This window comes from Mirounga leonina, unplaced genomic scaffold (assembly GCF_011800145.1).
Source record: "Mirounga leonina isolate KUSES-001 unplaced genomic scaffold, KU_Mleo_1.0 Mir_82, whole genome shotgun sequence".
Taxonomy (NCBI): Eukaryota; Metazoa; Chordata; class Mammalia; order Carnivora; family Phocidae; genus Mirounga; species Mirounga leonina.
In genome coordinates, this window is record NW_023270825.1 from 4,493,785 (window position 1) to 4,752,243 (window position 258,459).

General features: G+C 52.4%; 6 protein-coding genes across 13 annotated transcripts; 3 read left to right on the forward strand and 3 right to left on the reverse strand.

Moving 5' to 3' along the window:
* The first annotated feature begins 10,358 nt into the window (after positions 1-10,358).
* Positions 10,359-39,045, forward strand: BEGAIN (brain enriched guanylate kinase associated). Of its 4 annotated transcripts, none has more exons than XM_034992417.1 (8): positions 10,359-10,439; positions 11,700-11,728; positions 27,141-27,230; positions 31,336-31,497; positions 32,833-32,899; positions 33,510-33,617; positions 35,898-35,981; positions 36,934-39,045. In XM_034992417.1, the coding sequence occupies exons 2-8, from the start codon at positions 11,715-11,717 to the stop codon at positions 38,281-38,283; spliced, it is 1,875 nt and encodes a 624-aa protein (XP_034848308.1). In that variant the 5' UTR covers positions 10,359-10,439; positions 11,700-11,714; the 3' UTR covers positions 38,284-39,045. The 4 variants fall into 4 exon arrangements, with proteins under 4 accessions (XP_034848308.1, XP_034848310.1, XP_034848307.1 ...); XM_034992416.1 differs by lacking the exon at positions 10,359-10,439 and adding an exon at positions 10,616-10,687; XM_034992419.1 differs by lacking the exon at positions 27,141-27,230.
* Positions 39,046-45,991: 6,946 nt separating this feature from the next.
* On the reverse strand, positions 45,992-186,141 carry WDR25 (WD repeat domain 25). Of its 4 annotated transcripts, none has more exons than XM_034992507.1 (8): positions 185,835-186,141; positions 185,166-185,245; positions 182,022-182,866; positions 100,762-100,909; positions 87,793-87,923; positions 49,619-49,789; positions 47,110-47,250; positions 46,060-46,473 (listed from the first exon to the last, which is right to left on the reverse strand). In XM_034992507.1, exons 3-8 carry the CDS (start codon positions 182,826-182,828, stop codon positions 46,252-46,254), a joined length of 1,620 nt encoding a protein of 539 aa, XP_034848398.1. In that variant the 5' UTR covers positions 182,829-182,866; positions 185,166-185,245; positions 185,835-186,141; the 3' UTR covers positions 46,060-46,251. The 4 variants fall into 4 exon arrangements, with proteins under 4 accessions (XP_034848401.1, XP_034848398.1, XP_034848400.1 ...); XM_034992509.1 differs by having other exon boundaries at positions 185,839-185,984; XM_034992506.1 differs by having other exon boundaries at positions 182,022-182,862; positions 185,166-186,141.
* Positions 186,142-186,324: 183 nt separating this feature from the next.
* WARS1 (tryptophanyl-tRNA synthetase 1) lies at positions 186,325-217,873 on the forward strand. Of its 2 annotated transcripts, none has more exons than XM_034992512.1 (11): positions 186,325-186,410; positions 192,257-192,434; positions 197,821-198,034; positions 199,240-199,348; positions 204,520-204,639; positions 205,076-205,258; positions 209,365-209,465; positions 211,131-211,243; positions 211,447-211,620; positions 215,721-215,861; positions 216,656-217,873. In XM_034992512.1, exons 2-11 carry the CDS (start codon positions 192,321-192,323, stop codon positions 216,815-216,817), a joined length of 1,431 nt encoding a protein of 476 aa, XP_034848403.1. In that variant the 5' UTR covers positions 186,325-186,410; positions 192,257-192,320; the 3' UTR covers positions 216,818-217,873. The 2 variants fall into 2 exon arrangements, with proteins under 2 accessions (XP_034848403.1, XP_034848402.1); XM_034992511.1 differs by lacking the exon at positions 186,325-186,410 and adding an exon at positions 187,166-187,398.
* Positions 217,874-221,167: 3,294 nt separating this feature from the next.
* On the reverse strand, positions 221,168-221,490 carry SLC25A47 (solute carrier family 25 member 47; the record flags this gene model as incomplete). The annotated part of the gene is made up of 1 exon (XM_034992980.1): positions 221,168-221,490. A coding segment is annotated over one exon (285 nt), but the record flags the coding sequence as incomplete, so codon positions are not given.
* On the reverse strand, positions 221,485-224,299 carry LOC118002199 (solute carrier family 25 member 47-like). The gene is made up of 4 exons (XM_034992513.1): positions 223,778-224,299; positions 223,386-223,457; positions 222,716-222,898; positions 221,485-222,066 (listed from the first exon to the last, which is right to left on the reverse strand). The coding sequence occupies exons 1-4, from the start codon at positions 223,940-223,942 to the stop codon at positions 221,512-221,514; spliced, it is 975 nt and encodes a 324-aa protein (XP_034848404.1). The 5' UTR covers positions 223,943-224,299; the 3' UTR covers positions 221,485-221,511.
* A 13,483-nt stretch (positions 224,300-237,782) lies between these two features.
* On the forward strand, positions 237,783-251,275 carry SLC25A29 (solute carrier family 25 member 29). Its single transcript, XM_034992474.1, has 4 exons — positions 237,783-237,966; positions 243,574-243,617; positions 249,001-249,084; positions 249,414-251,275. Exons 1-4 carry the CDS (start codon positions 237,933-237,935, stop codon positions 250,161-250,163), a joined length of 912 nt encoding a protein of 303 aa, XP_034848365.1. The 5' UTR covers positions 237,783-237,932; the 3' UTR covers positions 250,164-251,275.
* Positions 251,276-258,459: the final 7,184 nt, after the last annotated feature.

Consider the following 258,459-nt stretch of genomic DNA (forward strand, 5'->3'; position numbering starts at 1 on the left):
GAGATGGGATGGTGATGGCAATGGAGTTGGTGATGGTGATGGAGATGGTGATGGAGATGGAGATGGTGATGGTCATGGAGATGGTCACAGAGATGGTCATGGGGCAGGGGCTGGACAGCTGCTGCCAAGGGGGCTATCCAGGTATCAAGGAGTGGCTATCAGGGGACTGCAAGGCTGGAAGGATGCTTGGCTTTCTAAGAGCCTGAGATCCCTGCTCCCCCCTGTTCTCCTCCCCTGTTCTCAGCCCAGAAAGGGTCCACTCCAGAACTACTTATTGAGCACTTACTATGTGCCTAGGCCTGTGTAGAGAGTGAGGACAGAGAAAAGCTTGCATTCCTGGGGACACAGAGAATAAACAAATGATTGCACATGTACCCTTTGCAGTTGGGGGCTGTGCTATGAGAAGAGCAGGGTTGACAAGAGGCTGTTGCAAGGGGACTTGATCTGATCTGGGGGCTGCAAGGGACAGGCTGTTGACTCGGGCCCTGAAGTTAAATGGGAGTTAGGTGAGGAGACAGAGGGAAAGAGAGAGGGAAGGAGAGTGATTCTGGCGGGGAGAACAGCACATGCAAAGGCCCTGAGACTAGATAGAGCTTAGCATTGTCAGGAACTTGATGGAGGTTCCAGGGGGCCCTTCAGGGTAGAGAAGACACCTCGGTATCTCTAGAGAAGACACTGGGCTGGCAGGGCCTTGCAGGGCATATGATCATGTGACATTGTCTGGTTATCTGGTCTGTTAATTTTAAAGTTCATACTGGTATGTTTGTGGGAAGGACCAAGCTGGACCAGCATAGGGTCAGGGGCCCCAGGGAAGGGTAATTGCAGGTGTACAGGTGAGACATGGTGGCACCTGGGACCAGCAAGGTGATGTTGGGGATAGAGGGATGTCATGAGGTCTGAGAGAAGCTGAATTGCCAGGGCCTGCTGGTTGGTGGGGGAGGGAGAGGAGAGGAAGAAGGAGGGGTCCAGGCAGCTCCTGTGGAGCTGAGCTCATGGATTTGTTCAGACATTCAGTCACAGATGCTGTGGGGGCAATCAGAGAGGTGTCTAATTGAGTCCAGAAAAGAAGGAGTCCCTAGCACTTGATATGAGACATCTAGGCACCACCAAGTGGGCAGGGGCCCCAGGTTCACACCCATGAGTTGGGACTGCCAAGGAGAGTCAAGGCCATGCTCTGAGCAGCACCAGAAGCCCAGGTGGTGGTAGTGGCCAGGCGTTGGCCAGCCAAGGGCCTGGGGCGGCCAGCCAAGGGCCTGGGGCTGCCACCCCCCAGTGAGACTTCCTTTGACTCATGCAGGTGCATCCCAGGAAGGAGTCCTGCCTCCTCTCTTCCTGAGATGCCGGAGGCAGGCGCATCTCCCTCCACACAAAGGAGAAAGTGCCTAGGCCTGGCTCTGGCCTTTCCTCTGGGTTAATCTCCTCCATTCTACTCCCCATTTAATTACACCCTGGGGCCCCATGAGCCAAAGGCTCTTCCCTCATTACATTATCAACCACTATTCCTTGCCTTATCCCCTGTGTATTGTTGAGGAATTGCACACAGCTGCTAGTGACAGAAACTGGAAGTAACTACAGCTCACATAGACAGGGGGTTATTTCTCTCAAGTTAAAGCACCAAAGGCAGGTGATCCAGAGCTGATGTGATGACTCAGTAACCATCAGGAACTCAGGTTCCTTTTGTCTTTCTGCTCTTCCGTCCTTTATATATGGGTTCTGCCACAAGTTTGCCTCATGGTGCAATGTAGCTGCAATAGCTCCAACCATCACTTCCATGTCACAGTTAAGAAGCAGGAGGGTGGGGTGTGGGAGCAAAAGAAGCACATGCAAGCTGTCTGATCCCTTTTAAGGAGCTCTGCCTGCAGTCACACCCAATAACTTCTGTTTATAACTCCTTGACTACTCTTGGCTGCAAAGGAGCCTGAGAAATGCAGGCTTTTAGCTGAGTATCTTGCTTCCGGAATAAAATGAGTTCTTTACTAAGGATGAATAAGAGAACAGTAGGCAACCAGCAGTCTCCACCATTCCCTCACATTTGGCCAGATCAATGATGTTCTGATTTCCCCTTCTTCAGGCCCTGTGCTCACCCTGTCGTGGCAGTTGTCACAGCTGTCTCTGTGCTGCCTGTCTCTCCATCTCCATGCACCCAACACCACACGGGCCAGAGGAGATGAAGAGACATGAGTGGTGTGCTTGAGGCCCCGCCCCACCCCGTACACAGCAGGTGCTCATTCAGTGCAGGCTTCCTCCCCAGACAGACACAGAGCTCAGGACATGACCTTCTCTGTAGCACTTTCTAAGCCCTGAAGCCCAGCTCCCACTTAGTGAGAATCAATTTAGGGGGTGGGACCCCCCCTGCCACGTGCCCTCCGGATCGATGGGCAGGCAGGCATTCAGCTGATCACTCTGGCCAATGAGGGACGGATGGCCCTGAACGCCCCCCAAGAGGGTGTGGGGATCCCAGTCCCATGGGAGGAGAGAAGTGGGGGTCCACGAGGTACTTGGAGAGGCTTGACCTTGGACTGACTAAGCAGGATGTTCTCGGGGGCCGACTCCCAGGCATGGGGCCCGGACCCTGGCAGCCCCGGGCAAGATGGCCACAGCTCCTTCTTAGAGCCCCAGGCCGAAGTCCCTAGGAAGGAAGCATGCAGAGAGGACCTTCAAAGCCGCAAACCAAGTCCCACTCTGGGCCGGAGCCCCGAGGGCCAGACATGCTGCCCCAGCTGGGCGGCACGGCCGGGCCAGGAAGAAACACAGGCATCAGCCGGCCTGCAGTCCACCCCAGAGCCCCTGGCGGCCAGAGGCCCCCTTGCCCGGCTGGGCCGCCGACGGGAGGCCAGGCTGCCCTTCTCCAGGTTCCTGGATGAAGTCACTGTGCGAGTGCTCGACCCCGGGACCCTGGAGGCCTTCCGGGGGCCCAGAGGCCGCAGCCCGGAGCCCTCCCCGGGGGAGCAAGGCCCAGGCCCTGCCCAGGAGCCCCTCACAGGGGCTGCAGCCCCAGAGAAGACCCTGGCCTTGAACCCTCCGCTGTCCTCAGCTGAGGCTGCCGGCAGAGCGGGTTCAGGCCAGGCCGTGGAGACTAGTGGTTCTCGAATAGGCAGCGGCAAGCATGGAGACCAAGCTGCCTCCCCCCGGAAGCCTCCAAGCCGGGTGAGTCTCAGCCTCAGCCCATCCTCCAGCCGGCAGCTAGGCAGAGGTCTGCTGTGGTCCCCTCCCTCCTTCTTCCATGCGTCCTTTCTCCGTGAGTCCTTGCTGACCCCCTCCGAGTTCCCTCCTCACACCCCTTTGAGCATATCTGTAATAGGCAAGACCTTAAGAACCAAAAGAATGAATCTCTAAGGTGAAATTTCTGGCTTGGGGCAGGCAGAATAGCTCTGACCCGAGTGCGCATGAGTTTTTGCCTCCATGTTTTACCACAGGATTTCATATGATTATCCCTTTGAATGTTTGAACCTCAGACCCCTCCATGTGAGGTAGTATGTCACTGTCCTATTGGGCAGACAGATGGATCTGTGTCCTTCACTAATTCCCCCATTTTACAGAATTGGAAACTGAGGCTCTGAGGGGATGCCCCTTGCCCCAGGTCACATGGGGGGAGGAGTCTGGGCTAGGACCGAGGTCTTCAAATCTCAGAGCAGGTGTCTTTCTCAGCATCTCTGCACCCACGCCCCTGGGCACACAGACACCTTGGCCTCACCGATGGGCAGCAAGACCCAGGGACCTGGGTGTGCAGAGCCGCACCCCCACCTTGGTGCTGACCTCTGTCTCCCAAACCATCTGTGTCCCCTGGGGCCAGGATGGGGCTTTATGGGCTCTTGAGGACATAGCCCCATCAGGACTTCTCCAGGCACAGGACCGAGGTGGGGGCCGCAGGGCCAGGTTGGCAGAGCTCGTGACCAGGACCCTCCCAGGATGGCTTCCCTACAGGGAGAGGTTGTTTTAAAGACAAAATTCTGGGTGTTGTTCTAACTCGTGATCCCAAGCACCCCTGGGAGGTTGGTGCTGCTCCCAATGTCCAGAGGAGGAAACTGAGTCTCGGGTCATGGCAGAGGAGCCAGGGTTGGACCCAGGCAGTCGTAACCTCTCCCTCTGCCCCCCTGCTCCTCGCTCTTACCCCCCCCCCCCCCCGGGACCTGCCTCATTCTCCAGGGCGAGCCGGGAGCAGTATGGCCAGTTAGGCAGCCTTCCCCTGCAGCTCAGCCCCGGAGTCCTCAGCTTCGGGTAGACTCGGTGCAAGGATCCTCTGCGGGTGATCTGGACAGGTCACCCACCCCCTCTGGGCTTCGGTTTTCCTGGTCATGAAGAAAAGGCAGGAATGATCATGATCCTTCTTTTGCCTTGTCACAGGGAACGCACCCAACAGGTGCCCTCCTCCACAAGGGCCTGGCCCTGTGGGACCCCCACCTGTATGCCACTCAGTCCTGCACATGGCGCAGCCCTCACTCTGGGGACACTGGGCCCTGGGGGAGCCCCATGACACCCAGGCCTCTGGAGGATTCCGCGTCTCAAGGCTCCTTGCACGTGCCTCCCAGGACCGCCAGGCAGCACAGGGCTGCAGGGACCTGACGGGGCCCAGCAGTGGGTGCCTGGGGGCAGGGCTCCGTCCTGAGGCCTGGGGAGTGTCCTTTCCCAGGGAGGGGGCGGGGGGCATCAGCCCTACACACTCTGCACCCCCAGGGCCAATAAGGCATGATGAGCATCTGCTCCGGGTCCCCTCTGCTCCAGCCTCACATCAAATACTCAAAATAGGTGGGTCCGAGAGACACCGGGATCAGGCCTGTTTCACAGACCAGGAGCAGACTCAGAGAACAGCGGAGGCCTCCATGTCCGTACCGGTGTGTGGTGGCAGGAGAGTTAGAGGTCATGGGTAAAGATGCCTGGCACACAGTAGAGGTTCAGTCCCTGGCATGATGATAGGGATGAAGGTCATGATGGTGGTCCTTCGGCTGTGTGTCTCTGCCCTCCCAGCATGGACAGGCCTGTGTCCCCAGAACTCCCCCCAGGCTGGGGGTGGAGCTTTAGGGTCGCAGGGCAGACCCCTGGCCTCCAGTCCTTAACCTGAAAGCCCTTTTTTGAAGATAATGCCTGGAGTTTCACCATTAACACCTTGGGGGGGGGGGGGCAGCTACAAACCAGGGGAGGGACCTAGATTTTAGTCCAGGCTTTGTCCCATCTGGCTGAGTGGCCATGGGTGACCCTGGTCCTCCCCTTCATTGTCTAGTGAACATGAAGCCACAAAAAAGGCAGGCCTCTGAGACCTCCAGCTCTCACTGCCCACAGGCCTGAATGACAGTATGAATGACATGAGCCAGCCAATTCCTGAGGTCAGAAGAAGGGAGCGGGAGGGCCAGGGCCAGGGTCATGGAAGGAGAAGCAGGCTGGGGGCTCTGAGGTTGCCCAGGTGGGGTTGTGACAAGACTCCTGATGCCAGGCCTGGGGGTCCCCAGATCCTGTCCCAGGGGCTTTCCCACTGAGTGACCCCGACAGTCACTCCACCTTCCAGGCCTCAGTCTCCCCAAGTCTAGCTAAGCTGTCAGGTGAGTTAGGTGTGGACAATGCCTCTCCCCAGTGGGGGCCCCCCGAGGTGCCTCTGAGGGGGGGCAGCTGCTTCCCAGCTCCCCAACTGTTGCCACGTGGGAATGTGGGCCGGAGTTGCCAGATCTTGCAAATTTTCAGTAGAAGCCAAAAATATGGAATTTAAAATGTAAACTCTCCCAATTTTTAAATGTTGGCTCAAATGTTTTTAAAAAAATTTTTAAAACCTCTTGCAGGCCAAATACAACATGCTGGCAAGCCAGATTTAGCTCTGGAGGCCAGCTTGCAGTCGCACTCAGCTGGGAACCCGAGGCCCTGCCTGAGGCTACTCATGGAGCCCGGATAGGGGCGGGCAGGGTGGGGAGTGAGACGCGGCCAGGCCTCTGGAATCCCGGGGAGAAGGACACTCCTGGCCCCATCCGGGGACCGCAGTGCCAAGCCAGGGCCTGTGTTCAGCTCCCCAACTTGCTGGAGGGACCTTGGGCAAGCGCTCACCCTCTCGCCTCCATCGAGTAGGGACGGGAGAGCACACAGCTCCCCTTGGTCCTGCAGCGAAGGTATGGGCAGGAGACCTGCTGTGTGCCCAGCACAGGCCAGCCCCGTGAGGGATGCTGAGGGACGCGAAGCCAGCTTCTTACCCAGGGCACAGTCTGTGAGTGCTGGTCTCCCCCCTGCTCCTGGAAAATCCCGTTCTCGTCCTACCTCCCTTCACTCCCTTTTCAGTGTCCTTGGAGGGCTCCGTCCCTCCCAGCACCCTGAAGTAGCACCTCTGCGCCCCACACTCACTCCCTTGTTGCTCCTCCAGTCCTGTGACTTTTAGTGCTGCGTCTACACGGGCCGATCCCAGATTCACATCTCCTGGACCTGTGCACCCGCCCCCTTGGCCGTGTCCCTACTGGGACGTCTGTCACCTCTGGACCTGAGCCCCGATCTTCTCCCCACCGCCTTCCAGCGGCGAGCACCTCTCCCACCTGCACCCTGGCCCCACAGGCCTGGATTGGGGCTGGCGCCCCCGGCTGGACACCGGGGGCCCTGCACTCACCCTTCAGCGTGTCCCCCGCGCTGCGGTGCCAGGGACAGTCCTCTGTTTGGCCCTGCGGGGCTCCCGCCCCACTCAGGACAGAAGCCCAAGTCCTTACCGTGGCCCGTGACACACATCCCTGCTCCCCACGGGTGACCAGATGCTCCCAGACCCACCAGGCCCCCCACGCCCAGAGCCTGCTGCTCCCACCAACTCGCCGTCGTTGCTCGCCCTTCATCTTGACCTCCCTGTGGCCAGTTCCAGCCCCAGCCTTCCCTCCCTCACATCAGACACGGGGGCAGCGGGGGCAATGTGCTGACATCCCGTCTAATCGGAGGTATCTGCACCATCAGGGCGCAAAGCTCCTCAGGCTCCTTCCCTGCTGAGTCCCCTAGAACAGGGCACACAGTCCATGTTTGTTGAATGAAGGCAAGAAGACATCCTCGAAGGCTGTCCACCCCAGATGATTAAATTTAAAAGGCCGGCTCTCCAGAGGAGCTCTAGCCCCAAGACAGTCCCTTACACATGGCTACCTTGTCAGTCGCAATGTCCTTTAAAACTTTTCCATGCTCCCTAGATGAGGGATTGAGCTCAGAGAGGTTGAGAGACTTGCCAGAGGTCACACAGCTGTGTAGGAGGCCTGAGTCTTCATCAGCAGGAGGTGGGTGACCCCCGTGGTAGCCACACCTGGGATTCGAGCCCCCCGTGTCCCCTCCACATTGTTCAGCTTGTTTCCTCTCCTGGAGATGGAAGTCGGGGAGCAAGATAAGGGGGAAACTGAGGAAGTCAGAGCCCCGAGTGGATTTACGGAGACCCCAGGAGTGGAGCACTAGGGTCGGGGTCTGAGAGGTCAGTCCCCGGCCCCAAGGGAGGGCAGGGACTGGCCCAGGGTCACATGGTGAGGCAGAGCTGGGACCAGAAGCCAGTCTTCCTGTGTCCCAGACCTGGCTCTCAGCACCAAGCAGGCCCGTTCCCAGACAGGGGCTCTCATTCCTTCTCTCTGTAGTTGGGAAACAGAAGGACTTGGAGTGGAATGGGCAGCAGTGCAACCCGGCCAGATGGTCCAGCGGAGGAGTCACTGGCTGGCGGGGGGGAGGGGGGCGGATGGAGCGGGAGGACCCACAGCCTCAGAGGAGCTCCCTGAGCAGGACTCTGCATATGTGCCGTTGGGCTCAGGGGCCACTCAGCTGGGGGAGGGGCATGGGGAGGTGAGTGAGTGATAGGAGCCAGGAGGGCAGGAAGGTGCTCAGGGTGGAGAGCAGGTGCCTCTGGCTGGGGAGAAGGCCAACTGCAATGGTTCTGGTGTCACCACTTGCCATTGAAGGCCCTCTGTGCCAGGCCCTGGGGATAGAGACACAGTGGCAGAAACTGAGGGCCCTGCAGTCGGGGTGTCGTTTATAGGGCAGGGGCAGGGCGGGAGGCAAATGACCAAGGAGGCGTCCAAAGAGACTGGCGAGATGAGAAGTCTTTTGGTGGGCAAGGAGCTACTTCAGATGGGTCGTCAGAGAAGGAAGGCACTGGCCACACGAGATCTGGGGCAGAGCGTTCCAGGTGCAGGGAAGAAGTGCAAAGGCCCTGAGGCAGGAGCCAGCTGGGTGAGCTTGGGACCAGCAAGGAGGCCAGTGTGGCCGCTGTGTGCCAAGTGAGGGGCAGGTTGGAGGTGAGGCTGGAGGGTTAGGCAGACTTGCCTCCCTCCATCGCCTCTTGGGAGTGTTTCCTGTGTGCCAGTCTCCAGGTGCCACTAGGAGGATGGCATTCAGGGACAAAGACAGAGAGCAGGTGGGCTGAGGCAAGGGGCCAACAAGCAAGGCTCACGGGATGTTTTAGGGAAATAAAGGTGGCTGATGGGCTGGACCACCAGGAGCGGACAAGGTCACAGTGTGTTGCAGGAAGAGGCGTGGGGCCATGAGTATGGGAGTCCCCAGAGAAGAGCGCTGGGATCCCACTTGCCTGCAGGTCCCCGGAGGGGCCAGAGGGGCCCTGAGGGTATTTCCTGCCCCATCATTTCACGCTGAGGACTCTGGACGTCCCACAGGCCCCTCATATTCATGGTCCCCAACCATCCCTGCCCTCCTCCTATAATGGAGGCACCACCTCCGGCCCGAGACCCGGGCAGTGCCCCCTTTCTCCTCTATCCAGCCCACCAGGCAGGCCCTGGCTTACTTTAGTTGACTTTGAATAAGCCCATTTCAGGCTCTGGTCTTGTTTTTCTTGTCCGTAAAAGGGGCATCTCAGGAATATTCCCAAATCTTGTGCTTATTAGCAGTGTCAACACGTGAACCTGGGGCTCTGGCCCTAACACCAAGACCATTGCCAAAAGCATAGCACCTCCTCACAGGGCTAGCCTCACTGCTCACCCTGCTCCCCAGCCACATACAGCTGTGAATGCTCATCACATGTGCATCCAGAGCTGTGTCCAGGCTCCCGAACCCTGGGTGAGGTGCTAGGCTAGCCCTGGGACATGGCAGGGAAAGGCCCTGCCCCAGGGATTATGCATTTGGTATGGAGACCTAAACCAAACAACTCCACTGGGTCTCCATGGAGGGCTGCCTGGAGGAGGCGACCTTTAAGGATGAGGGCACAGGCAGTGGGTCTGGGGAGAATTTGAGACATCGTGGAAAGGTCAGAGCCAGGCTTCGGGGTCTGGAGTAGCGGAGTGAAGGAAGGGGGTCCAAGGTGCCAGGGCTAGAGCCCCTCTCCTTCCCCTCAGCCTGCCTGCCCTGCCCGCCCCCACCCCCACCACCAGGGCAACTCAGTGGCCTCCCCTGACATTCCTTCTTGGGGGCGAAATTCCCAGACAGATTTTTTAGAAGAGCTGAAACACTCAATATACATAATTAATGCTCAATTTTTAAAATTAAATTTTAATACATTCTTATTAATTTTAGACAAACTTCCTGGCAGGTCATTCACTGTGAGTGATTGAGACAACTGGAGACATATGAGGGGTGTCCTTAGCCTTTTGGGGGGAAAAGGCCTCTCTCTGAGGGCTGGGTTCCAGGCCCTGCTGGGCTCAGCTCTGGCCTTTGCTTTCCTTGTCTGTAAATTGGGGGTGACTGCTTCCCTGCTGAGCTGTCCCGGAGGAGCCATGGAGCCTCGAACGTGTAAGGCTAAGGCATGGGGACGGTGTATGTTGGGGGGGGGGGGTACTGCCAGTATTTATCCTTGCCATTCTGCTGAGGGGGGCTCCCAGGAAAGAGCAGGGGTGTCCTTTCTCAACCATTAGCCCCCAGAGGGCAGGGCTCACCTCATTGGCTTCCCCCTCCCACCGCAAGAACTTATCCCAGAGCTAAGGAATGTGTGAGAAAGCGTTGGTGGACGGAGGAACACTTGGACTTTTGGGGTTGGGTATGAACCTGGTTGGAGCTGACCCTGAGAAAGCACGGCTCCTCCCACCCTGCGCGGGGCCCTGTGGAGGCCAGGCCTGCCGGGTGCTGGGGGTGCCCTGGTGAAGGGACAGGGCTCCCGCCTGGAACTCACAGCCAGAGAAGAGGCAGGAAAAGACAAGCCACAGTGGTGTAGGATCTAGGCATGCACTGTCCGTATTTATTGAGCGCCTGCTGTATTCTGGGATTAGTGTGCGGAGCTCGGTGATGGGGACCTGGGAAAGGTGGGCCTGGGGTGGATATAGGGGGTTTTCGGGGGAGGCACTGGCCTGGCGGCCAATTCTTTGTCTTTAGGGGAGGAGGGTATTTAGAGGGGGTCTGGGCTCGTGGTCTCCCAACAACTTTTAGAGTGAGTGTTGCGTCTGGCGGCCAATCCGGGCCCCCGGTGGATCCTTCCTTCTCAAATTCCTTCCCGCACCCAGCCCCTCCGCAGCCCGCGGGTGCTGAAGGGCAGCAGAGCGCTTCGTCCGCCTCCCCCTGCCCCCAACCCCCGCTCGCAGGTGAGGAAACGGGCCCGCGGAGTCCCGGGAGGGCCTGCCCCAGCACCCGGGGAGTTGGCGGCCGAGCCTGGCCGAGGCCCCCGGGCCGGGCCTCCTAGCTCGGCGCTGTTGGCCGGGCTGCGCCCTCGCCCGGCGGGGCGGTGGGGGAGGCGGCGTGGGGCCCGGACCGGAGCGGAGCGCGCTCCCGGCGGACGCGGCGGCGGCGCCCGGAGCGAGGGGCCGGGATGGGCAGTCATCAGTCTTCCCAGGTGTGTCGCGTGGTCCCTGGGCTCAGGCCCCCGTCCCCCTTTAGTGCCAGTCGTGGCACGGAAAGACGGGGGGAAAGCCCCCGGGAGCGGCCTCTCCCGGGCGATGGAGAGCCCGCCCCGCGCCCCCCGCTCCGCGCAGGAAGTGCGATCCCGCCCGGGCCGCTCGCGGTCCCCACGGTTCGCCGGCGCCCGCAGGGTTAACGGCAGCGGGTGGGTCTCCCCGCCCGGCGCGCGGAGGGGCTGCCCGGCTGTGCGGGGCTGGGCAGGGAGGGTCTCCTAGCCGCGCGCGGGCGGGTCTGCGCAAGCCCGGCAGGGAGCCCCGCCGGCGAGCCGGGCGCGCAAGGGTTAATCCCTCGGGCCCGGGAGGGGCGAGCCAGGCCCGGAACCCCAGAATCTGAGGGCAGCGGGGTCTCTGATTGAGGAGTCTGAGGTCCCAAATGCCATCACCCTCGGATCGTGTGAGTGTCGTGTTCTGCAATCCCGTATGGCTCCCAATTCCCGGATTCGAACATTCTCCGACTAGGAGATTCTGCGATTCCGGGCTCGGCTTCCTCCGGGAGGGAGCGCGGAGCTGGAAGGGTTAACGGGCGGGGCGGGGGGGGGGGGGGGGGGGGGCGGCGGGGGCCGCGGCCGCGGGAGAGTTAACGGGGCCCGGCCGGGTCCCCCTTCTTCGGGCGAGACCGGGATCGCCCCGGGCCGTGCCATCCCGAGTCCCCGGGCCGATCCCCGCTTCTCCCCTCCCCCCGGGGGGGGCGTAACTCGGTGCTGGGGAGCGCGGCGGCCCGGGCGGGCTCACCTGTTACTCGGCCGCGGCCCGGCGCACCCCCCGGAGTCTGGGGGACCGCGGCCGGGGGCAGGGGCTGGGGGCGCGCGGGCCGGGCTTGCCGCCGACAGAGCCGCGCGGGGCGCCCCGCCGCCGCGCCCGCCCGTGCCCGCTGTGCCCGGCTCCGCCCGGCGCGGCCGCGGAGCGCACGCCTCCTGCCTGCTGACCCTCTCGTTTGGTTTCTCGCAGGCCTCTGCCGCAGACATGGAGAAACTCAGGTGAGTGCAGCGGCTCGCGGGGCCGGCTCGGGGAGGGGGCGCTCGGGAGGGCGGCGGGGAGGGCTCCGCCCGGGCGCAGCCACGGGGCCCGGGCCGCCTCGGCGGGGCTGGCGCGGGCCGGGGTGCCGCCGCGGGGTGCGTGTGTGCGCGCCGCGAGACAATGGGGAGCCCCGCGCGCGGGGGCTCCTCGGCCCGGGCCGGGGCGGCCGGGGCGGGGGGCGGGGGGAGGGGGTGCGCCGCGAGGGCCTGCGCCGGCCCCCCCACTCCCCAGTGCACCGCCCCGGACTCTCGACTGCCCCCCCCCCACCGGGACCCTCCGGGCTTCCGCGCCCGCTGCGCGCTGGGTCCCCGCGCCGGCTTGGCCCCCCCCCCGCCCCCCCCGCCCCCAGCTGACAGTTGCCTGGTTCTGAGCTTTTAAGTTTCCGCCTCGTGGGGGCGGGGGTGGGGGATGGAGTCCTCGCGGCTGGCCAGCGAGGCGGGCGCGTCTTGTAGCCATTTTGGGGGAATCCCGCGAGTCTGGGGAGCGTCCCCTGCGGCCTCCGTCCGGGTGCTAAACTTTGAGCCATCGTGGACTGGACCGGGCTCCCTTCGGGGCAGGCCGGGGATCAGCTGATGTGAATATTCACGACTTCCTCCTCGACTTCCCTTGGCCACCCTGACCCCCACTTTGGGAACACCCCTCCCGTGTTTTCCTTCCGGAGTCTGAGCTGAGGCGTTGTGTGGGCAGCAGGCCCAGCTCTGACTGCTGGGTTTCAGCACCATCCCCAAGGTCCAGAGGGTCTCTTGACCTCCCCCCTCTGGCTGCCCCTCCTCCCAAGGCCAGAATCAGCATCCATGGGGAACGTGCTAGGTAGCCAGGACGCACATTCCCTGAGAGTCTGGGACCTCGCAGAGCCCAGGCTTGTTCCAGAACATGCCCCAGGGTCTAGGGGGAAGAGACCCAGCTGGCCCTTAGTGCTGTGGGTGAGTTGGGAATGCCCAGGGGGCAGCCTGAGACAGGTGGGCTCACACAGAGGCCCCAGACTGGCTGTTCAGAGCAGGGCCATCTCCTGGCCACTGAGCTGGAGTGCAGCCCTCACTTGTGGGTCCCACAGGGCATGGACACAGTTGTCCCCGGCTGGGAGGAGGGGTCCAGTGTCTTAGGTCATAGGAGCCCAGACTCCAAATCTGATGTTCAGTCAGATCCACCTTGTCAGGGTCAAGGTCCAGGTGGGGCCAGTGAGGCCCAAGGAGGAGCAGCCCTGGCTCTGGCCACACAGATGAGCTTAGGCCTCTGACCTCAGGACAGGGCCCTCCCCCGTACCCTTGCCCCCCCCCTTGGCTGTCATCTCACCTGTCTCCCCACCTGGGATGGGTCCCTAGGAAGAAGGGGACACTACTTAACTCAGCTGGGACTTGAAAGCAAGGTGGCATTCGTGGGGCACCCCAAGACCAGCTTGGGGAACGGGGGTGGTTCTCTTTCTCTTTCTCTCGCTCTCCATGCCCAGCCAAGGCCTTGAGCACCCACCCCTGTGTGCTGGGCAGTGGGGACAGAGAGGACACAGGTGGGCCGGTGAGCCAGGTGAGCCACCTGGGCAGATCCACGGCCTGAGACGCTAAGGGCATCAGGCATGGCTTTGCCAAATGGGCTGAGGGCTTCCCTGGGCCGAGTCCCAAAGGCCAGTGGCAGTAGCCAGGGCCTGGGCTTCTGGGCTGCTCTGGGCCCCTTGGGCTTTCAGCCGAGGCAGGATTTTGGAGCTGGTGGGAATGGGGATCCCATGGGGCCAGGACGCACGCAGCATAGCATCCCACAACTGGGGAGGGTCCTGCCCTCCTCTTCTTCTCCCCCCATTAGTGTTCTCAGAGCTACCTCAAGGGCCTTTCCAGACCCGTCCTTCCCAGCTGATACAGGGGCTGCCCCTGTAGGGTTCCGTCCTGCATTTAGTGCTGGGGGTCCAGGACCAAGAGGTCCCGAGGGATGTAGGGGAAGTTGGTCAACAGGGGTAGGTCATGGGGCTTGGGGTCCCACAGATCCAGTGTCTGGCCTCGGTTTTCTCATCTGTGAAGTGGATATCCTAATCACCCCCCCGCCCCACCCCCCGCCCTGGCAGGACTGTTGGGAGAATGATGTGCCTCACCTGAGACCTGGCCCATAGCAGGGGCCCGGATGGAGGTTCACTATGGGGCATCTGAACCACACTATGGTGGGATCCCCAGGCAGGAGCAGAGGCATTTGTGGTCCAACTGAAGGGGTCTTGGGGTGTCCAGAGAACGACCCTGTGCCTGGGCCCCGCCTCCTGCCCCTAGAGTGCATTTCTGCTCATTGCAAGCTGGGCCTGGGGGTCTGAACTGAGCTCCTGGAGGGCAGGTCCTTTGCCCCATCCCGTACTCGACATCCCATCCTCACTGTGGGGTCTGGAACCAAGCCTGGCTTGTGGGAGGGTCCAGGAAATATGTGATGAGTGAACAAAAGGACCCTCTCACTTTGCCCCTCAATGGCTCCCTTTGTGGGTTCCCCTTGCCCCAGCCCCTCTACCGACTCCCTCTGCTCACCACCCACCCCATACTGAAGTCCCCCTTCCCAGTCCCAAATAAGCTGCCAGGCCTTTCTGCCTTGGCCTGTGCTGTTCTCCTGCCTAGAATGCCCTTCCACCTGCCTTCTTGTCCACATGACAAACTCTTTGTTCTCCCTGTCACCTTTTCTCTGTGGCTTTTGTGCCTCTCTTGCCCCTCACTCTCCCACCCCCTGAGTGGATTCGTTCCCTGTCTGTGTACCGAGTCCTGCACTGGGCGCTGAGACTGAGTAAGACCCAGGCCAACCCTCCAGGGCAGGCGGGGGACACAGGCCCATCAACAGATCTTCCCAGGGATCCCAGGCCAGGGACACTGGCTTGGAATATCAGGGAGGGCTTCCTGGAAGCGGGGATACTTGAGCCAAGGCTTGAAGAATGAATATAGTTTGCAAGGAAGATAGACTGGACAGACCTCCCAAGAGGCCCAAAGGCCATGGGAGGCCCGAGGAAGCAGGGATGCGTTTTGGGAAACAGGTGAGGGGGTGGGGAGCGCAGGTCGATGGAGTGCCCTCCAGCGTGCCCCGGAGGGGAGCCCCTTCTAGCAGAGCCTGGGTCTGCCCCCTCGATTTTTCCAGCCCCAGCGCTGTGCAGGGGCTGGTCCACGGTCATGCTCCCCCAGGTCAGGCCACCTCTGACCTGGGGGCCCCGCAGGGGCCGGCCCATGGTCGTGCTCCCCCAGGTCCGGCCACCTCTGACCTGGCGTCCTGGGTCCCCCTGCCCTCGCTCCCTCAGCCCTCCTGCCGCTGACAGCTTGCCCAAGTCTTCCTGTGACACGCCAGGATTTGTGGCTATTAGCGAGTCCCGGCTGGCTGTCTGCACGCGGGGCGCCGCAGCTAATCCCCAAATTAATCCACTCCTCTGCCTTCCTCTGCACAGGGTCCCCTCTGCCTTCGCTCCTGCCGTGGCCACTTTGTCTGCCGCAGGCCTTTGGGCAAGCCCCGTCCCCTCTGTGATGTGGGAAAGTGGGTCAGCTGCTGCAGGCACGGAGCAGGTGCCCCGGAAAGCAGAGCTCTTCCCGCTGTGCGTCCACCCCGCTCGCTCCCCCAACTAGCATTTTTCAAAGTTGTGAACTGTGACCAGCATGCAGAAAAGGGAATAAATATCTGTGCAGTTTAGAGATTAAGTTTAGAACAGCCAGCACCCAGGTCAAGAAGATGACTGCTGCCGGCCCTCCAGGGACGCCCCAAGACCCCTCCCCAGTCACGGCTCCCTCTGGCTCCCGGGAGGCCTCGAGGGCCCTGGCGTATGTGACAAGCAGTTCTTTGTTTTCTGCATCATTTGGCCACCTGAGAGCATCCCTAACTGACAGAGGTCGTTTTTTGCCTGGTCTAGAACCTCACATCCACGGAGTCTTCCAGCTTGTACTTCAAAGGCTGGTCTTTTTTCACTAAAACGTCGTGTTGGCATGCTGGGGGGGGGGGGATGGCCCACAGCTGGCTGTCTTGGGGCAGCACGTGTGAGTGACGTGACTGCCGTCCCTCTCTTCGCTGCTGGAGGAGTGGGGGCGGCTTCCGGCCTGGGCCACTGTGGACGGAGCTGCTGGACCTTCCGTCCAGGTGCTCTGGGGGCCACGTGCTGCATGGCTGGGGGTACGCCCTGGAGCAGAGCTGCATGGTCAGGAAGAAGCAGGGGGCCACACTCGGCAGGGTGCTTCTTCTAGTCCAGCCCAGGGTCCTTGGGGGGCCCTGGGTCTCCACGGCCGCCCGGCACTTGGCATCTTGGCATCATCGTCGGGGAGGGGGGGCATGGTGCTGTTTCTTGGGGTGGCGCTAACTGCACTCCCCTGGATTGCTGCTCATCGGGGGTTCCTCTTCTGTAAGTTCTGTGTGTGTTTTCCCATCAGGCTGTCCGACCGGCTTGTGGGTGTTCTTCGGCCTGGTCCTGGTTGCTCGCACATGTGCGAATCCCGCCCCCCCAGTGGCCACTTGCCCTTGAAATGGTCCTCTGATGAGCACAAGTTCTTACTTTTAATTCTGTTGAATGTTTACGGCTTTTCCTTTCGGATTAAAGCTTTTTGCACAGGGACACCCCAATATTCGGGCCGACGCTCTTTGATGCACTCAGATGACTGATGTTTGTTGTGGTTCTGCCCCTGTCAGTGGCCACCCTCCAGGCTGGAGACGCTGTGGGGAAACACCAGCCTGACATACTGGAGATAGAGACGGACATCGGGTTGTGGCAGAAATGTCAAATCCCACTGACCTCCTCTCCCATGACTCTCCCCTCTAGTCACCTGGCCTCCTTGCCTTTCCTCAAACACATTGGACAGGCTCCTGCCCCAGGGCCTTTGCACAGGCTGTTCCTTTTGATCTGGAATGTTCTTCCCCAGATAGCCACATGACTCCTGCCTTCCCTCCTTTCACATCTTTTTCAGATGTCAGGGGGACGGGGGGTTTCCTGACCACTCATTCCATTTATAATATCAACCCCCCACCCTGCCTCCCTCTGCCTTGATTTTCCTGGCCACCCCGATCTCCAGCTGTCTAATGATTTACTTTATTTCTTTATCTTGTTTATTATCTGTCTCCGCCCCCCACCCCTGTCCAGAACAGCAGTCCACTGCTGATCCCCAGTGCTTAGAACTGGCATGTAGTAGGTGCTCAGTAAATGCTTTTGGATGAGACCGCACTGTGGCAAACAGTGGCCGTCCCGCTCCTCACAGTGCTCGAGAGGGGGCCTCTCCCTCACTTGTGCCCCCCACCCTACCCCCTCGGCCCTCAGGGACTAGTGTTTTTTTATTATTATTTTTTTAAATCATCCCCTGAAGGGTATTTGGTTGGCCCAGCGGTTAGAGAACATGAATCACCCCCTGGGAGGCCCTTAGAGCTGCGAGAGCCTCTGGTGGAGGGATTTGGCCTCAACAGGAGATGGGGGGCCCTACTGAGATGAGGAGGAGCAGGGATGGGGGGCTTCTGGCTGGGGGACCATTAGGGGCAAGAGCCTGGGGGCAGGTGGGAGAGGGGCACGTGGAGGCAGGGCCTGAAGGTGGGGCACTCTTCCTCACGGGGTGGCTGAGCTCTGACCTTCCCGGTATTCTCCGCCTCCTGCCCTCCCAGCAGTGAAGGATCACAGAGCTACGTCCCCAAGCATTAGGACGGTGCCCAGCTGGAAGAGTCCTGTCTGTGTTTGACCAAATGGTGCAGCCCACTCACCTGTGGATGCCCATGACACCTGTCCCATCAGACAAGCAGGCTTCCCATCCCCCCCTTCCAGTAGCCCCTGCTTCCGGGCCACACCAGCACCCTTCCTGAAGCCCAGAGCCGAGGGCACACCTCTGACAGCGCCAGATCCCCGCTGGCCCCCCAGAAGACCCAAACTCCTGTGTGGCACCCAGGCCACCTTTAGCCCCGTGCATGGCTGCTCCCCGGGCTGGTCACTCAGAGGTGGCCTGTCGTGCCTCCCTCCAGACTCCCCTCAGGGACCCCTTCTCCCACCCAGCAGGCTCCACTGCCTTGGCCCTCTGGGTTGTCACTGTCGATTTAATTTGCTCATCGATTGCATGCTTGACAAATATTTATTGAGCACCCACTCTTGGCTCAAGGCTGTCATAGGCACTGAGGATACAGCAGGGACCAAAAACTTCCTCTAGTTAGGGGAGACAGAAAACTTTTAAAAATAAGCATCACAGTGATCAGTGCTATGGAGACCAAAAATGCCCCCAAACAGAAGGGCAGTGAGTGGGTTGGGTTGGGGCAGCACAGCCTGGGAAGCCCCCCACCCCGGGGAGGTGATACCTGGGTGCAGGCCTGAGCACGTGAAGGGTCACCAGGCCTGTGAGTGGGGGAAAGAGCTCCAGGCCGAGGGAACGGCAGGTGCAAGGTGCAGAGGAAGGTGCTGACCTATGAGAAATGGGGACAGGCCAGAGTAGCTGAGCAGAGTGATGAGGAGGCCGGGGAGGTGAAGGGGACAGATGGAGGCTGGGGGTGAGTGGGGCCTGCTGAGCGCTTGTGAGCAGAGCCACGGTGTGGCCGTGTCTGTGTGGAGCGAGGGGGCAGAGCTGGGAGTTCAGGACGGAAGGCAGGGCAGGGACCAGGAGAGTCGTGGTGGCAGCTCTGACCGCCCAGGCAGTGGCGGTGGAGGTGGGCAGAGGGTTCTGGTGTATTTGGGAGGAGAGTGGACAGGGTCTCCTGACGGGCTGGGTGTGGGGTGTGAGGGAAGGGGAGGCAGCATCCAGAACAACTGCTGGGTGTTGGGCCTGAGCAAAGGATAGAGATGGGGACATCTGACAACATCCGTTGTCACCTGAGATGGGGACAGCTGCAGGGGGAGAGCAGGTTTGGGGACGCATAGGCTGCCATCTTACCCACAGGCCTGGGGTACCCCTGCTGCACAGCTGCTCTGGGCAGACCCCCTGCCCTGGAGGGCAGCCCCATTCTCTGGGGCGTTCATTGAGGGTTGAAGGACTGGCTGGCATCGTGGTCTCAAACCTGCCAACTCAAGGAGAGGTTTCCCGGGGACTGGCCACCTGCTGAGACCCATCTGAGGCCTCCAGGATTGTCATTGGGTTTTCTTGTCCCTTTCCCCCAGACTGCCTACTCTCCACCTCTTGTCTCCTCCACCCCACCTGGCAGGCCCAGTCCCTCCCTAAGTGGGGTCCCCCAAGGCTCTCTGCCCTACTTCTAAACCTGACCCTAATGGAGGAAGTCTTAAGTGCTACTTCTTACTAGGGTGTGAATGACTACCTCACTTTGATTTCTCCCTTTGGGTTTCAAGGCACTACAAAGAGACCCTCCACATAGACTATTCTTTCTTCTGTCCTTCCCTTCAGAGTTTCCTACCCTCACAGTACATATGAGTCCCTACTCCCCTGGAAAGCCTCCCCGATGAAGTATGTGATAAAGAAGGTAGACTCACCTGGGTTTGAATCCCAGCTCTGTCACTTCCTGGCTGTGTGGCTTGGACAAGTTTCTGAACCTCTCTGATTCTCAGTTTCTGCATCCGTAGAGTGGGCATAATAATAATAGCACCTACATTAGAAGGTTGTTTCCAGGATTACATTTTTACCATGAATCTTGGCACGTGGTTAATACTCTGGCTGTTAACTGCCTGGCCCTCTGAGAGTTGCTCCTTTTCCATCCCTCTGCAGGCCCCTGAGGTGCTGGGGCTAGTGGGCCGGTCAGGGGGCCCGCATCGGGGCAACAGTGAGACGTCCGTCTTGCTGGAGTCACCACTCCCTGAGATGGGGAAGCCAAGACGGTTGTCAGGTGAAGGCAGCAGGACGTGGGGCCAGGTCTCCTGGGGTCCTCAGCTCCTCTTCCCACGTCCCTCATGGCCAACAGCATGGGGGTGCTCTGCCGGGGCAGGTGCTGTGCCTCTGTGTTCAGTGTCCTGGCAGGAGGGGTGGCGGCCAGGGCTGGGGGACCCACGGTGACGTTTGGAGGGGCCGCCCTGGAGAAGGGAGGCCATCCTGGGAGAGGTGCTTACTAGGAGCTGGTACTAGCTGGTGCCCTTTGAAGAGGCCCTTGCCCTTGGCCATGACTCCTTTGTCTGCCGATGGGCGGCACCCCCACCCAGGGAGGTGAGGATTCAGTGAGGACACCCCAGTGGCGCATAGTAGGTCTCAGTGGGTGACTGACTGACTGAATGGGATCATCTCAGGGAGCCATTTCCCGGAGGAGGTCACGGTGGTCACAAGTGCCCCTTTGGGCTTTGAACCTGAAGCCCAGAGAGGCGGGCTCCTTCCGGCCCACCATCATAGCTCCCCTTTTCTTCCAGATGGGGTTAGCCCTCCTGGAGACCATCTCCTGCGGGGCCTGGAGAGGTGCAGGGGCGGGGGTAGACAGGGAGGGGAGGGGAGGGCGGGACCAGCCAAGGGCCCAGAGTGGCGGGGCTTGGAGGGAGCGCAGGGTTGGGGCAGGCTGGCCATGCCCCACAGTGTAGGGGTCCCCGATAAGCCTCCCACAGCTCTGATTACTTTCATGATCCCCAGAATTCCAGAAAACAGGCTCTCCCACTGATCCAATTAATGTGTGCCCATGTCTGCTTGCCGTGGCGAGCCGGCCGGTGGGGTGGTCAAATTAGGAAGTCAGCGTGGGTCCCAAAGGTGGTCATGAACCCCATCATCGAAGTATTGAATGGTGGTGCCTTCTCACTGGGGCTCCAGGGTGGGATGGCAGGTGCTGGGAGGTTAATTTGGGAGCCCCTCGTCGCCTATGGGGCCAACTCCATGGTCATTCCATCCATCCATTTCCCCGTGGGTGCCCCCGCTGAACACTGACTCTGGGTGGAGGGCAGGTATGGCCTCAGGGCAGGGGAGGGGTCTGGGGCTAAATGTTCATGGTCCCGCCTTCCAGGCCCCCCAGTCTAGAGTAGGAGACCAGTGAAAGGGCAGATGACCCACGGTGCCCAGCTGGGTGTTATGAAAGAGGGGGTCGGGCAGGAGTGCCCAAGGAGCCCTCACAGAGCCAGGGGTTCTGGGGACTTCCTGGGGCCCCTGTGGCTTGCCCCACCCCACCTGAGGCAGCCACCAGAGGGACAGCCCCAAGCCCAAGCCTGGTGCCCTGAGGGAAAGGACCAGACGCTTGACCTGCACTCGGTGCCTTCTGCCCACATCTCCCTGGCCAGCCCCTAGTCAGCCCTTCCCCCTCCGGCCTGGGCTCTGGGATGCACCCCGGCCGCCGCCAGGATGTTCTCGCCTCCAGACCTTCGAGAAGGAGGAGGAGGTGCTTGTGGGCCAGGGAGGGCTCAGCCATGCCCTTGGCTTCGTGGGTCCTGACAAGCTGGGAGTGAGGACGGACAGCATTCCCATGGAGCAGGGAGGGAATGGGGCAGTACCTGGAGGGTCAAGGGAAGGTTGTTCTCAATGTGGGAGACGTAACTCTCTCGTATGCCAGAGAGAATGCTCTGGAAGAGAGGGAGGGGCTGGTGCTTGGGGAGCAAGGGGAGAGTCGCTGAGCTGCGCCGGGAGTGGGAGGGGGGCCGCCTGGCGGGCGGTCTGTAGTAACAGCGGGCGGTGCCGGGTGTCGGGCAGATGCGGGTAGGTGGCTACACCTGGCAGGGACATCTGTGCGAGCTCCCTCGGGCGGCTTCGTTTCCTCAGCGGAGAGGGAAGCGAGGTGATCGGCTGGGAAGAGTGGGGCGGGCGCTGAGCAGGGAGCAGAAGGTGTGAAGTCGTTTTCCAGGCGGTGGGAAGGGGGTGGACAGGGGACGGACAGGGAATGTGAGAACATTCCAGATCATTGTGTCGGATGAGCAGACAGTGGAGCCCGTCACGCAGCTCCGTGATTTCCTGCCGTCCGTGGAGAGGCGGCCTTCACCAGGCTGGGGTTTGGCCCCGATGAAGGGAAGGCCGGGGAGGGCATGTGGAGAGTGGCGCCCGGCGCCCAGGCCCGCGGGTGGGTGGTGGAGGGACGGGCATCCCCGTGGTGAGCTGGGAAGAGAGCAGGGTGTCGGAAGTGGGATCACCGAAGGGAGGCGGCATTGGGGAAGGCCAGCGGGGCGTCCCCGTGGGCGTGGGAGCTGGTCCGGGCGCTCCCTCCCTGCCCCTGGAGCGCAAGCCCCCCACCACGTGCCCCCTACCCCCGGTCATCATTGCAGTTGTGCATTTCCACGTGCCAGCCACGTGCTGGGGACCCGCGTTCTCTGCCACTGACAGCCTCCTCTCCCAGCTGGCCTCCAGAGGCTGACACACCATCTGTCCACAGGCCTTTGTCGCTGGAGGGGGTCAACAGGGCCCCGAGCTGGGCGTCGGGAGGCCTGGGTTTGGCCTGACTCACATGTGACATTTCAGGTCATGTGGCCACTCAGGGCCAGGTCTTTGTCTATAATGCAGACGTGATGAGGACCCGTGTGGACAGCAGTGACCCACAAAGAGGGGGCCAGCTCTGCCCCCACCAGCCCTCCGCAGGCCCCCAGAGCCCGGCTGCTTACCTCTGTTCCTCTTTGGGGGCCAGAGTCCTCAGGCCGCCTCCTATGGGCCTTTCCTGAAAAGGCTGCTGGGAGCTCAGCGGAAACCAGGGCTGCCCAGAGGCCGTGGGCGCCTCCAGCACCTGGCCACCAGGCTCTGCCATGTACCTGGCCCTGCACCAGGCTCTGGGACCCTGAGGAGGGGGTGCAGACACAGCCCCTGCACCCGGACAGCACCCCCTGCTTTGTAAGACTGGGCCCAGGATAGCAAAGAGGGCTTCTGATCCAGCAGGAGGTCTGGGAGGGCTTCCTGGAGGAGGTGAACCAAAGAACCAACGAGCCGGGAAGGGATGTGCTGAGCAGGAGGGGCAGCGTGTGCAAAGGCCCGGGGGTGACTTGCAGCGGCTCTGTCCACTTGCCCAGGTCACCTGCCGTGTCCCAGCCCTGAGCACCCCTGGGTCTGCCCAGCCGCCGAGGGCTCACTAGGCCGCAGGGTTGCCAGCCACAGGCAGCACTCACAGGCCCTCACGGCAGGGGGGGGGGGGGGGGAGCGCCCCCTCGTGAGCACGCTGCAGGGGAGGTGGTTCCCAGAAAACTACAGAGCACTGCAGTTGGCATTAGAATCTGTCATCCCAACGTCAGGGGAAGAGCAGCTGGCCAGGCACTGAACCCGTGTGACCTCAGAGGCACCCCACTCCTTGATTGCCATGCATCTCAGTTTCCCCAGCTGTAAAATGGGGGTGGTACACACCTCCCCCCTGGGTAGTCTGAGACTAGACGAGCGGGTTTATGCACGCGCCTGGGGCAGGTGGGCCCTCGGAAGGCTCTGGAGGTGCTGGTTGACCCTTCATGCCCACCCGCCCCTCGGGGGAGATCCAGCCAGGGTGGGCTCCCTAGAGGAACAGAGAAAGGCTCTTCTGGGACCGGCAGGAAAGTGGGGACCACTGAACACAGGCACAGGCTGGGGCACAAGAGGGGCTTGAGGCAGGGGAGACGACACCGAGGTCCTGAAGGGACTGTCTCTGGCTCCTCCTGGGGAAGGCACGGGGCACCAGGCCTTCTGCGGGGACCCGCTCCCGGGTCCGGCGGGACATCCTGCGGGCTTCACACAGCGGTCCCAACGAGCCCCCGGAGGCCTAGCTGGGAGGGGCTGGGCTGGGCGCTAAGGATGGCAGGTGAACGAGGAGGGCGAGTCCCACGGAATAGCAGGCAAGGAAGCAGGGTGCTGCCCCCTCAGGAGCGAGATGGAGCGGGGACGGCAGGCTGTGCCAGGGGCCGGGGCCTGAGAGAGGAGGGGCGGCCCGGAAAGAGTTGGGAGAGCATGTCCCTGGCCGAGGGAGCAGCAAGGACCAAGGCCCTGAGGTGGGAAGGAAGGGGCTCAGGGTGATGGAGGGGACCAGCACGGGGAAGGGCAGAGCAGTGGTGAGTCCCGGGGGACAGGGACTTGGGATGGACACACGTGGGGGAATTTTGACCAGAGGTGGCACATGGTGTGACCGGGTTTCCTGGCGTGCCATCTGGCTGCTGGGGGGAGACCGGAATGCTGGGGGAACGGGGCGTGGGGGGTGCGGGAGCCCCAGGCACCGCTGCTCAGTGACACCCAGGAGCCGACTCAACCCCTGTAGTGCGCTGCGCACCTGCGAGCAGCGACTGATCCCTGCCCCGGGGACCGCCTGGGCTGGGGCAGCAGGGGGGCCGGGGGGGCCCCCTGACACCAGGCCCTGGATGTGGAGGAGTTAACCCGGAGCAGGAGGGAGTGCGTGCGATCCGGGCAGAGGGGACACGGGGACAAAGTCACCAGGATGAGAAGCTGCCTGCAGCATGTGAGCAATGACAAGCAGTTTGGGGTTGCTGGAGTATGACTGCTGGGTGGGGCCCGGGCGCCACGGCCTGAGAAGACAGGCTGTCCTGTGGGGGCGCGCCGCGGGGACACCGGGGCCCAGAGACCCGCGGCGTCTGGGAGCTGGCAGGCCGCAGCTCCTTCAGCCAGCACGCCCTCCGGCGGCCTCCCGCCCGCCCCGCCTCATCCCCACAAAGACTTCAGCCCCCCACGACGGGCGCCGCCGCCGGCCCACCAGGTGCACCCGACCCAGTAACCTTGTCAACACCTTGGAGCGGGGCAGGATTTCCTCCCGGCGCCCCAGGGCTCCCGGAGCTCACAGGCCCTTCCTCCCCCTGCCCAGCGTGGCACCCAGTGCCACAGACATCAAGGGGAACAGAGAGGGCAAACGGCCCAAGCCCAGGCCCCAGGAGGTCCTGAGGGATGGAGGAAGGGCATCAGGAGGCAGTCCTCAGTCCCCTGGGGACAGAGGAGGAAAGAGAGGGAACCTTTAGTGAGCAGGAAACAAGGAAGGCTTCCCAGAAGAGGTGGCATTTGAACAGAGCCTCGCAAGAAAAAAGAGGCTCTGGGGACTGAGAGAAGGGAAGCTAGGACATTCCAGAAGAGGGAACAGCATGGGCAACTGCCTGGATGGTAGGTGTGAGTGTGGCCGCATTTGGGGGATCAGACAGGAATGGAGAGGGCTGTGGTCCTTTCCCCGCAGGGAGAGGAGGAAGGGGGCCTGGTGTGCGGCGGGGAGGGGGGCCTCAGGTGTGGCTGTAAGCCCCTTCCTCCCCTCCCTCCCCTGGGCCAGTCAGAGGCAGCCACAGGTGGCCACAGCCATCTCCACCTGGATGATGGGGGGATGATGAGGTGAGATGGGAGAAGTGCCCGGCGCTCCCTGTGTCCCCTTCTCCACCTCCATCCCCTCGGTCCCTCAGCCCCTCAGAGCTGGCCAGGCTGGTCTCCCCACCAGCTCCCTGAGCACGCAGACATCCTGCCCCTCCCAGCTGCCTGCCCCCCAGGGTCCAAGGTGCCTCCCAGGCCCATCTCACAGGGTCAGGTGGCAATTGTGCCCCCCCTGAGGACACCCCCTGTCCACGAGGGGAGCCGGGATCACCAAGGCCCCGGGGCTCAGGGCAGGTCGGCTTCGGCAGCCTGGGCAAAGCCTCTGTCCATCTGTCTGCCCAGCAGTCACCAGGCCCTTCAGCCAGCAAGGGTGGGAAAGTGGCTTTGCAGGCCCAGCGAGGGGTGACACTGTGACAGGGGCCGTGGCTCTGCCATGCCAGACCCCACTGGGGCAGTCACTGGCCCTGATGGCAGCCGGCAGCCGGCCAGGAGAGCCCACTGGGAGGCAGGTAATTCCCTCCTCCGCTGTCTCTCCGCTTAAACACTTGGGCATGCCTGTTGGGGGGGTGGGTGGCCCTCCCTCCCCGCTGCCGTCCTGTCCTTCGGCACAGATGCCCCGGGAGGGGGTGGCAGCCCCAGGAGAGGCCAGCAGATCTGGGTCTCCTCTCCTCCTCACCCCAGGCTTGCTGTGTGATCTTGGGAGAGTTGCTTAGCCTCTCTGGGCTCCCGTTTTCTCATCTCCAGGATGGGGCACTCCCCAGCCTCAGGCTGGGAATGAGCCTTTGTGTCAGAACAAGAGTGTATTGTCAGCAAAAAAATGCCCTGTGTGTGACCAGAAGCAGTGTCTGGGTCAAGCCACAGCCATGCCCCCTGCTCGCTGGGCCTCCAGGCAAGCCCTGCCCCTTCCCTGGGCCTCAGTTTCCCCCCAGGCCTCAGCCTCCTGCTACTCTTCTGACAACTCACCCACCAGGAGTCCCCCCTGCGGAGGGGCCCTGTGGAGTGAGGACTGGCTGCGGGCCAGGAGGGGGACTCCCACAGGATGGGCTGTGGTCCAGGCACCCAGGGCAGACAGGCGGTTTCTGGATGCTCCCAAGGGCACCGGCCCGTCCCGCCCCTGCTCTGTTCACTTGGCGGCATTGGGGTCATCGGCCAAGGGTGGACACTGGGGCTGGAATTTCAAAGTCCCATCCACCCAGAGACCCAGCCAGTGCCCTGCCCACCACCCGTCCTCCACAGCGTGCTGGGGCCCCAGCTCAGGAGACCAGGGTCAAGGGCAGCCCATCTTACAGATGGGGACACAGGGGCTCCCGGAAGTGGAGACCAGTGTGCGGGGCACAGCCCAGGCCTGAGAGCTTCCCCGCTTCCCCCTCGACTTGTCAAGTCTTTTTTTGGGGGGGGGTGCAAAATTTGATCCTTAGTAAATTTTTTTTCTGATTTCTCATCACTATAGGAAATATGACAAATCTTGGAAAGTATAGAAGAAAATTTTCAAATTACCCAGAGCCCCACCACCCACCCATGACAACACTAACCCTTCTTTCCCTACCTTACTCTTTGTGGCTGTCGATATACAGATCTTTTTAAATGGGATTATACTGCTCTCTCAATACCCGTGTCTCTAAGCGGTTTTTGGAAGCCCAATTTCCTGGGCTGCATCCTCTCATCAGATCTCCACTCTGGCTCTGGGGCCGGCGAGGCCACCAGAGCGTCCCTGGAGAGACTGCGGGGGACAGTGGGGGAGAGCGCTCCCAAGCGGACTTGGCTGGGGCGCTGATGAATGTCCTGGTGGCCCCGAAGAAGGGCAGGGCAGACCGGGGTCCCCTCCCACATCCATCCAGCCGATCCCGCTCCCCATTCCCCCAATCCCGCTCTCCGCCCCCCTGCCCTGGACCCCTAACTTCTGCTAGGTCCCTCCGCCCCCAGGACACCCCTCCCCTGTCTAGACGTGTGAGCCCATCACAGCCGCCCAGCACAGGTGGGGCCTGGCGTCAACTGTCCCTCCACGCTCCTTGCCTCCTGGGATCTCCAGCCAATGGGTCCTGCCGGATGGGAGCCCAGAGCTGTGGGGACCCTGCCCCCATGACTCTTCTCTGAGGCTGAGACCTCGAGGCAGGCCTGCCGGTGGTGGGACACAGTACCACCGCGGGGCTCAGGCACCCAGAGCCGGCAGGTGCGCCGGCTTGCCCCGCCCCCGGTTCCCACACCCGCACCCTGACACCTTGCTGACCAGAAGTTCTGCTGCCCGGTGGGGGCGGGTTCCACACCCCCCTCTCTCGGTCTGTGCCCATGGCGGCCCCGCCCCCGCCCCCAGCCCCACGCTGAGCAGCTCTGTCCTCTTCACCCACAGGCTGCGCAGTCCCTGGGTGCCCTCGTGCCTCGGGCAGCCCCGCATCCTGCAGGGCCGGCTGGCCAGGTCCTCGCCCTCGCTCTGGGACAGGTAACACACCTGTTGTCTCCCCGGTTCCTTGGTGTCTCTGCGTCTGTCCCCAGACATCCCTCCCTTGTCTGCGTCACCTCGCCCGAGACCGATGGGGAAGGGCCCCCAGCACGGCCTCACCACACCGTCCTGCACCATCCTTCTCAGAGCCAAGGCCCTCGACGCCCCACCGCCCGCACCCCCTGGCCCTAGCTGAGGGCTCTGTCCTGGGGCTCAAGCCTCCCCTGAGTGTCCAGGGAGGGCTCCTGGTAGAAGGCGGGGGTGGGGCGGGGGGTCTGCCCTGGGACGAGGCCTGCACTCCTAAGCTCATCGTTCTTCTCTGGGAGGCGGGAACACGCGTCCAGGGGCTTCCCATGGGCCAGGAAGGAACTGGAAAACACCTCCTCACCCCCACACACCCTGTCAGGTTAGGTGCACGTCCTGATTCGATTCACCAAGACCCAGGGCAAAGCAAGGTGACTTCACCAGGCTACAGTCTGAGTAGGGTTTCCTGAGCGCCCGGCCTGGGAGCGTGGCCCTTACCGAGGGCCTGGCACTGGCTGGTCTGGTCACAAAGGACTCCCACACCCTCCCTGTGCTTCTGTTGAGGGGCTGTTTCCAGACGCCAGAGCCTCCTAAGTCGACTCCTTGCCCAGGGGGAAGCAGAGGCCCCTGGCCCCGGGCAATCTCCCCAGATTCCCACGTCCACGCGGCCCTGGCCTCTAGCATCATCTCCTGGTGCTTCTGATGAGCAAGGGCAGGACACGGACCACACGACGGCCCTAGCGCCCCGTGTGTGGGTGCCCACACCCCAGCTTTACAGACATGGAGACCAAGGCAGAGGTCAGGCAGGGCTCAGGTTGATGCCCGGGGAGGGGGCAGCCGTGGCAGCGATGGGGGCACCCCCAGGTGACCGCAGACCCCCGGACGCCCAGCCCGGGACCTTCCTGGACCAGGCCGAGGAGGGGACATGTCCAAAGCTTCTGAGTAGCTGATCACCAGGACTCAGTGACCGCCTGTGAGGGGCAAGGGGCAAGGAGGGGTCACCACGGCCACTCGGAGTCTAATTGGGGACTGAGGGTAGCTGTGCCCTTCTCGGGGTGGGGACCGCAGAGGGCAGGGATGGGACAGCATTGAATGCACGGAGTGTCAGGTGCCCGTGGGCCGTGGATGGCTGGACGTGGGGGAGTGGGCCAGAGAGAGGCCGGGGCTGGAGATGGAAGCATGTGGGGCCAGGGAGGTGCTCCGTGTGTGGCCGGGCGGGGAGGAGATTCAGCCTGAGATGTGCAGCGAGGGGCTGGGGGCAAACAGGGCCCTGACGATCAGCCTGGGCAAAGCCGAGGGCTCTGCAGACTGGACAGAGCCCGAGTGGCAGAGATGGGGAGAGACGGGGTGGACTCCAGCCGTGGGCCTGGGCCTCTGCTGAGATTGAGGGGTCAGAGGTGTGTCCGGGGCTCAGGAGGGGCGGGAGTCCGGGGCTGGGGGTGCTGTGGTCCCAGGCCTGGCCGGGGCAGGGCTCGGGGGCGGGTGGGAGTAGTGTCTGAGGGTCGGTGGGATAGATCCGCCCCGTTACGTCTGGAAGGCCGCTGGGTGCCACGAGGCTCGGACAGGCCAGCCCAGCAAAGGGGTCGCCTGGTGAGGGGGAGGCCTTGACCAGGTGCCCACCTCACGGCCCTGTTGTACGCTTGTCTCACCGCGGAACCTGTTCCGTCCAGATGGTAGGCTCCTCCGGGTGGGGGCCGCGCTGGCCCTGCCCCCTGCTGCAAGGGGCCAGGAACGGGGTGCGGCGGGGCCGGAGAGGAAGGGAGGACGGTCTGGTATGGGTTGGACGTGTGGCTGGGTCACATCAGGACGGGGCGGTCTGCATGATGGCAGGGTCCGTGCTGTGGCTGCAGGTGGGTGGCCATGGTTGGGAGGGAAGGTCACTGGCTCTGGGTGGCAGGGGGTGGCCACTCAAGTGGTCACACAGGTAGATGGACGATGCTCTCATCTTTTCCCGAGGGTGCAGACCCCACCTGTACCTTGTGACAGAGGGCTGTGGGTGGACCTGCAGCCCCCACGGGACAATTGACTTCAGGGGCTGCTGCCCCACCCCCTCCCCCGACACTGTGCCTGCAGGGGGAGCCCTGGCTGACATGGGAGAGTCCCTAAGAAGCTAAGAAGCTCCTCACCACACTGGGGAGAGGGCTGGGGCGGAGGACCATCTGGGATCTGTAGCTGCAGGGTGGGACAGTCCGGCATGCTGCCTGGAGGAGGCAGCCAGACCTGCGTGGGCAGCGGTGGACACTGCTGCAGGGCTCTCCTGGATTAAGGCTCTGCTTCCTCCTCGGAGTCTGACCCCCGTGGGGACCTGCCCCACCCTTCTCTGAGGTTCTCGAAACGTAGGCAACTTTTTATTTTTATTTCTTAAAAAATGATGTAGACGTGGGCAGGAATCCAGGAATATTTAATGGAGATCTGTTGGGTGTGCGCCCATGGTAACATGAGCGGCTTACACGCTGGGCCGGAGACGGAAGGAGACTGCCTGCTCCCTAGATCACTGACTCCGGTTTGGGTCTCGGAGGTCCTGAGAACACGGGCTCTTGCTCGAGGTCCCACAACATCTCTGGGCAGAGTCAGGGTTCCCGAGCCCTGCCTCCCGCGGTTTTCAGCCGGACACCTGGGGACTCCCCTCCCACTCCCCTGCAACAGTCTCCAGTGGGTGCTGTCTCTAGTCCTCTTCCCCGGGCCCCCAGCAAACGCACCAGAAATGACCATTCAAAGGGGTGTTGGCTCCAGATTGTCCCCTGGGGCTGTGCACTTGTTCCAGCAAACAGGGGGCCCGCTTGCCCCCCCGCCCCCCACCTCGGACCCGGGGAACCTCTCTGGGCAGAAGTTTTCCCAGAACCTGGGCTTTGTGTCCCCAGGGCAAGATGAGGGCGGTCCAGTCTTTCCAGGGGGAAGCTGAGGCCTGAGAGTGGGCAGCCTGGGGCCCGTGGCGGCAGGGACCGGCAGCGAGTCTGTGAGAGCAGCGGCCCTGGCCACCCGGTGATGCCAGGCTGGACTTCCCCTGTGGGCGGCACCACCCCGCGTGGGCTTCCTGGTTACGGAGCCCAGGGGCGTCCTGAACAGAGCTGGAATCCTAGCTCTGCTCCTGCCTGACACCCAGCAGGCGCACCTGGTGCCCCGCACCCGCCGGGCAGCCCCGGGCCTGCAGGAAGTCGGCGCTCTTGGCCCCACTCTTAGGGATGAGGCCCTTCGAGCTCAGCCCGTAAAGGGGGCCGTGCATAGGTCAGTGCGTGTTTGGGAGTAGGGGTGGCTGTCCACAGGAGGGTGTGGCCCTTGCCCGGGTGGAGTTCAGGGTCACCATACTGGGCGCAGCCACCATACTTGCCCCTCCTGCCTTTGGCCTGACTGTAGAAACGAGGGCATGCGGACAGTGGCCCATGATCGGGTGTCTCTGTTTCCTGGGGCTGGGGGCTCAGCGTCCTGGCGTGCTAGAGGAGCCCACGGTCTGTGGGGAAAATGGAGCCTCAAGAGCTGGGGCTGGGGCTCTGGAAGGCTTCCTGGAGGAAGCGGGGCGCGAGCAGGCCAGGGCTTTGCAGAGTTTCCGAAGCTGTGCGCAGCTCGCTGGCCACTGTGGCGGAGGCGGCCTGGGCATGGGGCGCACAGCCCGGCCTCTCCCCGGCCCGGAGGCCACCCAGCCAATCCGGGGACGAGAGGGCTGCCGGGCGCCACGCAGGAGCCCAAGCGGGGGCCCCTGCAAGCTGTGCCATCCGGGGGGCGGCCCCGAGTCGGAGCGCCGGGGGCTGACGAGCGCTCCTCAAACCAGGGTCCTTTAAGCCGCCCCGAACACTCGCCAGTTTCGGGGGCGGCGTCCCTCCCCCGGGGCGACGGCGCAGGGAGTGCCTGAGGGCGGGGCGGCGCTGGAGGCTGAAGGACCGACCCTCTGACCTCCCGCCCCGCCCCCGCCCAGGGGCTGGGAGCCGCCGGGGAGGGTGTTCGGTGCGCGCGCGCGTGCGCCCTCGCGTGTGGCCGTGCGGCCGGGCGCACACGCTGCGCACCCGCGGCGCGGCGGCTGGCCCGCTCGGGCTCCGTTTCCCGCGCTCAGCGCCGCGGCCCGGCCCGCCGCCGCGTGTCGTTGCAGCGCGCTGCAGGAGCAGAAGGGCGAGCTGCGCAAGCGGCTGTCCTACACCACGCACAAGCTCGAGAAGCTCGAGACCGAGTTCGACTCCACGCGCCACTACCTGGAGATCGAGCTGCGGCGCGCGCAGGAGGAGCTCGAGAAGGTCACGGAGAAGCTGCGCAGGTACGGGGGGCGGGGCCCGGGGCGGCCGCCGGGGAAACCCTGCCTGCCCCCCCTTCCCCGGGGGCTGTGGACCCCGTTCACCGACGCCAAGTCCAGGGTCAGGGAGGGCAAGCTCCGTGTGCTAAGAGCGGCTGGGTGGGGATTGGGCTCTGGCTCTAGGTCCTGCCAGGACAGGCTCTTCCAGGCACCTCTCCATCCTCTGTTCGTTCCTCCCATATATTCTAGCCGGGACGGCAGCATGACCCACGGGCAGCCGTCTCCAGACCCCTCCTGGCCCGCCGGGGCCCCCGCCCCCGTCCCCTGGGTCCCGGATAGGAAAAGCGATGTCTAGCCCCGGAGACGAAGCGGTGTTCAGGGACCGTCCCCTTGAGCAGCGTGGCAGCAAGCGAAGTGTGGGGCAAGGCGTGCTGGGCCCTGAGTGGTTACTCCCTTAAAAGCCGAACTTTTCTAAAAACTTGGTTCTGCATATTGAAGATATTTTCCTACATCTTGCACACTTTCCAGCCTTTAGGAAGATACAGAGAGAACACACAGTCTGCCCTTGGTTTGGTTTGTTTTAACCAACTGAGCCACCCAGGCGCCCCGGCTTGGTTTGTTTTAAACACTGATGGCGCGTAGGCTCCTGCTGTCCCTGCCGGGATCTGCCAGGAGGGCCGTTTGTCCCCCCCCCCCCCCCCCCCCCCGGGCCCCCCCCCCCCCCCCCATCTAGTTGCGTGGGAACCAAGCTCAGGCCTCGCAGTCAGACCTCGGTTCAGGTCTCGCCTCTGCCGCTTACTGCTTGAAGTACCTCCACCTCAGTTCCCCACTGGTAAGGCTGGGCGGGGGCGCACAGTGACACGGCACCCAGGTTGTCGAGAGGACGCGCGCGGTCCCAAATCCTCTTCCACCAGCACGCCACGTGTAGTGGGAACCCGGCTCCTGATTCCCACCCAACACCTGCTCCCGCCTTCCCCCTTCTTCCCCGGGGAGCCCGGTTTCAGCCAGCATGTGTCCCCAGCACTCAGTCTGGGGCTGCCCGAGCGGCCAGTCCTAAGTCTCTGCCCTGCTAACCTCGAGACCGAGTGAGTAAATGTGAGTGAAACACTCTGAGCAAGGACCGGACAGAGTCGCTTGGGAGTAGAGGCCTTCCCTTTTCATCTCCAGGGGGTCCTCGACCCTGGCCCAGGAAAGGCCTCTCCACATTCGCTCTTTGCTGTGTGCGGAGGAGCAGGTAGACCAGGGTGGGACCCATGGGCAGGCTCAGGAGGCCTGTGTTCAGCCCTGCCCTGCCCGCCGGGTGGCTGTAGGGGTCCTGGGAGGGTCGGGCCGGGCACCGCAGCCACCCCATTGTTCCAGGATTCAGAGCAACTACATGGCGCTGCAGAGGATCAACCAGGAGCTGGAGGACAAGCTGTACCGCATGGTGAGGGCCACCACCCCGCTGCCGCCTGGGGGACGGTGCTGGAGGCCTCCTGGTCCTGTATGGCTGGTGTGTCAGGGCGGGGCCGGGCGGGATCTGGCACCTTCCCTCTCCTTCTAGTAGGTTCCGGGCTTGTTTTGTTTCTGAAAATCACAAATGGGCCTTCAACACCTGCTGTCTTAGAGTCTGTCGGAGCAGAGACAGCGCGGCTTGGGACCCCGGACAAGGGCCCTTGCCTTTCTGAGCTCAGGTGGAGGCTGAAAGAGGACAGGCTCAAGGCAGGAGGGGGTGGGGTGCAGGGAGAGGGGCCAGGCTTTGTGCTGAGTGCAGACTCAGGAGGTAGGCATTACTGTCCCCATGGTGTGGATGAGCAAGAGGCTCAGGGAGCCAGTGACTTGCCCAGGGCGGTCTGGCTCGTCCGTGCTGGAACACAGGTGGATTTGAACCTGGTGGTCTGTGCTCCTAACCCCACCTTCCTTGGCCTTGCAAACACCTCATCGTTATCGACTGCAAGAGGGCACCCGGGAGGCCTATGGAGCAACTGGACTTGAGGCCCAGGCCTTGGCTGACCCCTGACCGGCTCCTTCCCATACCCCCCCACCCCTCGCCCCAGGGCCAGCACTATGAGGAAGAGAAGCGAGCGCTGAGCCATGAGATTGTTGCCCTCAACAGCCACCTGCTAGAGGCCAAGGTGACCATCGACAAGCTGTCGGAGGACAATGTGAGTGTTGGACCACCGTGACCCTGGGGGCCCAAGCCCAGGCCCCGTGGCCTCCAGGCTTCAGGGGCTGGTAAGGCAAGGTGGAAGGACAGGGCTCCCTCACCAGACATACACTGCCAAGGGTATTCAGGAAGACCCTCTGCTGGAAGGAAATAGGGCTTGAGGTAGCTGCCCCTGGGCCATATTATCCCATTCAAGGCGGTGCTTCCTGACCCCAGGTTTGGGGCATGCTCGCTCCTGCCCCAGCCAGCCCCCGTGGGCATCAGAGCCCATGTGGATGCTCTGATTTCACGGGCCCCGTGAGATGGGCCCAGCCCCACTCGAGGACCCCTGACAGCTGACCACACATTCACTAAGGAATGTCTGCTTCTTGCCAGGCCTGCTGAGGCTGTGAGATCATGGTGTGAACGACGCAGGCAAAACCCCTCCCTGCCCACGTGGAGTTTACACCTGAGCAGGGAAGACGGCAAGCAAGATAGATACGCAAACCGCGTAGCGTGTTAGAAGTGCTGAATGCCACAGGGAAAAACAACACAGCAAACGGTGCTAGGGAGTCATTTGGGTGCTTCTGGAAGAGGCTGCTAGATCAAGACCTGAAAGTGGCCAGAGAGGGGGCCACGGGCACCGGGGGAAGAGCCTTCCTTCCGGTGGAAAGAACCGGAGTGGCAGAGGAGGGCCTGCAAGAACAGCAGAGGGGCCTCCTGGCGGCGGAGGGGGGGCAGGGCAAGGTCTGAGGTCAGAAATAGAACCAGAGGCCACACGGTGCAGGCTCCTCTAGGAATCTGGGTTTTATTCTGGATGAAGTAGGGAGCTACGGAAGGTTCTTGAAGAGAGGAGTAACATGACTGGACCTACGCTTTTCTGGGCTCACCGAGAACAGACGGTGGGGACAGGGGCTCAGCTTCTGGTTCAAAGATGGAACCCACAGCATTAATGGGGATTTTGGACATGGGGTGTGGGGGAAGAGAAGGGTCCAGCCCAACAGCAGGGTTCAGAGCCCGAAGGAAAGAAGCGACCTGCTGTCTCGGGGTGGGTGTGTGCCTGGGGAGGAGCAGGAGTGGGGCTGGAACGGGCACCGGACAGCTGCAGGGCATGCCCGGACGGCAGGGTCTGGAGTTGAGGGCGGAGATCAGCGTGCAGGTGCGGTGAGGAGGGAGAGGAGTGCAGGCAGAGGAGGGGGAGGCCCCGCACAAGGCCCGGGGCCACGCTGGGGGCTGCGAGGGATGCGGTGGCGGCTCTGAGCTGGCCAGCCAGTGCTCACGGCCCCTTGAGGCCAGAGGCAGCGAGTCTGAGGCCTCACGGGGGATCCATTCTCAGCTTTTGGCCGACTGTGCCCTTCCCAGGGGACTCAAGGAGACATTGCGGAGGCTGGGGACCCAGTGTCTCTCCACTTGGCAGGCCAAGCTGGGGGCATGAGGCTCAGCGCAGATGGTGGAGGTGGGGGAGCCTCCAGAAACGGGGGGGCAGGGGGCAGTGGTGCCCGTGCCTTCCATAGCCCATCTCCGCTGCAGAACACCTGGTCCTGGTTGAGCTGAGACCGGGGGGAGCAGGAGGGTCTCGGGGCCCGTTGGTGGACCCCAGATTCCTCGCTGTCAGAGCCCTCACAGCGGAGGACCCCCGGCTGGGGGGCAGGAGGGAAAGGCCCAACCACAGGCACATGCAACAGAGATTTTCCAAAGATGGAAGCAAATCCTCTCAAGTCCTACTGTTTGCATCTGTTTTCAGCTCAGGAGGCTGAGTCCGTCCCTGCCCGGACCTTGGGTCACACAGGCCCTCTGCCCCTCTCCGCCCTGCCCCTCACCCAGCCCTGCAGCCACCCCCATAAGCAGGCCACACTTTAGGAAGGGGGGTGTGCGGAGCAAGTCTGAGACGCGGGGAGGCAGGGGCCGCGGGCACGTTCCTTACCACTGGCTGGTGCCGGCACGGTCCGCTTTGGGAGGGGGGGACAGGAAGACCAGGCATGCTCTCCATGCCTGGGGCCTCCGGGAGCTCAGGGGCCACTGGAGGCCCTTCTTCCACCACCGCCCCCACCTTGTGGGAGGTTCCCGTCTGGGGCGGCAGCAGAAGTGCCTGGCAGGGCCCTCTCTGCCCCAGCGGCTCCAGGTCAGAACCGAGGCCCCGGAGTGCAGGCGAGCGCCTGAGGCCCAGACAGGGTCCTGCCCGGCCTGCTGCCCAGCCGGCTCCCCCCACACCTGGTCTCCGCGTTGGCCCCTGGGCGCCGGGCAGCAGGGACCTTGGCGCGGGGCGAGCCTGCACCAAACGCCTTCTCTTGTCTTGTAGGAGCTCTATAGGAAGGACTGCAATCTAGCGGCCCAGCTGCTGCAGTGCAGCCAGACCTACGGCAGGGTCCGTAAGGTGTCCGAGGTAACGTCAGCCCCGCCCCAGGGAGGCCAGCCCTCGCCCCAGGACTACTCGGGGCTCCTTTTCTGCAGGTCCCACCCCAAGGCCACTTCTCCCCTTTGAGGGGAAGGCGCTGGGTGAGCCTGGAGCCCCCATCCCTCCTCACTCCTGCAAGTATCCTGGCTTTTCTGAACATGGTGGAGGGCCACCCCCCCACACACCTCCTCATCCATCTGGGACAGCCTGCCCATTCCCTTTGGTTTCCTCTGGGGGCTGCTTCTTGTCCCTGCTCCAAGGCCTCAGTCCACTGTGCACTGATGGGGCAGAGTGATCCCGACACGGGGGTGACTCAGCCAAGGCCCCAGGGCCCCCCACCCCTGCCAGGCTGCCCCAGCTCCACGCACTGCCCTCACCCAGACCTTGGTCCTCCGTGTCCCCTCTCGTCTGGGCCTGGGCCACACCTAAGACACTCACAAAATAGATCAAACAGTAGTGGGACGGCCCCATGAGGCACCAGGGGCTGGTGCAGAAGCCGCTGGTCGCCTGGCCCTGAGTCTGTGTTGCATCTGAGTCTGTCTTGTTCAGGAGCACCCAGGCCTCATGACCCAGCAGGGGTGCCCCCGACAGACCTCGGGGCTGGGAGAGCAAGTAATCCTCTTGGTGGGAGGAAATGAGGGGGGCTGCAGCCCCGAGAAGGGCCCAGGTCAGACCCTGGTTCCACCCTCTGGGCTCTTCAGGCCCAGTTGTTGTGGGCTGGGGAGACAGAGGTGACCGGGGGTCCTCGGGCGAGTCTCAGGAGCTTGTGACATACAGAGTCCTGGGTGCTGGCTTTAGCCGGTGCAGTTTGAGAAGCCCTGGGCAGGTCCCTCTTCTTCCGTGTGTGCATCTGTTGGTCACGGTCAGGGCTGCAGGTGCCAGGCTGACTGCTACCCCTGTCCCTGCCCTCCTACCACCCCCTCCCCTCCACCCCGACCAGCTGCCCTCCGACTTCCAGGAGCGTGTGAGCCTGCACATGGAGAAGCACGGCTGCAGCCTGCCTTCCCCGCTCTGCCGTCCGGCCTATGCCGACAGCGTCCCCACCTGCGTCATTGCCAAGGTGCTGGAGAAGCCTGACCCCAACAGCCTGTCCTCCCGCCTGTCTGATGCCTCAGCCCGCGACCTGGCCTTCCGGGATGGGATGGAGAAGCAGGGCCCACGGCCCCCCTACAAGGGGGACATCTACTGCAGCGACACAGCCCTCTACTGCCCCGAGGAGCGGCGGCGCACCCGGCGGCCCAGCGTGGACGCGCCCGTGACCGACGTGGGCTTCCTGCGGGCTCACAACTCCACCGACAGCGCGGCCGAGGAGGAGGAGGAGGCCGAGGCGGCCGCCTTCCCCGCAGGCTTCCGGCATGAGGCCTTCCCAGCCTATGCGGGCTCGCTGCCCACGTCCAGCTCTTACTCCAGCTTCAGCGCCACGTCGGAGGAGAAGGAGCACGCCCAGGCCAGCACGCTCACTGCCTCGCAGCAGGCCATCTACCTGAACAGCCGTGACGAGCTCTTCGACCGCAAGCCACCTGCCGCTGCCTACGAGGGCAGCCCGCGCTTTGCCAAGGCCACGGCCAGCGTGGCAGCGCCGCTCGAGGCCGAGGTGGCCCCGGGGTTTGCGCGGACCATGTCTCCGTACCCCGCCGAGCCCTTCCGCTTCCCGGCTTCCCCGGGCCCCCAGCAGGCCCTGATGCCCCCAAACCTGTGGAGCTTGCGGGCCAAGCCGGGGACGGCCCGGCTCCCTGGGGAGGACGTGCGGGGCCAGTGGCGGCCCCTGAGCGTGGAGGACATTGGCGCCTACTCCTACCCGGCCACCACCGCCGGCCGCGCCTCACCCTGCAGCTTCTCGGAACGCTACTACGGCAGCGGGGGCAGCCCGGGCAAGAAGGCCGAGGGCCGCGCCAGCCCCCTCTATGCCACCTACAAGGCCGACAGCTTCTCGGAGGGTGACGACCTCTCCCAGGGCCACCTGGCAGAGCCCCACTTCCTCCGGGCCAGCGGCGACCTGAGTCTGAGCCCCAGCCGCACGGCCGACCCACTGCCCGGCTACGCGCCCAGCCAGGGGGACGCGGAGAGGCTTGGGGTGCAGCTGTGCGGGGCAGGCGGCAGCCCTGAGCCGGAGCATAGCCCCCACAGTTCCAGGGACTCCCTGGAGCCCAGCTCCATGGAGGCCTCCCCGGAGATGCACCCCACTGCCCGCCTCAGCCCCCAGCCAGCCTTCCCGCGGACTGGTGGCTCGGGGCTCAGCCGCAAGGACAGCCTCACGAAAGCCCAGCTCTACGGAACCTTGCTCAACTGAGCGCCTGCCTGCAGGCCGCGGCCACCCACCACCTGGGCCCCGAGGGCACAGCGCGCCTCTCCCCGAGACACTCGTCCTCCCCAGCGCCCCCCCACCAACCAGGACCCTCTCTGCCACCCAACCCAGTCGAGCCTGAGAGGAGGTCCCCTCCCTCCCCACAGCATCTTGTCCATCCCAGCCCCACCACGGTGGAACGTTTTTCACATCCCAACATCCTTCCCCACCTGAGATGAGCATTTCCCCCCTTTTATAAAGTGAAACTATTTTTATAGAGAAAAAGGGTCTTTCTTAACGCACTTGGCCTCCAGCTCCCTGGATGGCAGCCTTGGCGTTTTCAAAACAAAGCTCCTTTATTTTTCAGGGGAGGACAAGTGGGGCCTGCCCCTGGGAGGGGAAGGACACTGTCTATGGAGACACCCCCAGTGGGCCGGCGACCAGGGAACCCGAAACTCTGTCCACGAAGAGGGGAACTGGAATGGGTGGAGGGATGTGAAATGTTTTTAAACTGTTTTCGCCGTGTGACCGATACACCACCCCAGCTCTCCTGTGGTCCACTGTCCCGAGTGGGGCCGGTGCTCGTCCCCCAGTGTCCCGCTCCCCGGCACCACCTCGCTCTACCTCAGACATATTGAGGCCCTCCAACTCCTGGTTTCTGTGGCTTGCTCTCCTGTTGTCTGCGATGCATGCCCTGTCTCAGTTAGTACTGTACTTCTGTTCATTAATAAAAGACATCGGTGGAAAGAACTTGGCTCCGGGTTGTTTCTTCTCCCCACTGCCTTTTGACCACGAGGATGTGTGGCCCTGGCTGCCGCCCCCCGTCCCCCCCCACCCCAGCATCTTGTGCAGCATCCAAGCACTTCCACTGTTTCAACCCGCTAGGCATTCTTGCCCTTTCTAGGATGTGCCTTCTGCTCCCCTTCCTGTTTCTGCCCCCCGCCCTTTCTCGGCTCTCAGACTTGGCTTCTGCCTGGAGATTCCTGAGGCTTTCCTTCAGAGCAGCTCTCATTTCTCTGAAACGTCTTTGGCCCCATTGTGAAGGGTGTTCTCACTGGGGAGGGAGGTAGTGGGGGGGAGCCCCCCAACACACACACACACAGAGATGCTGTTGGCACTGTCCCTGGCCACCTGTTGGTGTGGGGATGCCCGTCCGTCCATCCGTCCGTCTGTGGGGAGCTGTTCCTCCTATGGTAATCTGCTCTTCTGCTCTCTGGCCCCTTCAGATCGTCCCTCTGGTTGTCTGCAGTTTCCCTGAGGTGTGTCTGGTTGTGCATTTATCCTTCCTGGGAATTCAAAAGGGAGTCTTGTATCTGTGGATTGGTGTATTTCATCAGTTCTGGAAAATTCTCAACTTTCTTTTTTTAGTTTTCTGTTTCTTCTCTTCCTGGGACTGCCTTAGACCCCTGGCAGCCCCTCTCACTGCACCCTCTGGGCCTGCTGCCCTCCCTCCTGCATGTCCTGAGCTCAGCCCATGTGATTTGCCTTCCATTTCATGAGTTCTCGCTGCTTTGTCCACGTGGCCACCAAACACAGCCACTGGGTTTGTAGTTTTCCATTAATTTGTCCATTCCTGGATGTTCTGTTTGGTTGTCTCGCAAACCTACGCTGCCACTTCAACAGTGTCCTGTTCCCTGGAGATCTTTTCTAGCTTGCCTTTTATTTCCCTGAACACATGGGCACAGCCGGTTCAGATAGGGTCTGGCATTCCTTCATGTGTTTCTCTCGTTTCCTGCTCTTGCTGCCTCCTTTCTTCAGGAGCCGGGTTATCTCAGACACACGCACATCAGTGTCCTTGAAAATCTACTTGTGGGGCTCTGCAAGGCCTAGGGTGGAGGCCACTCCTCACGGGGCTTTATGTCTGCTCCCTCCAAGGGCCTGGGCCCTTCCTGCTGGAGACTAGCCGGGTCTGGGCGCAGGCCTTCAAGTGGCCTGGCTCACCCGGCTCCCTGTAGACCCCGGGTGGGTCTGCCTCTTGCCAGGGGACCCCAAGGAGGTTGGGCATCAGCAGGGGCTCCCAGCATCCCTGCACTTGATCTGCCTCTGCAAGAGAGCCCAGCGCCGGCCCAACCCCCCTCCCCAGGAGATGTGCCCCAGGAAGCAGTCTCCTCAAGGAGAGGGAACTGAGAGAGGCTTGGGAGTCAGCTCCCCTCTGGGGGCCCAGTGTCCTCGCGGGCCAGACAGGAAGCGATCCTGGATGAGCTGGGAAGCAACTGGCAGGGCACAGGGGGAAACACGTGGCCCCTGGCACCCAGCAGACACTGAGGTGTTCCCAGAGGGGAACCCGAACCTTGTCAGCCCCACACATCAGCTGTGTGAATGGGGGGGGGGGTGCCTCTTCCTGGCCTTGGCTTTCCCTCCTCTAAGTGATCAAAGTCCTGCCTGGCTCTAGCGCCTCAGGGTCGATGGAATCAGAAGGGCCGGGCCCTGGGTAGCAGGGTTGGGGATCCTGAGGGCCCTCTCAGATTCAGGACTTTAGCCCCCACATCATCACCTCAGAGCCTGCGGCCCCCCTAGGACAGCCTCCAGACCTCACAGAGCTGCCCTGCCATGGCCTCCAAAACCAGCCACAGTTAGGGCTCCGAGGGGGTCTTTTTCCCAGAGGGCCCTGCTCAGACTTCTTTGGCTACAGAGCCAGGCAGCCTACAAAGATGGGCTGGCCTGGCCACACAGAGTTGGGGGGGTGGGTGTCTAGAGTTCCATCACATAACTTTTGAATAGCAGGGTCAGGCTGACACCACCTTGAGTGGGGGCTGGCATGGGATGCTATGTAAAGCAGTCCCAAACCACTTCTTGTAGGGCTGAGCTGGAAAAACTTGGTTTTCTCCCAAATTCCCCTGGCTCAAAACCAGCTCCACAAGACCCTGGAACTCATGAGTGCAGGTGGCTCTGGTCAGTGACTCTCTCAGAAACCCCTGGGTGGGGAGTTGGTGCTTCCCTCCTCTTCCTGATAATGGGGCCGGCTGGCACCAGCCCCGTGCTGGCCATGGAATCCTTACTCTGCCCACAACAAATTCAGAGGCTGGGGGGAGGCAGATGGTGTGACTTTAGGCTCAAGGCTTCAAGAGCACAGGGCCATCCACAGAGGCAAAGGTCCCTACTGCTCCAGGGGAAAGAAAGCAAGCCTCCAGGAGGAGGCTCATGCTGGGTGTTGAAGGATGAATAAGAGTCCATTGGGCATTTCAGGCAAAGGGAATAGCCTGTGGAAAGGCACAGATGTGATAGCTGGGGAGTTCCAGAATGGCTCTATGCTTCCATGTGCCTGCCTAAGGGTTCAGCCTGGGGGCCCGCAGATTCCCTCTGGATCTGTGCTGGATGTTCTGCTAGATGGGAATTTCCGGGCTATGGTGAGGCCTTGCCCTCTACTTTCTTAGCCCCATCTACCCAGGCAGCCCGCCAGGCCGCAGTGTGGGCTTCCCTCCTCCAGCCCCTGCCCCACCCCCATCTGTGCATCCACCACCCTCCTACCAACCCATGCACACTTCTCCACCCCCACTGGCTCTGCCACTCCCTGGCCATGTGACCTTGGGCCAGTTTCCCCTTCTGCAGCCTAGGGACATTGATGAGATTCCCAGGGGTCCCCATGACAGTTGGCTGTCCCGGTGCACGGGGAGCCACAGGTGAGGCTGGAGGAAGCTTCCGAGAGGGGAAGAGCACACTTCAGAGTCAGACGGTCTTCCAAGCAGCAGTCTCCTCAACTGGACAGCAGGGTGGGGCCACCTAGCGGGGGGCTTCGAGCATCAGTTCCGCCTGGCAGCACACACAGCCACACCCTGGCACCCCGACCTGAAACCGCTCTTCTCCCATGAAGGCCTCAGATCTGTCTCCCGGAGTCACAGGTGAGGGTAAAGGTAAGCACTCAGCCCCGGGAAGGTGGGTGGAAGGCACAGCCCACAATTCTTTTCATTCCAGCTCCACACTTTCTAAATTTAGCTCCCTTATTTTAAGATTGCAAATGATGAACTCCCCAACACCTTGCAGAAGATCAGAGTGAGCCTTTAAGAAGTCTCTTTGGAAGATAGCATTAGGGAAAAGAGAGCAATAAAGGCACAGAGTATGCCTGCAATTCTTCCCAATAAAAGAACCTACAAAAGGGGGGGGTGCTGGCACCTGCGGGGCCCGGAGTTGAGGAATCAAGTCCACAGAGGACAGCACCAAGAAGCAGCCAGAGGGGGGATCCCTGGATGTGCCCCTGCCCCGGGAGGATCAGAGCTTTGGTTGGCTCAAGGTGACCTGCGTGGAAAAGAAACAGACTTTGGACAGAGACTTGGATGGTGTTTGCCCCGAGTGGAGCTGAGAAGGTAGCAATCCGCAAGCATTTTCCTCTGCATCTTCTCCCCTGCTTGTTCCCACAGGCCCACTCTATATAGATGAGGAAGCAGGCTCAGAGAAGCGAAGCACCTGCCAACATCCCAACCAAGTGAGTGATGGGCTTGGGGCCTGAGCCGGCCTCCCAGCTCCAAACCCCACAGGGTTGCAGGCAGCCGGGGTGTGTGCTCAGCAGAGCAGAGGGGGTGGGCGGCTGCTGGACAGGGAGGTCATCCTCTGGCCACACCCAGCACTCACAGCAAAGCCTGACTGAATATAGTCTGTCAACAGTGCTCATATTAAAAAAGTGGTAATAGGGGCACCTGGGGGGCACAGTCAGTTAAGTGTCCGACTCTTGGTTTCAGCTCAGGTCGGGATCTCAGGGTCGTGGGATCGAGCCCCGCATCAGGCTCCATGCTCACCACAGAGTCTGCTTCAGATTCTCTCCCTCTCCCTCTGCCCCTCCCGCTTGTGCTCTCTCTCTAATAAATAAATCTTAAAAAAAAAAAAAAAGTGGTAATAATAACAGCTCACAGTGGGGAAAGCAATCAGAAAACCATGTGCTGAAATTCTCACTCAGAAGATACTCCACACAAGAAAGGCAGAAAGCCACCCAGTTCAGGCTGCGCTAGACAGCAGGACATCGGGACTCTAGGATCTGGGGCTGGACGGTGGAAAGTGGGGATGGGACAGGCAGATGAGAGGTGCCCTGGGAAAGCCAGGACCCCTGCACCGCAAGCAAGGGCAGCCCTTCCTCCTGGCCTGTGTCCGGATTCATTCACACATCACTACTCATTCATCCGACAAGTGTGTGCCGAGGGCCTGTTCAGGCTGGATCTAGGGAGACACACCCTTATGAAAACACTTGTAATGGGTCCCACCACTCTCCCCTCCAGCTATGTAGTGAGAGCTATGCCTGGCCAAGGACTCCTGGTCCGGAGTGGGAGTGCACCAGAAGCTAGTCGATCAGAGTCCTTCCCCGAGACTTGTCAACCCTTGGAACAGAGGAAGGAGGCAGCCCCTCTCTGGGGGCTTCTGCCATGAGAGTGAACCAGGCTCAGGCCGAGGCCCAAAAGACGAGAGAGGGTCTCATCCATCCTTGGCCTGCCATGATGAGGCCTGAGAATGGGGCCAAAATGCACTGTCTGGTCTAAACTGGCTCAGCTCCTGCGTCAACTGGTGGTGGGAATATTACTAATACTCCCAGCTGCTGTTTCCTGAGTGCCTACTGTATACAGGTCCTGCCAAGAGCTGTACAGACCCAACCTCATTAATCCTCACAAGCTGGGTATTACCAATTCTTATTTCATAGAAGGGGAAACCGAGGCACTGGGTGGCTCAGCACTTGTCACACAATGAAAGGTGACGGCAGGGTTTAAGTTTGTCTATCTGACCCCAGAGCCTGTGTCCTGCCGATGGACCACACATGCAGTTATTCATCAACCGCCTACTGTGGGCCAGGGGCCAGGCATACAGCAGGGAACAGACACCTGGAATCCTGGGAAGCTCACACTCCATGCAAACACCTGTGGCAGAGCTCAGCATTTTAGGCAGAGCTCAGCATTTTAGGTAAAAAGACCGAGAATGACAGGAGCGTGTTAGGCACAGAGATCAGGGGAGGCTCCCTGAAGGTCTATCTGCACATCCCATGAGACAGGCAGGGAGCCAGGGGGCACTGGGGGAAATCACGACCCAGTGCAGGGGACGGCAGGAGCAAAGGCCCTGAGGCACCATGCCATGGGAGCAAGGTGGGAGGTGAGGAAGGGGGGGGAGCCATTAGCCTATCAGGGATACGGGTGATATGGGAAGGCTCCATTTCACAGAGAAAGTGACCTGAGAGCAGGCTCCTAAGATCACTGAGCTTCCCACACAGAGCAGGGGAACTCATTTAGAGGGTGGGGGGTGAGAAAGAGTGTGGGCAAGAGGCTCAGCAGGGCAGCCCCGTGAGGGGTGAGGGAGGAGTGCCCATCACCTGCACCACGTTCCGAATCTGCTCCTTGGCCGCTCTGCTGGGGGCAGTGCCTCATGGGGGTCTCCACCTCCACAGGGGACCAGGCCCTCGGAGCATGGGATGTGATTCTCTTTCTTTTCACCAAATCTGCCATTCTTGAGACTAAAAAGAGAAAGTGCTCCCAACCTGAGCTCCGCCAACACCCAGCCTGGCAGCAGACAGAGTCACTGGGACCCTATGTCCTGCATGAGCCTGGGGGTTCACATCTCTCACCAGCCTGAAGAGCACGTGCTCCCCCACCCCACCCACGTGCTCAGCTCCAGTCTCCCCACCCCAGTTCAGGCACAGCAGGGGCTGTATCCACTCAACACCCACTGCCTGCCAGGCTCCGCACTGATGGTGGGGCGGGGTGTGGGGGCAGGGATGAAGGCTAGAAAAGGAGTAGGCCCTTAGGATAAGCCCCACCTCAGGGCCTTTGCACTGCCCTTCCCTCTGCCCGGAACGCCTGACCCATGAATCCCTGAGTAAGTCAGACATACTGAAATAAATGCATTTACGCACCAACCCTCTGCAAGCTCCAGATGCCCTTCCCAGGAATGGAACCCCTGGCGTGCCGACACCTCCCACAGACTCAACCTCCTTGGAGGCACACAGCAAGCCCGCAGGCTGAGGGTCCTGACACCGCCTCACAAATGGGGAGACTGAGGCTCAGAGGAGAGATGACTCATGAGGTCTCAGCTGTGCTGACCGCAGAGCTGGCCTAAAACCCAGGTTCTGGAGAGGCAAAGCTGGGCACCCCGTGGCTCCCATTCCCATGGCTCCCCTGCCCATAGGCCTCCTCCTTGGGTCCTCTGCGCTTCCTCACTGACTCCCTTGCTGGGGATGCCCTCCTCACCAACTCACGGTCTGCCTCCACCAGGAAGCCTTCCAAGGCTACACGGACACCCCTGCCCTGAGCCGTGGTACCTGCAGTTCCTCACCTAAGTGGATCCTTGGGCTCTTGGGGTGGCCCCTCAATTATGGTCCTGGTGAGACTTAGTGCTAGAGCTCACCTACCTGCCCAGACCCCGGGGGTGCTGGGTCTTCCTGCCAGTCTAACCCCTCAGGGCTCCTCAGGAGCCTTCTGCACATCGCTTCTTCACTGGGACAGTGTGCATACCCTACAGGCAGTGGGACTCCCTGGGCCATTCTTGGTGGGGAAAGGGAGGCAGCCTGGGCCCTACGACACTGGTGGGGGCTGCCATGCTCCCACATGGAGTTCCTGAGGGCAGCTCTCAGACCCAGAGCCCCCACAGGCCCCTCATGGCCCCGGGAGTCAGGTCCATCAGCAGGATCAGCAGAGGGGGACTGCCCCATCTCAAGCTCCCACTGGTCTGTCTCGGAGCCCCGGAAGGCCTGGGAGGGGGCAGGTGCAAGGAAGCTGCCAACACATATGTGTCGCTAAAATAACCTAAGAAATAGCAAAACACTCATGTTTATTGAGCACCACCAACAACCTGCCAGGCACTTCCGCTAATGCGGTCCTCACAACCCTGAGGCAAACAGATCTCTGTCCCCATTTTAGAGATGTGGAAACTGAGGCTCAGAGTGTGGTGGAGGTAGCCTCCACCCAGCTTTGATCAGAGGCAACCTCAGTGCTTCCTCACACCCACCCACCCCAAGGAGGAATGGGAGCCCAGGGCCGGCCGGCATCCGGAGGCTCTGAACGAGGAGGCTCAGTGCCAGATCTTAATGTCACCCTCCCAGGAGCAGGTGGCGAGGACAGAGGGCAGCACAGGGTGGAAGGTGGTGCCCACGCAAGCCTGGGCATGCCCTTGCAGCGTGCGCGCCCGGCTGGCAGTGCGGAAGCTGTACAGCAGGACCCGGCCGTCGGCACTGCCCGTCACCAGCAGGTCACCGTCTGGGGAGCACTCGCAGCCCACCGAGTAGCCTTCTACCTGCAGAGGGCAACACAGAGGGTGAGCAGGCCACACAACAGCAGCTCCTCCAGGCAGCCCGTGAGGGGGGCTATTACACCCATCCTACAGAGGAGCAGCCTGAGGCTCAGGGCTAGCCACCCAGCATCCCCAAAGCCAAGGCCCAAGCTCCCCCCATAAGCCTGGGGTCCCAGCATGGATCCTGTTTCACGAAGCCAGTTTAGTGGAATGCAGCTGGAACAGCTTTTGCATAGCTGACTGTGTCTGGCCTCACCAACAGCCACTGAGTCCCTGGCCCCTTCTGCCCCAGTGAGGCAGGCCTCAGTGGGGAAAGGGGACAGATGCAGAAATGGCCCCCACCCCTGTTCTGTCCTGTCTTCCCTCCGCCACCCCCATGGCCTGTCCATGTGAGCCATTAAGTCAGGGAAAACCTTTCCTGCCCAGCACCTGAGGCCTGGAGATAGAACCAGATGTGGCCAAGGGCCGTCAGTGAACACCAGGCCACATGGTATGTGGTCACCTGGGAAACAGAAAACGGAATCTACCCAGAAAGAGGGTCTGTGCACTCTGGGGCCCCAAGTCCACTGCTGATGTTGTCTGGCAGGCGGCTCTGGGGCCAGGGTTCCACTCTTGACCTGGGGGACAGGAACACAGTACCTTGTGCCCTTCGTAGCGCCGCCTCCTGCTCATCCGGTAGGGCCACACAGCGGAAAAGAGAGCCAGGTAGTTGCCATTGGTCTGCGCCAGGAACACAGGCTCCCGGGGGTGCAAGGTGAGACTGGGGCAGGTGTATCTCTCCTGAGAAACAGTGAGGCCACAGAGAGGGTGGAAAAAGCTCCCAACTGGGCCTCTGCCTCCAATAAACATGCCACCCAGCACTCTACTCCTGGATCCTTGTGTCCAACCCCCAAACCTGGGCTTAGGGGTCTGTTTCCCAGGCCTGCTATAACAAAATGCCACAGACTTCATGGCTTAAAACTACAAACATTTACTCTTTTAGAGTCCTGGAGGTCAGAAGTCTGACACGGGTCTCACTGGGCTAAAATCAAAAGTGTCAGCAGAGCCGTGTTCCTTCTGGAGGTTCTGAGGGTAATCTGTTTTCTTGCCCTTCCTAATATCCCTTGGTTCATGGCCCTAGTGGTGGACTGAAAAATGATCCCCCAAACTACATCTATGTCCTAATTCCTGGGACCTGTCAATGTCACCTTATATGGCAAAAATGTGGAGGGGGTGTCTTTGCAGATGTAATTAAGTTAAGCTTCTTGAGGTGGGGATATTATCCCCTATTACTGCCCTAAATGCAATCATATGTGTCCTTATAAAAGGAAGGCAGGAGATCAGACACACAGAGAAGGAGACATGGAGACAGAGCAGAGGGTCTGAAGAAGCAGGGGCAGACTCTCCCCCAGAGCCTCCAGAAGGAATGGGCCCTGACAAAACCTTGATTTCAACCCAGTGAGACCTATCAGGCATCTGGCCTCCAGAACGGAGAGTGAATTTGTTAGTTTAAGCCACCAACTTTGCAGTGCTTTGCTACAGAGTGACAGGAAACAAGTCTACACACCCGCCTCCCGCCTCCACAGTGAGTCCTCAGGGTAGCCCCAGCCCAGCCCAGGCTCCCCGCGGCCCACACACACAGTAACTGAGGAGGTGAACGGCCAGGCAAGAAGAAAAAGGCATGAACAAAGTGTTCAAAGCACAAGGCAAGGAACTGTCACTGTTTGACAGGCTGGGTCACATGGAAACACCCCTACAAACTCCCTTCTCAACTACACCTGTCCTTCCTTTATTCTAAGTGTCATCCTGAAGCCACACTGTCTAAAAGAGCCCAAACTCAGAGAGCAAAGTGGGGAGCAGGTAGAAGACAGCTGCAGACTACCATGTCCGTCGGAGGCGCCAGGGCCATGGTGACCTGACAAGCTCCCAAGCGTGCTGCTCGCCTGCTCACCCGCACAGAAGCGGAGGAGGTGTGATTTTTAAGAGGGCATTCAGCATTTTCATCTACCTCACCCACTTGCCCTGGTTTCTGCACAGGCTGTTGGAGGCAGGCCCATTCAGCCCCCTCCCAGAGCCTGTCCTTCCCAGCGGGCTCACTAGCTCCCTGCAGTAAAGGTCTAGAGACTGGTTTGCTCAGGGTCACGTAGAACCCTCTGAGAAAAGAAAAGGCAGGGAAGGGGAGAAGGTATATATGTACACCTAATATATATTTTTAAATTCGGCAGGGGGAGTACCAAAGAGATTAGCCATGGCTTAACTGAAAGCTTATAAAATGATGATGAAGATGGTGGTGATGATGATGGTGGTGGTGGTGGTGGTGGTGATGGTGACGATGGTGGCGGTGATGGTGGTGGTGACGGTGGTGATGGCGGTGGTGATGATGGTGGTGGTGATGGTGGTGATGGTGGTGGCAGTGATGGTGACAATGATGGTGATGGTGGTGATGGTGATGGTGGTGATGGTGGTGATATGAAGGGGATGGTGATAGTGGTGAAGATGTTGGATTTGATGGTGGTGATGGTGATGATAGATAATGCATTTATGGAGCACCCCCCGTGCCTGGCATTGTGCTAGATCCTTTATAAGCATTATCCCCTTCAATTCTCAGAACGACTCTATGAGGTAAATAATATTCTCATCCTCAATTTCTTAAGAGGAAAATGAGAATCAAAGAGGCTACATAATGGGCTTGTAAGTGGTGAATCCAGGACTTTAACAGAGGTGATCTAACCTTGGGTCCCTGCTTGAACTTCCAAGTCACAGCTCCTGCCAAACTCACTGAGCAAGGGTGGGACAGAAACCCAGGGGCTGGCTGGGGTGGCAGAGGGAAGGTAGAAGTGTCCTGGGTTGTGTGGCAATCTTCTACTGATCTGGATGGATGGCCCCTCCACACCCTTCCCCTACAGAGTGGCCATGCCAGGCAGAGGATGAGTAGGACAGTCATGGAGGTGCTGTGATCTGGAACCTCTGGAAGGCTTTCCAGGCAGGCCTGGACCTGAGCTTGTCTACCCGATCCAAGAGATTTCAGGCACCTGAATGGTCTCTAAAGATCCTGCCTGCTGAGCCACCCCCACCAGGAAGTGACCTAGGATCTCAGCAGCTTAGGGCTACATGGCTACATCCTGCAGCTGAAACAAACTGAAAAGCAATGCCAAATAGGGTTTCTCACGTGGAAAATCTGGTTGGAGATTTTGGCAGAGCTCCGGAAATCCCAGGCAATAATGGTGCGGTCAGCAGAGTCCCGGCTCGAAGCATCTGTGCTGCTCAGAAACTCAGAGCCTTCCTGGAGGAAGAGGATGTCCAAGGTCTGCTGGATGGTCGCCTTGTAGCTTCTCACCACCTGCAAGAGTGGGCACCTATCATGCTTCAGGAGTACAGGGCAGGCACCCACAGGGAGGGCCAAGAGCCCAGCCAGCAGGTGGATCCAGTGAGAACAGTGCTGGGCTGCTAGGAGATACAGCCTTGCCTGATGGCCCCTCCCCACAGACAGTCCTCCCTGTCGCGTGCCCACCCCACGTCTACAGACACATGACCACCATCCATTAGCCACCCAGGGAGGCGTGATGATCTCTCCAATCACACCAGTCCTCTAGACAGCAGCTGGTGCCTGATAAAAGCGAGCTTTGGGAAGGGCCCATTGCCCAAGGGCACCAAAAGGGCATCAATGATGCCCACTGATACCAGGCCATATATTGTGAGAGGCTCTTGCTTCTAAAGACGTCACATAATTCACAGCTCACAAAACCCCAGCCTATTCTCTCTGGAATAGTAACTGTACTGCAGAAAACCAGAGTCCTTGGAGACCATAAAGGCAGAACCACAATACACAGATTAGCTTTAAAGACACTTTTACTTATTAGCATCATGGCCAATATTTCATAGCTGCCTGTCTTGTAAACCAATGTGATTAACTATCAAGCAGTTCTTTTTTCTCCAGAGGATTTTATCACATTCACCTTCCATTCTAAAGCAACTGGTTTAGGTTGGGGGAGGGTCCCAGTATCGGGACTAACAAGTATCTCCACTTAACAAACTCACTGACAGCATGCTTTAGACTGCAATATTCAACAAGAGGCCAATACAAGGCGGCCTCAGGCCTTCCGGCTGGTCCTGGCTGGCCTGTTTACCAGCTCCCAGGGCGCCACCATGTGGCCACAGCATAAACACAGTTCTCTGGTCCCTCAGCTGCTGACTGGGGAAAAAGAAGTCTTGACAAATTTTTTTTAAAAAACTGGAGTTCACAACCTCTAAAATTTTGCAGATATATTTTCTATCATCCTCTTTCAAATGTATATAAGTCAAATTCACATTACACGCAGCACTCTATAAAGTCAATTTAGGCTGTTTTGAGACCCATTCTCCAGATGAGGAACACTGAGGCTCAGAGATGTAGGCATTTACCCAAAGTCCCACCACCAGGGTGGTGGCCTTCTCCCCATCTCTGCTGCTTCCCTGGGGCCCACAACCCAGTCTCCTACTGGCCACTCCCTACCTCCATAAATATGGAGACAATTTCCTGGGGGAGGATAGAGGCAAATGACTGCTCTTCTCTGAGCCTCTTCAGAAGCAGCCCCTAGCCAAGTTGATTTCAGGGTGAGCCCCCTGAAGCCTGAAGAGTGGTCCAGAGGCAGAAAAGAGAGGGCAGCCCTGCAGGCCTCTGAATACAGGGCAGAAAGCCAGCCTGTGGCTGCTCCCCAGCCCTGAGCCTCACAGAGTGTGGACAGGGGAGGACGTCTCTCCGTGCCCCCAGCCAGAGGGGCCCAGTGGGGGTGCTGGTGGCCAAATGCTCCACCTGCCCAGTCTGAGGCTGGGGCCTGGGGCGGTGGGGGGTGGGGGGGCATGGCGCGGCGCTGCATGCCTTCACAGTCTCCAATATGAGCTCCCTTGAGTTTGCACAACAGTCCAGCTCACAACAGTGCCACCCCAAGGCTGTGTTTGGAATCCACCTTGGTGGGGAGGGGAGGGGCGGGAGCAATGCCCATAATCATGGCTCTGGAGCAGTCTCTCTGCCGGCTCCTCCCATCCCAGCGCCATTCCAGTCACCCCTCACTTCAGCCACCCCAGGCTTCCATTGGCCCAGGCCACACTGGGCCTCGACGCCTTTCTTCCCCTTTTCCCAAAGCCCTCTCCGTCACCACCGTTCAGGTGAGGGACAGGAAACCCAGAGATGGCCAGGGTAGCAACTACCAAGAGAAGAGATGTCTGGCCCGACTCACGCCCCTGGCTGCGGCTGATGCACTGAGCAGCTTGCCCTCCCTGGTGGAGGGGGGGAGGCACGGGGTAGCCCCCAGAGCAACAGGAGCTCACACAGAATGGCCACTGGTGGGCTCACACACGCGCCGGGCACTTCCCGGCTCCCTGGCAGCGAGGACCGGGAGCTTTTGGGCACAGGTTCCGGCCTACATGCCACAGACCCCTCTCCAGTCACAGCACCTTGATCCCCACAGGGGCTTGGGAAATGCACTGACCCAGGAAAGGAGACAGGAAGAAGAGGGCCCCCCTTGCTGCTTCTGAGTGCCAGGTAAATGGCAGCCACTGGGCAGGGGTTCCACATAAATGGTCTCATGGGGACAGCCCAGAGGTAGCTTTTCCCAGAGGGTGCGTGAAGGCCCAGAGAGGAGCACGGTGCCAGGGGCCCTCGGCCTGTCCGTGACAGAACTACCCACGAGCCCGACACACCTGCCTCCCAAGGCAAACTTTCCAGGAGAATGAAAACCGTTGTTCTGTACGTTCCTGAGAACGGATGGAAACGGCCCAATTCATTAGGGCGCCATAAAATTGAATGGCCGGGAGACAAGCTGTGTTATGGGCGATCCCTGCCAATGACATGCTGTAAGTGGAAAGCTGACCTTTGAAGTGATCGCCGCCAAACGTGATTTACTCGCCTTCACAACTGCTCCTGCCCTGGGAAAGAGCAGAGGTGCCATTTGTGTGTCTAGCTGGTGGGTTTTATGGCAACCTTAATTACAACGACAGCTGGTGTGTCCCATCCCAGGGGCATGGGATGGTGCTGCGCGGGCCTAACTAGCTGGATCCAGAAGGGAGCCCTCCTCAGACTCTTCTGGCAGGAAGCAGATACTTGGCTGAAGGCTCTGGCTTTGGGGAAAGTGGGAGACGTAATCCACACCACGACATACTCAGGTATGAAAATCACTCAACATCCCTGAAATCTGACAACTGCTCGGCCCTCCGGACAAACGTGGGAAACTCTGGGCTGACTCTGATTCATCCTTCCTTGCATCCCTGCCACTTCCAAAGGGCGCGGGGTTGGGGCGCAGGCTGGGCTCCGTTCCTGGCCCAGCTGCTGACATACTGTGTGCCTGGGGGAGTCCCTTCCTTCTCCAGGCCTGGCCTTTTGGTCATCACCACAAAGGGCTTGGACTGACAACAAGCAAACCTCTGCCTCTGGGCGCTGCTGGACCCCAGACAGGAGGACTAGGGTGCCCTAGCCCCCTGACCCCACCCCACCACTCCTCTGCACCCAAGCCTGAGGAAAGGCAAGGGGAGACACTGCTCTGGGTCCCATGGGACCCCATGCTCCCTCAGTCACCTGCCTACCCCACAGGACCGTGAGTTCCTGGGGACTGGCATCTGTCACATCTCCAGGTCGCCCTTGGGCAGCACTGAGTCTGCACAGTGCAGGCATTACTAAGGTGTGTTGAACCGATGGCTGGATAAGTGAATGAGTGGATACACAAATGGATCAGTGAACAAAAGGACAGCTTGAAAAGCAGGGACTTTGAGGTCTCTAGCTCCCAGCAACATCCTGGCACTTGGGGCTAAGCCAGCACTTGGGGAGCCATCATCCCTGCCCTGTTAGACACCCTGGGGGATGACACTCAGTCACAGGGTCCTCCTGTGGTCCTGGACATGGAGACAAAGGAAACCTGACTCTCAAGGAACTCTGAGGCCACGGTGGGGGTGGGAGGCAGAAGCAGAGCGCCTCATTCAATGTCACATCATCGCTGGCCCTGGGGAGGCTGGTGGAGGCCTCCCTCCCCCGTGGGAGGGCCCAAGCTCTCAGGCAGACACCCTGGGGGCCTGTTGCTAAACTTCTGGGTCCCGGGCAAACCACACCTCTCTGCTTCAGCCTCCACACCTGTAAGGTGGGGAGAGAAATGGGGCCTACAGCTTGGGAGCAAACAAAGGCAATGTGCCTGGCTAAGTGGCTGACATGAGGCAGATGCTCAGAAACCTTCTCTTCTGGGGCCAGCCAGAGCCAAAGTCCCCAGCTCAGAGCTGTGGGTCCTTGGACAAGTTCCTTCTCCCCAGAGTTCAATTCTTTCTCCCTGTAAATAAACATTGGGGTCTCTTCAAATGCTAAGATATCAGGAATCTATGCATAAAAGCAAGCTGGAGAAGGGAGCAAAGGGCCTGTTTCTATAGTTTAAATTCCCACAAGTAGCCAATCACAGAACACACCAAAAGTGCTCTGTCAATAAATTCAAAATGGGTCAGAAACTTATGTTAAAAAAAAAAAAAATAGAAAAGAGGACCTGATTGAGTTTTTCTACAACCTGGAGCTGGGGGAACCTTTCCTAGCCATGGCTCTGAGGCCAGAAGCAATGAGAAGAAAAATGGGTTAACCTCGCTACATGAAAATACTAATAATTTTAAAAACCATTGCACAGCACCCAAAAAAAGTAAGTAAAAATGACAAATGGGAGAAATATTTGCAACTTACATTAGAGGCAAAGGTTACTATCCTTAATACATAGTTTCTCAAAACAGGTGAGAAAGACCCAGCACCTGTACAAAAAAATGCTAGAAAAGTGAACAGAGAGTTCACATAAAAGGAAATGTAACTGGTCCTTTCATTTGCTCATAACAAGAGAAATGCAAATTTAAATTACACAGAGGTACCATTTCTTACCTATCAAATTAGCAAAATCCCAGTCTGACAACACACTCCATTAGGTGGCTGTGGGGCTTTAGCTACCTGTACACACTGCTGACAGAAACACAAAACCATACAATCCCTGTGGAGAGAACTGGGGCAACATCGAGCAAACTAACACATGCCTTGTTTCTCAGCAATCTGCACGACCCCGCAAAGCACCCTGTAGGAGCGATCCCAAAGGCACACTGGCAAAACCCCAGAAAGATGTAAGTACAACACCACTGAAAGCAGCAATGCTTGTAAAAATAAAAAACTGGAAATAACCCAAATGTACATCCAGAAAGGACCATTGAATAAACCTTAGTACATCCACATTCCAGAAGATGATGCAGCTGCGAAGAGTGGGGCCTGCCCTCCCGCCCTGCTACAGGGCGGCCTCCAAGACATACTGTCCAGTGAGAAAAGCCCCAGGTGGCAGAGAAACAGTGTACAAGGTGAGTGGAAGAGGGGACAGGAATACATGTGTGTGGCTTGCGTCCATTAAAAACAACAGAAAGATAAACCAGAAACTAAAGAAGTAAATAAAGAGAATGGAGGAGACAGGATGAGACAGGATTAGAGATAGTACTTAGAAGATGTCTGTAAGGGGCCAGACAGTAAACAGTTTAGGGTTTGGGGGACACATACAGTTACTGCTGTGTACTCTCCTGTGTGCATGTACATGTGTGAAGGCATGTGCACAGATGTGTATGTTACAACCATTTGAGAATGTAGAAACCATTCTTTTTTTTTTTTAAAGGTTTTTTTATTTATTCATTCGAGACACAGAGAGAGAGAGAGAGAGAACATGAGCAGGGGGAGAAGCAGAGGGAGGGGGGAGAAGCAGGCCCCCCGCTGAGCAGGAAGCCCGATGCGGGGCTCGATCCCAGGACCCTGGGATCATGACCTGAGCCGAAGGCAGAGGCTCAACCAACTGAGCCACCCAGCGCCCCAGAAACCATTCTTTTCTTAAGATTTTATTTATTTTAGAGAGAGAGAGAGAGAGAGAGAGCACGTGCAAGCGCAAGTGGGGGGAGGGGCAGAGGAGAGAGAGAATCTCAAGCAGATGCCACGCTGAGTACGGAGCCCGACAGCGGGGCTCGATCTCAAAACCCTGAGATCGTGACCTGAGCGGAAATCAAGGGTAGGGACACTTAACCGACTGTGCCACCAGGCACCCCTAGAAACCATTCTTAGCTCAAGGATCGTACCAAGCCGGTGGCAAGCCAGATTGGGCCTATGAGCTATAGTTTTCCAATTCCTTCTCTAGAGTCATGTATATATTTTATAAAATGATGCAACCAAATTAACATAAAACAGGCTCTAAGATGTGAAAGCAAAATTAAGCAAATAAAACTAACCATGTGTTGAGCTGGTGGCTTAGCCACACAAATGGGATTTATTTTGAGAGGCACTAAAGGACACTAATATAATGGCACATCCTTAGTTGAATATACATTCTGAACAGAAAATCAGTAATTTGGGCTCCTGGGTGGCTCAGATGGTTAAGCGTCTGCCTTCGGCTCAGGTCATGATCCCAGCGTCCTGGGATCGAGTCCCGCATCGGGCTCCCTGCTCCTTGGGAGCCTGCTTCTCCCTCTGCCTCTCTCTCTGTCTCTCATGAATAAATAAATAAAATCTTTAAAAAAAAAAAAAGAAAATCAGTAATTTGATGGTAGATCCTAACTGGACATACTCTGGGGACCAAAAGAACCACAAGAAATCTTAAACTGTCTTCAGTCATCACATAGCTAGTGTTGATATATATACCCCAAAAATTGTGTGAAGGCAGATAGAAATAAAAATTTCCAGTATAAAAAAGAGAAAATATATAAAACCAAAGAAGTTAAAGAAAAATTCTATAATCCTAAATTTGAATTGGGGGGAAAAAATCAGTATTTTTTCTTTTTAAAGATTTTATTTTTAAGTAATCTCCACACCCTACAAGGGGCTCAAACTTACAATCCTGAGATCAAGAGTCACACGCTCCATCGACTGAGCCAGCCAGGAGTCCCCGATGTATTTCTTTTCTTAACAACAAAAATATTTCCTAGCTCTGTCCACAGAAGGGGCCTAGAAACAAGGAGCAACCACATCACTCAGATTACGGTCTCTAAACCCAGCTAAACCCAGAAGTGATAGATGACAGACCTCGGCACCACAACAGTGATTGTAACTGTCTAGCATACATTTAAGAAGGTAAAAGAAGGGCGCCTGGGTGGCTCAGTCGGTTAAGCAACTGCCTTCGGCTCAGGTCATGATCCTGGAGTCCTGGGATCGAGTCCCGCATCGGGCTCCCTGCTCGGCGGGGAGTCTGCTTCTCCCTCTGACCCTCCCCCCTCTCGTGCTCTCTGTCTCTCATTCTCTCTCGCAAATAAATAAATAAAATCTTTAAAAAAAAAAAAAAAAAGAAGGTAAAAGAAAGCGGGGCGCCTGGGTGGCTCAATCACTTAAGCGTCCCACTCTTGATTTCTGCTCAGGTCATGATCTCAGAGTTGTGAGATCGAGCCCTGCAAAGTTCTCTCCCTCTGCCCTTCCCCACCCCAACGTGCACTCTCTCTCCCTCTTAAAAAAAAAGGGGGGGGTAGAGGCAAAAGTGACCATGGTAGATAGAGACGTGGAGGATGTAGGAGTCCCCCAGTGAACTTCTAGGGATGAAATACACAATGTTTGAGATGAAAAATACATTCGATGGGATTAACAGCAGATGAGCTGCTGCAGCAAAAAAAATAATAATAATAATGAACTAGAAGACACAGCAACTGAAATTATTCAAAACATACTGAAGAGAAGAAAAAGACTGGATTCAAAGATGAAATCTAGTTTTATTTAACCCAAAATGGAATAAGCCTGCTATGGCCTCTTATTCTCTCCTACCAATTACAACTAAAAGCTCTGGACAAAATCCACAAAGCAACTACCTAAAGGCTTTAAAGAGTAAATAACAGCAAGTGGGTTGGGGAGGGAAATAAAAATTTGCAAGGTAAGGGCCTAGATTTGTGGGGTTTGGGGGAGGGGGTTGCTTGTTTGTTGTCTTTTAACTCCTGTCTTTGACAAATGGACTTACTGAATTAAGGAACTACACAGTGAGCATGGACAGCAAAAATTCTGAAATGAATCTGTCATTCTGGTCAAAGGAACAAGAAAATGGGCCCCTGTAAGCCGGAGAGCATGGGGGAAATTTAAAAATATATCCTCTTGCTCTCCTGCCATGACCCAATGCCAGCCCAACCACAGGACCGCAGTGCTCTGTGTGTGCAGCACAAGTACATAAAACCGGGAAGGAAAACAACTGAATAGAAGAGCTGAGGGAAAGGACCTTTATTATAACAATGGTAAGGGGAAAAGCCACATTATTTTCTTCCTCTATTTTCTCTGGCTACTTCGCCTTGAAAGGGATCCCAGTTACAGATATTGTGACGAGGCAGAAGGCTAAGAGTCTGAGACAATGCCATCTCTCTGGGCAGAAGAACCAGGAAAGGAGGCCCTGGGGGGCCAGGCGGTGTGGGAGAAGTCCCAAGGAGGACAGAGCTGAGAATCCTCTAGTTCTATGTGTGAACTGACAGGCACCCCAGAACAATTCCTAAGCAATACAGTCATGGAACACACTCTCAGAAGCACAGCCAAAACTAGGAGAAGCAGAATACCATATAACCACTGCCCAAGTCTGAAACTAACCCCTTCGTGGCCCAGCATCACAAACGGTTTGAACACTGCAATGAAAATGGAACCACTGCCCAAAGAAAGAGAGAAAGAATTTGGAATCTGAATCTAACATGGCCACTTGCTTGTTAAGACAAACCAATCACTATTCTCCATAGAACTTTAATAGGACCCAGGATTTTACAATATTCAAAATGTGCAGGATATATTCTGAAGTTACTTGACATATAAAGAATCAGGAAAATGTAAATAGTAACCACCACAAAAGAGAAATGATAGATGTCAGCCCTGAAGTGACCCAGATGATGGAATTATCAGACACATTTAAATAGCGATTATAATAATCCTCAATGACATAAAGATAAACACTCTTTTTTAAAAATATATATTATTTATTTATCTGACAGAGAGAGTGTGTGTGTGCATGCGCAGGGGGAGCAGGAGAGGGAGAAGCAGGCTCCCCACTGAGCAGATAACCCAATGCAGGCCTCGATCCCAGGACCCTGGGATCATGACCCGAGCCAAAGGCAGACACTTAACAACTGAGCCACCCAGGCGCCCCAAATAAAATCTTTTTTAAAAAGATTGAAAAGCAATGGAAATACCAAATATGCAGGGAAATAGAACATACTTTTCTATTATTAAAATATTTTTAAAATAATTTGCCGTTTCCAGCAAAAATAACAATGTATTGTGGGGACTGTAATATATGTAGAAATAAAATGTATGCCAACAACAACACAAAGACTATTAAGGGGAAAACTGAAGATCTGTACATTGTAAGATGCTCACACAAAACATACAGATCTAATAGGATCTGAGGGTGGGCTGATAAGATAGACATATACTATGAACTCTAAAGCAACCACTAAAAGTAAAAAACAGCACAAATCCACAGATTAAAAAAGCAACAAAACAGATAAGATGAAATCATAGAAATACTAGTTCATCCAAGAGAAAAGGGGAACAAAACACAAAAACAAAGGAGACAAGAGAACAGGTGCAACAAATGAAAACAAGATGGTGAGTTGAAACCCAAACATGCCAATGATTGCATTAAATGAAAACAGGATGAATACACCAGCTCAAAGGAAAAGACTGGTACACAGAACTAAACTAAAGATCAAGATCCAACTAAGTGCTGCCTACAAGAAACACATTTTACTTATTTTTTTAAAGTTTGTTTGTCATCTGCGGGTCAGGTCATGATCCCGGGGTCCTGGAATCAAGCCCCTCATCAGGCTCCCTGCTCAGCGGGGAGTCTCCTTTTACCTCTCCCTGCTCATGACTGCTCTCTCACATGCGCTCTCTCTCTCAAATAAATAAATAAAATCTTAAAAAATAATAAAATAAATAAGTTTATTATTTTTAAAGATTTTTACATTTAATTTAATTTTTTAAAGATTTTTATTTATTTGACAGAGAGAGAGAGACAGCAAGAGAGGGAACACAAACAGAGGGAGTGGGAGAGGGAGAAGCAGGCTTCCCGCTGAGCAGGAAACCTGATGTGGGGCTCAATCCCAGGACCCTGGGATCATGACCTGAGCCGAAGGCAGATGTTTAACTGACTGAGCCACTCAGGCGCCCCAGATTTCTTTTATTTTAGAGAGAGCAAGAGGTGGGGAGGGCAGAGAGAGAGGGAAAGAGAATCCACAAGCAGACTCCCCACTGAGCGCAGAGCCCCATTCAGGGCTCAATCTCACAACCCTGAGATCATGACCTGAGCCGAAATCAAGAGTCAGGTGCTTAACCGACTGAGCCACCCAGGCCCCCCATTTATTTATTTTTAAGTAATCTCTACACCCAACGTGGGGCTTGAACTCAAAACCCTGAGATCAAGAGTTGCATGCTCTTCCAACTGAGCCAGCCAGGTGTCCTGAAACACATTTTAAATATAAAGACAGAAACAGGTTAAAAGTAAACACATGGCAAAAGATGTATCATGCTGACAGTTATCAAAGTAAACCAGGAACGCCGAGGTTAATGACAGAGGAGATTTCAGAATAAAGAATATTATCAGGGATAAACAAAGTCTTTTCTTTTCTTTTTTTTTTTTTTAAAGATTTTATTTATTTATTTGAGAGAGAGAATGAGAGACAGAGAGCACGAGAGGGAAGAGGGTCAGAGGGAGAAGCAGACCCCCAGCTGAGCAGGGAGCCCGATGTGGGACTCGATCCCGGGACTCCAGGATCATGACCTGAGCCGAAGGCAGTCGCTTAACCAACTGAGCCACCCAGGCGCCCCAAACAAAGTCTTTTCATAATGATTAAAGAGTCAATTCATCAGGGAAACAACAATCTTCAATGGTTATGTACCTAATAACAGAGCCTCAAAATAAACGAAGGAAAACTAATAGAACTTAAAAAGGAAATAAGACAAATTCACTCTTCTAGTCACAAATTTCAACCAGCTGCTCTTAACTAAGAGAACAAATGGACAGAAATATTAGAAAGGATACAGAAGACTTGAATAACACAATTTGCTAACTCAAACTAATTGAGACATATACATCATTACTCTCAACAACAGAATAAACATTATTTTCAATTACACACAGAACATTTACTAAGGTAGACCAGATTCTAGAACGTCAAACAAGTCTCAATAAACTTAAAAGGATTTAAACACACAATGTATGCTCTGTGCCACAACGGAATTAAAAATCAATAAAAGATATCTGGAAAATTCCCAAGTATTTGGAATCTAAATAGCACACTCCTGCAATAATCCATGGACCAAGAAGAAATAAAAAAGGTATTAGAAAGTATTTTTTTCATGAATAAAAATGAAAGCACAATATATCAACAGTTGTGTTAATGTAGCTGCAACACCCAGAGGGAAATTAACACCTTTAAAATTAAAACCTTTCCCACAGTTTTGCTTTCCAGAGTTTCAGTCACCGAGGTCAACTGTGGTCTGGATGCAGATGATCCTCCTTCTGACATACTGTCAGAAGGTCAGTGGTAGCCTAACGCTACGTCACAGTGCCCATGTCACTTACTTCACCTCATCACACAGGCATTTTATCATCTCCTATCATCACAAGAAAAGGAAGGGTAAGTACAGTTTAGTAAGATCTTTTGAGAAAGAGACCACATTCACATAACTCATATTATATTGTTATAACTAAGTTGTTATAATTGTTCTATTTTATTGGGTATTGTTGCTAATCTATTACTGTACCTAATTTATAAAGTAAACTTTATCATAAGCATGTATTTATAGGAAAAACCATAGTAGATAGTATGTATATACAGGGTTCAGTCCCATCCCTGGTTTCAGGCAGCCACTGGGGGTCTTGGAACATATCCCTCATGGATAAGGGGAAGCTCCTGTGGTACTGATCTAGGTTAGAAAAGAACAGAAGTCTCAACTTCTACTTTAAGAAACTAGAAAAAGAATATAAAGTTAAAGCCAAGGTTTAAGCAGAAGGAAATAGTTAAGAAATCATTAAATTTTTAAAAGGAAAAGAAATAAAGAAAATCAATGAAACAAAAATCTGGTACTTTGAAAAGATCAACAAAATTAACAAGCCTCTAGACAATTTATGCCAAAAAAATTAGATAATTTTGATGAAAGAAAAAAGCTTCTCGAAGGACACAAACTACCAAAGGTCACTCAAAGAGAAAGAGAACACTGGAATAACCCTATATTTATTAAATAAATTTTATCTGAGATTTCAAATCTTCCCCAAAAGAAAATTTCAGGCTAAGATGACTTCACTAGTCAATTCCAGCAAATGTTACAGAAGAAATAATAGCAACTCTAAACAAACTCTTCCAGCACACTGGGGAGAAAGGAACAATCCCAAAGTCATTCTATGAGGCCAGCATTGCCCTGATATCAAAAGGAGACAAAGATATTACCAGAGAAGTACAGATCAATATGCCTTTGAACACAGATGTGAAAATTCTTAACACATTTTAGCCAACAGAATCCCAAATTATATAAAGGGGATAATAAATCATGATCAAGTGGAGTTTATCCCAAGAATGCAAGGTTGTTTTAATAACTAAAAAATCTACTGACAAAATCTACCATATTAACTGAGTAAATAGGAAAAACATTATCCCTCAAAAGATGTCAGAAAAGCAACTGACAAAATCCAGCAGTAATTCACGATAACAATACTCAACAAACTAGGAATAAAAGGGAATGTCCTCAAATTCATAGGGGCATCTACAAAAACACATAGCTAACATATGTAACTGTGAAAAAAAATGAATACTTCCCCTATAATACTGGGAACAAGGCAAGGATGTCCACCCTCGCCACTTCATTTCAACATGGGTCTAGAGGCTTAAGCCAATGCAATAAGTTGGAAGGAAGGGATAGAATGCAGCATGGGAGGGAGGAAGAAATGGCACCCAGATTGGAAAAAAAGAATTAAAGCTCCCTTTATTCACAGATGAAATGGTCATCTTTGCAGAAAATACAACAGTATCTACAAAAAAGCAACTAGAACTAATAAATGACAGAGTTATGGAATTCAAGGTGAATACACAAAAATCAGTGTATTTCTATATACCAACAATATATAATCAGAAATTGAAATTTTATAATACTACTTACAATAGTGTAAAAATATAAATACTTAGGGATAAACCTAACAACAATGTGAAAGAGTTATACAGTAAAAACTACAATAAGACACTGGTGAAAGAAATTAAACTAGATTTTTTTTTAAAAGATTTATTCATTTGAGAGAGAGAGAGAGCATGCACACGTGAGGAGGGTGGCTAGGGGCAGAGAGAGGTAGAGAAGCAGACTCCTCGCTGAGCACAGAGCCCTATGCAGGGCTCAATCCCAGGACCCTGAGATCATGGCCCGAGCAAAAATCAAGTCAGACAATTAATCGACGGAGCCACACAGGCGCCCCAAACTAGATTTAAATAAATGGAAAAGTATACTATGTTTATGGATTGGAAGACTCAAAATTGTTAAGAATTCAATTCTCCTCCAAAATTGATTGGTACATTACATACAATATCATTCAAAATTCAAGCAGGGCTTTTTTTGGTAGAAAATTGACAAAGTGATTATAAAATTGAAATATAAGTGCAAAGAACCTAGAATAGGCAAAATAATTTTGAAAAAAAAAAACCTGGAAGACTTATACTACCTGATTTCAAGACTCATTAGATGAAAATAATGAGAAAGATAACAAGAAAACAATGGGGTATTGGTGTAAAGACAAAGAAAGCAATGGGAGAGACAAGATTACAAAAATAGACCTACACATATTCAGTCAACTAATTTTCCATTGCAAAGGTGTGGGTATTGTTTTCAACAAATGTTGCAGGAATACTGAATATCCACATGCAAAACCAGGAATTTCCATCCATTACCTTGCACCATGTGCAAAAATTAATATGAGATGGACCACAGACTAATATAAAACCCAAAACTATACAACCTCTGAAAATAAACACAGAAGCAAATCTTCATGGCCTTAGGTTAGGCAAAGTTTGCTTAGACGCAACACTAACAGCATGATCAGAAAAGAAAAACATTGGGAAATTAAACTTCATCAAAAATTTTAAATTCTGCTCTTCCAAAAATATAAGAATGAAAATACAACCCACGCACTGGAAGGAAGTATTTGCAAATCATACATGTAATAAACATGTATGTAAAGAACTCTCAAAACTCAGTAACACAGAAACAGTCTGATTTTTTTTTAATGGACAAGAAACTTAAACAGACATTAAAAAATATACATACAGATGGCAAAGAAGCTCATGAAAAGATGCACAACATCAGTAGTCATTTGAGAAATGCAAATTAAAACCACAGTGAGATGCCACTACACTCATTTCAGAATGGCTAAAATTTAAAAGGCCTATCATAGCAAGTGTTGGCTATGATGCAGAGCAATCACATTGTGTGCAGACCCTCACACAATGTTTGTGGGACTGTAAAATAGTGCAACCATTTAGAAAACTGGAAGTTTCTTCAAATTTAAACATATACCAGCATATGACCTAGACATTCTAATCCTAGGTATTTACCCAATATCTTAAGTCTGCTCAGGCTGCCATAAAAAGGTACCACAGTTTGGGGCTTAAACAACAGACATTTATTATCTCACAATCCTGGAGGCGGGGAGTCTAAGATCAAGGTGCCCGCAGGGCTGGTTTCTGCTGAGGCCTCTCTCCTTGGCTTGAAGACTCCGACTTCTTGCCGTGTCCCCATGAGGCCTTTTCTCTGTAGCACAGAGAAAGCTCTGTTGTCACTTCCTCTTCTTTTAAAGACACCGGTCCTACTGGATTAGGGCCTCACCTTTACAACCACATTTAACCTGAATTATCTCTTTAAAGGCCCTATACAGTCACACTAGGGGGTAGGGCTTCAACATATAAATGGGAGAGGGGCACAATGTAGTCTGTAACACCCAAAGAAATGAAAACATGTACTCACTAAAAGGCTTGCACATGAATGTTCATAGTAACTTTATTTGTAATAACCAAAAGCTGGAAACAACTCAATGCCCATCAATAGTAAATAGATAAACTATGGCATATCCTACTATGGTGGAATCCTACTTATCAATATGATGGGATAAAATATTATTTGTACACACAATAACATGGATCAATCTCAAATAATTATGCTGAATGGGGGAAAAAGCCACATTAAAAAAGAGTACATACCCTATGACTATATTTACACAAAAAATTCTGGAAAATGGAAACTAATTTATAATGACAAAACAGATCAGTGGGTGCCTGAAGACAAGTGTAAGGCATGGAGGGGCAGGAGAAGAAATTACAAAGGAGCACAAAAACGTTTGAAGATGATGGGTATATCACTTAATTTGACTGTGGTGATGGTTCCATGGATGTATACGTATGTCAAAATTTATTAAGCTGTATACTTCAAATATGCAGTTTAATGTAGGTCAATTATACTTCCATAAAGGTATTTTCATAAAGGGCTGACATGGAAAAAACAAAGGCAAAATAAAGATGTTTTTATAAACAAAAACTGAGATAATTCACCACCAGGAAGTCTGTATTACAAGAAATGTTAAAATAAGTTCTTCAGACTGGGGGAATGACACCAGATTGGTACTGAGATCAACAGGAAGGAAAAATAATGAAAAATAATAAATAATTAATAAATAAATAGTAACAACAAATGAAATATAATGAATGAATGAAAGTAATAATAAGGGGCGCCTGGGTGGCTCAGTTGGTTAAGCAACTGCCTTCGGCTCAGGTCATGATCCTGGAGTCCCTGGATCGAGTCCCGCGTTGGGCTCCCTGCTCGGCGGGGAGCCTGCTTCTCCCTCTGACCCTCCCCCCTCTCATGTGCTCTCTCTCTCTCATTCTCTCTGTCTCAAATAAATAAATAAAATCTTTAAAAAAAAAAAAAAGAAAGAAAGTAATAGTAAAAAGTAATGAAACAAAGGCACCTGGGTGGCTCAGTTGGTTAAGAGTCTGCCTTCGGCTAAGGTCGTGATCCCAGGGGTCCTGGGATGGAGCCTTGTATCTTTCACTTGCTCTTGCTTACACCTGCTCTCTCTCTCAAGTAAATAAATAAAATCTTTTATTTTTAAAGATTACTTTTATTCTTTAAAGATTGTATTTATTTATTTGAGAGAGAGAGAGCCTGAGAGAGAGAGCAGAGGGAGAGGGAGAAGCAGGCTCCCCACTGAGCAGGGAGCCTAATGTGAGGCTTGACTCCAGGACCCCAGCTGGGATCATGACCCAAGCTGAAGGCAGACGTTTAACCACCTGAGCCACCCAGATGCCCCAAATAAATAAAATCTTTAAAAAAAAAAAAAAGTAATGAAATAATGTTAAGATCAATTTGAGGCCAACACATTTGACAACTTAGATGAAATGGACAAATTTCTTAAAAGAAAAAAGTTACAAAAGTGACTGAAGAAGAAACAGAACACCTGAATAGCCCCATATATACCTTTAAAATATTTTTGTAATACAAAAATCTTCCAACAAAGAAAACCTTGGGTCCAGATGTCTTCACTGGTGAATTCTGTCAAACATTAAGGAGGAAATAACACCGCTCCTACACAAACATTCAGGAAGTACATGATGAGAGATTTCTCCACTCATTTTTTTGAGGCCAATATTAATCTTACATCAAAACAAGACTAAGACAACACAAGAAAAAAAGTATAAGCCAAACAGAAATCTAAAATCCTTAACAAATTATTAGCAAATAGAATTAACCATATATAAAAAAATAATACATCATGACCAAGTAAGGTTTATTCCAGAAATGCATGGTTCATGTAACATTTCTTTTAAAAATCAATGTAATTCACCATATTAACTGAATATAGGAAAAAATACAGGTGTGGTAAAATCATTTGACAAAGTTTAACACCAATATATGATAAAAACCTTCAGAAAACTAAGAATAGAAGGTAACTCCCTTAAACTGATTTAGGATATTTTCTCAAAACCCATATCTAACAACATTCTTAATGGTGAAAGGCTGAATGCTTTCCCCATAAAGTCAGGAAAAAGACAAGGATTTCATTCTCACCGCTTTTATTCAACATTGTACTGGAGATGCTAGTGATTGCAATACAGCAAGAAAAAGAAATAGATGCATACACACTGGAAAGGAAGCTAAAACTGTATTATTCACAGACAATGTGATTGTGTGTGTGAAAATTCCTAAGTAATCTAGGAAAAGCTATTAGGACTAAGACATAAATTTAGTAATGTCACAGGACACAAGGTTAAGAAAGTTAATAGTATTTCTACATATTAGCAATAAACACTGGAAAATAAAATTTAAAATAAAATTCCACTCACAATAGTATCCCAAACCATGAAATACTGAGAAATAAATTTAATACAATATGTCCAACATCCAAACATTAGAAACTACAAAACACTGCTCAGGGAAAGAAACTAAAGAAGACCTAAATAAACACAGAGAGATGGTACGCTCATGGATCAGAGGACTCAATACTGTTAAGATGTCAATTCTCCCAAAACTGGTCCGTAAATTGGACACAATCCTAATCAAAATACCAGCAGGCTTTTTTTTTTTTTTTTTGTAGCAATTGACAAGGTGATTGCAAAATTGATATGGGAATATAAAGAACCTAGAATAGCAAGAACAATTTTGAAAAAGAAAAAGTTGGAGGACTTGCACTACCAAAATTCACACACTGCTACAAAGCCATGGTAACCAAGAGAATGTGGTCAAGCAATCAATGGAACAGAACTGAGTATCCAGAAAGACACCCATGCTGACATGGCCAGCTGATTATCAACCAAAGGTCCAAAAACAATCTAATTGGAAAGGAATGTCTTTTCAGAAAATGGTGCTAAAACAACAGAGTATTCCACACAACAAAAATACAGGAAGAAACCTTACTGATACCGTACACAACAATTAACTCAAAAGGGATCACAGACCTAAAAGTATAAGCCAAAGTGTGGAAAATTTTATTTCTTTATTTTTTAAGTAATCTCTACACCTAACATGGGGCTCGAACTCATGACCCTGAGATCAAGAGTCACAGGCTCCCCTGACTGAGCCGGCCAGGTGCCCTGACAGTATGAAACTTTTAGACGAAAACATAAGGGAAAATTTTTGCAACCTTAGAGTAGGCAAGAATCTCTTAGATAGAACACAGGAAATCATGGAAGGGGAGAAAACAATCGAAGAATATACAAAGAACTCCTAGAACTACTACTACTTCTGCTGCTTCTCCTTTTCCTTCATCATCATCATCATCATCATCATCATCTTAAGTGGGTCAGAGATTTGAACAGACCCTTCATAGAAGATACTCAATATTCAAACCCATGAATCAGGAATGTAAAATTAAAACCACAACCAGACACCACTGCACACCCACTACAGTGGCTACAATGGAAAAGAAAAGACTGACAAGGCCAGGGGCTAATGAGAGTGTGGTGGGAGTGAAACTCTCCCACACTGCTAATAAGAAATAGTTTGCCAATTTATCATAATTTACACATACATATAGCATACCACTTAGTAATTACACTCTCAGTATTTTCCAAGAGAAATGAACATATATATCCACACAAAGACTTGCTCATGGATATTCACAGCAGCTTCATTTATGATAACTAAAAACTGGAAACAACCCAAATTGTCCTTGAACAGTTAATGCATAAACAAACTGATATATCCATCCACGGGAACACTACTTGGCTATCAAAAGGAATCCTGATACATACAAAACGGACGGACACCAAACACACGTGAACTGAGAAAAGCCAGATATAAAAGAGTACCTACTGTAGGATTCCATTTACATAAAAGTCTAGAAAAATGCAAACTGCTCTGTAGTGACAGAAAGTGGATCAGTGGTTGCCTTGGAGATGAAGTACAGGGAGGGATTTATTGCCAAAGGGCAGGAGAAAACTTTTGGGTGACAGAAATATTCTGTATCTTGACTGTGGTGGTGGCTCCATGGATGTATCCATCTGTCAAAACTAACTGAATTGTGCACTCTAATGCATGACAGTTAACTGTACATAAGTGATACTTCAGTAAAGTTGATTAAAAAAAAAAAAAAGACACAAGACCCAGGGGGCAAGGGTGGAGGAAAAATTAAAAACAAACAAACACGGGGCGCCTGGGTGGTTCAGTTGGTTAAGCGACTGCCTTCAGCTCAGGTCATGATCCTGGAGTCCCTGGATCGAGTCCCGCATCGAGCTCCCTGCTCAGCGGGGAGTCTGCTTCTCCCTCTGAACCTCTTCCCTCTCATGCCCTCTCTCATTCTCTCTCTCAAATAAATAAAATCTTTTTAAAAAAATAAATAAATAAATAAAAATAAAAACAAACAAACAAAAAAAGACACAGAAGCCTACTTTAAAGAGGTTCACTCACCAAATACAGGGCAATCTGAGTATTGGAATAATAGCCACAACTGATTGAAACATATCAAATATGTTATAAATCCATGAGTTCATAACGATACTTAAAAAAAAAGCAAAACAGTGGTGCCGTTTAAACGGCCAACTCTTGATTTCGGCTCAGATCATGATCTCAGGGCCTCGGATCTAGCCCCAAGTCAGGCAGCGGGGAGTCGCCTTGAGGATTCTTTCTCTCCTTCCCTCTCCCTCTGCCCCTCCCCCTGCTAACGTGTGTGTGCGTGCTCTCTCTCAAATAAATAGGTAAATCTAAAAAACAAGAAAAGAAAAGAAGTGTATCTTCTCTGGCCCTACTCCAGACCCCCTGAGTCAGAATTAGAAGCAGAGCAGCAAGCACCCTGGGTGATCTGCGTGCACACCACAGCGTAGGAAGCACTGCTGCAGCTGTAACCACCAGTTTATAAGACATACAGGGAACAGAGGAATGTGATAAATGACACCACAGGGGATGCAATAAGGAAAAGGAACATCCAATCAACATATTCCCCAATGAATAAGTTACAAGGTAAAAAGAAAAGGAACATATTAAACAAGACTTGAGAGATTTATCAACCCAATGTTTGGATTCTGATTTAAACAAAGCAACTGCTTGAAAATGTTTAAAATTATGAGGTAATCAGGGAAATCTGAATATGAATTGGATATCTGACTGTATTAAGGAATTACTGCTAAACTGTTGAGGTGACAATGCTATAATAATACTTTTTTTAAGTCCTTACCTCTTAAAGAAACAAAAGTACGTACAAATGAAATAATAGCAAGTTTCTGGGATATGCTTCAAAATAATCCAACAGTGGGGGCTGGAGGGAGGAGATTGCCGGGAAAATGGGTATGATTATAGAGAAAAGCTTGGCTGTAAATTTATAATTGCTGAGACAGCATGCTGGTTGCATGGAGATTCATCAAGAGTCTCTCCACTTTGATATATATTTAAATTTTTCAGTAATACAAGGTCCCTTTACAGTGCTCTGTGGGGAGCAGTAAGCTCTGCTAACACTAGCTTTTCTTAGTGTCAGCAAGGTCTGAAGTAAGCAGAGTGGGGACTTGCTAAAATCAAGCAGTAAGTATGGAACAGACACAATTAAAGTAGAATTACAGCAACAGCAATACATATGTGTCCTGTTTTGTCCAGAACCCTGTCCCACCCTGCCAACAGGACCCCAGTGGTCTTCAGAGGCTGGGGCTGAGTCACCCAGGCTGGAGGCAACATGTTGTGTAATGAGACTCTGGAGCTTGGCAAATCTCCTACCTAGGTGCCAGTGGTTTCTATGGAAACCACCAGAGAATGATATTTCAGAGAGCACAAAGCATCTCTACTGGCCTCCACCGGCTTTGTTCACACTTACCCATCAGCATCTGAGATCCAGCCTATCAAAGCAGGCCTCATGGCTCACTTTTAAAATAGGTACAGCTCATTATAAAGCACCTGCTCTCAAATGTTTCCAAGGAAACAGAGGCCCCAAGATGCCCCTCTCTAAATTCATTAGCATTTAACACGCCTTAATGAGGCTTAAAGATGGCGTGCTTTAATAACCATACGCTGAGGGAGGACACCTTTCCCTTTTACATTTAGGTATAACTGATGAGCTGGCTCAAGCTCCCAGAGGACCAGCCTAGGCTCCAAGCCTTCCTTAAAGGGAGTGTTGGGAGCACTATGTGTCTACACAGCTGGGAAGGGCTCCCTGTCTCTAAAGCCTCCCTTGGGGTGTTCAGGTCTGGGCCACAATTTAAAAATGGCCAGGATGAAGGCCCTGCATTGATAGGCTAACCTTATTTCCTAACCCCCTTCTAAACACACACACACACACACACACATACCCCTATGTGCACTCCAACCACACAGACTCCTTACCATTCCCTCACCTGTCAAGCCCATATTTTATGCCTCTTTACCTTCATGCCTTTGTGTATTCTTTATGTCTAAAATACCCTACACTGACTCTGCTGTCTAGAAAACTCCTATGCATCCTTTAAAACCCTCTGCCCACCAAGCCTCCCAAAAGTGCCAAGCAGACTCATCAGCTCCTTCGGTTGGCCTTTCATTACCCCTCCAGGGCAGCTCTCATCACTCTACATCCTAACTGCCCAATAGTATCTGTCCCCTCCCCTCCACTGTGACCTCAGGGTTTGGGGCAGGGGTGAGCCTCATTCTCCTCCATCCCATGGCCACTTGCCACCCAGCAGGTATTCAGTAAGTGTTGGAAAGATTCCCTGATAAATCAATCTAAACCAAGCAGCTCGAGGACATTGGTGGGAGTGAGCGGGTGAGGAAAAGTGAGTTATGTTGGGGCCTCTAGCCCCCCTGACCCTGGGAGAGGGAGCAGACACTCACCGCATGAGGCCTCAGCTGAGCCATTCCCAGCTAAACCCTAGCGCTGAGGGGGGGGCTGCTCCATACAGACCACATCACAAAGTTCAGCCCCTTCCAGACAGATGGGAAAACTGAGGCCCAAATGTGGGGGACTCACAAGGGCCACTTGGGCCTTCTCCCCTTAAAGGGATGGGGTGGAGGGAAGGTCTGTGAAGCTGCTCCGCAGACAACTGAGAGAGGAAGATGGCACCATCTGTCCAGAGCTGCATGGGAGGGCGAGGATGAGGTCCAGGAGAGCAAGGGGTAGACCTCTCCCTGAAATTCCTGGAATTGTCTGGGGGTCCTGCCTGGGGCACCTTCTCTGGGTCCAAGCAGAAGCAGAACACATACCCAAGGGCAGCCTTCCTAGGTGTGACCCCTCAATGCAGCCTGAATTGCTGACCAGGTTGCAGGGAGGCAGGCCATGGGCTTCAGGCCTGGGGAGAGGGGGACATGAAGAGGATCCCTGGAGAGAAGCAGCCATCTGTGTCTCACTCTCCAGGAGCCCCACCGACCACCCCTGGACAAGTCCTGAGCTGCCACCTTCTGTTGTCTCTGGGGGTATCTACTGGCCAGGTTCCTGGGCATCACAGACACGGACAGCTGCTGGGGTCCCTGGGGCCAGGGTTCCCACTGCAGCATCTCCGAAGGTCCTACTTTCAGTTCTTCCCCCACATTCTGAGCATCCGTACTTCCTAGGCAATAATTAATTCATCTCTCTTTTAAAAATTAATCAAAGACATGGGGGGAGTGTATATGGGAGTCTCTGATCAGCCTGGAGGACCTATGTTCTCACACTGGGCGAGAACATCCTCAGCCAAAAGTGCAGACACTTGACACTGCGGTCAGGCACACTGCCCGGCTAGGCCAAAGGCACAATCCCCACTCAGCTTTCAGCAACACTGAAGACAGCTCATGAATGCCGATTTCCAGATCTCGTGGGGGGCACACCCTGTGGCAATCATCATCTGAGAACACCAGGATGGCAGATGGCACTAAGTGAACACCTACTGTGTGCCATGCACGTTACTAAGTGCTTTACATTAACTTCACTTAATCCTCAGAACCAGGGATTTGGGATTACTGGCCCCACTGTGCTGCCGAGGATGCCCAGATTCAGAGAAATAAAGTGGCCTGCCCAGGATCACACAGCTGGGTGGAGGCAGGGCCAGCAGGACACCAATCTGTGGCCCACACTGGAGCCTGGCTCCTCCCTACTGCACATCACAGGCTGCCCAGCCAGAGGCACAGAGTAGCTGCTCAATTAGTGCCTGCTGAATCTGAAACGAATCTGAACATACCCACCAGAGAAGCCGTCACGTCAGAGACTGTGAAATTTTAAATTACGGATACAGAACACTAGGGAAAGGAAGAAAAGCAGAAAGAGACAATTACATATGTATCCACGTTGCAGATCCTCTCAAGTGAAAAACTGATTTTCCTCACTTTACAACGGAGCCACGAATTAAACTGGGTTCTAACAATATAGCCACCCCCCAAGGGCAGCCCAGCCCTGCAGAGTCTGGGCCCCTGTGCTATGCATGGCCTATGAGCACCTCTTCCCGGCATCCCCAACACTTAAGAAGCAAGGAGGGGCAGTGAACAAAGGCTTAGGCCTACTCTGGACAAGAGGTGGAGGCTGTGGAGATCCCCTGTCTAGCCCCAAACACCAGGTCCTACCCAGTCCTGACGACTTCAACCAGGACACTGGGGGGGGGGGGGGGGGGGGGATCTATCTCTCTGATAAGTCACAGGAACCAACAAAGGCCACTGAGCAGTGCACTGGCCTTGGGCTGGGCTATAGAGAATGCCCCATGCCCAGCACACCTCCTTCTGACCATCACCCCTGTCCCTACTTCTCACTGTCCAAAGCCAGAGTGGATCTCACACCACCAGGCCACTGGAAGAAGGAGCAGAAGAGATGAGCTGGCCTATCTCCCAGGCAGCCAGTCCCTGGGCAGAAGAGGACGAGGAAGAGGGGAAGGGCAGGACCTCTTCCTGGGTGCAAGCAGGCCCAGAAGCACACAGAACCACAGTAACGTGCAGAAGAGAGTGAGTGAGCGCCCCCCTCTCCCAGGGCACCTCCTGTGTCCCCACACCAATGAGCACACTGGAGACCAGCAGGAGCTGACCCATCTGATCAGGATCCTCAGTGAACACAGAAGAGGTGAGGGGGAAGCACGAGGCTATGGCATCCTCCCAGAGGATAGCAGTGGGATCCTAGGGATCCCCTGGGTGGGGCCAGGGCCTGGGCAGCATCAGGGGGAGGGTGAGAGCACTGGGCCCAGAGCCAGGGGAACGCTGGGCAGGCCACTCCTTGTCCGTGGCTCTCATCGAGGGACAAGCATCCTGCTGCCTGTGTCGTTAACAGGGCTCCACACACTGCTTCACTACTATTGTTCAAAGTCCCCATGGCCCACAGACCAAATGGCTGCACTTAGGGATGGTGCATGAGAGAGTCCTATACTGACAGCTATCTGAGACTTGGGGCCCAGCAATCTCTCCCTGTAAGGAAAGACACCTTCTCTAAGAAGTCCCTCCTGGTCTGCCCTCAGAACCACTCACGTACCCCCCAATGGGGGCCCCATTTCCCAGTGCGGGTAGTCCATGAGAGCTTAGGCCCCTCCCCTGGCATCTTGAGGACACCTCTGCTGATTTCCAATCTTTCTATCCCACCTAACTCCAAATCCTGAATTCTACACTCATCAGGCTGCAATCCCTGCTGGCCGCCCGTCTGAGGTCTGAGGCTGGGGTGACTGGCTGATGTCCAGAGCTGAGGAAGATGAACCAGAGCACAATGGACTTTGAACCCTGGGACCAGGTCCGCGACCAAGACAGGGGCCCCAGAAAGAAGCAGGCCTCACTGCGCTGGTCCTCAGCCCCACTTCCTTCTGCCTCATGTAGGTGGCAGTCCCTCCTCTAGCACCCCCTGCTCCCTCAGCCACTCCACCTTCTCCCACCCCAGCCCATCCATCCTGCTGCACCGGCTCTGCCTCAGGATGGAGGTGAGCATGCATAAGCTGCACCCATGCTAAAAACAAACAAACTAACACCCCAACCCCACCCTTCAGGGTGAACAGGTAATCCCTCCTGGAAGGGAGTGGGCAGTGGTACCAAGGACCTAAAACCACGCATACCTCTTAATCCATTCTGCATCTAGGGATTTACACACAGAGATGTTTGCCTTAGTGCTGTAATAAAGGAAACACTGGTATGATAAATAAATGAAGGACTGGTTAAATACATTATAGTATATTGAGTAATTATTAAAAATTTTATCATCCAAAAACTTTTTAACAACATCGGAAACACTAATGCTATCATATTAAGTTGGGAGAAAATTACATAAAAATGTAAATATGAACATAAAACCCCGGAAGGAGGGAGACCAGCTGTCAGCGGTGGTTGCGGCTGGGTTGGGAGTGAGTGAGTGATTCTCCCCATCACAGTTTTCCATCTCCCAAGGAGCCGACAAAGAACATGTCGCTTTTGCAGTCAGAAAGAGTGTGTGGAGAACGAGCCCCCTTCCGCTCTCAAGGCATGGGCGCACATGTGTCTCCAGGTCACATGGACCCTCCCCCAGCTGAGACGGCCCTTCCCCCTTCCTTGCAGTCCAGGATCCAGCTCTCGGCCCGAGATCTCAGGCTGCTCCTTCATCAATTCCTCTCCTCCAGCTTCTTTGGAAAATAATTTACCTACTCTTTTTATCAAGAGTGAGACCAGCTCCTAGCAAACAAGTCATACCAGTCCGGGAAGGTGTGAAGTCCTTTTCCGCCACCGCCATGCCCAGGCCAGTGCTGTGAGCTGACAGCTGCAGGGAGGGCGTGGGGCAGGCCCTGTGCTGGGACCCAGGCTGAGGGAGACAGGCTGGGCGATGCAGAGCCACCCGCACCTGCACAGGAGGCTTGGACCTGCCCCAGTGGGCACTGCAAGGTCAGGAGGAGCTCCAAGTAAAAGGGGAATGCATTCCGATTTGCGTTGCCAGAAGATGACACTTGCTGCAGGGTGGAAGACAGAAAAGGGTGGGCAGTGAGTGGCACTGATGGCCCCAGGAGAGAGTGAGGAGCAGTCCTGGGGTGAGGCTGTGGGGACGGAGAGGGAGTGGATTTCATCGGGATGGGCAGCAGACGGAGGGGAAAGGACAGGGCCACCCCTGGCCCATGTGGCACCCTGGTGCATATCAGAAAAAGAAACCCCATTAGGTGGAGACCACCCCACACCCAGGGCATGGCTTGGCCAGCAGAGCATGGGCTGGATTCCAGCCCAAGCCACTCCTCAGCCAGGAGTCTGCGTGCAGTGAACAACCTGCACAACCTCACATGTTGGCCCCAGAAGAGGAAAGCACAGGGGTCAAGGTGGTGGGAGGAGGGCAATCCTAAAGCTGCCACCGAGGTTTCTGGCTTGGTCTAGCAACTAGGTGGATTGAGGTGCCAACAGCTGGGCGTGAGGTGTATCCTGTAGCTTCTCTGAATCCTGTAAATTAAGAAGATGTCCTACACATGGCAGGTGCTCAGCAAATGTTCAATGAATAAATGAATGAGGCGAGACAGATAATCAGACCTTTTTATAGAAAACATTTAAGTCAAAGACTATAATTAAAAACTGAGAAATTTGCTTGATGTAGAAAGGGCACACAGAAGGTGAGAAAGGGCGTCCGCCCTGCCTTTCCTCTCTGAACACAACATAATGAGTGGACCACTCGGCACAGCCTAATCCCAGGATGCACAGCGGCCTCCTCTCAGCACATCTTACCTCCTTTCTCAGCCTTCACGCCAGACCTGCTAACAAGTACCAGGCAGTCTTCCTTCAGGGCAGTTTGGCAAGGCTGTGGCTGCCAGGACAGTCTGTCCACTGATGGGGCACAAAGAAGATCCAGTGCTTATTAAAACTGCACGGCCATCACCACCACCCCATACCTGAGGATCTATTTGCTGGGGCATGGATTGGGGTTACACGAACCTTTCTAAAGTCATAAAATCTTAGTGGAGTTAAGTGGCAGATTCACAGTAATTTGCTCAAGAAATACTGCCTGAACCACTGACCCTGTGCCAACGCACAGGCGTTCTGGGGCTGCCAAGCTGGACAAGCCCATCGTGTCCCCCAGCCCTCACGTGGCTCACAGCCCAGTCGGGGAATGACACTGACAGGCAACTGGAACCCAGACTGAGGGAGGGAGGGAGGCGGCCAGACCAGTGGGGTTCGGGATCAGCTCCTGGAGAAGAGATGTGGTGGAGACTGCAGGACAGGTGGCATCTAGTCAATAAAAGAGGGGAAATTCAAGGCCAAGAGAGAAATAGGCTCAAAATCCATGTGGGGTCAAGGTGGAGAGTAAGCCCACTGCAGCCTGTCTCCCCACTGATCACAACTGAAACCCTGGGCAAAATACAGAAAGCAACTCCCTGAAGATTCTCACAGAGACGAGAAGAGAGGTAAGGACGTGAAGTGGCCGGCTCAGACGTAAGCTGCTATTTTCCGTCTCTTTCCCTTATTTTCTGTAACAGCTTTGGCCTGAGATCAGGCCCCCGGTGGCAGCTTCAAAATACAAAAAGCAGAAAAGCAAAAAAAGAGATAGAACCGAAAAGAGAAATTCACAAACCCACGATACTGGCGGGGAGCAGCCCGAGATCTCGGGCCGATCTCCGTAACTGAAACAACAGAGACAAAAAGTCAGCAAGGACAGAAGAACTAACTGAACAACACCATCAACTAACGTGAACACGCTGTCATTTACAGAACTCTCCACCTAGGAACAGCAAAATACACATTCTTCCCCCGAGCACATGGAACACAACAAAACAGACCATATCCTGGGTCATAAATGAACCTTAACAAATGTCAAAGGACCGAATTCATGCCAGTTATGTTCTCTGATCATAACACAGTTATTCTAGAAATTAATACCAGAAAGATATCTGGAAAGTCTTACACATTTGGAAACTAAACAATATACTTCTAAATACCCCACAGGTCAAAGAGAAGTAAAAATAAACTTAGAAAATATTTGAATCAAACAGAAATTAAATACAGTGTATTGAGATTTGTGGGATGCGTGCTTAGAGGGAAACGGGGAGCATTAAAATGCTTATTATATTAAAAAAAACTTCGTATCAGTCATCTAATTTGCCACCTTAAGAAATCAGGGAGAGAGAATATTAAACCCAAAGCAAGGAGAAGAAAATAAAAATAAGAGCAGAAATTAATGAAGTTGAAGGCGCCTGGGTGGCTCAGTTGGTTGAGCGACTGCCTTCGGCTCAGGTCATGATCCTGGAGTCCCGGGATCGAGTCCCGCATCGGGCTCCCTGCTCGGCAGGGAGTCTGCTTCTCCCTCTGACCACCCCCCCCATTGTGCTCTCTCTCATTCTCTCTCACACAAATAAATAAAATCTTTAAAAAAAAAAAAAAGAATTGCTTTTAAGAAATTAATGAAGTTGAAAGTAGAAAAATAGCACAGAAAATCACTGTTTCATTGAAATGATCAATAAATCTCTAGTTACACTGATTAAGAAAAAAGGAAAAAGAAGAAAACACAAATGCCAATATGAGGAATGAAAGAAAAGACAGAATCTAATAATAAAAGACAGAATCTGAAGGATAATAAAGGTGTAACTACTTTGGAAACAGTCTGGCAGATTCTCGGAAAGTCACCAGCAGAGCTACGCCACGACCCAGAGATCTCAGTCCTCAGTCAGACACGAGAGAAACAAAAACATATGTCCACACACAAAAACTTGTAAATGAATGTCCATAACAATACTCGTAACAGCCCAAACATGCAACACCACAAATGTCCACCATCTTGGGAATGGGTGAACACAATGTGGGGATGCATACGATGGAATAATACTCAGCTATGAAAAAGGAAGGGAATTCTGGCTTCTGTGACAACATGGATGACCCCTGAAGACATGATGCTAAACAAAAGAAGCTGGTCACAAAAGACCACCACATTTTCGGATTCTGTTTATACAAAATGTCCAGAGCGGGCAAATGCACAGAGACCCTAAGAGCAGTGGTTGCGCAGGGCGGGGGGTGCAGGAGAGGGAGGGGTCACGGGGTGAGAGATGACCTCTAAAGGGCACAGGGTTTCTTTCTGAGGTGATGAAAGCATTCTAAATTGACTGTGGGTGATGGCTATAGAACTCCAATGAATATACTAAAAACTAATGAATTGTACACTTTAAATGAGTGGGTTGTATGGTATGTGAACTACATCGCAAGGAAGCTGTTACCAAAAAACATAATAAGTACTTAAAGCATAGTAAGATAAAAATAGCCAGGGCATCAAACCCATGATTTCTTTGGTGCCATTAGTTACAGCAAACTAAAAAATGGTTTCAAGTAAAACAAATTATGAGTCAATTTCAATAAAAATATGAAGATCTCAAAAATCTCAAGAACAGGTGCTCAGTGTAACACAGATTATTTTAGTGACAAAATGCATTATAAAGGACTCATAGGTTAGAATTATATAAATATTATATTTACATAGTCATTACAGGTCCAGAATCAATGCTTTTTATTTTCTGAAATACCTTATTGCATTTTTAAGGGCAGAAGTCATCAAAGGGGTGTTAAAAGTCTCAGGCCATCCCTCCTGAGTCCCATGGGTCTCCCGTTGCCACCCACCGAGCTCCAGTCACATGTCGGACTGGCAGCCCCAAGAAAGGGCAACAGAGTGGAACTGAAGAGAGAGGGCAGACTGGGCGGCAGGTCTCTGAGGTTCTGGTTTCTGGGAACCATTCCCCCAGCTCTACCCAAAACTTTGGAGGACCCAGGAGACACACAGGGACCCCCTAGCTGCCTGTGAAGGCAGCCAGTGAGGCAGATAGATCCATCACACATCAAAGAAACGTACATCCTCAGTGGGGGTTTCCACAGTGCCTTCTTCTAGACTGGTTCCTCCTAGAGGGCAAGGACTAAATGGATTTTGTCACACCACAAGCCTGGTGTCTGCTGGGGGCTCATAGCATTTTTATGACATCAATAAATGAAATGTGCAATTAGGGGGAGGGAAAATTTAGAATAAGCCCTGGGTTCAGATCCACGCCCCACACGGCTGCCAGCCCCTGTGCCGACAGCTACCCCCTTCAGAACAGCGTCCTCGCCTACACCTTGGGGGCAGAAAGGCTGCAACTCACAGACCTGCTGGGACTATGTTTTCAGGCCTGAGGCCCACCAGAGCCCTGACACCAGGCACAGAGCTGCATGTGGCCAGGCTGAGTGAACATCTGAACAAAGCACACAGCACTCACTGACAAAGTGCTTTTCTTACACACAAGACTCAAGTTTCATTCATGCTGTGAACAGGAAGCCCTGCAAGGGTGTGGGAGTCAAGCCACCTGGTTCAAGGTCTTACCCCACTATCAGCGGGCCACACATGCTAGCTGAATGCTGAACTGAACCCTCCCGGACCTGGATGCCCTGCCAGTGGAATGGGGAAACAGCTGCCCCAGACTGCTGTGCACTGGCTGAGCTGTCACACAGAGAGTGCTCAGTATAGGGGCCGGCAGGTGGCAGGGATCAGTACCAACTGCTGACAGTGGCCAGAGAGCACCCCAGCCCCACTCCTGCTCAACAGATGGGGCACCAGTAGTTCAGAAAGGACGGGAATCAGCCAAAGTCACAAGGAGTACAGTGGCCACACTCCTCTCTGCACCAGGCTCTCCAGGCCCTTCCCCATCTCTTCGTCTCTGTTAGCCTCCTATTCTCATATGCACACAAAGTTTGGTTTGAGGCAAAACTTAGAACCGCAGAAAATACAAGGAGTCCAAATAAAAAGTCTTTTTAATATAAAGCTGATGAAAGAGACAAATGGAAAGTAATCAAAACCTCATTAGGGCAAATAAGCAACCTGCCTGCAACACACGAGAACTAATGGCACGGAGTCTCTCAGGCAGCTGCCATCACGGGAGTGCACATTCCAGGGCAGAAACCCTACAAAATGCCACTCGGGATGCTCACCCAAGCCCCCAGACCGTGGCCCCCAGGGCTGTGGTTCACAGCTCTGCCTCAACATTAGAATCACCAGGAGAGTTTCCGAACCTCATGCCCTGGCTGCCTCTGCACAGGGTGGGGGCTGGGCCAACCATGTTCGCTGACGCTCTCAAGGTGCTTCTGGCCACTGCATCAGGCCAGGTCAGCAGCCCCTGGCTGCTTAGGTGGCTCAAAGCATTCCCACTCAAGGGAAGGATGCCCACGGCAGAAGCGACAAATGAGCAAATTAATGAATGGTGGCTCAGCTTCTGCTTCCTGGATGGGCTCACTAGATGGGATTTTTAAAACTTGGTCTTGATCAGGGCTGTTAGTCATTCATGCACTAGTACCCCCCACCTTCCCACCCAGGGCCTACTATCAGGTCAACACTTTGCTAGGTGCTAGGAATAGAGCAGCAAATGAAGCTAAATCGCCGTCCTCGGGGAGTTTCCGTTCTGCTGGGAAACTACACACACGAGGGAGAGGCTGTGATAAGAGGCCAAGGTAAGGGTCCAAGCAGTCGGAAGGGAGAGCCAGCAGCCTCCCCCACTGACACCTGCATGTCAGGACACACACTGGCAGAGGGGCTGGGACAAAGCTCCAAAAGGAGGTCAAGAAACTAACACAAAATCTGGAAGTCAAGACAGCCCTTTACAAGCTTTATAAAAAGAGAAAGAAAAAGATGTAGAACAGGCATGAAATATTGATGATTCATGTCAAACCAATACTAGAGCAAAAGTGAGGTGACCTGTCAGAGCCACGTTATAATGAGAATTTAGCCTAGAACCGGTGGGGGCCAGTGTTCTGGAGGCCCAAACAGGGGTCTGAATGCAACTCTCTTGGGAGCCAAGCAGAGCCCCAGCTCTGCCCACAGAAGGGAAGAGGAACCAGGGCAGAAGCCAAGATCCCAGGTCAGGAGCCACATGTCCTAGATTTGCCAGGGCTTTTCTAATTTCCAATGCTCAATCCTGCTCAACTGAGAGGTAATTTGCTGAGGTTGGGGTTCCATAATTTAACCTTACAAAAAGGGTGATTCACTAATTGTGCATTATGATTTGATTCATGATACAAGGGTGAATTTAAAACCTATGTTAACTTGGCTCAAACTACATAGTCATCTTAAAGTGAACTTTAAAGTAACTGCAAAGTAACTACCCTGAGCACTCCCCACAGTGCTGGCAGGCCCTGGAGAGCTGGGACCCTCTTATATCTCTGTGGCTCTACAACCCCCAGTCCCTGCTGCGCTCAGAGCCAGGGACATATGAGGCTGGAGATAAATGAGGCCAGTTACTGTCATTTACCAAACACCAGGGAGCATGAGAGCTCAGAGCTGGCCAACCACCACACTGTCAGGACCATAACAACACACCTCATCTGATGCAGGATCACCCAAGTCCTCTGCCTCTGTCCTCACTTCCCGAGTGACCAGTTGCAGCTGAACTGCAGCTAGCCTTTATATCCCACTTGTTGGAGGGCCACTCCGTCTGTACAGATCCCAGAGTAGCCGCTGCCCCCAAGCTGGGGGGTGGGGGGGATGGGTGCTGCTTCAGAGCTCCATCATGATCAGAGGGATAGCAGACCCAGGTTACTCCATGAGCACCTGTCTGGTTCAGGCCCTGTGAGAGATGCTGGGGCACAGGCATGACTCAACTCAGCCCCCCACGGGCAGCCATAAATACCTGTCAGCTGAAGGAACTCACAGTCAAGTAAGAAGGCAAGGAGCTATCACTGAAATAGGCCACAGACAGTGCAGACCAATCAAGGATGAAAGCCAAGGGAGCTTACATGACAGAAGCAAGTAACCTCTATGTTCAGAGGCCCTCTGGGCCCCAGCTTCTCAAAGTGTGGTCCATGGACCATTTGCCTCTGCATCTCCTGGGAGCTTGTTAAAAATGCAAGACCTCATCTGCAATGGACTGGATGTGTCCCTCCAAATCTATATGTTGAAGCCCTAATCCTCAATGTGATGGTATCGGGAGGAGAGGCCTTTGGAAGATGATAAGGTTTAGATGAGGTCATGAGGGTGTGGCCCCCATGATGGGACTGGTGTCCTTCTAAGGGAATGAAAAGATTGGAGCTCTCTCCCTCCATTATGTGAGGACACAGCAAGCAAGGAGCCCTCTGCAAGCCAGGAGGAGAGTCCTCACCAGAACCCAACCAGGCTGGCACCCTGATCTCGGGCTCCCAGCCTCCAGAACTTTGCAAAATAAATGTCTGCTGTTTAAGCCCCTATGGTACTTTGTTCTAGCAGCCCCAACAGACTAAGACGTCATCCTCACCGCAGACGGCTGACACAGAATCTGCATCCTAACAAGAGCCCCAGGCGCTCGCCAGCACACGGGTAATGTGCAAAGCCATGCTTTATGGATGGCCTTCTCCTGCCCCCTGGCCATACCCACGGAGAAACCACGGCTGAGAGAGACTGCAGTCTGAGGGGTTTGCCTACAATCACCCAGCTGCATGCGTGCTACGAGGAGGCTGTGAGCCCAGGTCTCCTGTAGCTCAGGCAGCAGCACTGGAAGCTGGGAGGGGCTTCTGGAGAGAGGGACCCCACAGTGACATGAAGAGCAGCCCACAGGTCCCCTGGACTCCAGGCCACACCCATGTTCAAGCACACTGCTGGGAGGAAGAAGTCAGAGATCCCACTGGTGTTACACCAGCTCGAGCCTGCGTGCTCAGCCGACTCACACAGAACACATACTGCTGACCTGCTGGGAAGGAAATCAAGGCACTTTGTAGTGACGAGAGATGTGCTTCGATATTCAAACCTGAGGCAGAGAGAGACTGGCCAAGAAAAGAAGAGAGGGAAGCCAAACAGCCCACTTGCTCTAATGAACTGGGCTGGCCTCGGAAAATCCAGAGTCCCAACATTCATCATTTGGCTCAGCTTAAGGGTCATAAAATCATATGACTGGAAAGTAGCTTAAAAGTTATCTGTTCCAACTACTCTTCAGACTCCATTCTCTCAGAAGGCAGTGAGAGGTTGTCTGGCCCTGCAGTTGAGCTCCGGTGATGGGTTGTATCCCAGAACAGCATGCCTCAGCTCTGTCCTTGGAAACCTACCCCTTGCCTTCAAAATGCTGTTCACAGTGACCCAGTGATTTGAGTTCTGGGACCCAAGATTAAGGAAGTAAACCAAATATGGAGAGCACTAGATGCACAGATGTGTGTCTTACAGAACTGGGTAGTCTGTTTGGAGATTATAACGACAGAGAGAAACTTGACTGAAGAACACAGTTCTCTGGAAAAGACATTCTCTGAGCACAAGTTCTCTGTAAGGAGGCCTCTAATACAGTGAGCACAAGGGCACCCACCTTGTCAGCCAGATTGGAAGGCTGAGTCTCCATAGTCAATAGAATGACAGATGTCACAGCCAGACCTAGCCACAGCAGGGCCCAGCCAGGTTCGGCAGCCCATGTGGTCTCTGTCATAACTACTCAGCACTGCCATTGTGGTGTGAAAGCAGCTCCAGATGATACACGAATGAGTGCATGTGGCTGTCTTCCAATAAAACTTTACAAAAGCAAACAGAAGCCAGATTTAGCCCTGGGCTGTAGTTTGCTGACCCTGATCTCCACCTTCACATCTATTTAAGTGGCAAAAAGAAAAAAAAAATAAAGAAAAAAGGAACTATCTTCAATGTCCAACCTAGGGAAATGGTTTAATAAGTTAAACTGTTGGAAAACGACTCATTCGATCCGTATTTATCAAGTGCTGGTTTATGTCAGATTCTGCTCTGAGCACCAGGGATAAGGCAAGAAGCAAGTCAGCTAAGCACTCTGCATCAAAGGGATGGATTGAAAATTCTTCAAGAGTTTGTGATAACAAGGAAAACCCTTACATTACAGTGCTATGTGAAAAGCAAAATATAAAATTATGTATAAAAATAAGACCAGGGCGCCTGGGTGGCTCAGATGGTTAAGCGTCTGCCTTCGGCTCAGGTCATGATCCCAGAGTCCTGGGATCAAGTCCCACATTGGGCTCCCTGCTCCTTGGGAGCCTGCTTCTCCCTCTGCCTCTCTCTCTGTGTCTCTCATGAATAAATAAGTAAAATCTTTAAAAAAAAAAATAAAAATAAAAATAAGACCAAACAATGTTTTTAAAAAGACACACACATTTAAAACACACACACACACACACAGGGAAAAAGAACAAAGAAAGAAAAATACTACAATGTTACGAATGTCTACCTTTGGCTGGCTCCACTACCCCTTCTCTTTACTTCCCCTCTATCTTTCAATTTTTCATGTGATCACATACTACTTTTACAATAAAACAGTCCCTCCTGTCGTATTTAAAAGGGGAAGCTGGTTTTGATTTTAATCTAAAGTCTGTGTCCCTCCTGCCTCCACCTGCAGTTTTCACCACTGTCTCTGAGGGCAGTCCAAAAAAGCCAAGCTGCTGGGCCCCAGATGTTCAACCACAGAGGAGAGAGCTGGAGAGTTCAGCACCTGGGACAGCGCCATGCACCCTGGCAGCCCACCAGGCTCAAAAGTGAGCCACCCCAGGTGGGAGCCAGAAGATCAGGGAGCCTGTGCCTTTCCTCTCTGGTCCTCTGGCTGCGCCCACTTGAGACACTCAGGCAACACCTGTCAGAGGAAACATAACTGAAGCAGGAGAGAGAGGCTCTCTCTGAGCCTGCTGATACAAAATGGACCTAGCCCTGTGACCCAGACGGGGAGGAGAGGCTGTTGGATTGCTGGTAAAAAGGAAGTAAAAACAAACATTGCACAGATCCCTTTACCCACATTATTAGCTTGGGAGAGACTCGCAAACATGCCAATGCCAGTCACAGCAACATCTGCTTCTAATTGCTTCTCCCCAGCATTTTCAGAGCTTGTCAGATGGTGTCAGCCCTAGGAGAAAATCCAATATTTTTTTTTTAAGATTTTATTTATTTATTTGAGAGAGAGAGAATGAGAGAGAGTGAGTACATGAGAGGGGGGAGGGTCAGAGGGAGAAGCAGACTCCCTGCCGAGCAGGGAGCCTGATGCGGGACTCGATCCCGGGACTCCAGGATCATGACCTGAGCCGAAGGCAGTCGCTTAACCAACTGAGCCACCCAGGTGCCCTCCAATATTTTTAACAAACTCTTAAATCAGATGGCGTCCTTGGTGAGTAATCTCTTACGTGTTTGGTCTTTGAGGCTAAAAACAGTAAGTACACCTTTAAGGGACATGGCCGTCAGCAGGGGCTGGGTAATCAAAGGTCCCTCTTCAAACAGCATGACTAAGAGTTTCCAACACATGCAGCCCAAATATAAGTGTTCCAGTGTTGTTGTTGTTGTTGTTTTAATTCCACTGTATCCACTTCTTTACGGGTAACTTTTCTCTCTTTTCCAAATATTTTTGTAAAAAGAAGTTTATGAAAGAAAAATATGAGATTTTTTAAAGAGTACATCTCTCTGTGCTTTAATTTTCCCACAAGATACCTACAGACAAAACTTTACATTTTCTTTTAAAGACACTGTTTCTGTTCTTAGGTTCTCAAAACACCAGCAGCCCCTTCCAACAGCCTGTTGGGAAAGCTCCTTCCTGCAGTGGCTAACTGAACCTTCAAATCTGGGAAGTCCAAGGTGGGGCAGGAGGCAGACCTGGAGAGGAAGCCTTCAAGGAAGAACCTTTTGGTCCTGCAGCAGGCTGGAGCCCTTCAGGGTGGGACCTCAGAATATCCTGAATCCCAAATGCAGGAGGATACTCTGACAGTCTGTACCTTCTTCTTTCAAAGTTAAGCTTAACATGGGCTTTATTATAAACTACCCTGGCCGGGTGCCTCCTTTAGATCAGGGCAGTGCTTCTCAGATCTTGAAAATTAAATCATCCTAAAGTCATGGAGCACCCCTAGAGGCAGCCTGGCCTTGGCTCTTCCTCATTACTCCTCCATGAACCCATCGTCCTCAAGCCCTGGCTTCTCACTGCTCACCCAAACCAAGACTCACATGACTGAGCGCCTCTCTGCCCAGGGCCAGTCTCCTTGCCTGGAGCCCACGCCCTGCCAGGTCAAGTCGGTCACTGGTCCCCATACACATTTCATACTCCTACCTTCTCTACATACACATTCTGCATGGCTGCCTTCCTCCTTTATTCCCTCACTCAGTCAACCAAGGCTTGCTGAGTACCTACTCTTTTCCAGGCATGATTCTAGGAGCTAGAAGTCAACAGCAAACAAAACAGACAAAAATCCCTCCTCTGGCAGAGCTTATGTTCAAGTGAAGGCAGACAAACAAATAAATAAACATAAAATCCACATACACCAGGTGATGATAAATGATAGGGAGAACAGTGAGGTAGCAAAGGGGACTAATGAATGCCAGGGGGTGAGCATCAAGGTGGTCAGAGAAGTCAGAGAATGCCTTATTGGAGAGGTGGCATTTGAACAGAACCCTGTAGGAGAGAGGGAGGGAGCCTCTACAGAGAAAATGGGAAAAGAGCATTCCAGGTGGTAGGTGCAGCAGGTGCAAAGGCCCTGAGGCAGGAATGTGCTGATGTGTTTTAGGAAAGGCAAGGATGCTGGCGGTGAGAAGGCAATGAGGGAAGATCATGTAGGCCTTGTAGGCCACTGTGGGGACACTGGCCTTTACTGGGAGCGAAATCAGAGCCTGGAGGTTCTGACCAGGGGAGAGGTACATCTGACTTGCACTGTGACAGATCACTCTGGCTGCTGTGTTGAGAACAAACTGTAAGGAGCAGGGAAAGAGAGATACCACACTGGAAACTATTGCAATTATTCCAGCGAGAGTCAATGGCAGCTTCAACCAGAGTTACCACAGGATTTGCTCATGGTCTGGATATGGGGGTGAGAGGAAGAGCAGAGACAGGGATGATTCTGATGGTTCTGGCCTGAACACCTAGACGGGTGGAGCTGCCATTTATTACATGGGTGAAGGTAACAAGAGCAGCGCCTTGGCGAAGGGGGACGGGGTGTTGGCTGGGGTGGAAACCACTTCTCTGTGGGACTGATCATGACCAGCCTCTTAGCTCCAGAAGGAACGTGGTCTCTAAGAAGCCTTCCTCACATCAAGCTGAAAGTGCTCACCCCCTGAATGCTGGTCGCCTTTCCCTCACTCCCCCACAAATCTCTCTTTCTCCCTCACACACATGCACGCATACACACATGCGTGCACATGAACGCACACACATGAATGCATGCATGCACACATACATGCACACACACAGGAACGCACACATGTGAATGCACACACACGTACACGCACGCACGCACACACACATACACATACAGTGCCTCTCCACACCAGTTATCTGCATCCACACATTATTCCCTTGAGTAACCCAAAAGCCAATTCATTCTATACCATCTGGAAACATTTGCATACAGTAGATGCTCAGTAAATGCGTTCAGTAACAGGCTACATAGAATCACACCTCTGATGTTTCAATATTCTAACAACTCAAGAATGTTCTTTAAAAACAACTGCACATTACACTGACCACGGATGAAACATGAATGGTAATTACCCCATCTCCAGGGTCCTGCACCTAGATGCTGGCCCACCCCCAAGCATTCACACCGCCGCGGCAAGCTCCCCTGTGGAGAGGCCGCAGGAGGAAGATGGGCATCACCTTGCCGGTCCTTATATCCCAAGCTTTGACTTCAGGGTGGAAGCCTCCACACACAAAAAGGCTGTGGTCTTTTGGATGAAATTTCAAGGTAGTGATCCTGAAGTCACTCTGACCACTGAAGAGCTGGGTTCCTGCAACACCAAACAGAGAAGAATGAGTTAAAAAATACTCAGATCACAAAATATATACCTTAAAACTCAGATGCCATCTAGTGCAGAGCTATAGGCAGACGCAGCCCATCTGGGCCCGAGGGGGCCACGAGACTTCCTGGAAGCACAACAGGGGCAGCAGCACCTTCTGCCTCACGAGCTAGCCAGCCCCCGCCACCCTTGATTAGCTGAACTCCCCTAGAGCTAAGCTAATGGCCGGACCCATGAACACCGCCACCTTTCTTGTGTTCTATAAATACTGCAATTCAACTCATCTAAACCACACAATGCCCTACACCTGCTCCACAACTGGAAAAAGCCAAGGCTTGGGGAGATTAAGTAACATTACCAAAGCTGCACGATTAGTACGGAGATTATTTACCTAGGAGTCTAAAAACAAAAACGCAGGATGCTCCAAACTGGTCTTTTTAGGATCAGCCATCTTACAATCATGACCGTACAACAACCCATGAATGGCTTGCTACAGGGTATGGCAGGTAGGGGTGACATGATACTCTGGGCAACAAATGAGAACATGACACCACGGGGGCCTGAGTGCCAGCATGGACAGATGGTGTGGCCAACTGGGGGTCTCAGGATTCAAGACAGTCCTCGTCCTTTACCTATCTGTCATGAAACTGCGGTCAGGCGCTCGTGCACCTGCAAATGTGTGTGTACATGTACACATACAGTGTGGAAAATGTCTGTTTTGCCACTGGGATCTTTTAGAGGTAAGCTATATAAATAGGTTGAACTCAGGGAATGTGGGGAACAGATCTCTGACCCTGAGCTCAGGTCTGTGGGGTTACAAAGCCCGTCCTCCCTTCCTGTATGTGGTGCCACCTTATATCCCAGAGCACTGGCTATAGTTCTCATGTGTTCAATTCAACACCACTGAAAATGCATCCAAAAACCAGACTGGCCTTGGAAGCCATTCTCACCACCAGCAGTCTCAGTGCTGCCTCTGAACATACCCCCAGGGGCCAGGCCATTCCACACATCCCAGGCATGGTACCTGCTTTGCACCACACCCACCAGGAACTTGAAGGTGGCATCCCTCAGAGATGTCAGCAAGGGCTCCCACAGCCCAAGAGGGACCACCCTGACTGCGCTTGGCTCACAGAAACTCCTCCGCTGGAGAGGCAGTGGGCAGTTAGGGACACAAGAAGCCGGTGCCCAAGAAGGAGACCAATGTGACACCAAGATCTCAAGCACCGCTTCCTCTTCTAGGAACCCAGAAACCGTGTTTGCTCATTCATTTCAGAAAGCACTCCCAGCTGCCCTGCTTTGTGTTCAGGACCCCCACACAGTGCTCTACCAGCTCACCAGGTAAGGAAATGAAAGTCATCGACTAGTACTCTCAAGTTACAGCAGGAGCCTTTATAAATCCAATTTGCCTAGATCCGTGGTCTCCGCACTCTTCTGACAGCATGCCCCATCAAGGAAAAGCCCTTAAGCACGTATCTCCGAGATGTGTGTTTGTAAGTACACAGTGTGCTACCATGCCAATAAATTATGAGCATTAAAACACCAAAAATAAACCATTCTAAAGGATGAGACAAGGACAAAATAACCAGTATTTTCAAGTATATTTTAACATGCCATTTACTAAATGCATCAACAAAGCCCTTTGAAATCATTAAACCAAATGAGTTAACAACATTTTTAGTGAGAGCTACCGAACTGGCTCCACTTCCGCTTTTTTTCCAAATGTAGGGAACTTTCTGTGACTCAGTGATTTGAAAGTAGCCCAGTTACAGCTTCTGTTTACCCATCGAAGCCTGTCAGAGCTAGCAAAGACTTCTCCCAGAGATGCACAGACCTGGACAGAAGACATTCACCGCCGGGATCAAGGGAGATGCTGTCTACTCCCATCTGCCACTGATCCAAAGGAATGTGTGAACATTTTACTAGGAAAGCTCCGTTTCCCCTCAGGTCAAAGAATGGTTCCTGCGACTAATCAGAGGGTATTACTGCATTCTCACATTTTTAACAACCAAATTCAAAACCCACCAAAATTTTCATTTAAAGGATTTTAGAGCAGACGAGAAAAACTGCTCCCAAGTTAAGAGTGCAGATATTAGCGTTTTTAATAGGTGACACATTCACGTACTTTTTGGCAACAAAACCTACAGAATGATGGAAACAAAAACATCTATTTTCAAAACGTTCTTCCCATAGTACAAACTTCTTGGAGAGCAGTTACTCTCTCGTCTTTATTAAAGTGTCACCTTTCCCATGATGGATGATTGTGATTTTTTTTCTAACATCTTCCAAGGTCCCACAATTTGCAGTTACTTATCATCAGAGAAAATTTGGGGAACACTTGCGGTTTTGTAAATGAAGATTCTACACTTCTTTAAGCTCAACAAGCCCCTGTTGTTGAAATACGCAGTGCACAAAGATTTTCATGGTCATCCTATGTCACTGCAATGGTGTCAAGAGCTGGCCACCTCGGGTCCTATCACCCGTGATGGTGAAGGGACTATAAACAACACTCTCCAACCCAAGGAGGGCAGTTAAGGCAAATATGGGTGTCTGCCTGGTGGAATGTTGAAAAGCTGTTTAAAACTGGAATCACAGACAGTGCTCTTTGGCAAGACGGACAGTACCTGATGCCTATTCTTGAATTATAGAAGAATTAAGTAGGGATTGGTATGGATAGAGACTGGGAAAAAATTCACCAACGTGAAGTGAATTGTTCTACGGGTAGTGAGATAACTTCTTAAATTATACTAATATTGTTGTCATAGTGCTTTTTTTTAATAGATAAAGAATTCTTCCGAAAAGGCATCGGAAAAATGAACAGACTTAGTCTGGGGCCTATGTGTCTCTCTCATTAGGTCAATAGACAAGCAACTCTCTAACAAACAAAAACTCCCCTCCTTAGGAATTAACTTAACTGGAAACCTGGTATTACTTGAGCTTCCTCTTCTATCCTGAAACTTGTTCAGGCTACAGTTGGTGGTCAGAAACCACCCATGATGTGCCCAGTTAACAGATGCCCCCTCCTAGGGAGGATGGGGCAGAGGGATGCCCACCGCGGTCTCCACACATCCGGGCCAGGACACGGAGCAGCACTTGTGGGGACCTCAGGATGGGCATCAGACTCCAGCTCAGGCCCAGGACGCCTGCTCCAGCCAAGCAGCTAGGGGATCCATCCATGGGATGAGGGAAGGCACGACCATTATGTCCCCCAGATGGAAAAGGGGCACATAGATGCCACTGTGGCCCCCACACCACCGAGAAGGCCCCAGCAGGCCCGAAATCTGTCCTCCTGACAGAGGCAACTGTGCCCACTGCTGACCTCTTGCTCATTCAGATTCACTGCCAGTCCTTAAGCCCAAAAGGAAGAACAAATGATCTGCCTAGAGAAAAATGTTCCTTGTTTCTTGGACCATGGCATATAACCATATGCTTATTTCAGAAATGGCAATGAATTAGCCATATTTTTTCAAAAAGTGCAGTGATACAGTCTTGCCAACAATGGGGAAAAGATGGGAGGAAAGCGAAAGATGAGTTGCTAAAAGATGAGGACTGAGCTTTTTCTGCTAAAAAAAAACCCATGTATTTCTGCGTGTTATTCTTCAACCTCCTAAAGAGATTGAGAAGAGAATCTATGTCTCTTAAGTACTAAAATGTTCTTCTTAGAAGACAAGCTTTATGTCTTTCCTCCTAGTTTTGTTTATAAGAACTAGGTCTTTGCTGTATTTGTTTGTTAAAAGGGTCCGAAACTAAAAGATTTTAAAATTTCTAATAAGCTTCCAGATACATAATGGGAAACACGAAGGGAAGGAGGTCGAGCACAATACTGTGGCTCAGAAATCAGGACCCCAGCCACCACTGTCCAGCACTGTGCTTGGAACAGGAGGTGGCGCAGTCTCAGAGGGGCTGAAAGCCACAGACCCAGGTGCCATCCCAGCCCCGTCACTTCCAGAGGAGGGACCCTGGAAAGGTCCCTTGGGCAGGTCCCTCACTGTGGTGTGTCCAGGGCCCCACAAGGCTGTCCGGAGGGTGACACACAACATACATACTACATATAACATAAAGTGTTCTGGAGGACATGGCAAAGAGCAAACAACAAAAGGGAGCCTTTGACTATTTGAAAAAAATTAAACCCCAAATTACTGAATTCATCCTTGCTTAAATTAAAAGCTAAAACCAGGGGGCTCCTGGGTGGCTCAGATGGTTAAGCATCTGCCTTCGGCTCAGGTCATGATCTCAAGTCCTGGGATCGAGCCCCACATCCGGCTCCCAGCTCAGCGGGGAGCCTGCTTCTCCCTCTCCCTCTGCCTCTCCCTCTGTTTGTGCTCTCTCTCTCTCTCAAATGAATAAATAAAATTTAAAAAAAAGAAAGAAAGAAAAGAAAAAAGCTAAAACCAAAGGCTGTAAGTTTTTAACAGCAGGAACCTTGAGAGAGGAATGATCTGGAGTTTCTATCTTGAGGCTATGAGAACACAATGCCCTGGGCTAGCCTTTCATTTTGTTGAAGAGACATGGACAAAGGCTGGAGATATTTATCGGAGACTATCTCCAACGTGAACACTAGCCACGCTGAAGGTGAAGGTCCTTTCTCGTCAGATTTGTTCCCACTCTACCTTCTCATACATCAAGTACCTTGTTTATCACGTCCTCTGGCGATGCTACTTTAAGCACAATGGCTAGTTGCTACGTAACCTTTAACCCTGAGACTATCTTTGCTTGTTTACAGGTTTGTTATAGAAAGTTCTATTTATTCACTGTATGCTGCTTATAGGAAACTGAGTTTTTAAATATTTAATCCACTAACACTGGCTTTATTGATCTGGTTATAATGAACTCAACCAGTACAAGAACTGTTCAGATCCTCTTGGAGTTAGGAAAAATCACTTCTTTTCCTCCTTGAATCAATAATGATACAAATAAACTATAAATCGTCATTAGAGCAAAAATATGTTTAAAACAGATTGCAGAAACTTAATTTGTTCTCTTGACACTATTAAAACTACCCATGCTTCCATCACCAATGATGCTAAGATAAGGCAGCTGGTAACACTAGCCAGGAAATTCCTCAGAGTTGCCCCCTTCATTTCTCAGCTGGAGACCCAGGTGACCACCCACGTGGCTGGGGCAACACTGCCTGTCCACCCTAACGCCTACCTTGGGGAACTCTTTTCGTATGCAAGGCTCTGGGTCCCCAAAGGGTCCTCCTCTTCCACTCAGCATGTCTGGCCCCCAGCCTAGTTCCTTGCACACAACAGACATTTGATCCAGGTCAGATGAAAGCCAAGTATGGGTCCCCAAGAAAGAGAGGGGAAGTTCATGCCCTCCTCTGCAGGGAGATGGCACCTGTTACCTCCAGGCTTGTGTGCGGCTTGCACGTGTCATGCCACAACCCTCTGTGGTAGGTGTAATTAGCCCATTTTACAGCAGGAGAAATGAAAGCTCAGGGAGAAAAAAAAAAAAGCAAGCAAGCAAGCAAGCTCAGGGAGGTGAGGCCTCGTCCAGGGCCACACAAGTCAGCCATGCTGGGAGAGAGGCAAGACCTGTCTAACCCCAGAGTCCTGCTCTCTGCACCCTTCCTCGCCTGCCTGCGAGCTATCCGTGACCTTTCCTTCTCCTTAGCTCTTTGTTCACATCCACAGACGAACATGTAGGGGAGACGTTGACAAAGGAAAGCTGATGCTGTCGGCTCGTGGTGATTGAGCTTGTGTTCCCAGGCAGGCGACATATGACTCATTTCGCTAAAATCAATATCGTTACACTCATCCTCTGGGAAGTACTTGGCCAGCTGTAAATCTAACCATCCTGACTCAAAGTTAACAAGAAAAGGAGCTTACTAACTTTCAAATCAAACTCTATGAATCAGAAACAAGGGTCGTCTCGGCATGCCTGGCGGAGTCCTGGGAAGGGTCCGGGTGAGAGGCAGACGGGCCTGTGTCTGCAGGTCCCCCGTGGACGAGTGGGGGTCTCCAGGTCAGCCCAGCGGGCCTCTCCAATCCGCAAACCAGCAGAATGAAGTGTAGCTGAAGAAGCTGTCCTGAATCAGAAAGAGGCCCGGCAGCCGCAGGCCCCAGACCGATGACAGGCCTGCAGACGGCGGCTGCCCGGCGGCAGCAGCAAAGAAACAGCAGCCGTGGCAGTGAGCTCTCTTTTACGTCAAGTCCGCCCACTGCTCTCAATTATCTGGACAAGACTGAATTTTCTAAAAATTAAAAAAAAAAAAAAAGAGTTCTCAACTTGCAAACAAGGTGTGTCCAAAAGTTTTGCCTCAAGTTGGCTTTCTGGGGCCCCGCAGGCTCCTGTGTTCAGGCTCCGGTTGGGCTCCGGTCAGTCCCCAGGGGCTGCCTGACCCGCAGGGACAGCCACACGGCCGCACAGCTGCCACTGAGCATGCGCAGAGCCGACATGCTGCCCGGGCCGTGATGGTAGCCAGGGAACTAGCACCATCGAGGAAAACCCGCCTTTTATCCACCCAGAGGGTGACGGCACGGGTGTGTACGGACACGCGGCAGGACCTGCAGGCACCTCCCAAAGTGTGAGACACGGGCTGGCGGGGTGTTTCACTGACGTTGAATAACAGGGGATTTAATATCCGTAACTAGGGCCGGCTTCTCACCCCAAAGCTATGGAAAGAGGGGAGGAAACAAGGCTGAGACTGGAGAGAAAAACTCTTCAGAGTGAAAGGAAAGGGTGTGCATGGGAATGGGGCGGGGTGCCCAGGGCTGAAGAGGGCACAGCCCTGAGAACAAGCTCGTTTAAAAGTGGGCCAGGAACGGGGCATCAGTGAAGGAATGAGCTTAGAAGAAAGAGGGGTGGTTGAGGACAAGGGAAAAGCAGAGGAGTCAGCGAGGGTTGGTGGGGGGGCGCCTGCATCAGCGGGAGGGAGTGTGGGCAGCTGCTCTGGACAAGAAGGCCCTGGAAGGGCAGCACCAGGACCAATGTCAGCTCAGACCTCACTGGGCTCCGGAGCCCCTCAGAGACTCCGTATCTAGGTCCAGTGGCAAAACCCCTGAGCCCAAAGGACTGACAACACAAAACGTGCCAGTACCACCAGGAGCTGCACGTGTGCCCGCTGGCTGGGGGCTCATGATGTAGCTGGGTGTCTGCCCTCCTGCCTCCACAGGCACCTGAAGGATGCCTAACTGAGTCCCCCTGAGCTGTACTGGGGGGACACTCAGTCATGGTGCTCAAAGCCGAAGAACGGAGACGCCCAGGCCTCTCTGCAGGCACCTCCTCCAAGACCTGGTGGGTGGCACCACTTAGCCCAAAAGGAGCCCCATCTGCAGCCTCTTCTCTAAAGCCATGAGCTCCTGGTCCTCTTCAGCAGAGTTTGAATTTGGATGCTTCTCACCCTTCCTATGCCAAGGGTACTCAAATTTTCAGGGCTAACATTTCTCCCACTGCAGCGGTGGCTGTCAACAGCCAGAGAAGCCTCCTTCAGAAGGCCCAGTCAAGATCCATCTCTGTCGCCTTCCTCCTGGAGACCCTAAGTTATCCTCCATAGGTGGCGAGCCAGCTACCCAGGGGAGAGCCAAGCAGGCTCCCTTAAGCAAACAGTTCGTCCATGGCAAGGAAACAGACGTGGCACCCTCTGCCAGTCACACAGGCCAGAGGTGGATCCCAGCTCTGTTACTGCTGGCTGTGAGGCCTCAAGCAAGTCCCTGAATGTTCCCGGCCTCAGTGTCTAGGTCAATGAAATGGGGATAAAAACACTGTCTTCACAGGTTAGAGTAAGGACTAAATACATAATAAGCAAGGGGACTAACATCTCTTTATTCATCGCAGCTTGATACAGGCCAAGCAGAGTGCTAGGAACCGGGGCTACATCACCCAGGGCCTGGCCCACGGTGCACACTCAGCCAATGGGATATTCCCCTTTCCTAGAGTGCTTCTGTGATGGGGGCCCCAATCACGATGACCAGAACACACTTCTTGGAAAACAAGAGAAAGGGTCATGTATGGGTCCAGTCCCAGCTGGCTGCTCATTTTCATGCCCCATAACCCACCCCTGAAAGACACAGGGACCCCCAGAGCAGGAGGAGATAACCAGGGGCTGGGGATGGCAAGGCTGCGGGCAGTGGGTATCTGAGTAAAGAAGGCCATGGACCTTCTCCAGCACTGGGTGCCTGGAGCTCTGTAGAGAGGGTCAGGCTGGGCTGTGGGAGGTCTGCATGCCCACCCAAAATAAAGGGCAGCTGCCATCCCATCACCAGGAGGAAGCGGCTAGCCTACCACCAGTACTATTTTGTCATGGAGAAGCAAAACATGGAGGAGAAGCTGGGAGAACCCAGGAAGGCCTGTTTTCTTCCCAGCCTGCCCCCCAGACCAACACAGTGGACCAAGGGCCGGCTGGGGGATCATCAGACTGGGGCTTTTGAAGCCGAGCCACCAAAGCCACTCTATATGAGGAAATGGCCCAGCAACTGGGGTTCTCTGGACACTCAGCAGGAACAAGGTCATTCTTTCCCACCATCTGAAGGGTCTCATGGGGCAGTGATGGAGGAAGGGAAGGGACATCTTTTGCTGAGTGCCTACCTTGGGCCAGGCATTCTGTAAAGCACCCACAAACATTATCTCAGCTATTCCCCTCAACCACCCCACCACCAGACAGGTCCTGTTACCCCCTTCCACAGATGCGGAAACGGAGGTGAAAGAACTTTCCCCGGGGATACCCAGCTCAGGTAAGTGGAAGAACACACCTGCACCCCATCCGTGCTCCTTCTATCCCACTGCGCTGCCTCCGGCATCAGGTACCTGGGACCAGGTGCACAGATGTCTGGATGCACATCAAGAGAGCTGACCAGGCCAAAGGAAGGAGGGCAGGGTGCCCTCTCCAGCCAGGGCCCTTGGGCTCCAGGGAGAGGAAAATCTCCTTTGCAGTCAACAAATGCAAAGTACGAGGCCCTGCATACCCCTGAGGCCTTAACAGCCAGGCTGGGGGCAACTGCCTGAGGGGCTGGAAGCTGCAAGAGACCAGTGCCAGCAGAACTGAACTGAACGAGGTCTTCGAGGTCTTCGGGGGGATGCTGAGGAGACTGGCCGATTTGGCGTGCAGGACAGCTGACTCATAAGCCAGGTGACACTCGGGCCCTGGTGGAGTCGGCCAGGGTTCCCTGAGGCCACCTCAGCCTTATGCACTAAAGACGTTTTGTTAGGAAGATTACAGACTGAAGCGGGAGCACCAAAAATAATGAATCTGTGAGTGGATTTTATTTAGGTGTTGATTCATGGTTGTCTTATAAGCCAACAGCCCGTCAGAACTATAAATTAACGAGATAAAATGTTGCTGGCCCTCCATATTTCAGGCCGGGTATTGACATTTTAGAATCCACAGATTTTTAACTGTATTGATTGAAGACACCAGGATAAATGGCCTTGGCGCCAAATTCCCATTAACGACAATGGGCACCGAGTGACTAATTCCCAAAGCACTGCGGTGAGAACGCCCTGCATTGCCTTCTCCTGGCAGGGAGTTCTAATTAGATTGAAATGAAAAAGCCAAATCGCCAAGGGCGGAAAGAGGCAGATCAAGTAAAAAGGAAAATCAGACTCAGTGATGAGAAAGGATGAGATAAGTCAAACCAGGCCAAGAGCCATAGGGGCTGCCCAAGCCCACCAACCTCTGCTAAAGAAAGCACCTAGTACAACCTGGGGTGGGGATGCAGAGCTGAGGTGGGAGACCTGGGGAGAGCCTACTAGCCTACCCTGGCAGCCACTGATGGGTTTCACTGCCCAGCAAGGGCCAGCCTCCACTCACACACTGAGCAGCTGCTCCGAGCCAGCCCTGGCCAGATGATGGAGACACCAAAACTCCCAGGACAGGTCCCATTCTCAAGGAGTGCCCACACTAGTCAGGGAGACAGACACAGAAACCAGCAACCCACTTGGCAAGAGAGGTCCCATCTAGGGGCTGGGGGGCTTCCCCAAGGGTAAGGTCCAAACCCTGAGAGCCTTGTCCCCAAAGGACAAAGAATATCCAATAAGCTCGCCAACAAGCTCACCCCACCAGATCTTGTACATAGTAGGTACTCAGTAAGTACCTACTGAATGACTGGAACTGAGCTCTCAACAGATGAACCAGGTGAGGAGTGCTATTCCCGGGAGGTGGGTGGACTGGAAAAGTTGTCCATCTCAAGCAAAGCCCTGAGGACGGGGCTGCGCCTTCCCTATACCACCCAACACACCACAGCTGGAGGAGCGCGCTGGGCCTGGGGCCAGACAAGCTTCTCTCCCTTAAGTTCTGCCACCAACTGGGCAAGGCATGCCTTCTCCCCTCCTCCTGCTCTCCACCCTGCCTCAGGTCATTCCCAACCAGCTGCAGACACTAGGGAGAACTGCCCAGAGTACAAATCAAGCCGTGATTCTCTCCTGCTCCAAACTCAACAATGGCCTCCTACCGCCATCTGCTGTGGCAGTCCCTAACTTGTCAGGCAGGAAGACTCAACATCTAAAAATTTCAGAACCACCCCCCCAACACACACACACTCACACACACCCACACACACAATGGCACTGTCTCTTTAACATCTGTTGATTGAGAAGATCCATTAGGACAAAGGGCCACTAGGAATCCATTAATGTTATCAAATGAACTTGTACTTAATTAATCCAACATCCCCCCCGCCCCCCAGTATGCATTACTCCTTCGCTCTGTGGGTGGGCAGTGCAGGTACCCAGGGGTGCTCAGTGACTCTGGAATGGGGAAGAGTGCCTGGAGAATGCATACCTCATGGGCCAGGAACTGCATGAAGCTCAAGCTCCTGTTCCTGCACCTCCAGACTCGCTGCCCCAGATCCCTGCACCCCACATTTCCACACACACCACGCAGTTCATGTTCTTGTACCAACTCTGTCCTCACGGTCCTGTCTACTGAGAACCCATTTCTCTCCCCCTCAACCGTGCCCCCTTCACCTGGATCCTCTGTCCCCCTCGTTCCTGCCTCAGGGTAGGTTCCGCTTTCTCCCAGAAGTCTTTTTTGATCTTCTAGGCTAGACGTTCTTGCACTTCCTGTATCTCACTCCCTCACTGTAATCTGGGATTCTCTCTGCACTTCTGTCTCCCCCAGCAAACAAGAGCTTCTGGGGTGGATTTTGGGTCTTGTTCACCTCTGTGTCTCCAATGCTGAGCATGGCTTACTGGGCACACAGAAACACAGTGAACCGAGCAGACCTGTGCGTGAAAAGAGGAGTCTGGTGGTGCCGGCCCTGAAGGGTGAGTGGGGCCTAAATGAGACCCCGTTTGTAAGGCTGTAGGAGAACATTACCTGCTGCAGTCATCACCAACTAAGTGGCACCAAACCCCTGAGCCATGGCCCCCTCATCGGCCCTGCAGGGCTCACGGTAAGATCACAAATGGTTGGGGAAACACTTTGTTGAGAAGAAAAATACCATACAGATGTAGAAAGAGCACAGGAGGGGCGCCTGGGTGGCTCAGTCGGTTAAGCGGCTGCCTTCGGCTCAGGTCATGATCCCAGGGTCCTGGGATCGAGCCCCACGTCAGGCTCCCTGCTCCGTGGAGAGCCTGCTTCTTCCTCTCCCTCTCCCTGCTGTTCTGCCTACTTGTGCTCTCTCTCTCTCTGTCAAAGAAATAAAATCCTTAAAAAAGAAAGAGCACAGGATTTGCACTCGCAGGCATGGCTCTAAATCCCCACTTGCCACGCGCCACTGGGAGGCTCTGAGCAAGCTACTCGCTGCAGTGAGCCTCAGGCTTCTCACCTATAAAACAGGGGAAAGAAGCAGGGCAGCAGGCTGTGGTGAGGACTGCATGTTATTTTTAAAGCCTGCGGCACAGTACTGGCCACTGACACAGCCATCGGTCTTTTCATCGTCCCCACTGAGGGCGCATGGGGCTCAGTCAGAGGAGCTGCAGGACCACCCCTCAGCAGGCCAGAGGAGATGAGGGTGCTCGGGTCGGGAAATGACCCCCAGAGTTACCCCAATCCATCCACTGTGCTCCTTCCCTGCACCCCCTCCACTCTGGAGAATGCATACCTGCGGGGGAGGAGCTGTGTGGTTGGGCCCAGAACTGTCACCTCCTGCTTGCCAGGCCCTGGGAGACTGCTGAGCGGGAGAGGCCTCTCTGAAGACTGAAGGGGACACCCCAGGGAAGGGTGGGCACTCTGTCCAGCAGAAAAGTGACCAGAAGAAGCCCAGGGAGGCAAAGGCAACATGGGTGCTGAGACCAGCCAGCCTGAGTCAGGGGCAGAGGTTTCAAGCCAGCTCTGGCCTCACCTGAGGAGCACAGACAGGACCCCACTCAGGGGGCTGTGGCTGGATTAGGGGCTGAGAGTGCCTGTTGCACAGGAGCCCCCGGAAGTCTTCCGCTGCCTTATCTCTCCTTCTCGCCCTGCTTGTCAAGAGCCCCCTTAGGATTTACCCAGCACAAATCCATCTTACCCAGATGCCTTTTCAGTGTAGGCACTAAAGCAGAACTCGTTTGCAGACTTTCCTTATGAGCTGGAATCATTCCTTACAGCCTTTCAACGATAATGAATTGACAGGAATTCTAAACTGATTTCAACCAAAGGACACCGTGATAAAGCTAAATCTATTTTGGTACAAATTACATGTCAGAAGTTGATTAAAAAGCCACCTCTTTATCCAGCCCCACAGCTTGGGGCTGAGACAACCTTGCGGCTCTGTCCTCTGTCTCTCAAACCCCCTGTGGAGAGTCCTGGTTCCAGGCAAACACCCTGGAAACCTGCTCACCAAGTGTGAGCCTCTCCCGCGGGCTCTCTCCTACTGCCCTGAAACCGTGTGCAGCTTGTGGCTGCTGACTGTCCAGAGAAGCTTCCGGGTGAGGAAGGGGTGCCTCGGGGTAACAATGCCGTGAAACACACCTGTTTCAAGGTCTGTTAGGTGTAGGGCGAAGTCGAAGCCACCGCTGAGGATGCGCTGGCCACAGGGAGACCAGCGGGCAGCCCGCACCGCCTCACTGTGCAGGGAGTAGGTCTGCAAGCAGCGGCCCGAGTCCACGGCGTTCCACACCTACAAGGCAAACACAGTGCCAGATGTCAAACATGGGGGCCTGACCTCCGGGGCTCAGCCTGGCCCCTCTACAGGAGGAGAGGGTCTCATAGTGGAACTAGATGCCTGTTATTTTACCAACCAAACAATACTGTTAGACTTTTCCTTGTTGAAGTGTAAAGGCTTGGGGCTGGCGAGGTGAGGGGGAGTTTTTCCCAAAACCTTTCCTGGGGTTAAGGGAACCCCCAAGAAAACAGCATGCCCAAGTTCTGCCACTCAGCCACCCAGCCCTTCCCATCCACTTTGCAGCTGCTCACCACCAAACATCCTACTCTGTTCACTGTCTTGTAGCCCAGTCTTGCCTGCATCTCTGACATCTGTCCTCTGAGACGGGGCTTTGTGAGCCCTGGAGTGGACACTGCACCAGGTCAGGCTATCTTCAGGGTCCCGCTTTAAGAGTAAGATCCAAAACAGCCTTGCCACACCTGTGCTTACAGTGGGGTAAAAAGCCAGTATCTGCCCAAAGGGCCAGCTGTTCTTTTTCCTAGGGAGAAGGTATGGTCCCTCATTCCCACCCTGGCTTTCCATGGTGATGAGGCCCGTGGCAGAAAGCCCCATGTACATTCAATGACTTCTGAAATACGTTCTTAAACCCTCAAGTATAAACTGCACATTCTAAGAGCCAGGGCCACTCCACACATGAGAGAGCCCTTCACCAGCTCTCCCAGGAACCCCAGGGAAAGGCTGGTTAGCATGAAGCCTGACAGGGCTGGCTCTGGGCCTGGCACACACACACACTTAGCAGGGCTAGGCTCCTACCTTCATTGTCACTACAGGAAGCAGGGGATGCTACCACCCACCATTTGAGGTGGCTTAGAGGATCGAACATGAGAAGCAGGGAGAGCACCGGCAGCCAGAACATGGGCATCGGAGCCAAGTGCCTCCCATGTGACGCTTCTGCTTGCAGGTCATGTGACTTGGCCAAGCAGCTTGGCCTCGCTGGGCCTCAGTCTCCTCCTCCATGAAGTGGGGATAAGAAGAGCCCCATCCCAAGGACTGTGGTGAGGAATGAGTGGGGCTGGTGGGCGTGCTCCTTGGGGCTTGCCACACACGCAGCTCTTACCAGCAGTGCTCTCTGGCCCTCTCTCAGTTACATCAGAGAACCCAAGCTTCATGTTCTTCATTTCCCTAATAACCCAAAGTGTACCCACACATCCACAGACCTGATCCAGAGACAGACTTCCCTTTCAAGATGGGAAAATTCATCCTGCTGCATCCAGAAGTTCCTCAAAATGCAAAGGATCAGAGTTCTGAAAGTATGTTTCCTGGGCATATGTAAATGTCTGAGCTTAAGAAAACAAGAGGTCAATAGCAGCCATCAAAGAATGCTAATAGAGCTCAGATCCTTTTTTCCTTCTTAGGGGTTAATAGCTGGGGTCTTGAACTGAAAAATCAAGAAAGAGCAGCATTTACATTTGAAATATGGACAGAGGTGTGCCTGGCTAGCTCAGTTGATACAGCACGCAACTGTTCTTTTATTTATTTTTTATTTTTTAATTTTATTATGTTATGTTAGTCACCATACAATACATTATTGGTTTTTGATGCGGTGATCCATGATCCATTGTTTTCATGTAACACCCAGTGCTCCATGCAGTACGTGCCCAGGCTAACCAATCCCCCCTCCCCCCTCCCCCCTCCCCTCTAAAGCCCTGTTTGTTTCTCAGAGTCCATAGTCTCTCATGGTTCATCTCTCCCTCCAACTCCCCCCCCATTTTCCCCTTCCTTCTCCTAATGTCCTCCATGTTATTCCTTATGTTCCACAAATAAGTGCGCAACTCTTATCTCAGCATGAGTTCCAGCCCCACATTGGGCATGGAACCTACTTAAAAAAAAAAAAAAGTTAGAAATATGGACAGAAATAATGGAAGAAACAGCCAGAAGCCTTCAAAGTGGAGTGGGAGTTTGTGGTAGAACAGAGTGCAGTTTTTTCAAAACTATGTACAAGTATGACTCTTTAATAGAAAAAATAAAGTAAAATTAATGAATTACACCTATAGGGTTGACATGGCTGAGCAATAAAAAACATAATATTGATTACATAAGACAAGCTGCATATATGCAGCAAGATACCATGTAAGTTATAAAAACAGGAAACATTGCTTCTATCAAAAAAAAAAAAAAGAAGAAGAAGAAGAAAGGAAAGAACAAGTGTTGGGGAGAATGTGGAGAAACTAGAAGCTCCGTGCACTGTTGGGGGGAATGTGAAAAGGTGTAGCCTGTGTGGACACAGTACAACAGTTTCTTTAAAAAGTATGCAAAGAGGCGCCAGGGTGGCTCAGTCAGTTAAGCATCTGCCTTCGGCTCAGGTCATGATCCCAAGTTCCTGGAATCAAGTCCCACGTCATCCTCAGGCTCCCTGCTCATCGGAGAGTCTGCTTCTCCCTCCCCCCTCTGCCCCTCCCCCCTGCTCATGCTCTCTCTCGCACTCTCTCTCAAATAAATAAAATCTTTTTAAAAAACTATGCATAGAGTCACCACAGGATCCAGCAATTCCACTTGTGTGTATATACCCAAAAAACTGAAAGCAGGGTCTCAAAGAGATACCTGCACACCAAAGTTCAGAGCAGCATTATTCACAGGAGTCAAAAGGCGAAAACAACCCTAGTGTCCATCAACAGATGAATTGATCAACAACACGTGGTCCATCCATGTACTATTCAGCCTTGAAAAGGAAGGAGATTCTGACACCTGCCCCAACATGGATGGGCCCTGAAGACACTGTGCTGAGTGTCTTCTGACATAAGCCAGACACAGAAGGGCAAATACTGTATCATTCCACTTACACGAGGTTCCTAGAATAGTCAAAACCATAGCTATAGAAAGGAGAATGGGGGGGTAGGGGCTGGGGGAGGGGAGAGTGGGAAGTCAGTGTTTAATGGGGATAGAGTGTTAGTTTTGTGAGACAAAAAGAGTTCTAGAGATGGATGGTGATGATGGTTGCACAGCAATGTGAATGTGCTCAATGCCACTGAACTGTGTACTTGAAAATGATTAAAACAGTAAATCCTGTGCTGTATGCATTTTATACAATCTTAAAAACACACATGATCAGGGGGCGCCTGGGTGGCTCAGTCGTTAGGCGTCTGCCTTCGGCTCAGGTCATGATCCCAGGGTCCTGGGATCGAGTCCCACATCAGGCTCCCTGCTCAGCAGGAAGCCTGCCTCTCCCTCTCCCACTCCCCCTGCTTGTGTTCCCTCTCTCGTGCTGTCTCTCTCTGTCAAATAAATAAATAAAATCTTAAAAAAGAAAAAAAAAAACACATGATGCAAAATTCTATCATGTTTATTTGTGCATTTGCAGTAAGATTGTAACAATATGTATGAAGATGAGGGTCACTCCAGGGAGTGGCGGGGGAGGGTGGGGCTGACAGAAGGGTACTGTGAACACTATGCTGTATTTCTGAGAGAGAAGGAGAGAGAGAGAGAGAGAGACTGACTATGCTCTGAAGCAAATATTCCAAAATGTTTCCATCTATTAAACTATTCATTTTTGGGACCCCTGGGCGGCTCAGTCAGTTAAGCGTCCGAGTCTTGATTTCGGCTCAGGTCATGATCTCAGGGTTGTGAGATCAAGCTCCTCACTGGGCTCCGTGTTGAGCATTGAGCCTACTTAAGATTCTCTCTCTCCCTCTGCCCCTCCCCAACTCTAAAAAAATAAATAAAAATTTTTTAAAAACTCATTTTTTCATTCATTCAACAAACATTTCGTGAGTACCTGCATTAGCCAGGCATTGTTCAGCAGTAAACAACTAAGACAAAAACCTCTGCCTTCAATGAGACAGACACTAAACAAGATAAACAAGCAGAATCTATGTAGCATACAAGGTAGTGGTAAAGACCGAGGGCATAAGTGAGCAGGAAAGGAGCTCTAAGGTCAGGAGAAGGAGTTGAAATGGTGGCCAGGAAGAGCCTCTCAAAGAAGGTGGCTTTGAAGCAAGACCTGAAGGGGTGAGGAAAGGAGCTGTACAGAAATTGGGGAAGAATCCTGCAGGCAGAAACAGGACCCCTCTGGCTGCTGTGCCAGGAGGAGCATGCGGGGCAAGGGAGACATGGGAAGACAGTGTGGAGCTTCTGCAAGAATCCAGGGGAGAGAGCAGCACGGTTGGAACCAGTTGGAGGCCGTGGAAAAGTGGCCTTGCTTGGAAGGTAGAACCAACAAAATAAGGAGGAGGAGAAAGTTAAGAAAGGAGGAAGAGGAGGAGCAGGGGAAGAAAAGAGAAGAGGAGGAGAAAACACCAAGGCCCAAAGCAGCAAACTGGTGAGTCTGAATTCGTGGCCAGGGGGCCTTCTGAATCAGCCATGGAGACATGTTTAAGGAAATCCATCAATCTGTAAATTGTCCGATAACTCTCCTCTGAAGTGAAAAATGCATACTTGGCTCTCCTGGTTGATATATACACAAGCATAGTGTCAGAATCAATGCAGACCAGTCAGCCACTTCTCAAAGCTACCCAGGGTGAAGGAAAGAAGAATCTCTGCTAATCGCTCTCCCTAATTGAATTTAATGTTCACTGTCAGGTTTTAAAGATTAATTCCCAAACACTGTGGCAGGCTGAAGTGTGTACCTTTTTTCAATTAAGTAATTAGAGATCCCAATCTGCCTCTATGGAATTAAGGAGTTAAGTCTTCTGTCAAATGTTCTAAGATGACTTGATGCATTAACTAGAGAGAGACATTCTATGTGTCCAACAGAAGTCAGATTCAGAAAGAACACGACAAGTAAAATGTACATTTGCTTGGCTGTCCCATATTTACTGTGGTTTCCATGTCCTGGTTACTGATACATGGGCCCACCAGGAGTTCCTCACAGTCTCTTAAGACCTACTGCTTTAGCAATGTTCTTCCTGCCTACCTGTCCACCTTGTTTTTGATTACCAAACAAATACCATCTCCTTGTAAAATATTCAAATTATATAGGTATGCAAAAAAACAATATCCCATAGGAATCAACTACAAGACTGTGGTTTCTCTGGTTATATTAGAAGTCTGCTCAGGCAGGGGTGGGGGGGGATGGGGGACAGAGAAACACAAAGAAGAAAATAAGAATCATCCATAATTCTACCACTTGGACATATTGGCTGTCAAACTTCTGGGTGAACCTTGCCTCCCATTTGGCCCCTCCCTGAGAGCTCCTACCTTGCAGACCTTTCTAGTTCAGCTGCACCTCCCGGCTTCTTCTCCACCCCTTGACAGCCCCTGCTGCCCCAGGATATCATTCTAGAGACCACTGTCAGACTCACTAGCTCAGCAAGCCTGTGCAACCGGGGCCCAAACCTTCACCAAGCCACCTGCCTACAAAAGCTTTGGGATTCCTTTACAGTGTGTGTGCCAAGGGCTAGAATTGCACTGAATCTACAGACCAATCTGGGGGGATGTCTTAACAACACTGAGTCTTCCAATGCATGAATAGGATATGTCTCTCCTTTTATTTAGGTCTTCCTTAATTTTTCTAAGCAATGGTTTGTAGTTTTTTAATGAAAAAATCTGCACATCTTTTGTAAAACTTATCCCTAATTAGTTCATGTTTTGATATTATAAATGGTATTTTTGATTTTTAATTTCTGGTTCTTCATTTCCAATACATAGAAATACGATTACTTTTTGCATATTGACCTTGAATTCTGCAATTGCTAAACCAACTTTTCAATTCTAGAAGTTTTTTTTGTAGATTCAGTAGAATTTTCTACATAGACAATTGGGTTCTCGGCAAATAAAAGACAGTTTTACTTTCTCCTTTCCAATATGGATATCTTTTGTTTCTTTTTCTTGCCTTATTGCACTGGCTAGAATCTCCAGTACAATGCTGAATAGACATGGTGAGAGTGGGCACCCTTGCTTTGTTCCTGATCTGATGGGGAAAGCAGTTTTTTACACAGTTAAGTATAATGTGAAAGCTAATGTTTTCATAAATGCCCCTTATCAGTTTGAGAAAATTCTCTTCTATTTCTAGTTTGCAAAAGTTTTTATCAGACATGAATACTATATATTGTCAAATGGTCCTTCTGTATCTCTTCACATGATCATTCAGTTCTTCTTTTATAGTTAATATGCTGAAATGCACTGATTGATTTCCAAATATTAAGTGAACCTTGCATTCCTGAGACAGGTTTTACTTGGTCATGATATTATAAACACACAGAAATAAGTATGTATGTATACACACATACACACATACATACACACACACACACACACACATAGGTGGATTAATCTGCTAAAATTTTGTTTAAAAATTTTGTACCTATGTTGATGAAAGATACTGATCTATCACTTTCTTCTCTTACAATGTCTTTTTCTTGTTGGGTATAAGGTAATGATGGTCTCACAGAATGAGTTGAAAAAAAGTTTCCTTCTCTATGATTTTCTAGAAGAGTTTGAATAGAATTGTGTAGTAGCTTCCTAGGGCTGCCATAACAAAGTACCATAAACTGAGTGGCTTAAACAACAGAATTGTATTATATCTCATGATTAAGGAAACTAAAAGTCAGAAATCAAGTCTTAGCAGGGTTGGCCCTTTCTGAGGGCCGTGAGGGAAGGACCTGTTCCAGACCTTTCCTTTTCACTTATATATAGCTGTCTTCACATTCACATGGTGTTCTCTCTGTGTGCTTGTCTGTCTCCAAATCTCCCCTTTTCATTAGGACACCAATTATACTGGATTAGGGCCCATCCTAATGACCTCATTTTAACTTGATTCATCTCTGTAAAGACCCTATCTCCAAATAAGGACACATTCTGAGGCACTGGGGATTAGGACTTCAAAATATAAATTTTAAGAGAGACACAAAACTGGTATTATTTCTCTTAAATATGTGGTTAAGATTCACTAGTGAAGTCATTTGGGCCTGGAGTTTCCTTTGTGGGAAGGTTTTTAACTATGAATTCAAGTTCTTTAATAGATATGGGGCTTTGGGAGTTATCAATTTCTTCAGGGGTGAGTTTTTCCTGTTTGGGTCTTTCAAGGGATTTATCCATGTCATCTAAGTTGCAGAATTCACTGGCATAAAGTTGATCATAACATTACCTTAGTAGCCTTTTAATATCCTTAGAATTTGTATTAAGTCACTTCTCACATTATGTTAGTAATTTGTGTCTTTTCTATTTTATTCCTGATGTGTGGCTGCAGGTTTATCAGTTTCAAGGATCTCAAAGAACCAGCTTTTGGTTTTACTGATTTTTCTCTACTATTTATCTGTTTTCTATTTCAATTATGTCTGCTCTTATCTTAATCTCCTTTCTTTTGCTTACATTGGGTTGAATTTGCTCTTTTTTTGCCTCATGTCTTAAAGTGGAAGCTGAGATCATGGATTTGATTTTTTTTTCTTTTATTAATATAAGCATCTAGTGCTCTAAATTACCAGCTGAGAACTGCTCTAACTACATTCCACAAATTTTCATATGTTGTGCTGTCATTTGCATTCAGTTCAAAATATTTTCTAATTTCCCTAACAGTTTCTTCCTTGACCTAGGGATTATTTAGAAGTGTGTTTTTAGTTTCCAAATATTTGGAAATTTTCCAGATACCTGTTATTGATTTTTTATTTAATCCCATGACCATTAGAGAAAATACTTTGAATGATTTCAATCCTTTTAAATTTACTGAGACTTGTTTTATGGCCTAGAATTTGGTCTACCCTGGTAAACATTCTATGTACACTTCAAAACAATGTACATTCTGCTGTTGTTACATAGAGTGTTTTATAAATGTCAATTAGGCCAAATTGCATGACAGTCTTATTCAAATATTCTATATCTTTACTGATTTTGTCTACTTGATCTATTGATTATTGAGAAAAGGGTGTTGAAACCTGCAACTATAATTGTGGATTTGATTATTTCTTCATTCAGTTCTACAAGTTTTGCTTCATGTATTTTAAAGCTCTTATTAAGTATATAAATATTTATGCACCTAATGGTATGTCTTTTGATGAACTGACTGCTTCATCATTATAAGATAACTCTATTTCTGCTAATATTCTTTGCTCTGAAATCTATTGTCTGATATTAATATGGCCACTCTAACTTTTTTAAATTAGTATTCGTATGGTATATCTTATCCTATCCTTTCACATTTAACTCCTTGCACCTTAATATTTAAAGTCAGTTTCTTGTAGGCATTGTATAGTTGACATTTTATCCAATCTAAGAATCTTTGTCTTTTTAAATGGGTATTTAGGGGCACCTGGTTGGCTCAGTCATTAAGCGTTTGCCTTCAGCTCAGGTCATGATCCCAGGGTCCTGGGTTCGAACCCTGCATCGGGCTCCCTGCTCTACAGGAAGCCTACTGCTCCCTCTCCCACTCCCCCTGCTTGTGTTCCCTCTCTCACTGTGTCTCTCTCTGTCAGATAAATAAATAAAATCAAATAAATAAATAAATGGGTATTTAGACTGGGGTGCTTGGGTGGCTCAGTCAGTTAAGTGTCCAACTCTTGATTTTGGCTCAGGTCATGATCTCAGGGTCGTTGAGACCAGGCCCCAAGTCGGGCTCCATGCTGGGTGTGGAGCCTGCTTGGGATTCTCTCTCTCCCTCTGCCCCTCCCCCTGCCCCCACTTGTGCATACTTTCTACATACATACATACGTACGTATATACATAGATAGGTATTTAGACCATTTCATCTATTATTGATACAGTTTGGGTTTAAATTTGCTATTTATTTTCTTGTGGTTTTTTTAAGGATGCTATTAATTTCTTTATTTGAGAGACAGAGAGAGAGAAAGAGTGGGAGCCAGGGAGGAGCAAACTCCTCGCTGAGCACAGAGCCTTACTCAGGGCTGATCCCACGAACCTGAGATCATGACCTGAGCCAAAAGCAAAAGTGGGGTACTTAACCAACTGAGTCACCCAGGCACCCCATGCTATTTATTTTCCATTCATCTCATCTATCCTTTGTTCCCTCTATCCCTTTTTTGCCTTCTTTTGAATTGAATATTTTTTGTTTCATTTTATCTCCCATTGTTAATTACTAACCATAAATCTTTGTTTTGTTTTATTACTAGTTATCTTAAGGTTTATAGCATTCATCTGTAACTTACCAGTCTACCTTCAAGTAATATTAGTGCTTGTTTTATAAGAACCATAATAATAATACATACCATTTCCCCATCTCAGCTTATATGCATTATCATACATTTTATACAAACCCCATAAAAAAATGGTTATTGTTTTTATTTTAAACAATCATCATTTAAAGTTATTTTTAAATAAGAACAAAAATTATTTACATTTATCCACATATTTACCATTTCTGGTGCTCAGCATTCCCCTGTGTAAATGTAGATTTCTATCTGGCATCATTTTCCTTCTGCTTTGAGAAATTTATTTAACATTTCCCATAATGAAAGTCTGCTGGTGATGAATTACTTCAGCTTATAAATGTCTAAAAGAGCATTTTGCCTTTGTTTTAAACACATATTTTGCTGGGTATTAAATTTTAGACTGACAATGGTTTGGTTTGTTCTTTTTTCTTTCAGTACTTTACGTTGTTCCACTGGCTTCTGGCATTATTTCCAATAAGAAGTCTGCTGTCATCCTTATCTTCATACCTCAGTATGTAACTTGCCTTTTTCTCCCCATCTGGCTGTTCACAAAATGTTTTTCTTTATCATTGGTTATACGAAATTCCATTAAGACGTACCTTGGTGGACTTTTTTCTTCATGTTTCTTGTGCTTAGGGTTCACTGCGGTTCTTGGTTCTATTCTTGTTTCTAATTTTCATCAAATGTGGAAAACTTTCAGCTGTTATTTCTTTAAATATTTTCTTCTGCTCTTCCTTTGAGGACTTCAATTTCATGTATATCAGGTGAGCTTGAAATTGTCCCACAGCTCAGTGATACTCTATTCATTTTTTCCCCAAGCTTTTTACTCTCTGTATTACATTCTAAAATGTATCTATGACTATGTCTTCAAATTTGCTAATGTTTTATTGTTTCTGATTTGCTGTTAATCCTACCTAGTGCATTTTTCATCTGAGATTTTTTTTTCAGTTCTAGAGTTCAATTTTGATCTTTGTTCTATCTTCCCTGTCCCTCCTTAACATGCTCATGCTTTTCTCTGCCTTTTTTGCATATATCGAGCATATTTATAATAGCTGGCTTAATATTCCTATTGACTAATTGCACCATCTGTGCCATTTCTGGGTCTGCTTCTATTGATCGACTTTTCTTCTAATCATAGGTTGGTTTTTTCTACTTCTTTGTCTTCCTTGTAATCCCTGTTTGGATGCCAGACACAGTGAATTTTACTTTAGTGGATGTTTTATATTTATGTATTCCTGAGGTTTGTTCTGGGACATAAATAACTTGGAAACCATTCACTCCTTGCCAGGATAGTTTCAAAGCTCTGACAGAAGGGACCAGAGCACCATTTAGTCTAGGGCTATTTTACCCTGCTACCAAGAGAACACTCTAATGAATTATGAGGACTTCCCACTCTGGTTTGTGGCACTATGAACTCTTCTTGGCCTTGTGAGCTCTGGGGATTATTCATCCTATTCTTTTTGAGTGGTTCTTTTCCCACTTCAAGGAACTTCCTCACACACATGCTGATCAAGTACTCCACTGAAGACTCTGAAGGAGCCTCCTACAGATCTCTGGAGCTTTCTCTTGGTGCATCTCTCTGATCTCTGCTTCTCTGTCCTAAGAACTCTAGTAGCCATGATTTCCTGGACTCCCAGCTTTGTCTCCTCGGGTCAGAATGACCACTGGGACCCTTCTGGGTTTCTCCTCCCTGTGCTGCAGTCTGGAAACTCTCACCAGGCAGTCAGCTGGAGCACTCACAGGGCCCATTTCATTTTGCTTCCCCCTCTCTCAGGCATCACTGTCTACACTGCCTAGTGTTCAATGTCTGAAAAACCACTGCTTCTTATATTTTGTCTGATTTTTTAAATCATTTAAGACTGGAGCATAAATCTGGTCCCTATTACTCCAGCTTAGCTGAAAGTGTAAGTCCCCATAAGTTATTTAGAAGTGTGTGGCTTAACTGCAAATGTTTATAGTTTTTCGTATTGTTCAGTATCTCATTATTTATTACTAATTTAATTCCACTGTAAACAGACACTAGGCTCCCTGTTGTTTCAGTCTTTTTAAATGACCTTCAATCCTTTGTTTATGACCTATCTTAGTAAAGTATTATTTGAATTTGAAAAGCAAATGTATCCTGCACCTGTTAAGTATAGCGTTCTATAAATGTCAATTAAGTGAAGGTAGTTGATTTTCCATCTTTATTGATCTGTCTAGTTGTTCAACCAATTACTTAGAGCGGAGTGTTAAAATCTCCATGTATAAGTATGAATCTTTTTATTCTCCCTTAATTCTATGAAAAAATTTTCATGTATTTTGAAGCTCTGTTATTCAGTGCATACATGATTGTTATGTCTTCCTGATAAGTTCTTGATTCTTGAATCACTATGAAATGTATTATTTCTTATCTCTGGTAATGTCCTTTGTCTTGAAGTCTATTTTATTGGTTAATATTAACAATACTTCCAATTTTCTTTTATGCCTACTATTTGGATGGTATCTCTTTATTCCAGCTACTTACTTTTAGCCTATTTCTTTCTTTTTTTACTTAAAGTACACCTCTTTTTGAGAGCATATAATTTAGTCTTACTTTTGTATCCATTCTGACAATCTCTTTCAACTGCAGTGTTTAATCCATTTACATTTAATGTGATTGTTGATATGATCAGATTTACATCTATCATTTTGCTATTTTCTGTTTTTACCTGTTTTATTTCTCTCTTCTTCCTTTACTGTCTTCTTTTGAAATGATTATTTTTACAATTCCATTTTACTTATTGGCTTGTTAGCCATTCCTCAATGTTATTTTTTTAGTGGTTGCTCTGGGGCTTATAGTATGCATTCTTAATATTTCAAAGTCTTTTTACAGTTAATATTGTACCAGTTTACAGAAAATATAAGAAGCTTGAAACCATGTCTTTTATCCAAGCCCATTCTTTACTCTATAGTTGTTGCATGTATCACATCCACATGTTATAAACCCCACAAGTAATATGATCATTTTTGCTTTAAATAGTCATATGTATTTTTTTTTAAGATTTTATTTATTTATTTGAGACAGAGAATGAGAGAGACAGAGAGCACATGAGAGGGGGGAGGGTCAGAGGGAGAAGCAGACTCCCTGCCGAGCAGGGAGCCCGATGCGGGACTCGATCCAGGGACTCCAGGATCATGACCTGAGCCAAAGGCAGTCGCTTAACCAACTGAGCCACCCAGGCGCCCATATTTTTTTTTTTATTTAAGAGGAAAAAATGATCTTCTATATTTTCCCACATATCTACCATTTCCAGGCTCTTCACTCCTTCCTGAAGATCTGAGTTCCTATCTGGTATCATATTCCTTTATCCTAAAGAACTTCCTTTAACATTTCTGTAGTGCCTGTCTGCTGTCAATGAATTCTCACTTAGTTGTCATTTATCTGAAAATGTCTTTAATTCACCTGCATTCTTAGAGGATACAGAATCATGAGTTGACATGTTTTTATGTTTTTTTTATCAGCACTTTAAAGATGCCATTCCACTGCTTCCAAACTCCACAGATTCTGATGAAAAGTCAGTGATTTTCATATCATTATTCTCCTCCATGTGGTATTCATTTTTCTCTGGCTACTTTAAAATTTTTTTCTTTGGGGCACCTGGGTGGCTCAGTCGTTAAGCGTCTGCCTTTGGCTAAGGTCATGGTCCCAGGGTCCTGGGATCGAGCCCCACATCAGGCTCCCTGCTCCGCAGGAAGCCTGCTTCTCCCTCTCCCACTCGCCTGCTTGTGTTCCCTCTTTTGCTATGTCTCTGTCAAATAAATAAATGAAATCTTTAAAAAAAAAATTTCTTTACCTTTGGTTTCCACATTTGACTATGATATGCCATGGTGTGATTCTCTTTGTATTTGTCCTGCTTGGAGTTTGCAAAGTTTTTTTTTTCCTTTGAATCTGTAAATATACATATCTCATCAAAAAAAAATTGGGGGAGTTTTCTGGCATTAGTTATTCAAATAGTTTTTTCTTCCTCATTCTCTCTCATCTCCTTCTGCAACTCAATTATACATACAGTATTACAATATATATTACACAAATATCTTTGGATATTGTCCAGAGGTCCCTGAGTATCTGTTCTTTTTTCCCCATATTCTTTTTCTGTTTTCAGGTTGAATAATATCTATTTGTTTTATCTCCAAGTTCACTGGCTCTTTCTTCTGATATCTCCATTCTGCAATGGAGTCCAAATGATTGATTCTTTATTTCAGATACCATATTTTCCAGTTCTAGGATTTCCATTTGTTTTTCTTTATAGATGCTATTTCTCTACAGAGATTTCCTATCTTTTTTATTCATTGTGAATATATTTTCCTTTGTGTCCTTCAGCATTTTATAATAACTGTGTTAAAATACTTTGCTAATTTCAACATCTGGATATCTTGCAGACAAGCTTCACTGATTGCCTTTCTCTTGACTATGGGTCCCCTCTTCCTATTTCTTCCTATAGTGAGTAATTTGGGGTAGAATACTAGATATACCAAATTTATGTTGTATAAACTCTGGATTGTTAAGTTTCTCTGAAGAACAATTTTTTTAAAAAAACAGTCAGCTTACTTGGCTCTACTCACATTTTAAACTGTCTCCTCTGTTGTATGCAGCAGCAGAAATTTCTATTCAGTTCTCCTAGTCTTAGCTGAGCTGCTTGGGACATCTCTGCTCCATGCATGGGTTCAGAAGTTATCCAGAGATCTGGGTAGAGCCTATACACAGAATTTATGGCTCCTCTTCTCTGACTCTTTCCTTTCTAAGATTTCCCTCCTTACTTTCCAGCTGCTGTGGTTGCCCCAAAGTCTGTCCTCTGCTTCTTCAAGTCAGTAACACTGCAGGTTTTCTATCCAACTTTTAGCTGCTCTGCTTGGCACGGACTGGAGCCCACCCTCAGGCAGGAAAACATAAAAGCAGGAGACTCACCCAGTGCCATTTCCTTGTTCTAAGAGCTCCCTTCCAGTATCTGCCTGCTTTTTGTTGCTCTCCAATACCTTCAGGTAGCTTGTTGTTGTTGTTGTTGTTATTGTTCAGAGTTTATGGTTGTCAGCTGTACAGTTATTCTGATAGGAACTGCTCCTTCATTACTGGAAGCCACATCTAATACCCAGTTTTAAGCATCTGTTTTGTAGTACTGGAGAGTAACACATCACCCCACCTCCCCACTTCCACCCCCATGCCTGCCATACACACACAACCCTTTAACCCAGTACTTCAGTAACAATCTCCCTGCACCCTGCCTTCTGGTAGGAATATTTAGAAGAGTGAGGAGATTGGAGTATTTGTTGTGTGTGTGCGCTGCTGTGTCACAGAGGTGACAAGAAGGCCAGAAGTGATCTATAAACTGCAGGCAGGAATGAGAAGCCAGGAATGATCTGAGGAGATGATCCCACCACACTACTCCCCCAGCCCTGTCAGCTTCAGGAAAGCTTGTACAGAGCCTGGGAAACCTGCAGGGTTCCTACGATCCATGGCATAGAAGTTTGAACCAGTTTCACTTGATTCCCTAAGGGCAGGGTACCTCAGCTGATAGATGTGTTACAAGGGGCACACATTTGCAGAAACAGTGAGAACCAAAGAATCTTTTCATTTTACACCATCTTCCTAAGTGCTTCCTAAAATGTTTTCTATACCAAATGATGCAAGATCCCTTAAAGGAAAGAATGAGGAGAAACTCAATCAGAATCTGTAAGTACATGAGCATTCATTATACAGAGAATTCCAAGAAATTATTCTCTCTATTCAATAAGGTCAGTACAAAGGGAAGGAGTTTTAAATGTCAGCAGAAGCTGCAAAAGGGCAAAGAAGAGTTTTCTTAGCGTAGAAAGGATTAAGAGCAAGACACATCACAGAGGTTGCTAAAGAACGCATGAGGAGCTGGAGGTCATCAAGTCCACCCTCCTTGTAGAGTGGGGTGACCCCTCAGCAGCCTGCAGGGTCCCCAGCAGGTGGTGCAGCATGTCCAGCAGCGATGAGTACAGGACTCCAAGAGGAGTCAGAGCCCCTTCTGAAAGCATCACAATCCTGGACATTATTCTGAGACAAAATACCACCTCACCTCCCACCTCCAGGTAACAGTCATCAAGAATTCAGCAGTTAATACACATCAGGCATGCTTTTGCACTTTGCAAGAATTAACCCAAACCTTACCACAATCGATGAGGTAGATATTATTATAAATGCTATCTGACAGATGAAGGAACTGAAGCACAGAGAGGTCATCTCCCCCAGGGTCACACTGTGAGAGGTAGAGCAGAGAATCGGGACCAGGCAGTCTGGCTCAAGAGCCTGCTGGCTTAACACCAACACTCTTCCACCTGCAACATACCCCATGGTCGGCCAACTGCTCCTAACCCTGCTCTGTGGAGAACACAGCACCAAGCCAGACTGACCCCTCTGCCCACTGACAGCCCCTTAGCTGTTTCACGTTAACTCCCCCACTGAATCACTGCCTCCTAATGTGGCACTCCAAAGTACTATAGACCTCCTCAGGTGCTTTCCCACTCACCTGTCAGCTCCATCGTCCAAATATACCCCAAATGTATCCACTTCTCATCAGCTCTGCTGCTACCACCCTCATCTGAGACACCAACAACTCTCCCCTGCACCCCCACAAGAGCCTCAAAACTGGGGTCTCAGCCACCACTCAGCCCCACAATCTGCTGCCACACAGCAGCCCAAGTGGCCCTCTGAGTCAGAAGTCAGGTCCCACCTCTCCCCCGCTGGACAACCCCCCCAGCCCCGTGGTTCCCCATCTCCACTCAAGCCACAGTAGCCACCTGGCTGCTCCTTGCACACATCAGACCCTCTGCCGCAGGGCCTGCACACCTCCTTTCCCTGTACCTAGAATGCTCTCTCCAGACAGGCACAGGGCTCACTCAAGTCTCTACTCAGACACAGTCCCTAAACCACCTGATTTAAACACTGCTCCCCTCACTCTCCTTCATCTTAGCTGGCTCTACTCTACTTCAAAGCAACATATTTATTTCATTTGTTTGTTTGGTTTTTGTTTGCTTCTCCCACTAAAATGTAAGTTTTGTGAGAGTAAGGATGCTACTAATTCTCTATCTTGTTCACTTCTATATTCCCAGGGTGTTGAACAGGGTCTGGCTCAATATTTGTTGGATAAATGAAGGGATAGATGGAATGGATGAATGACAGATGGATGGAGAGACATACAGATAGATACAAGGATGACTATCTTAGCTACAGTCATCTCCAGCTTGGAAGAGCAGATCTCCCCTCCATAACACCAATTTGTTTATTATTAAGTTGTGGAATCAAAGAATGCTAAGTATAATGCCCTTCGGCCACGAGAGACCTTCCCTACTCTGAGCATTAATCATGAATTCTTTCAGTTGGGTGCTATTTTTCAACAAGCCATGATTATTCACCTGGTAAACACCTCTCTCTCTATGTTCACAAGAATAGCCTGGACTCTGGCACCACGGGGACTTTGGGCTGGTTCCTGCTCCTCTATAAAAGAAGGATGAGATGAAATCTCTAAGGTTCTAAAGGCCTGGGTTCTTTAAGAGTCACATGCCTTTCCAAATCAAGACTGACTTGGTCTCCAGCCTCAATACACACAGATCCTATGAGCCTAAGAACTCACAGAAGGATGAATGATTTTGGTGAATGAATGCTGGTTCTTGGCAAGCACATCTTCCTTTAATCCTGCAATGCCCTGGATCCTACTGCCAGCCCAATGTCCATTTGCCCTTTTTCTGGTATGAGCATCCCACCCTTCCATGGAGAACCATTCAAACCCCACTCAGTCACTGGGGTACATGAGGCACTGACTCTAACTTCTACAAAGGACATGTAACCCAGGCCTGGCCAGCTGGAGGCAATGAGGTACAAGCCCAGGCCTTCCATGGGCAGTAAAAGGGAAGAGGCATTTCCTTTCCACTGGGGTAGCAAAGGAGTCGCCCTGAAGCCAAAAGGGGGCCACCAGAGGCATGACATGTCCCTGGGACCGGGGCATGCCAGAGACGGAGAAGATGAGACCAAGACACAAGGACACCTGGGCCCCCGAGGGCAGCCATGCCTGAAGCTGCACAATCCTTGACCTTGTCACCTCTGAGCCAGCAGACTCACTTTTTTGCTTCAGCTACTAGGAACTGGGTGTTCTGTTGCTTGCAACCCAAAGTTTTCACACAAATCCTTCTAATCCTTCTAGAATTTTGCCATGAGTCAACACTAGTGTTACTGACGGCTTCTTACACAATCTTTCTTCTCTCTCAGAAGACAGGCTGCAGTCTTGCGTCCTCCAGTCTTCCCAGCTCTGCCATTCCCCATCAGCTCTCAGCATGACCACAGCTGGAAGCCCTGCGGGGCCTCACTCAGCAGTGCCAGATGCTCCTGCACACCAGCCTCGCCTGCTGGGAGCTGGGAAAAGCACGAGGGGAACTTTCCAGGCTGCCTGTCACATCATCCTTCAGCCACACCTCTCTCCCATCCTGAACTAAGAAATAACTCCCTGCTCTCTACTCTTTTATGCTAAGAAGTACTCTCTCCTTCAAAAACTGGAGGGGAAAAGAGCGCCCGACCTGGTTAGAAGCAGTAATGATATCATACTTTAATTTTTGTGCACCACATCCCCCAGCACTTTCCAAATGACATGGACTCGCAAGTCAGCAGGGAAGTTACCTCCATTTTACAGGTGGGTAAATCCTGTAAGGGAGACTTAGAAAGGGTGGACCAGGAGCACCAGGTGGCTCAGTCCATTGAGCATCTGACTCTTGGTTTCAGCTCCAGTCATGATCTCAGGGTCATGAGATGGAGCCCTGCCTCAGGCTCTGTGCTCAGTGGGGAGTCTGTTTAAGATTCTCCCTCCCCCTCCCTCTGTCCCTCCCCCCCAAATAAATAAATAAATCTTAAGAAAGAAAAGAAAGGGTGGACCGCTCTCATTCATTCACTGGTTTTATTCAACAAAGAATTATTCAGGGCCCAGTATGTGCCAGGCACGTTGCTCACTGCAAGAACCCCAGGGGGACAGAGCCGCTCACGAGAGCCTAGTGAAAAAGACAGACATTGAGCAAATGCATAAACAGATACCCCTGGAGAGAAATGCCATGGAAGGAAAGAACAGGGCTCTGGGAGGTAGTAACAGCAGGTAAAATGTAACTTCAGCTGGGGAGGTGGGCAGGCTTCTGAGGAAGGAATGAGGCCAGTGGGAGGAAGCCTCCAGGGAGGGGAGGGGGCAGGCCTATCTCCCTCTGTGTACAATAGCAGCTGAAGGGTTCAACGAACCAGAGCAAAGCAATAATCAGATTTTCCTTTTTAGAAAACTCATGCTGCTACATAAGAGGCCAGAATAATATGGGGAGACCAGTGAAGAGGGTGTCCAGAGGGACAGGCCGGGTCCCAGGGGACAATGGGCAAGCCAAAGAACAGAGGACACACTGGACATTCATTCTGGAGAAGGGTCACCAGGACTTGGGAGTGGATCAGAGTGGGTAATGAAGTGGAAGGAGAGGAGCTGAGAGGTGGGGTGCTGGGGCTGTGGGGACACCGTGTGGAAGCACATGCTCCCGATCACACTGTGATTGCGGCAGGGAGAACAGAACCTGGGACTTCTCATCACAGTGCCACCTTTACAAGTGACGACAGTAGCAGGGAGTGGGGATACACCCCCACCTGAGCCAGGACAAGGAGCTGGCTCAAAGTCACTGTGTCTGCTTCTTCCACATGTAGAGACAGGGGCTCCTCTTGGCAGTTACTTAGTGAGGGCTCCTTAGAGCACGGTCTTATTTAGTCCTAATGGCCTCCAACCTAATTCCTTCCACAGGCCCAGTCAGGAGGTAGGAGGTGGGGTGGCTGGGGGGGAACCTGGTGTCCTGGCTGTCATACACAGCCTTGTCCCAGGGGGTGGCCTCCTGAAAGCTCTTCCAGAGACCCAGCTGAGACAGTCTCTCCCACCTGCACCCAAAAGCCAGCCGGGGCAGGGCCCTATAACAGAGGTGACCACTCTCAGAAAGTGAGGTCACTCAGGTCCTGGTGCCATGGCAACCGCCACAGGACAGCGCCAGGCTGTCTCCACTCAGCGCCAGACTGAGCTCTGACAGGCCCACACTGCTGGCCGAAGCCATGTTGTCACCAGCTCTCCATGATGGGGTTGGGATAGGGGTGGTCGTTTTCATCAAGACTCCTCAGTATGCATAAAAACAAATGCCAACCCCACTCCCAAAACTCTATCCAGAAACCCAATAAGGAGTTACTCTAGGAGTTTTCTGGTCGTAGGGACTTATCTGGCTACAGGCTTCTGCTGGGCACACCCAGGGGCTCAGAGCGGGGTTGTAAATGAGACCAGCCTAACAGGAAAGCCTTAGCTGATGCGGGAGGCCCCACTCCCCTGTCCAGCCCCACCTCTCACCTCTTCCTCCTTCACACGTCACCTTCCAGCCACGTTTCCCAAATGTGCCCTACTCTTGGCAACCTCTGTTTTTACACATGCCCCTCCCTCTACTTGAAGCAGTTTCTTTCCTCCCCACCAGGCTGGCCCCTACTCTTCCCTCCAGTCTCAGTTAAGATGTTCCTTCTTCCAGGAAGCCCTCCTGATCCCCCAGGCTGAGGTAAGGTCCCAGCGGATGTTCTCACAGTGCTCCATGCTTTCCCTCTGGCAGGGCTGGATGCACCATGTGGTAAGGGTCTGGTTGCCATCTGACCTCCTCTGTCCTGAAAACAACTCAAGAGTGATCATGGTGGCTGGGAAAGGGTGGTTGGGGGGTCGTGCAGCTGGCAGGACTGCTTGATTTTTCCATTTTTAGTCATTACTCCTTTTCCCCATTATCTTATTTATACTGTCCTTCTGATTTTGAAAGGAATCTATGCATTTTTTTTTTAAAGATTTTATTTATTCATTCATGAGAGACAGAGAGAGAGAGAGGCAGAGGGAGAAGCAGGCTCCCTGTGGAGCAGGGAGCCCGATGTGGGACTCGATCCCAGGACCCTGGGGTCATGACCTGAGCCGAAGGCAGACGCTTAACCATCTGAACCCCCCAGGCGCCCAAATCTATGCATTTTTATAATATTTTCATAACCCCCATCAGCACCACAAGAGCTATCATTTCTTTAGACCCCCACGTGCCCCACACTGCCAGCTGCTTCATTACCAACAGGTGAGGAAATGGTCACACCCCTTTCTGGTGGGTGTACCCAGGCCATTTTACAGAGGAGGAGCCCGAGGCTCCAGGTACAAAGGAAGCCACCCAAAGTTACACAATGAGCCAGTCACAGGCCCAGGACTCCTGGCCAGAGTCCATGTGCTTCTCCCTGTGCCAGGGTCACCACCCTGGGCCAAGGGCAGTGAGCAAGGCACCAAAAGGAACAGAGGGTGACACTGAGTCTAATCCTTGTGCTCAAAGGCACCACTGTGAACCCGCTGCCAGTGTCTTTGCAGTATTTTTCTACGCACACTTTGTTTTTCCTGAGATCCTACCGAATATACAAATCTGGCATCCTGCTTTCTTCACTTAACATTTTCCAATGTTCTTAAAAACTTCATTTTCAGAAATACAGTTACTCATCAATTCCAGAAAAGCCGAGCACAGATACAGCAGGGGCCTTGAACTTGACCATTTTCCCCTGGTGCCAACAGCTACATGCACACAGCAAGAGGATTTAACAGCCTGATTCAGCACGGTGGGAAGGAGCAAATTGCTTGAATCTGGGAAATACATTACCTCAATCTCACAAATGGTTTTCAAAAATCATTAGGCCACAGAAATGTCATTCTGCAGGCCTGGCTTCTGCTGCCTCCCCACCTGCCTAATAGCACCCCCTGTCACCGCATCAGGCATCAACAAACTCAGAGCACTCAAGTCTGGGTGGGAGCAGGCTGAGCCCCTGAGCCCAGAGGACCCCAAACCCCTCCTGAAAGACAAGCACAGTGTTCTCTCGGCCCACCTGATCTGCTCAATTCAGCAACAGTAAGGTGGGGGGGGGGGGGGGGCTAAAACTTGACAAAGAACAACTCCTGTCTCCACCTAGAGGTTCGCATACCCACGCCTCAGCAGTTGCTGCGTGCGGCCCAGCACCACTGTTAACTCCCCAGAAATTATCTTTGTGATCTCCAGGTTGGTGTCCAAAAATAAAATCATAGTAGATTTACGGGTCTCAAGTCCAATGCTCAGAAATAATCCTCAAATCTAATTACTTCTAAAAGGGGCCAGCTAAGAACTAACTAACCAGTTCACTCAAAATTCCTCAGTACCCAAGCTCAGGCCAGGCCTGGGGTTCTTTGGGGTTGAGTATTTATCACTCCCTAACAAACCATACCTTGAATGCATTAAGTGGTATTATAAATGCAGCCCCCAAAATTTCTAATAGTCTTGAATTAGTCTGACATTACTTCAATGAGCACGAAATTATTTTACCTATAAAAGTTTAACAAGTGATTCTAAAGGATTAAAAAGAGTTACATAATGGGATAACAGTAATAAGTCTGTAGCACTTAAGTCAACGACTTTTGTGGTCACAAAGCCTGTAATTTACAGAAGCTGCCTGGCTGTGAGCATGGCAGTCAGAAATCCCTTTATCTGTGGCTGTGCTGACAGCAACAAGAACCTCTATGTCAGGGAACAGCAGCTCCTCCAAGAGCGAGGTGCGGTCAGCAACATCGGTACTGACTACGGAAAGCCCAGTCGTCTATTAGGTAATCCGTCTCCCCTGCACTCCTGTTCACTAGCTTTTGGACATGACACGGCTTCCATTTTTTTTTTTTTTTTAACAGAAAAACAGCACAACTGCTGCTTAACTTCTAAGCTGTTGTTTTTAAATTAGTTATTATCAGTACTGTGCTATGTGCCCCATGTTGCAATTTACACATTTTTACTGATGCTGATCACCAGCAATGTACCAGTTGTGGCTCTGTGTCATTTGTGAACACCCCTCAGGCCCCCAGGAGCAGGTGTGTACAAAGCCAGGCCCGCTTCTCCTCTGGACCTCACGGCCACTTCTTCCCACCTCCCAGGAAGAGGATGGGCCACAGGGCTGAAATAGATGGGCATGGGGGGGGATGCAGCACAGGGGGTCCCAATGGCAGCAGGGGCCAAACTTAACAGGCCGAAGGCTTGGAATCATTACAGATTGAGCCTTCTTTTCCTTTACCAGGACTGCTAACCTAAAGTCCTTCCCCTTAAGGTCAGTATCACCTGGCAGGCAGTGCTGAGTCCAAGTGCAGGGTACTAAACCCCACAGCAGTGGAAACAGGCTCCTGGGGGGCTGCCTACACTTGACACTTGACACTCAAGATTAGGATGGAGCTGTCTTTCTCTCTCAGCCCTTCTTCCTACAGGGAAGTCAGAAGCTCAGTGGAGCAACCAAGGGGCTTCAAAACAAAGGTGTGTGGATCCTGTTAATCCATAAATGATAAGCCTGTGACCCAGCAGGTCTCCCTTTTGGCTCTGGCAACTAGGCGGCCTCTGGCTGACTTCCTAGGCCCTAGGTCCAATGGCTGGGCTCATCTCTCCTCCACCACTCCCAACCCCTGTGCTCTATGGTTTCTAAGCTTTCTCATCTTTACAAAAGTAAGCTTTAAAATCCTCTTGCTGTGTATAACTTTTTATGATAAACTAGCTGAAAATCTCTTTTGGAAGTTGTCATTGGCATAAATTATAAATAAAGACCAACAAAGCAAAGGCTCTGAGGCAAAAATCTTATTACCACCTTGAAGGAGTTCAGTGTCATTTTTCTTCCAGTAAACATGTAAATCCGATGTCCAAAACAATACAAGCTGCTTTATTCCATGGCTTATTTGCATGATTTTTAATGGCAAACAATAATAAAGTGTAACTGAACCCTCTAATCCTAAATTCATCTAGACTTTGCTGCAGAGAAATGCATTAATAATAAATTCCAGAGTTCATGTGACAACTCATAGTGTAGGACTCTGAGACTCCAGGGCACAGGAACACTGAGGAAGCAGGGGGGTCAGGGGGGAGGAGGACAACACACAAAGGGTGACAACAACAAGGACATCGGGGCCTGGGTTCCACAGGGCACATCAGACACCCCAAATCCTAACCCCACTGTGCCCCTTCCGAGCAATATGGCCTGAGCAGAGGACCATGTCTCTGAGCTGCCATTTACACAGCTAGAAAATGAGGCCAACACGACCACTTCCCAGAGTCGTGGGGAAGTTGCACAAAGTAGAAAGCACAACTGAAGTCACCATGAACCATTTGTTCTCTTTCTTATCCTTCACCACCTGCCACCAAAATGACCCAGCAATGGTGCACACGGGGCTCAAGACCCTAAAAAGTAAGACTGAAGAGGAGCTGTTTGGGCACCTTCCTTTAGGACCCTGGCCAACCAGATGAGTCAGGAGCATGTGTGAATGTATCAACTGTCCACCCTCAGTCCAGTCCCAAAGCCCCAGCCTGGTGCAGACCTGAGGGGGACATCTGAGGCCAGTGCAGAAGAAGGTATGATGGGCCCTGCAGCCAGTGTGAGGAGGAGAACGCCTGGGCCACGGGCATCGGAATGACAACTGTCCTGACAACTGCTGTCTTGGCCTTCAGGATCTGCCCTGGCCTTGGCCTCAGCGAACAATGAGACCCGTCCTAAGCCAGAATAGAGCTGGCCCAGGCCTTGGACGGAGTGAAGCCCGGGAGCCCAGAAGACCATGCCTGAAGGGGTCCCCCTTATACCGCGGGCTTTAGAGAGACGTCAGCCCTGCGGTTCACGGTGGCAGCTTTCCTGACCCACATCTAAAGGGAAGAGGATGTGCTTGAGAGCACGCCTCTGTGTGTTTCCACATCTCTCAGAAGGATAAACCACTTCTCTCAAAGTAGAAAAATGACCCCTGGCTCCAGTGAAGCCCGAGCCCCTCCTGCGTGGCTTCCAGCTTCAGCTCCCAGCCAGGCATGACTGCATGCTTCTCAGGCACATCCCTGCCATCCTATCTATCACCCCTGGGCAGCCACTTGCGGGACTGAGGGCACCGTTGGTGGTCTGAGGACCCAGTGGGGCCTGGGGGCCAGACACTTGGTGTTGGGGCCTGGCTCCGTCCCCTCTCTGAGCTTCAAGACCCTAATCTGTAGGACCAAAAAGGTAATATCCCCCCAGCCAAGGCTGCCGGGAGGCTGAGAATATGCACAGCGCCAGGCACTAACAACAGCAATTATTCTTACTCATGCTCCAATCACTCAACAAATATTCTTCATGCTTTCCAAATGCACTCATTTCACATCAGCCCCAAGCGCTCCCAATTAATGAAAGAACAAATTAAACTGTCATTACTTTGCTTTAATTCTGTAATTAAAGAACTTCAAGAGGCGACAGGCTCTAAATAATGCATGCTTTTGTCAAAGAAATGTTGAGTTCTGGGCAGAGAGAAAAAAGTAAGGGGGGAAAAGCTTCGGGGAAAAGGGACGAGAAGAAGATACGAGGCAGGAGCCATGATATTTATCTCCAAAGATCCGAGGGAACAATCAAGTGACAGCTGAAGGACTTAATTTGGTTTTGAATTAAGGCTTCAGCTATCACAGAAAACAGGAAAATATATGGCCCCCAACCCGCACTCCCGCTCCGCATCTGCCAGAAACAGAAACGGTGTCGGGAGTAATTCAATCGGTGGCTTTTCCAGTTGATGAGGCAAAGCACGGCAGTCATTTTGACATCTGCTTGTGTGTGACTCTCCTTTTTATGTCAGTTCAGGGGAAAGAGAAATAAAGGAAAAGCATGTGGCACGTAAATTTTTTTAAATGCGTGTCTCTTACCCAGCAGATCATGCAGCTGCCACACGTTACAAACCTAACAAGGTTGTCCTGTGCAGGGGTGGAGAGAGACAGGCTTGGGGTTGGACGAATGGGATTCAAACCCAGCTTCGCGGTGCCCTGACCCCCCACCCCCACCCCCAGCAAATCCAGGCCCCCACCTCTGGGCGAAACAGGGGCAGTGAGTGAGCGTCTGGTGAATCAGCGCCTGGGGGCTGATGAGCAGAACACGAGGTCTGAATTAGGAGCCAGCAACCAGGCCTGCAACTTCAAATTAAATAACTTACTGAGATGTTTTGTTCTCGTTAGGCATTAATGTTTTCATAAATCCCATACACACTGTAATTGCTGCGTCCTGATTCTCTGAATCACAGAAAGAAATGGCTTTCAGACATGGCTTCCATTTATGCTTCTATTAGCTGCAGAACCCAAAGGATGAAATGTTATTAAATATAACTTTTTTTTTCCTGCAATATCGCCAAGTTCCAAGAACAGCTTGGAGGTTTCCCTGAAAAGGTTGGCAAATGTGCTTAGTACACAAAATAGCAGCTGCTTTACAAACTGCATACTTTTATTAAATTACTGCCCCTGCAACATCCTGCCAGCCACAGGATTAAAAGGGAGAAGAAATTAAACTGATGGGAAAGGCTTCCATGCAACAGGTCCAAGTCACAAGTGATGAATCTCCTTCTAAGTCTGTAACATGTGGGGAAATGGAGGGGGGTTTAGTTGGGGTTTTGGGGGGGTTCTAATATAAAATTTTAATTAATACGTACCACTATATCAACATTGAAATGTCACTTACTTATCCACACTGCTAGACACGTGATATTTTTTTTTCTTTCCTTCTTTCCCCTCTGGGTACCCACCAGGGTACGCAGGGTCTGGCCGCATGCCTGGCCTGCCGTGGGCACTTACTAAATACTGGCTTAGTGACCAAGTAAGTGTGTGTACCCCCAGCAGAGCGCTGGCCACAAAACAGGTAGTCAGGAAAGGTCAAACTCCTCGCTCCATTCGGGGGCAGGCCACATCTAAACCCACTCTGCTACACACACCTACTTCCCTTACAGGAGCCCCCCATACCCCGAGTCCTGCACTGCCTACACAGCTGTCTCTCTTCCGCAAGGAAGCACTCAAGGGCAAGCAGCGGCCCTGTATCAGAGCCTCTCTCCAGCCCTGTGGGACCCTGGGCAGCTGCTCAACTCTTAAGAAGAGGTCTCTCAGCTATAAAATGAGAATCAAAAATACCTAACGGAGCCCAGCACACACATGCAGTAAGTGCTCAATACATGATCACCGCTGCAGCAACTGTATATCTTCATAAAGATCCCTCCTCCTCCTCCAACAGCATCCCTGCAGGACTGCATTGACCAGGCTCCCCTGCCAAGCACAGGCTGGTCCAGAGCTTTACTCCCACTGTCATTTCATCCTAAAAGGACCTGACAGATGTGAGGGCATGACTGCCCCCATTTCACAGATGGGGAAACTTAGCACAGAGAACTTCAGTAACTTCGGAGGCAGGCTAGGAAGCAGCAAAACTGTTCTCAGGAAGATGTGGTCCATATATACAATGGAACATTACTCAGCCATCAGGATGAATACCCAACTTTTACATCAACATGGATGGGACTGGAGGAGACTATGCTAAGTGAAATAAGTCAAGCAGAGAAAGTCAATTATCATATGGTTTCACTTATTAGTGGAACTTAAGGAATAGCATGGAGGACATTAGGAGAAGGAAGGGAAAAATGAAGGGGGCGGAAATCGTAGGGGGAGATAAACCATGAGAAACTATGGACTCCAAGAAACAAACTGAGGGTTGGGGACGGGGGGATGGGTTAGCCCGGTGACGGGTATTAAGGAGGGCACGTACTGCATGGAGCACTGGGTGTTATAGAAAACAATGAATCATGGAATACTACATCAAAAACTAATGATGTAATGTATGGTGACTAACATAACATAATAAAATTAAATTAAATTAAAAAAAAAAAAAACATTCTCCAATAAGCCCCCAGCCTATCCGCAGGGCCAAGTTGAGCTCCACAGGACACTCTAGCCAGTGGCCCTATATGCCCTTCACCCTGCCACCCCCACGCCCCTCCGTGCCAGCACTCCAGCCTCTGCCTGGAAAACCCCTGAGGTGGGAGAGGTTCCCCCCGAGACCCAAATCACCTCCCCGCAGCAGTGCAGACAGCCTTAGTCCTGCCGCCAAAGATTCAGGTCACACAGTTATTCCCATGGACATCTATCCATCCCCCACTCTGCAGTGATGGCTCCCTTGAGGAGAGGACCCTCAATCCACACCCCTGCACATCAGGGCCCAGCACTTAGTAGCAGCTCAGCTAATGCTTGATGCCTAAGTGGGTAAATGAACAGAGTGTCTCCTAAGTGTCCACCATGATGCTGGTACCAGAATGTTCTGAAAACTTCAACCAGGAAGTGGAGCCTTGGCTCCCTGGCCTGGTTTCAAGACCAAATCAGGCAGGGCTGTGTGTGCCTTGTTTGATTAAAGTGATTAGCAGGAAGTAAACACAAGGCTGTTTATTGGCTCCACACAGAACCCTCGCTCAAAATGCCAGGGACCCAGCACTTTGACACAAATTCAGGAAAGGCATCTTTAATCATTTCGGGGTTAATAAAAAATGTCAATTACATTTGTCATCATGGCTATCCTGGGGGAACAATCCCAGCACAGACAATCTCTGGCCAAATGACAGCCTGGTCTGTTTGTCACACATCCCTCCAGCTGCCTCGCTGACAAATTAATCGAGTTGGTTACCTCCCCCTGGCCTGTCCCTTCGTAAATAATCAGAAGTAATATGGATCTCCCAAATAATCTGACCTAAGAATTGCTGCTCTCACTCTCCCTAAATAAGAAAAGAGAACAAAGCAAGGAATGAGACTGTAAATATCCTGAGGGTGCAGACTGCCTGGGGGTGGGTGTGGCGGAGCCCAGGGGGGCCTGTCTTTCCACCCCAAGGTGCCTCAGTGCCAAGCACACCCCCACGGAGCCAACAGTCTGCATCACACTGGCCAGGCCCCCACCCCTGTAACCCTATGAGGGGTCCCATTCTACCCCCATTCTAGAAGCCAGCAAACAGCAGCTGAGAACAGACTAAGTAGATGCCACAACGGGGACTCAAACCCAGGTGTCTGGCGCCACCCTGCTGCCCGCAGCCGAGGGGATCCTGAGTGTGGCTGCCTGTCTACATTTTGAGAGTAGCTATTTTGCAATCAAGGAATTCCTGTACATTCAAATTGCCGGGTGCAAACGCATCCAAGAGGAAAATGCTCCCCTGTGTAACTGACACTTAACACATAAAGATAGGAGTGGAGTCAGGTTGAAATTGGAAAACGGAAACACTGCTTTCCACCCCAGGACCACTTCAAATGCTCTGAAATCGTTAAATTTGCCTAAATTAAGCATTCTATCTTTATCGGAGAATGACATGAAAATGACTATCCAAGGGCTCTCCAGTGACAGTTTCCCACATTTGTTTTTAAACAATGAATCTTTTCCTTGATATGTAGATTTGGCCATGGACCAAAAGTCAGGGTCCCTGCCTTCCCCAGCTCTAAGTGGCAGACATCTCAGCCGCCCCCATAGCACATGCAAATGGGGCACACTGGTGCTGCTCCGTCTACCACAACATGCTTTACAAATGGGAGGAGTTTTTGTTACATGAACCTCAAATATTCAAAATCACTTTTATTTTCAGAGAAAACACAGTATGAAGAATATACAAGTATTTCCCGGATTTGTTTTAAAGCTTTTGCAGTTTGAAGGGTTAAGCTGAGCACAAGTCCTCTGAGACCACTGTTAATTTCTGCAACTCACTGTCATATAAAAAGCCTCCGCCCCCACACAGCAATCAGGGGCTGCCCGACTGCCCTTCCAGAGAGTTCTGTCTCCAGTGAGAAATCCAGATGACACTTTTTCGACAGCCTAACAGTCATTAGGTTTGCAAGTTAACTTTCACGAGACAGGCAAAGGCTCTTATTTTGATGGCTTCCCTCCATTTTGGCAATTTTATCACCTTCATAAACACTAATAGCTCTTGAATACCTGCTGTGGGTGTGGCGTGCTGTGCCAGGCTGAACCGCACAATGCCACACAAAATGCCATCAAATAGTCACCAGTCTCCACTGGCAATCAGCTCTATGATGCCCAGGAGTCCGGGGGCTGAAGCCACGGCAGCTTCCTGGCCAAGACTGGTGCTGGCAACAGGCAACGACTCTAGAGGGCAGGGCTCCTTGCTGCAGGACCCACCAGGTGCCAGACACGACCCAGTATGACAACATGACACCCTTTCATGCACCAGTGCAGAAAGAGAGGGTCAGAGGGGAGAGAGGCCCCTTACCAGGGGCCCTGGAGTTAGATAGTGCCCAGGAAACTGAAGCCCCATGCCGTCTCCACACCACCCCTTGCCTCTACTTACAGGAGGGTGCTCCCGCCACCAGAGCCAAGCCATGTTCACAGGCAGGTGGTCAGTCATGTGCTGGAGGACATGCAGAACCCCAGAGGGTTTCCAGAAGGAACTCTGGCTTTGGAGCCAGAGGGTTCTGTGTTCAAATCCCAGTTCTGTCTCCTACCAGCTGTGTGACCCTTGGCACATCACTGCACCATTCTGAACCTTAGTTTCCTTAGATGTAAAATAGGGAAAATGCATTGAACTTGAACTTCACAGAGGAACGAGGGTTTGAGAAGATTAAATAAGATTCAATGAGATGAAATATACAAAGTCACCCAACCTGTCTCATCTCCCTAAACAGCCCTGCATGTAATCAGCTGGGGATGAAAGTGCATAAGAATCAGACCTCACATCAAATCCCACCTCCCATATTTGCCAGCTGGATGACCATGGACATGGGGTATAACCTGGCTGGGGCTCCTCTGCCCCTCCCCCCGCCCCGAGCCACCATCCAGGCGGTGCAAGGGTTAAGGAGACTATGTCTGGCAGGGAGTGGGCGCTCAATAAAAGCTCATTCAATTCAATTTGACTTAATTAAAAAACCTTACTCATAGCCTCGAGAATGGCAGGAGCACAGAGGGCTAAAACTACAAACCCAAATCCATTTGAAGCCTATAAATTTTGTATCCTGCCGATGAATGCATTTTCTTATTAAGCGACAATATCATAAACCTCTTCTGAATTCCTGGCAATGTAAGAGTCATATCTTCATTGGGCTGAAAGCTGTTGTCATATCACAAAGAACTTGAAGGGTTCTAAAAGAACTGATGAAAAGGAATAACTGAAACCAAGTTTACTGAACAAATCAAATTATTTCACTGCTGCACCTGTCTTTGCAAAGCTTCTCCAAATTACACTTCATTATGAGACTAGGAAATTAGACACCAGTAACAAAATGAGAAAACCAGAACATATAAATATTTACATAATCGTCAGAATAATATTCTTCTGTGCAAATCCACCTACTACTTTGTTTATTCTTATTAACTCAAGTTTAGAAATGGGACATTCGTGTGAAACGGGGCCCTGGGGATTTCTCTCCCTGATTCAAACCATTTCTTTTTCTCATTTTTATCTTTTTTTTTTTTTATTCTTAAGCAAACAGTGGTGCTCCAGGAGAGAAGAGGATGAGAGAGCAAGGGGGAAGGGAGGGCAGCTTCGATCCTCAGTTGTGAGCTCAGGCCTCTGAGCAGCGTGGCCGGCTGGCCGTGCTCCTCTCCCCTCTCCAAAGGACACGCTAACACCCTAGGGCTGTGGATGAGCACAGGAATGGCGAGTGCTAGCGAGGGACAGTGTGGGTGGAACAGTAATAGCAATGACAATGACTATAGCAACCCATGTCCCCGTGTCTGGGCGCTGGGCAGTACCCAAGTTATCCCAAATTCCCACAAACACCCTCTGCTCACTGAGAAGTAGGATCCCCATCTACAGATAAGGGAACCAAGGCTGCTGGAAGTTGAGTAACCACCTTGTCCAAGGCCACAAAACTAGTGAGCAAGAGCCAGGGTAAGAGCCCAGCTTTGGGTGGTTTTTTCCAGCAAACCAGCACCATGTACCGGGTACTAAAACCACAACTACAGTGAGGCTCGGCCCTGACAGGTACTGGCTGGTGCCTCGATGTTGGTCTTGCTACAGCCAAGCTGTGGGGTCTCTAAAGGGGAGGGCGGGGCCAAGGCCGGATGGTGGCAGCGATGGTAGGGGCCAGCTCTCTGTGGCTAGATGCTTTCCCAAGAGCAAGGCTAATAAGCGGGCTAGTCCTAAACAGAAGTCCCTGGGATCCGGTTTCACCTCCCCCTTTCTCACCATCACCTTCGGCCCTTAGTCATAACAATCATGCATTCACTCATTTATTTAACAACCAAGCATTGAGTCCCTACTCCAGCTCCAGCCCCGTGCCAAGCACTGGAGAGACCCAAATGGCTAAGAAGCAGCCCCAGCCCTAAAAGGGCCTTCTGTGCTCCACCAGGCAAGACTCTAACTGTTGTGCCACGTTTTCCAAAACAAAAAGGCAGAACAGATGGTTCAGCATATGGCATGGCACAGGGACAACAACTGAAAGCAGGGCACCCTAGCAAACTGAGGCCCTCTGGAACCAGCATTCTAGCTTCCGGGGTGTGTGCCTGCCCGCCACATCTCAAGCGGCTTGAAGGCAGACACTCAGACTTTCTCTTCCACAGAGATGATTCCTGGTCAGATGTCACTAGGTAGGAAACAACCTCAGGGACAACCCAATGACCTGGCGAAGTGAAGCCAAGCTACACAGAGACTGACTTTCTCTTCTCCTCTCCCCAGTGCATGGAGGCCCTCTCACCCCAAGAGACAGTGAACACCTGACTCGGAAGCTCCTCGACCAGCCTGTAAGGGCAGCTCAGGCCACAGTTCATGGCCATGCTACCACGCAGTGCCATTACACGGGAAGTTAGGATGACAAAAGTATCTGACTGCATATCCATGGAGACATCATTAAGATGCCATTAAAACACCATTAAAACATGTGAGCTCAATGTAAAACTATTACATTGCAAATTATACTGCTGTAAAATAAACAAAGGAAATGGATTCCAAAAAGCATTAAAGTAACATAAAGCAAACTGAACCCCTTTTTCAAGTACAAGAGAATTCTAAGTAAGAAAAGCATGCAGTCCATGGTGAAAAGGCAAGCCCAGACGCAGCAGTCAGCCCTGCATTCCCACCTTGCCACAGTCTCCAACTAGCTGTATGACCCTCCACAAGCATTTAATCTCTCAGAGCCTCAAGGTCCTGTATGAGAAATATTGCACTGATTAACTGATGGGAGGATTAAATGAAATGAGATGAGAGAGAGAAAGGCACATGGCAAGGCTCAGACCCACGTCCCAAGAGCCAAGGAATGCAATGTCTGAGTCTGGGCCCCAAACCTCTCCACTAATCTGAGAAGACTCGAAGGGCCCACCCTAGTGGCTACTGCTGTGCTGGTTCCCCACAAAGAATGAGATTAATGACTGTGCCCAGTCAGCAGTCACGGCTCTCCCCTCCTCCAGGCCCCAGAGGACCAGCCAGCCCTTCTTCATCTGAAGACACTCATCTACTCTTAGGGCAGTCATGTCACGTGGGCGGCTCTCCCAGGAGATCCACACACGGAGTTCTTCCCAACTGCCCTTCAAGTCCTGGGAGTCCCCATCTGGAATGGAATCTGCTCCCTGAGGTCCGGGCAACACCCTCCCACTCACCACATTAACCTCACTGCCCAGGGCCGAACGAAGTGAATGAATCAATGAATATGTGACTCCTGCCAACCCTGCCCCCCACCTCTGGACCTGAGGCCCAGACATGCTCTTTCCACTCCAAGACAGCTAGGAGAGCAATTCATTAAGTGGCCCCCAAATTTTTTTTAATCACATTATCACTATTATTTTAAAGATTTTTTTGAGCATACAACATTAAGTACATAAATTCTATGCCACTGATATATTACATACATTATAAGACATGTACACACACAACAGAAATTTTAGAAAGATGATACGAAAACATCTAAGTGAAATGTCCAGTGCTGTCTCCTGGATCTGTTTACACAGCACCAGGGATGTGAGCCCTGCTTTTAGGAGCATCCTCTGGATGATCCTCGTCTTCTGACCAAGGATAGGCATCTAGAGACATGTGAAATCCTCAGCTCCAGCACCTCAAAAACTGACCTCAAACCCCAGGACCCAGCTCTCACGTGCATAACATGTGGTCACGCCTCAGTTTCCTCCTCCAAGCACACTGCCACTCTTCTAACGTGACGTGGAAACGAGATGACGTCCAGGAAGGTGGATACTATCAGCAGCACCTAGATACACAGAGTACAGTTCGTTGTCATGCACCCAAATAACAGCCACAGAGAAGGGAAATACAATGGAATACTCTGCAGCTATGACGAAGCACCAGGGGAGCTCTATGGACTGGTGTGGCCTGACGGAACACGTGGGTAAGTGGGGGGAAAAAAGCAAAATGCAAAAGAGGATCTAGAATATGCTACTTCTTATGAAGAAGAAGAGCAAATAAGAAATAACTCATTTGATGGGGCGCCTGGGTGGCTCAGTAGTTAAGCGTCTGCCTTCGGCTCAGGTCATGATCCCGGGTCCTGGGATCGAGCCCCACATCGGGCTCCCTGCTCCGTGGGAAGCCTGCTTCTCCCTCTCCCTCTCCCCCTGCTTGTGTTCTCTTTCTCACTGTGTCTCTCTCTGTCAAATAAATAAATAAAACCTTTAAAAAAAAAAAAGAAAGAAAGAAAGAACTCATTTGAGCAAAAAGAAACATGGGAGGAAAACCTAAAGACTAATCAGACTGGCTACCTAAAGGGCAGGGCTGAGAACTGGGCGGATGGGATAAAGGAAATGGGGTGGGAGTGGAGGGGATACCTCTCTAAATAGAACTTTCTGTATAGACTTGACTTTTGGAAATATGTTAGTGGTTTGCATGGATGGAAGGAAGCGGGGGAGGAGGTGGAGAGTAGGGAAAGGGGAAAGGGAGGAAGTCTACAAGAATTCAAAGAAAAACAAATGAACCAAACTATATTTCAAACAAATAATAAAAACCACTCTGAAGGAGGAAAGAGAAAAAACCCAGGCCAAGGAACATCTGAACACATTTGGACTATATGCTCTCAAGCTAAAGGCAAAAGAATTCTAAGAATGAATTCAAATTAGTAAGCTTTTTTGCAGAGGTTAGCAATCCTGAAACAACTTTTTGACATCCTGGGATTGAGCAAGGATGTAAATATGTTGTAAAAATGGGAGCCAAGTTTCACACTACTGGAGAAGGGAGTTACAAATGTGAAAATGGAAAAAGGCAGAATGAACCGCCACAGCACTGGCTAGAAAGATGAAAAATCCATGTAAACTCGCAGGTTTAATAGAAGGAAGCGGACAGAGGTGTGTACGGGTGTGTGTGCGCACACATCTCCTGCCCAGATCTGTCTTCTGAGAAGTACTGACATCCCAGTAGCAGCGAGCACACCTAACACCCAAATCTTGGTTTCTAAACGCCTTTCTCCACTAAAAGGAACCAGAGCTCCTTGGAGCTCTTTATAGAGATGCAGCAGAAACAGAACAAGATAAAACTGGGACACCTTGCTGTGTAAAAAGTAAGAACGTGTTCAAAGAATGATGGAGACATCTCAAATGGAGTCAGGAGCCAGCCTGAAGGAGCTTCTATTGGTCAAATTATAAAATCAGATTAGAATTTATTAAAGTAAGAGTCCATGAATCCACAACAAAATAAATAAACAGACTGATTGAGGGGGTAGGGGGATGACTCCTCTTTATAACAGGAAGAAATTATAGAATTAAAAATCACCATTTGTCCACCATCATCATAGGAACTGATACAGGTAGGACTCATCAAAGAAAGCTAAATTACTGGATAAAAGTCTGAGGAAAAGCAGGTTATCTAGGTAGTGTCAAAGTGTCTCCCCACATGATACTTAATTACAAAAAGTAAAATAGTAACTATACTGGAGAAACCTGGCAGATGTCATCCTAACCAAATGATCAAAATTAACATCTCCAGCAATCGGATCAATTGACAGCATGTGCCTCCTGATATGATGCACCAAGAAGACACAGCATCACCCCCGGGACATTCCTGCCAGGAAGTCCATAATCTGAATCTAATCATGAGGAAGCACCAGACAAACCCAAAATGAAAGACGGTTTACAAAATTACTGGCTTGCACTCTTCAAATATATGAATGTCATATTTAACTGTTCTAAACTAAAGAAGACAGGACAATAATGGTAACGCATGATCTTGAATTTTCTTTTGTTATAAAGGCCATTATTATGACACTGTTGAAAAAAATCTCAGTAAGGTACATACAGTAGATTAGACAATAATGTTGTTTCAGTGTTATTTTCCTGATTTTGATCACTACACCGTGGTTATGTCAGACAACTCCTTGTTTTTAGAAAAAACACACTGTAGTATTTAGGGTAAAGGGCCATCAGTCTGCAACTTACTCTTAATGGTTCAGGAAAAAAAAAATGTACGTGTGTATGTGAATGTGTATATAGCTATATACCTACACATCCATACCTCTATACATCTTTATATACGGAGAGAAAAGACAAAATAATATTAACATTTGGGGAATCTGGGTAAAGGTTTTCTGGGAATTCTTTCTACTATTCTCACAACTCTTCTGTATGTCTGAGATTATGTCAAAAAAAATTTTTTTAACAATTTTATGTTTTATTTTTTTATTTTTTTAAAGATTTTATTTATTTATTTGAGAGAGAGAGAGAGTGAGAGAGAGCACGAGAGCAGGGTGAGGGGCAGAGGGAGAAGCAGACTCCCCACTGAGCAGGGAGTCTGATGCGGGGCTCAATTCCGGGACTCTGGGATCATGACCTGAGCTGAAGGCAGACGCTTAACCGACTGAGCCACCTAGGTGCCCCAAATTTTTTTAAAAGAGACAAGTTTTCTTTTTTGGGTGAGTTTTTTGTGAGGTTTCTGTTTTTGCTTTTGTTTTTGTGTAGGCTGGTAAATTTGATGCAATTATTTGTAAAGTCCATTATGGCAGGCTACAATCTTGGGAGAGTTTTGGCATTGTGACAGTAAGCTTTCCAAAAAATAACTAGTAACTGAGAGGAATTGAGTCTTACAAGTGGGCTAACAACCACTGACTTACTACATTTTCTTTACAGTTAGTGTTTCTACAAAATAGTTTCCTTTTCTTTTCAATTCTTTCTTTATTTTCAAACTGCTATCTTTGACAGACTTCTTAGCTCCTAACCTAAGCGAGATGAGAATAAACCAATGAATTCTCCCTGGCTCTCTGCTTTCAACCACTGTCCTAATTCACCACTGGCTGCTGCTGAATTGAGATGCGCAAGAGTAACATGTCTACTGCACAGAAGTCACGCACACAAGAATAGCACTCATCCTTGAGGGAGAGTCACAGCGGAAGTTCTGAACAGAAATGCACGCCTGTTTCTCCAGGTCAAATAGCTCTCTGTTAGATTCTCTGCACACCGCCCTCAGAATTAATTCAGCACTTATGGATTTTTTTCCCAATATATAAAGAGGGAGACTTTAATAAATAATCCTTTAACTCCTTTTATCAAATGTATATTACTTTTAATTTGTATTAAGCAAAACCAAATGAAAAACCAATTTCTTTCAGTTAACTAGGGAATTGAAGTAGCTTGCCAGGCAGTTATGCAATTCTAGAAAAATCCTTTAGAAAATATAATTAAGTCTAAATGTTCTTAAACCACTAGTCTCAAAAGTTGTTTTATTAACTGAAGCTCCAAGGATACAGATAACCAAATCAATTCATGTCGATATTTTAATGTCATGCATTAATTAGCCACACTAATAAAATAAGAATGCACCTGAGAATGAATGTCAGGGGCCAGAGAGAGTGACAGGTTAACTAGCTGAGCCAAAATAGCATTGATTTAAACCTGTAAGTGTGGTTAATGTCTCCTTCTATTGACTCACTCACTTAGGAAAACCTTGCTACCTGGAGACCCTAGACAAGCCAGAAAGAAGGCCTTCCCCAGCAGTTTGTCCAAGCAGGCTGAGACTAGGGGGGCGCCTCTGGAGTGGGCACCTCCAGGGCCCCTCCCCACTGGCCAGAAAGACACAGGCGCCAGGTGCGGGGAACGAGGAGTAAGCCCCATCCATAAGGTCCACCCAGCCTGGTCCTCCCAAAGCTCACCCTACTCCCTCCCTGAGCCCAGCAGGGCACAAGCCCCCTCACTGGTCACCCGGAACAAGCCACAAGTCCCCTCTGTGCCTCAGTGTCCTCGAATGCCAATGGCAAAAGCAGACCTGCCTGTCTTAAACTGCAAGGTTGCCAGTGCAGGAAGTCATTTTGCCCACCACTGGGACCCTCCGTTCTTTTAATTAAGTCAACACACATTTAGAAAACACCTACTTAGTGCCATGCTGGTGATAAAACAGTCAAATTCCCTGCTTTCCTGGAGCCAATTGCTCAAAAATCAAGTATTATTATTAATAGGTTAAGAACCCGGGCTCCACAGTATATGACTCCATTAGTACCTTCACCTCACCTTAACCAAACGTTACAATTCTTCCGTTTCCCCCGAGAGGGTCGGGACGTCAGAGATCAGGGGTTCTGGAGATGGAGGGGCTCACATTGGAAGGGCAAAGGTGGACCTCATTTCCAGCCTGCCACCCGCCACTGGCCAGAGCCAGCAGGCTGACCTCAGGACTTGCCTTCCTGAGAACAGACACCACTCCCTGGGGACTCCTGGTCTTTAGGATCTGGCCAGAACCTTTAGGGCCAATTCCATTTTCTCTTCCTGGACCCTAAAATCTTTCAGATTCAAATGCAATGAACATTCACTGAGCAGAACCCACCATGTGTCAGGCGATGTACTACATGTGTTATAGACTGAACTGTATCCCCCCCAAATTCACATACTGAAAGCTTAACCCACAGTATGGCTGTATTCAGAAGGGACCTCTAAGAAAGTCATTAAAGTTACATGACGTCATAAGGATGGGGCCCTGATCTGATATTACTGTTCTCAGTAAGAGACACCAGAGAGCTTGCTCACTCCCTCGCTCCACACGGGAGAAAAGCCCATGTGAAAATACAATGGGAAGGGAGACATCTGCTCCCTAAGGGGAAAGACCTCACCAGGCTCCTGCCACCTGCTAGCACCTGGATCTTGGACTTCCAGTCTCCAGAACAGCGAGAAAATAAATTTCTGTTATGTAAACCACACAGTCTGTGGTGTTTTGTTATGGCAGCCCAGGCAGACTGAGACATGGCATTTCATATATATTATTGGACTGAATCCTTGATTTTCTGAGGCTCTCAAAGGCTGTATGTGTAGGATGGCGTAGGCCTCCCCCAAGCCACTGGGATCTTGTTTATAACAGGCATCTTGACAGATAAACAGTGAATTCTCCTGTAAGAGGGAGAGACATATATCCTGAACCATTTGAGCCCCTGGGACTGGAAGGGATGGCTCCTTCTCTTTCCCTCCACTCCAGGTCCCACTCAGCTGCTGCAAGGTAAGTCTCTTGTCAACCCCAAGTGGGGAGCGCATGAAGTGCCCCCCTCCTCACGGCAAGCTGGCCCCTGCTGTGCTGTCTTGCCCCAAGAGCTCCCCCTGTCCCCATGGAGAAAAGCTGCTAGTGACAAGCTGAGGGTCAGAGTTCTAGAAGGGGGTGGACCTCCTTTGATAGAGCAGACAGCTAAGGGCAAAGGGTGGGGACAGGTCCTGTTCTGCAGCCACAGATCAAAGCCAGGGGAAGAAAACACAAATGGAAAAACAAAATGTTCCAAAGTTTTACAAATGAACACCCGCACTAGGTACAAAGTCTCCAGTGGCCGCACCACACACTGACTCAGGAAGCACGGGTCTGAAATGACTGAGACGGAAGTGAAGCTGACAGGCTCTGGGAAACTACATTAGATGACTCACAGTGCCCGGGGGACCACAATGACTCCAGTGCCAGAGCCGCCAGAGAAAGCTCAGTAATATTGCTTCGTGAAAGGTAAGAAGAAAAACAAACCAATATCATGAAATTAATACATATGAGATTTTAAAAATGAATGTGCAACTAAATTAAAGTTACATTCAAGGTAGAATAAAAATTAAGTAAGGTACTGTCCTTTTGAAAGAGGTATCAGATAAAAAAAAAAAAAAAAGAATGATCTACATATCCTTTTGATTAGAGAAGTGAGATGGCTCCTCACAGGGGCAGCTCCAGGTAGGGCACCTCCAAGGGAAAAGCAAGAGGAAGGGTCTGCTTGCCTAGTGAGGCTTAACAGACCAGACCCGCAGTCAGTGGCCTGAGTGACCAGCTCAGGGCTAAGCACTCAACGCTCAGGAACTACCCTGTCCATAGATAGAGGAACTGAGGCCCAGAAAGGCTGAGACGGTGGCCCATACACATGGCTAGTGAGTGGCAAAGGCAGGCCCAGCGCCCAGGCCACCTGACCCTGGACACCATGCTGACCCACCTTGCCACACACACACACACACACACACGGAGCGGTGGGGAAGGCGCCCGAGCTCAGGTCCTCCTGCCCCTCCAGGGCCCCCCACCTCCCAGGCCACCCTTGCTGTCTGGAGGCATAGGGCACCTGCACCTAGCCCATGTCGGGGGACCCAAGACGGTCACCTCCCAGCCGTAAGTCTCACCGCGGGCACTGCACACACACAGAGTTCTGGACGCCACGCTCTCATGCACCAGTGGCTATGCCTTGGTCAGAGCACACCACAGATGTTCCCTTGGAAAGGAACAGTGGCCTCGGTGAGCACTCCCCAGGGACCCAGGCTTCCCTGAGAACGGAAAGGATGCAGTCTCCAGCTCCAGGTGAAGGAGCACCAGAGTGAGGAACGGCCAAGTTACAAGAGCCAGCTGGCCGTCCTGCAAGGTAACCCACCCCAGTCCCCACGCCTCTCCCCTGCTTGGCCCTCCCTCTCCCCGCCCAGAACACTAGCAGGGATGACGAAGGAGCCAAGACTAGAGGTCAGGTGGCCAGCACTGCAGCCCCTCCCCTCCTCTCCAGCCTCGGGGTCCCTGTCCCTACAACGGGGTGTGTGTGGGCAGTGAAAGAAGCCCCTCAGTGAGGGCCTACGGCCAGCCCCACCTGGCCCAGTGCTCTGGCCAGAAGTCATTTTTCTCACAGGCAGCGGCAGCCCAGACACCCCTGAACTTGTACATTGAAACCGGCTATTTTTCCCTCAGTGGTGAAGGATGTCAAGTGACAGGACCAGTTTAATAAAGAAAGTGATGACTGGGGCCCCCGCGCACATCCCTCACCACATGCCACTTCCAGCCCGTGCCTTGGCAACCTCCATTAACACGCTGACAGCTGCCAAGGCCGTCACCTGCACCGCAGGGGAGGCCGGCCCCACAGAGACAGCTCCTTCCTCCGGGGCACTGTGTGTCACTCCACAAATGTTTACAAAGCGCCTACTGCGTGTCGCTCACTGTGATCATGCTGGGGATACAACAGTAAGCAAAGCCATGCATCCCTGTGCCGTGGTTTACAAATGGGACGCAGTCTGCGAGGTGACAGATAAGCGCTGTGAGGGAGATTAGGGGCCAGTGGGAGGGGGCACCTGACCCAGCCTGGGGGGTTGGGGCGGGGGCTTCCTGGGAAAAGGAGGGGGAGGAAGTACTCAGATGAAGCACGAGAGGTGAAGAGGAGGGCCCCAGAAGGCCTCAGAGGCACACTGAGGGATCCGGGCTCTATTCTGGAGACAGAGGGGAGCCTTTGGAGGGCTTTAGGCAAGACACTGGGTGCTGGTCTGGTGTTTAAGATCTGCCTACAACTGCAGTAGCTAGAGGAGCGGGCACAGCCGGCCACGGGCACAGCCGGCTAGGATACAGCCAGCAGGGTCTCCTAGGGTCTGGGACGCGGACAGCAGGGAAGACTGGGCAGCAGCCACACCTGGCAGCATCTCCGGGGCAGGAGACCATCTTTCGTTCTATGTGCTCTACCACCCGGCCCCACACCTAGCAGGTCCTGGTAAATGGGGCGTGGAGGCTCTTCCCCTTCAATGGGAGAGATGCTATGAGACAGCGTGGGGCGGGCACTCATTCCAGGGGGCTGGGGCTCCAACAGACCTCGCACTACGACGGGCTCTGGGGCACTGGGAAGTTGCAGAGTGAAAAGCGATGGAGAACTCGCTGTACTCCACCTTCCAATCCTGAAAAAAGTACATGCAGAACACTTGACAAATGCTGGCTGGGTACAAGCTGGTGCCTGAGGACTTTATGGACTTCTGACAGCTCTACACGCCCGCTGAAACGCAGTGCCACAGCGCCACTGTCTAAGATTCATGCTTTCTTCAGAGAACTTGGAGCACAAATTTATAACTTGTTGTCAAATAGATGCCCACTGTTCTCTGGAAGGGCAATCCCATTTGGGAAAAATAGCCAATAACTCTTCTGAGTTGGAAGCCCATTCCCGGGTTGATTTCCCAAAGCACGAAAGAAGAAAAACAAAGAAAAGTGTAATTGCAGAAAACAATAACCCTATAGACATAACCCAATATAGAGCCCATTATCTTCTCCACACTGACTTTTCAATAATTTTGTGATGGATTCTCCCAGAAAGCTTAATTTGTACTTTTAACCACAAGAGTTAGTGGGCCAGAAAAAATTAATTCCAAGCACTGGCTCATAGAGAGAGAGAAACAAAGGACATATCTATCAATTGTTTAAACTGCCCCATGCGAAGCTGCGGAATGCATATACATGATAACACCGTGCCAAGAATAACCATACACTCGTTTTGTGCTCATGCAAATCCAGCTCAGGGTGGAAAAGTCAGCACAGAGCCACTGGAAGGCTCGGGGTCTAACCCTGACCCCTCCCGCCTGGACGTCCCTTGGTGCGTGTTGAGGGCTCCTCCCCTCAGATGACTTCTCTGGCTACATACTCTTGCCTGAAACAAAGCTGAAATCATTTTAATTCTGCCCCCAGCTCATTACATGCAAGAGCTTTGGTAAACAGTCCACATGTTTCAGCCCGGAAACACCGTTAGATTAACAAAGACCCCTGAAATGAAGCCTGTCATTTTTGAGAAGTCCTTCAAAACAAAAACTTGACAAGGCCTTCGTAACAGCCTGCCGAGTGCGTGCTGACATGGGCCCTTCCCACCATCAGCGACTTGCGATAGTGCTGCCTAATGGGTTTCATGCACAGGCCAGCCAGGCTACGAGGGACACTTACTGTGAAATAGACAGGTCAGGCTTTGGCCTGGGTATGTCTCCCTGTCAAGAATTCAGTAATCAGTGGGAGGGGCAGAAAGAGTAGAGGTTTTAGACTCTAACAGATGTGAGTCCAAATCACCATCTCCCTCCTTTTCAGCTCTACACCCTACGGCAACATTTGTACATTCACCCAAAAGCTACTCCCTAATATCTGCTACAGGTCTCCCCCGCGCTGGGCACCGGTCAGCATGAGTGCCAGCCCCGCCCTGTCACAGCTCAGGCCCATGGGGGCCCCCAGATGGGCACACTGAAGGCAGCAGGCTGGAGATAGGCAAGCATCACACCGAGGAGGGCAGGCCTGATCCTGAGCCCCGCAGGCTGTGAGGCTAGTGAGCGACATGCTGATTCGGGCTGCCTAGGGGGGAAGGGCGAGGCAAGGGAAGAACATTTCTCAGACTGCTGTACAAAAGGGTGGTGGCACGGACCAAGGAGGTATCAATGAAAACTGAAGGAGATAGACCCAAGAGGCACTTCAGAGGGAAGCCACAGGCTATACAACCGACAAGAGGACGGCAGGCAGGGGCGGGGGGGAGTCACCAAGCAGGCAATGGGATCATTCACCATGAGGGGCAGGCAGAAGAAGCATGTGTGCAGGGAAAGCTATCAGCTCGTCAGGCCTCAGTTTCCCTATCAGTACAACGGAATGATTAAATTCTTGCTCTGCGTGACTGTGAGACGCCCAACAGAGTCTGGTCCCTAGCAGATGCTCCCTAGCTGGTGAGGGTGGCAGCCGCTGCCGGAAGGAGCCCTGAGATCAGCCCAACTCCTGAATCTCACTGACTGGGAAACCAAGACCCTGACCAGGAAAGGCTGATCCCAGAAGCCAAGCTCTGGCCTCCCAGGCCCAGGATGCTCCAGCCCAGACACCAAGGAGCTGGAAGAGGCCTCACCTTCAGGACCCCAGAGGAGGTTAGGGCCCCTTGGCTAAGCACAGGCAGTCACATCTGGGTCATCAGACAAAACACCCTGGGGTCAGTGGGTAGGTCCCCAACAGCAAAGAGTATGTCCTGCAAACTCTCGATATGCAAATGAGGTCTGAGGTCTGATTAGGATACCAGGTGCTAGTGTTTGTTTACATAGTATACAAACTGTTAGGCCGTGAACAAACTTGTCACAGAAGTGCAGCTAATGCCCTGCCCCTGTTACACTTTTGCTGGCATCTAGAATGTGGTGTGGAAACTCCACAGGCTCTGAAGCTTGGCTCCCTCTAAGTGGTATGGCCTTGACAGTGCCTGGGCTCAGGGACACCCACTCCGCCAGCCTAGAAGGCCTTGCCCAACTAGCCTGGGCCGACCCAGCAGCTTTCCACGAAAGAGGAAATGAACACATCCCAAAGCCTTCCTCCCCTGAGAACAAGAGATAATGAATTCCTCATGTATACCCACTCTGGTTGGTATAGGGAGAGCCCGGTGACACGGGCAGTGGCAGCACTGGTTGTCCCCCCTGTTCTGTGACGCAACACCGGTCACCAGCCTCCCCAGGACCAGCCACGAGCCTGGCCTGAGCGAATGATCCCCCTGCACTTCCTGGAGTGACCTATGCCCCCACTGCAAGGCACCCGCGACACTGGGGGGAACATACTGCACCCACCCAATCAAGAAGATTTGGCCAGCGCACTTGGTTCACCAGGGCCCTGGTTTGGATGCAGAGGCTGCTTCCAGAACATCTGGAGAGGGTCTGAGCTGACTCTCGGTACACAGACGAGGCTTCAGTTCCGCAGCAGAGGCTCTGGTTCTAAACACAGATAAGAAGCCGAACACCCTTTCACAGAGTGGCAGAGAAGATAATGCTCTCTAGCAAGCCACGCACAGAGTGTTCAGACAGAACCTGATTAAATTTAAAAGTAGCCAAAAGTTCACTTTTCAAGGAAAGCTTATGAATTCATTTTTAAAACTCGTGGTCAAACATGGTCTTTTTACTGAGGTTTTTAAGAGGCAGTATAATCATTATAACTAAGCATTTTGAATTATTTGGTTCAGTGCATATTTCCTGAATGTTCCCAGGTACGAGGCTTTGTTGCCACACCTGAAGGTGATGGACTGCCCCCCTGTGACCTTGTGGTGTCACTAAACAAGATGTGACTGAGCAAAGGGTGCCATGAGGCCCAGAGGGTACCCCAATGCAGCTCATGGGTCCAGGTGAGCCTCCTAACCCAGGGCCTGCCGACCCCTGACAGCAAGTCAGTTCAGGATGGCATTCTCCCTGGAAGCTTCCTGCAAAGACTGTTCTAGCAGGAGACCGGAGTGGGGGAAATCAGTACCAGAAGTAATTAAATGACCAAGGAGACAGCAAGAACTCCAAGAGAGACACGTATTGGCACCATTTCTTATTACTATTATTGTGATAACACATAGCAAGAACAGGACTCCCAGACAAGGAGAAAGCAAGCTTCGGGGCATTTTTAAATTGGGCAAATTACAGAGAGGTGAGAGATTAAATGAAAATCCATCACATTACAGATACAGCCTGCAGTTACTGAAATCATATTTTTTTCATAAGTGAGTCATACCAATAGTAACTCCAAGGTCTTCATAATAGTTTGCAATAAACTCTGTGGGATACTCACCACTTCTCTCTTGAAAAATTGACATCATAAGCCAAAAAACAGCACTTTGACGTTTCTGTCTTCTTAAGGGCAACCAGCTGGAAAAGGGAATCCAACACCATCCCAGGAGGGCGGCACAGAGCTCGGCCTCACCAGTGGGCAGGCAAATTAAAACAACAAGATCCTATTTCACACCCACCAGAGGGGCAAAAATCAAAATCCATAACAGCAAGTGTAGGAGAGGGTGTGAAGAAATGGAACTCAAGTATTGTGGTGGCGTCAGCGGAACAAACACCCAGGATAGCAACCCGGCCACATGCCACCTGGACACCAGGGTGCGCACCTGGAGGAGTCTGAGAGCCTCCCACAGGTGCGCACAAGGAGGCACACCTAAGGGTGTTGGTTTTAAAACAGCGTGCACCCTCTGTGATGCCCATCCATTATAAGTGGGTCCCAGTTCCCCTCCCCCTTCGAGACTTGCTTCTAGTGACAGCATGCAGCAAACAGGATGCTGCCTGCCTTCTGAGGCTAGCTCATAAAGACAATCCAGTTTTGGCCTGACTCTCTTGCTGCCCTGTTGTGAAGAAGCCCAGACGACACGGAGAGGCCACGTGCAGTGCTGCAGCCAACAGCACAGCTAGGGACCCGGCTGATGTGCAAAAGCACCCTCAGCTATGGCAGCGGACAGGTTCCAGCCGCCCCACAGGACACCAAGTAGAATGCAGATGAGTTCTTCTTACTAAGCCCAGCCCAAACTGCAGGTTCATAAACAAAATACACATTACTGTTTGAAGTTACTAAGTTCAGAGGGGCTTTATTATACGGAGGTAGGTAAGTGGAACACATGTTCACTACCATCTTATTTCCAAGAGACAAGAGAGTAAGAACAATTTACCCTTCAACCAGTGGGGGAATGAATAAACTCTAGTTTATCCACACAGAGGAATACTGCGCAGCTGCTACAAATGAATGTTCCAGACAGATAGACAGATGTGTCTGTGCGTGGAAAATCTGCAAAAGCATGTTTCGTGTTTTACAAATTACACAAGAACATTGAGTGTGGTAACATTCCTATAAATCTTTAAAATACGAAGCTAGTATTACATACTGTTTATGGTTAAACCCAGCAGTCGGCATTCAAAGGCATACCCCCCAACCTCAGCACAGTAGCCATTGCTGGGGAGGGAGGCAGTCAGGGCTTTAGCTACATCTGCAATATTTTACTCCTTACAAAACAGAGAGACCTAACACAAATATGGCAGAATATTAGTGACTATTTAATCTGGTGGTGGGCCCATGGGAGTCTTTTATTACCTTTTATTTTCTGTAGGATTAGAGTAAGTCACAAATCACTCATTTCTATGCCCGCTTGGCTTGGTTTATGTGACTAACAGTAATGGTGTTTCTGTCTCCTCTACTCTTCCGGGAGCTCCCTGAAGGCAATGCCTGCACTCACAGTCCCCCTACACCCAGTGGGCGCCTGATAGACTTCCCCTTGCAAGACTAATCAAAGGAACTGACAGGCCCCAGGGAGATTCTGTTCCCTCCCCTGGTGTAAGAGAACCAAGCAGAGAGCAAAGGATATTTTCTAACCCAAGGGACTTGGCAGGACTAGAAACACAGGATAAAAGACGACGATCCCATTAGAAAGAAAGATGAGCTCCTTCCTAGTCCTGGGATGCACTCTTCTCTTCTCCGCCTTAGCACTGCTAAAATTTCAGCCTTGGCCGAATGGTATGTCACAAACAGGCACTTGCAAATGCAGGATAGGCAGGGGAAAAAAGAAGTAATATCTCATTGTAATGGCCCCCAATACATGAGATGCTGTCTGAGGACCAAAAGCAGGCAGAAATAAAAAGGCTCACCCAGTGGAAGAGGTGGGAGAGGCAGTGGAGAGGCGGGGTAAAGCTGCCCGGGGGGTGAGATGAAGAGGAGGAAGAGGAACGGGGCTGGCAGGACATGGCCAGGGACGAGAAGGCAGAGGGAGGAAAACAGCTAGGCATGGCTTCACCCAAGAACCAGCCCTGGAGACAGTCAGCCTCCACCTTGTTAAGCAGCACTCAGGGGGTTTCCTGTTATTTGCGGCCTAGCACATTCCTAGCTGACACAGTGGTGAACATGGCATGATGGGAATCTGGCCATCTTGATTTTCCTCTCTCTACCTTTTTCTATTTTCTAAATACTATTACCATAATAAGAAAAATTTTATTTAAAAAAAAAAAAGTTGTACTTGGTCTTGGCTAGTAATTGCGGCCCTAGAAATTAAGCCTAAGAAAATAACTACACAGAAGCTAAATATTATGTACATAAAGATGATCACTGAAGTCTTGCCTATAAAACAACAATAAAAAACCTGCTGGAACAAACCTCAGTGTTCAGCAATAGGGATGCAATTTAGTAAATTGTGGTACAACCACATGAAAGATGATGACTGTTTTGAAGGCTATAAAAATAGGGATAGAGATTAAGTTTCAAAAACAGGATCCAAAATGATATACGAACAATGCTTAGAGAACTGTAAAAAATATGTTCACAAGAGAAGGGTAAAACACCAAACCCAAGTTATTTGCTGTGGGCTGGGATGCCGGAGCCAGCAAACGGCGGTGGGGGAGGAAGGGGCCAGACACCTCGGGCAGGTTGGGACCATGGAGGCAGGAAGGGCCTGCTTGCCCAGGAGGGGGCAGCTTCCAAGCCTGCAGGTGCCCTCAGAGGTCCAGGCAACACAGATGGGTGAGGGAGGCGCTCCTGGGGTGCCAAGGGTGCTGTCCACTCCCAGCTGCCTTCTCACACAGCCCCGATGCATGGGGCACCTGACATGAGGAGCCAGGAGAAATTTCAGAACATGGGCTGGTGTGTGCAAAACTCTTCAGAGAAGAAAATTCCCCATTAACTTCGAATATGCCTGTTCTCAGAGGATTTAACACAGGAAGAATTTCTGCGCATTTACATGCCTGGCCCAAAATACAAAGCCTAGCCTGGGGATGGGAACTGCCTGTGTTTGCAATGTCACGCCATTCGTGGGAGATTAGATGTGAGGTTCCACCTCCTTACCCGAGATCTTCCTCCAGCTATAAAAACAACTCTTGATGTCAGTGTCTGAAATTACTTGCTCAAAATTGTAATTATTATATTAATGTGGACGTCTGTAAAACTATACCTCGGCTTTCTAAATGAAAACGCCAGGCTGCCAAACCTTCTAGAAGAAATTAAACTGGTAATGTGTTAAAGACTATTACATCCCCAAAGACATTACCACAGAATATCCCCCCCATTTCAACAAGGCAAGATGCTGGACTATATTGGAAACCTCTGTGAATTGCCTAATTATAGTTAATAAGGTCATCATCTTCCCATGAAATAGCCTTTTCTGTTTTCCAACAGAGCTTTCAACAATTCTAAAAACTGTTCATTTGAAGACTCCCTGAGAAGGCTATCACATTATAGGGCAGACAGCAGGGGAAGGAAGTGAGAGGCAGGTGGGAAGACGACGAGCCCGAGAAGCCACAGACAGAAGGCCCCCAAGGAGAAGGGAAACAGAACTTTCTTAGAGTGTGGCATTTGAAGGCCAGAGTCCCAAGAAAACAGAGAAGAGGCAATGGGGTGAGTCGGGGGGTGTGAGGACGCCCCCATTCCTGCCCCACCCTGTGGGCCCATCTGAGGGGGAGGAGACTTCCACTCACTAATCGTAGCCCAAGGGTGAACCCCAGGGCTGTCCCGTAAACCCATAGAACCTGCCCTTTACCCTCCTGGCTAAGACTACCATAACCAGGGTTCAAATGTTTCCATTTTATACATGCATGAAAGTCGGGGGGGGGGGGGGGGCGTGTGTACAATGTACAAAATCATGGGCAGTGAGAAAGTAGGTCATAAGGACATCAGTAATGACCTTCACGCCAATCTAAAAGAACATGCACAGAGCCTAAGCATCCAGGCCAGTGTCGGGGGAATCGGTCACCATGATAAGCCCATCCATGACGGAGGTGACGGAAGGTGGAGAGCAGTGGCCAGAACAGCTCAGGGTCACCGCAGTGAGCGAGAAGTCGGGCGGAAAATGGGATCAAGGCTCTGTGTCTGTCATGCAGACACATCACACAGCATCAAGGTAGAGGAGACGTGCTCCTGACTCACTCTCCATGCCTCGCTGGCAGTGAACCAGGAAAAGACTCGGTCTCTAGCACCCCTATCTGCAAGAGGAGGTAACACTCAGGCAGCTCTTCCTTCCCTGCAGGGGAAGAATGGCTCACAGCAAGCAGCCTCGGAGCAGGGAGGGGGTGGTTGGAGCAATAGACGGGCTGTTCCGGTCCTTCCAGGGGAGGTTATCCCAGGTCGTGGGAAAGAGCTTGGCCCCAAACCTTGCTCCACCTCTAGCTCTGCAGGCCTGAGGTACTCTCTCCTGACCTCACTGAGTGACTGGAAGACTGAAGTATGGAAAGCACTGGCACGTGCTAAGTGTTTTTCCTAAGAGCTCCTCGAGGTATGGCTGCTGCCTCCCTTAGCTGGTGTCAGTGCTGGTCTGGCATGGGAAATGCCCACAGGTAACAGATGGGTGAGGCTATGAGCACAAGAACCGGCCATGGAACGCACCCGTAGAACAGCCCTGGTGCTAAGTAGGCCTGTTTCCCTAGGCCCACAGAGAAGGGGGATGGGGGTAGGATTCAGGCTTGGCTCACCGAGGCTCACCCCCTAGTCCAGTGTAGCTGGACTGTCCTGCAGGGACTCTTTCCTCCAAGGTTAAATGATGCTGCCAAGTCACAGGCTTTGGGGAACAATGTGATTTCCAAGTCGCTGGCCCAGATCTTACCCCTGGGCCAACATGGGTCCTCCGGACCAGGGCTGGTGAGGGTGACTCTCCCTGGGATGGGTAGCATGGCATTTTCCCTTCAGTTCACATCAAGCAGCTCGTGGCTGCCAAGGTATGAGATCATACACGTAAGCCCCAAATGCCCGCTAGATCAGAGTATCACACACAATCCGTGACATCATTGTGCTGCTCCCTAGGGTCACATGGCCCAGCAGTCCCTTTCCAGTGAGTACAAAGGCAGGTCAGGTGGACCGTGCTGCAGTTTATGGCAGCCTGGAATAAGGGAGAAAAGCAATCTCAAGGAACGTACAGAGACAAGGGGATCCTGGAGCTGAGTCCTAGGGATAAATAGGACTTTGACTGAAAGAGAAGGAAGGAAAAGACAAAGGCATAGAGGGATGTGTCATGTTTGGGGAACAGCAACCAGACCAACTGGGAAGAGTTCAGGCTCATGGAAGGTGGCTGGTGATTCGACCAGCAACAGGGGGAGGGTGAAACAGGGTTTAGTTTGCATCCTGTATTTTCTGGGCCACATTCCATACTGTGGGCTGGGGCAAAAACAAAGGGTTTACATCAAGGAGCAACAATCAGACTTTACAATAATCAATAACATAAATACCAACAGCAGTCATCATTTGGGTATCTACTGTTTACCAGGAACTGTATCAGGCCCTTCCCCAGTACCGACTCTTGCTCTTGAAACAACCATGAAGATACATATCCCACAGAGACAGACCAAATGGCAGTGATGACAGAGAGGATGAAGTAAGATGAGTAGATAAGTCACAACTTAGCAATGGACAGAACAGCAAAGGCTGAACAACATTTGCTCTGTGAGGACTGAAACCCTATGTGTCTTATTCACACGGTCTCCTGACCCTCGATCTGCCACTAACAGGTACTCAACAAGGATGTGGGCAGCATCTACAGAGATGCAGAAGGAAAGCGCAGCGGCAGGGCAGGGAGGAGGCCTTACAGCCAGCGGTGCTAAGGCAGCCCAGAGCCACCATCAGGAACTGCAGAGACTCTGGGGCACCTGGGGGCTCAGACGGTTGAGCGTCTGACTCTTGATTTTGGCTCAGGCCATAATCTCAGGGTCATGAGACTGAGCCCCACACCGGGCTCCGTGCTGGGCGTGGAGCCTGCTTAAGATTCTCTCTCTACCCCTCCCCTGAGCATGTGCTCTCTTGCTCTCTCTCAAAAAAAAAACTGTAAGCTCTGAGATTACCCTGCTAGTCACCTAGCAAGTTAGTCTGTCACAGTTTTACACATACCAGCAGAAGACATGAGACTCCCAGGTCAGAGACAAAAAAACAGACTATCACTTAGAGCAACAGTAGTAGCCAGAGTAAGAATGCAGCATGGGTTCCAAGTCCCCCTTCCCCCAGGGTGACTCGATGAAGGCCAGGTGTGACCTGCACAGAGTGGGATGCATTATAGGAGGGAAATCCCGACATTAGGAAGCCCCAGTCTTAGATAAGGGGCTGCAATAAACCTGTCCAACCTCTCTCCTGGAGGGAAACACTGTCTTTATTCTTGGAATACAAGTAAATTCACTCCAAATGCAAACACTATCTCTAATCTTCCAAAACTGCTGGCTACATAAACATCTTTGAAAAGGTAGGCCAGAGGAAATTAACTGTTCATGGCTTTGCTTAAAAAACTGTACAGAAATGTGAGTGACCCAAGTACCATCTCCCAGCAGCCACCACATGTGTGCCGCCAGCGTGACTCCTACCTCCACTTAGACACCTTTAGCTGCCTGCCTCCCATCTGAGCATCTCCTCCCCTTTTGTTTAGAAAACAAAACTAACATTTACTTTCCAGTGCCACTGGGCAGAACAGAAATGAGCCTCCGAGAAATGAAGTAACAGGCCCAAAGCCTCCTGGGTCTTCCCAGTTCTGTCGGGGCACCTAGAGTCACCTGTGACTCCCAGCATCATGCAATCCATCACCAAGCCTCAGCCATTCTGTCCCCAAACCATCCCTCAGAGCCAGACACTGCCCCTCTGTCATCCCCCTCCAGCCACTGGCCTCACTTGCCTGACACTGCTAAAAGTCAAATCGCAGCTCTCTCTGCTTCTAGCCCAGCCCCTTCTCCATCCAGAGACAAAGGAACTTTTTAAAGATGTAAATAAAGAAGCGTCACACCCCTGCTCAAAACAGGTAGTTTCCTACCAAGTTGAACATATACTTACCACACAACTCAGCAGTTCCACTCCCAGATACTTACCTAAGAGAAACGAAAGCAAAGGTCCACACAAGTGGTCAAAAAAGTACTATCTCTAGGGGTACCTGGATGGTTCAGCCAGTTAAGTGTCCAACTCTTGGTTTCAGCTCAGGTCATGATCTCTTGGGTTGAGATCAGGCCCTGCCTCAGGCTCTGTGCTCAGCAGGGAGTCTGCTTGAAGATTCTCTCCCTCTACCCCTCCCCTAATTTGCTTGCGCTCTCTCTCTCTTTCAAATAAATATTTTTTTAAAAAGTACTACTTCTAATATCTCCAAACTGGAAATAAACCAAATGCCCATCAAGCCCAGAATGGATAAACAAAGTATGGTCTTTTCACCCAACGGAATACTATTCAGCAATGAAGAGGAATGATGCATACGGCAACAGGGATAAACCTCACAAACGTTATGTCAAGTGAGAGAAGCCAGACCCAGAAAATTACATGTTGTATAATTCTATTTTATATAAAATTCTACAACAGGCAAAACTAATCTATAGTGACAGAAAGCAGATCAGTGGTTGCCTGGGGCTGGGGGGCTGGAAGGAAGAGATAGACTGATAAAGGACATTTGGAACTTTCTGGGTAGTGGAAATGTTCTCCATCTTGATGGGACCAAGGGAGCGGGTATGCACAAGTGCAGAGATTTGTCAAAACTCAGCCAACTGTACCCTGAAAATGGGTGCATTTTATTATATGTAAATCACCTCTAGATAAAGTTAATTCATTTTTTTAAATTTAAAACTGTCAATGGCTTTTTCTACTTCATTCTGAATAAAATCCTAAGGCCTAGGGGCGCCTGGGTGGATCAGTTGGTTAAGTGGCTGCCTTCGGCTCAGGTCATGATCCTGGGGTCCTGGGATCGAGCCCCACGTCCAACTCCCTGCTCAGTGGAGAGCCTGCTTCTTCCTCTCCCTCTGCCTGCCACTCTGCCTACTTGTGCTCTCTATCTCTCTGTCAAATAAATAAATAAAATAAAATAAAAAAATTCTAAGGCCTAGCATGTCATAGAGACCTCTCACAATCTGATCCCTACCTAAATCACCAACCTCTCTCCCCTTTGCTAATATCAACACAAACCACTCTCCCCTTTGTTAATATCCCAAATCTAAGGCAAACCACAGGGACCTCCCTTATTTTTCCAATAATAAGATTAAAAACAAAACAAAAAGGCTACAGATCATCTTGAATACGTATACTTGTAGAGATACTGAAGAAATAATCAAACATCTATATTTATACTTATTAACTTAGCTTTACATACATATTTAAAATCACCTATTATAACAGATTTTTAAAATACCGTATTTTCCCATTACCACACCCTCTCTCTAGGCATCCTCAAGATCAGTGTCTTCCTGGGGTGCCTGGCTGGCTCAGAGGAGCAGGCAACTCTTGGTCTTGAGGTTGTGAGGTCAAGCCCCAGATGGGGTATAGAGATTACTTAAAAAAATAAAATCTTAAAAAAAAAAAAAAAAATGAAGGGCACCTGGGTGGCTCAGTTGGTTAAACATCTGCCTTTGGCACAGGTCATAATCTTGGCATCCCGGGATCAAGCCCTGCATTGGGCTCCACACTTAGCATGGAGTCTGTTTCTCCCTCTCCCTCTGCCACCCCCCCCCCTCCGGCTCCTGCTGGTTCACTCTCTGTCTCTCTCAAATAAATAAATAAAACCTTAAAAAAAAAATCAGTGTCTTCCCCACTCTCAGGACACATTGCTATACCAGCTAAAGGGAACCTCTAAAACCAATGAGAGGTGGAGGAACAGAAATTATTACTAAGCACCTAGTACCGGGCACTACTCTGAGCATTTCTGGGTAGTGGTAGTGGATCATTTCATTTAACCTTCACAAAACTGCACAAAGTAAATACCACTGCAGTTCCCAAACAGTGCACCAAGACACCCGAGGGAAGCCCAGCAAACTCACAGAGGTGCCAAGGGACACTTTAACTTCTTAAAGAAAACACAGCAGTATCTGTTAATACCATGCAGACTACTAGCTGAGGTACTTAACCATTCCAACATTAAATCACTCTGTATTTCTTTTAATGACATCATATCTTTGTAAAGCTGGGTTTTCAGTAATTGTTGTGATAAAGAACAAGTATCACATGAAAATCAACGTGGAACAGGAAAGGAGGGTGGCAGTGCCCAACCAGCCTCCAACATCTGAGAACCTGTGTGTGCCCAAGAGGTGTGAAGTTGCTAGGACCCAAATACTCACTGTCTGGCCCCAACACCTTAGGAAACGGGACTAGAGGACTGCTAAGTGTTTGTATGGGCCTGGAAAAAGTTACTGTGACACAAAGGGCGCTGTGAACTGAGAAAATCTGAGGCTGTCTGTACAATTTTCTCTATTTTACAGATGGGGAAACTGAGGCACCAAGAGGTTACAGAGCTAAGGTTCAAGCCCAATTACAGAGTTAAGGTTCAAGCCCAGCATGAAGACACATGCCCCTCACAAACCAAGTTGCCATTAATTGGTTTACCAAAGACTGTGTGCATGGTGGGCAAACGGTTCAAACAAATTAGGTGGTGGGCAAAGTATCCAAAGACCTGCTTACAGGTCTTACAGTTTGTAGTCCAGAATTAAGACGGTGTGCTATAATCTGAGAAACTCCTTACCATTCAACTATAAAGAAAACGTCTTCTCTAAGGACAATTTGAGGACAAGCCTGGCTTTGCATGCTGCTTCTTGCCATACCAAACTGTTCTCAGCCTCTGCACATGCTAGTCCTTCGCTTGTTCCCTCTGCTTCACACTCCTGAGTCTTCACGTCTCCAATCTCTGCCTGCATGACATCTTCCAGAGGTTCTCCCCTACCCATTGGCCATTTTTCTCTCTTTCCCAATAAACAGCAGTTTGTAATTTATAATTACCTTGTTAATGAATTAATGTCTTAGTCTGTGAGCTAGTATAGCTGGCCCCGGCATGGTGTCTGGCACCCCACAGGTCTTCAATGAGTAGTGGCTGCTATTATAAATGTCCTTCTGCCCCTGGGCCACAGGGTCAAGAGCCAAACAGAAGCAGCATGGAAGGCCCATGTTCTATGCTCTCCATCCTCCCTGGGAGGCCCTTGAGCGTATCCAAACTCCAGAAGGACTCCCAGAGAGTTCCTGGAGGCCAGGGATTGCACTTACATGTTTGATGGAAGCAGCTCTTGCTTCTTCCTAATCTCAGTGGCTGCGGTCCCCAAGATCATTTTAAAAAATAGAGCTTTAACTATCTCCCTCTGGAAACTCCGAAGGGCCCTGTCCTGGAATATTCTTATTTTAAAACACCTATTTAATAAAATGGTAAACTTTTGAGGCTACTGCAAACAATTAAAATTGAGAGAGATCCATGGGGAGATGGAAGAGGGGTGGGTAATTATTATCAACAAAACCAATGAGAGGGAACAAATGTATTGGGCCAAAAATCTAATAAAATAAGTATGAGAATTCTGGCACAGCTCTGCGGGAAGCAAATTACTCTTCTGCGTCTTCACAGACAATACACGGGAGAGGCAATTTATTAACTTGCGCCATGTTGGCCTCGGCATTAACCTGTATCCCTAAAGTACTTAACTCTTACTCAGGAAACTGCTTACTTAACTTGCATTAGGACACGCAGGGCCAATGTAGGCTTACTATTCACAGCTTCAAATTCAATTTAAAGGGATTCCTGTTCCAATTTCCTGTAGAAAGTTACTCCATGTTCTAATACATCAGTGTCAGGAAACACGGCCTTTACTTAATTTCTTCTCATTATTCATACAACCAGGGATCACCCAGAGCAATCTCTCCTCTTTTGTGTGCCTAACAGCAATGATGGGGCTTTTACTTTTCATCTTTTCAAGCACCAGCTGCTCTAAGGTCTCCCCTTCCTTCAAAAGCATGCCCTTTAGAGACCCTTGATCAGCTTCCTGGGGGTCTCTGCATGGTGACATAGCTTGTAACAATAACATTCAAGTTTAACTGCTAATATTTCTAACTGATTCATATTCCAAAAGGCAATGAATGCAGAGTCAGAAAGCACAAAGACTAGCCCCAAGCCACCATGTCACTTAGGCCAGGCACATCTCCCAGTGTCCTCAGACTCCTCACTTATAAAATTACAGGCTGGGTCCGGAACACCGAGTCCCCAACCTGATAAGCCATGGAGCCATTTGCTCAAAGACAGTCATGTGAAGAAACCAGGTCATGAGACAGACAATGCAGAGCTACGGGGGGGGGGGGGGACCATGTCTCAAGGCCCCCAGCTCACCCTCCCCAGAGGCAGCCCCCCAAAATCCCCATGGAGCCCCTGAAGCCCCCAAAGCATAGGCTGCAAACCATCGGTCGGACTTATCTCAACAGGCCCCTCAGACAAAGTAAGTCTAGCGCTCCAAATTTCCTTTGCAGAAGCAAAACATTCTTAATAAGACTGTAATGGAAAAATAATTCATGCATTTTATTTCCTATTTAATGCACTTATGTATTTTCTACAATGAGCACACATTATTTTAATAATCAGAAGAAAACAAACATTATTAAAAAGAAAATAATTCACATAGCTTTAAAAACACACAAAACACCCGAGGCACAGAAAAGACCAGCAGGGAAGGTTTGCGTATTCTTCCAGCGTCATCTACCAGCGTTAACTGCTAATTACTTTCCTCCCTCCAGAGCAGCAAAATATCACAAGTGTTTGGAAAAGGTCTGATGAGTCACCAAACGCTCTGTGGCTCTCAGCTGCGTCACTGAATCCCATGCAGACCTGCGTAAATATTCCTAATATTTATACCCGCCCCCAACCATAGGCTTCAGAGACTGGGGGAGGGGGGTGAGGAGAGGCGGGGGGTGGGACTGGAGGAAAAAGGAATGGCACTGAGGGGGTAGGGGGCCTGGGCTGTGGATCTTTCCCCATCTCAGGTCTCTTCAGCCCTAACACCGACGACACAGGGCTGAGCAATATTGGAATTCAATATATGTAAAAGTGGGTTTTCAATAAATGGAGGCATTTTTTTTTAAAGATTTTATTTATTTATTCATGAGAGACAGAGAGAGAGAGGCAGAGGGAGAAGCAGGCTCCCAAGGAGCAGGGAGCCCGATGCGGGACTCAATCCCAGGACGCCGGGATCATGACCTGAGCCGAAGGCAGACGCCCAACCATCTGAGCCACCCAGGCGCCCAAATGGAGGCATTTTTAAGCCCCAAAATTGTAACTGCATTTATACTTAAACCTTGGAAGTCTATAATAAAAGAGGGGGATAGAGGCAGAACTATCTAAAGTCAGGGCCAACACAACCCCACCCCTATCTGCTCTATCCTAAGGGCCCAGATTATATCACAGAAGCATCATGGGAGGCCTCCCCAGGAGTTTTCCCTCCAATTCCACACCCACCCGTTCTGGAACTTTCCATGGCTCCAGTTCCTATAAGAAAAACTCTATATTCACCCACATGCCTCACAAAGCCCTGAACCCCCCTCCCCAGGCCATTACCATGACTCTCTCTCTTAGCCCTCTCCCCTGCACCTGATGAACAAACAACTGTGCTCAGCTCCCAGGGCCCTCAGCCGGCACTGCCTCTCTCCCAGCCCCACTGGCCCTCGCCCCAGGGCCAGCTCAAATGTCTCCTCCCACGCCATCAGGTGTGGCTCTCTTCCTCTTTGCTTCCTAACACCAGCCAAGCATCCTTCCCAAGGCCTATCTCGATTTATTTGTCTGGATATTCAGCAAGCACCTCGAACTCTCAGGGGAGAGTCCCCACTCCAACCTCGGGATTCCAGACTCAATCTAGCGAAACAGGGCATTGGGTCCTGTTCAGGCCCTTAAGTGCAAAACTGTGGTTCCTCCTCTTAATAATTTTATGCTTCAGGGGAAAGCCGCCACCAAAGCCTGCAGAAAGAACACAGCCAGAGCTCCCAGGGTACAATGTGATCCAAAGGGTTTCTCTGGCTTCCATGTAATAAGCAGCCACCAGTAGCCACTGCCCTGGGAATGCACCAGCTTCCAAAAGGACACCCCGAAGAAGGCAGTGGAGGAGTTTAAAGGCATCCCTCTGCCCCTGCCCACCACTGCCGCAGGCCCCATCTAGAAGCCGACCACCGCCACCCAGGAGGCCAGCCACGTTTATCTCAGCCAAGCTGACTTTCCAATCCCCATCTCTCCTGAGTTGGGAAGATGGATAGGGCTCTGAATTAAAAGCTTTTCCTCACTGCCTCCTAGACTACGAGAGGCATGTGGACCTGAGAGTAAACGGGGGGTTATTCATGTCAAAGGAGGACAATTACCCAAAAAATGCAAGCACATCAATAAGAATGTGAAAGCAACTTTTCCAGAATATAGGACACAATGCAAATTAAATGTCTGAGTGCTGAGTATATATCATTACCTAATCTCTCAGAAACTCTATTACTGTTACAGTGTTAACTGCCAGCTCAGCCCAGCATCAACCTTCTTCCCCTGGAAGGACTTCAGCAAACTTTGTCTTCTGTGCGTAACCCACCCTGCTCTGGAACTGCGGCCACCATCCTGCTGACCCACACAAGGAGTTAACAAAGCAGGCTCCTCGCACTCAGCACCTTCAGTCCTGGTCAGCAACCCTCTGCCGGGGAGCGGCTCGGAGTCACCAGAAGAAAGAGAGAGAGAGACAAAGAAAGGAGGGAGCAGCTACAGATCTACTGCCCCATCTTTAAATCATGTTTCACATCTGTCCAACTGCCCTGGGCCTGCCCCTCTTTCTCTATCCCATGTGTGTCATTCATTCATGCATTCATTCATTCACTCACTCATGACACAAATGGCTATCCAGCACCACTCAGTGTAAGGCAGAGAGCACAGGAAGTTGCAGCCCTGACCTTAAAGAGCTCAGCCCAGGGGACAGAGAGAAGATGGGCAGGGGGCTGCACACATATGGCAGGCGCTCGCTCTGGAGGTGCACAGGGACAGGAATTAGTGAAGTTGGGGGGTGTGGATTCCAGCTCTGTCACCTGGCAGTAGAGTGACCCTGGGCAAGCCACCTGAGAGGGACCTGGTACCAGCCACCCTGCTGCCACATGGCCTTCCCCATTCAACTCCACCTCTTCACACTAAATACAGACTCCATCTGCTCCAGTCTCAACTTCTTCACCTGCAAAATGAAGAGAAAATGCCTAAAAGTGACTTGTGGAAAGTGGGGAATTGTGAGCATATAGTGAACACTAAGGAGATGGCAGCTACTTTCTTAGTGTATCACTGAATTATCCCACACCTGCCTCGGTACCCGGAACAGGAAGCATACTCGCCTTACCTTCCTCACTCAAGCCCACACTGTCAATACTGAACAATCCAAGTGGCCTCCAAAGCCAATCACTCCAGGTCTCAGTGCTGGGATACACCTCTAATGAGAATGAGCACTTCAAACCTCCCTAGTCTGTCCTCTGCTTCGAAGGTGGGCCCACATGTTTTGATTGAGCTGGAGGCTCTAAGCCTGGGGAGAATCCCAACATCTGATGTGTCCCTTCAGGGGCCACATGGGAGAATGGAAAGAACTTGGGCTTTGGAAGTAAACAGTCCTGGTCTCCTGTCCTAACTCTGCCACCTGCCAGTGGCATGCTCCTAGGCCCTCTGAGTCCCCCTGACCACAGCATGGGCGTGCTACCGACACCTCAGGGGGTTCAAGAGAATTCACTGTGTACACAATGCCAGGCACTGAACCGGGCACATAGTGGGATCTCAGCAAATGGGAGTCATCATCACTACCAAAATTCAATCCCAGGGAGCCGACCATCTTGAGTTCTTGTGATACCAGATAAAGTCCATGCTGGCACAGCATCCTTCTACTCAGGGCCTTCATCAGGCAAGCCAGAAGCCAGGCCAACAGGAATTAACTTAATGCTCCGTTTGGCAGTGCTTCCCTAGGTCCATCATCCATTCTGATTCCCTGGAAGCTGCCGGCCAAGCAAACTGGAATATTGATCGCAGCAATCATCCCAATGCAAGTCTGAGGTCCAGGCACTTTATGTGCGTTTCAATTAGAAGAGTAGGCTTGCCATTCTAATTCTGCTTCATTCCAGCCAGCTTCACTCTGGGCAACAAATGGGCTCCTAAAAAGTTGAGTTAATCACTAACCTATTAATGGAATCACACCTCCACATTAATTTTACATTATCATTTCGAAACGATGCATATTCATTCTCCATCTTCAGTTTCAAGCATGGGAAAGGAAGCAAGAGTTACCTGTGCCTATGCCAAGCTCCAGGCATCACTCAGGGCTGCCATCTTGCTGACTCTGCACGACAGCCCCACTTCACAAGAAACAGGCGGGAAAGGCTGAAGACCTTCCCTGGGCACCCCAAAGATAACCACGGCTCAAGGACAAGCCTGCCCAGCTCCTTCCAGGAGTCCCACTGATCCCAATAATTCCTGAGGCTTTTGTGTCCAATTCACTCCCTCGATATTTGGCCATGCATGCTTTGGTTGGAAAGGTGGCCAGGTCATTCTAATTCAAATGAGCCCAAGTCAGATTTACTTCCTGCATGGGGGCTGGGTGCTCCCTAAGATGCGGAGATGAGTAAGAAACAGATCCTCCAGAACCAGGGCAGGGGATCTGGTGGCAGATGGGGTGGAGGGGAAGGAGACTCGTTTTTCTCTGTACATCTTTTTGCCTCTTTTTAATCTTGTACCAAAATGTGTGTACTTCTATTCTTAAAAAATAAGTTTTCAAATGAAGTAAGGAGAAATGGTTTCTTCCCCTTGAGGAAGCTTACAATCAAACAGGAGGGATCAGATGGATCTACAAAGGAAATTTTAATTCACCCCAACAACCATTTATTGGGCACTTTTGATATGCAAGCCCTGAGCTACTCAAGACAGGTTCACACATGTAGTGAAACTCAGCTGTCGATTCCTCCGGGAGGAAAGAACCTCGTGACATAAGGGTGTCCTCCCAGTGGCTCTCCCCAAAGGTTGGCTGCCTAAGTTTCCTCCCCCTGGCATTTTTACTTCATCCCATGGCTTTGCTCCACCTGTGGCCACAGGTGTTATTAACTTCTCTGCCTGTTTAATGACGTCCTCTGGAGGTCACGTGGAGAGAAAACTGATTCAGAATCCCGAAAACTCATTCAGCAACTCTGCAGGAAGACTTGGGAGGGACACCTGTACTCTTCTTATTACCTCATTTAGCTAAAGGTAGCTTGGAGATCACAAAACCGTTCGGCATAAAAGGGCCTTGGAGATCACAGTCAAACCTCTGTGTTTTCCAAATGAGACACCAAAGCCAGGGCTGACCTCACTTGCTCAGGGTCTCAGCTGGTGGACGGCAGATCCACACATGGACTCCTGGCCCCTGACAGCCAGCTCATTGCTCTCTCGATCCCCCGCGGCCCACCTGTCTTGTCCATGTCCACAGTAATAATCACACAAAGAAATGAGTCACTCACTTGCCCAGATCACGCCTGTAAAGTCAGAGGGTTATTTTTTTAGGAAAAAGTAATAACAAAGGAAAGGGGAAAAAAGTATCTTAAATAAAGGTTGTCTTTCATGACATGATGGATGGAAAGCTTTTGGGCGCGCGATGGAATGGTGTGTGATTATACGGAGGTAATAATGGCTATCACATGTCAAGAGAGCAGATGTCAGTACCTTTTGACAGAGGGCACTTGGGAAGAAGTTACAAATAGAAAGCTTTCCCTTTACTTTCCAAGGGGTAGAATAATAATTCACCTGAATTGCCAAGATCTGTTCCAGACAGCATCTGTGCAATAAAGAGAGGGACAGAAAGCTCTGCCCCCACCAAGCCATCACAGGCAGTCATAAGAAAAGCAGTCAAAACTGGGTTTTTAAAAACCTCGCACAATTGAGCAAAAGTACTGTCCAGCACTTACTACCTCACCAGCACCTTCTAATGGCAGTCACACCCCAGGAAGAGGCACCTAGGAGAATGAAGTGGGGCCCCTCCCAGGAGTCCGTGCTAAGATGACACCCTAGAACTCCAGGGGGAAAGGGCCAGCGCCAGCATACAGAGGACAGAGAGCTACCAGCAGTGTGAGTTAGGGGTGACTCATCACGCCCCTGCTTCTTAAACTCTCCAGTACTTTTCAGTTCCTCTATATGAACAGTTTTTCTTTTAGAATTAGAAACAAAGTGAAAAGCCAAAAACAAGAAAAAATTAAAACATTTTTTAAAAGGAGCACAAGAACCTGCTGGCACTAAGCTATGGGGAGAAGGAAGTGATAGATTCCAGCGGGAGGCCAGGGGTGATGTGGAGGGGGAGGGGGCATCCAGAGGAGACAACCTGAGGAGCCCAGACGAGCAAGGACTTGCATCACAGTGAAGTGGGGACATGGGGATGTGGGCTCAGGGTCACTTCTGCCAGGGCTATGGAAGGGACAAGAAGCCTAAGACACTGGGGGGAAGGGAAGGGTCTGGCCCCCAGGACACTCAGAACTCATGGGCAGGACTGGTCCTGCCAGTTATCAACCAAAGGTGATAGGCAAGGAAATGCTTAATTAGGTGGTGCAAGGGGGGATCCAGGCGGGACTGAGGCCACCAAGGAGGCTGGGCAGAAGCAGCTCAGTACAGCAGAGGCTGCGGCCGCAGGGGAGGGGGAGAGGCCCCGCCTGCTCCCGCAGCCGCCAACGCGCCCCGGAGGCCCAGAGGAAATATTATTGCGAGACAAAAACTGAATTATGAAATCCGCAAGCAATAATTAGTTTAAATTACTACTTCTACTTGAATAATTAAACACGCTTATTTTCACTCACTGATGTTTTATTCATTACCATACATCTTTCCTGAAAGTTGTTTTTAACGTGAATATTCTTTTATTTGCAAAGATCCCACAGAGATTTACTATGCTAATTTCAAATCTTTCTTCTAAAATAAAAACAACAATAACAAAAACACTCCAGATTATCATCCATTAGTGACTGCTGTGTGGGGTCCATTATCAACTTAAGTCACAGGAACTGACTAGAAATACTGTGGGTAGTTGTAAAGTTATTCACACACCAAAGCTTCCTTCCTTTAAAATTCACTACTGAACGGGTAATATTTAAATAAGCTCGGAATGAGTACGAAAATAAAAAGAACCAAGTGCAGCAAGACCATTTAGGCACAGACAGAAAGAGCCTTGGCTTTTTATCACACTCTCTATTAATGAAAATGTTTTTGCATTTCCACAAATAACGTCTGGATTTTATAAGTCTTATTTTTACACCCTGGAGCCAGGATACCCATAAGCACAGTAATAAAGGCTTAAGGTTTTTATTAAGCAAAGTTACCTTTGGGAATAAGTACTAACTTAAATATAATCCACGAACTAACTCTTCCCTGCTGGGCTATTAGCTGGTGTTGGCTGAATGGCAAAACTCCAAATCCTAGCTAATGCCAACAAGCTGAGCCTAAGTCAAACCCTGAACAAACAGCAAGGAACAGCCTGCCACCACTATAAACCAGCTCCACAAAGGCCCAGAAGCCAACAGCCCTCCGAGGGGCCCACAAAGCCTACTTAATGTGCAGGCATGCGGGTTGTTCCGCAGAACTGACAAGGCTGCACTCACTGGATTACTCTGACAAATATCAGGGAGTGCCAGTTACTCTGCCATAAGGCACAGGCTGCACCCCGCGCGCATGCGCACATACCCAGCTCTGCGGCTCAAGCTCAGCCTCCCCGCCCGGCCCGCCCCCGGGGAGGAGCACCTGACTTGAACCCACAACTCCTCCCAGAACATTGGCTGAGTGAAACTAAGTATCTGAAGATTTGTTAGGGCCCCAATTATATTTCCTGTCCCCCCACATCCTTTAAAAGCAGTCGTCCATCTCAAGAATTCAGCAAATGCGTAGACCCATGTCCCACGTGAAACTTAAGATAATCATGGAGCCTATGGAGCCACCACCTTTCATGCGGTGTTTTCCCTCCGTTAATAGAAGTAAATTCAGCCGAATATTTTTCACACTGGTTGCAAACAGTCTTCCGGAGCAACAGGAAAATGGATTACTCAAATTTTGAAGTTTCCAAATCAAAAATGACCATCTACTGAACAGAATTATGAGCTGTGGCACTGGTTTGGCCTTTGGAAAATGAAAGGACTCCAGAGGCCACAGGCCAGGGCTTAGCTGATTCTAGAACTCAACAGTATCTGCGTCATCATCATCATTAGAAGCATCCAGAAAGCAGAGCAGAGCTTCTGCTGGGCTTGTTTCCGTGGCAACAGCTTCACTGGCCTGTTGCAGGAAAGGAAAGGAGGAAGGGCATGGGAGCTGGAGAGGGAGAGAGAGAGGCAGAAGAGGGGAGGGCAAGGAGGAAGAGCAGAGAAGAGAAGGCGAGCAGGGTGGGCATGGTGGAAGGCCCGAGAAAGCAGGATGGAAACAGTGAAGGAGAGGAGGGGAGAGGGGGAAAGGCAGGGAGGAGTGTGACCCAAGGAAGGGACAAAAGGAAAGCAGGGACTCCTGTCTGAGGCTGTACATCCACCTGTGCACAAAGAATGTTCTCCCTTCCCTCACTAAAGGTCACGCTTCACTCCTAGTCACCACCTCAAGACACGCTCATCTGGTAAACATGGGGAAGCTGAGGAGAGGTCCAACTCCAAGCCCTCACAAAGGTCAACAGAGGTCTGGCTGGGTTCAATCCAGAAGGAAAACAGCAAGCAAAGGAGAAGGCATGGGGATGGGTTAGCACCAGAGCAGCCAACTGGGGGGGTGGGGGGGGGAACGGGGACAACTGGCACATGAGAAGTGTGTTCAGCCTCATTAAGGCGAAAACCTTCCACGAGTCGTGCTCAAGATTCAACAAGGGTGAGATTCAGTCTGCTCCCTGCCCCCGCCCCCCTCCCCAAAAACATTAACGATAAAAAGAACAAGGGCTCTAAATGCAACATCAAATCCTGGGTTGGATCCTGAAACAGAAAAGGGACATTAGCAGAAAAACTGGTGAAATCTGAAAAACTCTACGGTTTAGTTAACAGAGTTATACTGATATTCATTTCTTAGTTTTGACAAATGCACCAGGATTATGTAAAGTGGAGGGGAAGGCGGGTGACGGGTACATAGAAACTCTGAATTTGACAACTCTTCTATAAATCTAAAATTATTTTCAAAAGTTTTAAAAGAAAAATAACAAGGGCAGTTTAAAAACAAGACTCCTGTTTTTCTAACAATGATTTATCTTTTTCATATAAAACCAATGCCCTTGATAGGGTTTAACTATCATAAAGTTTTACGGAATGCTGGCTGAAACACTACACTAAACACCGTAATCCTGCAGCAGAAGCGAATTATTAAATTCAAAACGTGTTAGCAGCATCCCTTCACTCCGAAGCGAAGCTATAAGGCGCGCCTCCAGCCATCAAGGAGCAAGGGCCCCTGCAACAGAACGAGGACAGCTTTGAGGAGCCTGCCCTCCCAGCCTCATGGCACCCCACGAGGAGTCAAAAAGGTTCTATGTGTAAGAAGTGAAAGAAGCCAGTCCTTCTAAAAACAGATTCTGTGCATCGCACTCCTGATTTCCTGCCTCCTGAGTCTTTTCCAGACAGTCCTCCTCCCTTGTTTTACAAGTCCAGCCCAGCACCCTCACCCTACACCCCTGCAGTCTGCTGGGTGGCAGCATGCTCCTCCACACCCTCCAGCCTTGGCACGTTCTGTTCCTTCTGCCCAGAATGCTCTTCCATCTCTTTGCCACAGAACTACTTCTACCCGTCCTCTGAGACTCCTTGTGACTCCCACTGGCACTGCCCCTCCCTGGGGCTGTCCTTTGTGCCCCATAGCATTTTATCCTCCACTCCACGACAGCAGGTATGATGCTACACTGTAAGTATCTGCCTACCCGTTTCTCTTTCCCAGAGGCCAGGAGCCTTTCAAGGAAGGGTCAGACGCCCTATCCATCTCAGTATCCCACTCCCTAGCACCCAACTCTTGCATCAGATGCGGAATGAATGAAATGAGTCAAGAATGCAGGCAATTCTTTTGAAAGAGAAAATATCAACAACAACCTTCCCTCTTGTGTTAAAAGGTCAAAAAGGTACTATCTGTAAGAAGTGAAGGAAGCCAGTGCTTTTAAAAACAGATTTTGATACAGAACCACAGGTCCATTTCCACAGACATAAGCGCTGTGCAAGTATCCTCTTCCGACCGGGAAGCTGAAAGGCTTTTCCAAGGTTTTGGTTTCCTTGACAACAGCATTGCCAGAGACAAGCAGGGAAATAATTAAAAAGTATGTTCCCTTCGTGTCGAACTTCTTAAGTGTTTTTAAGCAATAATGAAGAGGCCACGCTCAGTGTGGACAGCGTAAGTACGGACAGAGCCGAGGGCGGGCAGGGGCGCAGGAACCACAGCAGGAACCACAGCCCAGACAGGGCAGATTCACAACTGCACTTTCCAGGGGCCACATCCTGGGCCAAACAACACTGCATGCAATCCTCACAGTGTCTTGGATGGTTCATGGTATTATTGCCCATGTTCGGCAGCAGAGACACTGAGCTGCAGAAAAGCGCCCTGAGCCTTGCTGCACCCCACTACCCCCAGGCTGGCCTCTAAAGAAATGCCCCTTGGCCTCCCCTCTGACCCTTGGATCTCATCACAGGGCAGCCAAGACACGGCCCTGGAAGAAGCTGCCTTCCTCTGAGCACCACCGTCCAGCGAGCCCACATCCCCACCCAAAGCCTCTCGTGCTGGCTCCAGTCCCCTCACCCTGCCCCAGGGCTGCAGGAACCTGCAAAGCAAGATGGAAGGCACCAGCCCGGGAATGGTGGTCAGCTCTGAACTGGATTTATGTGTCTCCTTCTCTCTTCAGGGTGGCTTTTCATGGTCTGTTTTGTTTTAACAGCTTTACTTTATTCGTATCTTTTATGGTAAGCCTCCTGAAATCCTTTCTGGATTTATGATTTATAAATAAATAATAAATAAACAAACGCACAGTCTGCAAGGATCGGCCCAAGTCCATTACCTGGGAGTGTAAACACAAACATTTCAACAGATGGGGAGGAATCACCACTTTGATTTAGCTCCTGGCTACAGTCCTCAAAGCCCCCTCCAAAGCCTGCCACCACCACCCCCCCAGGGATGCTTCCTGCACGGGCGAGAGGTGGGGGAAAGGGCCAAGGCATGCAGGCAAGATGACCCCCGAGACTCTCCATCCCCCTGAAGTTCAAGGAGGCCCACAGGAGCGTGGTAGACTGAGCAGGGGTCATTCACTCATTCACAAATGTTGCTTAAGTCCCTACTATGTGTTCAGCTCTCCTCTGGGAACTGGAGATACAACAATCAAGAAAAACAAGTTCCCTGCATAATGGAACTTACATTAGAGTTCTTCCCAGTGTGCAGATTAATTAAGACTCAAAAAGATTAAGGACCTTGCCCACACTCACGTGACTACTTTCTGGAGCTCCCAAGCAGGAACCTGACACAGAACCACCCCAGAATGCAGAGGCAGAAAAGGGTAAGTCCAAACACCAGCTCTGTGTTTAGGAGTCACACTTCCTTCACTGTCCATCTCTGATCCTCCATTTTCTTATCTGTCAAATGGGCTTGAGGATACTGCTGACACTTACGTAATGAAGCACTTGCTACATGCCTGGTACTCCCCTAAAATCTCCCCATTTTTCTTGTTTAAACCTCAGAAAAGTGAGATTGATGCTATTATTATCCCCACTTACTAATGGAAAAACAAAGGTCTCAAGAGTCATATAACTTAGACCAAGTCACAGTTAGAAAGCACAGGGCCAGGGCTGAGTCCCACAGTCCTATGCCCCAGCTGTGGGTAAACAAGGTGCAAAGCCCTAGTGCGGTGCCTGATCCAGTGTAAGCACAAGAGGCGGCAGCCGACCACGTGCCCTGACTGTGCAGGCCGAAAGCCGCAGCAGGTCCTGCCTGGCTCCCTTCCGTGGGCACCATCACTGGTCCTTCCCTGCAGCATGACAGTCAAGAGCACCGGGCTCTCCTCCCCACCCACCTGGCTGCTCATCTCCTCACCTTCCGGGACCCAGCTCCACCTCCCCCTTCCCCAGGAGCCTGTCCTGTCTTCTGCCCCCACCCTGACAGACACACCGCACTCCCCTCTGCAGGCCGACACCCTACCCAGGTGGCCCCTGGAGGGCCTCTCACATTTTCACACTCTAGTCTGTTTCGATGCCTGGACCCCATTAGCTTTCTTGTCAGCAAGGGTATGTCTGGTCCCTCTGAGCCCAGAGCCTGTACAGAGCCAGCATTTTTTTTTTTTTAAGATTTTTATTTGTCAGAGAGAGAGAGCACAAGCAGGCGGAGCAGCAGAGGGAGAGGGAGAAGCAGGCTCCTCACTGAGCAAGGAGCCCGATGTGGGACTCGATCCCAGGACCCTGGGATCATGACCTGAGCCGAAGGCAGATGCTTAACCATATGAGCCACCCAGGAGCCCCCAGAGCCAGCATTTAATCGATGGCTGGATCAATGGATGACCAAATGAAGAAAGAAGTGGAGACACCAAGTCTTCCCATACTGACTCCAAGGGCCATCTCCCTCATGCACTCTATGTCACCTGGTCCCTGGGACCCTCACTGCTCAGACTGCAGACAGAGAGCCTAACACAAGGCCTGAGCGATTCACTGGCCACACAAGCCTAGCAGCACATCCCAACCACCAGGAGCCAACATCACGCTGGAAAGCCGGAAAATAGGAAGCCTACATCTGGAAGAGCCCAAGTTCCTTGAGAGGCCTGCTGGCGTCCATGGACGCACACCATATTATATGTTCAACGAATCAAGGCAACTGGAGGCAAATTGGATGGCAAGCCTCCCATGTTTAAGAACTTGGCTTCGCAGGCAATTACAGAATAAACCCTGGCTTGAAGTTCTTGATAATACCTTCCATTTGTAAGGGTTTTACAGTTTACAAAGTGGTTTCACACACCTAACCTCGTCTGATCCTTACAGCCCTGGAAGGTAATTATTTCACAGATAAGAGTGTAGAAGCCCAGAGAAATCAGGATGGGAATGTGCCAACCTCACGTGCATACTCACAGCGTGCCGAGCGCCGGGCCAGGCTCTGGTCCCTGTATTCAGGGCCGGGCTCAGGGCTCTCTCCAGGGCAGCACACAGCCACCAGGGGCCCGGCCACAGGCACCCACCATTCCAGAAGAGGCCACAGAGTCCCTGACCCCCGCTTGCATCTACTTCCTAGCCCACTGGCAATGTGGGCTCCAGCCTGCACTGAACCTTTCCATCCTCACCCCTTTCCAAGGGGTGGATACTCCCCAAGGTGACCAGTCCTGAGTGCTGGAAAGTTCTTCCTCACAGGGTGCCAACCTCTTCCCCCACGTTTCCACCATTAGTCCTGCTTTTGCCCTAGGAGCAAACCAGAGTACAGCCCATTCCTCTTCCCAACACAGGCCTACCAGCACCTGAGGACAGCCACCATGCTCCCCCACATGTCCCTGTCACCGGGCTAACGGCGTCATGGCAAGACTCCAAGGAGCCAGGGTATTTCAGAATACACTTGAATGAGAGCAAAGAACATGGAAAGAGACCAGGACGAAAACAAACAACTTTTCTAACCAAAGGTTACAATGAAAATGTGTTTTAATTTGTGTTTCTGTACCTTTCAAAATAACACTTCAACTAGTTCAGAAAGAGACCACTTGTGTTTATAAAAGCTCTTCAGTTTTCCCTGCAGTTGTCGGGCTGCGTAAACACACTGTGAGCAGGGAGAGAAATTGCTCCTTGTGATACTGTTAATGCTGGCTTGTATGCGAATTAGAATTCTAAACTCAGCAGGTTAAAAATGTTCTGAAAGCAATTTGGGTGTTAGTCTAAATAATTATGGATCACATTCACTTAGAGAAGGGCCTTTGCCCCCTCGGGGCTCCAAGGGAAAATTCCAGGCACGACAGTTAAGCAAAATAGTTGGTTATTACGCAGGCTTTGCAGGGGCAGTACAAATTGGTATAATCCTTTTGGAAAGCAATCTGACAGGAGACGTAGCTGGACCCATGAAAATGTACAAGCCTTTGACCCAGCAGTCCCACTTCTGGGAATCAACCCGAAAGAAATAATCCAACAGAAAAGGATTTCATGCATGAAGATAACCACTTCAGCATTATCTATAATAGCAAAAATTAGAAACCACCTAAGTGTCCAAGGACGGCTAAGTAAATTACAGTTAATCAACTCGATAGAGCATCATGGAACCAGCACAAATTGACGGCCCTCCAAAGACGCAGAGGCGGCGGGTGGCGCTGCGGCAGGAGAGGCTGGGAGAGAATGTTAAGTGGGAGAAGCAGGCTGCAAAACTGTACGCGCACTCTGTGAAAAACACAAGCCCATATGGACCAGAAATTGATGGGAGGGTGCTGAAAGGATAATCGTAATTGAGGTGTACGCTGGAATTGGGAGGTTTTCTCCCATCATTTTGTAATGTTATTAAATCTCCTTCAAAACAGGCAGAAGGGAGGGCAGAGAGAAGGGGCAGGAAGGCCGAGGGAGGCTGGGACCCTCCAGGATCACGTCTCAGTCACACCGTCTGGAAATCTAACCAAGCAGGAGGAGGCAGTGCCGCGGCCGGGGCTGAATCTACGCACCTCCACCAGAGCCGCAGGATGACACCGTTATTACCCACACGGACACCCCACTAGAATGAAATTACAGACACAAATCAAACCATGCTACCCAGACCTTTTGGTGGGACCCTTTTACACTCTGAAGTTACTGAGGACTCCAAAATTCTGCTGTTTAATGTGCGTTATTATCAATCCACATTTAGCATATTTGAAGTCAAATTTGAGAACACTTAAAAATATGAATTTATGTAAAAGTATCAATAATAAACCCATTATATGTCAACATAAACAACATCTCTTGTGAAAAATAATTATATTTTCCAAGACAAAAAAACCAGCGAGAAGGCACTGTTTACATTTTTGCCAGCTCCTTAATGGCTGGCTTAATAGAGACAGCTGGGCTCGCAGAGCTGCTTCTGTAGTTAATCTATTGTACACGTCCTGTTGCCTCTGGAAAACTCCATGTACGCTCATGAGAGAATGAGAGTAAAAAAGGCAAATAACTTCTAGGTACTATCAGAAAAACAATTTTCACCCCCCAGACCCCATGAAAGAGTCTCAAGGAACCCGGGGGCTCACAGACCATACTGAAAACCACTGCAATGAGTTGCAGCGTTAAAACCCCACTGCTGCAGGACCCGGGGGTGGGGGGGTGGCGCGCGCAGGGGACGGGTTTAAAATTACATGGATAGTTGGAACTCAACTATGTTGCCTTTTATTTTCATAGACTGGATGGAAATACACCAAAAGTCTACAGTCATTGCCTCTGGGTACAGAGATAATGGGCAATTTTTTTTTTTATACCTTCCTGATTTTTCCATAGCGTATATGTATTTCTTTTATGGTCAAAAACAACATTTCATTTTTGAGGAAAGGCTGGGGCGGCCGTGGCGCACCCGTGCCCTGCGGAATAAGCTGGATGGGAAGAAGGTCATTTTAAATCATTAGTAGCCAGCATCAGTGTGGGGGAGCATCACGAAGCAGGGCTGCTCCTTAATATACCAATCGATCCCTGGCACCGAGCGCACATTCATCACGGCGGGCACAGCCTGCCCCAGACCCACAGAAAGCCTGGAAGAGATGATGAGAATTGAAACTGGCTCAAGCTAATCACTGCTAGATGAAGGTCAAATATAGGTGACTATTTATCAGATCTTGAGATGGGGGAGGACATGCCATGCTCTAAGGCCAAAGGACAATTACAAAGGGAAAAAGTCCATACGCTTGACCACAAAAAAATGTCAGGTTTTCCCTGGAAAAAAAGAATAATAACAACGAAATACCAAAACTCAAAGTCAAACAACACATGGTGGGCGGGGGAGGGATATGATGACAGGTCAATATTGTTAGTATGTAAACTGCTGCATAAGAGAAATGCTAAGATGGCAGGAGACTGATGGACAAGACCCACAAACACTTACTGAGCATTAACGAGGTGCCGGCCTGGTTCTAAAGGAGCTGCACACAAATGAATTCATTTGGTTCTCAAATAAGACACCACTCAATTAACAAATGTTTAAAAAAGTTAATAATTCTACCACTGTCAAGGGGAAAAAGAAGCGGTCACATTTACACATAACTGAGGATATGGCATGTGTCATAAACGGGAAGCCACTGTAGGCACTGAAAAGAACAAAGTAGATCTGTGCGCTGGGAGGAAAAGCTAGCAGCTGAGGACGCTATGGAGAGGGTGACGTCTGCACACCCCACACGGAGACCCCAACCCTTTCCCCAGCTCAGATGCCTGAATGCAGGCAGCCAGGGCGTGAAGAGTCCTGTCTGGGAAACTGACCCGGCTACCCAGAACACCTCAGGAGGTTCACATGGGGGGGATCCTGCCCTAGGTGCCAGGTGGCTGCCTCATCACCCTGCAGCAACCTCCCTGTGGACAGGCCCCATCCTCGCACACACTTACACACACACACACACACTCACTCACTCACACACATAGCCTCTGGTTAGATCGGCTTTCACCAGCCTCCTCCCTGAATGGGAATGAGCAGTGCAGCATCCCCTCACATGAAACACAGACACCAAAACAAAAGGATAAAAGGAGGTAACAAGGGGCAGTAACATTTTCCAAAACACAGGAAAACTTTCAAAGAACTCCAAGAGCTAAGAAAAGACCTTGTAAATATGCAATAAAAAAATGACATTCTTTACAAAAGGAACATTCAGAAAACAAGAAACAGCTCTTGAAATGTAAAAATATGATAGATCAGAATAGAACACTTTTCTGTATATAAGTTATACTTCAGTTAAAAAAAAGTTTAAGTATATGGAAATACAAAAATAAAAAAAATTTTAAAAAAAGGATTGAAAGATAAAGTGGAGGAGATTTCCCAGAAAAACAAAACATTAAGGCAAAGAGAGAACTAGAAAGAAAATTAGAAGCTCCATCCAGGGACACCCAGGCCAATGAACTAATCTGAGTCCCCAAATCAAAGCCCTTGACAGGGAACCTCCCCAGGGGTATGGCCCATCTCCCTGTGGCCCCTGCTACACCGGAGGGGACATGGTGCCCGATGCCTCACCCCTAGCAAGGGAAGATGGGAAGACTGGCCTGGAAGCAGCTCCAGGACCCCTGGCTAGGGCCACTTTGTTGCTAGGTTTCTATAGCCATCTGGTCCCCCTGCAGTTTAGCCTGGGTTCACAGCACTTTGTTACGGGGTTGAGGTGTGGGAGTTCCCAGGGTCCTGACACCACTGGCCTCCCTCGCACACCCTTCTGACCATCCCCTGATGCCCCTGCCCCTGCGCCCTGCCCCACTCCCCCGACACGGGGATCTGCACCGGGGGGAGACACCTGAGTAGAGACAGTAGAAGCTACGAGAAATGGTGACAAGGTTGGACTAACTTACCCACCCCTTCTCTTAAGGGGTAAAAGTTTGGGGGGAAGATAACCATCACAAAAATTTTAAATGCTGCTTACAAAAACAAAGTACCTACGGTATAATTAAAACCAGTTGATTCTCATGGGAAAAAATGCGGAAAAGAAAAGCTGCTTACAAAATATTCACAGTTGTTATGCCTGAGTGGAGATCTCTGGTTTTATTTTTAATTTCTACCTTTTTTTTGTATTTTTTTCCCCAAAATTTTACTACTTTTATGATAAAACTAAGTTAAATCTAAAACAACGTATTTTTTTTAAAGGAGGACAAAGCCATCGCTGGGCAGTAAAGGGGTGTCTTTAAGAATCTTCTGGGTCCAAGTTTTAAAAGCAGCAAGAAATAATTTACTAAACTGTCTCAACTCCTAACCGTGCCAATTTTGCAATCTGCATTTTTCAATTACATTAAAAGCATTTTCCCAAATTGCTCTATTCTTCCCTTAATGACACGGGATGAGACTGGATGAGGCTGGTTCCCTGAGGCCAGATCCGCACCTTCACACAGCACGGTCTTCTCCCCCTCAGCGTCTGGCAAGCACACAGCCCTAAACTGTTAAAGTTCAACGGAATGAAGTTTTCAAAGAGCAGAAAACACAGCTTGGGTTCTGCCACACTTTCCTTTTCTTATTCCTCCTTCAACTCAAGGTTTTTTCTGCAAGGCAAAAGCTTGCAAGGCCCTTCTGGCAAGCAAACGGAAAGTGGGAAATGTCTCATTTGTTGGCCTCCGAAACGTTGCAGCTTTCATACGGGGGAGAGGAGTGTCAAAAAAAAAAAAAAAAAAAAACACTTCACTTCCCACGAAGAGAAGGTTCCAGCTCAGGATCTCACGGCAATTCCCAGAGAGGCTCGGCAACCCTGCTGTCGATGGCTGAAGCCCTTGCTCCCACCCCTGGGACAACTGAGACGACCATGAACTTTCCCTGAAACAAAAATACACAAAAGGTCGGAAGGGAGAGGAGGAAACAGTGTCCAGCATCCTAATACTTCCTACACAAGATCCCAGCTCCACATCACCACCTGACTTCACTATGTGCCCTCAGGCAAGTGTCTTCCCCTCTCTGGGCTTCTGTAAAACAAAGATGGATCCAGATGATCTCTGCATACATGCAAACGCACCACCCTGTCTCTCCCGGCCTTCACCTAATTACCCTCAGTGCACTGTTAATCATTCACTCCCCAAATACCAAACGCCCACCACAACCCAACCCTCCTCCCCAGCTGTGCAGCTCTCATTTCCAATAGATTTGCCTCGTGCTTGGAATAAATTGCCAATCATCTGCATAATGCTCCACGACTCCTCACTCTACACATCAAATCATTTCTCAATCTCATTTTGTAAAATCCATCAAAAATAATTCTTTCAAAACTGAAATAAACCTTCACTCTGGCACTTGAATCCATAAATTCCTTGTCTTTGAATCTGAGATATATTACTTTCTACAAAGCACATCTAAGATACCCTAATATAATCAGATACGCTAACAATGATAAATCAACGGGATCCTGTAATACATAAAAATGCAAATCCAAACCACTATGGAAATCATCTCTTCTCGTTATGTCCCTTAACAGAACCACAAGACTTTGAGGCTGGGACAGAGCCTGGGTACCACTTGAGCGAGGGGATATGCTTTTCCATCCTTTATCCTCAGAGGCAGAAGAGCAGAGTGAATTTTAGATCCGTTTGCTCTGTGGTCTGACAGCTTCCCATCTTGCTTCTATAGTTTACCAGCTGTGTGACCATGGACAAATCCCTTTACCTCTCTGTGCCTCAGCTTCCTTGTCTGTAAAGTGGGAAGAAGACCAGCCCTTGCCTCACAGGCCTGTAGCCAAGAGGAGCTGGAACATTTGGAACCATTCCCAATGGGTGGTAAGCACTCGGGGACAGTGAACTCTGTCCAGCCTCTCAATAGTACTCACTGTCAGAGGCCACAGAGCTCACAAACAGCACAATGAGACCCCCAATCTGGGTCTTCAGCCTCCAGAACAAAATCCTTTCCTTCACACACACGTGGGAAGGGGGCCTGAGACCCATATGAACCTGGCGCCACGCTAGGTGGGCGCCTCTCCCCTGCCCCCAGACTCACTCTCCTGGGCCTCTTCAGGTACGAAATTGCTCCTCTCCACGCTGCCGGAGGCCCAGACACAAAACACGCTGAGAGCTGGCAAACTGCTGTCCAATTCATTTTCTTCTATCACATTTTAAATGTGATCAGTTTAGAGACACAGACCCCAGCCCCCCAGTACATGCCTTCCAAATAAATGTGCAGTTCATGAAAAGGCAGCAGGTAAACAGCTCAGTACAAACAAACCCAAAAACTTCTTAAATTTTAAAAGTATCTGTCTCAGGAGTACTGACAGTGAACACTTGGGAAAACATGTATCTGTAGACAGATTATTAAAAGATTCACAAAAACAAGAGTTACATTAAGTTGAAGGATTCTGGGTGACTCATCTTTTTTCTAATTGTTTAACTAATCAATAAAAGAACAGGAGAATTAGGAACATGTTTCTCGGCCCCTCCCATATGCTATGCACTGCGCTGCATCTTCTCATTTCTTCTACATAGAAACAACCCTCATAGGCAGCCATTATACCCATTTTACCAATGAGAAAACCAGGGAATCAGAGAGGCAAAGTGATTTTCCCAAAGTCACACAGCTACCAAGCAGCAGATATGGAATAGGAACCCAAGGGTCTCATATAACAATAGCACTGATGCTTTGCCAATCTATTTAGGTTCCACTCACCAGACAGAAAGCCTTTAGCTCAAGCCTGGGTGTAAACCAAAGCCCATCTTACCACACCAGGGCAGCAGAAAAGACATTTATGTATAGCCATGTTCGCTCAAATACTGGCCATTTCAAAAACAAAAGCAGGTAATGATAGGAAACAACACAGAAATGACAAAGCAAAGTCTTGAATTTGAGACAGTCATAAAAATACATTTGGGGAAAGTTTAATAAGGTAGAACAACGCCCCTTACAAACAGCACAAAAGATGGGGTGGGGAGCAGAATCAAACCTGCACACTCTGCAGGGAGCCTGATTCTGTGAACACATGGGAATGGGGGTGGGGAGGTCCAAACCAGGAATGACCCCCAGTGTTAGTGAAACACTGACTCAGGGTTAGGATTACCAACAATTTGTTTTCTCCTTCAGTCTTCATATTCTCTGCATCTTCAAAGTTCTTCACAATAAGCTTTTATTACATTCATGATCAAAAATGAAAAGGTTCGTCTTTTTTAAGTATTATAGGGAAGACTTATTGAAAGAATTCCTAAAGCAAACCATTTTGTAAAACAAATGAACAGCACCTCATTCATACATTTTATTTAAAATCCTTCTGTGTTTCAGAACTCTGAGTTCTGACGCATGGACCGTGGTCCCTGGAAGCAGGAAACACGTCGGATGCTTGTGAGAATGTGCCCGGTGCCTCGCAGAGGGCTCTGCACCTGGGGCCGGTGGTGAGGGCCGCCTGTGTTTGGTTGAAGCAGGCCACGTCTGTACTTTTTCCAAGGGCTTCAAAGTCTGAATCCTACCTTTACATGCAGTGGGTATTCAAACGTGTTGAGCCAAATGAGGACACAGGGAAATAAAAAGAGTAGATAAAAGGGTATCCTTGCTGCGATTACAACTGTGAGAAACATGCGTGCTACAGACAGGGGCATGAAGGGATCATCAGGAAAGAAAACAGAGCATCAGTGCAGAGTTATGAGTCATTGTTTTATTTTACTTAATTTCTCCAGCTGTAAATTTTTCAAAACTAATATAAGCATATTTTAGAGCTCACAGAACATTTAGAACATATTAAAATAAGTATCTTTCCACTGTAATATACCCAATTGAAATTTATGAATTCCAAAGCTACATTTTAAGGAGATGAAGGAAATGGCACTTCACGCTCTTTAGATTAATCAGATGGATTGTGTTGTTTTTCTCTTGATCAGAAAAGAAATCATATTTCAGTAAATGTTACCTTGAATCAAGGATTCTTTCACATTCTAGAAGCTTGAGTGAGCTTATATTAAGTCTTACTGTGCCCCCTAGTGGCAAATAAAATCTATGCACCTAAGAGACCATCCTTTCCCAAAGGCTGGAAATAAAATCCAAAAAAATTTTTTTAATCTTTACTGATCACTTAGCATGTACAAAACTTTGTGCCAGGTGCTACGGAAAATACAAAAATGGGTCTGGCACAGTTTCCATCCTCAAGAGGCTCAAAATCTACAAGGTGTGGCAGATACAGTTCATGGCTACACAGGCAGAATGAGAGGCCACTTCATGGTAAGGAAGGGACAAGACTCCTGGGGAGAGCAAAACTGTGAGCACACGGTGAGTGACAACTATGTGCCAAGCACCGCACAGAGAGTCCACATCCAACACTGGTTCTTCTCCACAAAAACCCAGCCAGGCAGGCACAGTCGTGTCCACCATACATACACCGGCTGAGGTTCGGAGAAGTAACTTGCCCAAGATCACACAGCCAGTCTGCCGCAGAGGGAGGATTCAAACTAAGTGCTGTGACCCCAGCCCCCAGGGTCTTCCTTCCCTCCTGATGCAGTGGGGCTCAAGAAGGCACTCTGGCAGAGTTTAACCAAAAGACAAGGGGAAACGCATCCTAGGAAGGGAGCACAGAGTTGGGGGGGGCGCCCTGTCATACCCACCTCTTCTAGCTCTTTCCCCACTGCACCGTCTGCTCTCTACCCAGGACTGGGCTACAGGGAGCCAGGGCTCCTGCCGGTGCCCACAGCCCCATACTCACTCCAGACTCAGCATCCACAAGCCTCCCACTGCCCCCTCCACCTCATAGGCCCCCAAGATCTGCCGCGTCACCACCCTCTGACCCCAGGGAGGGGGAAGAACACCATCCTGCCTGGGGCTGCCAGCTGCACACCAGGCTACACATGCACCTGAGGCCCCAGCGAAACCGAGGCCTCAGCCAGGACTTCCCTCCCCGGTTCCCAGCCCTGCTCCCACCTAGTCCCAAATCAGTTTGCCCATCCCAGCTCCTCCAGCCCCTGCCACACATTCTTCACACTGAAAAGGTGCTCAAAATCAATTTGCCAAATAACTCTGTCAATAAAACTGTCAAAGATCTTGCGCACAAGCAGGGAGAGAAGCAGAGGGAGAAGCAGGCTCCCCGCTCAGCAGGGAGCCCGATGCGGGACTCAATCCCAGGACCCCGCAATCATTACCTAAGCCGAAGGCAGACACTTAACCAACTGAGCCACCCAGGCGTCCCAACTGTCAAATATCTTAGAGCAGTGAGGATCCTGGCCCAACCATTTGCATATATGGCTTATTAAAGCCCTGCTTTTTCAGGACCCCACAGGAAGGAGGAGGTCAGGAGACACTGACCCCAGCAGCCATGACGGCAGTCGCGCCCTGTCCCTGGACCACCTCCAATGCCACCTCCGCAGCCTCGCCATGAGGGACAGACAGTGAAGTGGACAGGGCTCCCTGGAGGCTGCCAGGCCAAGCAAGAGGCCGGTGCACACATCACCTGCCGCACACACACCACCTCCTCGGAAGGGCAGGCACAGCAACTGCACCCGGCCCCACTGAGGGCAGTTCCACAGCGAACGGCCCAGGACCCAGGTCTCAGTGAATCACTCCAGGCAAGGCTTTCCTATGCAGTCCTTCCGCCTGAGCGCCTGAGCAGCTTCCCAAGCTGGGCCAACTGCGCCCCCTTCTGGTCACAAGGTGTCACAGCTAGTTGGCTGATGCAGGGTCCCCTCCAAGGATACGTCCGTGCATCCCCAGTACATAGCACCTAGCACACTCATCTACTCCACAAACACCCACTACACGACTGAACACACACAACACCCAAATCAATGGCTTCACTCAGACGTGCTCTGTTTAAAAACTATACTACAGCGGGGATGCCCCTGCTTAGGAAACCTAAACTTGGCGGGCAAAAGTGATCCAAGCAGGGCCCACAGAGCACCTCCCTGATGCTGGGTGCAAACCAGTCCTCACAGGGCTCCCAGCCTGCCCCTCGCCATCAGGAGGCGCGACCCTGCAGATGGCGGGCAGGTGGCAGGCATCCACTAGGGCATACCTGCTGCCCTACGTCCCTCCACCTGTCTCTGCCCACAGCAACCGAGCCTGTCCTTTGACATCTCCTGGCAAGGCGCCTCCTCCTCCAGCCTGTGCTGCCAACATCTGCCAGACGGCCCCCTCCCTGCAAGGCCCTAGAAAGGTGCTGCCCATGCCCCTCAGGTGGCCCACCTGTAACCACACTACCCCCCACAAAAACATGTGCCTGGCATTAGACTGGGTGCTTCAGACACACACGCCTGGGCACTTGTCCCACCTGAGAAGTGCCAACCGTAGGTCTCATCAGCTTGTTTTATCAGGGAGGAAACAGAATCTGAGAAGTTAAGTGTCTTGCCCAGGGTCACAAAGCTGTTGGGGATGAAGCCAGACCCCGAGGCCCAGATCACTCTAACTCCAGCCCATATCCAGGGCCAGCCAGACACGGCCTGGCACTACACAGGCCCCACACGGGCCCACCAGAAACCCTCCAGACGTGCTCCTGACCCAAGGGCCCAGGCCCCACTCGGCCCTCCACGGGCGCAGACTCAGGAAGGAGCGCGGAGAAGCCCCAGCACTGTGGGATTGAACCACGCATGTTTCAGTACACACCATGGACACGAGAAGCCTCCTGAGCAGACCTGAGCCCCCACCCTCACCGAAGCCCAGCGTGCAAATCCCCAGGCTCCACACTAAAGGTGGAACATGGCACTGTCCCCGCACAACTCCATTAACCTTGCCAGAAGAGAACACAGACAAGTCGATTCAGGACTCAAAGTGGCCACTTAAAAATGATACCCAACAGTTTAGCTCATTTCAAAGCCTTCACTGTATTTAGGCTTCCTTTCTTCATTTCGGAAAATGCCTCCTAGGAGAAAAGCCCAAAACATAACTTGCAAATACAATGTCCAGGGCAGGATAGTTCCAGAACTGTAAGGAAAACAGACGGAGTAAGCTGACATTTACCGAGCACCTGTGGGGTACCTAGCTCTGTGCTGGGGTTTTGTAAGCGTTTTTCCCACATGACTACGATTATGCCCTTTACAGATGAGACACCAGACTCGGAGTGGGGCCAGCTAACCAGCTGCTCCACAGCAAAGCTGGATCTGCAGCCACGTCCCTTCGACTCCAAAGCCATGTTCTTTCCAGGAAGCTTTGGTTCAGCTCGCATTGACTTGGCACCTACTACATACAGGTGAGTTGCTAGGTGCTGAGGAGTGAGGAGGAGGGACAGAGTACAGCCCAAAGGGCTGGAGACAGGTTACAGGAGGGATGACACACGCGCTATGCGACACCCCTGTGCACGTGGGGACTGCTTACTCCAAGTCTGTATGACTTCAGTAGCTTTTAAAATAAATAAGTAACAATGAAAAGAGTTTCTGTATGAACCGGAAGTCCTCCACAGGGCATCCACAGCCATTCCTGGTCTGGGCCCTGCCTATTTCCGCAGCCTTGGGCCCCTCACCCCCCATCAGGCCCCTCAATATTTCCCATGCTTATGGCCAAGAACATCCTTCCGCCCCATCTCAGCCCCTGCACCAAGTGAACCTTCCCCTCCTTCTGGAAGACTTCACCAAGCCCTTCCAGCCTGGGCTGCTGTCCCTCCCAGTGGGTTCACGGTTCCTGAGCCCAGGGCTATGAGAGCCTCTCCTCTTGTCCACAGCCCCTACCACACCACATGCCCTGAAGCCAGGGATCAGGTCTGTCTACCTCTGCTCGCATGGCATCCAACACAGAGCCCGGCACAGAGCTGGCGTGGCTCAACACTCCACGTGGCTCACAGGGGCCCAGGATTTGTTCTGAGCCTGCTTTCCTCTCCCTCTGACTGCCCTCACTCAGTGACCTCATCCCCCAGGGCTCCAGTGTGTCTGCACGTCCTCAGTGCCCCCATGAGGGATAAAGACTAGCATTCTCTGGTGGCCTAAGCAAGGCAGCGTCAGCAGGGAGGGGACAGAATGGACCAACAGTCCAGGGTGGGTCACTGAGAACACACTCCTGAATGCAACAGGGAGAATTACAGAAATTCCCAAACAGAGATATTCAGCACCCCTACCTCACTGTTGTGAAAAACAAAACACCCCAGCAGTTTACTTCTAAGAGTCCCTGAAAAGGCAGCATCACTCAAGTCTTACCTTGAAGGTTTTATCCATGGAAACTGAGAGAAGCATGTGGCTCTTAGCAAAGACTGGACACCACTGAATGCTGTTGACAGGGCCCCTGTGGCTTCTCAGGTGGAAGAGCACTTTTCTGGGAATTGTGGTTTCTTTATACTGACTGTCCAAATATGGCTGAATAAACTCAGAAACTCTGGGGGCCACACAGAGAGGGGCCGGGGCACGCCCTGCAGATGGACCCTGGGCCTCCACATCTTTATTCTTGCCAGTTTCTGTGCTTAATGCCTGTGACTGTCGTAGTCTTTTCGGGGTGTAGGGCACGATACAGTCCTCACACCTTTTCCTCTGAAGGGAGTTGCCACTTTTATCTGGGGTTTCAGATTTGGTTTGGGCACAGAAGGATGGTTCAGGGGAGTTGTAAGTTCCCCAGGAGAGTTTCACCTGCCTAAAGCGGGCAGCTGCCAGGGGCACATGGCCAGCTGGAGCGTGGCTGGTCCACAGGGAAGGTCGAGGAGGCTTATCTGTGGGGAAGGTGACATCAGGCTCCATCCTGGGCCACTGTAGCCTCTGGCTAGGACAAGATCCTGGGTCACTTCTCCAGAGCCGAACCAGTGGGAGACAATGGCCAGCAGGGTCTTCACAAGAACCATGCTTTGTGGGCAGTGTTGCCCCTTCCGTCACACCTGGGGCTTCAGATGCAAAATCCTGCCCAGGAGGTTTGACCACATCAGAGGTGTCTTTCATCTGGCTGACAGCATGAATACTTCCCACGGACTCAGTCTCAGCCTCTGACTCCGAGTCATCATAAGCCACCAATGAAGCCATTGAAGACAGTTTCTTGCAGTCCTTCAAGGACAAACTACCTGAGACCAAACAAAGTCAAGTGTCAGAAAATACGCATGGAAGAATACTTACCACTGTGTGTCATTAAAAGAAAACATGCCACCCAGCGAATCCACGATTGGAAAACTCTAAGAATAAACACATTAAAAAATGAGGACTTTTCTATACACCAGGCATAATTAGAAGATTTAATTTTCGGGCGCCTGGGTGGCTCAGTTGGTTAAGCGACTGCCTTCGGCTCAGGTCATGATCCTGGAGTCCCGGGATCGAGTCCCGCATCGGGCTCCCTGCTCGGCGGGGAGTCTGCTTCTCCCTCTGACCCTCCTCCCTTTCATGCTCTCTGTATCTCATTCTCTCTGTCTCAAGGAAATAAATAAAATCTTTAAAAAAAAAAAAAAGAAGAAGAAGATTTAATTTTCTTAAATGAAGACTATGGGATATCTGTGAATAATTTAAACAAAAAATTAGCAAGATCTGTAAGAAGAAAACTAAAATTTTATTGAAAGACATAAGAAAAGGACCTCGCTAAGTGGAGACTGGATGCCTGGACAGAAAGATTCAGGATTTTATTTTATTTTATTTTATTTTTATTTTATTTATTTATTTGACAGAGAGAGACAAAGCGAGAGAAGGAACACAAGCAGGGGGAGTGCGAGAGGGAGAAGCTGGCTTCCCGCCGAGCAGGGAGCCTGACGCGGGGCTCGATCCCAGGACCGTGGGACCATGACCTGAGCCGAAGGCAGACGCTTAATGACTGAGCCACCCAGGCACCCCAAAGATTCAGGATTTTAAAGATGCCTTTTGGAAGGTCAATTTAGGCCTTTGAGGGTAGGTCTGAAAATACTAAAATGGAAAGATGTCCAGAACCCACCCTTACCTTCACCCTCCCCTTGGTTCCAGTGCCTCCTTTACCCCCCGCCTAGATATCCCATCTCAACCACAAGCCAGTTGGGGAGACAGACCCACTACACAAGACCACGGCATTCGAGGCACCAGTCCCAATTCTGAAGGTATGGTCCAAATCTGCCAGTTTCACCCCAAACACACACACAGCAGTGAATTTCCTCTTTCTAAAAAATTCTTCCTGAAAATTCTGAACCATCATACACGATAAATTGCTGCCAACTAGTTTCTGGAAAGAAGTCCTTCAGTCTGCAGTTCAAGCCTGTGCTCTGAAGAGGAAGTACAGTCAGGAGGAAAACGAGGATGCCCAGCACATCCCGGGCAGCAGAGGGCGTGCTGGAGCAGCACTAATAGCCACACACCAAGTTCTGAGATGCCCCAGGCGCCCTACCTTAGCGTACCACAGAGCCCCTCCTCCATGTATGTGGGGTCAGGTCAGCACCAGAGACTCCCTCTGGGTCCCTTGTTAAGCCACTCAGCCTATCACCCAGCTCTTTCCCTAGAGAGTGGGTTTCGCATCCCCTGGAATCCAACCGCCTCACCCCGTCCACACCTTTCCCGCAAAGGGCACCCATCGCCTGAAGGGCTCCATGGCTTAACACGTTACGTCATCATTCAACAAATGTAGTCTCCCTCCTCCAAAAATCCCACCACCACCCCTCCCCCGCAGCCTAATCTAGGCAGGTAACACCTTCCATACACAAAGCCATCCTCTAAATAAAGCTTATATAATGGACTAATTATAAACGAGCGGACTGTGCTCTGCAAACAGTGTGGCATTTCTTTTTTTTTTTTTTTAAAGATTTTATTTATTTATTCATGAGAGACAGAGAGAGAGAGAGGCAGAGGGAGAAGCAGGCTCCCAAGGAGCAGGGAGCCCGATGCGGGACTCGATCCCAGGACCCTGAGATCATGACCTGAGCCGAAGGCAGACGCTTAACCATCTGAGCCACCCAGGCGCCCAACAGTGTGGCATTTCTGTTCTCTAAATACTTAGCCTGGTCCTGCTCAGACATCTCATCTGTCTCAACTCCCGTACACAGCACCACACCCCACAGCATGCCATTCCTTCCTGTCACGGGGAACCCACCAGGTTCCCCCCACCAGGGTGCCTGTTCGTGCTCAGCCATTAAGATGGATCCCCACCCACCTAGGTGTCTGCAGCACTTGACTCAAAAGAGAGGCCAATGGCCGGAATTTAAAAAGAGGTCTACGGTGGGGTGCCTCGGTGGCTCAGTCAGTTAAGCGTCTGACTTGATTTCGGCTCGGGTCCTGACCTCAGGGCTGTGAAATCGAGCCCTGCGTCAGGCTCCGCGTTCAGCGCGGAGTCTGCTTGAGATCCTCTCCCTCCCTCTCTCTCTCTCAAATAAGTAAATAAGATAAATTATTATTATTCAGCACTGATGGGCTACTCACCACGCCCCACAGCAGGCGCCAGGAACACCGCAGCAAGCCCCCCGGTCAGCGATGGCCTGCGTTCACCACGCTCACATGCGCTGGGAGGGACAGACCACAGTCGAGTGACACACAGGGCGTCAGGGAGTAAGACGTCCCACGGAGAAAAGTAAAGCAGAGGCGAGGAGAGGTGGCAGTCAGCTTGGCTGCAGTTTCACAGGGACCTGCGGGCACCGCTGGGGAGGAGGGGAGGGAGCAGAGGGGGTGAGAGGCCCTGGAGGAGGAAGCCGACAAAACCGATCAAAAGGGGCCAGAGAGGCGGCGGCAAGGGTGACTCGGGCAAAAAACGGGCAAAAGATGGAGAGAGCGGGAGCACCCGGGAACAACGGAAACTGCAGGGGGAAAGTGTTTGCTGCCTTTCATGTTTCTAAAGCAAATGGGGGGGAAGGGAAAGTCCTCATGGTGGGGGCGGGGACCCAACCAAGAGGAGGAGGTAAGGGCGCCGCAGACACGAGCGCGGAACGGGGGAGCAGCCAGCGCCACGACGACGGGACTTGCCGTGTTTCGTTCACTGTTTGAGCCCCAGCGTCTAGAAATACGTGTGAAACGCAGCCTGGGCCGGGGGGGGGGGGGGCACCCGGAAAGTAAAAGAAACGGAATATTCTCCTTCAGCAAACACGGCCTGATTACCTACTCCGTGCCAAGCCTCGTGTTGGGTCTCGTGTGTACAGAGATTAAACGCAAAACACGGACCCTGCGCCGGAGACCGCAGACTGAGGAAGGCAACCAAGAAGAGACGACCAGGGATGGGTTTTGAAGGATGAAGAGAAGTTGGCCGAGCTGTCAAGAGCGGCAGGTAGGGCGGGCCCAGAGCTCGGCGCGTCCGGAAGGCAGCAGCGATGAAGGACGGGCGAAGGACGGTGAAGGGCCCGCGCTGACGGGCGCCGAGCGCTCGGGCCGCCCCGCCGCCGCCGCCGCCGCCGCCCGGTCTCAGCCCCCTCCCGCCCACGGGCCCGCCGCTCACCACACGCACCGGAAGCGCTCCGTCCTGCCGGAGGCCGTCCGGTCCGCACCCCGCACCCCGGGTGCGTTCCGCTGGTTCCGGGGCCTCCAACCAATCATCCGCGGCCTCCGGCCCGCCCCCACGCGAACAGCCAATGATGCGGTAGCCGGGCCGGAAGTTGTTCCGGCCGGAGGGAGTTTCCACGGACGCCCAGGAGGCCGCCCGTAGCTGAGCCGGCGGCGCGGAAGGGCCCGGCTGGGCCGGTAAGTGGGGGGATGAGGGAGGGCGGGAGGCCGGGGCGGCGCCGGACGACCTGGCTCTTCCGCCGCCGCCTCCAGGCGAGGGCCCGGAGTATCCTCCTCAGAGCCCGGCTCGCTGCCCGCCGGGTTCTGGCACCACGAGGGGCGTGGAGGCTGTCACGGCGCCCCTCGCCCCCCTCCTCCGAGCGCCCGCGTCCCCGTCTGTCGCCCACTCCCGCCGGCACCGACCCTTCCTCGTCCCCTCCTCCTTCCCCTCCCCCAAGGCGAGAGGCCCCCACTTTGAACGAGTGTGTGCCACGTGCTGGGGGCTTTGCCTATAGTATCGCACTCAGTTCCCTCCGCGGTAAAGTCAGGAGGCTTCTTTATGCCCATTTCGCAGATGAGGAACCTGAGGATGAGGCAGAGAGGTAATGGCACTTGCCCAAGGTCTTGACACGAGAAAGCGCCCAAGCTGGGATTGAAAGCTAGGTCCGTCCGACCCCAGAGCTCCTGCTCTTTCCACTGCATTGCGCTGCCTCGGTGAGCAGCTGCGGGGAGTTCACAGCCGCCTTTCCGCCTTCCCACGACTACACATAAACAGTTACTCACACTAATGCAGAGGGTGGGGGACGGGAAGAGGGTGGAGAGGTTACATGGAGGCCAATCTGGAGTATGGGGCGGCTGATGCAACGACCGGCTAATGGCTCGGTCTCCACCCGTCCCCCCCACACCCCCACCCAGCCCACCCCTGATTGGACAGCCTCACCAAGGAGGTTGGTCAAGAATCCCGAGTGTTTCTGAGAAACTAAGTAATTTATAAAAAATCCCTACGTGCAAATAGCTGAAGAGTAGGGTAAACAGGAAAAAGGAGAGAAGACCTTTTTCTAAAAAAGAAACTGAAAGAAACAGGGGAAGACTATAAAAGAAGACCTCTGGCTGCTCGGGGCAGTCTCAGCCACTCAGCTGCCCAGCGTGACCAGTGGCCACGTCTGCAGTGCCTCCCACATCCTGGGTATGTATTACCATCTTCACGAGGCTTAGATCTCGTTGGAATTTTTACCAGCCTTTTAGCAAAGCACTGAAAACCTTGGTTTGGGGGGCAAGGGGTTGTGTCTCTTAGAATCAGGCTGTTGTGCATTGTGTTTCATCCCGTTGACCCGAAGCTCAGGTGATTCACAGCTTCCAAAGGGAATGGAGATACTCGGTGAGCAGTTGCCTGTTTGGCCCTACAGCTCATCTTGCAGCACCTTCGAGTTGGCTCTCACGCACGGTTTTCACTGATGAGGCCTCCTTATATACTCAACATCCTAACGTGTTAGCTTTCTCATTGTCATACACAAGAGTATCTTAGGCCTGGCTTCATAGAAGTTCGTGTCTTCGCCTTTTAAGGTAACATGGGTTTTATCATTTGAAGGGAAAAACAACCTTTCTTTTCAGTGTTTAACAAAGAAAAGGTGGACGTAACCTGTCCCAAGGTTTGAAGTGTTAAAGGACTCCTTGCTCCACAGAGGTCGTTTTCTTGTCTTCTGGGGACTTGACCATCCAAAGACATTGTCACGCATGCTGTGGGGCCTGGACGTGAAAGACGGTATCCCACCTCCTGGTGGTACTCCAGGCATCCAGAAACAATGCTCTTCCCGGCTGCTCTAGAATTGGCTGTTTATGCCCCCTTTCCCCAAATTGTAGACCAGTGTATTCTGATCTGTGAGATGATTTCAGGATGGCCCAAGTCATTGTCGTGTTCTGTTAAATGGTTCTATAATTCTTTCTCTTCCCCATTCCGAAACCACCCAGTTTCTTCAAGTGCCTGTTACGCTCTTCCAGAACAATGAAACCTTTCAAAATGAGCACAAGATTCAAGATCTTTAAAAAGAGGAATTGAGAAGTAATTTTTAAGAGCCTTTTAGCTTTCTCTTTAAAGGTGCATTAGGATCTGCCATGGATTATGAAGTTTTGCTCTAACTCCCAATACTTTTTTCAGAGGAGATGATAGTTAACTCCATAGATTACAGCTTTGTTTCTTTGTTTTAGATTTTACTATTTGTTAAGTAGATAAAACAGCTCTCCTAACAAAGATTCAAAGCTCTATTTGCCCTTTATGCGGTAAACACTAAGACAGTCGTTCATAGAGTTTTTGCATCTCGGACCCCTTTGGAAAAGTAACCTGGATACTCTGCTTAGAACCGTGCACATACCAGTGTGTATGCAAACTGTTGATGTCATTTCAGACATGCTGAACTCTGGGTTAAAAACTTCTGAAGTTAAATTTCATTATAAAAGTTAACAAAAAAATAAAGGAGCATGTCGACTAGACGCGAGGAAAAAGGAGAGGAGACACACGAAACGGGGGTAAATGGATGGGCGTGTGAACTAAGAGATTCTGTTATGTTTTCCTGTTTGTTTGGTTTTTTTTAAGATTTTATTTATTTATTTGACAGACACAGCAAGAGAGGGAACAGAAGCAGGGGGAAGGGGAGGGGGAGAAGCAGGCTCCCCCTGAGCAGGAAGGCCGACGCAGGGCTTGATCCCAGGACACCGAGATCATGACCCGAGCCGAAGGCAGATGCTTAACCATCTGAGCCACCCAGGCGCCCCTGTTTTCTTGTCTTTCAAGAGGTTGCATCACATACACATACACACATGCACACAAAATTTATCATGTGGGTGGTTCCCATGCAGTGTTTGCCTCATGATCATGAGAGTGAGGAGACCTTACCTGCTGTTCCCTCATCAGATTTAGCTCCCGTGTGCTTTCAAACGGAATTCTGCTTTGGGAAAACATATTTTTCCCTACAACATGGACCCTAGGTGCAGGCCCCATTCGTCTAGCTGATCCTCTACAGTTACCGGCTCCATTGCAGGGGGAGATTATCTGTCCAGGGCATACCCAGTTATTCTACCTGGTCCTTTCTTTAGGAATTTTAAGGCTAATGCTTTTGGTCCTACTCGCAGACTTCAAAACCTTACTGCTGTCACCCATTGCCTTGTATGCCAGATACTACACTTTTGGAAGGACAGGGATAAATAAAAGAGAATTCCAAAGAAAGCGACCAAGACGGTAGGCAGATGTTAGCAGTGGGTTAAAAAACTAGACTTGGGGTGTGAGACCTGGAGAAGGCACCATGTGGCTTCTACCTTAAACTACCTTAAACTGGAATAAGCACTTGCAAAGATAACATGAGAGGATATAAACTTTAGGGGGAATATTGAACTGGGTGATTTTTTTTTTTTTTAGAAGATTTTATTTATTTTTTTGGACAGAGACATAGCAAGAGCAGGAACACAAGCAGGGGGAGTGGGAGAGGGAGAAGCAGGCTTCCCGCAGAGCAGGGAGCCCGATGTGGGACTCCATCCCAGGACCCTGGGATCATGACCTGAGCTGAAGGCAGACGTTTAACGACTGAGCCACCCAGGCACCCTGAACTGGGTGACTTATGAGATTGATTAATTCAGTAAATGTTGATAAACTGCTGTGTACCAGGCATTAGAGGCACATAAAAGAGTAAAACCCAGTGTTTGCTTTTATTGTCTGGTGGAGAAGACATGAATAACTAAATGCCACATGAGTGCTGTCATCAAGTTACTAACAGAATACCCGGGGACCACCAACGACCCAGCCATCAGCTTGGCCGCAGAGGTACAGGAACCAGGAAAGGCTGCAGAGAAGAGCTGAGGTCTGAATTAGTAAAATAACCTGCAGTGTTAGCGGAGAGAGTATCATTCCGGGCAGGGGGAGCAGCTGGAATGCTGAGGGAACACAGGGTTTCGGAGGACTTTGGGGTCGGATCCTGGCTTAGCTCCTCTGGCGGTGGGACTTCAGGGCAGTTCTGACTTCCCTGAGCCATCACCTCTCATCTGCTAATGCAGAGCATACATCAAGCCATCCAACTTTGAAGGTTGGACAAATTTGGGATCGTGTGTAAAGGAGCTGGACCTGATGTTTGATCATTTGTGGCTAGAAGTAATTTTCATCCTTTGATTGTAATTTGATGCGGGCCTGAGTGTTTGTTTCTCCTCTCCAGTGCTAGTCAGAGGTTCTTCCGCATTCCTTCTTGCAGGCCTTCCTAAACTGTGAGCTTTGTTATCTGAAGCAGTTATTTCACCCAACTTCCCTTTTCTGGGAATTGAGGTGATTCTCAGCCAGGAGGGAAAAGAAACTGGTTACTGTCTCATCCTGGTTTCAGTATTATGCTCTCATTGATTTATATAAAGATAAGCCTACTTAAAATTTATATCCTTCTTAAACATTTAACAAAATAATAAAAATAAAGTACCCCAGGAGCACCTGGGTAGCTCACTTGGTGGAACATGTGACTCTTGATCTCAGAGTTCTAAGTTTGAGCCCCATGTTAGGGCTAGTGTTTAACTTAAAAAACAAACAAACAAATTACCCCTCAGGTTTGGGGTTTTGGTTCATAAAGTTAACAGAAAAAATTTAAATAATTAAAGACATAATAGTCACCTATTGAACCTCTCCTGGTGGGGCCAGTGCTGTGCTGGGCTGGTTATTTACCTGAACCATCATGCTCCATCCACACAGCAATCCTGCAGGTAGTGTTACCGTCGGCCCCACATTATAGTTGAGAGGCTGAGACTCCTCACAGTTAAGTAACGTGTAGGACAGTATTCGAGAGTGTGAGCTGTAGCTGCCTAAGTTTATATCCCACCCCTTCCACTTGTGTTATCTCGGGGAAGTTCTGTAACCTCTCTGTGCCTCAGTTTCCTCATCTATGAAATGGAGACAACAGATCTCACAGGATTGCTGTGAGACTTCAGTGAATGGATGTGTATAAGGTGTTCAGAAAAATAGCAGGTGTGGAGGTGCTGGGGGTTGGCTGCCCTGGCCCAGCCCATTGTCATTGTCCTCTTGTTCAGGGCCGAGTAGCAAGTTGTAAACAGAGCTGGGGTTCGGCCAAGCCCTGGAACCCTAACAAATAATACTCATAATGGATTTGTATCTTGCTTTACAGTTTACAGAATGCTGCCTTTTAGTTTTTCCTCATTTCTTCTCATAGCAGCCCTTGAGGTAGCTGAAGAGATTCCTGATTGTACCACTTTCTAGATGAGGAAGCTGACACTCAAAAAAGGGAAGTGACTGACCCAAGAGGGAACTGAGTGTGCTCAGTCTCTGCACCAGGCAGCATCAGGTGGCCTGCCCTGTGTCCCACCTTTTTCAAGGTTAAAAGTAACGACTAATAAAAGGTGCAGGTACACCTTTTTCAAAGGGCTGCAGTGAAGTAGGACAGGGTGTAGAATGGACAGGCCATGTATCCTTCTTTTCCTCATTTGGATCCCAGAACAGATAAGGCCCTACCCTCATCCTAGATATGATCTTGTCCTTGACCCCAGGCCTTGCTTAACCTGAGAACAGAGCAGCTGGCCAGCAGAGGAAGCCATTTGCTCAGTGACCTGTTGGCTATGGCTGCAAGGGCGCGGGACTCATCCCCAGTACAATTAAGATAAAGAGTAAATTGCAGTTTGCTGAGTGTTTTTAGTTCTGGTGAACTTAGGTTTGTTAAAGCACTCTGGTACTTACTCTGTGCACAGACACAAGTCCTTCCTGGGTGCTGGGTGCTAGGTGAGGCACACTTGGTCTCAGTTGGAGGAGTCCTGCCAGTGGTGAGTCCTAGCAGTTCCTTCAGTCCTCATCGCGGGCATCTGTTCATCCACTTTTCTCCTTTTTCATGGCCCGAAATTTCTGCTTATACTTTTACTAATGTTATTTTATCCATGCCCTTTATTATAACTCCTCTCCAACCTTTTCGGAAAGACGAGGACTAGGTAGAGCAGGAAAGGTAAAACAGCTACAGTGGCTCGTTAATCAGTCTCTCCCTCCTTCCCCATCCCCTTCTCCCCCTTCTCCCCCACAGTTTTGTCTGGACCACGGAGCAAATCTTCCAACCTCCTAGCCAGCTGTAAACCTAGGTCCCAGAGATGGCAGACATGCCCAACGGTGAGCAGGGGTGTGCCTCCCCACTGGAACTGTTCAACAGCATAGCTGCTCAGGGGGAGCTTGTGCGGTCCCTCAAAGCTGGGAAGGCATCAAAGGTATGTGATTTTGTTGGGTTCTCTACACGTGCATCTGGGCCAAGGCTGGGGTCATGTTACCCGGAACAGACTGTTCCCTCAGTAACTGAAGTATTTTGGCTATAACTTTAAATTCGTTTTCTCCTTTATTGATGCATGTGGTATAAAGAAAAGCCACTGGGAAAAAAATAAAATAAAAAATAAAGAAAAGCCACTGAAATCCAGCAGTCATCCACCTGCCTGTTCCCAGAAATGAACATTTCAGTCCTTTCAGCTGATTCACTCTCAGAATCACACTTTTATATTGCTCCTGTTGATACTCAAGTTTGGGGCTTTAGCTGTGGAAAATGAGGAGTTAACACTTCTGTCAACACTTCCCATCCATCTGGTGTCCCATGCATGTCACAGTGTCAGCATCGACGTTCTTCTGACTGCATAAATGCTACAGACAACTGACCCATGGAGTAGAGTATGAGTGTTTTTCCTTTCCTGCCCTGGAGTTGATATTTGTCTTGATTCCTGTCGGCTCCGTGCTTTTGTATACTGATGGTAGGAGCTCTCCAGGCCCCTTCCAGTTCGGTGAGTCTCCTCCTGAGGCACTCACATCAGGCAGCCTGCAGCTCATCTCCATAAGGTCTCTCCCAGCACTCCGCCTGCTCAGACAGACTGCTGCCTCTCACCATCCACACTGCCCACCTTAGGCCCTTCCCTTACCTCCCTGTTGGGTCTCTGTTTCCCGATCCTGTGTCTCACTCCTTTGTTTACTCTCTTGACAGAGCAAATCCTCTAATGGTCTCTGAAAAAATTTGTGCTAAAGAAGTAATTTGGAGGATCTTGCATGTCTGAAAGTACCTTTATGTAGTGTTTGATTGATAAGCAAGAAGTGATTTTCTCATGGAATTCAGAAGCCTGAGTAGCTGTGGAGAAGCCAGATGCCAGTCCCTTGTTTTTTCTCCGGAAATTTGCAGGAAGGTCTCTTTGTTCCAGTATTCTGAAATTTCTGGGGATGAGTACATCCTTTCTAACTAGAAACTTATGAGCCTTATGCTGAGAAATTCTTTTGTTTCTGATTTCTTCTCTCCTGTTTTCTCTATTTACGGATTTTTTTTCCCCCTGAAACTGGTCCTCTGCTTTTATTTTTTGACTTGTGCTTTCCATTTTGTTTTCTTCTTGTTGTTCTTTCAGGTGTATTTCCTCAACCTCTTATGTTGCTTTGTTTATTTGTTTGTTTGTTTTTAAAGATTTTATTTATTTATTTGAGAGAGAGAGAATGAGAGACAGAGAGCATGAGAGGGAGGAGGGTCAGAGGGAGAAGCAGACTCCCTGCTGAGCAGGGAGCCCGATGCGGGACTCGATCCCGGGACTCCAGGATCATGACCTGAGCCGAAGGCAGTCGCTTAACCAACTGAGCCACCCAGGTGCCCTGTTTGTTTGTTTTTTAAGTAAGCTCTTCACCCAACATGGGGCTCGAGCTCACAACCCTGAGATCAAGAGTTCATTGGCCTCCCAACTGAGCCAGCCAGGTTCCCCTTCCTCAATTCCTAACCCTCTAGTTGTTTTTCATTTATCCTGTCATTTTTAACTTCTGTGAGCTCATTTGCTTTCTGAATGTTCCTTTCCTCATTGCACCCCATTCTTGTTTCCTAGGTACAGTAAGTATCCTTTTATCTCTGAGATCTTGATGATGATTTTCCTGATGTTCTCTGTGGGACAGAGGAGCTGGGCTGTGTGGCTATCCCTGACCTTCTGTGCTCCTGGTGCTTTGCCCCCACCGTGCAGAGCGCCCCCAATCTAGACACTTGTAACTTGACCTCACTGGCACAGGACCTTTGCCTGGGGAGGGGGGTGGGGGGGAGAGCCAAGCAGCTGCTTTTTAAACGGACTTTCTACCTGAGTTCCTGTTTCATAGCCAACGTTCACCCTCACTTCCACGGATGCCCCAGCCCTGGGACTCCCCAGCAGCTTAATTCCAGTGTTTTCACGACATCCTCACATTTGTTGTGCTCGGTCCATAGCCAGTCATCCAGCAACTCTACCGCTTCCGAAATCTTGTTGCCGACATCCTCTTTTCATTGCCTTTGTCCTCATGGGGTTGTGCCTTTCTGAAAGGTCTGTCTGCTGTTGCTGCAGGGTGTTTCAAAAGTGTAGTCCTTGCCATCTGTATCTTTAATGCACATGAGCGCTGCCTTTCATTCTGCGATGCCTCCACCCTTAGGTCACTCAGCTTTTTCTTCACCATCACTTCCAACCCGTTGTTTCCTTTTCAGAAGCCCCCCTGGGTCCTCCCCAGATGGAGATCAACCATCTCCCACCCATCCTGGCAGTTTACTTTGACTCTTTGGACCCCAAATAAGCCATTACACATAAAATAGTACTGAAAGAAAGTGATGTCCCAAAAAAGGAGTTGGTTAATCACAAGAAGAGGTTTACACACCAGATAGGACTCAGTGGATGAAACTAAGTTGTTTTTAAAAATCTGAAGTAAATAAAGGACCCAGATGTTAATCATTTGCTCTTTAAACCCATTTTTGGAAACTTGACAGTGGTATCTGTGTCAATGTAACATTAAGTTTGAATAACATTTAATAAGTGTTTTTAGTTAGCAATTCTTAGTGATCTCCAGTTCCGTTCATTAGTAAACAAGCAGTACTTAACACAGTTTAGAATTACTCTTCCAGGTGTGTTCTTTGATTTATGCAATCAGCTGACTCTTTTTTTTTTTTTAAGATTTTATTTATTTATTTGAGACAGAGAGAATGAGAGAGACAGAGAGCACATGAGAGGGGGGAGGGTCAGAGGGAGAAGCAGGCTCCCCGCCGAGCAGGGAGCCCAATGCGGGGCTCGATCCCGGGACTCCAGGATCATGACCTGAGCCGAAGGCAGTCGCTCAACCAACTGAGCCACCCAGGCGCCCGCAATCAGCTGACTCTTAACAAGAGAGATCAGAGGTTGCATGATAAAGTCAGCGTTAAATGATGAAAATTCAGAAGTAAATTTGACCCTGGAATGTGTTATAAGAGAAGCACCTGGGAGTTTAGGAATTCACTTTATGCAAAACACTCGAGCCACTCTGGGAACACCGATACAGTGAGGACACCGTGGGCTCTTTCTCCAGCTGTCTCGGCCATGGTCCTCAACGTTCTTTTCTGCTCCATGTACTAAGGGAATAAGACCCCCTGCTTTCAGTAACAGCTCACTAAAAAGCAGGGTGTCTCCTGGGGGCATAGGTCAGAATCTAGGGGCTCTGAGGAGAGACCGTGGCCAAGGGCATGAGCAGTTTGGGCAGGACTCAAGAAATGACACTGGACCACAGAGGTTAAGACAGAGAGCAAAGTCTTTTTCCTTGTCCTTTTAGTTTATGTAAACTTTTTTTTTTTTTTTTTAAGATTTTATTTATTTGAGAGAGAGGGAGATCATGGACAGGGAGGAAGGGTAGGAGGAGAGGCAGACTCCCAGCTGAGCAGGGAGCCCGATGCAGGACTCAATCCCAGGACACTGGGATCATGACCTGAGCCGAAGGCAGATGCTTAACCAACTGAGCCACACGGGCACCCAAGGTAAACTTTTTAAATTGAAGTGCACCATTTATTCAGAAAGATATGGAGCTCATAATCAGCTTACTGTACTTTCACAAAATGACTACACCTGGGTAACCAGTGTCCAAATCGGGAAACAAGATAGCAGCCCCCGGAAGCCATCCTCAGACACCTGCAGTCACTGCCTCTACCCTCCACCCTGGGTCTCCACCATAGATAGCTCTCCCTGTGTTGGAACTTCAGATAAAATCAGGTTGTACATAGTCTTTTTTTGTTTTTTCCTCCCCCAAGAACGTCACCTTTTAAATCCTGTTTCAGTGTTCTGGTCCATGTTAGATTGAGAACAAGAAAATAGACAAGGCAAGCTTGCCTGTCCATTTAAATCGCATTCTAGACTACACACAGTTCTCGAGCAGGGACACTGGTTAAATGTTTGACTTTCAAAGAGCCTCCTAGTTGCAAGCAGAGTTAAACCAGATAGAGTATGAAATGTCAACATAGCCAGTGATAAAAGGATATTGACTAAAGTGTACTTCAAAGCAGGGTAATTCTTTCCATGGATAATTCAACAAATCATGCTTGCTAAACATTTATTTTGTTGCACTGAGCTTAGGCACTGCAGAAATTAGATGAGTAAAACATACTTACCTATCCCACCTGGGCAAATATCCTCTCTCTTATAGGAGGTATATCCACAGAGTTACTGAGCCCACAATTCTAATTCATTGTAATAACAAAATCCAGGTAGTTTCAGAGTGTGAAACACAAATCTGTGTCTGCAGAAGCCATCGGTATCTTTAATGCACATGAGCGCTGCCCCACGGTGACAGTTCCCTGTGGCTCAGGGCCCGTACCTGACACAGCAGTTCCCTCCGAATGGAGGTTGGTGATGTGTCTCTCCACTTAGGAAGCCCACTTCATAGAACATGATGGGTATACTCTAAATGGGAATGTTTGTACTTCCTTTGGCAAGCAAATTGGCCTGTGTATATTCTTTGTTTGTGATCTGATCCAGCAAGGCCAGTCACAGGAGCAGAGCTTTGGGGCATAGCATGACTAATCTGCCTAATGAGGCCTGCTCTTCCAGAGGCCAGCCTTCAAGGGCGGCTCGTGTGGGCTTCTGGAGCAGGAGGTCTCTTTACCAGATTTCCAGAATACCCAAGAATATATTTTTACATTTGTTTTCCTTATGCTTATTTTTAAACACTCAGTATGCAAACACTTTGGACAGCTTGATAAGACTCCAAAGTACAGCAATACAACTATTTCCCACTGCATCCCTCCTTAATTCAGGACTTGAAAGCCTGTGTTTTTCCTTGCCTTTATCTGCTTCCCTGATGTCTAGAGTTGCTGTCACTGTCCTCAGTGGCATTATTTAAGCTTCCACAAATACTCATCTCAACTGTGTAGAACGTAAAAACAAGGTCCCACATAGAATTCCTTATACTCAGTTCAGGGAGCTTGTCACACGTTCTCTAGCATCAGTAGCGTTTGAGAAATCTTCAGCATATTCACTGTGTCATAAATAACAGTGTGTATCATGTCCATTTGTCCCATAGTGTTTGTGGTAGTAATCCATAGGACTAGAACAGCATAATAAATAAAAGACAAATAAAAGAAAATAAAAGACATTCGGGCCCACGACTTGCTGTGTGTCCAAGGGCAAGCTCCTTCGCCTCTCTGTGTCTCAGAGTCTTCAGCTGGAACGGCACGGTGACAGTGGTGCCTGCCTCCAGGGGGTGTTTTGAGGCTAAGGAAGGAACGGGTGTGAGGGCATTTAGCACGGTGCCTGCCACGTGTCAGCAGTCACATTCAGCAAAACGTTAGCTATGGTGGTATTTTTAGCCTTCATCCTCATTTCCTTTGTCCAGGATGAAATCGATTCTGCAGTAAAGATGTTGTTATCATTGAAAATGAGCTACAAAGCCGCCGTGGGGGAGGACTACAAGGCTGACTGCCCTCCAGGGAACCCGGCACTTGGGAGCAATAGTGGCCTGGATGCTGCAGAAGCTGAGGAGGATTTTGTGGACCCGTGGACAGTACAGACGAGCAGTGCCAAGGGCATCGACTATGACAAGCTCATTGGTATGTCCTGGGAGAAGCCCCAACTTATACAAGTGATTCCCTTGAGTTGATCCCATTGGTGTGTTTTTATTTTGAATTATAAACCCAGTCAAGCTTCAATGCCAAGAAAAAAAAAATAGATCCTAAAATCTTTTGGTCATGCAATACATTCCCAAAGGATTCTTTTTAACTAGAATACGATGTAAAACTTATTTTGAAATAACGATCTATAGTAGATAGCTTAGTAGAAGCTTTTTTCCCTTTTTTTGAGCGATTCAGAACTTGAGGAAAGGTCTATTAGAATGGCATCTTTGGGCGCCTGGGTGGCTCAGTTGGTTAAGCGACTACCTTCGGCTCAGGTCATGATCCTGGAGTCCTGGGATCGAGTCCCGCATCGGGCTCCCTGCTCGGCAGGGAGTCTGCTTCTCCCTCTGGCCCTCCCCCCTCTCATGTGCTCTCTCTCATTCTCTCTCTCTCAAATAAATAAATAAAATCTTTAAAAAAAAAAAAAAAAAGAATGGCATCTTTGCAGTCATTTAAATCACCTCTCACTTAATGGTTAAAGTCAGGAATGGATTACCTAAGAGATTCCAGTGATAGTGATTGTAGAGCTGAAAAGCTAGAAGTGACCTTAAGAAGGATGACTCCTCACAGGGGGCAGGTGGCCACTGGCAAGCCCCTCCTCGTGGGGCTTCCTGCTCGGGGAATCCTTACTCTGAGATCACTGGTAATCACCAGTGAAGAGGCATTGCTGAAATGTTTTCATTAAAGTCAAAAGCCATTTTCCATAATTTTAAGTGTAGACCATCAATGAGGGAAAATTTGTTTTAAGACATATTAATTCAATGCAACAATTAAAGAATATTAAAATTACGGTGTCATTGTCCACAGATCATGCCTTAATAAGCAACTAGGGGAGCGGAGGTGTGAAAAGTTGCTAGCCAGACTGAATTCTGGATGTTTCCAATCAAAATCCAGTCCCAGACAAAACAGTGTTTAATTCTGTAATTAGTTTCCTGTTTGCTGGTTGTGATCTCAACTGTCCTTGTGAAAGAAATATGACTTTGGGTTGAGAGAAGGGACTGGGAGCAGAAGGCCTAAAGAGTCTGGGTTCATTAAGATTGTACACAATACACTAGTCTTTCCCCTTCAGTAATATCCGATCGCCAAACCTCACACCACCTAAGGTGGCCATATCTCCTTTGTTACAATTTTTTTTTTCCCAGTTCGGTTCGGAAGCAGTAAAATCGACAAGGAGCTGGTAAACCGGATAGAGAGAGCCACGGGCCAGAAACCACACCGCTTCCTGCGCAGAGGCATCTTCTTCTCACACAGGTCAGAGGCTTCCTGCCCTCCTCTCCTTTGAATTCCAGACATGATTAGGGCACTCTTCCCTCAAGCTGCCTGCTCCTGGGGGGACAGTGCTAGCCAATCATCTGAAGACTGGTGTCCACCTTCTGTCCATAACTGGCTGTGGGTTCATGCCCTGTCCCTTCACCCGCGGCCTTTACTTTATTCATTTATGAACTGTTCACTTCATAAAGAGGAGGTCACATACACAGCAGATGAGATTCATGCCAGATTATGTGCTATAAATCATAAAATGTCATAAAGACAAAAGAGAAGAATATGTCCAAGTTTAACATTTCCCACGCGATAAGCAGTGGCTTCCTGAAGTTCTGTGCCCTGTTCCTGCTATTGTCCTGGCCCACTCATAAATCCTATCATCAAAAGAGAAACTAACAGAGTGTACCTGGAAGAGACTATCCCTGCCCTAAACTGTAAATTCCATGCAGATAATAATCAGAAAATGGGCAGGTTCCAGAGTGTTCCTGCCTCACCCGCCCCACAGGTTAGCCCATTACACGGTCCAGGGTAGGGTTGTTCTGTCCTGCTTGCTCTGTACAGTTACAGGAGAGCACACACGGGACAGAACTTGGCAGCCTGCCGGAACACTTCAAGTTCCGTATGCAGAAAACTCCGGACCCTGCTCAGCCCTCTTTCTGGACAGAATATCGTCAAAGTTTTTTATCTTAAGATTTAATTCACGTTTTTAAAGTATACAATTCACATTTTTAAAGTGGTCTTTAATATATTCATATGGTTGTGCAACCATTACCACCACTGTCTAATTCCAGAACATTCACACTACGCCAGGAAGAAACCCTTGTCCCCATGAGCAGTCACTCCCCCAGACCCCCCTCCACGCACCACCACCACTGGCAACCATCGTGTGTTCAAGGTTCCGCCATGTGGTGGCGTGTGTTCGTACTACCCTCCCTTTTATACCTGAATAGTGTTCCACTGAATAGATAGCGCCCCACTTTTTGTTTATCCATTCACCAGTTGCTGGGCATTTGGGTTATTCACTTTTTGGTTCTCAGTAATGCTACTCTGAACATTTGTGTACAAGTTTCTGTGTGGACATGTGTTTTCATTTCTCTTGGTGGGAACAGAATTGCTGCATCGTAAGGTAGCTCTAGAATTTTCTGAGGAACTGCCAAACAGCTGTCCACGGTGACTGTCACTTTGCATCCCCACCAACAATGCACAGACAAGGGTCCCAGGTCACACCCTCACCAACACTTACTATTTCCTACTTTGTTTTTTATAGCCATTCTAGTAGGTATGACTTGGTTATTCATTGTGTTTATATTTCCCTAATGACTCATGACATTGAACATCTTTTCATGTGCTCATTGGCTACTTTTATATATGCTTTTCCCTCCCACCTGCCGCCCCCACCTTATTTTTTTTTTAAGACTTTACTTACTTATTTGAGAGGGAGAGTGAGTGAGCGCGAGAGAGAGCACAAGCAAGGGGAGCAACAGGGAGAAGGAGAAGCAGACTCCCCACTGAGTAGGGAGCCCAACACGGGGCTCAATCCCAGGACCCTGGACCACGACCCGAGCCGAAGGCAGCCGCTCAGCCAACTAGGCCACCCAGGCACCCTGTGCCTATTTTTTTTTTTTTAAGATTTATTTATTATTTGAGAGAGGGAGAGCAAACAGGTGGAGGGGCAGAGGGAAAGAGAAAGGGGGAAAGAGAATCTCAAGCAAACTCCCTGCTGAGTGTGGAGCCCAATGCAGGGCTGAACTGAAACCAAGAGTCAGACACTTAACTGACTGAGCCACTCAAGGGCAGGGCCCTCCTGCCTATTTTTATATATTCTTTGGTGGAGAATATCTATTCTGATCTTTTACCTGCTTTTTAATTAAGTTGTTTGTTTTTTCATTATTAAGTTATAATCGTTCTTTATATGTTCACCAACCGGAAGCTCTCCAGACCACATCCTTTTGGTGTTTTATGGAGGCTTCATTACATAGGAATGATCATTAGTGATTAAGCTCAATCTCCTTTTGAGGGGATTGGGACTGATAAGTACCAACTTCTAATTAGGGTTGGTTCCCCTGGCAACCAGTCTCCATCCTTAGGTTACTTAGGGACTTTCTAAAAGTCACCTTATTAACATAAACTCATGTGTGGTTGAAAGGGGCTTTGTTATATGAATGTGACATTCATGCCTCTTATCACTTAGGAAATTCCATGAATTTTAGGAGCTCTGTGACAAAGACCAAATATATATTTCTTATAAATCACAATTATCTCACTACTCTATAGAAATACAACTGACTTTTGTCTGTTGATCCTATATCCTGCAGCTTTACTTCATTTATTAGCCCTAGTAGGTTTTTTTCTTTTTTTGAGGATTCTATAGAATTTTCTATATGTAGAATCATGTCACCTAAGAATGAAGATAATTTTACTCCTTCCTTTACAATTTGGATTTCTTTTTTCTTGCCTAATTGCTCTGGCTGGAACTTCTAGTACAGTGTTGAATAGGAGTGGTAAGAGTGGGCATCCTTGTCTTATTCCTGATCTAGGGGAAAGTCACTCTTCCACCATTAGCTATGGGTTTTCCATAAATGCCCTTCATTATGCTTAGGAAGTTTCCTTTTCTTCTTAGTTCATTGAGTATTTTTTATCATGAAAGGTATTGGATTTTGTCAAAATCTTTTTCTGCATCTGTTAAGATAATCATGTGGTTTTTGTCTTCTGTTAATTTAATACAGCATATCACATTGATGCATTTTTGTATGTTGAACCAACTTTGCAAGCCTGGGACAAACCCCACTTGGTCATGGTGTATCATCCTTTTTATATGTTGCTGGATTTGGTCTGTGAATTGCTGAGGATGTTTGTGTCTGTATTCATAAGGGTCTATAGTTTTCTGTTGATGTCTTTGCTTGGGGTGTCAGGATAATCCTGGCCTCGGAATGAGTTTGCAGTATTCCCTCTTCAATTTTTTTGGAAGGGTTTGTGAAGGATTGTTAAAAAAAAAAATTTTTTTTTTAAGATTATCCATTAAATTTAGAGATGGAGAGAGCGCGAGCCGGGGGGAGGAGCAGAGGGAGAGGGACAAGCAGATTCCCCGCTGAGCCTGACAAGGGACCCAACCCCAGGACCCCAAGATCGTGACCTGAGCCAAAATCAAGTCAGATGCTTAACCGACTGTGCCACCCAGGCACCCCTGTTAATTGTTTTCTAATATTTGATAGAATTCATCATGAAGCCATCTGGTCCCAGGCTTTTCTTTGTGGGTCGTTTTTTGAATACTACTTCAGTTTCTTTGCTTGTTATAGATCCATTCAGATTTTCTTTTTCTTTTGGAGTCGGTTTGCTAGTTGTTTCTCTCCAGAAATTGGTCTTTTTCATCAAGGTTATCTAATACGTGGGCATACACTTGTTCTTAGTATTCCTTTGTAATCCTTTTTATTCCTGTAAAATCCGTAGTAATGTTCCTTTTTCATTCTTGACTTTGGCAGAGTCTTCACTGTTTTTTTCCCTCTTGGTCACTTTAGCTCAAGTTTACCAATTTTGTTGATCTTAAATCAAAACTTTTTATCTTGGGGCGCCTGGATGACTCAGTTAAGCATCTGCCTTCAGCTCAGGTCATGATCTCAGGGTCCTGGGATCCAGCCCCGCATCGGGCTCCCCGCTTAGCAGGGAGTCTGCTTATCCCCTCTCCTTCTGCCCCTCCCCTTGCTCCTTCTCTCTCACTCTGTCTCAAATAAAATCTTTAAAAAAAATTTTTTTTTAATCTTAGCACTTTGCAGTTCTTGTTGCCCGTGTGCCTTACTTTATTTACTTCAGTATAGTAACCCTGTAGGCTCTTGGCTTAGGGCGTCATAGGACTTGCAGCTTTTGGCCATTCTCAGATTTGAGAATGCCCATCTGTCTAATTTTATCATCTGTAAAGTAGGGAATTAGATGGGCTTTGAGTAGGCTCCCTCACCTGCTGGAAACCATCCTCACAAAGCTGAGCTCAGAGAGCGAGCCTCAGTCCATTCCCTGCACTGCTTGAGAGCACCTTGCTCCCAGGGCAACGCATGGTGGGGCTGTCAGAGACTTGAAGAACAGCTTGTGGGACAGCTGCATTTTTTTCTTTCCTATAAACCCGTAAAAGTTTGATTTGGTTAATTTTGAGAACCAAAGAAGGGCTTTTTTCTTCCAAAATTAAGGTTTTTTTCTTCTTTCCTTATTTCAAAAGCAGTGTATGATTGGTCCCTGGAGGTAAAAAAAAAAAAAAGCTCAACACAAAGAAACAATTCCCATAATCCCATGAGCCCAGAGAGAAGCACTGTTAACCCTTGGTTTGGGGTATAAGGAGGAGTCACTTTTTAGAATACTCGTGTGGGGTCTCCTACCCAGACCCCTGGGAAAGGTCCTCTTTTACTTTGGGACACTTTGTGGAGAAACAAAGAACATTTACACCCTAGAGTAGTGGTTTCACACCCTGGTGAACATTGCGATCCCTGAGGGAGCTTTTTAAAAATACAGATTCCCAGACATCACCCCAGACCCACTGAATCAGAATCTCTGAAGGTGGGACCCAGGTAGATGTAATATGACCAGGAAGGAGAACCCTTCATGTGCATCATCCGTGGACCCCAGTCCTTGGGGAAGGCGGATGAGTCCAGAATGACTCCCAGCTGAAGACACTTGGTCCCAGCCTGGCTGAGGAAGCCCAAATGAGATTTTCAGCTAGGGACTTCCCCTCCACACTCCCAGGAGGTCTTCCTCACTCCCCTCCCTGAGTCAGGACTGTGTGGAACCCTGCAGTCTCCCCAGTCTGGGTCTCCAGAGTCTCGGGGCTAGGGGTTCTGACCAAGGATTGTGTAGTGTTGGCTTGGTGTCGTTCCCAGGAAAGGTGTAAAGCAGATGGTGTGTGGACATTGGTATTTGAAGTTCCCTAAGGGGTTCCATTGGCTGCCCAGCCGTATCCCTCTTTTATTCCAGACCTGCGTGTCTTATACTTTTAAAACAATCACGGGAGAGAGAAATCATATCAGTAGAAGTTTCCTGTCATTTTTCTCATATGGGCACCAAGGGTAACAAACTCTAATCATTGTGTTGTGTTTTCTCTGTCTTCTCCAAGTGATCAGTAGTGCCTTAGTGTTTGTCTCAGAAAATCACACCATTTCCTTTTTTCCTTTGTCCTTTAGAGATATGAACCAAATTCTTGATGCCTATGAAAATAAGAAGCCATTTTATCTGTATACGGGCAGGGGCCCCTCTTCCGAAGCAATGCATGTAGGTCACCTCATCCCATTTATTTTCACAAAGTAAGTATTGAATTGTATGCCTTTTCTCCCTTTTATTAGCGAATCAGGAATGTTGCTTATAAACCATGTCAGAATGACAGGACAGTCCTCGTTTGTGTTTGTTAAACAACGTATGCGGGGACTGGTGCCGTTGTGGCTTGTTCGCTCTGTTCCCGGTGTCACGTTAGAAAGTGTGGCGTGATGGAGCGAGCCCGGCTTTGGAGTCAGCCAGCCCGTTTCCTCCTGTCCCTCTCCCTGTGACCGTAGCAGTCCCTCCCGGAGCCTTCGTTTACACGTACCCTAAAACGATCGCCAGCCTGCAAAATAGCAGCTCCACAGCATAAGACTGTGTGATTGCGTAGACAAGAAAGGTTTGACATACACTCTCAGTAGGAACCGTGTGTTCGGATGCAGAACAGGAGATGGGACGGCAGCCTTCTTCCCATGCATCTCCTAGGTGGCTGCAGGATGTGTTCAACGTGCCGTTGGTCATCCAGATGACGGATGACGAGAAGTACCTGTGGAAAGACCTGACCCTGGACCAGGCCTATGGCTATGCCGTGGAGAACGCCAAGGACATCATTGCCTGCGGCTTTGACATCAACAAGACTTTCATCTTCTCTGACCTCGACTACATGGGGTAAGGAGAGGGTGCCCGGCTGCCTTCTAGAGAAGCAGATGGAGACAGCAGCTCCTCGCGGCCACAGCCAAGTCAGACACATCTGAAATGGTCTTAAGATCTGGGGAATGTTTTCCTTCCTTTATGAAACGTCAGGATATGGTTTCTTGGTCTTGCTCACCAGCTGAGGCTTCCATCCCCAGCTTGAGACAGAATTGTAGTTTCTCTCCAAGGACAGTCAGTTTGCTGGGTTAGGGTCTTTCTCTTTCTTGGCGTGCCTTTTTCCTCGAAGAGAAAAGACTCACACACAGTCCCCTCACGATCCAGTTCTTTCAGAAATATTGCATTCGGAAAATCCTTGTATTGAAATTTTTTTTTTCCAGATTTTATTTATTTGTCAGAGAGAGAAATAGAGAGTGAGCACAAGCAGGGGGGGAGTGGCAGGCACAGGGAGAAGCAGACTCCCCGCTGAGCAGGGGGCCCGATGCAGGACTCGATTCCAGGACCCTGAGATCATGACCTGAGCCGAAGGCAGACGCTTAACCGTCTGAGCCACCCAGGTGCCCCTGAATTGAAACTTCTGAGGTCTTCTTCATCCCAAATGACTACCAAGAACTGTGTTAGAAAAATAAGACTCGGTCAAGTGTCCCAGTAAGAAATACTCAGCAAGTACTTCCTGAGCACCTGAGATGTAGTGCTCCCCCCAAGGCACTGGCAGTCCCCAAGGAATGGTAGGGGTGTGGCCCCTGTCCCTGAGGGTTCGTTATACTAGCCCAGGACAGGGTGCGGTAGAAGCACAGGATGGACTGTGTTCACGCTGAGTGCAGAGGTGCTTGCTTATTACCATTTCCCCAGAATGTCCCCTTGAGGACTACATCCGAGTGGTGACTTTATATCCACAGAAATAGTTGCCTTGATAAGAAGTCTGGCCTTTCTACCAACTAGTAAATGAATTCATAACTTTCTAATTTTACCTGTGAGATTTTTAAAATCACTTCTCTGTGGGCATGGAGGCATTGTGGTGTCCTTGAGGAAACATGAGCTTCGAAGGAAGGAAACAGACCCGGGTTCGAGCCCTGGCACCTCTGTTTAATGGTCATGAGTCTCAGCAAACCTGGTCCACGAAATAGGGTTACATGAGACCTTAGGTGTCATCATTATTGTAATTTTCATGGTGCTTTTTTTATACCTCTTCCCCTCGTTCCTTAAAAGGACCTGATTCACCTGCTCGAGCGCTTAGCCACACCCTGCGTCCTGCTGCTCTTCTTAGCGCCAGGCCGGGGTGGCAGCTGCCCAGCCACCGCATCCTCGGGTGCTGCCTCTTGCCTCCCATGGCAGCCCCTCACGGCCTCGGTCCCCCAGCAGCCAGCGCTCTCCGTAAAGCTCTCTTGTCGCTCCCCACCCCGCGCCTCTTCCACTCTGTCATCATCAGGATGAAGTGCTCACTTTCCATTTAGCTCACGGGCCCCTCAGGGATTTGGCCCGTGTTACTCTCCAGCATCAGTCACTGCCACCTCCAGCGAGGTGGGACACTGCAGTTCCACAGCCCCCAGAGTTCCCGCCCCTCTCCTGACCTCCCTGTCCCAGCGCAGAGGAGTCTGATGCCATCTCCAAACGCACGGGCAAGCATCACCTCCTCCTGGGAGCTGTCCCTCCCACAGTCCGATTCAGATGTGCCCCCCAGCACCCCAGGCTCCACCTCGGCCGCACCTGGTACAGAGTGAGGGGTGGCCCTGTTCTGCTGGGTGAGTAAAACAAATAGTCACGGAGCGCTCTCTGTGGCTGATGCCCTCCTAGGCCCTGAGAACCCAGCAGTGACCCAAGCGGAGTCCCTGCCTTGCTGGACCGAGGTGCTGGTGGGGCAGAAGCAGACACCCCCTGTATCCTCAAGGATGAACACGTGGTAGGCGCGTGAAGGGGGGTGAACTTTTGAACAGTGCAGGTGAGGGGGCCACCGCATGCCCCACCCCGCTCTCGGCACATTCTGAGAGTACGTGGGGCCCAAGGCGACTGGCCCGGCCTGTCGGCTGACCGCACCTGGGCGTCCTCCACTTGGCTCAGAGGAGCTTCCTTTCTCTTCGTGAGCTCGAGGTAGAGCTGAGAACCCACACAACGTGTAGCTCAGAGAGTCTGTGCTGTTGCTTCTCGGAAAGCCTCTGAGGTGGAACCCAAAGTCAGGAGAGAAGTTTTAAAAGTTAAACCCTGTTTCCAAATGTCTTATTCCCTTTAAGAGTTTTTTGTGTGTTTTTTTAACAAGTTCAGCTTTTTTTTTTTTTCCCCTTGAAATGGAACTCAAAATCCAGAGCTTTGATTTAACAAAGCTCCTTCCTGGTCTTCAGGAGCTGAAACTACAACCACGCCAGCCTCCACCCTCTCTTTGGGTGGGAGCGAACTGGCGAGGGCCCCGTGGGGAAAGAAGCCCAATGCAGGCAAGTTGGCTCCAGACACCCTGTCCCCACGTATATTTCTGGCCCTGCGTGTAGGCCCAGAGAGGCCTTTCTGCCAGGAGCCGTGAGGGATGGAAAGACACTGCCCTGGGAATCTGAGAGCTGGTGTTCCAGACCCAGCTCTGCTCCTGGTTGGTGTGGTTCCTTTGGGCAAGCCCTTACATTCTCTGAGCCTCCGTTATCCTGTAAGTCGGGGGTTTCGTACTAGTGAGAGGCAGTCTAGCGAAGGGGTCTGTCAGCGTGCTCTGCCTGGGCTCACATCCTGACCACCGTTTGCTCTGTGATGGGCACCTGAGTTACTTGCTCTCTGCCTGCTTGCTCAGCCCGCTCATTCATGCAGTAGGTATTCCTTGAGCATTCCAGGGAGCACCCGTGTCGGGAGCACTTTGCATGATGCCGGGTCCCTGGCGTGTCCTCTCTCTTTAACACACTCCCCACCCCCACCCCTGACCAGTGCCCTGGGGCCAAGTGAAGGTCGCTGTCTCCCCAGTCCCTCTCCTGCTCCTGAGTGGGACTCTGCTCAACTCAGTACAACCCCTGGTGCGGGGCCTTTGCAGTCCTCCCTGCCTCGTGGCTGCCCCCCAGCCAGGCAGCCAGGGCCCCTGCATTTCTCACACCCTAGCCCGGCCCCTGCCGTCTGCCCGGAGACATTCAGGAGTTCTCCATCCAAGGAGAGACATCTTAAACTCTTTCAGAAGCTGCGAGATGTGGTAAGGAAAGCATAGGCATTGTGGCCAGAGGAGCCTGGGTTTGGATCCCAGCTCGTGTAATCACTGGGATCTGTGACATGACCCTTAACCTCTCAGAGCCTCGGTCTTTACCAGGAAAGGGGAGGTGAAGCTACTACTTTGAAGGGGACTTGAGTGGTGTTAACCTGTGTCCGGCACTTAGCACAGCTCCTGCTACATAACGTGAACACATAGTAAACATTAGCTCTCCCGTTTTGTCCCGTTCCGTCTTTGTGGGGCCTGACACCTGGTATGGTGGAGAGTAGAGTTGCTGAGCATATTAGAGATGCCATGTAAGAAGTCCCTCTGGGTTCTGCCCCCTCCTGTAATTGCTTCATCCTCAGCCTGGGTCCCTCTGGTAGCAGAATGGCTGCCACAGCTCCAGGCCTCATATCCACATGCCTCACCATCCAGGAGAGAGCATCGGTTGCTTGAAGCAGCCACTGTGGCCCAGCCCTATTGCTGGGCATGGGGTCATCCCACCCAGACAGCATGGCTGCCGACAGTGGACGGGGCCGTGGTGGCTGGACCGGTTGGTTTCTCTGCAGACAGTCTCTGGCAGCAAGGTGCAGACAGTCTCCCACAACACAGAACAGAGTCTGTCTCACAGGAACGCGCCTCAGGGCTCCCAGGCTGGAAGCTGTGCAGCACGCTTGACCACTGACCCGGGCAGAGTTTCAGCGCTCCACGTCACCCCCTGACTCTGAACGTGTTGTGTTCTTGCCTTGTCCTCCCGTCCTCTGGCGTCGGTCTCACACAGCTTTCCACACTTCTCTGGCAGCTCCGCCCGGCCTGCCGCAGCTCTCTTTACCTGCAGATGCCCCTGGGCACCATGCTGCCCAGTGTGTGTCCTCAGCCCGCACCTGCATGCTCAGGCTTCACCCTCTGCAGCTTTGGCCTCAGCGGGAGGCCGCCCTCTGAACCTGCGGTTTGATTCTGATTGTCTTTGCAGGATGAGCCCAGGCTTCTACAAGAACGTGGTGAAGATTCAGAAGCACGTTACCTTCAACCAAGTGAAAGGCATTTTCGGTTTCACTGACAGTGACTCCATCGGTAAGGAGCTCGCTGTGGCCTCTCTGGTGGCAGCATCGGCCCCTCACCTCCCCACAGTGAGCCCATAGGCAGGTCTCCCCAGGAGCCAGAGGAGCTGGTGCGATGCCTGTGGCCCCGCTTCTGGGCGTCGGGGCTGCACTTCAGGAGAGCGTCTGTCACCCCTCAGTCACCCACTGAGAGGCCTAGAAGAAAGGAGGAGAAGGGTGGGGATAACTAGAGTTCCCCTGCCCGTGTGGGCACCTCTGGTCAAGGCCAGGAGCCTCCGCTTCCCCCGCAGGAGGACGGGCTTGCCCAGAGGCCCCATGGAGCCCACCCTGCCCACCCTCACTGTCCTTCCATGGCTCGGCCCCCTGCACTCACACTCGTGTCCCTTTCCACATACTTCCATGCCGTCAGATGCATTGGCCTTCTCCTTCTAGACCCTTAGCTCCTGAAGCTAAGAATTGATCCCTGAGACTTGTGGGTCTCCTGATCCCCTCCCCTACTTCGTTTCTGGGGCACAGCTCCAGGCCAAGCAGCCGCGAGCCCAGGCCAGCATCCCAGGTTGTGCCTGCAGGTGCCGCATGGGAGAGTTTGTCCTGCTGGGAGGGGGCCATGGCCCGGGGCCCTGGCAGTGAGGGGACCTTCAGGGACAAGTGCAGAAACGCCATGGAGAGGCCTCACTGGGAGGCTTTTCACATGAGCAAGACCCTTTTCTTTAATGTTCCAGTCAGATGCATTCCTGACAATTGGGGCATAAACCCTGTGCTTTTGAAAGGGTATTTATCCTCGGAATGCCAGCATCTCATGGGAGGATGTCCCAGGGAAGAGACAGTAGACCTACGACTAGCTGCGCACACTGTGCTGCCAGGCGCCCGGGTTTGAATCCTGGCCCGGCCAGCTGCTTGCTGGGTATTAGCTTTGGCGGGCTGTGCCGACGGTCTGAGCCTGCAAGTGCCCGCTGGTAATGGGGGGCCGCGTGGCACTGTTAGGTCGAGTTGTGAGCAGTAGACGAGCCCGGGGAAGGCCCCGAGCATAGCCCGGCGCCCACAGGCAGGGAATGGCCGCCCCTGCCGTGTGTGTGTGCGCGCATGTGTGTGTGTGTGTGTTTGTACGTACATGTACACCCGGCGCTGGTGGTGGTGGCAGCGTGAGTGTGCCCACGCGGCACGGCTGGCGGGGGCTGGCCCGGACCGCTTGTCGGAGGTCACCCAAGGTCAGGGCCCTTGGACGCCTTGTGTGGGTCTAAGCAGTAGCAGTGTTAACAGCAACATCCAAGGTATTGAGAGCAGTTTTAGGTACCAGGGTGTCTTAACCTGTAATGATTAAAGGTGAGGAACAGTCTATGTGTCCATGGGTAGAGACTGCCTAAACACTCCCCAGCACGCTTACAGGATAGAACATACTTAACAACCACCCAAGTGACGGAAAATGTAAGGAGAAAAACTGGGTAGTGTGCAGTCACCACAGAAATGCGGTGGGAAACTGAGAAAACGAGAAAAGAGATGCACACTGGGACTGTAGATTTGTCTCTCCTCCCTACCCTTCTGTGGCTTCAGGTTCTCTTGAGTGATGATCACTTTTCTAAAGGGGAGAATGCTTGTTCATGCTCATCCCTTTTGCTGGCTGAATTAACCAGAACAGGAGTCGATGTCGTGTGTAAAAATATATTGTTCACACTTTCAGGGAAGATCAGCTTTCCTGCCATCCAGGCTGCTCCCTCCTTCAGCAACTCATTCCCTCAGATCTTCCGAGACAGGGCAGACATCCAGTGCCTCATCCCCTGTGCCATCGACCAGGTCAGGAGGCAGAGCGAGGCGTTTATCGGTCTGGGGCGCTGCACTCTGATGGGAAAGGAGGTTTTAAGAGGTGTTGGGCCGGGGCAGTCCTGTAAGCTACTTGGGAGCTGGGAGCATCCCATGGAGGCCGCGGAGGCGTTGTTCACGGGCTGACAGCCAGCCCATTTCTGCCAGCTTCCTCAGAGGCCCCTCTCGCCCCACAGGATCCTTACTTCAGGATGACGAGAGACGTCGCCCCCAGGATCGGCTACCCGAAGCCAGCCCTGCTGCACTCCACTTTCTTCCCCGCCCTGCAGGGGGCCCAGACCAAGATGAGCGCCAGCGACCCCAACTCCTCCATCTTCCTCACGGACACCGCCAAGCAGATCAAGACCAAGGTGAGCACCATCCGGGGCGGGGGGCAGCCTGTGCACACGGAGCAGACGCGCCCGGGACACACTCACACTCACACTCACACTCGCAGGCATGCGCACACATGGCAGGACCGTCCTTCCAGCGTCCTCCCCACAGCGCTGGGTTCCAGGGTCAGTAACTGCTGCTGCCTGCAACCTCGAGGCGGCCTGTCCCCGTTGCCAACACCAGATGAGCTTGTTCTGTCTGTGCCCTTTTATTTAGGCAAAACTTTGAATATTTCTTCTCTTTTTTTCTTCTCTGCTTTTCTCACCAGTGCTCTGCTCTGGAAGCAAAGTCGTGGCAGTTTTCTTTTTTTTTTTCTTTTTTTTCTTCTTTAAGATTTTATCTATTTATTTGAAAGAGAGTGAGAGCGAGAGAGAGAGCATGAGTGGAAGAAGGGGCAGGGGGAGAGGGAGAAGCCGGCTCCCCACTGAGCAGGGAGCCGGACGCTCGGGGCTCAATCCCAGGAGCCTGAGATCATGACCTGAGCTGAAGGCAGCCGCTTCACCGACAGCCGCCCAAGCGCCCCATGCGGTTTTCTTTAAAGTAAATGATAGAACATATTCTAGTACCTTTCCAAGCAGCAGCCGTAGTCCAGCAGGTGGACCAGGTGCTTTATGTTTTCTGGCTTTATTTCTCCCGGGGAAATAGCGGTGAGTGCCTTTAGAGGGATGACAGCCAGAGAGGATGACCAGTTTGGCCAGGGTGGGGTGTAGGGGCCGTACGTTCTCATGGAGACTGGGAACCGGTGGGGGCCCTTCAACAGGACAGTCGTGTCCATCCTATCATGCAGCAGGCATCAGCAAGTATTTGTCAAGTCACCAAAGAAATGAGAATTAGGAATCTGAGCTTTTTTCTTTCCCAGGGCCCTGCTTCTCTCTTGGGCTGAATTGCCAATATAGATACACCCCCCTCACTGTCCCACGAAGCTGTTGACATTTTATTTGGAATCCAGTGTGTGTTTGCGGGTGGGAAGTTTATAGCAGGAGTGACCAGATCCGTATCTGAGGCGTGTAATGCAACCCTCTGAGTCACCGCTGGCCCCCAGCCCTTCCAGACTCCCTAGCGGGTTCTGGTTAACAATGGGGAAACCCTTAATGTCCAAACCCTCTTCCAGGAAATAGCCACCGCCAACTCTACCAGCCTCTGTTGGAAGCTGGTATATTCAGGGCTTTTTCTTGCCCTTTCAGTACTGGCTGAAAGTTTTAAAGCGTGGAGTACAGAAGTGGGAGGGAGGGTCCTCTTCTCTCCAGAAGAGAAGGCATTTTGCTTGGTTTTTTAGTTTTAGTGCATTTAGTACATCGTTTTAAAGAAGTCATTTTTGGGTCCAAGGCATTTTTCATTCGCTTAGGGACCAGCAAAGGCCCTGAGGGCTGGGTGGGCAGTGAGCATGAGGTCAGGAAGCACACAGCTGCAGAGGCCCCGAGGGTTGTGAGCGGCCTGTGGGGCAGGACAAGGTCAGGCCAGGCCGTCGTTCTCGGTCCCCACACCCACCTTCCATTCCAGAATCCACCTCCACCCCAGCCAAGGGCGGGGATCTGCTCCAGCGCCCCTGAGAACAGCAGTAGCCATGCGGGGCACACAGCAGCTTGGTTGCGTCATCTCCTGCCGCGTGCTCACCCGTGTGATCTCACTGAGTCCTACCAACCACCCGGGAGGCCATGGTCATCTTGTAGGCAAGGAAACCCAGACTCAGAGGGACCAGGCAGCTTCCTACGTCCACACAGCTGGGGAGTGGTGGGGTTGGGACCAGAACCCAGCTCCCCCGTTGCGCGGGCCCTCCCGTGGCCTAGAGTCGGGAACCCCAGGTTGTCCGTGTCCTGCCACTTCGCTGTCATTGGCAGGTGACCTTGCCGTCCAACTGAGACATTTGTGAAGTCAGAGCAGCTGTGCTGACTTCATAGGCTTGAGACAAGGCGTACGTGGGATCACGTGCAAAAAGTGTAAACTGTCAAGTGCAGCCCAGATTTAAGACTTTAGTTCCAAATGAAGAGTTGGTGAGCTCCTTTGCAGGATAGGCCAAAACAGGCCTTCCCCAGGCTGTCCCATGGGCCCTGCCAGAGCCCGCCAAATCAGTCCCTCCTGCAGGCAGCCTTGGAGTGTGGAACCTCCTCTTCTGGGACGACTGTCTGTAACGCACTTTGCCAGCCTGGCCGCCCACTTGTGATTTCTGATCACGAGACCCCTTTAACGTTAACCCTGTAGTGCGCCCGCCCAGAGCTGGCCTCAGGCTCCAGGGCCGCGGCTCAGTGGCCCCGCACAGGCCCTCCCGCCCTGCGGGCTTGGAGCAGGCAGGGCGCACTGGTTCTTGGAGTGTGGCGGCTGAAGAAGGCTCCCATGGCCTTAACCGAGACACCCTCGCCAGGCATAGTTTCCTTTTACACCACATCACACTGGTTTGGATACATCTCACTTGCTTCTGTCATTTTGGATCCTGACCCCTGCATTCTGGTCCCCACAACCAAGGCTGTTCTCCACCCCAGCCCAAGCCCATTTTCCTGTTGGTTTCCCTTGAGCACAGCCCCGGCCGCACCGAGGCCTGGCCAGTCCCAACACCAGGCAAACGTAAGCCACTGTCAGAAGCCTGGCGTCCCAGGAACGGTCAGCCTGGCTCTGCCATTCACTGCCACATACGGCAGGTTTTCACCTGGGAGGTGGAGAAAGCAATACAGGGTCATTGGGTTGTTGGGGATCAAATGGTGCGATCGTGGTGACGTCCACTGTTCATGGCACATGTGCGTGCCATCATGGGACGCGGGCCTGCCCAGGGAGGAGTGCGTGGGTGGCCGCAGCACCCGTGCGTCTTGGAAAACGTGCAGCAGACACACCTTTCCTCATCTTGCTCTCAGACGAGGATTGGGAACTGTCCCAAGGCCCTTGGATAGCCTTTAAACCAGCCCTTGGAGCCTGGGAAGCTCTGTTCTCAAGACTTTCTTCCTGGCACTGGAGTGCCTTCCCTGGGGCCCATCAGTGACCTGGCTTGGACTGCGAGTCTGAGCACAGGCAGAGGCCGTGCGGGCAGGAGCCGCCCCGCTGCGCCATCAAACCCCCAGCGCCTGCCCGAGGGCACCAGAGCTCAGGAGAACCCAGTCCTAGTGCTTTCTTTTCCTGTTTGTTTTGTCGTTTCCATGGTTGGTGCAGTTTGCTGACGTTGATGTTATTTTACAACTTGCTCTTTTTTTATGAAGGAGAGGGAAGATGAACACGTATTTGCCTTTAATCCGCCCACCCCCAGCACTTCCCCTTCACGCGGTTGGGGGGGGGTAGGGCAGAGCGGGTGCTGCTCCCCGCGGCCGGACAGCCTCTGCCCCCGGTGTCCGCCTGCTGCTTGTCCATGGGCCCCTGAGCGTCCTGTTAGTAATCTGCCCTGTGGTCCTGGGGAGGAGGAGTAAGCATCTCAACCTAGGAACCATCAGCTCTACCCACCCTTTCCCCCGGAAAAGAAAAATAGGGTGACATTTGTACATAGTGGGTCGCACATGCCGGTGGGAAGGTTGAGGAGACTTTGTCCTTTCTGGCTTTTCTTCTCTCGCTTTTTGGCCCTGATTTCTCCAAGATTATCTTCAGTGATTCCAAAAACCGTTGTGCTAGTTTCTGAGTCTTTTTTCAGCTCCGGAAACTGCATATTTGTAGGTGGGGCTGGCTGCAGGCGCTGTCTCCCTCCGCGTGTCTCCTGGCTCTGCTCCCCCCTTCGAGCCCCATTCTTGTGGCCCCCATGCCCCCTTCCACGGCGGAGAAGGTGGCAGCGCCCTTCCCGGGTTGGCTGTCACTCGAAGGCGCTTGTGTCCATCCCTCACCTACGGACACTTCCCCCACGTTTCAGCACGGGCGGCACTTTGGCTTTCCCAGCTCTGTGCTGTGTTTTGTGGGGGTGGGGGGTTGAGAGCTAACCTACCCTCCTCTCCCCCCTCTCTTCAGTTGGCCTCACTGGGGACCGGGCTTGACGGACAGTCTGGAGCTATTTGTGGGGCTCCTCCCCACCCCGACTGTGAGCCCCGGCCCCAGTGCCACCCGCGGCTCCCAGCCACCTTCCCCACGCGGGGTGGCCCGACCCGACCAGCGTCCTGTGCTCTTGCCGCCGCAGGTCAACAAGCACGCGTTTTCTGGGGGCAGAGACACCGTCGAGGAACACAGGCAGTTCGGGGGCAACTGTGACGTGGACGTGTCCTTCATGTACCTGACCTTCTTCCTCGAGGACGATGACAAGCTCGAGCAGATCAGGAAGGTGAGCCCACAGGCTGCAGGGTCCAGCCGGCCCCCAGTGCTCTCACACGGGACATGGGGGGCCTGGCAGCCGGGCTTAGGGTGGCCGGAGCCCCTCAGGGCTGGGCCTTGGGGAGCAGGCCCTCAGCTGAGACGAGGTGAAAACTGAGGAGGTCCACTGCCCTTAGCCATGCGCCAAGAAGCCTGGTGACAGATAGTCCGCAGAGGAAAGCACACACTGCAGTGTGGTGGTGACCCACCGCGGCCTCCCCTTCCTGGACACCACGGACCAGTAAAGTCGAGCAGGACAGAGTCAGGTGCAGACAGTGCCCCACCGAGTTAGCGGGGCTTCGAGGCTCACCCAGGTGAGGCAAGGGTCTTGGCACGGCCTCTCGGCAGCAGTTTGGTGAGAAGTCGGAAGAGCCCGAACAGTACCTGTAGCCTCTGCGTCGGGTTTTCCAGTCCTCAGAATCTCTTCCACGGAAGTAATTCTGACCAAGAAAGAAGTCTCCGTACAAACGTGTTTAAAGCTGATTGTGGCGAAAAGTCCAGAACAGACTGTACAGCACGGGATGCTGACCAGGAGCTGCCAGGGCGGGCGGGCGGGCGGCCGTGGAGCTCGGAGCGGGGGGCGGTGAGTGGCAAGTCACGGCATGTTAAGAAAGCGTTGTTTAAGGTGCAGGGTCCTTGGACTTCCGGGCGCCACCCCTGCGCTGGGCTCTGCATGGGGGCTGCGGGCGGGGCTGGCGCCCAGAGGCGTGCGGTGCCCAGGCAGGAGGGGCTGCTTGTCACCGTGGTCTGTCTCCTTCCGGGCAGGATTACACCAGCGGCGACATGCTCACCGGTGAGCTCAAGAAGACGCTCATCGAGGTTCTGCAGCCCTTGATCGCCGAGCACCAGGCCAGGCGCAAGGAGGTCACAGACGAGATAGTGAAAGAGTTCATGACTCCCCGGAAGCTGTCCTACGACTTCCAGTAACTCCTTTTATATGCGCTTATAAAGAGATGTAATTTACCAATAATTCCAGCCCAGTCAAATCCGCACCACCTGTAGGCTCTGTCACACGGTAATTACTGGCCTGGTATCTGGAAGCCCTGTGTGTGTGTGTACTGTTTTTCCCCGTCCTCCTTTCTGTCTCTTGGGGGCAAAACCCTTGGGGTGAATGGGTGCCGGCTAATGTTTCACGGTCCAACAGTCCAGCTGGAGTCTCTCCCACAGAGCAGCCCCCACGTGTGGGACCTTGGGCTGCACGTCCACGGGCCGGCCTGTCCAGTCCACAGGACAGCTGCTGCCGTTCCCCACACCCTTCAGACCTGCCCTGGGAAAGAGTATGGAGTCTGTCTGCATACCTGGAATCAGAACAGCAGTAGCATAAATTAAAGCGTGCTTTGAAAAGTCTACGTGGGAAAGTTTAATGAGCACAGATGTATTTCAGCCCGTGTCCAAAAAAATTTAAAAGAAGAATTGTCAGCTGAAAGCTTTGCTCTACGTTTGGCTAAGAGAGCTCGCAGCTTGAAAGCTGCTTTTCACATTGAATATTGGCCCAAGTTGGCCGAGTTTTATTAAATTGAGTCTTCTGTGGGCGAGAGTCCGGTTCACTTAGCACACTCCAGACCATGCATGCACCGCACTCCAGAAATCATGCTTTGTCCTGAGCGTTCTAATACTTCCTTCCACCAAATAATCCTTGACACTCCGCCCTGAAAGCCAGTGGCCGCTTCACGCTGCGTGTGCCGGATGCTGAGGGGTCTGTTGTCTTTGCAGATGCTTTTGTTTTGACACTTGACTGCCGTGGAAGTCTGTCTGCACAGAGCAGTGCCCTGGGGCAGGTGGACGTAGCTAGAGAGCGCGTGGCAGCCCTGAGCGGCACGTCCACGGGAGGCCTGGTGAACCGTGCACCCTGTGTAGTTTGGAAAAGTGGAAGACCTATCTCAGGGAAGGCCCTGGGTTGAGGGGTCTGGCTTTCTGGAGGTGTAGGGTCCACTCCCTCATGTCACTCGTTGGCGTGAATAAACTTCCTTCGGTCCTGCCTTGTCACTGTGCTCTGTCTGGGGTTCGAGGAGGGAGCAAACCTGTTCCAGGCCCAGGGAGGGGTGCTGCACCTGCTGCCGAGCGCTGCGGCCCCTGCGAGGGTGGCCCTCGTGTCCACAGGGTCACCGGGGGGTGACGTGGAGTGGAGAGACAGCCTGGAAGCCCCTGTGGCCCCGAGATGAGAGGCAGGCTCCCAGGAGGCCTTAGCCAGTGGCCTGCTGCTGGCCCTCAGACCTCATGGGACACCTCCAGCCGCCCAGCAGGGATGTCTCGGCACGAGCAGCCGTCCTCCGCACACACGGGCTGGGCTGAAGCTGAGCCGCCCGGCCGCCTGAGGCCCAGGGCACCGGCCCTGCCAGGATGGAGCCCCGGGCTCCCTCTACCCGCCCAACCTCACTTGCAGGTGCAGATATTGAGGCTTAAGAGAGGGCAGTGTCACTTGTCCAAGGCCACACAGCGAGTTTGTGACAGAGCCTGCCTCTTATTTGCTGTGTCCACATAGAGGGGCCGTCTCACAAATGAGGGTCCCACCCTGGGAGCTGCTGGGGTACCAGCGTGCAGGACAAACTCACCCGTCTCCTCCCCTGGCCTCGACACCCCCTGGCCAGAGCACCCCGCCCCGCCCGCCTGGCTGGCTGTGGTCTCCACGGCTACTGCCGTCTTGTCGCTCCCTTGCACCCATAATCACAGGTGCACTGAGTGGCTAAAACGAGGGGTCTTATGTGACGTCCCCAGGGCGGCAGAGCACCAGGGCGGGAGTGCGCATCACCGTCGGGACTGCTCCTCCACACGGGCTGCGACTTCGGGCAGGCCACCCAACCTCTGGGGACCCCCAGCCCCGCCCCTCTAGGAGAAGAGCAACCGTACCTCATGCTGGGGTCTTGGGAGCAGTACCCTGGGTCAGAGGTCAGGTGCCTCCCCCAGTGGTCACTGCTGGTAAGGGCCACAGCCGCTTCCACCCCCACATTTTTCTAAAAAAGCAGGTTTAAGGGGATCCCCCAGGTTAGGATGGACAGGTGCAATAGCCCGGCAGGTGTTGGCAGGAGGTCAGGTCGCAGCTCCTGTGGCGTGGGGACTCCTGCCAGAGGAGCTCCCGGCTGTGGGGATCGCAGCTGAGCCGGGGCCAGGGACAGGGCACAGCAGGGAGCTGGGAGCAGGGAGCACACAGTCCAGGATGAGAACAAAGAAGGGGGCTCCCTGCCATCCGACAGGTGCAGCTCTCCCAGGGAGTTCTGTGCCCCTTGGCCCTTCCCAGAGGCCCATGATTCTCCCGTCGGCTGTGGGAACCCTGGGGACACCACCCTTTATCGCCCACTTGAAATTTCAGGTGCAGCCTGGACTTCGTTAAGGCGGCCACGGTTGATGGGAAGACACAGCTGGGCCCTCCTTCTCTTGCCCGTTTCTAAAAGAGGGGGTTGGGTCGGCCCTCCAAAGGACCTTGTCACCTAGAGAGCACAAGGACCTGGGACCAGGCCTTCCTGCAAAGCCATTTGGCCAACGTGGGCGGGGCCATCGGCTCAGTGACTGAGTCCCCACGCTCCCCAGCTGTGACTGGCAGGGCTGAGTTACTGCCAGTAACTCTCTTCCCAAGGCCCAAGCAAATGGGTACTAGTGCTCTTCTTGCCAAGTGGACATGGGGTCCAGGGTTTTGATGAATTATCAACCTTTTGTTAGCTGGTACCCTTTTCCTAGCACCTGGCTAGAACGCTAGCATCCTTCACTTGAAGCTGGATGAACTCCCTGGAATCTAGGGCAGGACTTCCTTCCTTCCACACCCCCTGAGCACCTACTGTGTGCCAGGCCCTGTGCTGGATAGAATCCAAATCAGACATGTGGGTGGAGTGGGGTGTCAGGGGTCGGGGGCAGATGAGTGACCAAAACAAGGAGCCAGGGCCCCGTGGGAGCCTAATAAGCAGCCTAGTGGTCAGGCTGGGAGAGCTTCCTGAAGGAGGTGATGCCTGGGATGCAGACTCAGCCAGGCAGAGGAGGGGAAGGGCGTTTCTGGTGGAGAGCACTGAGCGTAAGGAAATACTTGGGTCAGTATGACAGGAGTGGACTGGGACGGGAGGGTCCGCCCATGTGTTCTGGGAAAGTTTCCAGAACACAAGAGGTCTCGGTCCAAAGACATGGTCAAGGCTAGTGTCTGTGAGTGAGGAAAATCGAGGCAGGTGTTGGCCGGCTTTACCTGAGCTCTGGCCCCTGATGGTCCCCCGTGCCTGGAAGTCGTGTGGTGCCAACAAGAGGACTTCAGAAATGCAGGTGCGAGTCTCCCCCCCACCACCACCACCACCGTCACCCCTGCCACAGTGGGCAGGCCCAGTTCCCTCTCTGAGCTGTTTGCTCACCTGGGGTCAACCTGTTGTGATGACCCGTGTAAGGGACCTGGCACCCAGCAGTGTTCAGGATACACCACCCTCCCTCCCTCCTCCAGGCCAAATGTCCGGCAACACGGGCCAGGGCAGCTGGCTGGAACCCAGGTTCGCTCAGACAGGGCTGGGTTTGGGATGGGGGTGGTGAGGAGAGCAAGCCTCATGCTGAAGGCTGAGTGGCTTCCCGTGGCAGGGTTCAGCGCCCCAAAGGCCGAGGGAGTGGAGCCAGCCAGAGTGCTGGGCCTCAGTGTGCCCATCTGCATAGTGGGAACACTGGCCACACAGGTCTGGAGGGCTGGGCCTCTGAGGATAAGCTGATCGCCCACCCCACAGACCACGGAGCAGCACCACTGAGCATGCTCAAAGACGCTTTATTGTCAACAGCTCCCCGCTGAGTCTCGGGGATCTCCCAGCCGGGCAAGGGCGTGAGCAGGTCTGGCAGCACGCTGGCCATGGCCGTCCGGTCAGTGCCCTCTCTGAGCAGCCTGGTGCAGGGGAGCGAGCGGGCCGGTGCCCAGGAGCTCACTAAGCAGCCGAGGAGAGCTGAGCGGGGGGTCGGGGGGGCCTGGCAGGGAGGGCGGCCGAGGGACTGGATGGAGGCGCAGGGGTGCTCTGAAGACGCGGGCGGGCGGCAGGGAGGGGTGACAGGGAAGCTGGAACTCCAATGACATACATGCTCAAATGACTCCGTGTGACGGATGTCCTCATCCAAGAGGCCCACTCCTCCCTGGCTCGTGTGACCCTCAGGCCACCCCCAGGCTGCTGGCAGACGGGCCCCTCCACCTCCTTGTGGTCCGTAGCCGGGCAGGCGAAGCCCCGAGCACGGCTGACTCGGGGTTCGGGGAGGCTGGGCCGTCCTGGGCAGCGGCTCCGTGGGGCCCAGACCCCGACGCTCTCCTGCGCCCCTGCAGCCACGAGGACCTCGGGAAGCTGCCGGTGGGTCGGCCCCTGGGGCGTCGGGACTGGCTACGTGGACAGGCCCCGGATGAGCCTCAGCACGGCTTCGTAGGCGACAAAGACCACCATGTTGACGGGGAAGGCACGGCAGCAGTTGAGCGTCAGCCCCTTGAAGAGGACCCGCGGCCCCTCCGCCCGCACGCTGGTCACCACGCAGTGCAGAAGGCCCCGGTAGCGCCGCTGGCCCTGCCCGTCCGCCTGCAGGCGTGACTTGATCACGTCCATGGGGGTGGCCACGGTCCAGGCCAGGACCCCGGCGCAGCCCCCGGCCACCAGCACGCCCAAGACATCTGCAGGGAGAGAGCCGCGAGCGCCTCAGCCGCACGCCAGCCGGGGACACAGAGGAGGCCAAGCGGGGACCCCGGAACGGAGCCCGGGGCGCGCACCACCGATGTGACCTGTACAAAGCCACACGGCGGGTCCGTCCCGACTCCCCGTGCGCTGGGCACGGACGTTCCCACCCCGGGAGGCTCCGTGGCGCCCGGATCTGGCACGACCGCATCCACGCCTGCTCCCCCGGCCCCGCTCGCCCGGCCCCGGGCCGCGCTCACCTGGCTGGCTGTGGCCCGTGGGGGTGAGCTGCTCGCAGAGGATGGCGTAGGACAGGAAGTAGGTGGCGAAGGAGTGGCCGTCCCGGAAGAGCAGGGCCGAGCTGCCCTTGTAGAGGCCCCGCAGCCCCTCCTCACGGGCCACCGTGGCCAGACAGTGCAGTGGCCCTCGGTACTTGGGCCCGGGCACCGAGCACGCAGGGGGCGCCGGACACATGGGGGGCGCAGCCGAGGGCCACGAGGCCGAGGGGCGCCGCTGCTGGGCCTGCGTCTGCGTCTGCAGGCGGACCTTGGCCACCTCAGTGGGCGAGGTGAGGAACACCTGCCGCGGAAGGAGCAGGGGTAAGAGGGCGCCGCCCCTTGGCCTTGGCCTCCTGTGGCCCCGGGCTGGCCCACCCGTCCCAGGGCGGCAGGGTTCACAGCTGGTGCTTGCTTCTGCCGCGCAGGCCGCGGGCACGGAGCGGGCCCGGCACACCAGAGGTGTTGGCTAAGTGTCTGTGACTCGGGTTCGTGGGAGTATTTATCACATAATTAATATGGGAATGACATCCATGTACTATGTGATTAATATAAGTACTTAGTGTAAGAATAGTACAATACTAAATGCATTTAATAACATGACTAAGTAACATAATATCACCAATAATACTGGCTGCCATTCTGTGGGTGCTCATACCTGTCAGACTCCGTGCTGACAGGGGGCTCTGCACTCATAACCTTACTGGGTCTTCGCCACGCCTCTTACGAATGAAGAGACAGAAGCTCCGAGAGGCTCCCTAGCTTGCCCAAGGTCACTCAGCTAACGAGAACCAGCTGGGCCCTCACCCACAGCCCCCTGGCCCTCCTCCAGTCTCTGCCCTGCCCCAAGCCTCCATGTCCCCCTCTGCAGGGCTGGGTGGCCTCTTGGGCGGCTCTCTCGGCCTCTCCCGACCCCGCAGTCCTGAGGCCCCCCCGCCCCCCACCCCACTCACGCGGACCAGGCCAGAAGCAAATCCTGACAGCGTGATGTCGGGCTTGGCAGGCTTGGCCTCAGGGCTGCCGTAGCGAAATCGGCAGATGTGCGCCAGGCAGTGGTGGTAGGTCCCGAAAGACACGGACGAGACCAGGGACACGGTGCACACGGGCAGCGACAGGCCTCGGTAGAAGCCCCGCACCTGGCGGGTGGACAGACGGGACCCGAGGGCCCGAGTCAGGCCAGAGGCCCAGCCGGGAAGGGGGCCGCCCAGAGGGGCCCTGGGCCGAGGGGGCTGGTAAGTATCCCCGAGTCCCTCCTCTGGACTGCTCTCTCAGCTGGACGCTGGGGACACCTCACAGCTCCACCCAGCACGGCTTTCAAGGGATGCCCAGCCTGGAGGGGATAGAAATGCAAACACTCGGGGTACCCCTCTGACCCTGAAAGGCCCCGGATGCCACCTGTGGACCCTCTCCTGAAGGCAGGACCTCATTCTGAGCACCTCCTATGTGCCAGACGCCTGGCTCTCGTCCTCAGAGAAACCCAGCAGGTTGGTACAATCATTGCCATTTGGAAGGTGACAGAGCTGAGCTCAGATGGCTTCAGCACCCCCTGGCTGGTTGGGAGTGGCAGGCCTGGGGTCTGAGGCCCTGACATACTCCTGCCCATTTCCCTGGGCCCCGGCCTACCCGCTCTTGGCGGTATGTGTCCCAGACGCAGTGCCAGATGCCCCTGTACTTGGGCTCTGTCTGGATCTTGACCTGTGAGAGAAGCGGACTTCAGGAAGAGGTGGCCGACGGCAAGGTCAGTAGGCCTGGGGGAGGGGACGAGCCAACGCCTTGAAGGTCATGTGCGTGCTGACTGTGGGCAGAGCAGGGATCAGGAGCCCCGTGTAAGACAAGAAACCTGAGGCACAGATGAGAAGAGGGGCTGACATAGTCCTGAGGAGCGTGGGGAGGGCTGGTCTGGTTAGCAAGCCAGAAAGGTCTCTGGCCACAGGTGGATGCAGGAGACTCGGAGGGCAGCCTAATCCCAGCCAGGGGCCTTTGGATGGACGGCGGAGGCCTGCCTCTTGCCGTACCTTCACCGTGTCCAGGGGGTAGCCCACAGCCACACCGCAGACACCTGGAAGGAAATCAGAAGGACCAGGTGAGGAGGCGGAGTAACCTGATCCCGTCTCACAGCAGGAGGCAGGGCTGAACCCCACCAGCTCCCGCTGAGAATAGACCCACACTTCTTGTCTCATCAACCCTGAGCGTGCTGATGCAGAGAAGGAAACTGAGGCTCAGCCAAGCTGCTAGCAGTTTCTCCTTCCGCGTCTTGGCCCAGCCATGCCTTGTTCCGAAAGCCAGGGACGCATTTTGGGAGAGCCTCTTGCTGGGCCCTGCCTCCAAGCCAGGCAGCTCTTGTCCTCAAGCCTGTGAAGGGTCTGTCTGCCTTTCAGCTGCCGGGTGTGTGTGTGGAGAGGCACAGACCCAATGAAGGCCATGAGGTGGGAAAGCCCAGGTCACCCAGGGCTCTGTGAAGGACGGCCTAGCTCTCCCTGCAAAGGGCCAGGTGCCATCATCCTGTTCCTTTCTCCTTTCCTGACACCAGAGCCTCAATGTCCAAGCCCCCAGCACTGCCCTGGGGAAGCCAGAGAGCCACAGAGCCCTGGGGTTATATACCCCAGGGGTGAGGGGTGCTGAGGGCCACCTGAGGACAACAAGGCACTTGGGGGCTCTGCCCTATTTACTGGGCATCCCAGGACTCAGTAAGTGTGCATGAATGAATGAACAAAGGACTGACTGAATGACTTGATTAGAATTACCCTCCTTGACCCTCACAGAGACCTCACCAAATTCCTACTCATCCATCAAAGCCCTGCCACAGCATCACCCCCTCTCTGGAGCCCTCCCTGACCCCTATATCTGGGCTGCCTCTGTGCCAGAAAACATATTGATTGGAGCGCCGGTCACGTGGTTTTGCTTCTGTCCCTCGCATGCCATGTCTGTCCTCCACAAGGACAAGGACAAGGTCTTCAAGAGCCCTTCCTGGCTTTGTGATCTTGGCCAAGTCAAGCCCCTTCTCTGAGCCTCCTCCTTAGGGGGCTAACACGCAGGGAAGCAGCTGGCCTCGGGCCTGGGGCAGAGTCAGACCTCAGAAAGGTCCCCGGGGAGGCCAGGGCTCCAGCCTGCCCTGGGTCAGCACTGCCCTCCCCTCCTGAGGGAGGAGGACACCCCACGCCATTCCTAGAAGTATCGACCAGCACCCACGACTATTTCACAAGACCGGCAAGGCTAAATGTGACTCGCCCAAATTAGGCTCCCAGCCTGCAGGATCGAGGGATGGGGGAAGCCCGTCCCCCGCCTGTTTGCCAACGGGCTAGTTATCTCTCTGGATTTGTCTTTTGCAACCAGCCCTTTCCCCAGAAGGGAAAATAGTTTGGGAGGCCAGCAGGCTGGGACAGCAGACAGGCAGCCAGCGGGTGTGGCGAGGGCCCAGCAGGGCCTCTTCCCCTCCCTGCCCACCCCCTGCAGTCCGTGTTTAGGGACCCAGGCCTGTTTGTCCTCGCTGCCCACCCTCCCCCAGCCTCTTGTTCCTTCCCACAGCTCAGCCATCCCTCTCCACACTGACGGCCCAGGCAGAGACCACCCTCTGCCCCCGCAGCCCTCCCCCCGACCCCTGCCTGGGGCCCCCAGGCTGAGCGGGCCAGGCCAACGCGGACTCACCTCCCCCTGTGCCTCCTCCCAGCACCTGCGGCCCTCACTGGGGCCCGGCCACTTCCGGGGCCCCTCACGGCCCACTGCGTGGGAGGGCTACTGCCCCCCGTGCCCCCCGGGTCCCTGTCTGTTACCTCCAATGGCTCCAGCCACAAAATCCATGGACAACACGGCGGTGGGGAAGGCCCTGGGGTCTGCCTGCCTGACAGCAGTCTGCCACCACCAGGGTGGCCTCGGCAGCAGCTCGTCAGCTCCTGGCCAACCTTAAATAGCTGGGGCCGGGGGAGGGACAGGAGACGGGAGCCTGTGGACCAGTGGCCTCGAAGGCAGAGGCCGTGCGGGGCAATGCCCAAACCCAGGCACTGGGCAGCTGGACTCCCTCCCACCCACCCCCCAAAGGACCCTTGTCCCAGTGCCCTTGGGACCCAGGGGTCGGGGAATTATGCGAGAGGCCACGGGAGGTGGCGGGCTCACTGTCCACCCAGGTGCGGACACCTCCGGGGAGGTCCGGGGATGGGGCTGAGGTACCCCTGTCCCTCCAAGCCTTCATGGTGTCCTCGGGCCTCCCCAGGAGCCCTCGAAGCTCCATCCTATTCACTCAAACACCATCCGAGCTGGGGCTGAGCTGAGGCTGCACGGAGGCGGGTAAGACCCAGTCCCCGTCCTCAGGAGGCTCCAGCTGGCAGGAGGGAGTGGGGGCAAGCACGAGCAGGCTGCATGAGCCCCTCTTCTCCCCCCACCCCACGAGCAAACACTGGTCACAGCCCAGCGTCTGCTCCATGCCCTGCACACTGCCCTGGCCCCACACTGTCCATGTGCACTCACATCTGTCTCCCACTCCCCGGGCCCCGCCGGGTCTGCCTCTGCTCAGCCCCCAGTGCCCAGCACTGACCAAGCCCTGAGGGGCCCACTGCTAGGGAACCAGGGGCCAGGGCTGCTGATCAGGCCTCTCACGAAGCCAGGGTTCTCCTGAAGGGAAAGCAGTGCTGACGGTCCCATTTTACAGATGGAGCCACTGAGGCCCAAAGAGGGGATTTGTCTGAGGCCGCACAGGTGGCAGGGCCGGATGTGATCGCCAGACACTCTGGAACAACCAGCCCCTCTCTGATGCCGAGGGCCAGGCCCTGACGCCCATGAGCTTTGTCCCCATGGCCATCACCCAGTGGGCCCTCCCAGGGGCTCAGCACATGCTCCCACATGACCCACACAGCAGTGCTGCGAGGTGGCCATGGGGGCACTCAGGCTTAAGGAAGCCGTGCACTTGCCCAGGGCCACACAAAGTGAGAGTCCTGCTGGCCAGAAAGCTGGCAGGACCGGGGTAGAGGGGCACAGGGTTCGGACTGCCTCGTCCAGGTGGCCCTCGGGTCAGGGACTGTGTGTCTACCTGTTTTCTGTGTTCTGACATGTGGACGCAGGCCGGCCTTGAACACGCTGGGTGCTGATGGAGGGGCAGCCCCCTCCCCGCCTGCCCAGCCAATACAGGGTGAAGGGGAGACAGGCTGGCAGAGGCGGCTGCCATGTCAGAGGGCAAAGGGCAGGATGATGCCCTGCCTGGCCTTTAGAGAGACACAGCTCAGCGTCTGCTTGGGAGCCAGGCTGTTTGCAGCCAAAGATTTTATTTATTTATTTGTCAGAGAGAGAGCAAGCACAAGCAGGGGGAGCGGCAGGGAGAGGGAGAAGCAGGCTCCCCGCCGAGCAGGGAGCCCGATGCGGGACTCGATCCCAGGACCCCGGGATCATGACCCGAGCTGAAGGCAGACGCTTAACCGACTGAGCCGCCCAGGCGCCCCGGGCTGTGCATTCAAGCCCAGCTCTGAGATCACAGCAACAACCACACAGACGGGAGTCCCTGCCTCGTGGCTCTCACGTTCTAGGGAGGGGGACAGGCCACCAAGAGATGAGGTGACAAAAGCATGGAGACCTCCAAACAGCAGTGAGCGCCAAGGACAGACGCAGAGGAGGGAGGAGACAAGGGGCATGTGGGGTTGGGGGGGGCGGGCAGCCCAAGACGGTGACATAGGAGACAAGTGTGTTTTCCCAGTCACGGCAGCCAAGTGTCACCCACCCTTTGTCTCCTGAGCAAACATGCCCAAACTTTATCCTTCTCCACAGCAGACACAGAAAACACACCACCTCACCCTTCGGGCTGTGGTTCAGGTGGAAAAGCTCCCCAGCCTGCTGTGAGCTTCGGGCAGGCAGGGTCGTGCCAGACCCGTCTCTAAGCCCACAGCACCCAGCACAAGACAGCCACCCTGGGGAGGCTGGGGGAAGAAAGGCGTGAGAAAACAAGTCGGTGGATGGATGGGTGGATGGATAGACGGATGGACGGACTGCTGGCCGGGGAGGATGGCCGGACAAAAGGATGGATGAATGGGTAGAGAGATGGACGGAGGGGGTGAGTGGCCAGGTGGATAGATAGGTGGATGGAGGGATGGACAGACAGACAGATGGACTGAAGGATGGACAGATGAATGGATGGGGTGGAGGGGTTGGGGGTGAGTGGATTGGCAGTGGAAAATACAAATGAATGAACAGAGTCAGCGCAGGGTCACCTGCCCACACTTGGCTTGAGCTGACTCAGGAGGTGGCAAAGAGGCTGGGTGGCTGGGCAGGCAGGGGTCCTGGCCGGGGAGAGCCCCACACAGTCTGGGGGAGAGCTCAGGCGGGGCCCCCACAGGCTGGGTTTGGCTCCTGGCTCCGCCCCTCCCAGCTGGGTGCCCTTGGGCTGGTAGTGTTACCTCTCTGGGTCTTGCGTGGATAGCAGAAGGCAGAGTCCACGGGAACTCTCCGGGGCCACTCCTCTCAATGGGGAGCTTTACTGATTAGCACCGCGGCCGGCTTTAGGCCCTCGTCCGCCAACACCAGAGCCCCACCGAGTGCGGCCCCGCCCGGCTGGTCTTCCAAGAGGAGGCCGACATCACACAGGAAACCCAAGCCTGGGCCGCCGCAAAGGGCTCTGGGAGCAGGGGGCGTGGCGCTGGCCCCACTGGGCACAGGGACTTGCCGGCCGAGGGGCTTGACACATTCCAAAATGCGTTTTTACATTTTATAAGAAAGAGAATAATTATAAGTTATTTTTTTAAAAATCCAGACTGAAGAGAGAGAGCGTACAAAGCAAATGCCTCACCGTCCAGGTCTGGGTCCTGCTTTCTAGTCAAATGCAGGTAAACACAAACATTTTCTTTTTTGTCGTTTTTTTGTTTTGTTTTGGAGAGGGGAAGGGCAGAGGGAGAGAGAGAGAATCTCAAGCAGGCTCCACGCCCAGCGCAGAGCCCAACACTGGACTCGATCCCACGACCCTGAGATCGTGACCTGAGCTGAAATCAAAAGTCAGATGCTTGGGGCGCCTGGGTGGCTCAGTCGTTAAGCGTCTGCCTTTGGCTCAGGTCATGATCCCAGGGTCCTGGGATCGAGCCCTGCATTGGGCTCCCTGCTCCGCAGGGTGCCTGCTTCTCTTCTCCCTCTCCCACTCCCCCTGCTTGTGTTCCCTCTCTCACTCTCTCTCTCTCTGTCAAATAAATAAATAAAATCTTTAAAAACAAAAAATAATAAAGTCAGATGCTCAGCCGACTAAGCCACCCAGGCGCCCCAAACATTTTCTTTTTTACTGTCATTTTGTGCTTTGCTTCTTTCTGTTACCAATGTGCCTGAAACACCATGGCTCCCACGAACTCCCACACCGTGCATGTACCACGGTGTGGCCGAGGGTTCACAAGGGGGGCAGAGCTGAGCCAGGCTTGGCCCTGGCCCTGCGCGTCCTCACGTGTGACCCAGGAACCTAGGCCTCGGGGTCCTCGTCTATGAAGTGGGAATTGCATTACCCATGCCATCCCGCTTTGGGAGTACTGAGGGGCCAATGTCTGGAGAGCCCTTGGGCCGTCTCTGGCAGGCTGTCAGCACACCACGTATCCCCCTGATGATCTAATTCACGGTGATAGAAGTTGGCTCGTTTCCAGTTTAGAACACAAAGTCCTCCCACAGGCCGGCTTTGGGGTCTTTTGTTGTCTCCGTGGGGCGCACTCTCAGAGGGGTCTGCCGAGTGAAAGATAGCCAATCCATCCTTCATTTTCACGTACTTTGCCATTGGGGCAGGATCTGGAGAGGTCAAGGGACGGCGGTGGGATTTCCGGGCGATGGAAATGGGCCAGGAGCCCAGAGCGGGCACAGGGCCCCCAGGCTGGCTCCAGAGATGGGCAGCCCTGGCATTTCCAGGAAATGGGGCCCCAAGGTCAGGAGAGCCAGGTTCTCACCCAGCTGGACGCCCCTGCCTTTACCGCAGAGCTTGGCACAGATGTCCGACCCAACCTCCTGGCCCCCGGAACCGCTCCTGTGTTACAGATGGGGACCCCGCGGCCAGAGAGGAACAGCGGTGAGAACTGATGAGAAGAACTGGAGGCCAGCTCTGCCATGAGGACACCCATTGACCTGTCTCCCATGATCCCGTTTCTCTCTGTGACCAGGGACGACCTCTACCCGTGACGGGGGCGGGGCGGGAAGGGCTCCCAGCATCCGGCGTTAGAGGAAGGGGAGGTGGAATGGGGGGCCCGCCGGCAGCCGCGGGCCTGACCCTCAACTGCTAGGTCCTCCTGCCCCGTCCATACCTCACCCTGGCCGTGCCTCTTCGTTGCTGGGCACCTGAGCCATAGCTCAAGCGCTTCCTGGCCCGCTTCTGATGCATCTCCCGCTGGCCACGTTTCCAGCCCCTGGCAACCCCTTCATGCCCTGCCCAGGGGGCGTCTTCAAGCCTGGAGTCCCCATTACCGGCCCTGGGCCTCGGATGTCGCATCTGGACAAGATGACCTCCGACCCCACCCTGATCCGAGACACGGGAAGTTGGGCTGAGCAGTGGGACGCTCTCTCCAAAGCAGGACCCGAAGCCAGATGTTTTAGGGAAGGGAGGCTATTGACTCCTGCCAATCAATCGATTACTCCTTAGGGTGTGCGTGTTGCTGTGCAGGCCTCCTGCTGGGCACTGGGATCCAGGAATGACCTCGACACTACCCTCGCCCACCTGCAGGCCCAGCCTGCCTGGGGAGTACATTCTACTTATTATCCCCAAAATTAGCAACTTCAAATGACCAACATTTCTTGTCTCACAATGTCCAAGTGTCAGCAATCTGGGAATAGCTTGGCTGGGTGGCTGTGGCTCGGGGTCTCCCATGAGGCTGTCGTCAAGCTGTGGGCCTGGGCTGCACCACCCGAAGGCCTCACGGGGGCCGGACGACCCACTTCCACGGTGACTCGCTCACATGGCTGTCGGCTGGAGGCCTCGCTCCTCGATACACGGGACCTCTCCGCAGGACTACTCCTGACATGGCTCCCAACGTCCCCCCCAGAGCTGGAGATCCAAGAGGGAGAGCCGGGGGCGGGGGGGACTGTCTCGGAAGTGACACATGGTCATTCCCACTGCTTTGTATTCCCTGGAGGTGACACGCTCATTCTAGCCCACGCTCAATGAGAGGGGAATTCGGGAGTGGGGAGTGTGCAAGGATTAGTGGACGGGTCTTCCAGCCACCACCGAGAGGCTGGAATGGGAACAGGTAAGAGTGGCCAGCCTGTCACAGAGAGAAGCCTGTCTCCGTTGGGGCTTTATGGAGGCTTCCAGGAAGGGGGCACAGCTGAGCTGTTTGTGAAGCAGGCAGGGACTCACAGGAGCGCTCAAGAGTGTGCATCCCGGCGTGGACCAGAGCCTGAGGGCAGGCTTCCCGGGGGGGCCCCTGCGGGCACACAAAGATCCTCAAGAACACAGAGGGGGTGAATGAGAGAAGAGAGGGACCCCCAGGCCCCGTGAGGGGGTATGCCTCGGAGGCAGGCCTGGCCCCAGCCAGCGCTCAGGCTCCCCGCCACGTGGCATAGAAGCCGAGGGCCAGGCTCCCAAGGGGGCTGAGGACAGGGACTCCAGAGGACAGGGACTCCAGAGGACAGAGCCCAAAGCAGCAGGGCAGGTGGCAGAGGGGAAATTCTGGCTGGGGGAGGGGAGGGACTGTCCCCGGGCAGCTACCCGAGGAAGATGCTGCCTGGCTGAGCGGCCGTGACAGGAGGAGAGCCATGGAGGGAGGAGGGACACAGAGGTAGCACAAGGCCCTGCTGGGAAGAGGGGCACTCCGACTCCAGGATTCCTGCAGGACGGCAGATTCCAGGAGGCTGAGGGTAACCGGCCCTTCCTGGGCCTGTCTCTGGAGCTGCCCCAGGCTCCTCCCGCATCTGTGCTCCCCGCGGGCCTGCCCGCCGTGTCCACGACTGTCCCAGGACGGGCCGTTCTCTACCCGCTGTCACGCCCCCTCCGGCCTTCCGGGTTGCCAACTCCAGCTGGCCCAGCCGCCCAGCCCAGGGCCCCCGTGGGGACACACTGCCCTCCTCTGGCCGCTGCCCTTGGGTGCCTGCTCACGTGGCCCTTCGGCCTGGGACAATGGTCTGCTCATCCGCCCCCCAGAGAGTGTACCACCCCAGAGAGGGCAGAGCCGGGCCGGCTCACGTTGGGCCCCAGTGCCAGCCCGGAGGGTGGGCTCCAGGGGGCCCGCGGGTTGCACGACCTCCGAGTGAGCAGCAAGCACATTGGGCACCTGCCATACTTCTGTCCCGCCCAGTTGGCCCAACCCAAGCTGCGGACCACCGCTGGGGCCCTTCAGGTTGGGGGCACCCTCAGGCAGGCCCCCGTAGGCTCTATTTTTAAACCTGAAGCATTTGCTATGAGTCTATTTATATCGCTCCCATCTTGAGTTTCTGGTCACCTCCTAATCTGGCCGGAGCCTCCCTCGCTCCAGTCTCTCGACCACTCCAAGGTCAAGTGGGTTGGGAATGGTGCCAAGCACAAGAGAGGCCCACAGCTCACCCGGAGAGGCAGCCCCGGGGAAGGCTGTAAACATTCCCAACGGAATGAAGATGCAAGACGCCCACACAGCATGCTGGCAACTTTGGGGTTGACTCCATTCCAGCGAATCACTTCAGGTCTACCTAACGAGAGAACTCTGGGCCCCGTGGACTTGGGAGGACAGTGGCTGGCTGTCCCCAACAGGTCCCCGGCCCTTCAGCCTCTGAGGCCCAGAGTAGACTCACTTAGTTGGGGGCTGAGTCACTCCGAGAGTGGACTGGATGAGAGGCTGGAGACATCCAGATGGCAGCCACTGGGTCCCTGGGAGAGAGACCTGTCAGAGCTGGTTATCATCAGTGTCGGGCAGCAAACCCACAGCTCAATCCCCCAGAGCCCCCCTAAAGTCCCCCACCTGCTCACTGCAGTCCTTAGCAGCCTTCAGAGACCTTCTGGGGCCAGGGTTTCCCCGCCCCAGTTGGATAGTTGAAGATAATCTCTCAGATGAATAATTAACTCGTGTTTTCCTACAAAGGTGCCTGCCCTGTGTGAGCTCCTTCACTCGCTCTGGCCCCTAGGATCCTCTTCAACCCATTTTCCAGATGACGAACCTGAGGCCAAGAAGACTCACAGGGTCACACAGCCAGAAGGGGCCCGAGTTGAGAGTGAAAAGCAAAACTGCTGGAGTGAAGCTTCCCGAACTTGTGCTTGGAGACAGTCTCAACCTGTGGTCCCCAGAGCCACCCAAAGACCCCTGAAGGGGTCACTTTAAATGCAGTTTTCAAGCCCCTCTGCTCCCGGAGTTTGATTCCTTAGGTCTGGGAATCTGTGTCTTAGCCAGCATCCTGGGAGACTCCAATCCTGGAGGTCTAGAGTGGGGAGCCAGGGCCCCCAACCCCCTCACCCAGGCCTGGCTCCTCAAGCTGCCTGCTCACCCCTGCCAGAGTTGGCAGGGTGACCCATGCTTTTCTTTTTTCTTTAATGTAGGCTCCACGCCCAGCATGGAGCCCAATGTGGGGCTTGAACTCACGACCCCGAGATCAAGACCTGAGCTGAGATCAAGAGTCAGATGTTTAGGGGTGCCTGGGTGGCTCAGTTGGTTAAGCGACTGCCTTCAGCTCAGGTCATGGTCCTGGAGTCCCGGGATCGAGTCCCGCATCGGGCTCCCTGCTCGGCGGGGAGTCTGCTTCTCTCTCTGACCCTCCCCCGTCTCATGCTCTCTCTCTCTATCTCATTCTCTCTCAAATAAATAAATAAAATCTTTAAAAAAAAAAAAAGAGTCGGATGTTTAACCGACTAAGCCCCCCAGGTGCCCTGTGACTCCTGCTTTTGAGTCAAAACTGATAGGCAGGGGTGCAGGAGTCTGACTCTGCAGACACACGTTCGCACACACACACACACACACACCCCGATCCAGCAGACACACGCGTGCACACACACACCCCGATCCAGGAGAGGCATGTCCCCTTCCTGCATCTCCCTGGCTCCTTATCAGGGCAGACTGTAGCCTAGCAGGGAGAAACTTTGTTTCTGACGTTTTTTAGAAAAAACTATCACCCAGAACCCCCAGCATCCCTCACCTCTTTCTTCGCAGAACACAGGTCCCCGGAGAAGGCTCAGGCTGTCAGCCAGCGGGCCTCCCACCGGCCTCACCCCCCACCCAGGGTCCATCACCTTCCACAGCTCTGGCCATTTGGTGATTTTGTCAGCTTGCACATTTATTGAGCACCCACTGTGTGCCCGCCTTGTTTAGGGTTAATAAAGAAGACAGAGAAGGTCCCTGCCCTGCTGGAGCTCACATTCAAGTGGGAGAGAGGTGATAAACACACAGAGAAACAAATAATGTCACTCTAGGAGTTGAAAGAAAGCAGTGTGGGGGGTGCCTGGGTGGCTCAGATGGTTAAGCGTCTGCCTTCGGCTCAGGTCATGATCCCAGGGTCCTGGGATCGAGTCCCACATCGGGCTTTCCGCTCAGCGGGGAGCCTGCTTCTCCCTCTGCCTCTCTCTCTCTGTCTCTTATAAATAAATAAATAAATAAATAAATAAATAAATAAATAAATAAATAAATCTTTACGAAAAAAAGAAAGCAGTGTGGGGCGGGGCGGCCGGCTGTCCACTGTAGATAGGGAAGGCCAGCCAAGCCCCTTGTGAGGAGGTGAGGAGGGAACAGGGGCCTGAGTTCTGGAGGTGATCAGGGCAGGGGAAGAGCTTCCCAGGCAGAGGCAGCAGCTGGTGCAAAAGCACAGGGGTGAGGATGGGCTTAGGAGCTTGTGGCCAGGTCACCTTGTGCCTAGAGGCACTGAGCCTAGGTTTTATTCCAAGCGAGCAGGGAGTCAGTTGGACAGCCCTGCCCTCCCCACCCCACCTCACCCGGGTCAGAACAGCCTCCCGTCACTGAGTCCAAGTGATTCCAGGGTGGCGAGAACAGAGGTGATTTCCTTTTCCTCTATTCCTGCTGGTGTTTCTAATTCTTCCACACGGGACCCGTCTTGTGGAAGATATTATAAAAGCTGTACAAAGTAAAAACTTGCGCCATGCACTTTTCAGTGACCTGGCTTGACCCCTGGTCCCCTGTGACACTCCCTCCCCAACTTGCTGTCCTGTTACTGCTCTGGCCTTGAACCCCTCCTGCTCCTTAAAGTCTGGGACCCTGTAGGGTGGCTTCCCCCGGGATGGGGGTGGGGCCTGGGGCGCTGGGGAAGGTGAGGAGTTTGAACAACCATACTCTGAGCTCTAATTTTATCCTCAGGAAATGAAACAGAACAGCCACAGAACCCGACTGCTGATGCCATAATGCAGGTTCCAAAATACAGGCATTGCGTACTCATTTACTTGGCCGTGACTTCCTTGTTTTCCCTTTCTGGTCTCTCCTGAACTGCCACCAGAGCCCCTGGAGGTCAGGCTGCTGACCCCCAGGGAGTCGGGGCTCATGCTGCCTGCCCCCAGCATGACATTGACTCCAAGGCAGGTGCATTCTCTTTAAAAAAAAAAAAAAAAAAAAAAAATATATATATATATATATATATATACACACATACATACATATATACATATATATACATAAAATACATTTTATATATAATTTAATATAATTTAATATTTATTTTTTTAAAGATTTTATTTATTTATTTGACAGAGAGAGACAGCTAGAGAGGGAACACAAGTAGCAGGAGTGGGAGAGGGAGAGAGAAGCAGGCTCCCCACTGAGCAGGGAGCCTGATGCAGGACTCGATCCCAGGACCTGGGGATAATGACCTGAGCCAAAGGCAGACGCTTAAGGACTGAGCCACCCAGGTGCCCCATAATTTAAATATTTAAATAAAAATATATAAAAATATATATATGTAAAGCAGGGCACCAGGGCAGTTGGTTAAGCGGCCGGCTCTTGGTTTCAGCTCAAGTCACGATCTCAGCGTCATGAGATGGAGCCCCACATCGGGCTCCATGCTCAGTGGGGAGTCAGAGTCTGCTTGAGATTCTCTCCCTCTCCTTCTGCCCCTCCCCTGCTTGTGTGCTCTCTCTCTCACTCTTCCTCTAAAATAAACAAATAAATCTTTAAAATATATAGATAGGGCACCTGGGTGGCTCAGTCGTTAAGCGTCTGCCTTCCGCTCAGGTCATGATCCCAGGACCCTGGGATCGAGCCCCGCATCGGGCTCCCTGCTCCGCGGGAAGCCTGCTTCTCCCTCTCCCACTCCCCCTGCTTGTGTTCCCTCTCTCACTGGGTCTCTCTCTGTCAAATAAATAACATCTTTAAAAAAATAAAATAAAATAAAATAAAATAAAATAATAAAATAAAATATATAGATAAATAAAGCAGGTCATCCTTGTTTCCTTCTTAACTGTTCCATAATACTGTTCTGACTTACTGTCCTGTTCAGGCACTTGACTTTCTTCTCAAACCTCCGAAACCAGGGGTAACTGCTGCAGGCATTGTGCTTTTCCTCCGGAGGCGTCAGTAACCAGGAGGGGACAAGTGTTCCTAGGGGTGAGTCACCTGGATGTAATTTAATCGTCATGCCTTGGAGGCCTCCAGCCACTGGAGTATCCCCACTGTCAACTCCTACCCCTGTTTTGGGTCTGGGCTTCTCCTGGGGCCCATATGCTACTGCTTTTCTGGCTCCTTGAGGTCAGAGGCTGGCGATATTCAAACCCAGGCCTCCAGACCCCCAGTTCAGGGCCCACCAGCCATCACGAGCACTGGACGAGGAGTCAGCAGACCTGGGTTTGGGTCTCTGCTTAATGAATGTTCTATCTAGATTCTAAGAAGAATAAAAGGAAACCACAAGTGACTGTTGGGATTCCTCGTGGGCTCTGTATCACCATGGATCACTGCTTAGCTGACTTATACCCTAGTACCAGAAATACATAATCTTTAAAACCCTGGGTACAGATCCATTGTAAGCCCCATCCCGGTTTCAGAAACGGTACAGTGAGAATAAAAGAACTGTGTGATCTGCAATCCGGAAACATGGCAGGGAGTGTGGTCCGAACCACAGGACAGTGAAGAAGGAAGTTGGGCCCCGGGCCCGAAAGGTGTTATCTCACCCTCATTGTGAAGGAGAAAGTGTCCAGCCAAGTCCAGTCCCAACCGGACAGTCCAGATCTCTGACCAGGGAGGGGTCCTTGCCACTGCCAATCTCAGGGACTCTCGGGGGGTGGGGGTGGGGAGGATGTGGACCGCGTCGGACCCGGCTCCTCCTCTGCCCCTCGCCGCCCGGCTCCCCACGACGACTGGAGCCCGGACCCCTCCCACTTGAGCCGGCTTGCCCCGTCCCGAGGCCCCCCGTGCCCCCACTCCGCCGCCCCGCTCTCGGCCCGTCCAGGAACCTGCCCCGCTCCGCACCCTTCCGCGGCTCCCGCGGCCCTGCAGCGCGCGGCCAGGTGCGGGCCCCCGAGGGGCTCCCCGCCGCCCCGGGCGCGCTCTGACCCCGATACCCCGCGACTCGCCGCCCGCGGGGTATCACGACTAGTGCTGTCCGAGCCCGGGAGGATCCTGGCTCTAGGCGCCCGCTGTCGCGCCCGTGTCCCCATTACACGGGCAGGGACCCGGGGTTCGGCGGCAGGGTCGAGCACACCCCGCCTCCCGCTCAGCTGAGCCGTCTCGCGCACGCCGGGAGATTCCCGCCCGGCACAGGCCGCGGTCAGGCCCTGGGCTCCCGGGCCCGGCCCCACCGTCCCGCCGCCGCGCGCCCCCGGCCGCCTCTCCCGCCCGGAGCGGCGCGGGCGGGCGCACGAAGCACATTCTTTGTCTGCAGCGCCCGTGCGCCTCCCCCGCCCGCCACGTCCCCCCCACCCCGCCCACCTCGCCCACGCCCAGCCAATGAGGCGCGGCGGCGGCGCGCAGGGCCCGGGGTGTTGTCCGCGCCTCGCCCGCCCATTGGCCGCGCTCTGCACCCCGCCGGGGTCCGGCCGGCAGGCCCGAGGGGCGGGGCGCGCGGCCCGAGGTGAGGGACCGCCGGCTGTAGGCGGACAGCAGCGAGGGCTAGCGAGCCGGTCCGCGAGGGACGTGCGCGGACCGAGGACCCGCGCGCTGAGCCGCCGCCGCCGCCGCCGCCGCCGCCGCCGCCCCCCGACCCCGGCCGGCCCCGGGCTCCGCGCCAGGAGGCGGCGGCCCGGCCGAGCCCCAATCCAGAGAGCCCGGGGGACCCCCGACGGCCGCCCGTCCGGCGAGGGGCCAGAGGAGAAGGACGAGGAGGAAGGGCGGCCTCACCGGGGACCCGGCAATGGCGCTCGACTTCCTGGCTGGATGCGCTGGGGGTAAGGAGGTGGGCGGCTCCCGCCCCGAGCGCCGGATCTCGGGAGGCCGGAGCCAGGCATGCGGGATGGGAGGCCGGCTCACCTGCGGGCCCTGAGCCCCGGAGGCCCATCCTCTGGCCGGGGTTTCGTCGCCTGCAGAATGGGGGTAACAATGCTCTCGTCTCACGGGGCTCTCGTGGGCGTGAACTGACAGCAGGCCCGGAGGGCGTCTAGCGCGCAGTCCGCCAGGGCACGCGACGTTTAAGTCCCTCGGGGCACGTCCAGACGAGAGGTCTGGGGCGCAGGGGCAGCACGGTGGCTTGGCCAAGGCGGGGACTGCCAGGAGGATGCCCCACCGCCCCGTGCGCCCTTCTCTTCCGAGGCCTCGGGCGCATCTCCCTCACCTGCTCCTGCATCCCCAGCCCGCGCTGACCCGGACCGGGGTCGCCCCCCCACACCCCGGTCCCCTCCCGGGGCCCGATAAGTTTGGGGTCGGCTCTACCCTCTTCCCCCGCAGATGTCTGGGCGGGGCTGGGGCCACAGGACGACCCCCTGGCGGACTGGCCTTGGAGGGCACTGAAGGGCGCCGGCCGGACCCCAGGCGCCGAGGCACGCTTTGGCACGCCGCACCTTCCTACGCCGTTCCGTGAGCTGCTGGGGGGCGACCCCACCCAAGTGGCGGCGTGGGCCTGACACGCGGCGTGGACTGGCCCTTGTGCTCACGCGTGCGTGTCACCGATGTGGGGCACCTTCACCCAGGCGAGGCTGCGAGGGTCCTCCCCAAGCCTGTGTCCCCGAGAGGGCAGCAGTCACTGTGCTGTCCTGGCTCTGCTGTGGGCCACCCAGGGCATCAGGCCGGCCACTTCCCTGTTTGGCCTTTCGTTTCTCTGCTTTTCCTTGGAGAGTTTATTTACTCAACTGGTATTAACTGCGAGCCAGGTTTTGCTAACAGGTATTCCCCACCGAGGTGACAGGAGCCACTGCGTCACCCCGGGCCTGGTCCTGCGCGGATGGTGGGCTTCCCTCCTCCAGCACTGTTTATCGGCTGTTTATCATCTGCTTGGGTTGGGCGCTGGGCGCCCTGCAGGCAGAGGAAGGACTAGCAATGGCCTCAGGCATCTAAACCTCTGCAGTCTGAGCTTCCTACTCTGGGCAAGAGGAGACTGGTGGAGAAGAGAGAGTGCCAAGGAAGTGATGTGTGTGAAGAGATTTAAGAACTTCCCAGACTGTTACCCAATCAGGCCTCAGGAAACCACCCGGCTGGAGCCTGCTGAAGGGGGGAAAACCCCAGGGCTTTTCATAAATGGGTGCATTTCTCCCAAGCCCAGGCCAGAGACCGGAGGGGGCAGCCTCTGCAGATCCAGCTCTCAGCTCCCCTATCCCCCTGTGACCCCACTCTGTTTTCCTGTTCCCCTCCCATGGCTGCACCAGCCCCCACACCTGCTGGCTTCTCCTGGACTCCAGGCCCTCCTCTACCCCACCCCCACTCCAAGTGATGGCTCAGTGAGGGTGGGTCGGCCCATGGCCAAAGACCCTTCCCAACTTCTTGGGGAGTGTGGGTTCTTTCCCCAGAGGGGCAGGATTCCTTCTGATTTCTCCAGGTGTCCTGGGAGCCCCCTGCGAGCTGTGGGGCTTGGGGTAGGACTACTCATCCTAAGGCCAGGCCTGCGTAGGGACCCATCGCCCCAGGCACACGTGTTCAGTCACTCGAGGCTCTGGCTCCTGGAATGCCTTCTGTCCATCCTTACCAGGCCCACCTAGGAGATCCTGTCCAGGCTCCAGGGTTGGGGTGAGATAAGAGTCCAGTACCACACCCAGCTATAGGCCACAGCCCCCGCCCCCCACTGCCTTACTCGGATCCAGGTGCAAGCCTGGGGCAGGTCTTGCACACCTACCTCCCTGCTGTGGGAGTGGAGGCCTGAGTCTCCCAGGTGGATGAGGATGGAAGTGGCTGCCACAAAGATTCTTTGTGAGGGTCGTCAGCCTCCGCTCCCCCTCCCCTGGGAGCTTATGCTCTTATTCGACCCAGGAGAAACCTTGGTCCTGAGAACTGGAGGGACTGGTGGAACAGTGACCTGATTGTGTCCCCGGCCTGCCTTCTGGGTCCCTGGCATGTCTGGCCATGCAGAGGGACCGTCTAGGAACCATGCGCCGGTAGCCCTAGAAGCCCCCGCCTGGTTCCTTCGTCTTGGGCTCCTCCAGGCCTGTGGGCCCAGGGCAGGGTGATGGCAGTGCTTCTCTTTGGTGGCCTGGGGGCCCTCGAGATGCAGATTCCTGGGACAGAGAACAGTACATCATCTCTGATTGGCTGAGTGTCTGGTCACGTGTTCAATTTCGCCCTAGGTGGTGAGGCAGGCACCTTGATTGACAGCATCCAGGCGCTCAGGCGGCCTACCCACACTCCCCACTAGGGGGTCCGTCCCAGGTCTTCAGGCCGCTGACACCCTGTGCTCTGAGTGGAGTTCTCCCTGCGCTGGGCGTGGATAGGAGGAGGTGTGGAGAGCAGCTCCACGGTGGGGCCGGGAACCCTGCCTGGGGAGAGTGGTCACCCCCTCCTACCCTGGAGGGCCATGATGGGATGAGGGTGCCTCTAAGAATCCAGCTTGTGTAAGGCAGTGGGCACTGGCTTTGGAGGTGGAAGAAAGGGTCCACTTGTGTTGCTTCAGTGGCCTGTTGGGGACCTGGTCTGGCAGGGCTTCCTGGCTCTCAAGGTCACTGAGGTTAAAAGGACAAGGCTTTGGGGGACTGGAGGCCCTCATGGAGGCAGGTCCCAAGGCCCCCTCTGTTCCTGTGAATGGGGATGTCCGAGGTGAGGCCCGAAGCCCCTCCCCTGAGGGCCCTGAACCGGGCCTCTGGGGAAAGTAGGAAAGCAAATGGCTGCCACTGGAGGCCTTGGTGGGGCCTCCCAACCGAGGCTTGTGGGGTAGGGGGTCACCCCTCCCATCCTGGAGGCTGATGAAGGCTGGTGCCAGAACCTGAGCAAGTCTGGGGCCAGGGGCAGGACGGGTCACCCACAGGAAGGGAACCTCCAGCATTTCCATTGTGTGCTTCTTGGGGATCCCACAGCTGGCCCACAGCTGGAGAGAGAAGCAAGGCCAAACAGCATACCCCAGCCAAGTGTCAGGTTTCCAAAACCCCAGAGAATCAGTCACAGTCCCAGAAAATAAATTCTAGAACTAGGGTGTTCAAATTTAGAAAATTCACAACACGACATAAAAAAGAAGGTGGATTGCAAAAGATAGAAACAAAGTGTGTCTCAAAAGACCAGAGACGCAGGTATGGAAGTCTCGAGGGGCAAGATGCCTTAAGGATGTCTTTTCATCTTCCTGTGAATGTTAGGGGTTCCAGAAGGAGAAAAAGGTCTGGAGACGATGATTAGGATGAATACGTAAGAGTGGAAATTTTCTCTGATCAGAAAAAGGCCTGAGTCTCTGGAGTGAAAGCACTGGTGTACCAGGCAGGGTTACTTTAAAAAAAAAAAAAAAAAAAAGAACAAGAGGACATACCCTTGGCATCTCGATGACATTCCTGAAATCTACAGATAAAATCTCAGAGGCTTCCTGATAGAACGCATAAATTATTGACCAAGGAGAAGAAATGCACTGGCAACAGATTTCTCAGCTGTAGCACCAAAAGCCAGGAGATTCTGGGATATTGGCCTGGGCCTGAGAGCCTCACCAGAGCACAGGACCCTTGTTCCCTGACAGCGTTAACGAAATACATTATGCAGAGGAGCAGGAATACGGAGGCCATTGCCCTATATGTTATCTCCGAGAAAAATAGTCCAGAAAGGCGCCAAATGGCAATTGATCAGAGTAGAGACCCCCAGAAGGGGGCAGAGGTGAGGAGGAGAGCGAAGAGCTATGAGTTTCGTGGGGTCTCTGGGTGTGGGAGGGTAGGGAGTAGAAGGGGAAGCTACAGGGGTGGGGAACCTTCTTGGGGTGGCTCTTACTGGGGAGGGGTAGGGACAGCGGCGGGGGGGGGGGGCAGACAGAGCCTTGAGGGGCGATGGTTCTTATCCTCTGTCTACAGATAATGATTCTAAGTGTTAGAAACAAGAAGTAACCTTTAGCCGAACTTAAACATTAACAAGCAGGAGGAGGACAAATGGCAGTTTGCCTGAACCAGAAAAAATGTAGAAAAGAAAAGGAGTAAAAGAATTCATTCACATAAAATAAGATGGAGTTGGGTCAGATGTCCCATCTTGGCAAAATCAGAGACAGCTTCAGATGGGAGCAGGGACCAAAGCCTAGCCGAGCTATAGCTCATTTCCAGGAGCATGAAAAACAAAGTAGTAGGACCAGGTTGAAAATTAACCATCACAAAGCGATACCAGACACACGTAACCAAAAAGAAAGCAGGATTGGCAAAGTTAGTACCAAACACAATGGATTCTAAGGCCCAAAGTACTGAACAGGATGGAGAGGGCACCTTACAAAGATCTGCGAGTTATAAAGAGGCAGCACAGTAATCCCCACTAACCTCTGGGTGCCCACCACGATATCCAGCCCCAAAGGGGCTCCAGGCCCAGAAGATCCAGGTTCAAATCCTCACCCCACCAACTTATTAGCTGCGCAACATGGACATATTCTCTCAGCCTCCCATTCCTCATCTGTGAAATGGGCTAATAGTCCTTTGTTTACAAATAAGAGGGAGAGTTAGTCACATACAAAACTAACAACAGTGACCCCCAGTAGAAACGTTACTGTTTGTCACTCAGCAAATAGTAACTGTCTTAATTATAAATACTCCGAGTGGTAAAAGGAGAACTTTAAGAGATTCACACACAGAATTCTAGGGAGGAAGGCATGGGAGTTGGTGCATGGGCTTCTCTCCCTCACTGAGCCTCCCTTTCTCCTTCCGTGAATGGGGAACCAAGGTGCCCGATTCCCAGTGATATTTACACCTGAACAGCACTCAGCACTCTGAAAAGTATTTAGGAGCCAATTTGGAGAGTGAGCCTTTGTCCTTCGAGGTGGGCCTGGGGTTTGGGCAGGGCCTGGACTGATTCATATCGCCCATGATCACAGAGTCGGGAGCCGACTCCCTGGGCCGCAGGTGGCTCCCCTGCAGGGAAGGGAGTGGTCAGCCAGTGTCTGCAATACCTGATGCCTCGATGCCGGCCCTGGGTCAGCACGCAGGGGGAGGGGCTTCGCAGGGGGCGGGGCTTGTCAGGGGGAGGGGCTTGGCGGAGCGGATGCTCACAGAGTACAGGTGAGGGGAGTGAGCTGCAGACCTTGAGTTCCTCAGGAGCTTGGCCAGCCGGTGAATGGCAGAGGGCAAATTCAAATCTGGGTGACCGTCTGGCCCCAAGTCCAAAATCCCTGGGCCCCCCTGCCGTGCCTGGAGGTGTTTGCACGGGGCGGGTGGTGGGAGGAGACAACTTCTGTTGTCAAGTGTGTGAGCAGGAGGGGAGAGAGAGACACCAGCTTTGAGTGGGACAGATCCTGGCTCATCCTCAGGGATGTCACCCTCTTACCCCACTGCTCGTGCAGACCTGAGGACAAAAGAGCTCACAGGGCGCCTGGTAAACGTTCTCTGTTCCCATCCAGCAGCTCCCTAGCCGGACGCCCCCCACACTGCAGCTTTCTGAGGCATCTGGGTGACGGTCCTCCTTTTTTCCTCCAGGTGTGGCAGGCGTGCTCGTGGGACACCCATTTGACACGGTCAAGGTGAGTGTCTTGTCACAGTTTTACTCTCAGGTCTTTGTGGAGGCGCAGACGTTGCACCGAGGCCTACAGGGCTGGGGTGGCCAGAGGCCCCTTTCCAGTGACCACCTTAGGAACGCCTGTGAGGTCTTCCCATAGGTTCTGGAATAAAGGTAGACTTAGGGTTCTGTGACACCCAGGTGGACGGCTGTGTGTCCACTTTCCTTCTGGGTCTGGCCTTACATCTCCCAGCTCAGGGCTGAACTTGGTGGTGGCCCCTGAGACTGAGAGGCTGAAGGGCAGGCTTCCCCTTGCCCAGAGCGGGGACTGCTCACTGTTCTGATGCAGAAGCCCCCCAGACATCTTCTTGAAAGAAAGTGCAGTTCAGAGAGAAAATACAGAAAGACAGAAAAACCAGAACCTGTCAGTATTTCCCATGAACATGATCTTCACCGAGTGGTAATCCCCACTGGCATGAAACTGAGCGATGGGTTCCCAAGGGCTGGTGTGCACGTGCAAGGAGTTCCTGGCTCCAGTGTGGGGCCCTGGGGCGGGCACTCAGTCTGCAGCTCCTCCTCGATAAACTGTCCAGATCCAGGTACTCAGAGGCTCACAATGGAAACAAAGGAAATCCATGTTTTCTAGCTGGAAATTCCCAAATAGGATTTTCTCCCTGTTGTTGGGATTTTAGGTCCTGAAACCAGCCAAGTCTGGACTTTCCCTTGCAGGCTTCCCCCGGGAATCAGGGCAAGCCGTAAGCAGCAGGGCACCAGGCCAGACCCTGTGACCCACTGTAAACACTGAACTTGGCAGTGCCTCTTGGGGACAGCGAAGGCAAGGATGTCAGCCCTAGCTGGGTTTGAGGTCACCTCCTGTCCCCTCTTTTTTCAGTGGCAGTCAGGTGGTCCTTGGGCAAGAAAAGGCCTCGGGACCTCAGGGCTGGGGTTGCCTCCAGCGCAGGCGTGAGGGCCTAGTAGGCTTGATGTTTTGGCTCTGACCAGAACAAGTTCTGCCCGAGGCTATGTGCAGGTCCAGGCCCCCGCGAGCCCATCTGCTGTGTGACCTTGGGCCAGCTGCTTTACCTTGGGGCCCAGGGATCTCATCTGTCAAGTGAGGCGTTGGGCAAGATTCCGGAGGCTCAGTTGTTAAGCGTCTTGCCTTCAGCTCAGGTCATGATCCCAGGGTCCTAGGATCAAGCCCCGCATCAGGCTCCCTGCTCGGCGGGAGGCCTGCTTCTCCCTCTCCCACTCCCCCTGCTTGTGTTCCCTCTCATTGTGTCTCTCTCTGTCAGATAAATAAATAAAATCTTAAAAAAAAAAGATTACAGAGGCCCTTGTGCTGGGTGCTCAACAGTCAAGTTTGGGTTGCAGGAAATGCTAGTTCTGCAGAGCACAGATCTTCTATCCAATCGTTTGCAATTTAAGGAGAAGGTGGAAGGACCAGGCTTTCTTGCCACACAGCAGCCCGGGTTCCTACACAGCCCGCCTGTCCTCACAGCTGCCTGAGCGCTGCCCAGCTGGCCGCCCCGTGAAGCCTGCCCACAGGCCAGAGCAGCCCGGGAGAGCCTGGCACTGTCCGCACCCTGCTGGGTTTATATCTTGCAGTCACATGTTGCAAATGCCTCTGTATCCGGCCACGAAGTGACTCTGGATTCGCTTCCTCAGCCCAATGTTGCAGGGGCCACACCTCTCTGAGCCATGACTCGGCCTGGGCATGGCCAGGCCCCCCTCAGCTAGCCCCGCTCCCACTGGGCCCCCTCCTCAGTGCCCCCAGGCTGGGGAGGACTCTGTCCTGGGGTTTCTGGCCCCCTTTGAGCTCCTGGGCCACGACCAGCACCCCCGGCAGTGATTGGGGACCAGGAGCCTCTCCACCCCGCAGGGCTCCTGCCCCTTAGATCCCCCCCTTTACCTCGCCCCTGGAGGGTGGTCTTTGAAGAAATCCATTGGTGGCTTTTTTTGGTCACTGCGGCCCACCTGCATCAATCACATCTGGGCAAACCTGACTTTAAAAACCAAGCTTCTTGGGCGCCTGGGTGGCTCAGTTGGTTAAGCGACTGCCTTCGGCTCGGGTCATGATCCTGGAGTCCCGGGATCGAGTCCCGCATCGGGCTCCCTGCTCGGCAGGGAGTCTGCTTCTCCCTCTGACCCTCCCCCCTCTCATGTGCTCTCTCTCATTCTCTCTCTCTCAAATAAATAAAATCTTTAAAAAAAAAAACAAAACCAAGCTTCTTATGGATAGGAAAAAAACCCGCCCCCAGTAATCCCCTCTGTCACTCAACTCGTGACCCCTCTCGTCCTAGTTACGGGCTCACACACTATTATATTGTGCTGATCAAGGAACGCGTGCCTTTGGTCTAATTTAATGCTGTGTCACCAATGGCCTTATTTTTTAAGATTTTATTTATTTATTTGACAGAGAGAGGACAAGCAGGGGGGAGTAGGGAGAGGCAGAGGGACAATCAGATTCCCTGCTGAGCAGGGAGCCCAATGCGGGGCTCGATCCCAGGACCCTGAGACCACAACCTGAGCCAAGACAGATGCTTAATCAACTGAGCCACCCAGGCACCCCCCCACACCAATGGCCTTATTTTTTACTGGCTCTTTTCCAGTATAAAAGTTAAACAATTCTCATTAAAAAGAAAACTGGGAAAGGTAGAAGAGCACCTTATTTACTTATACTGACAAACCGGTTTTCCCATTCTGTACATTCCTTCAGGATCTGCCCCCACTGCCATTGTGCCTGCCATGGGCGTGTGATATTTTTTCAAAATGTGTTTCAGTCATCAGGTACACACACAGTTATTTGGTTGGCTTTCTATTACAAAAGTAATGTAGGTTGTAAAGACATTTTTAACCATTACAGAGACATATAAACCAAAAAGGAAAAAAAAAAAAACAATCCTTCACAGATCTCTTCCCCAACCCTCACCTGGATATATTCCTTGTGTTTGGCAAAAGTGGGATTTACTTCAGTAGCTCTGTTGTTGTTTTAACTGAAATGTAACCACGTAGAAAAGTACACACATGCCAAGCATATGAATCTACAAATCATCATACTGAAGCACAAGCCTGGGGAGAGCAGAACAAGGTCCGCCCCCCAGAAACCCCCCAGTCCTCCTAGCAGCCCCGCTCCCTTCTACTGCCCAGGACATGACAGTAATCAGGGACAGTGGGTCTAAAACCGCTTTCACCGGGGAGTGGCCATCCCAGGGCAGGGGAGGGGATGGGGAGGTCGGGGGCTGGGCCTGGGGGCTCCGCGCCTGGATGTGATGTTGATATTTTATGTTGCTTTAACCGCCTTTACTTTCTGAGCTAGGGGCTGTCTCCACCCATAGCAAAAGTGTAACTTTGTTGTAAATGAGCGTAAGCCTCACCCTGGAGAGCCTAGTAAGTACAGACCAGGGGAACCCGACCCTTCTCTGTCCTCGCTGAACCAGACCCTGGACCTGAACCGCACCCCGCCACACCCCTCCCCTTCCCCACCCCACACAGTTCCCTCCCTGACTAGCAGGAGACAGGGAGGGCCTGAGGTGAGCTTGGGCCCGGCACAGGTCCTGGGGCGGGGATTCAGGTGGGGCTGGTGGAGAAAATCAGCCCCCTCTGGATCAGAGGGTCTTCACGTTGGGCGTCTCTCAGCCCGGTGGAGAGCTGGAAGCCTTTTGGGCATGTGCGCAAACAACCACTTTTCCAGGGGCAGGCCCACCAATCCTCAAACAGGATGTTAACCTCAACTCTAGAGATTACAAGACTTGGGCCCCATTTCACCCCCAAACCTGGTTCCCCAAACTCCCAGCCAGCGAGTGCTCAGCCCAGGTCCAGGGGTCAGAGACAAAGGGGAGAGGGGCCTCCGTGCTCCCTGTGGGACCCAAGCTGGCCTGAGCCTGGGCAAGAGCGTGTTCAACCTGCAGAGACTTCAAGCTGCCATCCACGTGTGTCCGAAAATCCCACCCAAGCAGGGCCCGCCGGGCCCTGCTTCCTGTTATTTCTGCTCACAGGGCCCATTCAGTGGCTGCATGAGAAAGAGAAATGTCCCACCAGAGACCCCATAACACGGAAGGGAAGTAAAAAACCTCACATCCCAAAAACAACCTGAGCAGAGCTCAAGGTGTTAATACGTTATTAAGTGTTAAGGTGTTAATATGTTATTAATGTGTTGCCCAAGCGCTTTTGCTTTTCTCCACTGAAAATCCACCCCTCCCCCGCCAGGCCGTGGCCCAGCCAGGCCGCCAGGGTGGGAAGGGGCCCTGGGGTGGTCCACTGCAGGGTGCACTTGCTTGTCAGCTGCTTCTCAGAGCAGTGGCCACCAACTGCAGAGGTCCTCGTGTGCAGAGATGGTGCTTTTGTGTTCTCAGAACACATTCTTTTTAAGTGCGTTTGTCAAGACAAGATCCACTGGAAGGCTCTTACCAGCCAGCACCCCCCGCCCCCGAGCCACTCCCCTTGCTGGAGTGGACAGACAGCCTTGGCCGAGTTGCAAAACATCTCTAAGCCTCAGTGTTCCCACCTCTGAAGTGGGGGTAACTACACCCACCTCAGCTGGTGATTCCAGGGGTAGGCCCTCCGGTGCTGCCGGCCACAGAGGGGTGTTCGTGCTGTGGCCCTGGCTGTGGTACAGTGATTTCTGAGTCAGCTCCTGAGAACAGGACTTAACCTGGGTCACCCCCCACCCCCATGACCTGGATTCTGAGTTCGGGAAATGTGCTCCCACTCCACACTGTGGGGCCTGCGTATCAAACCCAGAGATAAGCTCTCCGTCAACAAAGAATACTTTCACATTAAGTGGTTCTGGACTATGGGGGGCCAAGGGCAGCTGGGCATGAGCCCCCAGGTCCCGAAGGTGGGGACATGGTCATCGAGGAGGCTATCAGGTGCTCTTCTGTCACTGCTTTGTTAACTCAAGACCACTGTCCCCACAAGGGGCTACTGGCAGAAATTAGGGGTCCCTCAGAGTCCAAGGCTCAGTGCTTTTAACACCCATTGTGGCACTGTCAGCCCCTGAGGGGAGCTGGGTGATGGGAATAGGTGGGGAGCCCCTCTGGCATTGGCCACAGTTTGCCACCAGGACAGTGGGGAGGTCTGGGAAAGTGCTTCGGCCCCACTGTCTGCACGTCATGCAGACGTAATGCAACCAGAGGCTTGGCCTCTACTTGTCTGAGATCTCGGGGACCCTCTCCCTGCTATGCAGCTGGCAGTCTCTGTGGCTCTTTGCCCACTGATCCCCTCCCCTGAAGAGGCATGGACACCCGGCCCTGCCCCATCCCAGAATTCCAAAGGCCACAGAAACGTACTTGGCTCCCTGCCTCCAGCATCCGGCCTTGGGCCTCCCCCGGAGAGCCTCCGCGGGCTGACGAGAGAGCTGGGAGCTCTGGCTTGGCTCGGCCACCGTTCACGGGGCCCTGTCCTTGCAGGTGCGGCTTCAGGTCCAGAGCCTGGAGAAGCCTCAGTACCGAGGGACCCTGCACTGCTTCCAGTCAATCATCAAGCAGGAGAGTGTGAGTGGCCTGGGCCTGGGGGTGGCGGTGGGGAACCATCTTCTGGAATGCTTTGAGCCCCGGACGGCAGAGTTGGAAAAGACGCGCCCCCCCCGCCCCCCGGCCCCGCGGACTATGGGCAAATGGGGACTTGGGAAATGGGAAGGTGCGAATGCCCAGGCCTCGGCCCTCGAGGACGTGGGTTCTGGCAGAATTCGGCTTGGTCCCCTTGAACACGCGGGGCGGCTGGGGGGCTCGGCAGCCCCTGCACGCGGGCTCCCGGGGAGGCGGGCGGGGCGGCCCGAGCAGGAGCAGGAGCGCGCGTGACGCGTGTCTGTGCGCCCCCGCAGGTGCTGGGCCTGTACAAGGGCCTGGGCTCGCCCCTCCTGGGCCTCACCTTCATCAACGCGCTGGTGTTCGGCGTGCAGGGCAACGCCCTGCGGGCGCTGGGCCGCGACACGCCGCTGAACCAGTTCCTGGCCGGCGCGGCGGCGGGCGCCATCCAGTGCGTCATCTGCTGCCCCATGGAGCTGGCCAAGACGCGGCTGCAGCTGCAGGCCGCGGGCCCGGCGCGCACCTACCGCGGCTCGCGGGACTGCCTGGCGCAGATCTACCGGCGCGAGGGCCTGCGCGGCGTCAACCGGGGCATGGCGTCCACGCTGCTGCGCGAGACGCCCAGCTTCGGCGTCTACTTCCTGTCCTACGACGCGCTCACGCGCGCGCTCGGCTGCGAGCCCGGCGACCGGCTGCTCGTGCCCAAGCTGCTGCTGGCGGGCGGCACGTCGGGCATCCTGTCCTGGCTGTCCACCTACCCCGTGGACGTGGTCAAGTCGCGGCTGCAGGCCGACGGGCTGCGGGGCGCCCCGCGCTACGGCGGCTTCGTGGACTGCGTGCGCCAGAGCTACCGCGCCGAGGGCTGGCGCGTGTTCACGCGCGGCCTGGCCTCCACGCTGCTGCGCGCCTTCCCCGTCAACGCCGCCACCTTCGCCACCGTCACCGTGGTGCTGTCGTACGCGCGCGGCCCCGAGGCCCGGCCCGACGGCGAGGCCGTGCCCGCCGCCGCGCCGGGGCGCGGCCTGGCCCAGCCCTCCAGCCTGTGAGGCGGGCGCCCGGGCGCCGCGGGCCGCGGACGCCGGCGGGCCTGGGCTGCCTTCCGCGCGCCGGCCGGGGGGCCCTTGGCCGCAGGCTTGACGTCCGCGGGGCCCTCGGCCGGGAGACGGGGAGCCTCCTACCCGCACCGGCCAGCCGCCGAGCTCCGAGGTGACGGCGTGTAGCGCCCCCCGCGCCGAGCCTGGCGCTGTCCCTTGGGGTCTCCAGAAAGCCCGCCGACGCTCCAGCCCTTTCCCGGGATCCGGGCCGCCACCGCCGTGGGGTCTCTGACGACTCGCCGGTGGGCCACCCAGCGGCTAACCTCCAGTCGGCCACCTTGCAGGGGGCACCTCTCGGCCACCTGTCCGGTCTCTGTATCAGGGACGGAGAGGCAGCTCCGGGTGCCTCCTGGTGTCCCAGGACATAATACGCTGCTGTGATGCACCCCAGCTTCTCCGTGTGGCACAGCTGGGAATGTCCCGGCTGCCGCCACCCCCACGGGCCCGCTAAGAGGCTTGGGACCAGCTGGCAGCTCCATATGAGCCTAGGGGCTGGGCTGGGGGACCAGGCACGGGCCAGTGGGAGGGGAGCTCAATGGTTAAGTCCAGCCGCGGGAGGGGAAGGCTTGTCACCCTCTGGTCCTCAGGCTGCCTGTCTGTAAAATGGGGACATGGGCCAGTCACTGCGTGGGGCTCTGGCCGCTGGCCAGGGTTCCCTAAGCCATGCAGAGGAGTCATCAAGGAGATCGGTACAGGAGGATCCCCACGCCCCAGCAAATGATGTCTCTCCCAGGGAGTCTCCTCCTGCTTGGTGTTCCCATGAGGCCGTGGAGGAAGGGCCTGTTCGTGGACACAGTACAGCGTGGCCGTGTATTTGCACAGGGAGGCAGATGGTTTTGCACAAGTTGGAGATGACTGTGGCCTCCTTTGCCCTGAGCGGGGCTCAGCCTCTTGGGCAATGTGATATGCTCTCCCAGGAGGCTGACTCGGGTCAAGGAAGACAAGACTCCCACCCTATTCTCGTGGTGTCATTGTTGTATAGAAACCGCTGAAGGAATAAAACATTCTTTGTTTTCTTAAGAGTTGGCCTTGTTTGTATCCATTCCCCACCCCCTCCCTGGGGTCAGAGGGGCCCGGCTTGGTGGTCTGTGCTCTCGGGCCCTGATGGCAGCCCGAGGTGCATGACCAGGGCACGCTCGAGTGTCCGTCCAGACCCTCAGTTTCCTCATCTGCAAAATGGGGCTGACATAGGCATGAGGACTAGGTGCGCAAGCTCACAAACGTGCTGGATGAAGTGTCAGCCGTTCGGCAAATTCTCGTCGGATGTCTGCGGTTTCCCAGCAGTGAGAGGCCCGGGCCTGCTCATCCTCCACGTGGGCAGGCCAGGCGGTGCGTGCTGTGAGCTCTCGGGGGTACGGAGAGGTGTGGTCAGGGCACAAGAGGGAACACTCGCTGAGGCCAGGAACAGCCTCCCAGAGGAGGGAGGTCTGAGTGGAGCTCCCAGAGGTGAACATGCCCACCCGGGCGCTGACTTGACAGTGAACTTGCAGGAGTTCCCCTGGGCCGCCATAACCAAATCCCACACGGCAGGTGGCCCAAACTGACGTTAATTCTGTTGAAGGTCTGAGGCCGGGAGGCGGGGATCCCGGGGCAGCCGCGGTGCTCCTTCTGAGGCTGCCCAGGGAGCATCCTTCCCTGCCTCTCCCAGCACCTGGCGGTGGCCGGCGACCCTCAGCTGATAGACATCCTGCTCCAGTCTGCCCCTCCATCCCCACTTGGCCGCCCCCCGGGGCATCTCTGTCTCCTCGTCTGTTTATCAGGACACTGTCGCTGGCAGATGGGCCCAGCCTCCTCCAGGATGACCCCAGTTTGACTAATAACATCTGCAAAGGCCCTGTACCTGGGCTGAGGACTCCATCCTATCTTTTTGGGGGACACAATTCAACTCACAACAGAGACCTCTCCCTGATGAGTGTGTTCCAGTTGGCCACGTTTTTTTAATAGCTGCGTGGCATCTCAGCAGGTAAGCGCTCCTGACGTTACTTACCCCTCTAGGCTCGGGACAGTCCTCTCGGAGACATCGGAGTCTCAGTGGGGCAGCAGCCACCGGGCCACGGAGGGGACAGTGGGGCTGGAGCCAAGGGATCAGAAGGAGCCGAGTCCATGGGCGGAGGGCGGTGGGAAGGGCAGCACGGCTCGCTGCAGGGGCCCTGGGGTTGGAGAGGGCCACCAGGCCAAGTCACATAGCAGTGCTGAGCCTCCTAGGTGCCTGCCTAATAGCCACCCTGCCCTTTTCTAATGGAACCCAATATGTTCTGGGCTTCAGCGTGTCTGGATGAAAATACCCTTCCAGATTCCCTTGCAGCTGGAGGTGGCCACGTGTCCCAGATCTGGTCAGTGAAAGCAGTGGCTGGAGCTTCTGAGGAAGGTTTGTAAGAGGGACAAATGCACCATGGCACATCCCGTGACTTCTGACCCAAGGAAATGGGGCTGGGATGCCCGCAGGGACAGCGGAGGAGGAAGCAGCCTTGGTGGACCCCTGGGCCAGCCTGGTCTGCTCCTTCCTTGGGTTCTCTGCCATGCATCATGGCCACAGCCGGGAGTTTGCTGGTGTTCCCTGGGGCAGTGATAGGCTCTGGCTCATGCCTTAGAGACCCCACAGGAGGCCATGAGGCACGTGGGCCACAGGGGTGGGAAGAGGAGGCCTGGGGCGGGGGGTGTGTGTGTGTGAACCAAAGGGCATCTCAAGATTGGGAAGGGAGGGCTCCAGTGCAGGCAGGCAGGAGCACGCAGGAAGGAACAGTGAGGAAGCCCCCGTGGCAGTTTGAGGGAAACGGAGTCAACAGAGACTGTCCTCCCCAGATTTCTCCAGTGCTGGAGGCCAGCGTGGTGAGGAAGTGTTGGGCCTCCTCCTCTGGTGCGCACACAGGCACTGATTGCTCTTCTCCCTTTTTCTCCCTCTGGGCCCCAGGTGCAAGGAATGGCTACGGCGGCGTCCCCCTCCCCCCTCTCCTCACTGGCCGTTTTCACGGGGCTCTTCAGCGGCACTCATCAATCAAGAGCCCCCTCGTCCCAGGGCGGGCCCCTCTGAGCCACCGGATCAGCCTGGGCTGGCCCCCTCGACTCCTGTGGTCTGCTCGCCAAGTTCTGTGGCTGCAGGGGACGACAGCCTGGAGTGACAGTTCAGGCACTAGACGGGCAGGAAACTTGGACAGGCCCGGGACCCAGCCTGGGTGCTCCTTGGTCTCCACTCCCTTCTGCAGTGGCCCCCTACGCTGACCTCCTGGCACCCCCCCACCCTGGGGCGGTGGGGGGGGGGGGGGAGGCTGGCGCTGTGTCCACTGTGTCCTGGGCACACCGGAGAAGGGGCAGTGGCTGCTGGGAGCCCAGCTTGCGGGGGGACACTGGCTCCCACCCTGGCCACACTGTCCTGGGGCTCGCTGACATCACTCAGGCTGTGATGATCAGTCTTCCTCCAAGGAAGCCCCCCGAGGGCAAGGCCATGGTGCTTCCATAAAGTTTCCGGGAAGGAGTACGTGCTGCCAGATGGGAAGCCTGGCAGGGAATGTCTGCAGTGCCAAGCTAGGTCTTATCCCCCGAGCTCCCTCCCTGTGTCTGTCACCACTGTGTGGCCCTCAAGGGTGGCAGGCTCCCTGGCCTGGTGAGCAGACCCTGAAAGCCTCCCCGGGGGCATCCAGGCAGGTTTGGGCAGCAAAGTGAGCAGGACTAATACCTGAGTGTACGGTCGGGGGGGAGGCCACCAGGACAGGCCCCTTGGGAATTCCGGATGCAATGTCCCCATGGATGGTGGGAACATTCACTACAATGGGGACACAGGACAGGGGGCAGACATGGGGGGACCCGCTGGGCCTCCGGGTGTGAAGAACGTGTTGAGTGAATGCGTGAGTGGGGGGGGTGCATGAGGGCAGAGGCTGCGGGGCACAGGGCCAGGTGGGGTTCTGCCAGGAGAGTCAGAGGGGCAAGGGAAGGCGAGAATGTAGGAGGGAGTGAAGCCAGGCCACGGGGCTTGGAGCGGAGGGTGGTGAAGACCTCTTAGGCTGGGGACGCCCAGGTTGGCTGCGGTGAGACCCCGGGGAGGCGGGAGGGGCAGAAAGCAGGACCCCAGGACAGAGACTTGAGTGGGCAGGTGTCAGTGAAGACAAGGTTTGGGAGCCCCTATGGCAGTGGCAGGCTGGGGTCACCGTAAGGAGGCCAAGAAAAGCCGGGCCAGATGGAGATGGCCCACCCCTGGGGACTGATGGGTGGGGGCCGGTGACCGGGCATTAGAACCGGGTGACAGCGGCAGCGCGGCGTGTGGAGGAGCAGGTGAGACGCGAGTGGAAGACGTCTGTTGCGGGGGAACCCGGGCCGCCGCCGCCTGCGGTACGGGGGTGGCGGGCTTCCCGCCCCTTCCTGCCAAACCACCACACCGAAGCCCCCCGGCCTGGGCCGCCCCTCTCCCACTTCACCCAGGACAGGCGTGGTCGGCCACGGGGGACCTGTGTTCGCCCTGCCCCACCTCCGGGGGGCCACCCCCTCCGCGGTCTGGGGCGCACGCGGAGCCCGCCTGGAATGGCTCCCCTGCCCTCCGGCCTCCCCCGGCGGCCGCTGGCTGGCAGCAGGACTCTCGCGGCCCGCGCTGCCCTCCCACGCCTCCCTAGGGGACAAGCCTCCCATCCCGTGCGGGGGAGGATGAAGCCCCTGGGACCCAAGGTCATCCGCGCGCGGGTCTGCGCCCCTCCCGCCAGCCGTGCTCCGGCCCCCGGCAAGCTCAGCGGCAGGCGAGGCCGCGCCAGAGGGGCCCCTCAGCGTCCCCGCCCCAGCGGGCCCCGGAAGTCGCCCGGCGTCCCCAAGAGGGCCGGCTTTCCGGGGGTCGCGGCGGCCGACCGCGCGCGCGCGCACCTGCCCCCCCCGCGCGGCGCGAGAGCGGCCGGGCGCAGCGCCCCCCGCGGCCGGAGGTGGAGGCGCACCCGCCGCTGCGGGCCGGGCCGGGGCCGGAGCCGCACCACCGCGGAGCGCTCAGGCCCCGCGCGGCCCCGGGAGGGCAGGGCCGAGGCGAGGACTTCGTCACGGCGAGGCGCGGGAGGCCAGGCTGGAGCCCCCGCCGGGGCCGGAGACTCACGGGGTCTCGAGCCAGGTCACCCGCAGCTAGGCGCAAGCGTCCCCGGGGCCCGCCCTGCCAGGTGTAATGCAAGGTCCCTTCGCAGCGAAAACACAGCCCGACGCACAATTCGCCCTGAACGAACGAGCCAGCCCGGGAGTTCAAGGACAGGGGAAGGCTTGGGAATGAAAACGTGCAAGGGGAAGGTGCGGAGAGGTAGGAGAGGCTCAAGTGGGTCAGGGCTGGGGCTTAGCTTTGCCGGTAGGTGAACGCTTTGGATTTTATTCCGCAGGGTTCAGGTGGGGCGGTGAGCGAGCCAGCTAGGAGGCTGTCACAGCAGTGACCGCAGGAAGCTGGAGGGGAGCAGCTGGGGCCAGAACAAGGGGTTGAGGCCCACTGGCCGTGGGCAGCCCCGGGAGCCAGCTTCCAAGGCCAGCCATGCACTGTTCTAAGACTCGGGGTGGGGGAGGGCAGTCCGGCTCCAGAAACGGGGGCCGGGCTTCTCTGTAAGGGGCCGGAGGGGCCGGTGCTACAGGGCTCGCCCTCCTAGCAGCAGTTTGGAGGACTACATGCAACCGCGGCTCGCAATGCCTAGCATGGTCCTGGGCACAGGAGGTTCGCAGGCAGCTGGAGAGCAAAGGAGGGACACTGGCTTCATTGTTATCTGGGGGCGCCCACAAAAGCAAGTCCAGGACCCTCGATGATCTCCGGTTCCTCCCGATCTAAAATCTGAAGATGCGGACGCCTGGGTGGCTCAGTTGGTTAAGCGACTGCCTTCGGCTCAGGTCATGATCCTGGAGTCCCTGGATCGAGTCCCGCATCGGGCTCCCTGCTCGGCAGGGAGTCTGCTTCTCCCTCTCCCACTCCCTGTTTGTGTTCCCTCTCTCGCTGTGTCTTTCTCTGTCAAATAAATAAATAAAATCTTAAAAAAATAAAATAAAAAATAAAATAAAATCTGAAGATGCACACACGACTTTTCACCGCGGCCACCCCTCAGCTCAGCTCTCCCTTGAGCCTTCACTCAGCAGTCCTGGGCCTTACGTGGGCCTGGGACCTGCCGCAGCATTGCCAGCAGCCCCTCTGTCATAGGCAAGAAGAACACGAATTAAGGAGAGTTAAGACTAAACCTCCCAGTGCGATACCTCGGACGCCAGGGCCCGGCCAAGGGAGAGCAAGACCCCTCTCCGCATTTTGCTTTTGGCCAAATCCTAACTAGCTCTCGGTACAGTTCATCCAGTTTAAGTCTGTCCCCATTAGTAAGTTCTTTCTGGCACCGGAATTCCCAGAACGAACACTGGGGGCCCATGGGCCCCAACACATGGGCATTTCTTTTGGCTCTGCCTTCCGGAAAGTGGGTAAGGTCCTCACTAAAACTCTGGCCTGCTAGCCCACCTTGCAGCTGAGAGGTGAAGGAAGCATTTCTGGCTGGTGTGAGTGGAGTCCTGCGCGTTTCCGTTCCTGTGCCAGAAGGGAACCCACGAGGAGCTGCCCCAGGCCCGGCTGACTGTGCAACCAGACTCCGCAAGAGGCGGCGTAGAGGACTGAGGGACAAACAAGAACCACAGGCATTAAAAAGCTTAACAACATTATGCGTTTATTATATTTTATAGAGCCATGTTACACATGCGTGGTGCTTCAGACGGAGTTATCGTTAAATGTTTTTCTGGATGCAAAGCCATCTGATGCTTGATGCGGATGCCTTAAATACTATAATATTTCTGCATCTATGACCTATGAGCTAAGGAAAAAACCAAGGACGACAATTTCAGAAATGGCAAAGAACATTTAAGAAAAGATGTACATGAGACACAATGCTAAGTCCTTGAGTCAGGGCCTACAGAAGTTACCAGGAAGTGAAAAAAAACAGAGAACTGTTCTGTGAAAACGGCTTGACCAATCACCATCTGTAGATAACAGAGCCTCGTAACAAGTATGGATGTCGTAGAAAAAAGGTTATTCTGTTTGGTACTGATGCCCCTTCCCCTCCACTCCGTATGCAGACGTTGTGCGGCCCCCAGACAGCAGCAAACAGAACACAGCAGCCCGGCAACCGCCCCCCTCCCTGCAACACCCCGATGCTGTCTCTTCCGGCGTCTGAGGGTCTTGAAGGAAAAGCAATTTGATCAAACTTGCCACTTTGTGGAAAATCAATCACTGTGACTTAGATGAACGTGGTACTACCACCCCCCCCCCCCGCAGACTCCCAGAACGCTGGTCAGAAACACGGGGAGCCGGGGGACTGCAGTAAGCTCGATTTGCCTGCTGACCTAAACTAATGCCCATGTGCACGTTCAACATTCCCTTCCGGTTCTGATAAGGGGACCGGAGGAAGTGTGTCAACAGCACGCCACCCACCCCTCCCACGTCTCCACACGGTTCCAGCTTAGACATCCTCTCCAAAGCCCTGCTAACCGCTCTGGCCTGGAGAGGATGCAGGCAGCCTTCCAGCCACAGGTAGCCCCACTTCGCCACTTGTGGAGGGCCCGGCCTCCTTCTAGAAGCCCGATGCCGCGGCTCTAAAGGGCCTGCACTCACATCGTCTTCATGCAACCAGGGAACCTGAGCACAACGTGAGCAGTAACCAAGTTGGCCAAGGCCAGTAAGTTAGGGTGCAGGAGACCTAGCCAGACATTCAGCTGCGTCTGCGCAGGCGAGAGGGATTCTGAAGGCGCCGAGGACCTTCTGTAAAGGTCCAAGCGCAGGCTATGGCGTGCATGACCGGAGCTACAAGGAAGCAGAGCTTGGAGTTCCGGTGGCATGCACCTGCCACGACCTGCTAGACTTCCACTAATGCCAATGGGAGCCGGGACACGGGCTACAAAGTCAGACAAGCGCCCGGGGCCTGGGGCCATCCCGGGACAGGCAGGCCTCTGGCTTCCAAGGGCCAGCAGAACAGCTGAGGAGGAAGCCTCAGGGCAGGGCCAGGGCATGAAGGGGACGCCTGTGAACAGCTTCTGCTCTCCCACTATACTGACCTCTTGGGATCCTTGCTCTTGCTGGTGGTCAGATGTCCAGAAAACAGAAGGAACTTAAGGAATCCAAGATTCACAACACGGCTTTCCTGAGCCCTGCTGATCCCAGGCCACAGAGGAGTCAGACAAGAAGCCATCAATTCTCTCTGCCTGCAGCGCGGGGTAGAATCATCAGGTTTCCAACTCAAAAATGTGGGAGGGGGCCAGGTGTTCCGGCGCCACGGACATAAATTGC

Coding starts and splice junctions, on each gene's coding strand:
- WDR25 (XM_034992507.1), bottom strand. CDS start 182,828: ATGGCTTCATTGGTGGCTTATGATGACTCGGAGTCAGAGGCTGAGACT. Junction 100,910..182,021: donor CCATGGATAAAACCTTCAAG/GTAAGACTTGAG, acceptor TTTGCCTTGTAG/GTGTGGAACGCCGTGGACTC. Junction 49,790..87,792: donor GGGATATAAGGACCGGCAAG/GTGATGCCCATC, acceptor CCACTCTTGCAG/GTGGTGAGAAGCTACAAGGC.
- BEGAIN (XM_034992416.1), top strand. CDS start 10,664: ATGGGCAGTCATCAGTCTTCCCAG. Junction 10,688..11,699: donor GCAGTCATCAGTCTTCCCAG/GTGTGTCGCGTG, acceptor GGTTTCTCGCAG/GCCTCTGCCGCAGACATGGA. Junction 27,231..31,335: donor TCGCCCTCGCTCTGGGACAG/GTAACACACCTG, acceptor GTGTCGTTGCAG/CGCGCTGCAGGAGCAGAAGG.
- SLC25A29 (XM_034992474.1), top strand. CDS start 237,933: ATGGCGCTCGACTTCCTGGCTGGATGCGCTGGGG. Junction 243,618..249,000: donor ACCCATTTGACACGGTCAAG/GTGAGTGTCTTG, acceptor CTGTCCTTGCAG/GTGCGGCTTCAGGTCCAGAG. Junction 249,085..249,413: donor CAATCATCAAGCAGGAGAGT/GTGAGTGGCCTG, acceptor GCGCCCCCGCAG/GTGCTGGGCCTGTACAAGGG.
- WARS1 (XM_034992512.1), top strand. CDS start 192,321: ATGGCAGACATGCCCAACGGTGAGCAGGGGTGTGCCTCCCCACTGGAA. Junction 204,640..205,075: donor ATCCCATTTATTTTCACAAA/GTAAGTATTGAA, acceptor TGCATCTCCTAG/GTGGCTGCAGGATGTGTTCA. Junction 209,466..211,130: donor CACTGACAGTGACTCCATCG/GTAAGGAGCTCG, acceptor TCACACTTTCAG/GGAAGATCAGCTTTCCTGCC.
- LOC118002199 (XM_034992513.1), bottom strand. CDS start 223,942: ATGAGACAAGAAGTGTGGGTCTATTCTCAGCGGGAGCTGGTGGGGTTC. Junction 223,458..223,777: donor ACCCCCTGGACACGGTGAAG/GTACGGCAAGAG, acceptor CTTCTCTCACAG/GTCAAGATCCAGACAGAGCC. Junction 222,067..222,715: donor TTGCTTCTGGCCTGGTCCGC/GTGAGTGGGGTG, acceptor CTTCCGCGGCAG/GTGTTCCTCACCTCGCCCAC.